Consider the following 204,310-nt stretch of genomic DNA (forward strand, 5'->3'; position numbering starts at 1 on the left):
GACACACACTAAAAAAATCAAATTGCGCATCGGCCACTTTTTCCCAATTTTCTTAGTGTAAACTGTAGAATAAACTGAGTTTTCATAAACAATTATTGATTTTGACTTAAGTTTGTCGATGGTTTTAACTCCCATATGGCCATTCATATTCATATCATAATTAATTTAAATTGAACACTAACAATCAAAATCTGTTATATGTCTTTGCAACCAAAACATGCTCTTTATATGAGTATACATATGCTAGCGTCAATACGGAAACTCCGTCAGTAGCGTTACTGCCTAGTCAATAAGAGAGCTTTTTAACTCCTATATAGCCATTTTTATTCATATCATAATTATGTTTAAAATATTGTCGAAAATGTGTGACATTGTGCCTTTAAGCAAGTTCCAAATATCAAGTTTCAGTAAACTGTTTTTACACCTCGATAACTTGGATAATCAGTTGATGTCGTTGTTGAAATCACAAATGACAACTGCTCAAAGATAACACGTTGTTTGTATGCGGAATGCTGGCATGTCAATGAGGGCTATTGCAAGAGATGCTGGTAGTCTTTCATCGACTATCAGCCGATTGGTCAGAAAACATCAGCAAATAATGAAGTTAAGGACACCCAGCGTTCAGGTCGACCAGGAGTGACAACTCCTAGTGAGTGAGTGAGTGAGTTTAATTTACGCAGTAATATTCCATCTATATGGCGGCGGTCTGTGACCAGACAATCCAGTGATCAACAGCATGAGCATCGATCTGCGAAATTTGGAACCGATGGCATGTGTCAACCAAGCCAGCGAGCCTGACCCGTTAGTCGCCTCTTACGACAAGCATGGGTTACTGAGGGTTAATTCTAACCCGGACCTTCACGGGTCGACAACTCCTAGAGAGTATACAACCCTTCTCAGAAAAACAAGACTTACTCCGATAGTGTGCCTTCCAGTAGCAAGAATAGCATGTCAAGCTCGACATCACTGGAATTTGATGTCACGGGGAAAGGTCCAATGGTCGGACGAAAGTCGATTTCTTTTGTTCATGACTAATGCCGAACACTGCATATGCACATGGTGTGGGTTCATTGGTGACTGTAAACGTAAGATGAGTCAACATCTGAACGGACAACGGTGCATTAGTGACAGGGGTCAGCGATAACCACCCTCTCAATACAATGTCACAAGGCTAATCACGTGTCCTTGGTGATTTCGTATGTCAAGAGTCCACTTCTAAGGGACCGTTCATAATTTATGGCTAGGGAGGGTGATGATAATTTTAAGGGGGGGTCCCCCATTTTGTTCTGAGGAGCTAGGGGGGTCATAAATTTTGTACACACGAACTAGTGGGGTCATCAATTTTGTACATAAAAATATGTTTAAAATTATGCTTAGAAATAATGGGAAGGGGAGGGGGAAATTGATTTTGTACATGACATGCAGGGGGTCACTTATTTTGTACATAATTTTTTAATTTTTTTTTTTTTTGGGGGGGGGCATTCACATTGTACATGCTTCTCCATAAAAATCATCATCACCCCCCCTAGCCATAAATTATGAACGGTCCCTAAATCCCATTGAGCATGTTGAGTGCATTATGGGTCTCAGAAAACGACAGAGTGGTCTTCCAGTACACAGTCTTGATACGTCAAGAATGGAACGCAAAACTTCAACGTCGAATTCAATGTCTGATGCAGTTAGTGAGGAGAAGGGTCGGGGATGTTATTGCAGTTGACGGAGGTTACACCAGATATTGACAGTGTGCTGGGTTATTGATACATTGTGATGTCTTGAGTATTGTATAGCGCCAGAATCCTGGAAATGAACGCACTTTTTAACGTCATACGACCATAGTTATTAGCATTACAGATAGAGTCAATGTCTGCCATGTTTGTTTTTTTCTGAATAAATTACATTTTTCATTTTTTTCGCGTTTAGATTTGTCATTTAATGATTCCTTGATGGTTAGTGTATCCAGATATTAAGTTCGGTTGAGGTTTGGATAAGTCCCTTTGCTATGGTAATGGTAACATATTCATACTATGAAAACTATGGGGTGTTGCGATACTTTTTTCTGTGTATGGCTGAATTCAGCTATGCGTTTCTTTGTTTGATAAGTATAGTAACGCAGTCTTATGCACCTCAGCAACCCTGACCTTTGTGTCGAGGATATCACGTTACATCTAATACTAGTGATAACTTAGTCCATAAAGCAATCCTGTTATCTGTATACACGAACATGAACAGTACAATACGGCCTATGTGATGATGATGTGCTCCATCTTGACACTGTGCGTCCTGGCCTGTCTAAGGCTGTGCTCGGCCTACCCGATCACCGCATCCTGGTTCCGTGACCGTTACACCATCCACGACTGGAACCATACTCTGTTGCAGTTTAAGGCTATAGGCGGAGATACAGTATGGCAGAGGGCGCCACCGATCATCCGCAGGTCGCGAAATGACCTGGAGCGCGACCTTAACTTCATCTGGTGTGGAAGTACCAATAGCAGCACCGGTGTCGCCGGGACGAGATGTTTTGATGAGGCAGCACAAGACCTATCTGCTCATGGCGTGAAAGTGGCGGCGTTTGCAACATACCAGTACGAAGAAAACTTTAGTGATGCCATCATGGTCTGTCCGAAATTTGACAGGAAGATAGAGAGCTCCAGGATATATTATCGTCTGGTTTTACCAACAACGCCACAAAGGTACTTCATTATACACATTATACACGTACCACATGCATTGAATGTAAATATGGCCGTGACAACATTATACACGTACCAAATGCACTGAATGTAAATATGGCCGTGACAACATTATACACGTACCACATGCATTGAATGTAAATATGGCCGTCACAACATTATACACGTACCACATGCATTGAATGTAAATATGGCCGTCACAACATTATACACGTACCACATGCATTGAATGTAAATATGGCCGTGACAACATTTTCGCACCAAATAGAAAGATGTCTGTGAAAGTAGTCGTGGTTGGAAAGTGTAGAGACCACCACGTTGTTGCAGCACTGACCACAGCCTCTGTAATTCAACAACGTTCTACAATCTGTCACATGGGCCTTCATGTCTACATTCTCTGTTGTTCTACTCTCCTGTAGGCCCAAGTCACCACATGCAGCTTATTGACTCCTTCAAATGACATTTAAATGTTATGAGGTACATGTATGATGGGCAAGGAGGATAATAGTGACTTGCTTGATAACGGTATTAGTATCTGCACCCAATGGTCGCACTCATTGTATACTAAACTTCACATGTGTGACGTTACGTCCCAAACATACTATAGAACAAAGTGTATTGACGTAATGAGCGTACACTAACTTAGGATCAGGTATGAAGGTGCGCTTGAGGCACCCTCCACAGCCGTTGAGTTGAGTTGAAGTTGTACGTCGCATCGGTGTTGTTTCAGCCATATAACGACGAGTCCCCACAAAGCCACAGTTGCACGTTTTGGTCACTTTTTTATTACACATTTACAAGCCATATATATTCGGTCTTGTCCAGTACCACATCTACCTCCCTTTCGCATTTACAACAGCAAGACAGCGTTGTCTCATTGACTGCCTAAAACCCATAAATACAATATTAGGCAATCTGCGCCATTGCTGTACCAACATGGCGTCCAGTTCTTGAACATTTTGGGTTGACGTCTGAAGGCACGACGGCTCCCTCCAAGAGCATTTCCATACGTTTTCGATGTGAGTGATCTCGATGGCCACTGCATGACATCAATACCCGCATTTTACATCACATTTAGCCATCTTCAGGTGCAGTTGTGACCAGCTTAGAAGTACATGTATTCGCCCATATTAACTACCTTGTACTGTCCAAATAATTCATTTCTCCAACTGTGAAGTTTGTTTTTTTTGTTCAGTATATAAAGTCACACACACACACACACACACACACACACACACACACACACACACACACACACACACACACACACACACACACACACACACACACACACACACACACACACACACACACACACACCACCCCACCCCACCCCCTATGTAGATGATGCGTAGTTTTGAAGTCTGTCCTTTTGGCCGCGTTGAGACTTTTCGCCAGTGCAGCACTCGGATTCCCTGTTGTTCTAAAAACAATACATGTATATATACCTGGCCTGAAGACATCCCCATGCATAGACTATGCTTCATGATTATCTGCGACTAATCTTATCTGACGGTCTAATTGGCTGACATTATTGGCATCCTGTAGGTGTTCCACAACCTGGTAATGCCTGTATGTTCACCGCCCTGCTATTCGTTTCAGTGATCCCTGTAATATAACATCCGGGTCGTCAGTGGTGGTGCTCTTCACGTCATTCGCAGGCACGGATCCCCACGAGTTATTGTTGGAGAGCGCAGCTGCCAACAACATGTCGGTGTACCTCGGGCTTCCCGCCGTTCCTGCTAGCTATGACAAGTCTGGTTTTGACGAAGAACTTATGCCAGCTTATTACGAATTTACCTCACGGGTACTTCTCGACCACAAATCGCGATACTCACACAAGATTGGCGGTGAAGTCGACCGCTGGACAATTACAAGAACCCACCATTCAGACAAAGCCATAAAAACTGCTTTACATAGCAGCAGATCCGTGTTCGATGTCATTACAGGGTACTACTCGACAGATGAAAGCTGTCTCGCTCAGCTTGACACCAACTCGATCTATCTTCAGTTGTACAGAAATCTTGGTAAAGCTGTTCACGGTGTTGGCAAGTATTTTGCAATCTCCCCATTTGTTGACTTAAACCGGTCCCAGCTTAATGCCACAGTAGACCAACACGTGCAGGGTTTCAGGAACATCGTTTCCACGGCGGAAGTGGACATTGTGGCGGTGCAAGAAGGCCGCGGGGCAGGGAAGGGGTGCTACTACTGGCCCAACCAACTGGACACAGCTGTTGCAGAGGTGGATTCGAAGCTGGATGAGATAATCCACTATCTCAGCCCAACCCTCGAACCCAACATCACATACCGGGATGCATTCACCGCCAGTAACCAGGAGGTACTTACTTGGCTATAACTGCGTACGATGGTGTCACGTTAATCCTAATACCTAAAATACGTAACATCAAGGAACGTAAATGTACATACATGTATATAGGTTTATACACGAGGTTAAGAGGTGGAAAGTTGTAGCTATAGCTTTATACACGAGGTCAAGAGGTGGAAAGTTGTAGCTATAGCTTTATACACGAGGTTAAGAGGTGGAAAGTTGTAGCTATAGCTTTATACACGAGGTTAAGAGGTGGCAGGTTGTAGCTATAGCTTTATGCACGAGATTAAGAGGTTGAAGGTTGTAGCTATAGCTTTATACACGAGGTTAAGAGGTTGAAGGTTGAAGCTATAGCTTTATACACGAGGTTAAGAGGTGGAAAGTTGTAGCTATAGCTTTATACACGAGGTTAAGAGGTGGAAAGTTGTAGCTATAGCTTTATACACGAGATTAAGAAGTGGAATGTTGTAGCTATAGTTTTATACACGAGGTTAAGAGGTGGAAATTTATAGCTATAGCTTTATACACGAGGTTAAGAGGTGGAAGGTTGTAGCTATAGCTTTATACACGAGGTTAAGAGGTGGAAAGTTGTAGCTATAGCTTTATACACGAGGTTAAGAGGTGGAAAGTTGTAGCTATAACTTTATACACGAGGTTAAGAGGTGGAAATTTGTAGCTATAGCTTTATACACGAGGTTAAGAGGTGGAAATTTGTAGCTATAGCTTTATACACGAGGTTAAGAGGTGGAATGATGGAGCTATAGCTTTATACACGAGGTTAAGAGGTGGAAAGTTGTAGCTATACCTTTATACACGAGGTTAAGAGGTGGAAAGTTGTAGCTATTGCGTTATACACGAGGTTAAGAGATGGAAATTTGTAGCTATACCTTTATACACGAGGTTAAGAGGTGGAAAGTTGTAGCTATAACTTTATACACGAGGTTAAGAGGTTGAAGGTTGTAGCTATAGCTTTATACACGAGGTTAAGAGGTGGAAAGTTGTAGCTATAGCTTTATACACGAGGTTAAGAGGTGGAAAGTTGTAGCTATAGCTTTATACACGAGGTTAAGAGGTGGAAAGTTGTAGTTATAACTTTATACACGAGGTTAAGAGGTGGAAAGTTGTAGCTATAGGTTTATACACGAGGTTAAGAGGTGGAAATTTGTAGCTATACCTTTATACACGAGGTTAAGAGGTGGAAAGTTGTAGCTATTGCGTTATACACGAGGTAAAGAGGTGGAAAGTTGTAGCTATAGCTTTATACACGAGGTTAAGAGGTGGAAGGTTGTAGCTATAGCTTTATACACGAGGTTAAGAGGTGGAAATTTGTAGCTATAGCTTTATCCAAGAGGTTAAGAGGTGGAATGTTGTAGTTAAAGCTTTATACACGAGGTTAAGAGGTGGAAAGTTGTAGCTATAGCTTTATACACGAGGTTAAGAGGTGGAAAGTTGTAGCTATAACTTTATACACGAGGTTAAGAGGTGGAAATTTATAGCTATAGCTTTATACACGAGGTTTAGAGGTGGAAAGTTGTAGCTATAGCTTTATACACGAGGTTAAGAGGTGGAAAGTTGTAGCTATAGCTTTATACACGAGATTAAGAAGTGGAATGTTGTAGCTATAGTTTTATACACGAGGTTAAGAGGTGGAAATTTATAGCTATAGCTTCATACATGAGGTTAAGAGGTGGAAGGTTGTAGCTATAGCTTTATACACGAGGTTAAGAGGTGGAAAGTTGTAGCTATAGCTTTATACACGAGGTTAAGAGGTGGAAAGTTGTAGCTAAAACTTTATACACGAGGTTAAGAGGTGGAAATTTGTAGCTATAGCTTTATACACGAGGTTAAGAGGTGGAAATTTGTAGCTATAGCTTTATACACGATGTTAAGAGGTGGAATGATGGAGCTATAGCTTTATACACGAGGTTAAGAGGTGGAAAGTTGTAGCTAAAACTTTATACACGAGGTTAAGAGGTGGAAAGTTGTAGCTATAGCTTTATACACGAGGTTAAGAGGTGGAAATTTGTAGCTATAGCTTTATACACGAGGTTAAGAGGTGGAATGATGGAGCTATAGCTTTATACACGAGGTTAAGAGGTGGAAAGTTGTAGCTATTGCGTTATACACGAGGTTAAGAGATGGAAATTTGTAGCTATACCTTTATACACGAGGTTAAGAGGTGGAAAGTTGTAGCTATAACTTTATACACGAGGTTAAGAGGTGGAAAGTTGTAGCTATAGCTTTATATTAACGAGGTTAAGAGGTGGAAAGTTGTAGCTATAGCTTTATACACGAGGTTAAGAGGTGGAAAGTTGTAGCTATAGCTTTATACACGAGGTTAAGAGGTGGAAAGTTGTAGTTATAACTTTATACACGAGGTTAAGAGGTGGAAAGTTGTAGCTATAGGTTTATACACGAGGTTAAGAGGTGGAAATTTGTAGCTATACCTTTATACACGAGGTTAAGAGGTGGAAAGTTGTAGCTATTGCGTTATACACGAGGTAAAGAGGTGGAAAGTTGTAGCTATAGCTTTATACACGAGGTTAAGAGGTGGAAGGTTGTAGCTATAGCTTTATACACGAGGTTAAGAGGTGGAAATTTGTAGTTATAGCTTTATCCAAGAGGTTAAGAGGTGGAATGTTGTAGTTAAAGCTTTATACACGAGGTTAAGAGGTGGAAAGTTGTAGCTATAGCTTTATACACGAGGTTAAGAGGTGGAAAGTTGTAGCTATAACTTTATACACGAGGTTAAGAGGTGGAAATTTATAGCTATAGCTTTATACACGAGGTTTAGAGGTGGAAAGTTGTAGCTATAGCTTTATACACGAGGTTAAGAGGTGGAAAGTTGTAGCTATAGCTTTATACACGAGGTTAAGAGGTTGAAGGTTGTAGCTATAGCTTTATACACGAGGTTAAGAGGTGGAAAGTTGTAGCTATAGCTTTATACACGAGGTTAAGAGGTGGAAAGTTGTAGCTATAACTTTATACACGAGGTTAAGAGGTGGAAATTTATAGCTATAGCTTTATACACGAGGTTTAGAGGTGGAAAGTTGTAGCTATAGCTTTATACACGAGGTTAAGAGGTGGAAAGTTGTAGCTATAGCTTTATACACGAGGTTAAGAGGTGGAAAGTTGTAGCTATAGCTTTATACACGAGGTTAAGAGGTGGCAGGTTGTAGCTATAGCTTTATGCACGAGGTATAAAGGTGGAAAGTTGTAGCTATAACTTTATACACGAGGTTAAGAGGTGGAAGGTTGTAGCTATAGCTTTATACACGAGGTTCAGAGGTGGAAAGTTGTAGCTATAGCTTTCTACACGAGGTTAAGAGGTGGAAAGTTGTAGCTATAGCTTTATACACGAGGTTAAGAGGTGGAAATTTGTAGCTATAGCTTTATGCACGAGATTAAGAGGTGGAATGTTGTAGCTATAGTTTTATACACGAGGTTAAGGGGTGGAAATTTGTAGCTATAGCTTTATACACGAGGTTCAGAGGTGGAAAGTTGTAGTTATTGCTTTATACACGATGTTAAGAGGTGGCAGGTTGTAGCTATAGCTTTATACACGAGGTTAAGAGGTGGAAGGTTGTAGCTATACCTTTATACACGAGGTTAAGAGGTTGCAGGTTGTAGCTATAGCTTTATACGCGAGGTTAAGAGGTGGAAGGTTGTAGCCATTGCTTTATACACGAGGTTAAGAGGTGGAAGGTTGTAGCTATAGCTTTATACACGAAGTTAAGAGGTGGAAAGTTGTAGCTATAGCTTTCTACACGAGGTTAAGAGGTGGAAAGTTGTAGCTATAGCTTTATACACGAGGTTAAGAGGTGGAAGGTTGTAGCTATAGCTTTATACACGAGGTTAAGAGGTGGAAAGTTGTAGCTATAACTTTATACACGAGGTTAAGATGTGGAAATTTGTAGCTATAGCTTTATACACGAGGTTAAGAGGTGGAAGGTTGTAGCTATAGCTTTATACACGAGGTTAAGATGTGGAAATTTGTAGCTATAGCTTTATACACGAGGTTAAGAGGTGGAATGTTGTAGCTATAGCTTTATACACGAGGTTAAGATGTGGAAATTTATAGCTATAGCTTTATACACGAGGTTAAGAGGTGGAAGGTTGTAGCTATAGCTTTATAAACGAGGTTAAGAGGTGGGAGTTGGAACGTTGTTGCTATACCTGTATACACGAGGTTAAGAGGTGGAAAGTTGGAACGTTGTTGCTATAGGTGTATACACGAGGTTAAGAGGTGGAAAAGTGTAGGATTGGTTTATACGGTTATAGCCCGGGAAAGCCACATTTAAGAGAAACAGAGTTGAAAATGGTGTGGCTCAACCGGCAATGGGCATGGTTGAGTGATCGTGTGAATGTGGCAGTCCCAGCAATGGGCATGGTTGAGTGATCCTGTGAATGTGGCTCAACCGTCAATGGGCATGTTTGAGTGATCGTGTGAATGGGACAGTCCCAGCAATGGGCATGGTTGAGTGATCCTGTGAATGTGGCTCAACCGTCAATGGGCATGGTTGAGTGATCGTGTGAATGGGGCAGTCCCAGCAATGGGCATGGTTGAGTGATCCTGTGAATGTGGCTCAACCGGCAATGGGCATGGTTGAGTGATCGTGTGAATGTGACAGTCCCGGCAATGGGCATGTTTGAGTGATTGTGTGAATGTGGCAGTCCCGGAAATGGACATGGTTGAGTGATTGTGTGAATGTGGCAGTCCCGGCAATGGGCATGTTTGAGTGATCCTGTGAATGTGGCAGTCCCGGCAATGGGCATGGTTGAGTGATCGTGTGAATGTGGCAGTCCCGGAAATGGACATGGTTGAGTGATCGTGTGAATGTGGCTGTCCCGGCAATGAGCATGGTTGAGTTATCGCGTGAATGTGGCAGTCCCGGCAATGCGCTATTAGCTAACCCATGTTACCGTAAATAATGTGAAATTTACGTTATGTAAAATCTAGAAATCCAGTTGAATTGTTCGTGGAGAAAAGTCCAGATCACGCAAACTAGCTGCCTCAAGTAGGTTCTCAAACACTATTTACGAATTATGTATGATTATACAACCAATATTTTCTTTGAAGCATTTTAACTTATGGGAGGGTCAATTCAATGTTTTATCCTTTTCTGATAACTGTTTGAGATAAGAGCAATTGTTGCCTCGGTTATTATTAGAAGAATGGCCATTTATTGCACAAACATACTTATAAACAGCTACATGTATGACGCCTAACTCTTTCCATTTCAGAGCTGTTTTTAAGCAAAATTTATGACTAGGTTTTCAAAATCAGTATTTTTTACGCCGCTGCGGTAATGACATTTTATTAAAGTTAAAGCGTCATAATAAATTTGATGGACAATTCTTGCCCAACCTTCTCTGCTGATGCAATATACCAATTATACAAACCACAGTAGTTTACATGAAGACATAAACAACACAGAAAATACAAACAAAATAAACATAAAAAAGATTAATGTTATCATATGTTAACTAAGAACGTAAACCAGAATAAAGCAGCCGCCCATCATATGTTAACTAAATATAAAAAAAGGACAAGTCACTAAAACAATTTCAATCCATTGTGATCAATGGGTGACGCTTATTTGCAAAAACGGTATTGATTCCCTTACTCATTGTGGCTTTCGCGGCGATTCGCGGCACCGAGGATTATACTTGAAATGTGGCTTTACCGGCAATTGGTAATGTTCAAATGTGGCTTTCCCGGGCGGACACCGTATATACACGACATTCAGAGTTGGAGTTTCAGAAGAAAGGTCGCGTCGACAACGAGACAAGTCCCTTTTAGGATTCCTTAGGCAGGTGCAGGTAGTCTAGGTCTGATCAGGGATACTCTACAACATAGTCTCCCTGGTCTGATTTACGAGGTTCAGACCAGGGCAGGCAGGTGCAGAGAGAATAGCTCATTTACACGAGGGTCAGGTGGATCGGACTGCTGTGTCTGTTTAGGAAAAGGTTGTGGCTTAAACTCTAACACATGAAGTTCGATCAAAAGACGAGGATACGGAGTTGTCTGCTCTGGTCCTACAAAGTTCCAACCACGGACTCAAATTCCTAATCTGTGATATGCTCGTGGTTTTCATCAAAACGTCAACGACCTGCACTTCATGTCTCACAGGTCGTCATATCACTGAAATAGTTTACCGTTGTACACTGTAGTTCCTATCCGAGAAGGACGGGCAGGTTTATGGCTATGGCTTATGTGTCGCTTTCAAATACCCACTTTCATAATCAATTCTAAACTTCCACTTTCTACAGTTTATTGTATTATTGTGTTATTGTTTATTGCAGCTTTTCCGGCAATTCGGACAGATACAAGATGCCAGACAAAAACAGGGGCATCAGTTCGAGTACTGGCTCAACATTGAAGCATTTGAGTATCTTCGAAATGACCCATGTCTCCTGGTAGATTCCATGGCTTCTGGGATGGGGGAACTCTTGCAGAGGACGACGAAGTCACGTATTGACAGAGCGCTGACTGCCGCTGGAGCTACTCCGAAGAAGATTATATCATTTGCTTGGGACTCTGACTTCACGTGCACGACCCAACAGTATAAGTATAGTCTTGAAGCGGAAATACGTCAGGATTCATCACGACCAATCATTGCCAACTGCTCCTTTCATTCAAAGGCCAATTTATCCGTTGTCGTTATTGGCTACAACTTGGAGGGAGAGACACAAGGCTTCGTGGTAAGTAAACATACAGGGAATTTTGAAACCTTTGATAATAGTACAGGTCACTATTTAGACTGCAAAATCACGACGGACCCGTATTCACTATTCAAATGGGACCCTAGCATTTAGTGAGTGAATCAAACTGAGCATGCGAAACAAATGAACACAATACGTTGAATGCAGTTATCCCACTCGCCTTAGGCGGCAAAGAACGAGAAACCTAGGCGAGAAACCTAGGCGAGAAACCTAGGAAACCTAACATGATTTCGAATCAAAGTACCATACCCAGGCTTGGGGGTTTTAGCAGTCTGGTTGAGACCAAGACCTCTACCAAGTTGACGTGGAGATGTGGCTGAAATACTGTTCAATGGGACTTTTAACCATACTTATTCTCTTATTTTCCTTTTGACGAAATGACGGTTAGAGAGCTTGGTCAATCAATATCATATTTCACAATCATGTTCTACCCAGTACACTAACCTTCAGGTAACTGGCTGTAACCTTACTGACACTGAGACCACGACACAATAGGTGGGGACACTGAGACCACGACACTGTAGGCATTGAGACCACGACACAATAGGTGGGGACACTGAGACCACGACACTGTAGGTGGGGACACTGAGACCACGACACTGTAGGTGGGGACACTGAGACCACGACACTGTAGGTGGGGACACTGAGACCACGACACTGTAGGTGGGGACACTGAGACCACGACACTGTAGGTGGGGACACTGAGACCACGACACTGTAGGTGGGGACACTGAGACCACGACGCTGTAGGTGGGGACACTGAGACCACGACACTGTAGGTGGAGACACCGAAACCACGACACTGTAGGTGGGGACACTGAGACCATGACACTGTAAGTGGGGGCACTGAGACCACGACACTGTAGGTGAGGACATTGAGACCATGACACAATAGGTTGGGACACTGAGACCACGACACTGTAGGTGGGGACACTGACACCACGACACTGTAGGTGAGGACATTGAGACCACGACAATGTAGGTGAGGACAACGAGACCACGACACTGTAGGTGGGGACACTGAGACCACGACACTGTAGGTGGGGACACTGAGACCATGACACTGTAGGTGGGGACAATGAGACCACGACACTGTAGGTGGGGACAATGAGACCACGACACTGTAGGTGGGGACAATGAGACCATGACACTGTAGGTGGGGACAATGAGACCATGACACTGTAGGTGGGGACAATGAGACCATGACACTGTAGGTGGGGACACTGAGACCAGGACACTGTAGGTGGGGACAATGAGACCACGACACTGTAGGTGGGGACACTGAGACCATGACACTGTAGGTGGGGACAATGAGACCATGACACTGTAGGTGGGGACACTGAGACCATGACACTGTAGGTGAGGACACTGAGACCATGACACTGTAGGTGGGGACACTGAGACCATGACACTGTAGGTGGGGACACTGAGACCATGACACTGTAGGTGGGGACACTGAGACCATGACACTGTAGGTGAGGACAATGAGACCACGACACTGTAGGTGAGGACACTGAGACCACAACACTGTAGGTGAGGACACTGAGACCATGACACTGTAGGTGGGGACACTGAGACCATGACACTGTAGGTGGGGACAATGAGATCATGACACTGTAGGTGGGGACACTGACACCACGACACTGTAGGTGGGGACAATGAGACCATGACACTGTAGGTGGGGACAATGAGACCACGACACTGTAGGTGGGGACACTGAGACCATGACACTGTAGGTGGGGACAATGAGACCATGACACTGTAGGTGGGGACACTGAGACCATGACACTGTAGGTGAGGACACTGAGACCACGACACTGTAGGTGGGGACACTGAGACCATGACACTGTAGGTGAGGACACTGAGACCATGACACTGTAGGTGAGGACACTGAGACCATGACACTGTAGGTGGGGACAATGAGATCATGACACTAGGTGAGGACACTGAAACCTCTGGTTTGTGGGTGGGGTGAACTGACCTTGAAACCTCTGGTCTGTGGCTTTGGTGAACTGACCTTGAAACATCTGGTCTGTGGGTACGGCAAACTTACACTGAAATCCACTGGTCTGTGGGTGGGGTGAACTAAAATCCACTCATCCATTACCTTTCTGTAAGTGAAAAATTGCACTGCTCTGTAGGGGGAGCAGGGTTGACTGCTCTAGGGTAAGTGGAGGGACAATTGTACTGCTCTGTTAGGGGAGAGGGGACAACTGTACTGCTCTGTAGGGGAGCAGACAACTGACACACTGTAGGGGGGAGCAGACAACTGCTCTGTAGGTTGAGTGGACAACTGTACTGCTCTGTAGTGGGAGAGGACAACTGTACTGCTCTGTAGGGGACAGTGGACAACTGTACTGCTCTGTAGGGTGGAGGGACAACTGTACTGCTCTGTTGGGGGAGGGACAATTGTACTGCACTGTCTGTAGGGGACAGGGACGACTGTACTGCTCTGTAGGGAGGAGGGGACAATTGTACTGCTCTGTAGGGGGAGGGGACAACTGTACTGCAATGTATGGTGGAGGGGACAACTGTACTGCTCTGTAGGGGGGAGGGGACAACTGTACTGCTATGTAGGGTGGAGGGACAATTGTACTGCTCTGTAGGGGGGAGGGACAACTGTACTGCTCTGTAGGGTGGAGGGACAACTGTACTGCTCTGTGTAGGGTGAGTGGACAACTGTACTGCTCTGTAGGGGGGAGGACAACTGTACTGCTATGTAGGGGGACAGTGGACGACTGTACTGCTATGTAGGGTGGAGGGACAATTGTACTGCTCTGTTGGGGGAGGGACAACTCTACTGCTCTGTAGGGGAGCAGACAACTGTACTGCTCTGTAGGTTGAGTGGACAACTGTACTGCTCTGTAGTGGGAGAGGACAACTGTACTGCTATGTAGGGGGACAGTGGACGACTGTACTGCTCTGTAGGGTGGAGGGGACAATTGTACTGCTCTGTTGGGGGAGGGGACAACTCTACTGCTCTGCAGGGGGAGCAGACAACTGTACTGCTCTGTAGGGTTGAGTGGACAACTGTACTGCTCTGTAGTGGGAGAGGACAACTGCACTGCTATGTAGGGGGACAGTGGACGACTGTACTGCTCTGTAGGGTGGAGGGGACAACTGTACTGCTCTGTAGGGGGAGAGGACAACTGTACTGCTATGTAGGGTGGAGGGGACAACTGTACTGCTCAGTAGGGTGGAGGGGACAACTGTACTGCTATGTAGGGTGGAGGGACAATTGTACTGCTCTGTAGGGGGAGCAGACAACTGTACTGCTCTGTAGGGTGAGTGGACAACTGTACTGCTCTGTAGGGAGGGAGGACAACTGTACTGCTATGTAGGGGGACAGTGGACGACTGTACTGCTCTGTAGGGTGGAGGGGACAATTGTACTGCTCTGTTGGGGGAGGGGACAACTCTACTGCTCTGTAGGGGGAGCAGACAACTGTACTGCTCTGTAGGTTGAGTGGACAACTGTACTGCTCTGTAGTGGGAGAGGACAACTGTACTGCTATGTAGGGGGACAGTGGAAGACTGTACTGCTCTGTAGGGTGGAGGGGACAATTGTACTGCTCTGTTGGGGGAGGGGACAATTGTACTGCTATGTAGGGGGACAGTGGACGACTGTACTGCTCTGTAGGGAGGAGGGGACAATTGTACTGCTCTGTAGGGGAGGTTGAGTACTGGACATGGTGAGAGGGACAACTGCTGCTGTAGGGGGAGGGACAACTGTACTACTGCTATGGTGGGGGGACAAGTGGACAACTGACAACTGCTGCTCTGTAGGGTGGAGGGACAACTCTACTGCTCTGTAGGGGAGTGGACAACTGTACTGCTCTGTAGGGGGAGAGGACAACTGTACTGCTATGTAGGGGGGAGTGGACGACTGTACTGCTATGTAGGGTGGAGGGACAATTGTACTGCTCTGTAGGGGGGAGGGACAACTCTACTGCTCTGTAGGGAGGAGCAGACAACTGTACTGCTCTGTAGGTTGGAGTGGACAACTGTACTGCTCTGTAGTGGGAGAGGACAACTGTACTGCTATGTAGGGGGGACAGTGGACGACTGTACTGCTCTGTAGGGTGGAGGGGACAATTGTACTGCTCTGTTGGGGGAGGGGACAACTCTACTGCTCTGCAGGGGGAGCAGACAACTGTACTACTGCTCTGTAGGTTGAGTGGACAACTGTACTGCTCTGTAGTGGGAGAGGACAACTGTACTGCTATGTAGGGGGGACAGTGGACGACGACTACTCTGTAGGGTGGAGGGACAATTGTACTGCTCTGTAGGGGGAGGACAACTGTACTGCTATGTGTAGGGGACAGTGGACGACTGTACTGCTCTGTAGGGTGGAGGGACAATTGTACTGCTCTGTTGGGGGAGGGGACAACTGTACTGCTCTGTAGGGGGAGCAGACAACTGTACTGCTCTGTAGGTTGAGTGGACAACTGTACTGCTCTGTAGTGGGAGAGGACAACTGTACTGCTATGTAGGGGGACAGTGGACGACTGTACTGCTCTGTAGGGTGGAGGGGACAATTGTACTGCTCTGTTGGGGGAGGGGACAACTCTACTGCTCGGTAGGGTGGAGGAGACAACTGTACTGCTATGTAGGGTGGAGGGGACAATTGTACTGCTCTGTAGGGGGAGGGGACAACTGTACTGCAATGTATGGTGGAAGGAAATAACTGTACTGCTATATAGGGTGGAAGGGACAACTGTACTGCTATGTAGGGGGCAGGGGACAACTGTACTGCTCTGTAGGGGGGAGGGACAACTGTACTGCTCTGTAGGGTGGAGGGACAACTGTACTGCTCTGTAGGGAGTGGACAACTGTACTGCTCTGTGGGGGAGAGGGACAACTGTACTGCTATGTAGGGGGGACAGTGGACGACTGTACTGCTCTGTAGGGTGGAGGGACAATTGTACTGCTCTGTAGGGGGAGGGACAACTCTACTGCTCGGTAGGGTGGAGCAGACAACTGTACTGCTCTGTAGGGGGAGTGGACAACTGTACTGCTCTGTAGGGGGAGGGACAACTGTACTGCTCTGTAGGGGGAGTGGACAACTGTACTGCTCTGTGGGGGGACAGTGGACGACTGTACTGCTCTGTTGGGGGAGGGACAAGTACTGCTCTGTGGGGGACTGACAACTGTACTGCTCTGTAGGGTGGAGGGACAAATTGTACTGCTCTGTAGTGGGAGGGACAACTGTACTGCTATGTAGGGGGACAGTGGACAACTGTACTGCTCTGTAGGGGGAGGGACAACTGCTCTGTAGGGAGGGACACTGTACTGCTATGTAGGGGGGGAGGGACAACTGTACTGCTCTGTAGGGTGGAGGGACAACTGTACTGCTCTGTAGGGGGGAGGGACAACTGTACTGCTACTGCTCTGGGGGGAGTGGACAACTGTACTGCTCTCTGTAGGGGGAGAGGGACAACTGTACTGCTATGTAGGGGGACAGTGGACGACTGTACTGCTATGTAGGGTGGAGTGGACAACTGTACTGCTCTGTTGGGGGAGGGACAACTGTACTGCTCTGTTAGGGGAGGGACAACTGTACTGCTCTGTAGGGTGGAGGGGACAACTGTACTGCTCTGTAGGGGGAGGGACAACTGTACTGCTCTGTAGGGGAGAGTGGACAACTGTACTGCTATGTAGGGGGACAGTGGACGACTGTACTGCTCTGTAGGGTGGAGGGGACAATTGTACTGCTCTGTAGGGGGAGGGGACAACTCTACTGCTCTGTAGGGGGAGCGGACAACTGTACTGCTCTGTAGGTTGAGTGGACAACTGTACTGCTCTGTAGGGGAGAGGACAACTGTACTGCTATGTAGGGGGACAGTGGACGACTGTACTGCTCTGTAGGGTGGGTGGAGGGACAATTGTACTGCTCTGTAGGGGGAGGACAACTGTACTGCTATGTAGGGGACAGTGGACGACTGTACTGCTCTGTAGGGTGGAGGGACAATTGTACTGCTCTGTTGGGGGAGGGACAACTCTACTGCTCTGTAGGGGACAGTGGACAACTGTACTGCTCTGTAGGTTGAGAGGGGGACAACTGTACTGCTCTGCTCTGTAGGGGGAGGGACAACTGTACTGCTCTGTAGGGGGGACAGTGGACGACTGTACTGCTCTGTAGGGTGGAGGGACAATTGTACTGCTCTGTTGGGGAGGGACAACTCTACTGCTCTGTAGGGGGAGCAGACAACTGTACTGCTGCTCTGTAGGTTGAGTGGACAACTGTACTGCTCTGTGTAGGGGGAGAGGACAACTGTACTGCTATGTAGGGGGACAGTGGACGACTGTACTGCTCTGTAGGGTGGAGGGACAATTGTACTGCTCTGTCTGGGGGAGAGGACAACTGTACTGCTATGTAGGGGGACAGTGGACGACTGTACTGCTCTGTGACTACTGCTCTGTTGGGAGAGGGACAAGGGTGTAGGGGGGACAATTGTACTGCTCTGTTGGGGGAGTGGACAACTGTACTGCTCTGTAGGGGAGAGGACAACTGTACTGCTATGTAGGGAGGGGGACAGTGGACAACTGTACTGCTCTGTAGGGGGAGAGGGACAACTGTACTGCTCTGTGCTCTGGGGACAGTGGACAACTGTACTGCTCTGTAGGGTGGAGGGACAACTGTACTGCTCTGTTGGGGAGGGACAACTGTACTGCTATGTAGGGGTGGGACAACTGTACTGCTATGTAGGGTGGAGGGACAAATGTACTGCTCTGTGGGGGAGGGACAACTGTACTGCTATGTATGGTGGACAGTGGACGACTGTACTGCTCTGTAGGGTGGAGGGACAATTGTACTGCTCTGTTGGGGGAGGGGACAACTAGGAGGGAGGGTACTGCTCTGTATGGTGGGAGGGACAACTGTACTGCTCTGTAGGGGGGAGGGGACAACTGTACTGCTATGTAGGGTGGAGGGGACAATTGTACTGCTCTGTAGGGGGGGAGGGACAACTCTACTGCTCTGTAGGGTGGAGGGGACAACTCTACTGCTCTGTAGGGGGAGTGGACAACTGTACTGCTCTGTAGGGGGAGAGGGCAACTGTACTCCTATGTAGGGGGACAGTGGACGACTGTACTGCTCTGTAGGGTGGAGGGGACAATTGTACTGCTCTGTAGGGGGAGAGGACAACTGTACTGCTATGTAGGGGGACAGTGGACGACTGTACTGCTATGTAGGGTGGAGGGGACAATTGTACTGCTCTGTTGGGGGAGGGGACAACTCTACTGCTCTGTAGGGGGAGCAGACAACTGTACTGCTCTGTAGGGGGAGAGGACAACTGTACTGCTCTGTAGGGGGACAGTGGACGACTGTACTGCTATGTAGGGTGGAGGGGACAATTGTACTGCTCTGTTGGGGGAGGGGACAACTCTACTGCTCTGTAGGGGGAGCAGACAACTGTACTGCTCTGTAGGTTGAGTGGACAACTGTACTGCTCTGTAGTGGGAGAGGACAACTGTACTGCTATGTAGGGGGACAGTGGACGACTGTACTGCTCTGTAGGGTGGAGGGGACAATTGTACTGCTCTGTAGGGGGAGAGGACAACTGTACTGCTATGTAGGGGGACAGTGGACGACTGTACTGCTATGTAGGGTGGAGGGGACAATTGTACTGCTCTGTTGGGGGAGGGGACAACTCTACTGCTCTGTAGGGGGAGCAGACAACTGTACTGCTCTGTAGGCTGAGTGGACAACTGTACTGCTCTGTAGTGGGAGAGGACAACTGTACTGCTATGTAGGGGGACAGTGGACGACTGTACTGCTATGTAGGGTGGAGGGGACAATTGTACTGCTCTGTTGGGGGAGGGGACAACTGTACTGCTCTGTAGGGGGAGCAGACAACTGTACTGCTCTGTAGGTTGAGTGGACAACTGTACTGCTCTGTAGTGGGAGAGGACAACTGTACTGCTATGTAGGGGGACAGTGGACGACTGTACTGCTCTGTAGGGTGGAGGGGACAATTGTACTGCTCTGTAGGGGGAGAGGACAACTGTACTGCTATGTAGGGGGACAGTGGACGACTGTACTGCTATGTAGGGTGGAGGGGACAATTGTACTGCTCTGTTGGGGGAAGGGACAACTCTACTGCTCTGTAGGGGGAGCAGACAACTGTACTGCTCTGTAGGTTGAGTGGACAACTGTACTGCTCTGTAGTGGGAGAGGACAACTGTACTGCTATGTAGGGGGACAGTGGACGACTGTACTGCTCTGTAGGGTGGAGGGGACAATTGTACTGCTCTGTTGGGGGAAGGGACAACTCTACTGCTCGGTAGGGTGGAGGAGACAACTGTACTGCTATGTAGGGTGGAGGGGACAATTGTACTGCTCTGTAGGGGGAGGGGACAACTGTACTGCAATGTATGGTGGAAGGAAATAACTGTACTGCTATGTAGGGTGGAGGGGACAACTGTACTGCTATGTAGGGGGCAGGGGACAATTGTACTGCTCTGTAGGAGGGAGGGGACAACTGTACTGCTCTGTAGGGTGGAGGGGACAACTGTACTGCTCTGTAGGGGGAGTGGACAACTGTACTGCTCTGTAGGGGGAGAGGGCAACTGTACTGCTATGTAGGGGGACAGTGGACGACTGTACTGCTCTGTAGGGTGGAGGGGACAATTGTACTGCTCTGTAGGGGGAGGGGACAACTCTACTGCTCGGTAGGGTGGAGCAGACAACTGTACTGCTCTGTAGGGTGGAGGGGACAACTGTACTGCTCTGTAGGGGGAGGGGACAACTGTACTGCAATGTATGGTGGAAGGAAATAACTGTACTGCTATGTAGGGTGGAGGGGACAATTGTACTGCTCTGTAGGGGGGAAGGGACAACTGTACTGCTATGTAGGGTGGAAGGGACAATTGTACTGCTCGGTAGGGTGGAGGAGACAACTGTACTGCTATGTAGGGTGGAGGGGACAATTGTACTGCTCTGTAGGGGGAGGGGACAACTGTACTGCAATGTATGGTGGAGGGAACAACTGTACTGCTATGTAGGGTGGAGGAGACAACTGTACTGCTTTGTAGGGGGAGCAGACAACTGTACTGCTCAGTAGGGTGGAGGGGACAACTGTACTGCTATGTAGGGTGGAGGGACAATTGTACTGCTCTGTGGGGGGAAGGGACAACTGTACTGCTCTGTAGGGGGGAGCGGACAATTGTACTGCTCTGTAGGGTTGAGGGGACAACTGTACTGCTCTGTAGGGGGGAGCGGACAATTGTACTGCTCTGTAGGGTTGAGGGGACAACTGTACTGCAATGTAGGGAGAGCGGACAACTGCGCTGCTCTGTAGGGAGAGGGGACAACTGTACTGCTCTGTAGGGGGAGTGGACAACTGTACTGCTATGTAGGGGGGAGTGGACAACTGTACTGCAATGTAGGTTGAGCGGACAACTGTACTGCAATGTAGGGAGAGCGGACAACTGCGCTGCTCTGTAGGGAGAGGGGACAACTGTACTGCTCTGTAGGGGGAGTGGACAACTGTACTTCTCTGTAGGGGGAACAGACAACTGTACTCCTCTGTAGGGGGAGTGGACAACTGTACTGCTCTGTAGGGGGAGCAGACAACTGCACTGCTCTGTAGGTAGAGTTGACAACTGTACTGATGACTGAGTATATTTCTCTGTAAAAGGAGCTGAATAACTGATGATTGTGCCTTGTAGGTTGAGTGGACTGACAGGGAGCACAAGCGTCACAGTGACCCTGTGAATGGCTACTACTATGAGGTGGACTGGGGGCAGAGGCACAACAAGGTGGATACTCTGGTGTACATCATGTTGTGGGACATCCCCGACATGAATCAGGACCTGCCTGCCAAGGGTATTGTCACTGTGAAGGCAAATGGGGCATATCATGACTGTGTATTCCAATACGACTATTCTTAGCAACAGCAGGTTGTGTTTGGAATGTGTCTATAAGTCCAAATAAATTGATTGCATATCTTGGACATAATTTTGATTCATAAATTTGTTTCTTAGTTTTTCTCTGTTCTGTGAACAATTGCTATTCATAGAACTTGATTTTCATCAATCTATTACCTGTAGCATAAACAAATTTGACTTTCGTCTTAAATTGGAACATTGCCTTACAATTATTATGATAGGTCTATATGTTTGTGGGTTGATTTATAAGTTCTGAGCCTTAAAAGAATGATATGAGTCACTGTGAATTGTTTGTGGAGATGCCATGTTGTCACCAGGATATATCCACAAAATCTAAGTCAAATGACCTACTGGTAAACAAGGATAAGTAGACCACCACCGACCTGACAATTGACCCGTATTAGCATGTAGGAGTGCCGCCCACTGGCGCTTGCCATTGTTAGCGAAGGGGCCCCAGGTTGTCCGCGATCAAGTGTAGTGTGATGGGTGAAGCAAGGCGCAAGGCAATTTCATTTTATGCAATGCACGTGCACTAGCATACATCTGCTCTACCTTTCAGAAACCAAATGGGTTTATCTCATTGCCGTGCACCGCCTCACTTCTCGTAAACGTGTTCTCTGTGCCAGTCCAACTTATCCATGTTTGCCAGTAACAGTTTCACAGTGATAACTCAATAATGTAAGTAGGAGTCAATGACCGTTTGACAAATGGGCAGTGATCTAGTACTTAAACAAAAATGGTATAACACCAAAAGCTATAAATGAAAATTTGTGTACAATATGAGGGAAGGATATTTCTTCCTATGTCACTGTAAAAAGATTGGCAAAGGCACTTAAATGTGACAAGAAAGGCAAAGATTAGCCACACACTGACAGGCCTGTCATGTCGTTAACACAAGAAGATAATCGTGGATATGGTAATGACCAACCAGCGAATTACCAGTGCAGTAATGAGTACAATCTATTATCACAAACACTTTGGCAATGAAGACAGCTACAGCTTTTTGTTTTTCAAAGCTTTAAACATCTGATAAAAAATGTACCAAGCACAACATGTCTTCTTCTAGTCAAGTCCAAACAACAATAACAGGAGTGGAAGCACCAGACAGCACCACCATCACGATGGCAAAGACTGATCCACAAGCTGGATAGTTTGTGACCACTACCGATAATTCCTGTATTTAGGCCCATGCAAAATTTAGCCCATGGGCTAAAATACGGGATTTAGAGTGACATCCCTTTCCAAACGCTGAGACTTTGACTCTGAATAGTGTCACTCCTGTCATATTAGTTTGAAGTTAAAATGTTCATGAATTCAGACTTGATCTCGTCACTATATGGCTGGAATAATGCTGATGTGACGTAAAGCCCAACTAAATTCCACTCAAACTATTAGTTTGAAGTTCATGCTTTGCATTGAATAGACTGTTATAACTTCATCATTCCGTTCACAGTTGAAATACTCACTCGAGTGGACATTTTCACAGCTTTGAACTCTGTGTGGCTCTAAATACTCACTATAGAGACTAGGCATTGTCTTAGATGTGGGTCAGTAATCTTAAATACGGAATTCCCGGTAGGTTCTGGGATTGTGAGAATGTCATTATGATGAACCATCTTCCCCAAAACGCAGACAATAATTGGAGCATACTTTGTTGCTCTTATGAGGCATTTAGAGGAAGAAATTTTTACTAAGAGACATGGGAAGCTGTTTTAATAAGCTAATGCCACTAATACAATCCGTAAGTCTAGATTCAACCTTACTAATCACCCCTCATTCTGGAGGAAACAAACAAGTGACAACAGTATCGTTTGATGGGGTACCTGGCTTTATTTGACCAAAAATACAACAATTGCTGTACACAGTTTGCCAAAGAGAACTATAAATTAAGACTGCCTTGTACAGAGGCCTAGAATGGAGCAACTGCTTGTGTGACCTTGGCTTGTAGTTACTTTACCCAATACATAGACAGGCATGATGGTGCCTGTGACACTGAAGGTAAATACCTAAAACTGTGGTAGCCTTGTGATCATCATTGCATTGATGTTTTGTCAGTATTGTGACAGATATTAGGATTCTAGATGAAGATCTCAGAAGGAAAATGCTTCAACAGAGATCATAGTAAAATCATTGCAAATAAGAAGCACAAAGGGGAACTGCTTATTTACACAGAAAATTATGCCCAGCTGGCATAAGTTGTGGAATGCTGCTGCTGTCAGTGGCTGAATGTGGAGGTGTTTGTAGGTGTAGTGTTAGGAGCTCTACAGGCTGTAGGTATGTAATCTGTCGGACCAAGTGACATGAAACTGTTATTGGCAGGGTCTGATTTCTACCCAAGGGGTATATCATATCCAGCCACTGACATACAATTGAAGGAAGGGAATGCTCGTTTTGGAATGTGTCAACATTTTCAATACAGAAGCTAGGTTGCACCAGACGCCTATACATCATGATATGGCTTTCAAAAACAAATAAAAGAAAATTATCTCAACATTTCATTTAAAACTCTTTGGAAAAATGTCCAACAGTAAATGCAAATCTTAAAATTGTAAATGTTTATGAGAACAGCAATACAACAGCTCAAGTCTGTTTAGCATATGTGTATGTAATTAATACTATTAGCACTGAAAAAGATTCTTCCTATATTTGATTTCAATATTATGGAATTTATTGCTGTCTGAATTTTCCCTTTCAAGTAATGAGAGAATTTGGACTACAATGTCTTACTAAGTAAACTGGAATGTATGAGAAAACAAATTTGAACTCACTTGCAACAAAAGCTTTTCTTTAGTGGACTGAAAATATTCAAGTTAAATGAAACAGGAAATGTTGATCAATATGTTTTTTCCCTTTTTAGTGATGTTAACAGGAAGTGTATATGATCTTTTTTTTTCAGTACGACAGAAAAAGCACAAGATAATGATGAGACTACAGACAGGTGAAAGATAACAACCACTTACTACTGGGCAACACAAACATAGAGTAAATGCCACAATAAAAACACAAAAGACATTTCCTGAGAAATAAAACAATGCTTTCAATCCTGTTCTCAAAGCCAATCTCATAACATATACATTTGATTTCAATTTTGAACCAGGTATCACTGAATGCAGTTATATCCTTTATCTTCCCTTATTCCCTTTGTCTTCCCTCAAGTAGAATAAAACAAAACATAATAATCTCTCTACTATACATAAATATCAACCATCTTTAACGAGATTATACATTTATCACAGTGAAATATGAAGAGTGCACACACGTTGTAAGTAATGATGACACTACGTGAGAACATCACATTTCTAAATGGCAGAGCTTTACAAACATTTGAAGACTTAACAGTGATTAGCTGACTATTAGACAGGCCAAAATAGAGATTAGCTGATTAAAGGTCAGGAAAGAAAAATAGTACATGTATATGATCCATAAATGCACAAATTTAAGATGTTTCAGATCAATAGGTTTCGACAAATGTAACTAAAGCTCTGCAATAACAACTTGGGGAGAACGAAAGCAAAGAACCAAGATTAGCCTGTTAAAACAGTCTAATTAGACACCAGGATTTATATGTACAACGAAGGAGAAGTCCACTAATCCAAAAATAATCCATGATGGAAACATTCAAGTGCCGAGTGGGATATTTGAGATGCTTATATTTAGGCAGCCCAAAGTTAGAATCTTGGTGACACTGTCATTCATGGAAGGATGTTTACATTGTTATATACCACTGTATACATTATACATAGCCACTGAAATCTGTATACATTGCCTCTGATCACTATATACATTGTTTGTGAACACTGTGCAAATTGCCACCGAAATCTATTTTCACTGCCTTTGAACACTGTAAACATTGACACTTAACAATGTATACACAGCCATAGAATATTGTACACATTGCCTCCGAATACTGTACATATACCCTCAGAACTGTGTACACATTGCCTTTGGACATTGTATACATTTCTTCAGAACAGCGTATACACTGTCTTTGAACACTGTATATATTGCCATGAACACTGAATACATTGCCATAAAACTGTATACCTTGCCACAGTACACTGTATACATTGCCATTGAACGTTTTAGAACTGCCACTATAATCAGGACACATTGAAATATAACAATGTATACACTGCTGCTTACCGCTGTATGATCAGTAGAGCAAATACCTGTGTTGTGCATCACATGAACAGCATGTGCACAAGATTCCACTCGTATGCTTAAGAGTGGATTTTCACAAGCAGATGTCCATTTGTATATTTTTAAATTAATGGACTTGGACTACATGTTGGGGTTTGTAGTTTCCCCTGCTAACAGAGAGACTGAGGAAAGGATGTTACACCTATTCTGGCACAAATCATGTCCAATACAAACCCTGGGCCAAACTGTAACACCCTACACAATAATTTATGCAGCAAGAATTGAAATTTTGATTGGATTTCACGTTTTGTTAATGTTTACTCTTAGTGTTGTGACCTGCTATTTGTAAACAGTTAATTAAGTCATCTGAAACACAGTCCTATGTGCCTACGTCATGATGTGCCATCCAGCTACATCAACCACAAGTCCTAGTTTGGCTGAAACTATCTGGTTATATACACTATAGACTGAGAGATATCTGGTCAGAAATATAACTAATACCATCACCCAGACACATTGTGCACTACCAACTCCCCTAGCTGGCCTAGCATGTGGCTATTACCATCCATCAGTGCTGGGTTAGTCAATCAGGTGAGAACCGTCTTGTAAGAGTTTGCAGGTGTCGCACTTGCCTGCATGTAACCAAGTATGTATACTACTGATACACAATAGGAACCACAGACCCAACACATTACTTTACCAGACAAATATGTTGATATTAATGTCAGAGTAGACTCGACAAAACTGATAGAATTGGGAGTTGTTGCCACTGAAACATGATATAGACTAGCACTTTTGACTGATCAGATGTAAGATAGTCATAATCTGCTGAACAGACTGCTGCTGCTGGCCAGTGTTGACGTTTGTGGGGGTGCCTTAATTCTTCTCGGGCACTTCTTGTAGCGTATGCCACTGGGCAATGGGTCGGCGAGGGTTGGCCAGCATGTCACTCCAGTGACGGAGTTCTGTGCCAGTGGAGTTGCACCCAAGCATAATACGACCAATGGGCTCAGAGGTACCGATCCTGTCGTAATCAACCACTGTGATTATCAGGGTCACTTTCTGAAATGAGATGAAAACAGGCTGGATGTACATAATATTCACAGCAGTGCATTTAGATTTCTGACAAACTAGAATCTTATACTTGGATAGAGACTACTTAATTTTGTAAATATATTTTCATCATTTTTTTTATATTTTGCTTAAAAATCTTTATTGAATGATTTAATAGAATGTAAATTACAAAGAGCCTTTACACTAATGATGGATATCTTTTTAAGCAACTTTATATATTGAATAAAAGAAGTGACAGATGACAAGAGGTTAGTAGTGGACATGATCTGTGTTATTTACAGTGACATGAAGGACAGTATACATTGTTCTCAGGAGCTACACAATGAAACTCAGACAGCACCTCCAAATAGACAACTGTTATAGTAATATCTGTAGTGACTGAGTTCCACATGTGACTGAGAATCTACTAACACTGCTGACCACAATGTCACAGATTTTCAATAAGTTCAGTTATGTAGTAGATACATTTTATTGGCATTGTAGCTGCTTGTGCTTTGTTGGTCAAATATGATGTTAAAGTTGCAGTGTGGTCAGCAGTGAAATAACAAAACATCTAGTGGTGGCTCTGTGCATCAGGCTCCCACTGCTCTGGCATACATCAGTCTGGACGTACAGGGCTCTGTGTGTGTGTGTACACAGAGTTATTTATGTGTGTATATTGGGTGTACAGGGCTCTGAGTCTCATGGTGTGTGTGTGTGTGAGATTATGAGTATGTGTACAGAGCTCTGTGTGGGTATGTGTGGATGTACAGCTCACTGTGCCTGTGTGTGTGCGTGTTAGTGTGTGTGTTCGAGAGGGGACCTGTCACAGACTACAGAAACTCAACACATTCAAATCAAATCAGTGTACACTTCAGGAAATCTAACTCAAAATAATAGTTGACATGTTACTTTACTTGAAAAGGTTGTTTACCAGTGTAAATAAATAAAACGTTTTATGCACAAGAGGTTTTGTACAGTCTTTTTCCCTTTTTGTTTAGAACCTTTCAGTCACCAAGTTATTGTGTCATGTCATTGTCAGCTGTACATCATGTAAACATATAGAACAAGTTATTGTGTGATGTCATTGTCAGCTGTACATCATGTAAACATAAAGAACAAGTTATTGTGTCATGTCATTGTCAGCTGTACATCATGTAAACATATAGAACAAGTTATTGTGTCATGTCATTGTCAGCTGTACATCATGTAAACATACAGAACAAGTTATTGTGTGATGTCATTGTCAGCTGTACATCATGTAAACATACAGAACAAGTTATTGTGTCATGTCATTGTCAGCTGTACATCATGTAAACATACAGAACAAGTTATTGTGTCATGTCATTGTCAGCTAGACATCATGTAAACATATAGAACAAGTTATTGTGTGATGTCATTGTCAGCTGTACATCATGTAAACATATAGAACAAGTTATTGTGTGATGTCATTGTCAGCTGTACATCATGTAAACATATAGAACAAGTTATTGTGTCATGTCATTGTCAGCTGTACATCATGTAAACATACAGAACAAGTTATTGTGTCATGTCATTGTCAGCTAGACATCATGTAAACATATAGAACAAGTTATTGTGTGATGTCATTGTCAGCTGTACATCATGTAAACATATAGAACAAGTTATTGTGTGATGTCATTGTCAGCTGTACATCATGTAAACATATAGAACAAGTTATTGTGTCATGTCATTGTCAGCTGTACATCATGTAAACATACAGAACAAGTTATTGTGTCATGTCATTGTCAGCTGTACATCATGTAAACATATAGAACAAGTTATTGTGTCATGTCATTGTCAGCTGTACATCATGTAAACATATAGAACAAGTTATTGTGTGATGTCATTGTCAGCTGTACATCATGTAAACATATAGAACAAGTTATTGTGTCATGTCATTGTCAGCTAGACATCATGTAAACATAAAGAACAAGTTATTGTGTCATGTCATTGTCAGCTGTACATCATGTAAACATATAGAACAAGTTATTGTGTCATGTCATTGTCAGCTGTACATCATGTAAACATACAGAACAAGTTATTGTGTCATGTCATTGTCAGCTGTACATCATGTAAACATACAGAACAAGTTATTGTGTCATGTCATTGTCAGCTGTACATCATGTAAACATACAGAACAAGTTATTGTGTCATGTCATTGTCAGCTAGACATCATGTAAACATATAGAACAAGTTATTGTGTCATGTCATTGTCAGCTGTACATCATGTAAACATATAGAACAAGTTATTGTGTCATGTCATTGTCAGCTGTACATCATGTAAACATATAGAACAAGTTATTGTGTGAATTGTGTCATGTCATTGTCAGCTGTACATCATGTAAACATATAGAACAAGTTATTGTGTCATGTCATTGTCAGCTGTACATCATGTAAACATATAGAACAAGTTATTGTGTGATGTCATTGTCAGCTGTACATCATGTAAACATACAGAACAAGTTATTGTGTCATGTCATTGTCAGCTGTACATCATGTAAACATATAGAACAAGTTATTGTGTCATGTCATTGTCAGCTAGACATCATGTAAACATAAAGAACAAGTTATTGTGTCATGTCATTGTCAGCTGTACATCATGTAAACATATAGAACAAGTTATTGTGTCATGTCATTGTCAGCTAGACATCATGTAAACATATAGAACAAGTTATTGTGTCATGTCATTGTCAGCTAGACATCATGTAAACATAAAGAACAAGTTATTGTGTCATGTCATTGTCAGCTGTACATCATGTAAACATATAGAACAAGTTATTGTGTCATGTCATTGTCAGCTGTACATCATGTAAACATAAAGAACAAGTTATTGTGTCATGTCATTGTCAGCTAGACATCATGTAAACATAAAGAACAAGTTATTGTGTCATGTCATTGTCAGCTGTACATCATGTAAACATATAGAACAAGTTATTGTGTCATGTCATTGTCAGCTGTACATCATGTAAACATATAGAACAAGTTATTGTGTCATGTCATTGTCAGCTAGACATCATGTAAACATAAAGAACAAGTTATTGTGTCATGTCATTGTCAGCTGTACATCATGTAAACATACAGAACAAGTTATTGTGTCATGTCATTGTCAGCTGTACATCATGTAAACATACAGAACAAGTTATTGTGTCATGTCATTGTCAGCTGTACATCATGTAAACATATAGAACAAGTTATTGTGTCATGTCATTGTCAGCTGTACATCATGTAAACATACAGAACAAGTTATTGTGTCATGTTATTGTCAGCTGTACATCATGTAAACATACAGAACAAGTTATTGTGTCATGTCATTGTCAGCTGTACATCATGTAAACATATAGAACAAGTTATTGTGTCATGTCATTGTCAGCTGTACATCATGTAAACATACAGAACAAGTTATTGTGTCATGTCATTGTCAGCTGTACATCATGTAAACATACAGAACAAGTTATTGTGTCATGTCATTGTCAGCTGTACATCATGTAAACATACAGAACAAGTTATTGTGTCATGTCATTGTCAGCTGTACATCATGTAAACATATAGAACAAGTTATTGTGTCATGTCATTGTCAGCTGTACATCATGTAAACATATAGAACAAGTTATTGTGTGATGTCATTGTCAGCTGTACATCATGTAAACATACAGAACAAGTTATTGTGTCATGTCATTGTCAGCTGTACATCATGTAAACATATAGAACAAGTTATTGTGTCATGTCATTGTCAGCTGTACATCATGTAAACATATAGAACAAGTTATTGTGTCATGTCATTGTCAGCTGTACATCATGTAAACATATAGAACAAGTTATTGTGTCATGTCATTGTCAGCTGTACATCATGTAAACATACAGAACAAGTTATTGTGTCATGTCATTGTCAGCTGTACATCATGTAAACATATAGAACAAGTTATTGTGTCATGTCATTGTCAGCTGTTCATCATGTAAACATATAGAACAAGTTATTGTGTCATGTCATTGTCAGCTGTACATCATGTAAACACATAAAAAATGTTTGTTAAGACAGTTTTGCTTGACAACAATTGTACATGAGCTAGTTTGGGCTAGGCAGAGTAGATACACTAGACACACAGCACTGTACGTCCACTTTGACAAGCACAGTGATGACATCTCCCACATCATCTACACCAGTCCTCGCGGCCAACACCAATAAAACATTGTACAAAATATACATTACACATCCTAATGGGACATCTTTGAGTGGTGGTATCAACATGTTTAGACACTTCAAGGTAGTTTCATTAATAAATATATCATGGTCTTGGAAGGCGAAAGCTGGTCATAGCATGAAGGCTGAGATGTCAACATATTAAGATAAGAAAATTCAACATAATGAGATCTAATGCAATGGAACAGATTGCTGTTGATGAGAATAGCTGACGCCACATTAGACAATGAAGCACCATATAAAGCACAAAGGGTTGCTACTTCTACAGGCTAGGCAGGGTGAGCTAACCCTTGTATACAGTTGCAAATATGTCTATTTGAATATGTAACTCTATGTATGCAACATTTTTAATAACACCTGTCACTCATCTTAATAATAAAAATAGCATCTGCACTAATGATTGTAATTTATACTAACTTGCTCGGATGGAATTATGTTAAATTTACAACTAACATAAGTTTACTGTCATGATATTAATTATGAATTATCAAATAAATTAATATATTACAAATAAAATATGACTTAAGCTAAACACTTAAATACAAAATGACTTTCATGTTTTGCTTGTGCTAGTGAAAACATTGTATATGTTGACAGGTGTCATGCACGGTCACCTTAGCTGCTGCTTGTTGTACAACTAGCTACATGCTACCTAGCTGCTGTACAGTGTCATATAGCTCCTCAGTGAAAACTACTTCTCAAGTGTGTACTGCTCCAAGTTGTTACATGTACACTCATAGAGAGCAAGCGTCTACCTCCCAAAGCAGATGCTAACAATGTGAGAAGTGCTTTATATATTAGTGATGGAAATAGCTATCTATATCAACATATTGTGTCAGCTATGCATACTTGGCTGGATGTGAGGTGGTCAGCATAGTTAGGATTTTAAGCCAAGTGATGTAAATACAGCTCTTAAAAGCATCATTTTATGTTTGTTGTGATTTTACTTTATTCAGATTAAAGACAAATATTTACTAAAATATGCAGTTAGATGGTATCGGTTCTGGTATGTGCCTTGGGACAAGGGCCAGTAGTGGCATCTGGGAGATACATATGAAGTATAATCAACTATTTCTATCAGTATGATAGACACATTCCTGGCAGCAAAATCTAGTAGTCTGTGGTGTGCCACACATCCATATAGGCCAGACATACACTGTGCTCCCTGCAAGCACACCCCTCTCCCTGTGGTGGACTGTCTGTGACCAGCCTCATACACTACCTCATACACAAACACACTTCCACTCATAGCAAATTACATGGAATCGGTTTATTACTTGGCAATTCAATAATACCAAAAGAAGGCCTGAAATACAAGGTAAAAAAGTACATTGTCTTACACAGAGCCTCATGTTTGTTAAAAACAAATTCCGACTACAAAACAAAATGAATAGTTGCACTGTCATATAGATGTCCATGTGTTTATAGTTTGAATCTTTGGAAACTCGAGCAAAGTGGAATGCAGATATTCTGTATCATGCTCACTGTACGCTGAGCACTTAAGTAGGCAAGTTTAGTAGGGTGAGTGGCATTGAGTAAGTAGAGTGGGAGGTTGTGGGCGGGCTTGCAGGGAGAGTATGCTCTGAGACAGGCACATGTAGGGAGAGTCTAGAGCTACTTTAGTGCAACATCAAACATTGGGGTGTAGCTGGGTCACCACACCCACCCCACCCACAGTACCTGGATCTGCTCAAATGGCACTTCAAATGTAAATGATTCATTATAGTAAGGGTTGAGTGTACACTTCTTGATTGTTGTCTTTTTCTTCTTAATGCGTTTGCCGTTTGACATCAGCGAGATCTTAACATAAGGATCTAGACGATTGAAGATGGTAAGGAAGAGAGAGAGAAAAAAATGTTGGTGTTATTTCTGCAAAGCACAAGCAAATTTTCAAAAAAAGACAGCAAGAAAAGGAGGGACATGCAGGAGTGCAAGGTCCTCATATTTCATCTGGTGTTGGGTAGAGGCTCCTGGGCCAGTCAATCAGCAGTTAAAGACAAAAGGCAATTGGAACAAACAACCAGATGAAGTGAGTCCCCCACTGCAGCTTGTCCCTCACCTGAGGCCCGGCTGGCAATATGGCTGAATGTATGCACCATTGATATATGGATCCTAGCACCAAGTGTACAAAGGCAAAAATGGAAAAAAGGTCAGCAAAATCTATTTTTTCATAGGAATATACCTGGATTTGTTCAAATGGTACTTCAAAAGTGAAAGACTCATTGAAGTAAGGGTTCAGAGTGCGTTTCTTAATTGTGGTTTTCTTTTTCTTGAGACGTTTGGTACCCTGATACACAGCAATTTTCACGTAGGGATCTGGCAATAGACAAGTTGACAAGGTTATGCTCCTGCTGGTGGCTGGCTGTGTTTCCTCCAGACATCTGGTAGACTGTTACACATCAATGTACCACATCTCTTCATCATGCACTCATATTGCACCCACTTTATCAGAGGCTAATTATGACAGTTTAAAAGTGATCAATAATATCTGAATATGTAACAAATTTGCTATATAAAAAGTGATCAGTGTGACAGAATCACACTACTGGCCAAACTCAAACATGTGTCATACCACAGTATCCAGGCTGCAGCTGAAATCAACACTTGTTACAAAACAAAGAAGGCATTAGTTACATCACATTCTCATAAAGACTACAATGGTTAAGAGAATTAAGCTAATTGCTTTCATGAATATGGATGAAACTGAATGTTATCTAAAATTGTTTCATATCTTAACACCTAAAATGTTGGCTACAAGAATGAACCCCTGCAATATCAAGGCCTTCCATCCTTCCTGTACAAACTGCAATACAGATGATAATGAACTCCTGCAATAGTAAAGCCTCCCTGTACAGACTGAGAGACAGATGATAATGAACTCCTGCAATAGTAAAGTCTCCCTGTACAGACTGAGAGACAGATGATAATGAACTCCTGCAATAGTAAAGCCTCCCTGTACAGACTGCGAGACAGATGATAATGAACTCCTGCAATAGTAAAAGCCTCTCTATACAGACTGAGAGACAGATGATAATGCACTCCTGCAATAGTAAAGCCTCCCTATACAGACTGAGAGACAGATGATAATGAACTCCTGCAATAGTAAAGTCTCCCTATACAGACTGCGAAACAGATGACAATGAACTCCTGCAATAGTAAAGCCTCCCTGTACAGACTGCGAGACAGATGATAATGAACTCCTGCAATAGTAAAGCCTCCCTATACAGACTGAGAGACAGATGATAATGAACTCCTGCAATAGTAAAGCCTCCCTGTACAGACTGAGAGACAGATGATAATGAACTCCTGCAATAGTAAAGCCTCCCTGTACAGACTGAGAGACAGATGATAATGAACTCCTGCAATAGTAAAAGCCTCCTGTACAGACTGCGACTGAGAGAGACAGATGATAATGAACTCCTGCAATAGTAAAGCCTCCTATACAGACTGAGAGACAGATGATAATGCACTCCTGCAATAGTAAAGCCTCCCTATACAGACTGACAATGAGAGACAGATGATAATGAACTCCTGCAATAGTAAAGTCTCCCTATACAGACTGCGAAACAGATGACAATGAACTCCTGCAATAGTAAAGCCTCCCTATACAGACTGAGAGACAGATGATAATGAACTCCTGCAATAGTAAAGCCTCCCTATACAGACTGAGAGACAGATGACAATGAACTCCTGCAATAGTAAAGCCTCCCTATACAGACTACAAGACAGATGATAATGAACTCCTGCAATAGTAAAGCCTCCCTATACAGACTACTTGAGACAGATGATAATGAACTCCTGCAATAGTAAAGCCTCCCTATACAGATGATAATGCACTGAGAGACAGATGACAATGAACTCCTGCAATAGTAAAGCCTCCCTATACAGACTACAAGACAGATGATAATGAACTCCTGCAATAGTAAAGCCTCCCTATACAGACTACTAGACAGATGATAATGCACTCCTGCAATAGTAAAGCCTCCCTATACAGACTGCAGCAGACAGATGATAAGAACTCCTGCAATAGTAAAGCCTCCCTATACAGACTGCGAGACAGATGATAATGCACTCCTGCAATAGTAAAGCCTCCCTATACAGACTGAGAGACAGATGATAATGAACTCCTGCAATAGTAAAGCCTCCCTATACAGACTGAGAGACAGATGATAATGAACTCCTGCAATAGTAAAGCCTCCCTGTACAGACTGAGAGACAGATGATAATGAACTCCTGCAATAGTAAAGCCTCCCTATACAGACTACTAGACAGATGATAATGCACTCCTGCAATAGTAAAGCCTCCCTATACAGACTACTAGACAGATGATAATGAACTCCTGCAAGAGTAAAGACTCCCTATACAGACTGCGAGACAGATGATAATGAACTCCTGCAATAGTCATGATATAGCCATAGGTACAAAGTGCTCAATGTTCACCTTATTTTGACCCAAACTTTTTCAAAGCAGGACTCCATCCAAAGGAGGTATACCCAACAGAACAAGCATAAGGAGAAATACAGTCATACTGCTTGAGGAAGTGTAACAACAAGTTTCAGAGTGATATTTGTTTTCCATTTCATGACCTTGACTGTAAATCTTTCTCTGATCTTCTATCTGCCAAAACTTCATGGAGGAGCAATCTGTGGTATCACTAATCTTTGTGAAATATTACTGCAATGGTAAAGCTTTCCTAAACAGACTACAGGTGAGATGATAATGAAGACTGAGAGATGTGTGAAGGTCAGGATTAGGAAACATCCTTAAGACAGCCGGGCTCTACAACAAACATGTTAGGAATTTATATCATAAATACCCAGATAAACCCCTCAAAAATTGTTAACATTACTGATTTCTAATTATAGTAATATGCTAAGTATCTAAAAATGCATTTGGAACTTTTCACGCCAGGTTAAATGTATGCCAGCGGACTTCTGTTTTGTCACTCTTTGTCCCATTTTCCCCTCTTTATCAGTATTAAGCTCACTGCCTGGGGTCTGCTCTTTCTGCAGATACAATACTATCAAAGTATTTGACACTGGCCCAGGATTATAAATTCAAAAAAGATGTTATGTCAAAATGGCTATATAGTAATTATCATGGTAGTTTTATTTATTGTAGTGATACTGTCAAATGCACATTTCCAAGTGCTTTCCATAAAAGTACAACACATGATAGTGTTTCCAAAAGAGATCCTGTGACCAGCTCCTAATTTGCTATGGTTTGAAATAATGCCTCAACTTTGGTTTGGATGTGCCAAAGATATGGAATTTCTTCAGAAAACATGAATATCAAAAACTGTCAAAAGTGGGAAGTGAATACCTCGTCATATTTAGGGGGAGAAGAGTTTTCATTGAAAGGATTTTATGAGGAAGATTAAAATTTGAGGAATCCCTGGCAAAAGAAAACACCATGGCAATATGAAAGTCCCAAAATACAATCCTCCCATGTACGTCACCAGCCTGGCTGTGTGTAGCTCACCTGACAGACCACCAACATCCATCTTCTTCAGGTTCTTAGCCTCCAAAATGACCACAGTGAGCTTGCCTGCCGTTGGGACATAACGTAGAGAGAAGCAGATGTCTCCTAGTTTGTTTTCCTGAAAAGTTCAATATAATCAGCCTGCTAAGCTGTCTTACACTTAGCTCATGTGATGGTGTGCAATCATTTTTTAATCTCACAAATATGATGCAAGTTAGAAATACGAGTAAAGAAACAGATGCAAGCTGATACCAGGTCTGTTATAAGACATACACACAATTAGACCATACAGCTGGAACATGGCTCCACAATGAAGATGCATACATTTCCATCAAGCAGAGGCACTTGGTGACGTTTTCTGTCTTCCTTTTTTTAAAGGCAGTATGTATTTCTTTTCAAACCATGATTAATACCTTTCAAAAGACAATGGATGCACGCTGGTATAGACCTGTCATACAGGAGAAGATGGCCAGTGGGTCAGTGTTCAAATGACATGGCTTTGACATTGGTTGAACAGGACACCTTAACCAAGATGTAACCATAAGTGCTCAACCTCTCCTTTGGCTTCTGCAGGTGTTTCTTGCTAACAGACTAGATTCAGGGTACATTTAACACAATAGATAACAAGTGAACATCTATATGCTTGTTTTTAAAGTAGTGAACATTGAGTGTACCTTCTCAGCATCATTGTCTGGACTGGTGAGGTCCCTCCACTCCTCAACCACCCGACCCAGGTCGATGGAGTTAAGTGGCACAAGAACCTGGCCTATCTGGTCATGTTTAGAGAAGCGATCAAAATCATAGACAGCAAAGGTCAGTGTCTTGGACCCCACTTCAGCATATGGAACCTGCAACAATAACAGAGGTACATTTTCCCTGGCTGCTGATCAAAGTGAGGGCTAGTAACAGAAAGAAATGCGATTGACAAGCATGTCTCATCATCACTGTCCTGAAAACAGTTTTGAAACAGGAGTTAAATGCAGTCCTTAAGCATGACAAATGTCATGCCTTGTACACTGTTGTCAGATAAGCATAAAAACAACTCTCCAATCAACTCTAAAAACTGGTATCAATTTGCCAATCACTGTAAAGAGTGCTTTACCTATATTCATCCACTTTGCGATTCAGGATACTGGCATCAGTATAACACCCCCATATAAAATCAATGAAATACAAAAATAGGGCTAATCAAACACTAAATGGCCTGGCTTGCTAGTGTGCGAAATATGCTTTATGTCGGAGAGCACACATTAAATCTCTAAAGCAGCATCATCATAAAAAATAGGGCACCTATCAACTACAATGTTGCGAAATTTTTACAAAAATGTCTTAGTGTATGCTTTAAAAGCCTATTTTGTTTTAGAGATGAAAGAAACAAGTGACAGCTGGTCAAACTGTGATGTCAATAACCAGTCCAACTGTGACGTCAGTAACCGGTATGGTCAATACCACAAACCATCCAGACATGCAGCTGTCACATCTTCATAGGTATATTGTACACCAAACACCAGTATGTGTATACAAGCATGTCCACCCTTTGCATGGAATCTCCTTTTGGTTAAACTATAGAATTGAAGACCAAGACGCCAAAACAAGGATTGTCCGTCAAGTAACTGCCACAAAACTGAATTGTCATAGACTTGTAGATTCCATCCCTCTAAATCTCATATCACTTCCAGGGCTCCAGATAAGGGCCGTATCGACGTACAGTCATACAGAAGTAATTACAATCCATCTGGGAGGGCTGTAAAACTGTCTGGGAATTAAAATGAATATTGCAAAACATGTTATTTTCATCCACATGAACTGCTCACACCTCTGAGCAGGACAGCGAACCTGAATATATATTGTTGACAGTTTAGAATGTCAACAAAAACAGCCCACTTCCTAAAGTTTCTATCAGCATTAATACAGAGGACTCATAAATGTCACACACACTAACATCTGAATGATTTGACACATGTCAAGTTCAGCTTCTTCAACCTGGCACTTGCCCAGAAGATATTTACTATATTTACAGAGTCAAATTGAGAGCTTTTAAGTTTGACTAACAACATATTGTAAGATATTACCACTACAAGCATGTACCAACATCACTTACATTTTGAACAAAAATTGCTGAATAATGACTATCAATTATTTTTTTCTGTAGCACTGCTGAATTCCAATGAAGAAGCCTTGAACATACTGGGAGCTACATTTGGAGATCTTTTTATCCACCAAGTTTCAATCTTCTGGTCTTTACAGACAGGGATAAGAAGAATTTCATAGTTTGGAAGAAGATGAAGGATAGCCACCTGGTGGCTACACTAAAATTGCAATTGTTTTGAGAAGTCCAAATGTTAAATGCTTATGCATGGCAATTCTGGCCAGGTGATCTGAAAACTAGATAACAGATGGTGCAAAAACAAAATGTTGGAAAACAGAGTCTATATAATACCATAATAAAACAGCTGAGAGAGATGAAAAGGGGAACAGTGTTTCTGAGAACTGCCTTACTAAAACATACAGAAATCTGTTCACTGCTACCTTTAGCTGAGTACTGGTTATATCACTGCTACAACCAGTTATATTTCTGTGATCAGTGCCAAACATCATGTATACAATGAACTACATTGTCCTGATGACATCTTTAACTCACTGAATCATGCTGTAGGGAATCCCTACCTTAAATGTGAAGGTTTCATTGAACACTGGGTTCAATGTTTTTCGATGGACTTTAGTTTCATATTTCTTCTTCTTGTCTGGGAGGAGGTAAACCTTGACGTAAGGGTCCGATGTGCCACTCATGTCCATCCCGGGGAGGTCAGCAGCCTGGATGACGCCTACAGACAGCTGCAGGACACACACAAGGGCAAGTTACACAAGTAAAGCTGTACCTAAGGCCCTAAGACCAATAGAAGATGAACAATCTCATACTGCCAGAGTTGTAATCAAAACTAACAAAACATCCTCTTACTCTTTGTTAGAATTATTTCCTAACTAGTTACTGTCAGGTATAAACTGTCCTGGGGCAGCAGCACCTCAGCCAGTGAGGTAACGGTGTGAGGTGATCAAGTCCTCTGGGTGTACTTACCTCTCCCTTCTGGAAGTCATAGTCCAGAGAGAATTGCAGTTTGCCCAGCTTCACCTCCGACTTGGTACTCTCATTGTCCTCATTGTCCTCCATGTTAACATTCAACTCATCCAAGTCTGGCTGCACCTACAACCACAAACACACTGCTACAGGAAATACCTAACTCAAAATACCCGTTCAATTAAAGAATTTCTTCAGTAGGATATTGAGTGAGATTTCTGCCATGGCCAGTGTGTATGGGATTTCTGCCATGGCCAGTGTGTATGGGATTTCTGACAGTGCCAGTGTGTATGGGATTTCTGACAGTGCCAGTGTGTATGGGATTTCTGCCATGGCCAGTGTGTATGGGATTTCTGCCATGGCCAGTGTATATGGGATTTCTGACAGTGCCAGTGTGTATGGGATTTCTGCCATGGCCAGTGTGTATGGGATTTCTGACAGGGCCAGTGTGTATGGGATTTCTGACAGTGCCAGTGTGTATGGGATTTCTGCCATGGCCAGTGTATATGGGATTTCTGCCATGGCCAGTGTGTATGGGATTTCGGCCATGGCCAGTGTGTATGGGATTTCTGCCATGGCCAGTGTATATGGGATATCTGAAAGTGCCAGTGTGTATGGGATTTCTGACAGTGCCAGTATGTATGGGATTTCTGCCATGGCCAGTGTGTATGGGATTTCTGCCAGTGCCAGTGTGTATGGGATTTCTGACAGGGCCAGTGTGTATGGGATTTGTGACAGGGCCAGTGTGTGTGGGATTTCTGACAGTGCCAGTGTGTATGGGATTTCTGCCATGGCCAGTGTATATGGGATTTCTGCCATGGCCAGTGTGTATGGGATTTCGGCCATGGCCAGTGTGTATGGGATTTCTGCCATGGCCAGTGTATATGGGATATCTGACAGTGCCAGTGTGTATGGGATTTCTGACAGTGCCAGTATGTATGGGATTTCTGCCATGGCCAGTGTGTATGGGATTTCTGACAGTGCCAGTGTGTATGGGATTTCTGACAGGGCCAGTGTGTATGGGATTTGTGACAGGGCCAGTGTGTATGGGATTTCTGACAGTGCCAGTGTGTATGGGATTTCTGACAGGGCCAGTGTATATGGGATTTCTGACATTGCGAGTATGTATGGGATTTGTGACAGTGCCAGTGTGTATGGGATTTCTGCCATGGCCAGTGTATATGGGATTTCTGACATTGCGAGTATGTATGGGATTTCTGACAGTGCCAGTGTGTATGGGATTGTTTCAGCTCAAAATATGCATAACTCAGTCATTAACAGGCAATAATGTTAACACCACTCCTTTTGGGTAAGACTTGACACTGTATTCATCAGGGTTAGCTTAGAGTCAATGTGTGAAAATGCAGCATATACAATAGGTTGTATGCTCAGGTGAAACAATAAACATCAACACATGACCTAAAGGTGACATTCATATTTTTTTCCAATTCCCAAATCAAAGTCAAACAATTTTCAACAAAGCTGTTGAATTCAGATCAACACTGATCTGGTTTCCTTACACTCAGACTAAGTCACTATGACCAGCATACATGCAACATTTTGTGAAGATATCTATTAGTAGCAGTCAATAACTTGTGAACATTGTGGTGCCACACTTCAACACACACACGCTATCAGTACAGTCTGATCTATTGTGTCTGTCAGCACCTTGAACTGCAGTGAATATATTGTATGACACTCTGTCACCCCTCCTGTACCTTCTCCTTGATGGAGTTGCCTAGCAACTGTACACTCTTCAGGTCGACAGCCCCTTTCAGCCCCTTCTTGCCTTCCTTCTTCTTTCGCTTCTTGCAGCAGCATCGCTTGCACACGCAGTAGGTGCAACACAGCAGGAACAGCAGTGCACCAGCACATATCAGGATGATCGCCCACAGAGGCACTGAAAGTGACATGTGAGATAACTCAAAGTATATGAAAAACAGAATATAAATTATTGTTACCTTAAAAACATAAAGCTATTAAAAGGGGTGAAAGTATACCGAGGTATCAGTAGAACCGCAGTAGTTTGCTTTTGTTTCGGTTTACTGTAATACAATCCAAAAATTCAATATTTTCAGTTTTCGTGCCGTCATTTTATTAACCTTTTAAAACCTTTTCTGAAATGTCTAGAAATCAAATCATTTTGTCAATATCTATTTAGGTTTGGCTCTTGTCAACTTTCTGCATTAAGATCATAGTTTAAACATATTTTATTCACAATGTGAAAAGGATCGGGGACAAGTTCTTTCAACTTATTAAACCCCTCTCCAAGATATTTACAATAACTAATTACATTAAGATCATATCTCAGAATGAGGCTAAATTTATAGTCATAAATAGGTTTTTGTGTGAAGACAGAAGTATAACTACTCCATACGCTACAATAAAAGTAGCAAAGTACTAGGGTTGGGTATTGCGATATATTGCGATATGTGTTGGCATACTGCAATATGTATTGCAATATATTGTAAAAGTGTAACACATGGTTTAGCTCTTTCAACACCAGTCAACCAGAGACTTTTACCACCATTATTAATCATATTATTCAAATAATACAACTACAATTTAAATAAGTTATTTTTTTAATGAAAATGAAGCTTAAACATTATAAGTGTTTTCAGACATTGTGAAAAGTGATAGATTTGATAAATGAATCATATGTTAGGTAGGTTGCTAAAATCATATGTCATTTTGATGTGACTACTGCCTGGCTGGTTTACTGGCCTACGGTGCCTTGGCCACAGGCCCTCGTGTCTTTGCGAGGATTAAATGATTGAATGAGTGAGTTTAGTTTTACGCTGCACTTGGCAATATTCCAGCTATATGGCGTCAGTCTGTAAATAATCGAGTCTGGACCAGACAATCCAGTGATCAACAGTATGAGCATCGATCTGCGCAAATGGGAACTGATGACGTGTGTTAACCAAGTGAGTTAGCCTGACCACCCGATCCCGTCAGTCGCCTGGGTTACTGAAGATCAATATTCTAACCCGGACCGTCATGGGTGTGAGGATTAAAGGTTAAAGAAATATTGTTTTTGAGATGACCCCCAAATCAAACTGCTTCCCAGTACAGCACATCATGCTTGTATTGTACTATGAAGCATTTCGAGTTGGGGGTCATCTCAAATTTGTATGTATTTTTTTAAATCTTTAATCTTCGCAAAGACAAGAGGGCCTGTGGTCTTGGCTGTTTTTCCGGCCTGCGGTGTTGAATGGGTTAACTAAGGTAATGAAATTACTGTTTTCGTTTCTTTTGAAACAATGCCACTAGCAACTCTCAGGACTCAGGTGTGATTGACAAATAAACATTCTCAAAACTATCATAATGTAAAGAAAATACAAATGTTATTAGTATTTTTTACTACATCACGACAATTACTGATCATGGTCACGGAAATTGCCGATTGTATTGGGTAAACCAGTTCGCGAAAAGTGTACTACAATATATCATTTTGCGAAGTTCAAATTGCAATATACTGGTTAACCGGAATTATCGCCCACCCCTACAAAGTACTGTAGCTCAGAAAATCTCATCAAATCTCTGTATTTACTGATATCTAAAAATTCTGAACAAATTTGGAATTATGACCTAAGTCAAAGCTACAAGCAGGTGGCAGCATGAAAGTCTGTGCTGGACCATGTGCTTGGTAGTTTTCAAGATGAATGCTGTCTGCAGCAACCCCTGACAATGTGTTAACTATCTCTGACACTACAGGAAGCATGGTACTGTCTACTGAATCATCCTGTTTCATATGCTAATTATCACATTAGGTGTCAATTATCATCCACAACATTACCAACCTTTGACATGATGAGCTCAGTACATATAATTGATGTTTGCCACATGTTTAGTGAACTTGTCACCCATATTCTACTTGCAATTAATGTGTGTTTTTTACCATTCATCTGGCTAATTGTGCAAACGACTTTTAGAAGCCAACCTATTACACTCTGCCAATAAACATATTGCCTTCTATGAAAGTCATTCCATAATAATTGATCTGACCTAAAGTTAATCCAATGACACATACAGCAGCCCTGGGAGTCAACTTGTCAAATTACATGTAACATTATCAAACAGCTGTTATAAACTGTTATGCACAATGCTTGCCTTCACCAAATGCAAAGATATGTATCTATTTGTTTGACTGGTCATAAAATTGTACGATTTGTGTACAGGGAACTTCCATGATACACTTAGGAGAGCATTGATATTCTAACACTTTAGAGTGGCATTATAAAACTGTCATAGCTGAGCGACATAGTTGCTTTACTTAGTGCAATGTTTCAGTACAGATAACTTCATTACCCAAGGGGGGATCCCACGCCTGGGTTTGGTGGGGTTCATTTAGTTCATCTGAATAATAGAGGACAAGGGGAAACAGCTGAAATAATGATAAAGGTGACAAATGGTATCAGTGGATATGAAGCTTTAGGAAGAAGCCCCGCAATAATAAGGTGACTGGATGTATTGTGTGTAGTCACAGTTTGATGAGATGATATCATTTTAATTGACGATATAACCCTGGTCTCTGTTGATAGCCATCTTGGATGTACTGATGTCAAAGGCTTCTGTCAGCTTTCTATAGTGATGTTTATCAGGATGGAAGCAATGGGCTGGTCCACTGGATCTGACAGACTGAAGACTACATGTCTCCTCTGTTACCAGTAGGACTCATGACAGACTGCCGCTATGTATGATAACCAATACATACAATAGTTGATAACAATAAACTTACAAGGCTCTGGTGTTGACCTTAATTTTTCAGACTTTACCCTGATATCAGAATGGTTCTACAAGTACAAGGTAAGTGAGCTTAACACCACTTTGAACACTAGTTTAGTAGCTTGGTTTATCAGCTGGAAGTGTGAGTGCTGCTGGTCTTGGAAACCTAGAGACACGATCAGATACACAACTGGCACGTCTTAAGTATGTATCTCTGCATAGCAAATTGCAGCCCTGTATACACAACTGTGTCACTCTAATCTGGCATATCAAAATACCATTTCTTCCGTTTTCCAAGTGAAATGACAGATTTCGACATGAGAAGTGCGCCGATCATTTCGAGTCTGATGCATATGAAAGAGACATGCATGCATGGGGTATGGAAATCCCCAAGCTAGGCTGAAGAAGAAAAAAGTACCCACAAGATTCATTTATACTCCATCATTCCCTGTAACAACTTACTGTCAGTGGTATTTTGAACATAAATTAAATCAAGTCCGATTGCCAGTCGAATTGCCCCCGCTACAAAATGACCCAGCAAATTTGGTCAAATTGCCCCAGTGGGGTAGTCAAAATGCCCCATTTTATGTAAAATGAATAAATATAGACCATAAATGCATAGTTTTGTCAACTTTGATATTATGTTCTTCATATATAAGTATATACATAGTTATGAGTTTACTAATGAAACATTTATCAGAAATATTACTTCCTAATAACTTTTATATGAAGAACATAATATCATAATAAGTTGACAAAAACTATGCATTTACGGCATATATTTAATCATTATAAATAAATTTGAACAAATTAGAATGAATGACCAAATTGTTTGGGGCAGTTCGACTGGTATATATTATCAAAATCAGTAAGAGATTTCACATGAGCTTGAAAATGTTTCGCTATGACGTTCTTTTCGGTTTGGAGCCCTAAATGATGCAATCAACTTGAAACATTGCCGAATACAACGGCAAATCATGAAGTACTTGTTGCTTTCATTGTTTTCCATTTTGTCCAATTACGCACGTCGTCATCAGACTCGCTATTTGTCAGGTGTGTGTGCCGTGAAAGTTGTTCTGTATTCTCATTGACTGACAAGATGTCATTCTCAGGCTATGACCGAGTACCATAACTATTTCCATAACCAAACAATGGGGAAACATACGTTGTCCTGAGTAGTATTTTATAATTCACCAGTTTTCAGGGAATAACTAAAGTCTTTCTGCGTTGTGAATATTATCTCTGCTCGACCAGGCTGGGATCTTGTCTGACTGACTGACTGACTGAGGTTAATTTTACGCCACTTTTAGCAATATTCCAGCAATATCACGACGGGGGACACCAGAAATAGGCTTCACACATTGTGTCCATGTGGGGAATCGAACCCGGGTCTTCGGCGTGACGAGCAAACGCTTTAACCACTAGGCTACCCCACCACCCCCTGGGATCTGGTATCGAGACTTGATACGTTATTAATGAGAACTAGGATCCTAATTTTTTTCTATAATTCCAGTGTAATTTTTGAAGCAGATAATTTTTATTTTCCTTCGTCTGAAGCATAATTATTTTGTTTTTAAATCCAAGACACCCTAGTCACCAATATGACACAAAATGAACTGTAATCACATTTAAAAAAAAAAATTCTTAGTGACTGGTCATATATTTATAGGGGTGAGTTTGCTGGTTGGAACTGTATGACATTTTGCTGACAAATAGTAATCTTGTTGAATGATATGGTCTATTTTTAAATTTATTTTGACCTCAAGTGGTGCCTCCATTTCGCTTGATTCTTCTTCTTCATCTTCAGTGGAAGATTGTCTTGCAAGATGTAAAATCGGATCATATTGATACCGTTTAACATCCATTTCAGAAATGGCATCAGGAACATCTTTTACTGCTTCAGCATCCACGGACACTGTTAAGCTGTGAGGTAAACTCAAAGAGGAAGCCGTCAGCACGGGCACTTATGACGTCATGTCACGTGATACCCCCTCTGCTCATTAACTGTCAGGTGTTTCCGTAATAGGCGGAAATACGAGTACGTTTTTAGTGGTTTTTTTGCTATTTTACAAACTTTTTGTTCAATTTTAATCACGGAATGTGACTTTTAGAATATCCTTTACAATAAATGAAAAGTTTTGTTTTCGTTTGTATTCTCCTTTAAACATTTGTCAATGACACTTAATGAACACCTGGTTAGTATCCTGCTAGGTAACTGGTGCCATTAGCCACCTCACTAATCATTGTGAGGGTGTTAGTACAACATAACCACTGGCAGAGTGGGTAGCACTGGATACACTGGGGGTTCCAATTTGTTTTAATGGATTTAGAAAAAGAGATAAATGGATTTGTCGAAAATCTTTTTCTGGTGTTAACATGTCAGCAGCAGCCAGGTTTGTGCTGTTAGAGGAAGGTTAAAACTTAATAATTATCTGTATGTACACATACATTCTACACGGCTGTATTTAATACAAAACAGGCAAATATGTACATTCTTGGGTCCATACAGGTGCATATAAGATTACAGGTGGTAATATCTTAAGATCAAGATGGTTTCATACTGTATATGTTTCTTGTAATTCCAGAAATCTGAGAGGTCACACCCAATGAAACAGACTACTTCAAAAACACTGGAGTGTCAAAGGAATACCAGTGCAAGAGGAAGGATTTTGCCTTTTTTCTTGGGCACACTTGATCCTATAATTATGATTACTGTACATGCATAAGAAGGCAGGTTTGGGCTAAAATCATCATCTCCTTGCACAAACTGATTATAGATCAATGATTTGTTACAATGGAAATTTGCAATTTGTCCAGACCAGTCTTCATAGGCAAAATCATTATTGTCCCTGAAAATACTTGCCTCCAGAGGGTTTCAAATACGTAATATCATTTAATTTCAAACACTGTCATTCATTTTGTTAAACTGCAATTCAAATCAACTCTTGGCAAATGTATCATAACTTTCACACTAGAAATATTGTTAATTGCCATATTGCCACAAAACTATTAAGCCTAAACCTAACAATATATTTTATCCACATCAGTGCTGAAGGAGGAGTTAAATAGCATACCTTTTCCATGGAATGTGGGAAGGATAAACACAACAATATGTCTGCTTGCTATAGTAATGACAGTGACCCAGGTAATACACAGGGAGTTAATCTTAGTTCATAGTGTAGTTGGAAGAAGTTTCATTTGCACATACGCTTTGATTGACAAGCTCTGTCAATTTTGTTCATTTGCATTCATTGGTTAATGACTTTAGAGGCGTGCCAGCCTCTGTCACTATATTAAAAGATTTATCCCATCATATGAACCTGTTTTGACAGATATGACTGGTTGTCATTAAACTATTATAGAGAACATATACTTTTGTTGTAAAATGTATTTCTAAGGACTGACACTGTATTTTGTTTAGGTACAGTCAATCTTTGTCCACTACAATCTCAGTAGGTCACCACTACCTTCATCAACAGTGACAACCTTACACTCACACATCTAGTGGCTCTCAAAATGGTCACCCTCTCTACCTTTCTCAAGCAGCCTTACTTTATCATGATAGACAACACACCTTGTATTCCAAACAGAATTTGAAAACATGTAACTTTCATCATACACAATAGATACTCACTGCATTGAACACCAAAACCTACCTGCAGACATGACACTGTTAATTCCCTGAGCTTCTATCACACAGAATCAAGTGAACTCATAGGACAGACAGGTGTCACGTGAAAGTGGTAATGCCAGATGCTACAAAACCTATCATGCGATCAGGAATATTCCTCACTGCCTTTGTTCTCAGTCTGTGATGAGCTAGCTAGTGGAAACATCCAACTGTACATGCAAGAAGTCTGTTTACAGCAATGGACATTCTGGAGGAAATCTTATTCTTATGTGTTGAATGTGGCACCTGGTATGTGTGAGCAAGTTTTATTCCTGAGAAATCATTAATGAACCAAACAGTGTGCAAGATACAACTTACAAGTTCAGACTGAAGGAGGTAAGTCAACTATTGAGAAGAGATCAATGCTCCATCTTACTTACATTTATTTACATTTTCCCAAAACATGGCTTCCAGCTTTCCTATGCCTGTTGGCGCTTCTGTGGACCCCCCTGCTTCTGCTGCTACCTGAGTCACATCTCCAACAGGAGGTGCTTCGCTTGCAGCTGCTGCTGCAAGGCCTCCACCATCTTCATCGCCTGTTACAGCTCTCTTCAAAGCCCGACGGGCTCGGAGTAATGCCTCCATTATGGGCACAGGCATTTACCTGAAGTGCTCACAACAGGACCTGCAACAGAAATACTCTGTGTAAATCATCTATCAATACAGTAGTCATGACGAGCAGTATGGGTGTCAGCCTACCTCCCCTGATACATACCCGAATCATACATGAAGTCATTTCTCAGTTTGATGTAGTGCCGTTAGTTCACACCTATTTCAATTCTACAATGAAAAACAATACACCTCAACAAGTGACGGTGACAATGGAAAGACTACACAAAGTAAATTGGCTTCAGTCATGTTTCTTCACTTTTAAAAATGAACTGTATGAATGTTTTGCTTACAGATGCAGAGTTTCACCATGCCCTACAAAACTAGTGGTCGAAAGGACCCCAAACTACTCATTTCAAATAGTCCTGCAAAGTAATGAAGTAGTGTAATGTACTGTACCACATAGTGTAACAGCTGTTCTTTACCAAATGGTAATATTTCTTGTCGAGAATATGGCACAATGAATGTATTTGTGCAATCCCTTGGGACACAATACCAATTTTCCCTGTATCCATTCTACATATTTGTCACTATATGAGCTTCTCCAAGTTCCATGCAGCTCGCAAAGTACTCTATCAAGTCGTCAAATCTTGAACAGCCAGTCACGTGTATTCCATCTATTTCATTTTGGATGAGTGTATCCATTTAGATTCACATATCATGAAATATGTAACTTTCTGAGAAAATTGAGAAAATCATGAAGAATGGTTTCATCTGTGTATTTATCCTCTCCATGCTCCCGTCAATAACTTGTTTATATATAAAGTACCTCACTGTCACAGTTGCTGTTGTAGTATGTCGGTATGATTATGCAAGACAAGCATTGTCACTAAGGTGACATAATCCCCCGTCGCAAATTATCAAATCAAACTTAAAAAGTAATGAAATTTTAAGTTACTGACAAGCATAACATGCAGCTTAATATGCTGAAATCTTCAAAGTGTCGCCATGACCTTGAAAATTAAGTGTAGGTCACCAAAATTGACTGGGCCCTGTGCCTTCAAAAATAAAGCTGGATGTCAAATATGAAGAAAATCCAGAGAATGGTTCTTGAGGTATCTCGCTGACAAGCTTAACATGCAGGTTAATAGGCTGAATTCTTCAAAGTGTCGCCATGACCTTGAAAATTATGTGAAGGTCACCAAAATCGACTGGGCCCTGCACCTTCCCTAGATAAAGCTTGGTGTTGAATATTAAGAAAATCCAGTGAACAGTTCTTGAGATAGCTTAACATTAGGGTCGGGAATTGGTTAAAATCTTATAATTGATGATTGGTTCATTGCAACCGATCAATCATCGAAAATAATTGGTTAGCGTCATTTATCAAATGTTCCTGTTATCTTTGTTAATGCACACACAAAAAATAAAGAAAAAACATGTAGTAATTTGAGTTTTTTTGCAAATTGCACAAAATCTATTGGCAAATTTCGCATATTTAAAGGATGATTAGTATGTAAGGAACACAGATTTCCTGGATTCTTTAAGATAAATTCAATCATGACTTGGAACGAGCTTGTAGTGCTTATGAAATGTAAATTTAATGACACTGACAAAACCAACCTTGTGTAAAATATTGTTGATGCAAACAAGTGTTCCAAAATTGGTTTGTTCGATTATGAGAAAACACAATCGATTGCTTGGTCGTTTAGGCACTGCGACCAATCTTCGATTATGTCAATTAATCGGACCACCATTACTTAACATGCAGATTAACATGCTGAAATCTTCAAAGTGTCGCCATGACCTTGAGAATTATGTGAAGGTCACCAAAATCGACTGTGCCCTGCGCCTTCCCTAGATAAAGCTTGGTGTTGAATATGAAGAAAATCCAGTGAAAGGTTCTTGAGATAGCTTAACATGCACGTTAACATGCTGAAATCTTCAAAGTGTCGCCATGACCTTGAGAATTATGTGACCAAAACTGACTGGGCCCTGCGCCTTCCCTAGATGAAGCTTGGTGTTGAATATGAATAAAATCTAGAGAATGGTTACGGACGGAGCCTAATACTATATCCCCCGCTTCGCGCTAAACGTGAGGCAGGGGATAACAACATAGATTGCAGAGAAAGGCTTGGCCTCTTTTGTGTGTGTTTCTTTACAAACAAGAGAAAAGTTCAGTCATGCGATGACTTAGTCTCGGTATTATTCGTTACACTGCTATACTGAGTCACCTTGAGGAAATATGAGTTAATAGTAACCATGTCATCAGAAACCCCTAAGTGTATATACTGCAGGTCAAATATCTGTGTTTTATGCGAATTTTCATTTGTTGAGAGATCACTGTCAGCGACCGGGGAAGAGAAAATACATTTTGTAAGTCCCGCCGATTTCTAAATAGTAGCCGTTGCCTGATTGGTTAAATCAGTTCGTACGTCTCGCATTTGATTGGACAGTAATAGGTCGCTCAAAGGCTACATTCTACTAGGGTTTGATAGACTCAGAATAGCAGTGTAACAAATAATACTGAGACTAGGTTTACTTGGACTGACACTTGCAGTGTGGTCAGTGGAGCAGAAATTTCTACTGCGGAATAAAGCAGGCAGAGGTGAGTAAACTTTGGGTAAAGGATGCTTCAGAATTGTTGAGGTACTGTCCCTTTATTTGGTAGAAGGTGAAGGTAGGTGTACAGACACAAAAGATTGGCAACTTGTCTCTGTTAATTGTGGTTGAGTTTGGCCATCCCAATTTTCAGTCCCATTTTGGCCTACAAATGCATATTGTAAGAAATAAGTAATGGCCAAGAGATTTTCAGGAGTCTTTTTTCTGATATTTGTTCATGTACAAGTCACTGAGCCAAGCAGATTTTACGTAGAAGAGGTAGGTGATGTAGCACAAACATATGGCAAAGAATCTTTGGTTACCGGATATTAAAAGTTTGTTTCCCTCATCATGTATAGTATGTGCAACGTTTCATCATTTTACAACATTTCTCAGTTTACCTCAGAATACCATATCCTTCAACGATAGGGAAAGTTATCAATAACAATAATAACTCCCGTTCAGCTACATGTTGATGGGTTTTGCATTTGAAATAATTAAGCTGTCTAAGAGGGATTTAACTACCCAATCTATGATTTTAACTTAAATTAGACACTTACAAAAATATTCAGGGCTTCAGTAATTGCAACCTGGGAGTTAAATTACTCAGGTGTTCACGTGAGGGTTCTGGAAATCCATAGATTTAGTAGTATGGTGATATGTGCTGTAGCCAGCATCACTACTCAAGTTGCTGTAATCTGTGGGCCTACTAACATGTAGCTCCAAATTCGTGAATCAGTAATGCTATGATAGTGACTCGCTATTACTCCAACACATTGAAAATTACAAACTATTAGAGCAACAGAGTAAGTACGTAAGTGTTTTGACAAGCGACATGAAATTGGTCACCCACAAATATTAAATAATATCCCCTCACTAAACTCTGATCAAATTAACTCAGCAGTGTTTGTGATCACTACCTGATTAGTGTGTACAAAACATGAATTTGCTGTCTTAAAAATGACTCCTGAGAAACCATGCTCCAGATTTAGACCATCTAGTGGAGCACATAAGTGGCTGTTTTTAACTACACATCATCTGAGCACTACTTCTGCACATATTATTAGTATAACATAGAAAAGGAAAGTCAAAATAATCTAAGTAATTCACCACATGGAAGTCAGCAGAAGGACAAATTAACAACTTTGACCTATGCTGCAAATTGTATGCCATGCCAGAGATGCATTCATGTCATTTGATTACACACAACAAAGTATTCACAAATGTTGAATATAACACCAAAGTTGCAATAGGAAGACATACATTAAATTAACAATTCAAGTCAAAACGAGATGAAATAGTATTTGTAAAGTATGTATAATGTTTGATGTTAAAATGAGTTGTAGATATTTCTGAAAAAGATTTTAATAAGGAAATACAACTGATGGCAACTGTCTGACAAGCACTGAATCTAGAACAGGCCCCAACCCCAACCTGTTGCTTTAATTCTGTACACACTAGATTTATAAATCTTAGTATTTGAATATTTATATGATTATGTAAGTACAAACTGAAACACTGGAGAGCACGCTGTATAAATCTAAGGAATGGAGAACATGACTCACTCAAGATATTCAACTATATAATGTATCTGAGAAGGCTGCATCCCTCATGGTCTACGTTCCCGTTTCCAACGATCTTAGCGTTAAGGTGACCGTAACTCCCATACCTTAACATAGACATAAGGTAGTCTTAGCGCTAAGGTTGTTTTGTACGACAGCACCCTGTAGTGTATGTTAAACAACTTTCTTTCTTTCTTTGTTCTTAAATAACATCTATATTGAAGCAAGTGGTGGAATTATAATAAGGTGTTGAGAAATAAAATATACCAGAAATACATTATGTCATCATTCATCGTTATCTGTGCATACATTCTGTCCATTCATGTGTAATTTGTATTGTCATAAATGATTCCATTATTGCAGTTTTCATATACATCTATCTCATCTATGTTTGTAAATTTATACGTGTTCTTCAAAATGTCAAACTAATTACATCTTCCGCTACAAAAAGTTATGAATATAAAGACTACACTACCTTCCACATCAGCACATAATAATATCCAGTTGAGTGCAGTACAGCCTTCCTGAATGTCACCACTATGGTATTAATGGCAAACTACGCCCACTGGCCACTTCAGTTGCTGTGTAATGCTTATTATGCTACTTACTAGCTGCTAACTGAATGGCATCAACTAATGCAGTGTGACTATAGTGTTGTCCTTCAATCCAGCAAATCAACATCAAGCTTCAGGCCATAGTAACAGAAACACAAATAAATATTGCTCAAAATACTAGTTACTTAAGGTTACAAAAATATTTTTGTCAAAATTTTCTATTCAGTCAGCCACAATGTCTGTGTGCATATACACTCAGGAATTGTGGACAGAAGGTACCACATGGATTAGTCAACAATGTATAAACACTCCTGAGTACTCATTTTAAGTGTCAATAAACCTTGAAAACTACTTTGATTTCACCTGGAATAAAGACACATGTATTCAACAAGGTGAGGTGAGGTGAAATTGGGTTTAACGTCGTGCTTGAGAATATTTCGCTCATATGACGACGTGCATGCGTGTGTATGTGTATGTGCGGCTGCTTGTACTAGCCCAGACTGAAGCTGGTTTTATAGTGCTAGCTCACTGAGATACCATGCCGCAGTGAAGCATGAATACCCCACTCAGACACATTATACTGACTCCGAGCCGACCAGTCCTTGTTGTACCCATTAATGCCGAGCGCCAGGCAGGGACCAACAAGTACCATATTTTAACGTCTTTTGGTATGACGCGGTCGGGGATCGAACCCGCGACCTTCCGCTCTCCGGGCAGGACGCTCTAACCACTACACCACGGAGGTATTCAACAAGAGGTTATTGAATAAGGTGTGCTTTTGACATGTCTAGGATGTTATTTGGATATGTTTGCTTGTCTGAGGGAGTTGAGGAAACATGAGATGGTCATTAAGAGATTGCATCTTGTATATGACACCAGATGTGACATGGTCATATTCGTGGCTGACTTTTAACCCAGATGTCACCTACTTCTTCTTATGAGGTTCTGAAAATGGATGGAACGACACAGGCTTATGTCAATGGAAAGCACTATATTCACATTTATCCATGTGAGGCATGGCTCTATTTACAGAGCTTGGCACAGACTTTCAATCAACATCCACAGAAATGTTGCGTTTTGACATGCAAATACCCTTGAGATTTTTCAACTGTTTCCCCAAAGCTTTAATCAAGAAATGCCAATAGCAGCCATCAATCAATATCTGTTGCCATGCAACAAAGTTGATCAGTGACGTGAGTAGTTGGCAATAACTCCATCTGACCGAGAGTCCGGTAGTGCTGTTCATGTAGTGTAAATATGCAAGTAAAGAACAGCAACAGAGTCACACATGCCACTTCATCAGAAATGTTGTAGCAATTCCACACTCATCAATATTCCAACAAAAGGCAAATGATTCCTAAGCTCAAACAATCTGAATGAAATCAGAGATATAGGAAATAATGATCACCTATCATGATAAACAATCCCAAATACTGCTACTGCTTATAAATGAGATGAAGAACACATAGAGAAGTATGGTCATTTAGTCTTGATCACATGTTACAGACATAATCTACCCACAACTTACTGGACAGGGGACTACAGTACCCTTGAACTGTGCCGTCAATGTGATTCCGAACAGATGCATGCTGAACTCTCAGCGGCAAACATTCAATACAAAACTGAGATATTTCTACAATGACTGATGAATCGGAGAAGGTATGTACCCTGAATGTTGATGATTAGGAAACAATCTCTGAGGGTCAATTGGAAACTTCGGAACAATTATGCCAGGTATTTAGAAGGAGGTAAGAGGAAGAATTTGAACAGGATCTTGATCATCCTCATTTCAGTTGAATTCGTCTTTGCACTAATAAAACCTGAAATAAGGCTGTAACTAAGTCCATTTCTTGGAGTTCCCAAATAGTCCAACAGTTTAGGAAAGCCTTTAGAAAGAAGTGAGTTCATCTGCTGCCAACTTTGGACCCAAGGTCTGACCACAAGCAATAGCAGGTCTAGAAGTGGAGCTGTACCTTGGAGAGACAACATATAGGATACAGTGATCAGGCAGTCTCCAGGTTTAGGCAAAGAACAGATGTTCTCCCACTGGACCCACAGTCGGTGTTATAGGGAACTGTTGTATCCATAGATCATAACCCATAGATATGAACAGGACTGTGTGATATATACTGCCAACAGCCTGCTTGATTCTACATCAGCTGGATCCTTGTCACTTAGAATTAGACAATCAAATGATTCAGGTTGTACAGGACAGTCAGTGCAAAGAAATGTTTAAAAAGTTCCATTCCCATGGGACTGAACATTAACTGGAGCTGAATGGTCTGTGCAGTCCATGCAAGACCTGAGTGCTTTCCAAATGGAACACTGAGTGTCTGATGATACTAGCTGGTCTTACAAAAGTTGAGTTCGGAACGCTGTCAAGGAACGCAGCCAGCTGATGGGAATCTATCGGCACTAGCAGCCAGCTGATGGGAATCTATCGGCACTAGCATCCAGCTGATGGGAATTTATCGACACTAGCAGCTAGCTGATGGGAATTTATCGACACTAGCAGCTACCTGATGGGAATCTATTGGCAACTGTTGACCATGCAGTCTCACGCCCGGGGGATTCTTCTAGATGGCTGACGATGATGTATGTTTGGCACTCAGTCAAAGGACTAGTAGAAGAAGGCAGGTAAGGCTCTAACTTCTGTTGTAAACAGTCTACTCTACCTCCTCCTGGCTGGTTGACAATGATGTATTAGGTACACCATCTGGAGACCTAACAGCCTGGGCACTTGTAGTCCCCATGCAGCATGGTGGCCAAGGCATTCTTCTCAGCCTATCCCGTGGGCACAAAAGGTATGCACAACACTACTGTTTAAAAATCATGTGTCACATGTCTTTGCTTACTTCTAGGCAAACTTGTACTGCTGATGCAAACATCTTGCCACCACGACAGAAAGAAATGAATAGGCAGTGGTGAAATCATCAATTGTAAACTTGTACCGAAAAGATAAAAAAGCAGCAGGTGACAGAATTGGCATTCTTCAACTGTTTACCATGTCATATGTCATGTTGATGCAAGTGCTTCCCTAGAAAACAGGCCAACCTTTGAAAATACTGACGGAAAGCAAAGAATTTTGACTGATGTAACAGCTATTTTTAATCCGCTTAAGAACAGACCTATGTCCAGAAAGAGTGTCTGAAGAAAATAAAGGCTACCATCAGCATGTTATGATAAAGAAATTATGAATTCAAGATGTCAACAGTAAAAACAGACTGGCATGGTGCAGGAGCAGACTCAACTTAAAAGACAAATACTGGAAAAGGTCATCCTCTGTGACAAATAAAAGGTGCTTATTGAGAAAAATCAGAGAGTACTTATTTGGAGAAATATTTGAGATGAATGGTCCCTTCAGTGCATGGGGACTGAGTTTGATGATCTGAGTTTGATAATCTGGGTCTGTATCACATGGCACGGAGTTGGAATTTTGTTTAACGCTGCACTTAGCAATATTCCACCTATATAGCGGTAGGTCTGTAAATAATCGAGTCTGAACCAGACAATCCAGTGATCAACAGCATGAACATTGATCTACACAACTGGGATACGATGACCAAGTCAGTGAGCCTGACCACCTGATCAAGATAGTTGCCTCTTATTACAAGCATGGGTTTCTGAAGATCAATTTTTACCTGAATCTTCACAGGTCCACAGAGTTGGAACTATTGCCATTGCAGATGGTCATTTAAATGGTCAAATGTGTATAGATATTCTTATTGACCACACTTGGCCAGCTATTGCAACATTTTCCCGACTAATGGTACATCGTCCAAGACAGCATTGCCCTGATATACCGAACGAGGATTGAGGTATCATTATGATGTACATTCTAACCTTTATTACTACATCACTTCAGTTGTAATAAAGAAGTTGATTTTCTGTAAAAAAAATTGTCCTTGTTAATCACACCAACTTTTAAATGACACTTAAGTTGCAAAGATTTGCTGAAACATATATTCCTGTTGACCACATGGAGATTCTGGTTTAAGACAGGTCCCTAATATATGTAAGTTGACAAATATGGATCTCATATAAACAAATATACAGAACATGTTTACTAAGTGCTCAAACTAAACCTGTACCTTCGTGTATAGTTTAGTAATAAACTACAGATATAACAAACTAAAATTAGTGGTCCCTTTGAGTTCAGTATAACCATAATTTACTGTATATCCATCACTGAGTTATCTGGTCCAGATACTTACAAGACATCATGGAGCTGTACTATTGCCACAAAAACTGACGGATTACAGAATGAAAGGCTTATTTCATACCTAATACATACTCTCACCAGCCTGCTCTTCTCGCTGGGACAGGATCAGTTGACATATCATTCAGATCTTTCTGCAGCTACACAGTGGCCATGGAGGGAGAAGGGTTAACTTCAATACCAACTATATCATCATGGAGTGTGGCCTCACATCCAATGTACAAATATATTATACAAACAGACAATAACTGATCCACCATTATACTAACAACTCATCATCATGATTGATGGCTTAATACAAGCATTGAACTGAATGACCATGGGTACCCAGACATCAGTTATGGAGAGAAATAGTTCAGCCAGTGTAATTTAGAGTCTCACTCCCACATACATCGTTAGCCACATTCATTACAGATGTCAATGTATAGCATTTACCCTTATTGTTACATAAGAACAATGCTGCTTTGGAGAATGTAAAGGGATATGGACAGATAGAGCCAAACTAAAGCTGGCCAATACATCATTAACACTTTGACATCCATCTGTCATTCTATGTACAGCCTACTCATTAGCTAGTATTGTTGCCCGAATGACATATTCCATCTCCATGGTAACATGGCCTCAATCTTGGATATCATTGTCCACGCCGGATATTGGTAACATTCAACACTGAAACATTTCCTCTGCAATTCTCATCCTATCCTGATTTTATTCCAACATCATATCAGTTATTAATGCAAATTATCAATAGAACACTATTTGCCCTTTTAACATGAAAATATGTGAAGTGTTTTAAATCACAGTAACCTGGAGATCTGCCAACCTGAACTATAAACTCTTATAGGCTTATTTTACTGATATGTCAACACAGCATTTAAAGGATTGGACATTAAACTGAGCAACACATCACTGCCTACACAAAGAATCAATACACAGCTGACACAGCCATACATAACCGGCTGTATATAGGTTGTGTCAATATTGATTACAGATACTTTATAGCAATCAATATCTGTAACATCTAAAACTAATGTAAAGCGTAGCTGTGATTCTGTCACAGATATATTGCATCATGATTTTGGAACATCAATTAGGAACATAATACCGGTAGTGGCACTCTCCACTGCTATGCACCACTCGGTGATTGTACTGAAATTGCAAAACAATTGGTTTTTTAAAATGCGCATCTTCATCTCCTATTTAGATCATCAACTGTTAAAACTGTTTATCTGGGTTTTTAGCACACTTGTACACTCAATTTCCACAGTCTCTCTACAGCAGTTTGACAAAGATTCTGATGTGTGAGTTTCATTTTCACGCAAGATTCACCAACCCAACCCAAAGGGACACGTTGTGATTTTGGAGTAAAGTGTTTGCTACCTATAGTATTCACCTATATTCAAAGCTATATAGTTTACATGGTCCATGCCACCATCATTACAAGGATTACAAACATCAAGGCATCAGTTCATTGTCTTTTACCAGTAGCATAACATCAGACTGAATTGTAACAAGTCAGGGTAAAACATTGCTGAATCGATACTCTGGTTTTCCTTGAAATATTTTACTGTAATTAGAAACTTGTCACACTCAGGCCAGAGTAGTATAGACTTGTATTTGGTCTCATTATAAACCTGAAATGACCCTAAGAACAAGACAATCAATAACCCTATCAACACACTCTCTACAATCTATCCACTGGCTGTCACTTCCTCTAGTAGACTGAATAATATATGAAACTCACCATGATTATCGCAGGTGGAAGATGTAAAGAATCACTAATTACACTAACTATGTGTGGCACACCAATTTCAGATCATTAAATCTACTCCATAATTAATAGCCTGCTTTTCGTTTACAGATAATAATTGGCATAACATTTGCAATGGTTAGCTTTAGTCAGTTACAGGGAGTATGAGGCTATTTCAGCCATTTAAGTATACATCATTCTAACCTTAACGTTAACACCAGTGACATCCGAAAGCATGACGGTTAATTATGTCAAGACTCCTACTGAAAGTCTTGAGATGGTAGAATATAGAACATCTTGTTTATATATTTCACATGAATCCCAGCAAACAGAAAACTGCGTTGTTGTTTTGGTATGATAATCCAATTCCTTGAGAGGCAGAGAGAGCCAATATCTCTGCTTGAAACTGGCCACCAAAATCAATACCTTCCTATCCAAAATGGAGAACATCCATCACAGATCTCAAGAAGAAGAGACAGTTATACTGCCCTGAAATGGACAAGCAACTCACCAGAACACACAGTGAAAGACCAAAGACCCTTATCCCTGGTAGATGGGGAAGGGTTAGCTGGACACTAGAACTTGGCTAGGAGTGTAGAATGAGAATTACACATACACAGACATGTTGATTCCAGTTCACTCCTTCCTCAACATGAGTCCATTACAGATGCAGCAGTTTTCACGATCAATACCGCACAGCATTGTGGGAGAGCCTGTCTCATTACCACTGCAGCTGCTAGGCTACGGAGCGAGAGTGAAGTTATTATGTTAATAATTGAGTGGTATCTCTCTACGATATGAAATATCCTCAATATGCAGGCCTAACGGGCACGACACAAATTGATAAGTTACTCAGAACACAAATTCAAAAGGTTATAAATGTTTGGCTTTCTCAAGATGTAATTATTTCACTCAATAAACATTCCAATATGGTTGATAGTTTCAATCAATGACCACACTGATGTAAATAAGCTGCTACGCCACTGGCATTGTGGTATGTTTGAGGTCATATTAATAAGGAAAGTGTTCCTTGCTGCTACTTGTCTGTTCTTGTGATAGCTTTGAGGTTGCATTAACAATTAAAGTATTCTGAGCTGTGACTAGTCTGGCCTTGAAGTATGTTTGAGGTTGTACTGATAAGGACACTGTTTCAGACTGCTACTAGTCTGTTCTTGAGGTCTCTGTAAACTTATATTAATAAGGACACTGTTTCAGACTGCTACTAGTCTGTTCTTGAGGTCTCTGTAAACTTATATTAATAAGGACACTGTTTCAGACTGCTACTAGTCTGTTCTTGAGGTCTCTGTAAACTTATATTAATAAGGACACTGTTTCAGACTGCTACTAGTCTGTTCTTGTACGTTTGAAGTTGTATTAACACAGAAAGTGTTATGGCTGTTGTTTCAGATTGCTTGTCATCTGGCTTCGCTATATGCATGAGGTTGTATTATTAAGGAAACTGTGTCTGACTGTTTGTCATCTGGTCTTGAGGTATGTGTGAGGTTGTATAAACAAGGAAACTGTTTCAGACTGCTAGTAGTCTGGCCATGTGGAATGTGTGAGGTTGTATAAACAAGGAAACTGTTTCAGACTGCTAGTAGTCTGGCCATGTGAGGTTGTGTTAACAAGGAAACTGTTTCAGACTGCTAGTAGTCTGGCCATGTGGAATGTGTGAGGTTGTATTAACAAGGAAACTGTTTCAGACTGCTAGTAGTCTGGCCATGTGGAATATGTGAGGTTGTATAAACAAGGAAACTGTTTCAGACTGCTAGTAGTCTGGCCATGTGGAATGTGTGAGGTTGTATTAACAAGGAAACTGTTTCAGACTGCTAGTAGTCTGGCCATGTGGAATATGTGAGGTTGTATTAACAAGGAAACTGTTTCAGACTGCTAATAGTCAAGCCATGTGGAATGTGTGAGGTTGTGTTAACAAGGAAACTGTTTCAGACTGCTAGTAGTCTGGCCATGTGGAATATGTGAGGTTGTGTTAACAATGAAACTGTTTCAGACTGCTAGTAGTCAAGCCATGTGGAATGTGTGAGGTTGTGTTAACAAGGAAACTGTTTCAGACTGCTAGTAGTCAAGCCATGTGGAATGTGTGAGGTTGTGTTAACAAGGAAACTGTTTCAGACTGCTAGTAGTCTGGCCATGTGGAATATGTGAGGTTGTGTTAACAAGGAAACTGTTTCAGACTTCTAGTAGTCTGGCCATGTGGAATATGTGAGGTTGTATAAACAAGGAAACTGTTTCAGACTGCTAGTAGTCTGGCCATGTGGAATATGTGAGGTTGTATTAACAAGGAAACTGTTTCAGACTGCTAGTAGTCTGGCCATGTGGAATGTGTGAGGTTGTGTTAACAAGGAAACTGTTTCAGACTGCTAGTAGTCTGGCCATGTGGAATGTGTGAGGTTGTGTTAACAAGGAAACTGTTTCAGACTGCTAGTAGTCTGGCCATGTGGAATATGTGAGGTTGTATTAACAAGGAAACTGTTTCAGACTGCTAGTAGTCTGGCCATGTGGAATATGTGAGGTTGTATTAACAAGGCAACTGTTTCAGACTGCTAGTAGTCTGGCCATGTGGAATGTGTGAGGTTGTATTAACAAGGAAACTGTTTCAGACTGCTAGTAGTCAAGCCATGTGGAATATGTGAGGTTGTGTTAACAAGGAAACTGTTTCAGACTGCTAGTAGTCTGGCCATGTGAGGTTGTGTTAACAAGGAAACTGTTTCAGACTTCTAGTAGTCAAGCCATGTGGAATATGTGAGGTTGTATAAACAAGGAAACTGTTTCAGACTGCTAGTAGTCTGGCCATGTGGAATATGTGAGGTTGTATTAACAAGGAAACTGTTTCAGACTTCTAGTAGTCAAGCCATGTGGAATATGTGAGGTTGTGTTAACAAGGAAACTGTTTCAGACTGCTAGTAGTCTGGCCATGTGAGGTTGTGTTAACAAGGAAACTGTTTCAGACTTCTAGTAGTCAAGCCATGTGGAATATGTGAGGTTGTGTTAACAAGGAAACTGTTTCAGACTGCTAGTAGTCTGGCCATGTGGAATACGGGAGGTTGTGTTAACAAGGAAACTGTTTCAGTCTGGTCCATGTGAGGTTGTGTTAACAAGGAAACTGTTTCAGACTGCTAGTAGTCTGGCCATGTGGAATATGTGAGGTTGTATTAACAAGGAAACTGTTTCAGACTGCTAGTAGTCAAGCCATGTGGAATATGTGAGGTTGTATAAACAAGGAAACTGTTTCAGACTGCTAGTAGTCTGGCCATGTGGAATATGTGAGGTTGTATTAACAAGGAAACTGTTTCAGACTGCTAGTAGTCTGGCCATGTGGAATATGTGAGGTTGTATTAACAAGGAAACTGTTTCAGACTGCTAGTAGTCTGGCCATGTGGAATATGTGAGGTTGTATTAACAAGGAAACTGTTTCAGACTTCTAGTAGTCTGGCCATGTGGAATATGTGAGGTTGTATAAACAAGGAAACTGTTTCAGACTGCTAGTAGTCAAGCCATGTAGAATATGTGAGGTTGTGTTAACAAGGAAACTGTTTCAGACTGCTAGTAGTCTGGCCCATGGAATATGTGAGGTTGTGTTAACAAGGAAACTGTTTCAGACTGCTAGTAGTCTGGCCATGTGGAATATGTGAGGTTGCATTAACAATGAAACTGTTTCAGACTGCTAGTAGTCTGGCCATGTGAGGTTGTATTAACAAGGAAACTGTTTCAGACTTCTAGTAGTCAAGCCATGTAGAATGTGTGAGGTTGTGTTAACAAGGAAACTGTTTCAGACTGCTAGTAGTCTGGCCATGTGGAATATGTGAGGTTGTGTTAACAAGGCAACTTTTGCAGACTGCTAGTAGTCAAGCCATGTGGAATATGTGAGGTTGCATTAACAATGAAACTGTTTCAGACTGCTAGTAGTCAAGCCATGTGGAATATGTGAGGTTGTGTTAACAAGGCAACTGTTGCAGACTGCTAGTAGTCTGGCCATGTGGAATATGTGAGGTTGTGTTAACAATGAAACTGTTTCAGACTGCTAGTAGTCTGGCCATGTGAGGTTGTGTTAACAAGGAAACTGTTTCAGACTGCTAGTAGTCTGGCCATGTGGAATATGTGAGGTTGTGTTAACAAGGCAACTGTTTCAGACTGCTAGTAGTCTGGCCATGTGGAATATGTGAGGTTGTATTAACAAGGAAACTGTTTCAGACTGCTAGTAGTCTGGCCATGTGGAATATGTGAGGTTGTATTAACAAGGCAACTGTTGCAGACTGCTAGTAGTCTGGCCATGTGGAATATGTGAGGTTGTGTTAACAATGAAACTGTTTCAGACTGCTAGTAGTCTGGCCATGTGAGGTTGTGTTAACAAGGAAACTGTTTCAGACTGCTAGTAGTCTGGCCATGTGGAATATGTGAGGTTGTGTTAACAAGGCAACTGTTTCAGACTGCTAGTAGTCTGGCCATGTGGAATATGTGAGGTTGTATTAACAAGGAAACTGTTTCAGACTGCTAGTAGTCAAGCCATGTGGAATGTGTGAGGTTGTGTTAACAAGGAAACTGTTTCAGACTGCTAGTAGTCTGGCCATGTGGAATGTGTGAGGTTGTGTTAACAAGGAAACTGTTTCAGACTGCTAGTAGTCTGGCCATGTGGAATATGTGAGGTTGTGTTAACAAGGAAACTGTTTCAGACTTCTAGTAGTCAAGCCATGTGGAATGTGTGAGGTTGTGTTAACAAGGAAACTGTTTCAGACTGCTAGTAGTCTGGCCATGTGGAATATGTGAGGTTGCATTAACAAGGAAACTGTTTCAGACTGCTAGTAGTCTGGCCATGTGGAATATGTGAGGTTGTATTAACAAGGAAACTGTTTCAGACTGCTAGTAGTCTGGCCATGTGGAACATGTGAGGTTGTATTAACAAGGCAACTGTTTCAGACTTCTAGTAGTCAAGCCATGTGGAATGTGTGAGGTTGTGTTAACAAGGAAACTGTTTCAGACTTCTAGTAGTCTGGCCATGTGGAATGTGTGAGGTTGTGTTAACAAGGAAACTGTTTCAGACTGCTAGTAGTCAAGCCATGTGGAACATGTGAGGTTGTATTAACAAGGCAACTGTTTCAGACTTCTAGTAGTCAAGCCATGTGGAATGTGTGAGGTTGTGTTAACAAGGAAACTGTTTCAGACTTCTAGTAGTCTGGCCATGTGGAATGTGTGAGGTTGTATTAACAAGGCAACTGTTTCAGACTGCTAGTAGTCTGGCCATGTGGAACATGTGAGGTTGTATTAACAAGGCAACTGTTTCAGACTTCTAGTAGTCAAGCCATGTGGAATGTGTGAGGTTGTATTAACAAGGAAACTGTTTCAGACTGCTAGTAGTCAAGCCATGTGGAATATGTGAGGTTGTATTAACAAGGAAACTGTTTCAGACTTCTAGTAGTCAAGCCATGTGGAATGTGTGAGGTTGTGTTAACAAGGAAACTGTTTCAGACTGCTAGTAGTCTGGCCATGTGGAATATGTGAGGTTGTATTAACAAGGAAACTGTTTCAGACTGCTAGTAGTCTGGCCATGTGGAATATGTGAGGTTGTGTTAACAAGGAAACTGTTTCAGACTGCTAGTAGTCTGGCCATGTGGAATATGTGAGGTTGCATTAACAAGGAAACTGTTTCAGACTGCTAGTAGTCTGGCCATGTGGAATATGTGAGGTTGTATTAACAAGGAAACTGTTTCAGACTGCTAGTAGTCTGGCCATGTGGAATATGTGAGGGTTGTATTAACAAAGGAAACTGTTTCAGACTGCTAGTAGTCTGGCCATGTGGAACATGTGAGGTTGTATTAACAAGGCAACTGTTTCAGACTTCTAGTAGTCAAGCCATGTGGAATATGTGAGGTTGTGTTAACAAGGAAACTGTTTCAGACTGCTAGTAGTCTGGCCATGTGGAATATGTGAGGTTGTATTAACAAGGAAACTGTTTCAGACTGCTAGTAGTCTGGCCATGTGGAACATGTGAGGTTGTATTAACAAGGCAACTGTTTCAGACTTCTAGTAGTCAAGCCATGTGGAATGTGTGAGGTTGTGTTAACAAGGAAACTGTTTCAGACTGCTAGTAGTCTGGCCATGTGGAATGTGTGAGGTTGTGTTAACAAGGAAACTGTTTCAGACTGCTAGTAGTCAAGCCATGTGGAACATGTGAGGTTGTATTAACAAGGCAACTGTTTCAGACTTCTAGTAGTCAAGCCATGTGGAATGTGTGAGGTTGTGTTAACAAGGAAACTGTTTCAGACTTCTAGTAGTCTGGCCATGTGGAATGTGTGAGGTTGTATTAACAAGGCAACTGTTTCAGACTGCTAGTAGTCTGGCCATGTGGAACATGTGAGGTTGTATTAACAAGGCAACTGTTTCAGACTTCTAGTAGTCAAGCCATGTGGAATGTGTGAGGTTGTGTTAACAAGGAAACTGTTTCAGACTTCTAGTAGTCAAGCCATGTGGAATATGTGAGGTTGTATTAACAAGGAAACTGTTTCAGACTTCTAGTAGTCAAGCCATGTGGAATGTGTGAGGTTGTGTTAACAAGGAAACTGTTTCAGACTGCTAGTAGTCTGGCCATGTGGAATATGTGAGGTTGTATTAACAAGGAAACTGTTTCAGACTGCTAGTAGTCTGGCCATGTGGAATATGTGAGGTTGTGTTAACAAGGAAACTGTTTCAGACTGCTAGTAGTCTGGCCATGTGGAATATGTGAGGTTGTATTAACAAGGAAACTGTTTCAGACTGCTAGTAGTCTGGCCATGTGAGGTTGTGTTAACAAGGAAACTGTTTCAGACTGCTAGTAGTCTGGCCATGTGGAATATGTGAGGTTGTATTAACAAGGAAACTGTTTCAGACTGCTAGTAGTCTGGCCATGTGGAATATGTGAGGTTGTATTAACAAGGCAACTGTTTCAGACTTCTAGTAGTCAAGCCATGTGGAATATGTGAGGTTGTGTTAACAATGAAACTGTTTCAGACTGCTAGTAGTCTGGCCATGTGAGGTTGTGTTAACAAGGAAACTGTTTCAGACTGCTAGTAGTCTGGCCATGTGAAATGTGTGAGGTTGTGTTAACAAGGAAACTGTTTCAGACTGCTAGTAGTCTGGCCATGTGGAATATGTGAGGTTGTGTTAACAAGGAAACTGTTTCAGACTTCTAGTAGTCAAGCCATGTGGAATATGTGAGGTTGTGTTAACAATGAAACTGTTTCAGACTGCTAGTAGTCTGGCCATGTGAGGTTGTGTTAACAAGGAAACTGTTTCAGACTGCTAGTAGTCAAGCCATGTGGAATATGTGAGGTTGTGTTAACAAGGAAACTGTTTCAGACTGCTAGTAGTCTGGCCATGTGAGGTTGTGTTAACAAGGAAACTGTTTCAGACTGCTAGTAGTCTGGCCATGTGGAATATGTGAGGTTGTATTAACAAGGAAACTGTTTCAGACTTCTAGTAGTCAAGCCATGTGGAATATGTGAGGTTGTGTTAACAATGAAACTGTTTCAGACTGCTAGTAGTCTGGCCATGTGAGGTTGTGTTAACAAGGAAACTGTTTCAGACTGCTAGTAGTCTGGCCATGTGAAATGTGTGAGGTTGTGTTAACAAGGAAACTGTTTCAGACTGCTAGTAGTCTGGCCATGTGGAATATGTGAGGTTGTGTTAACAAGGAAACTGTTTCAGACTGCTAGTAGTCTGGCCATGTGGAATATGTGAGGTTGCATTAACAAGGAAACTGTTTCAGACTGCTAGTAGTCTGGCCATGTGGAATATGTGAGGTTGTGTTAACAAGGAAACTGTTTCAGACTGCTAGTAGTCTGGCCATGTGGAATATGTGAGGTTGTGTTAACAAGGAAACTGTTTCAGACTGCTAGTAGTCTGGCCATGTGGAATATGTGAGGTTGTATTAACAAGGAAACTGTTTCAGACTTCTAGTAGTCTGGCCATGTGGAATATGTGAGGTTGTATAAACAAGGAAACTGTTTCAGACTGCTAGTAGTCAAGCCATGTAGAATGTGTGAGGTTGTGTTAACAAGGAAACTGTTTCAGACTGCTAGTAGTCTGGCCATGTGGAATATGTGAGGTTGTATTAACAAGGAAACTGTTTCAGACTGCTAGTAGTCTGGCCATGTGGAATGTGTGAGGTTGTGTTAACAAGGAAACTGTTTCAGACTGCTAGTAGTCTGGCCATGTAGAATGTGTGAGGTTGTGTTAACAAGGAAACTGTTTCAGACTGCTAGTAGTCTGGCCATGTGGAATATGTGAGGTTGTATTAACAAGGAAACTGTTTCAGACTTCTAGTAGTCAAGCCATGTGGAATGTGTGAGGTTGTGTTAACAAGGAAACTGTTTCAGACTGCTAGTAGTCTGGCCATGTGGAATGTGTGAGGTTGTGTTAACAAGGGGGGAGGTGGGGTAGCCTAATGATTAAAGCGTTGGCTCATCACGCCGAAGACCCTGGTTCGAATCCCCACATGGGCACAATGAGTGAAGCCCATTTCTGGTGTCCCCTGCCGTGATGTTGCTGGAATATTGCTAAAAGCGGCGTAAAACCAAACTCAGTCAGTCAGTCAGTTAACAAGGAAACTCTTTCAGACTGCTAGTAGTCTGGCCATGTGGTATGAGGTACATTAAATGAATTAGAAAACTGCTCTGGTCTGGTATACAACTAAAACCTGAATAAGCTCATCCAATTCCTCCCATCTATGCAGAATGAAGCCTAGAATACAAAAGAAGAACTATCAAGATAGTCACTGGCAATGGAGACATTATTTTGCTAATGTTGGGTGAGAAATAAATATACTACTAAACAATGTCCCATGTAATAAACCATTCACTCATGTCATAAACGTGCTATTACATGGGGCATCATTTAGTATTCTCTATCTTTCTGATTGGTATTCTAAAATCCATAATGTTGTGTGCTTCGTTAATATTTAACACAATATTTTGTAACAAATGGATATGTGCCACATTTACCATATGTAACAACATTTGACCTGCAATAATTTGTATTTAAAACATATTTACATAAATTCCTACGTACAATTTCTTTATTTTCCCTTGAAGTGTATGCCCAAAAGACACTTCAGCAATATCTGTATTACTTTTGTGTCAAATATTTGAAAGGCATTATTTAGCATATACATTGTATTTACACGCAAGCATTTTAACAGTGTACAGTGCATTAATTGCCTTTTCTGTCAGGGTTTTAAAAGATCAAGTCATTAGACCCAGATATTGATAGGATCAACAGTTTAATGTGGTGCATTATTATAGGTTTATCTTTCATAGTGGTCTGCAACCATTTTTTAATACAAAAACATGAATTGTTTTGCATATTTACTTCCATTCCCAATATTTTACTGTATTCTTGCAAGAGATACACTCATCCGTGTGATTTTATAGCTGTAACTGCTAAAAGTCATGTGCAAATAGTATAGAAATTATGTAGTACATTTCTTCTGATATGAACACACTATTGCCTAACCTGTAACCAACGTAAAATTAAAAAATGGGAAAAAGTAAAGGACATAGAGTACATCCTCCTTCTACACAAACTGGGGATGTGAAATACTTAGGTAATGTGTTTCCACTGTGTATTTGTACATGTATATTGTATACTGACTTTGTAACAGAAATAATGAACAGAAACTGTGCGGTTCATGTAGGCTACATAATAATTGTCAGCACAGTTAGATGTTTCTTGGCTCCTAATGATAACATCCATGTTCCAGAATTAAATATTACATCAGGCACTTCCCTCTTTGCTTTCATAGCATTCTGGCAAACTGAAACTTCCACAATCTGACACAACAAAATTGCTCAATAATAGGAAATAATTAGATTCTGTCATTTGTGCTATCCAGTGAAATTACACCATCGTAGGTTGGCAGAAGCAGAGATATTCATTCAGAATATGAGTCACAAATATAGTACAGAATCATTCCGCTCTGTGATCTTACACAATTTGTGACTGTTATCCTTCCATAAATGCCAAAACAATGTAAAACAATCCTAAAAAGATGGACATTGCAACAGAAATAATGAAACCATACTGTGAAGTACATCTAGGCTATGTAATAAAACATCTACTACAGTGAGCCCTGAGTTATATATTCTTTATTTTGAAAGACACCTTCATTTTCCAAATTCAGCAAGCCACCTGCATTACTAATTTTCAGAAACATTTGCAAGAAGTAAGGACTGGGGTTTATATAAAAATCAGTGGGTAACCATCCAGCAAATGCGTTGTGAGTGACTGATATTAACAACAACCACAGGTGACACTGGGCGGGTTTCCACTTTGTCCCTGTCAGCAAGACATGCTAATCCCTTAAACAAAGAAGGATTAAGGTGTAGTTTATTCAGAAATATTCGATACACGTAGATTTATCACTGCTATCTCAAATCACAAGAGGAGGGAGTGAAAGTCAGGAATGAACGCATCTTTTAGGCTAGTACTAGAAAGTCATTTCTTTTCTTTTTCATTTGTTCCATTTCTTATAAATATTTTTTCATTCAGCTTGAGGAAATTGTTGGACATCCATGAACCAATGCTTGACACACAGTATTGCAGAGAATATTTGTTGAATTGAGTTTCCACTGTTATGCCTGAAAGCCAGATTCATCTGAGTATCATCTGCACACAGATGATATCCTAATCCGTGGTTCCTGGGGATGTCCCCAATAGGTGAAGTATACAGAGAGAACAAAATTTGACCTGACAGATCCTTGTGGAACCCCATATACCAGTACAGTCCTTTGCAAAGATATTTCATCTGTAAGAATGGACTGATATCTTCCTGAGAGATCCAATCTAATCCAGTCATTATGTACAGTTCGTGATAAGCTGACCATGTCAGTGACTGAAATATGCAGTGTGGAAGGTTAAACAGCAGGGGCAAGTTTATTAATAGAGTTCTTGATTTAAACACAAGATAGGACTAATTCAACTTTTGTAAATACCATGACCAAATGCCACTCACTCGGCTGTTGGTTGATGAATGCCACTGATTGCCCTACCTAACAAATAGCGTTGTTTTGTTGCTTGGTTTGTTGTTTAACGCCGCACTCTGCAATCTTCCAGCTATAAGGTGGTGAAATAATTAACTCACAGTCAGTAATTCTTGTTCAAAACACGATTCAAGACCAAACAAGGAAATATTCTCTTTGATAAAAACTTTGGATCTAGATATTGTCAAATAATCCATGCTCACCTCAGGTTGGGTTGTAGTGACTTGAACGCTCATTGTTTTGATAGACTTATATCAAATAATCCAAATTGTGCATGTGGGTATACATGGGAAGATTCTCTTCTTTTCTTGCCCTTTTTATGACTAATAAGATCAGATAAATATTTTTACACTAATGGTTTTGACTTCAATTCAGTTCTTCAAGATAATCAAACTTCAAGCAACAGAATTAATCAGCTTATTCTTGACTCTGTTCAAAAATACATACCACCTTCAAATAGATTCAAATTATTCTAAACCCTATGAATGTAATTACTATGAACCATTTAATGTAATTTTGTAGACTTTTTCCTATCATTATGCATTTCATGCCTTTGTGGAATAATTGCTTCTGTACTTTGTTTGAAATTAATTATTGATTGTATTGTGTTATATTTTATGGAGCGGCACTTACATACATAAGCTGTTGGCTTGTTGTGCCAATCCATATTCATGTTATGTTTACATTTCATGAATAAAATATGTTTATAAGAAGAAAAAAAAATAAGGTGGTGGTCTGTAGATAATCAAGTCTGGACCAGACAATCCAGTGATCAATAGTATGGGCATCGATCTACGCAATTGGAACACAATGACATGTGTCAACCAAGTCAGTGATCCTGCATACCCAATCCCGTTAGTTGCCTCGACAAACATGGGTTACTGAAGACCAGTTATAACCCGTATCTTCACGGGTATGTTGTTTTGTCAAGCCTACATATACGGTACATGTACACTGTACATAATTTGTTACAAATGTTATTGATCATTGCTTGCAAAACACATTTCAATTTGTCATTGATTATAGATGTTGTGTTCTTAATTGCTTAAGTACAGAGAAAGAGAAAATATTGTTACTTAATCTGTCTGGCTGTGCATGTTTGCTATCTCGAACATTTAAAATATCTTGAAGTTACAACAGGGTCCAATCAGGTTTGTGATAACAGGGTTTATGTGTATGTAAATAGTAATACAATTTTGATCATTATTAAAATCTGAATTTGAGTAAGTTAAAAAATGTCTATGAGCAGGACGAATGTACTTTTGTGTTACACTTATACAGTTTTTTGTCACTATTTAAACTTATAAATGTTCCCTCCATGGAGTCCATAGCTAGTGCAAAATATATTTTAAGAGCACACAGTTACATTCTCCTTCATAGTTCAAAACTAAAACCCAAAGTATTCTGGTTTCCATTTTATCACAAATAACATCATTTACTGGTGTGTGTTACCTATCAAGGCATGCCTACTAACTGATCACTCTCAGCTTGATTGCAGGTTGCTTGATTGGAGTTATACAACGCATATATGCTTCACAAGTGTGCAAGAGTATCAACAATAGAGGCAAATATAATGTGTCTTCAACCATGCTCAAGTCATTAAGAGACAATGGAGTATATGTTCAGTTAAAAGAACTCATCCTGGCTCCAGAGGAGGCCTGACGATAATCAACTATCCACTTAAAGTGAAACTATCAAATGTTGCTAAATCTCCATTGAGACTTGGTTTAATAAATGCAAGATCAGCAAAAGCTATGAGTATTAATTCAGACAAAGCACAATCTATACACGATTTGATCATCGACAACAACTTAGAAATACTAGCAATTACTGAAACATGGTTTAGAGACCGAAATATTGATCACCTGACAATAAATAAGATTGTCCCAGTTGGTTACCGTCTTATACATAAACCAAGATCTGGCAAACGTGGTGGTGGTTGTGATGTTGTGATTCAGGTCATATCAAATGTTCAGATATCACTCATACAGTTGAGGCTGTAACTGACAAGAAAATTCTCATAAATGTAACCTACAGACCCCCAAAGAGTTGCTTACTTGATGTATTCATCTCGGAGATTCGGGGATTTCCTTGATAACCTGAACAACAAACCCAGAAATCTACTTCTATGTGGTGAGACTTTCATATTCACATGGATGTGTTGACTGACCCATCTGCTAGAAGGATGACTTCAATTCTTGATTCAACGATCTCATTCAACATGTGCCATACCCAACACATGAAAGTGGTCACACCGTGGATCTGATTCTCTCACGGTCTGACGAACTTCAATTCTGGAACTTTGTCTATGATAGAAGTGTTAGATCTGATCATGTTTGCATAATGTGTTCAGTAAATCTAACAAAGCCAAACCCAGGAAGAAATATGTCGGAAATGGAAGGACATCATTGTCAGTGACTTCAGGAAGGATTTTAAATCACGTATGGCATCTACTGGTACAAGCAGCGTGACTGATACTGTCCACAAGTTCAACAGAGTACTAACAGAGACCCTCTACGAGCATGCACCTCCTAAGACAAAAAACTGTGAGCCTTTGCCTGAACACACCTTGGTTTAATGAGAGCCTTCGTCAAGCAAAGCAGCTTCGTAGGGTTCTTGAGAACAAGATGAGACAGTCAAAACTTGTGACTGATCGTCAGATACACAGTTCTCAGTGCAACCTGGTCAATCAACTTGTAGATGAAGCAAAGCAGTCATACTACAATAGCGTCATCAACGAAGCGAAATCTCAGAAGGAAGTGTTCAGTGAAAGTAACGATCGGCTGTTCCAAAAAAAGAACAACACTACTCCCAACCCACTGTTCCGTAGAAAATCTGGCTGAGACATTCTTGTCTTTCTTCAATGATAAAAATCTTGAAGATCAGATCCCGAGTGGAAGAGAATCAAGCTACGGATGCTGGCAAAATCTGCAGTGACTTACAACATCAAGCATCTTGCTATGTTTCGAAACTAACCTCTTTTCAACATGCAACATGTGATGAAATAAGGAATGTGTTCTTGAAATGTCCAATCAAGTCCTGCTCATTGGATCCATAACCGACATGGCTTCTGAAATAGCAGCAGATGAGATTTTACCTACTATAACTCAAATTGTAAATCTCCCACTGACAAGTTGTGAAGTTTCCCCATGTCTGCAGGAAGCACTTATAAGACCCCTCCTGAAGAAACCTAGTTTAGATCCTGATACGTTAAAGAACTGCAGACCTGTGTCGGACCTCACGTTTCTATCTAAGCTCATAGAGCGTGTTGTAGCCAGTCATCTCCAAGGTCATCTCAAGACTGGAAATCTACACGACACTATGCAGTCAGCCTACAAATTAGGTCACAGTATGGAATCTGCTCTGATGCGTGTCCAGAACGATTTACTTATGTCTGTCAACTTTGAAGGTGGAGCTGCGTTAGTGCTGCTAGACCTATCTGCGGCGCTCAACACCATCGACCATTCCATCCTGCTGTCCCTCCTGGAGATTCGAGTCGGTGTTACTGGAGATGCTCTGAAGTGGTTTGAGTCGTACCCAAGCAACCAATTCCAATCTGTCATCATCGATGGCAAAGAATCCCAGAAGCAGAAGCTTGTACACGGTGTGCCCCAAGGCTTGATATTAGGTCCCATACTATTCACCTTGTATACCCTAATTGTAGGAGATATTGTCAGAAAATACAATCTAGGATTTCATCTAAATGCCGATGATTCCCAGATCTACATGGGTTTCCAGCCTCTCCATTCATACTCTGCTGCTAATGCACAGGCGACCATCATTGATTGTGTCAAGGAGATCCAGGTCTGGATGTCCACACACTTTCTCCAACTCAACGCCGACAAGACAGAACTGATTATCTTTGGATCCAAATCTTTGCTTTCAAATTTTCAGTTCCCACCACTGAAACTTGGTGACAGTGATGTTGCCCCCAGTTCTCAAGCAAGGAATCTAGGTGTGGTTTTTGAGTAATCCTTGTCATCTGAGTGACACATCGATGCTGTATGCTGCTTGATCAAAAAGCATATTGGTACGGATGCAGTCAAGACTCTAGTTAATGTGTTTGTCACATCTCGCGCAGACTACTGCAATAGTCTATTGTATGGGGCATCTGAACACTCACTCGACAGACAGTGCACAACAGTGACAGCCAGAGTAAGCACCAACACCAGACGTCGAGATCTCATCTCCCTGGTCTTACAAGATCTCCATTGGCTACCAGTGAGACAGCATATGCAGATCAAGATCCTGGTGTTTGTCTTCAGATCACTGCATGGTCTAGCTCCTGAGTACATCAGTGAACTCATATCTATCTACACTCCAAGGAGAGATCTCATCTCCCTGGTCTTACAAGATCTCCATTGGCTACCAGTGAGACAGCATATGCAGATCAAGATCCTGGTGTTTGTCTTCAGATCACTGCATGGTCTAGCTCCTGAGTACATCAGTGAACTCATATCTATCTACACTCCAAGGAGAGATCTCATCTCCCTGGTCTTACAAGATCTCCATTGGCTACCAGTGAGACAGCATATACAGTTCAAGATCCTGGTGTTTGTCTTCAGATCACTGCATGGTCTAGCTCCTGAGTACATCAGTGAACTCATATCTATCTACGCTCCAAGGAGAGATCTCAGGTCAAGATCATCAAGAGCACTTGACATTTCTATGACCAGAAAAAGACACTATGCGGATAGATCCTTCTCCAAAGCTGGCCCCTCTCTCTGGAACTGTCTTCCTTGACACATTCAGGACATTGTCAATCTCGACCAGTTCAAGGACAACTGAAAACCCACTTGTTCAACATAGCCTTTGCCTAAGCGCCTTGAGCAATACATTGGAACAGGCGCTATACAAATATTAAATTTATTATTATTCATTAATTTCAGATGTCTTTTATCTATCAACAGTATTTTAAAGGTCACATGCTACCAAAAAATCAAACATAATTAAAACACAGTTATCACTTATTCATGACATATAATATACATTGCTGGTTATGAAAAAACATATAAACGAAATTATAAGCGTACAATCGCAAATCAAAAGTGCAATATTGTGTACTTGGGTTTACTTCCCAAGAAACGAAGCAGCCGGGATACCAAACCCAGTCAGAGCGGGTGGGTTTGCACTCAAGTGTAATGGCTGGTTCATTTGCAGATGCCCTCACGGCTCATTGTGTCTGTATATATAGAGATGTTGGGTTTTGTAAATACATGCTCATTTTTTTGTGCATAACATTTTGCAATCAACAGACATCATAACATGTCATGTGTACAAGTATCACACCTGCCTGTCTGTGTAATTACATAATGTGAGAGAGACCGAACTCGGGCCATAAATCAATGCATTTTGTTTATGGTGTATAGCCTGATTGGTGTTAAGTTCAAATTGCATGTGGTCAGTGATCGCAGTTGTGTATTGAATATTGTCATTAGCAGACAGGCAGGCAGACACATAGGTGTCAATAAAACAGACATTGAGTTTTGTCTGTGACAACGACATATCTATATCACAGTTTGAAATTCTGTCAACGCTAAATAATAACATTGCTTTTAAGTATCGAACTGAGAAAGTGTCTCGGTAAGAAGAACGTGTGGTGAAATAGACAAATGAAATTATATAAACAGTTAATTTACTGTCATAACATATAAAAGCTCGGCGCCTGTGAGATATCAACAAAACATTAGAAAAAATAGCTCACACCAAAGCCTTCACCAAGTATTCACCGGACAACCCGCTTCCAAGCTGCGGGAAGCTATTTACTTGCGCATGTGCTATGAGCGCAGCCCAGCTGTTGAAACCCGTTTTCCCCAGAAAAGTCGGGGGAAAATTAGTGAAACATTTGAACTCCGATTTCGCGCGTTTTTTTTCATCGCGTTATTTTTCAACTTTATAAGTTGAATTTGCATTTTTCATGATTTGTTTCGGTAAGTCCATACTGAAAGGTATCAGAATCTGCAAAGTTGTGTTTTACGTTGCATGTGACCTTTAACCTTTTATTTCAGTTTTGTGATGAATTTCATAATTTGAGAATGGGATGAAATGGGACTTTGAAAGCCAGCTGTAGGCTGAGATAGTACCTACAGCAGAAGTTCTGCCGAACAGAGGCATATGTCACAAGTTACTTTCATAAACTAACAAGAAGACAAAGTTATCAATATCCCCCGCAATGGCAAACTACTCTTCATGAATATGTTTACGAGTTATGATTATGTCAAATGTTTTGGTGTGTATATAGAAAAGTAGAAGGAGAGTATTGAAAGGTTTTAAAAGTTCTGCTCCAGAAAGCAGCACTACCACCAGTTTCAGTCTAAGTCAAACTTGTTGGCATGGAGATGGAAAAATATTTTATTCAGAAATCCAAAACTACCAAAAGGCACCAGTACACCACTTGACCAATCTCTGTGCCAAGTTTGGTGAAGAAATAGTGAACGGTTTTAGAGTTCTGCTCCGGAAAAGAGCACTACCACCAATATCAGTCTTACTCTTAGTCAAACTTGTTGCCATGGAAATGCCAAAACTATTTTATTCAGAATTCCAATACTACCAAAATGCATCAGTACACCACCAGATGTATGTATGTGCCAAGTTTGGTGAACAAATATTGAACGATTTTAAAGTTCTGCTCCAGAAAAGACAAATGTGCACGGACGCATGGACAGAGTCCATTTCAAAACGTGTTCCGGGGGATAACAAGGATGATAACTAATAGACAGTGTAGATCTCCAACAAGATGTTCAACACAATTTACAAAGGTTGGTTACAAAGGCATCTAACTATAAAGGAGCTATAGTACACCCTTATCAGTTCCAAAACATTAAATAAAATTCTTTCCATGCTCACACACTGCATTTAAAACAAGAGTCATCAGAAGATGACATATCCCCCCGGCCCAAACATATTTGAAAAAACAAATCATCTGACAGTTACTTAAACTCCAGCTTGACTTTTTTTTAAACTAAGTCCAAATCATTTCCATGGAAATCATGAAAAATATTAATGCCAAAAATCTGTAAATAGCAAAAGGCACCATTTCAAATTTTGCCTAATATATCTCCCAAGTTCTGTAGAAAGATACTGAATGCTTTTCGAGTGGTGCACTGGAAATGAAGCCCACCCCTCCCTTTTGGGACTAAGTCCTAATCGTTTCCATGGAAACCGGGAAAAATAAATCTGCCAAAAACCTGCCAAATAGCAAAAGGCACCACTTTGGCATCTGCCTCACATATCTGCCAAGTTTTGTTGAAAGATATTAAGAAGTTTTTGAGTTGTGCTCCGGAAACGAAGCCCACCCCTCCCTTTTGAGACTTAGTCCGAATCGTTTCCATGGAAACCGGGAAAAATAAATCTGCCAAAATTCTGCAAATAGCAAAAGGCACCACTTAAGGTTCTGTTTGATATATCTACCAAGTTTTGTTGAAAAATGTTGAACGGTTCTTGAGTTATGCTCCGGAAACGAAGCCTACCCCTCCCTTTTGGGACTAAATCCGAATCGTTTCCATGGAAACCGGGAAAAATAAAAATGCCAAAAATCTGCAAATAGCAAAAGGCACCACTTTAGGATCTGTTTGATATATCTACCAAGTTTTGTTGAAAAATATTGAACAGTTCTTGAGTTATGCTCCGGAAACGAAAGCAATCCTTACTTTTTGAGACTAAGTCCAAAATGTTTCCATGGAAACCAGAAAAGGAAAAAATGCTAAAAATCTGTAAATAGCAAAAGGCACCACTATAGGATCTGTTTGATATATCTACCAAGTTTTGTTGAAAAATATTGAACGGTTCTTGAGTTATGCTCCGGAAACGAAGCCCACCCCTCACTTTTGGGACTAAGTCTGAATCGTTTCCATGGAAACCGGGAAAAATAAAAATGCTAAAAATCTGTAAATAGCAAAAGGCACCACTTTAGGATCTGTTTGATATATCTACCAAGTTTTGTTGAAAAATACTGAACGGTTCTTGAGTTATGCTCCGGAAACGAAGCCCACCCTTCTTTAAGACTAAGTCCAAAACGTTTCCATGGAAACCGAGAAAAATAAAAATGACAATAATCTGTAACTAGCAAAAGGCACCACCTTAGGTTATGTTTGACATATCTACCAATTTTGGTTAAAAAATATCGAACAGTCTTTGAGTTATGCTCCGGAAACAAAATGATTACGGATGGACGGACAGACGGACGGACGGTCGGACGGACAGACGGACGAGGCGACGACTATATCCCACCGCATTACATGCCGGTGGGATAATAATTATCGATTTCATGTAAAAGTGATATCAGTGTTCATTAATATGTTATTTTTTAAATTCAATACTCCCAGTAATTATCCGATTTTCACATTTCAAAACATACAGCAAATAACGCTGTGAATCGCGATTTGGTACTGTGTCAAAAATGGCGACATTTTCAATGAAGCCTATTTTGAAAGGTCATTTTCAGCACTTGAGCTTTGTCTAAAATAATAGTGGATGATATCAAGAAACAGGAAATTTCCAGCAGAATTCGAAACTGTGAAGAGTATTTGAGTGCGTGGGATATTTTGATTTTTATTGGACTTGAAATTGAGGGTTGAAGGGGAGGGACATATATGTCCCTGTGGCACCGGAAATGAAGCCCACCCCTCCCTTTTGGGACTAAGTCCTAATCGTTTCCATGGAAACCGGGAAAAATAAATCTGCCAAAAACCTGCCAAATAGCAAAAGGCACCACTTTGGCATCTGCCTCACATATCTGCCAAGTTTTGCTGAAAGATATTAAGAAGTTTTTGAGTTGTGCTACGGAAACGAAGCCCACCCCTCCCTTTTGAGATTAAGTCTGAATCGTTTCCATGGAAACCGGGAAAAATAAATCTGCCAAAATTCTGCAAATAGCAAAAGGCACCACTTAAGGTTCTGTTTGATATATCTACCAAGTTTTGTTGAAAAATATCGAACGGTTCTTGAGTTATGCTCCGGAAACGAAGCCCACCCCTCCCTTTTGGGACTAAATCCGAATCGTTTCCATGGAAACCGGGAAAAATAAAAATGCCAAAAATCTGCAAATAGCAAAAGGCACCACTTAAGGATCTGTTTGATATATCTACCAAGTTTGTTGAAAAATATTGAACGGGTTTTGAGTTATGCTCCGGAAACGAAGCCTACCCCTCCCTTTTGGGACTAAATCCGAATCGTTTCCATGGAAACCGGGAAAATAAAAATGCCAAAAATCTGCAAATAGCAAAAGGCACCACTTAAGGATCTGTTTGATATATCTACCAAGTTTTGTTGAAAAATATTGAACGGTTCTTGAGTTATGCTCCGGAAACGAAGTCCACCCCTCCTTTAAGTATAAGTCCAAAACGTTTCCATGGAAACGGAGAAAAACAAAAATGACAAAAATCTGTAAATAGCAAAAGGCACCACCTTAGGTTCTGTTTGATATTTCTACCAATTTTTGTTGAAAAATATTGAATGCTTTTGAAGTTATGCTCTGGAAACAAAATGATTATGAACGGATGGACGGACGGAACGACGGACACACGGATGAGGCATCAACTATATCACCCCGCATTACATGCCAGGGGGATAACAAAACAACAACGATGTAAGGATATATCTGCTGGCAAGAAAGTGACAAGGTTTTTTCTGCTGATGAAAACAGACAAAATTGTCTTCTATCATTCTTGAAGATAGATGACATAATATCTGCTATAATTATTTTCTACACTACTGAATGGTGCCTTCTACACCAGTGAGATCAAGTCACTCCATCAACATTGGCAAGAGTATGTGGATCTTGGAGTGGATTCTGCATTAAATAAATAGCTACCAACTCACCCCCTTGTGAGTGAGTGAGTGAGTGAGTGAGTTTAGTTTTACGCCACGCTCAGCAATTACATTCCAGCTATATGGCGGTGGTCTATAAATAATCGAGTCTGGACCAGGCAATCCAGTGATCAACAGCATGAGCATCGGTCTGTGCAACTGGGAACCGATGACATGTGTCAACCAAGCCAGCGAGCCTGACCACCCGATCCCGTTAGTCACCTCTTATGGGTTACTGAAGGTTCATTCTAACCCGGACCTTCACGGGGTGCATACCCTTGTAGTGGCTCAGAACATTTCAGTCAAAATTTGAAGTAGCATAAAAATAGTACATATTATAAACTATAATTGATATATTTCCCCATGTATCAAACAATTGTAGAAACACATTAACATGGGTGTGCACACACACAAACATGCTCTGTACCCCTACTCACACACACAAACATGCTTTGTACCCGTTCACACACACAAACATGCTCTGTACCCCTACTCACACACACACATGCTCTGTACCCGTTCACACACACAAACATGCTCTGTACCCGTTTACACACACAAACATGCTCTGTACCTCTGTTCACACACACACATGCTCTGTACCCCTGTTCACACACACACACACGGGACAGTAGGGTATCCTAGTGGTTAAAAGCATGCACTCGTCACACCAAATACTCAAGTTCGATTCATCACATGGGTACAATGTGTGAAGTCCATTTCTGGTGTCCCCTGCCATGGTATTCTGGAATATTGCTACAAGCGATGTAAACCTAAACTCGACACACAAACATCATTTTACCCATGTGAGCAAACACAAACATCCCCATTACCCCTGTCCACACTCCAACATTCTCTGTACCCATGTCTACACACACAAACATTCTCTGTACCTGTGTCTACACACACAAACATACCCCCTGTCCACACTCCAACATTCTCTGTACCCATGTCTATGAGACTGTGGTCCAAGGGTATAATGTTCGGGTCTCTGGACGATGCTGTACAGACAAGAGTCACCAGGGCCAACTATGAAAATCTTCTATTGGTGATGGGTGAAATGACTGTGTACCTGCCTGCATATAAGAATGAGAAGGTCTCTCAGTGAGGGACAGGTACACACTCTCACATTTAACAACAAGTACAATACAATTTGGCCAATCATAGCAACATTGCATGAATATTACAACACTACATCAATGCACAGTATGTGACTGTACCAACACATGTGCCAATTATGACTTTACATAACTAAAATGGAAAACTGTAATGGCCGACGCTAACAAGCACATGGCCATTGTTAAGTTTATAAATTGACTAGATATATGAATGTTAATTTAAATTAAAGTATGTTCTAGTTAATAGTTAATAGTTAATAGTTGTAATAAATGTTTTAACATGTTTAATAAATTTAATAAACCTATGCCTAACTTATAAAAAAGGATTGAAGTGAATTGGGATGATTCCCAATTCAGAAAAAGAAGAGGATGAAATTTAGAAGAACCGAGGAACCAAGATGGTGACCAGTGTTAGTAAACAATCAAGACCAGACAATGACATGACATGACTGCTATTACAGCACCCACATGGCACTTCAGGTAATTTCAATATTTTATAACTAGGTAGTTTGTTTTTGGTTTATTTATTTTATGCTTTTTTTATCTTTTCTAATAAAATAAAATATGAACTGACATATGCCCAAACTATATACAAAATAACACACTTTGTTTTAGCATACGGCTACATCTACAAACACAAACATTCTCTGTACCCGTGTCTACATACACAAACATCCCCTATACCCCTGTCCACACTCCAACATTCTCTGTACCCATGTCTACAAACACAAACATTCTCTGTACCTGTGTCTACACACACAAACATATCCTATAACCCTGTCCACACTCCAACATTCTCTGTACCCATGTCTACAAACACAAACATTCTCTGTACCTGTGTCTACAAACACAAACATTCTCTGTACCCATGTCTACACACACACACACAAACATTCTCTGTACCTGTGTCTACAAACACAAACATTCTCTGTACCCATGTCTACAAACACAAACATTCTCTGTACCCATGTCTACACACACACACAAACATTCTCTGTACCTGTGTCTACAAAGACAAACATTCTCTGTACCTGTGTCTACAAAGACAAACATTCTCTGTACCCATGTCTACACACACACACAAACATTCTCTGTACCTGTGTCTACAAACACAAACATTCTCTGTACCCATGTCTACACACACACACAAACATTCTCTGTACCTGTGTCATACACACACAAACATTCTCTGTACCTGTGTCTACACACACACACACAAACATTCTCTGTACCCGTGTCTACACACACAAACATCACCTGTAACCTTGTACATACATCTTCTTCTCCCATGTCACTACACACAACCTCTATATTCACACAAAATCATATAGTAACAAGCAAACGTGATAGAAAGCAGCAGCATTAAATAGAACTCTGTGAACATAGTTGGAATTCCTCCAATGTCAACACTAACCTCCACCCCAATATTGGATGCTATTTTTATTGATTATAATTCAGAAAAGATTGCACTTCCAAACTGCAAATATGATTACATGAGAGGTTTTCATTTGAATGAATGATGGCAATCATTACTACAGCAGTAAACCAAGCTGTCTCATCCATATTCTTGCTTTCTGACTGGGTCCTAATCTCTCGTTATGAAGCCAGCAAGTCATGAGTGTGAGAGGCTCAGCCACAGTTCTGGCTTCACACTTACCTCTGCCTGCCCATGGAATACAGCTGCGATCAATCGTTGCTATGACTACTCTGACGCAAGTAGACATAAAGGGTTCTGTAGAAGACACGTAGAAAAGACCCTGTTGTTCAGAGTTTGACAAACAGTATGGACAATACAGTGATTGATACATATATTGCAAAGCAATTCAAACACACACACACATATTAAGCATGCATGACTGAACAGATGTATTCATGGACTTTTAACAGTAATAATGATATAGATTATATAGAGATCATAAGCAGCTCAAACTAATCAAAATTGGATACAAGTAGTTTGGATAAATCCATGAATTGTTTATTCTGAGAATGTCTTAATGAAATAGAAATGTTGATTTTCACTGACGCCTAAAGTTTTAAAGAGTTTCAATCACAGTATTGATTTTCTGTCCAATTAGTGGTTTCATTGCAAAGCTGAAGCAGGGAAACGTCATTATGGAACAGTTACATGCGCATCCAAGTTGTGTCCAAGTACAGATGACTACAGCAAGGAAGCCAGAGACAAGGTGGTGATACGTACAAAGATACATGTCTTGAAATGTATTTAATGATACCAGACAAGCAAAACACTCCCTCGGAACAGCGATGATAAACAACATATTGTATATCCTAGGATACATGACAGTTAGAGAAAAACACATATTTCTCCTGTATAATGCAATATCTTTTCCAAAATACATTGTTATGTTGAGGAGGATGTGTAAATACTGGGTTTCAATCGTTTTCCCCAACAACAATCGTGACCATGAAATACTGTAAATAATGTGTCAATGTGTAATTGACCTACAACAGTTTGTACCAGCATTCCAGTGTTTTGTATTATAAGTATTTAAGGGATCTTTGGTCTTAACCCCCTTGATGCCGAGTTTATTTTCAGGCGCACATTTTCATACGATTTGAAAAGTGAACGTTGTGCGAGAATTGCGCTCGCGTGGTCCTGGCTATAAAATTACACAGAAATGTGGAATATTAAATTTCCTATCCGTTGGTATAAATATAAGTGCAACTACCTTGGCGGTTTGAGAAATAGACACTGCTAAATGTTGTCCAAAATTTGTTATGCGTTTAAAAAACAGTAAATTTATCTCTTTTTATTGCGCTCCGATAAAAGCACTGTGCTACGAATTTTTTAATGTGGCATCTTTACGGAAAGTGTGAGCGAAGAAAATACAGCCCGATATCTAAACGACATAAGTGTATATGAATTGGGTTTATGTGCTTGTGCATAACGTTATACGCTCAACATTAAAAATGACTCGCAATACATGTCAAAAATGGATTTTCTTCTATGACGTCAAACGACGACAGAGAGGTCATACATGTATAATGATAAGGGGGCATAACTCCGTTATGCGTAACACTAGGTCAATGTAACTCAGATCACTTGGAGAGAATTTGTTGTGGATACGGACGCTATATTTTCGTTATTTTATGTTCACGGTGAACCAAACTATTCCAATTCAAAGTTCCCCAATGTGAGCGGATGCAGTTTGGTAGTTTAACAATTTACAAGAAAAATGACAACGTATTACATGTGAAAGCACGTAATAGCGATTTGGATGGCCCTATCCGATATATTAGTTAGTTCTTAGATTCCCATATTCTCCTGGTTGTGTAGATGTAATTTGACTAATTTTGCATCGTTATTACCAGAATACTAGCCATATCTTCAAATGTAATGAAATTACTGAAAATAATACAACATTTTAGTTGACGTCATTGCTTGTTTTATGCATTTTGCGACGTCGGAAAAAGACGACATTGGTATGCTGATTAGTATATATCTCCCCTAATTTCCATTAATTGTATAAAAGGTCTCGGCTTCTTAGTCAGAATTTAACACTCTTTAGACAAAACATAAAATGACTGATTTTTCCATTTAAATAGTGTCCTGAACATATCAACAATTAGATAGTTTGACAGCGTATCTTATTGTGAACAACACGCGCACCTGTTTGGCATCAATGTAACGTAAATAAAAATAATATTTCACAACACCCGAATATTTTGTTTGGGATAAGAATTTTGTTTGTTAATGATTATGTAGCTATTTCTCTTCATACATATGCAATGAAAGATGCAAAAAGATAGCTTTTTTATATATGGAACTATATATTAGAATATGGATGTAAGATTTGTCCGAATTCAACAATTTTCCTATAAATGTAGTTAGAGTTTGATATCCTGTCATCACAATATTATTTAATCGAATATGAATTGATTATATTATCGAAAACAATGATAGAGAATCATAAAACGTTTCGAACAAACACGCACATGTCCGATCAATATGAATGCATCATTCTTTTGTGTATAAAACGACACGAAATTATGAAATGAACAAGACAATTCCTTTAAATATGTGTGCATATACATTTCATACCATACATAAATCGTTTTCATTAATATTATCAGTTTTACATATAAGGTTGAATTAAATCACCGTTCATTAACCTGTTCATATGCAATATTAGTCCAAATAAATTGAATATTGTACATCATAGGAACTAAAGTAGTTGCAGTTATGGCTAAGTTTGATCTTCTAACACTTGTGTAAAGGTTTAGAATATGGTGTATTGCACTAAATATTTCAATTTCTTATGTAAATATGATTCAAACAATCAAAAACGTTCAAAGAATAAAACACCGTAAACCCTATATGCACGTATGATATGATATTGAACAAGGCTAAATGTAGATACTGAAGTCAGTTTCATGAAAAAGTATCTGAACTATACGCAAAATATACACTATAATACTGACAGTGTAATCGGAAGGATTGGGCAATTGTGTTTACTCTTGTTCAACCGACCTTCACCTTAAAGAAATTGCCTAATACATGTATGTAGAACAAGGTTGACATATGACATCACTACCGCTGACCGATTTCTAACAAAATGGCGGCTTTGCTGACAAGGGTACACAGGATTTTGCGAGGACCCTTCCATTGATTCAGTAATCGTTTGTACATAAATATGACATGTAAGTAATGAGAATGATTCTGACTATCTGTGTATTGTTATATGTTTTTATTGTTTTCACTGTAAGTAAGAGAAGAAGCCAGAAATGCTGATAATTACACTTGTCGTTCTGCGTGATTTTGCGTCAGTCATGGCGTCACGCTGCACGGAAACTTTGACAATTTCTTATGAATTGTCAAGTCATTGCATTGTATCTATTTATAATTTCCTATTTCTTACTACGATACTCTTTCCATGCATATTCCAAAGGTATTGAGCCATTGCAAGCAATGAATAGACGGATGAATGTTGAAAAATTTCAGAAAATGCTACGCAGAGTAAAATCGGAATTTGGCTTTGTTTACATTTCAGACAAGCGCAGTCTTTCAAGCACAGCGTTCGTTTTCACACCCAATATGTTTTCGTCTCATTTTATCTAGACAGTTGGTATTGGTGACAAAGACCAGTTGCAATTTGATTCTAAAATGTATGGGGAATTCAGCGATGCATTTTTCGAAGCTGAATATGAAATATACGTGATGTAATAGGCGTCTCAATACCGGCCTTCGCGAAACGTGATTTTGTAAACACTATCCAATATGGCAGAAAGCGCTCTACGGCGTTCGTGTAAGTGCATTTTCAAAAACATCCCAACCGATTCTAGGTTCATCTGCAACGTTTTAGAATTATAATTATCGATTTCATGTAAAACTGATATCAGTGATCATGAATATGTTATTTTCTAAATTCAATACTCCCAGTAATTATCCGATTTCAAATTTCAAAACATACAGCAAATAACGCTGTGAATCGTTCGATGAAGCCTATTTTGAAAGGTTATTTTCAGCCCTTGAGCTTTGTCTAAAATAATAGTGGATGGTATCAAGAAACAGGAAATTTCCCGAAGAATTCGAAACTGTGAAGTGTATTTGTGTGCGTGGGATATTTTGATTTTTATTGGACTTGAAATTGATGGTTGAAGGGGAAGGACATATATGTCCCTGTGGCATCCAGGGGGTTAAGCATTCAAATATTGCAAAATGAATTGTAATCAGGCTTTCAAGTTTGCTACTAAAACTAGCTTCAAATCCAATACCATTCCCATGTGTCTATGACTCAAAGCCACTTGATTTTCATTCGCCTTGTGCAATCTGAACCTAAACATGCACCCTGACATATGAAACAATGTCAAGATGTCCATGTCATGCATGATGCAAGGTCTTAACATGCACCCTGACATATGAAGCAATGTCAAGATGTCCATGTCATGCATGATGCAAGGTCTTAACATGCACCCTGACATATGAAGCAATGTCAAGATGTCCATGTCATGTATGATGCAAGGTCTTAACATGCACCCTGACATATGAAGCAATGTCAAGATGTCCATGTCATGCATGATGCAAGGTCTTAACATGCACCCTGACATATGAAGCAATGTCAAGATGTCCATGTCATGCATGATGCAAGGTCTTAACATGCACCCTGACATATGAAGCAATGTCAAGATGTCCATGTCATGTATGATGCAAGGTCTTAACATGCACCCTGACATATGAAGCAATGTCAAGATGTCCATGTCATGCATGATGCAAGGTCTTAACATGCACCCTGACATATGAAGCAATGTCAAGATGTCCATGTCATGTATGCAGCCATATGTTGACATATAACATTTAAACTCAATTAAATGTTTTTTGACATGTCATGTCAAAAATGGCTACATGCAAATTGACATGTTAGAAGTTGGAAAAAGAAAGAAGTGTGGCACAAATGCTGACATTTTACAGTCAGTAATTAAGAGATTACAATCATGATATAGACAGACAAATAAGGTTTGATGAAAGAAATCAAACAAGGGCCACAACTGGTGCACAAGACCGTTTTACAACTGTGCTACGCAGCCATGTTCAAAGTGCCTTTCAAACTGGAGATAAGCTTCACACAGCTCCTGGAGTTAGAGTGAGTGGAGAGGCCCATCGTAATCAGCTACACAGAAGGAATGCATGCCTGACATCTATATGTTATCCCACGACTGACCGAACCTCACATTTCCGCAACACATCATTGGAGTCAAGAGCAGCACCCATGGACCAATTATTGTTTGGCAACATTTTCATGATATTAACGTTAGAACGATGCGACTTAGTAATGGTGTGGTGTGGGGTCACTGTGATAAGAACGTAATATTTCTGGACGTGTCACTGGGCAGAACTACCGTGACAGCAGCCTGGAGACACACATGCACACACTTACGTGCCAACATGGATGTCATTTTGTGTTTCAGGGTGACAACCTGAACAACCACCAACCACTTTCAACGAAATTAGGAAGAATGGGATGGAATGAATGGAGTATGCCTCATTGAATCCAGGACTGTCATCAGAATAGATTCAGATTCACCAGTTATCAATGTTTGTTTGTTTGTTTGTTGCTTAATGCTGCACACAGCAATATTCCAGCTATATAGCGGCAGTCCATAAATATTCAAGACTGGACCAGACAATCCGGTGATCAACAGTATGACCATCAATCTACACAATTTGGATACAATGACATGCAACGAGCCTGACCATCCAATCCTGTTAGTCACCACATATGACAAGCATGGGTTGCTAAAGACCAATTCAAAGCCGGATCTTCACAGGTCGCTATTAATAAGTTTGACTTTTCATGTTAAGTGATGTGTGGGCGTTTTGACCAATCATCTAACAAAGTCATCTGACATCCAACGACTAATGAAAATCTCAGTCAGATGTCCCTGTTACTCTGTTATACTATTAATTTCAATAAAGATATAAAATATCAATAGTTTTTATTAAAAATATTAAACTAAGTTAACTGTCAAAATACAAAATGAGTAAAAAGAAGCAATTTATCAACATGCACCATGAGATTTTTAATATACACATGAATATATCATCATAGACCCGGGTAAAAGTGATACACAAATGAATGAATACCTGATCATGCCCCTTGTGATACATGAATAAATGTCAACATAAACCTTGTGAAACATGAATGAATGTCAACATACCCTTTGTGATACAGGAATGAATGTCAACATACCCCTTGTGATACAGGAATGAATGTCAACATACCCCTTGTGATACAGGAATGAATGTCAACATACCCCTTGTGATACATGAATGAATGTCAACATACCCCTTGTGATACATGAATAAATCTCAACATACCCCTTGTGATACATGAATGAATGTCAACATACCCCTTGTGATACATGAATGAATGTCAACATACCCCTTGTGATACATGAATGAATGTCAACATACCCCTTGTGATACATGAATAAATGTCGACATACACCTTGTGATACATGAATGAATGTCGACATACACCTTGTGATACATGAATGAATGTCGACATACACCTTGTGATACATGAACGAATGTCGACATACACCTTGTGATACATGAATAAATGTCGACATACACCTTGTGATACATGAATAAATGTCAACATACCCCTTGTGATACATGAATGAATGTCGACATACACCTTGTGATAAATGAATTAATGTCAACATACCCCTTGTGATAAATGAATGAATGTCAACATACCCCTTGTGATACATGAATGAATTTCGACATACACCTTGTGATACATGAATGAATATGTCATACATCATGTGTTACATGAAGCAATGTTATCATACACCTTGTGATGCAATTTATGAGGCAGTATGTTCAGATGTACCCTGCCCACCTTGTGACAAATCATGAAGTGATCCACCAGTTTATACATCAAGCTGTTCACGTGCACCATGTGATGTATGAAGCAATATTATCATTGATCTAGTGATTCATGGATTCTTACTCCTGTCAACAAGATCTACAACCACACTAGTCAGAAAGTGTATCACTTATGCATGTGTGTTCCTTACATATAACATAACTGAATACACTGAAGTAATTACAGACACAACTTCACACATATCTATGAATGTTTCTGCTTGTGCTGAATAAATTACAAATGTTGACAAAATCTGTACTTTCTACTGCAGCATATTGATTTAGTTTGCTATTACTAACTTCTCCAGTGCAATCAGTTCAAGTAATTTCTTCAGGGTAGTGACTGCCAAAGGATAACACACTTCTTCATCTCCAAGACAGCTTCACCATAGTAAGGAGGCCTGGAGCTGCCATTGCACATATGATTACCGAGCTAGAATGTCACCATATTCTTCCATTGATTACATCCCAGATAGGAAAGAAACAAATACCCCCACTTCACAATGTTGTCCAATACTTCAAAACACAGACTGAGGGTGACATGACTTACCTGTAACACTGACTGTATAGCAGAGTGTCGTCTACACACAGCAATCTCTACCTTCATACATGCATTAATAATGATGCCAGCCAGTCAGCCAACAGTGCTCTCCCTTTACTGGATGGGCTTTACTATTCACATATTTAATGAGCTCCACTGGAGACAATCACACAGACAAAATGTGATTGGCTTCAATTGCTATTAAGTTTCAGCTATGGATTACCAGTTTATCTGATGCAGTCTTGTCAACTCTAAGACATTCTCCCATTTTAGATGCTACAATTAAAGTTACATTAGAGACAACTGTATTGTATGTTGCTAATACTGTTTATATTAGGAAAGGAGATTTAGAGCAATAAGTAAGGGGACCACAAACACAAATTGCAACAGAAACAATTTGATGCCTGATTATATATATACTAAATAACAGTATCAAAAGTAAGGTTATTTGTGAACATATCATGTGAACATATCATCAATGGAAATGGTGTTGTTTTTTTAATGAAAACAAAAATCTCTAAGTAATATATCTAGTGAATGGTTAAATGTTAAGGGTATAAATATGATGATTTAAATTTTTGAAAGTAAAACAACTTTGAATTTATAATCACATGCAATTTTTAGCTATTATGACATCACGGGATCGAAATTTCCAATTAAATGATTATTTAAATTTTCAGGTTAAATAAAAGAGAAAATGCTACTTCCTATCACTGATATGGATTCAAACAATATGTCCTCCATATTCTCCACTTTCAGCTTAGTCAGCAAACAAGAAAGAAAATACTCAAAGACATCAATGTTGACATTTGACCAACCCCTTAGTGGAAGGCAAAACTCTAGTTAGTTATCACTGAACCAGATCATAGTGACATTCATTCTAGTTAGTGATGTAACAAAGGAGACTGTCTTCATATCATCTTTAAATTGATACATTGAACGTGAATACCTTTTAATAACAATATTTTATGCAGCATCTGCAACACACAGTGCTTTAAACAGTCAGAAGTAAGCACCGGTATGCCGTGGCCAGTTCACTCGGCTTTTCACACTCTGTGATTTATACACCATGGAATAGGTACAAACACATACGTGTTGACAGCTAACCTTGTCCTTGTGTAGCAGGGCGTGGAGTCATCCCACAGATGACATCCTTACCTTTGATCAGCTTGCTGACAGGGTTAACCTCTTTGGTCATGTGGACAAGGCGTCCGACTTCGGATCAGAGCACGGGACTCGGATATTTTATGGCCGCTACACTTGGCATCCACAGTCAATGATAAGACTGCAGGAGCAACTGATGTGAACAGGTTCCACAAAATTGGGCTCAAACTGCGAATCAAATGCAAACATTTATCTGACTATACTTCAGCATGATTTACAGGTCCAAAGATTGGCAATCATCTCCATGCAGCTCATCTCCATGCAGGACTGCCACATGTTGCGATGCGTCTCACAAAATATCATATCGCCAACATACATCAATGATGTACATGTTGAAAATGGGGTAATCGTCACAAGATTTTGTGGTGGATTGGTAATGGTGTGGTGTGGGACCATTCTGACACCTATCCTCGTCCTATTTTGCAAGGTGTATGGTTTGATGTTTCGCCTTTCAGGATAACAACGCACATGCTCAGCATACACATATCATCAATGATCGCCTTTAGCAACACAATACCCATTGAATGCCAAGGCTAGCATTGAGCCAATATCTTCTCGCACTGAACATGTCTGACTATCAACATTGTCGGCTACAAACCACATTGGCTGAACTTGGCCAGGAGCTGAAAGATGAGTGAGACAAACTCCCTCAAATTGCTATTGGGAGACTCGTATGTAGTATGCAAGTGAATGGATGTTTAAGAAATTGTTCTGCTGATTGTCCTTCTACGTCAATGGTGGCAATAACATCTACTGCCATACTCACTACCAGCTATAATAATGTGCTCTCAATTCTCAATTCATTCATTATTATCATACAACTACTAATATCATAACGCATATGTGTGTGTCACCAATTGGACCTGTGTTATGGCCAGGGATGACTGCATACCTAACAGTTTGGGAAATGTTCCAAATATCCCCCTACTTCTTTTGAACAGTATATTAGTCAGTTACCTTGTGTGTATATCAATGCATATATCAATATTTATCATCTAATGGAGGGTGTTATAGGTGCAATAAAGCAATCTGATAAACGTGGTGTCCAAATCTGATAACTATGCAAATTAGGTCTATCCACGAACTACTTTCACAAAACTCCATACACACCATGCGAATACTAAAACGTTAACATTTCATTGATGACGTTGTCGCGAGTTTACATTGTTTGAAAACAAACATGGCTGCCCCCATTCTCAAAAAATGTTGATTCTGTAAGAATTGATGACAGAGGTTCTGGAGTAATTGACTTTGGAAAATATGAAACGGAGTACTTCGTTCAAATTGAAGATACAGATTATGAGGCACGACTGAAAGGCAGTCGTCTAAGAAAGGTACCAACCAAGGATTTTGATCTATCGATCACAATACAGACAACGAATCGATTGCGTCAGGTATCAGAAACTGATATTGATGAGGTGATTACCCGCAATGAAAATAGAAACACCCTGGAAAACCCTGCCCGATTTGTTGTTCCTTTCAGACAGAAAGATCTTATTTTAAGCATGAGTTATGTTTGCACTGTATTAGCGTCTAGTCACAACCATATGCTACCATTATGAACGACCTTCACCTTGGTGTACCGCTAAGTATTCTTATGCGAATGCTCGATTCTCTTCATATTAATTCACGTACGATTTGCTTCTTTTTTTAAGAATAATTTTAAGAATAACATTATATGATAAAGGCTCGCATAATACAATTTTTATTCCTAATATATGATATTAATGATACGGAAACACATGAGGTTAATAATCTCTATCTACATACAACAACAAAGTCCTATACATTTGCAGCTGTACAAAGAAACTTGTTCAATGTCATGTGACTTTCTAATAGTTTCAAATTTATAAAGTATTCAGGATATTATCACTTGTGTTCATATCTCAGCTGACCAAATAGGTATATTTCAGGTGTTTCCCATAAGTGGTCAGCGGAGACACTACAGATGACAACTAGTTTCATGATGGCCTCAGATTTACATAACAATGAACAATCAATCAACATATTATCAGTTTGACAAATCCACTGTGCAGGATAACACAGATAGATCAATCAACAAACAATGGGTTAATCCTTAGATTGAGGTCTTTTTACATCTCAAATGCTCATTCCTGTCTTGCTATGATACCATGTGCATAATGCATTCACCACATCAGACTGGATTTGTAACCCAATCTTAGATAGCATAATTACTGCAGACAAGAAAACTGCCAAATGGTAGCCATTGATTGGTCTATATCCTCACACATCCTCAGACTTCATTTGTAGTCGTTGTCAGATAATCTGATTATCAATAGACAGGTTGTCTATATCATTTTATACAATAGTATACATCTTTAACATGTCATGAATAGAAATCAAGCTATGCAACAAAGAAATGGGATCCAAATCAATCTCAGTTATCTATCATCCACACAGTCAGAAATCCCAACATGCTGTCACTGCGGGGATACTTCCTTTTATCAAGCTATAACATCAGGCTATTTCCAAATATTTCCACTGTCTTTTGTCTGTTTAACATTCACCAGCGACAATATATAATCTCCATAGATCATGGGTAAACAATCATAATTTAGAAATGTATATATGTTACAGTCAATGTGTAAAATCAGATTGACTGAAGGTCAGTTTTAGGGTATGACATGAAACAATAGGTTAATTAAGTCATGATTACAGCTGATTGTTATAGCTCTTCTAAAGGAAGCCAGGTAAGGTGATCAACCATAACATAACATAATCAACCAAAGTTTGGGTAACTAATGATAATCCCTAAGGCTGTGTGACTGGAACAGATTGGTTTATTTTCTTGACTTTTCTCAGTGAGAACTGGGAGGTTACTGGTTTCCAATCTAAGTGAGTGAGCGAGTTGAGTTTTACGCCGCACTCAGTAATATTCCAGCTATATGGCAGTGGTCTGTAAATAATCGAGTCTGGACCAGACAATCCAGTGATCAACAGCATGAGCATCGATCTGCGCAATTGGGAACTGATGACATGTGTCAACCAAGTCAGCGAACCTGACCACCCAATCCCATTAGTCGCCTCTTACGACAAGCATGGGTTACGGAAGGCCAATATTCTAACCCGGATCTTCACTTGTAGTTTCCAATCTAAACCAGTGTAAGTAGACATCTCAGTTATAATGGAAGAAGCTTTCTGCACAGAGTTATTGAAAAGAAGAAATGTTGATGCCAAGTCTCTTCTCATGACCACAGATGAATACTTTCAGCACTTCGATAAGCTGAGGGCTGCAGCTTCTAGAAAGAAGTGCAATCAACAGTACCCTGTCCTTGGACAATATGAAATCCTACAGTGTGGCGACATTGAGAAACTGATAAGAAAACACAATGAAAGCATCAAGAAACTGTTTACTTCACACACAAAGATGATATTGTTAGAAAGTGTACAGGTCTTTAATTACAGGTGGTTGACAGTTGTAATGCTCAGTTGTGTATAGCCACCACATCGACTCATTATGGGCAGCTAATCAACACTAGAAGGCAGTGTAAGGAGGTCAGTCCATACTAAAAAGCAGTTACATGCAATTCCAGATTGGTAGACAATACATGTCTAATAAAGTGGAGTTTCAATACACAAACATGCCTCTTGCAACCTAAATTATTATGTAATCTGAAATTCCAGTCTACTAACCTGTACTCCCGATTTGAGTCAATCTAATGCTTGATTATTTCTATTTTGAAAATATGGTGCTTGCTCTTAAAAAGACGCTAGGCTGACACAGAGGGTTGGTTTTGTACACAAAAAATGTAAAGCTACCTTAATAATTGAGAATTTCAGAGACCTGGACCTTCTATGGAGATCCCTGAAAACATCTCTGCTCCACAATAAGGATGACATGTAAAACATTTCATACTACTGCAATGAACACTCCCTGGGTTTTGAAATATACATATTTTCTGATGTTGAGATATTACACAATGTTTGTCAATATGTTTATCATTTGGCATCTACTATACCTTTGTGACTCACAGTGCTGCCAGGTATTGTATAGTGAGTGAGTAAGTGAGTGAGAAAGTGAGTGAGTGAGTGAGAGTTAAGTTTTACGACACACTCAGCAATATTCCAGCTATATGGCAGCGGTCTGTAAATAATCGAGTCTGGACCAGACAATCCTGTGATCAACAGCATGAGCATCGATCCAAGTAATTTGGATACAATGACATGTGTCAACCAAGTCAGCAAGCCTGACCACCCGATCCCGGTAGTCGCCTCTTATGACAAGCATGGGTTACTGAAGATCAATTCTAATCCGGATCTTCACAGGTAGGTATTGTTTGAAGGGAGCAATCAGTAAATATTGTAATGTTCACCGATTGATTTCGTTATACCTGCAGTGCAGATAAAATATTGTTATCACACGTAAAATTCATTGTCCAGTTGCACAACATTTTCCACAACAAGCAGTTTTATTGGCATAAATTCCCCATGTCAAAGTCTTCTGTGGTGAAATAATTACAAGAAGCAAAAAGGTAAACCAGTCTATTTTCATGCTCATAAATAAGTTACACAAGACCACACAATGTGTACACAATCTTTGTGACATCTCATGGAAGGTCAGAGGTCGCTGTGTAACATGTCACTTGTACTGGTGGACAACATGATTTTGCCAAGCAGAAAAGAATTTATATTTAAGAATGAAAAAGTCAGTTAAATAACAACCATCTGAAAACAAATTCTTTCAGAGCGTGTAATGTGAACTTTTCTGGGGATAGTGAAACTGACCGTGAATATCCCTCTCACTCTGCTCATAAAGAATCATATGCTGTTAGTGACAACAATAGGATTGTTGATAACATGCTGTAGTCAAAACTTTGATGACGCAGGCTGATTAATTCACCATGTTCACTCTGTTGACTGGGTGCAGGTCGTGAAAAACAAATCCATTTGTACCCTGATGTTTGTTTTACTAAGTAGAGACGGTGTAACTGCTGGTACTACACGCACATTCACCTGTACTTTAGTCAAAGCTGTTGTTGCTCTCATGCCAACTGTTTGACATGCCACAAGGAAAACATTTCTACAACTCTGGGGCAGCAGTACAATGATTCAAATTTAAATGGGTGGTCATTTTTCTACAAATCAAAATGCATTGAGGAATGAACTTACTGTTGTGTGATTTATTTGACACACTGCATTTTACCCAAGCTTTGCAACCACAAAGTAGGATGGAAAATGCAGATAATTACACTAGCCTATGTGCATAATTTTAGATCAGTATGACTAAAAAATTGCTTTGAACTGAAAATGAAAATAAAAAATGCTAACATAGCAAACAAACTAAATGTTTCTAGTCTTATTGGTTATGTTTCAGAATGGTTATTGGTGTCATGATAAATTACAGGTGAATGTCATCAATAAAGTGGAAATTTTTGTAACAGAATTCTCCAAGTTGAGATCTCATATTTACATTCCAAAGGATGATACACAAAATAACAGTGATTTTGCAATATCATAAATAGTGCAATTTACTGTCTGTTTGAACAAATATTATGTTCCCTTCCACCCAGCACTTCCTGTAATGCTGAAGCATTTTCCTCATATTCAGAATCTCCACTCACCCTTGAACACCTTTTCAGTTTAAATGGAGTTATTTCTTTCTGTCAAAATATACATTTTCAGTGACTAAGTGTTGATCTATGATATTTATAAGACAGCAACATTTCAAATGTGGTAAACAACAATTTCATATTGCCAAAAATGATGACATCACAGAACGGTAATCTTTCCATAACTATTCTAGACGGTGATTTTATGGTGGTCAAAAATTATTGCCAACTATTCAACTGGAGAACATGTTTTCATATCCTTTATCAGGGTATCAGGAGGTTAAAGCCGTAATTGTGTGAATCAATAGAATAGTTTGAGGAAAAAGTAGTTTGATTCAAACTGTAAACTGGCAGTTGAGACAGCCGAAACATGGAACGATTAGGCTATTTTCTAAACCCATTTATTAATTTTGTCGAGAATACATGTTACGAATCGTGATATTGGGACATAAATTAGATCCCTGGCCCAAATCATAATAACCACAACTTTATGTTACAGGCTTATACTGTAAGATACTAGCAGTAGTAAGATGTTACATCCAATATATACGGGTAGCGAGCGAACAGGTGGGTACCCACCAGCCAGATAAATACACACCGTCAGTCAACCGTGTCGGTGAAGGGAAGAACGTTGGTTGCACATATCACTAAGAAAATAGATCTATAGCGTAACAATAATATTCCTTACTTCCAGTCGTACTTTCATATCACGATGACAGCTAAGCGTCCGTTGCTACGATGGCCCGTTGATAAGAAATGAAGAGGACGTAAATGGGACTAACCAGTAGTGGTGTGAACAGCGTATTTGCCTCCCTTTGTTGTTAATGGTTGATGTAAAAATGAAAACTGCCTGACCGCACCCGAACGAGAACTTCTATAAGAAGAGGGACTTTGGGTCGTTTTAGCCGCGTATATATATGAATGGATTAAGATACGATAAGATTTAACTTTATTATCCCGGGGGATCTTCTTTCATCAAAACGGTCTCAAAATAAATATAAACACAGTTCACAAAAAACTTACACAATAACATTACACTCACACAATGAATGCTGGTTACACAAATATACACAATAAAACTGACATGATTCAGTAGTTATCACATGGTGATGATTCAAAACATTTGTTGCATTCACGAATACTGGGTGGTGTGAAAGACTGTCGAGCTCTGTTTGTTTTGAGGGGAATGAAATCGAAAGCGAAGTCCAGAAGGAAGTACACGTAAAATATTCTATTCTATATTAAATTCTAATTTCAGTTGCTTTTTTACAATCTGGCGCCCATAGATATAGGGAATATACTCGAAATACACTCCAGCAGTTCTGCTGGTACTAGTATTAAAATTTTTGAAAAGTTTTATTTTGTTGCGAGCAGACAGACCCCATACCAACATAGAACATTGTTGGTCAACACACTTTGAATAATATTTTGATAAAAACCGGTCATTATGGCTTTGTCAGCAGAAATGTTTCCTAAGCGGCGAAGAAAATAAAGACGCTGTTGGCCTTTTTTTAAAATGTGATCAGTATGCTTTGAAAACGAATGTTTTTAGTCCAAAATGACGTCGAGATATTTGTAATGGAAAACGATAAATTCTACATTATCAATTGTAAGAGGATGTAGAGGTTCCTTATTTCTCCGAAAATCAACCACCATGTTTTTGTTTTCTTTACATTCCGAATTTATTTTTGTCTTTACACCAAGATAGAAATTGTTCAATGCCTTGACGATAATTATGTTCAGAATCAGAAATGAGGCCAGTAAGAGCGGCGTCACCTGCGAATTTTACAGCAATCACAGTCATGGGAATACAAAATTGAAGAGTAAGGGTGAAAGAACACAGCCCTGTGGAGGTCCAGTAAAGGTTAAGCGAAATATGATTGGTAGCCATTGACACTGACATACTGATTTTTATGTATCATGAATTCTTTAACCATTTGATAATGTTGCTATTAACACCTAGATTAAACAGTTTACTCATCAAAAGGTGTGATCGACTGGATGGTATTGAAGGCGGAAGAAAAATCCGCCTTCAAAACCATCCAGCCACACCTTTTGATGAGACAGATGAACAGTTTGTTTATACAGAGAATGTAGTATCTGATTTATATCGCGATCCATTTCAAAAGGCGTTTTGATCACATTTCGTTTCCGAAGTCCAATTTTCATATGACGAGTCCTCGGATAAAGCTGGTTCCTGGCTCCCTTTGCGCGTCATTTACTTGCGCCAGAGACAGGGACCAGTTTAATCCGTTATGGGAGCACCTTTAGAACATAAGCTGGTTCCCGGCTCCTTTTGCGCGCGCTAAAGCGAAGCTATATTGCGATATACGAGACGGGGCCCAGCTTACTTTAGAATACAGCACCACAACTTCTCGTGAGGACGATCTCTGCCGTAGGTCACGTGTCATTAAGACAAGCAACCAGTTTGTGAGAACCCGTCGGACGCGAACCCGCGACCTTCGGATTGTCAGCTCGACACTGTATCCGACTGAGCTACGTCCACACTGTTGCACAATGTGCAAATTTATCGAGTCATTCCTGTGACGTCACGGAAATGAACGGAAAGAGTCGAATAGGTCACGGACAATTACGAAGGTTACGGGTAGACTTGGTGTCTCGTGATTTTAATCTACGGACACTTGCCGAATGGATCCGATGCCATTTGGCACACTCGTCCCATTCTGTAATCTACAAGATAACGTGTGGCGTGGAATGAGCCGATATGCCTCAAACTGAAAAGGGTTGTTGACGTCAGACGTAGATTTCACGGTGCATGCATGAATGACGCGCTTTTTTATAAATCGGTGAGTTTGTGACAGAAAAGTGATGTAGGGAACACTGTAAGGATAATGTGGATCGCACTAAGGAACGAGGGGGACATGAGCATGTGTAGTGACGGCACTACCATTTACCATGTACTGGTATATGGTCTCTGAACCTGGCGAACTGGCGACGCGTTTGGTTCAGCGATGAATCGCGTTTCCTCCTGCAACGACGGGATGGGAGACGTGTCTATCGACGTCGACACGAACGTTTTGTGCCGAACTACGTTCGACAGGTGGACAGATATGTTGCAGAAAAAGCGTCATGGTGTGGGGGAACATGTCCTACACGGGTAGATCAGAGCTAGTGATGGTTCAAGACAGTCTTATAGCAAATCGCTACATCAACCAAATTCTACAGCTACCACCTCACTTCCTCCCACTTTTAACCGCCAGAGGGAGCTGTTTCAATACAACGCTCGAATCCACACACCTCGTGTCACAGGTGACTGTCTTGCCAATGCAAACGCCAATGTCCTTCCCTGGCCTTCCAAATCGCCTGATCGTCTATGGGACGAACTTGATCGACGCGTCCGTAAACGTCACCATAGTCCTCAGACACTGCCAACTCGTTCCTAGAAGAATGACGAAGAATTCCTCAAGCAAAAATCCGACGACTTGTGCAATCCATTCCAAAGAGTTGTCGAGCAGTGACGGCTGCAAAGGGTGGTGTCCTGAAATCCCCCGTTTGCAGTTTGTGAACTGAATAAATGCGGACAATGACAACAATACATATATTCATCCGTGTGTCGAATTTCCTTCATCTATGTTCAAACTTTGTCGGCGTACCTACGTTTAATGCATTTCCTTATTTTGGGCCAGTGCGTTTCTTTCTTTTCTTTTTTTATTTGAAGAGGTTATACATATTTCATTCTCGAATCAACAATGCCATATTTCAGGAACGTTCATTCCACTTCGATCCATCTAATGAATTTGATGAAATCCCATAATCACAGTATGGCGCCAAGTATAAATAGCTGGTTTACTATTAATTTGTATAGTTATCTTATCAATAACTCATTTATCGATATCACACATTCTATTTTTATATCACTATAAAGGTATTTTAGATATAATAAAACTCGAAATGTTTCTGATGTAAAGGACATCAATAATTCACTGTATCGTGCGCAAATAATGTCAGTTTATAATTTTTATCGAATTTGTAATTATGGCACATACACATGAACATGCGGTATGTATTTTTTGTAATAAGTAATAGATTATTACTATGAAAATGCTATACAATGTATATGAAATAATTCTAACCACACGTTCTCGGATTTTCTGCTGTAAATATATGGCGAGTCGCCCAGCAGTGATGGCCGCCATACGGTCGAAGGGTTAGCGCAGCAGATCCCGGGAACTAGGCTGAGTCAACTACGCTTCCAGTCATTCAGACTGGTTCCCGGGGTCTGCTGCGCTAACGCTTCGACACTGACCCCGCCAATCACTACTTGAAAGGTGGCCATCACTATTGGGCGACACGCCATATATTTACTAAAGTGAGTGAGTTTAGTTTTACGCCGCACTCAGCAGTAATCGAGTCTGGACCAGACAATCCGGTGATCAACAGCATGGGCATCGATCTACGCTATTGGCATCGATCTACGCATACCATGACATGTGTCAACCCAAGCCAGCGAGCCTGACCACCGATCCCCTTAGTCGCCTCTTACGACAAGCATGGGTTACTGAAGGTTCATTATAACCCGGACCTTATTTACTAAAAAAAATCGGAGAACGGGTGTTTAGAATCTTAGCATTTTCATCGATATTTTGGCAAAGTAAACGTCATCAAAGGAACGACCATCGTTACTTCTAGCGCACGAAAACGTTATTTAAGCAGTTTAGAGACACGAAAACCGTCGTTACGATTGCAATGTGATTGGCAAACAATATGTGAATAACACACGCCCGATTTTCAACACCGACATGTGCGTTGACATTTAGTGTCAGCTCGCTATTGTCACAAAATCGTATACATAAAACATGGATCTGAACAACATTGATTGAATATGAATTGAATTTCACCTGATGAAGGAGTAAGAATATACTTCGAAACGTCGCGACCCTCCACAATAAAGAAGTTGACATCCATAAAATTCTTGTCTTCATGTACATGTAGTTAGCATCTTTAATTAAGCAAATTTGATGACGCACTGTCCGATGATTTGGTCCCATTTTCTCCTGTTGAATGCTAGAAATAAACTGAACGCCCAGTAATAGTAACTAGAAAATGGTTACCACGTATATAATTAATAATAAATAGATCCAATACATTTGAAACACATAACTGAATATTTCAACCATGTATTTTTAACAACGCATGTGCTTTCAAAAATGGAATGATAATACAGAAGAATATATTTATCAGTTTTATTCATTTGGCATATATCATTTCAATATAACATCCATATCTATTCTTCAATTTGCATCGAGGTGATCATGATCAATAGGCATTGATCTTAAAAAGTATAACAATTAGTGACGGTATGGCAACATCTGCATGATGCTACCAAGAAGTTGATTACACACCGGACCATGTTATCTGCTGGATATGGAAAGCCACAGGGTTTTCTCTCTCTCTCTCTCTTTCTTTCTCTCTCTCTCTCTGTGTTTCAGCTTGTTCTGAAAGAGCCCACTCATAAAGAGGTAAGTGTGAAGTGTCTGAAACATACATACATACACACTCCCAGGTGTCGCTTTCCTAAAGACATGTTTAGTAAAAAACAGTTAATATTTCATAATAATTCCGTTTTCCTATTACTTAAAAAACTGTAGCTATATCTGAGGTTGGAGTAGGGTGGGGAATGGGGTAAATTCAGTTTTGGAACCTGTTGGTATTAAAATCACAATAGACAGACAGTATTCAGTAAAGAGGCCATAGGCCCATAATACAGACAATATTTGATTGCATGAAACACACATGCCAGTGAAGTGATTAATTAGGTTTCCCTTAGCTGTTGAACCTTATATAAATATAGACATAAGTTATATACAGCAACAAAGTTTTCAGATGACAGAATTTCAATAATATGTTGTTTGTTGGTTGGTTGGTTTGTTGCTTAACGCCGCACTCAGCATTATTCCAGTAATATGGCGGAGTTCTGTAAATAGTCTGGTCTGAACAAGACAATCCAGTGATCAACAGAATGAGCATCGATCCAATAAAAGATGTTACAATGTGGAACTTGATATATAATTGTTTAAGATACATATTTCTTAGGGCTGAGCAATGCTCACATACAAGCAATATATGAAATTCATCTTTAACAAAAGATCTCCCCGTTAATATACAATGTTTACATAGTTGTTCAGCGTATGGGACATTTGTGTATCCAGGCCGCAGGATATGGAGTTCCTTCACATGGGTTGCCTTAGTCTTGGTTATCTTGCCTCGGCGCATCTCATTGTTATGCTTGTTTTCATTGTTAATCATCTTGTTTTATCATCCATTGTCTTTGTTAGCCCTCATGTACCCATGTATATCCTGCTGTACTCATTCTCCACTTCATGCTTGAAAACGGTATACGTATCTATACCGAAACGTCGCTATTGTACAATAAAGAAGTTGATCATCCATAAAGACTCGTCATTTGCTACAACTTCTAAAATGCCTCTCAAGCAGTTCAGCATGACTGTTATAGGTTGTCAAATTATCTTGGTTTAAAAAGGTGAATACATATCTTCTCATTCCCACATCCTGTGTTAACTACACATATTTAAATCCACAGAATATATTTAATATGGGTAGTCCATGTGGTACGGCCAGTGTCCTCCTTTATGCAGCATTGGCGAGGCAGTCCGAGTTCATAAAAAAACAGTAGCCTGCACCAATACTTCTATAGCCCGTGTGGTGTACACAAGTTGGAGAGTGGCTCTGCCACATTCTCCCCAAACTATAGCATTGTTTATTTTACACATTTTGAGAAACCATTTACACATTTTATGCAATAAATTTACAGTATGAGGTCGCCTATACTTCTGCACCATAACGCACTATAGGCACAATCATATCATCAAATATCTTAAATAAATATGATGGTATATTTCCATCTTTCTTTTGATATTTGTACACTGTCATAATAGCCATTTTACTCAGTGCACCGAGAGTAATTTGTGCTTTAGTCAAAATAGGTTTAGGTGTTAACACAATACCCAAATATCTATAAAAAGACACAATTTTGAGATACAGACCATAAAATATTAGTTTTTAAAAATAGAATCACAATAGTGAACTGGTCAACAAATTCAGAGCAAATTCTCCAAACTTCAAAGAAAAATCCCTGATTGTTTGTTGAACTATGCACCCCGCATATTACCGTCTATAAGCCGACCCCATAGATAAGCCGACCCCCAAACTTGACCCTTAAAATCAGTGTCAAAATGGTATGTTTCGTACATAAGCCGATCCCCCGCGATGGGTCGCAGCCAACAGAGACCAGACCAGAGACATCTTGGATATAAAACGTATGTATGTTTGGTGAGAATATTACATAATAAAGATTACCGGTATATTGTGGAAACCTGTCTTTGTTTTCCTTTTTATATCCCAACGATCACTGCTTGCATCAACAACGAGACGCCATTTTGTGAAATCGGTGAGTATACAAATGTGAACCCAAGAGAAAAAGTACCCACGGTAAATAAAACTGAAGTGATTTTTTTATTCAAAACATATTATTTAGGTGTTCATTGAGAACAATTAATTATATTTCATAAACAATAAGAAAAATAATACAAGTCATCGGTGTCCATTCACAACAAATATTGACATTTCATCAAGCATGTATACATATAACATATGGGAACAATTCATTAGACAATGAAGTAGTAGTCCATTATGTCAAGCGATGACATTTTGTTTACAAATCATCGGCCGTAAATCCTTCGAACAGCCAGTGCCTTCCACGCTAACTCATCGGTTCAGTCATAATAATAATCTTGCAGATTGTCACACACAAGGACATCTTCGTCTTCTTTCCTGGGTTCGGTGGTTAGGAAACCTCGAACAAGGCATCGTTTCTGAACCGTCCAGCGCATTCGAAATGCCATATTTCAAGAATGAATTCAGGACAGTGTTTGTTGGGATTTCTTGCCACGATTCCTTGACCCATCTCGCAACTTCACTAAGCGGACCGGAGCCCTCCTCATTGCATTGGATTTTGTGAAAGTGTGTTCTCCGTTAATCATCCAATCAGTCCACTTTTTCCTGACGTTCATCTTGAACGGCTTGTTTGGAGAAACATCCAGTGGTTGAAGTAGTGATGTGCTGCCAACCGGAATAACAGCCTGGTGCGTCTTCTTTTCAATCAACTTTTTCTTCACAGGACACAAATGGGCCCTGAACATATCCCAAACAAGTATGCACTGATGTAAAGTATAATAAAGTAAAGCAAAAAGTGTCCATAGCAGCAGTTATTCAAACTAGTTAACTGCTACCGGGCTGAATAATTGCTGATATCAAATAATATGATTATTGAGATGCATCACCTGCATGGGTTATCATGCTCAAAATATCATGGAGTAAAAATATCATGAAATATAATTTATCTTGAGTGCACTAGTTAGTATGTACGGAAGCGCTGAAGGCACCTGATGAAATATAATTTATCTTGAGTGCACAAGTAAGTTTTCTTGAGCGCACAAGTTAACATCTTGAGCGCACAAGTTAGTATGTTGAGCGCACAAGTTAATATGTTGAGCGCACAAGTTAGTATGTTGAGTGCACAAGTTAACATCTTGAGCGCTCAAGTTAGTATGTTGAGTGCACAAGTCAGTATGTTGAGTGCACAAGTTAACATCTTGAGCGCTCAAGTTAGTATGTTGAGTGCACAAGTTGACATCTTGAGCGCTCAAGTCAGTTATCTGGAGCGCACAAGTTAGTATCTTGAGCGCACAAGTTAGTATGTTGAGTGCACAAGTTAACATCTTGATCGCGCAAGTTATTATGTTGAGTGCACAAGTTAACATCTGGAGCGCACAAGTTAGTATCTGGAGCGCACAAGTTAAAATCTTGAGCGCTCAAGTTATTATGTTGAGTGCACAAGTTAACATCTGGAGCGCACAAGTTGACATCTTGAGCGCTCAAGTCAGTTATCTGGAGCGCACAAGTTAGTATCTGGAGCGCACAAGTTAGTATGTTGAGTGCACAAGTTAGTATCTTGAGCGCACAAGTTAGTATGTTGAGTGCACAAGTTATTATGTTGAGTGCACAAGTTAACATCTGAGCGCACAAGTTGACATCTTGAGCGCTCAAGTCAGTTATCTTGAGCGCACAAGTTAGTATCTTGAGCGCACAAGTTAGTATGTTGAGTGCACAAGTTGACATCTTGAGCGCTCAAGTCAGTTATCTGGAGCGCACAAGTTAGTATCTTGAGCGCACAAGTTAGTATGTTGAGTGCACAAGTTGACATCTTGAGCGCTCAAGTCAGTTATCTGGAGCGCACAAGTTAGTATCTGGAGCGCACAAGTTAGTATGTTGAGTTAACATCTTGAGCGCTCACAGTATGTTGAGTAGTTGACATCTTGAGCGCAAGTCAGTTATCTGGAGCGCACAAGTTAGTATCTTGAGTGCACAAGTTAACATCTTGAGCGCTCAAGTTATTATGTTGAGTGCACAAGTTAACATCTGGAGCGCACAAGTTAGTATGTTGAGTGCACAAGTTAGTATGTTGAGTGCACAAGTTAACATCTTGAGCGCACAAGTTGTTTATCTGGAGCGCACAAGTTAGTATCTTGAGCGCTCAAGTTATTATGTTGAGTGCACAAGTTAGTATGTTGAGTGCACAAGTTAACATCTTGAGCGCACAAGTTAGTATGTTGAGTGCACAAGTTGACATCTTGAGCGCTCAAGTCAGTTATCTGGAGCGCACAAGTTCGTATCTGGAGCGCACAAGTTAGTATGTTGAGAGCACAAGTTAACATCTTGAGCGCTCAAGTTATTATGTTGAGTGCAATAAGTTAACATCTTGAGCGCTCTGGCTATTATGTTGAGTGCAAGTTAAGTTAACATCTTGAGCGCTCAAGTCAGTTATCTGGAGCGCACAAGTTAGTATCTGGAGCGCACAAGTTAGTATCTGGAGCGCACAAGTTAGTATGTTGAGTGCACAAGTTAACATCTTGAGCGCTCAAGTTATTATGTTGAGTGCACAAGTTAACATCTTGAGCGCACAAGTCAGTTATCTGGAGCGCACAAGTTAGTATCTGGAGCGCACAAGTTAGTATGTTGAGTGCACAAGTTAACATCTGGAGCGCACAAGTTAGTATGTTGAGTGCACAAGTTAGTATGTTGATGATACACCACTCAATATAAGCAGTTCATGTGGAAGCAATGGAGGAGGAGTGGGGACGCGAGTTGATTCCTGCTTATTTCAGTCTTGGGTTCCAATATAAAGATAAATAACACATCTTCTTGTCAAAACAATAGTATTGTTAGTACGCCACTTGAAGCGTATTCTGATGTGCATGTATATCTCTTTCGCACCGGATACCAGATTTGCTATGTTACAGACTTTGCTGATGTTTGACGATCTGGACAAAGACATGGTTATCATGGTAGACATGGTAACTACAACACACATACGTATACATTATGTGTTCAAAAAAATAGCATTGTCCTTGGGCGTTTGATAAAATATATGCAAAGAAAATAACAACTTTCAGCGCTCCCAAACTCTAAAAGATATAGAAATATTGATTAGCATGTACATGCTTTCTACAGCTGTACTGGCCTGAGTGAGTGAGTTTAGTTTTACGCCACACTCAGCAACGTTCCTGCTATATGGCGGCGGTCTGTAAATAATCGAGTCTGGACCAGACAATCCAGTGATCAACAGCATGAGCATCCATCTGCGCAATTGGGAACAGATGGACATGTGTCAACCAAGTCAGCGAGCCTGACCACCCAATCCCGTTAGTCGCCTCTTATGACAAGCATGGGTTACTGAAGGCCAATATTCTAACCCGGACCTTCACGGGTCCTGTACTGGCTTGACTAATCTCACAATGTTCTAAATCTTCCATATCACGATTTCTATTACGCTTTTTGGGCCATCTCCCCTTTGCTTTGGCAGATATTGCTATAATGTTGCATTAGAATCTCAGTTGCTGTAGGGGCTATTATTGATGAAAGTATCAACGAAATCAAATCGCATCAGGCAAAGTAGTACTAACGAAATTCGGTACAAATAATGATAATAACCAAGATAAAACAATAGGTCTTAGAAGACTTTGTCTAAGTAAGACCTTATAATTAAGAGCATTTAAGTTTGATGTTTGGAGTGAAATTATAAAATATATATCTTCAAATTAATTACAGCCACAAATATAAATTCATGAGATTCTTTCTTCTTCCCAGGAGGAGAGAGACAGAGTAGACAATCATGTTATTACCTCAGTGAAGATATGGTTTTGGTTTTCTCTGTTCGAGGTATAACAATGTATACTTCTAATATAAACCTGTGTAGTGGGGATTGAAACGTAGGAAGTAAAAGGAGGAACGTGGTATTTAGTAAGAAATAAAGTCAGTATATGTGCTATACATGCACATACTAATGGATCAAATAAATCAGGCGGGTTTTATATGATATTGTACAGAGTAAAAATGCCATTATATACACGTTAGAAAACAGTTACTGCATGATACATGCAAACCAAAACTACAGATATATAGTTCCCCGAAAGAGGTCGACTTTACTTCCAATACATCAGACATCAGTTTTATAATTAAATATAACACTCAATGTTCACATTTTTCATGGTCATGTACTAATATAGTATATACATAATAAAGCCGGAGCACAAAAGAAGTTATCCAAGCTATACGTTCATGCATAATACTTTGTACCAATATTAGAAGTAGGTAAAACCACTATTCATCCCTGCAATAAACTCCTTCTCATGTTTATGTTTTAATTCTCATAATGACATTACACATACCTGGGCCTGCTTTATCTAATAAAGCAAAAAGTGGTAAAATCAGTTACAAAGAATAGCATTGACAAGCATAAAGAGTAATAAAGACTATGAACTTTTACATAAACATTATCAATATTCATAATAAATTTGCATACATTTACATCTCTGCTCTGCGCACATAATTTCAGTTAAATTTTCCGACCACTATTTAACTAATCACATAACATTTATCAACTTACGGATGGCTCCACAATGCGCAATCCCATAGGCCGCCATGTTAAAGGAGTTCACGGCACTGTACACATGTTGATTAAATTGTTGCCATTCGATAAATAAGCAACGGAAAATTAAACAGAAATTATGTGATTGTAGGCTAAAATTTTCCTCACAAATGTGCAAAATTTGAATTGGACCTTACAAAAATTAAATTCATGAAAATTATTTATGCTACACTATATTAACATGTAAGTCTATTGAAATTACGCCAAGTGCCGAATACTTTTGGCACGACTCTGTATTTTCGTCATTAAATTTACTAAAATAAAGATGCTAACTATATTCAGTCCAAGTGGTCTTTCAGATCCATGTTGTATGTGTACGATTTCGTGACAATAACGAGCTGACACGAAATATCAACGCACATGTCGATGTTAAATGTTGTTTACATTTCGCCCATGTAACGACGACAGTGATCGCCGCCATTCGGTTATAGTGATTGCCGGGGTCACGTGTTAGCGCAGCAGACCCGGAAACATAAGCACGGCCCCGTCTCGCATACTGCACCGGTAACTAGTTTAGCGTGTGACATAGGTACTAGTCTGATACAAGGAACTCTGGGTAGGATAAAGCGATCTATTTTTACACTCCTCTTCGTAACAGCCAGCCAACTCAACGATGGACGTGGTGATTGTATCTGCTGTTCGTACACCTATAGGTAATTTTTGTGAATTGCTATTTAGTTGACAGTGATAGTTTGAACTTGTGAATTAATTCAATCGATTAAAATTTCAATGACACTTCTGTATTGTAACGGAATACTCATAAGTCGATGGTGCCCGGCTGTTTTCCAATGGCAAAATAAGAGACCTTATGACACTGGACTATCAATTTGTTAACAGTGCCTGCCAATTTTTTGCAATACATAGCCCTATACATGGTAAACATGCGCATTTCTCATGTCGTAGTATAATTCACTATCTTCATTCTAGTGTGTGTAAAGACGTCAAAGCAGATACTGTTTTTAATAGGACAGACTTCTTAAACAGAAACAAGAATGTGTTCATTAAATTTAAAATCAAGTTTCATTTAGTATATGTAGCTGGGCTTTTTTTCAAGTAATGTAGGTCGATAGTTTATATTTGTTGCTCAGTGAAGTGGCACATGAGGTGATCTGATGCCCTATCACATCCCACCATGAGGTGATCTGATGCCCTATCACATCCCACCATGAGGTGATTGTGAAGACATATCTGATTGGTTATGGAGTGTCACACCCACTCCAGCAGTAAGGCATTGTATTTTCATGAAAATCACAGTTTTGGACGATTTGCATTTGACCTACCTTAGAATGTGGTACCATATATGGTCTTTACGAGGAGTTGTGATGCTGAAGGTAGACCGAAAAGGTGGTGAAAATGTCCTGATGGATCCAAGCAGTTCCACTAGCCTATTTCCTCTGGTATGTCTGTGTTTGAAAGATATTGTTTCTCCTGCTTTATCATGGTATTTTGAATGTTAGTATCATCTTGTCAATGCTCAAAGACATATAAAGTAATTGTGTTAGGAGTTTACTGTAGTTCAGCCAGCTAAACGTCTTGTTCCTACCAAGGTAGGAATACAAGATGTTTAGCTGGCTGAACTAGAGTTTACTGGTGGAATTAAAACTGCTTTTCAAATAATATCAGGCCAATTTGGGATAACAGATAAGAAAACATGAATAAAAAATAATTGTAATTTTTTAAAAATAATTCCAGACAAATTTAAAAAAGCAGTATGTTGGGTATGTATGTTGTATGTGTGTTTTTGGAACAAAGTGTGCACAATACATGAGAAAGTAAGTAACATTACTGGAGCAGGTAACTCAGGTACTAAGTAGGGTGGATGCTGAAATTGTGAAAAGGACAAGGACCCATGGTACAGGCTGTACAACATGGCGCCCAGCTCTTGAACATTATGAGATTGATGTCTCAAAGCACAACTTCTTCCAAGAGCATCCTATACGTGCTCGATGGGATTGAGGTCAGGTTTTCTAGTTGGCCACTCCATGATGTCAGTATCTGCTTTTTGCAGGAAATTTAATGTCAAAACAGCTGTTTCGTTTTATCATGTTGGAATTGGAGGCCTGGGACATGAACAGCCATAAACGGCACCAGTTCCAAAATGATGTTGCCAAATTTGATTGTCCTCAGCATGTGACCTCACACACGACTATCCTAACCTGGGGCGATCAGATGTAATACCAGTTTGATGCACACATGTTCTCAGGTTGTAGATTGTCCATCTACTGCATCTTATGGCATGTGCAATAGCCGCATTGGACTGGCCAGCCTGGAACATGCCAGTTGCACGGTCATGTTCAACGTTTGTAAGGCAAGGCATTAGTATTGTTTATCTGTCAAGGATTGTTAACATGCTTTTTCTAATCACCAGGAAATTCTGCACACATGAAATTGTGGTCATGTGACTCTGCACCAGGCTAGACCTGGCCATTACGGTATTCACCCATATCAACTACCTTGTACTAAAGAATTTGAATTTTTTTTAAAAAAAATGAACTACCTCGTACTACCCATTTTCAATCAAATTCTCCAAGTGTAAAATCTCCTTTTTTCTTACCCCATAGGTCAGGAAATATTCAAAAACATTTTCCTGGTTGAAATCCAGTTGAAATTAACTCTGATCTCACCATTTGTTTACTGATATGGATTTGTATATATATTTGTCTCATCATCATCATCATCACAGTGATGGTCATTATACAGAGGAATGAGGCAGACATATGGAGAAAGTCAGTTTTACCAGTAATTTACCAAATCTTACATTTGGGAAACAATTCGTATGAGGAACAGTGTTTAACATATTTTTGATAAATAGATTTTGATGTTTTTTCTCACATTAACGCATGTCATTCCCATGTCCAGTTTAGCTGTTTTTCTGACATCTCTGAAACCTCTACAGTTTTCCTTCATCTATAAACATGCATCCCTATGATGGCTATTACCATGATTATTCCGCCATAGCCATCTGTTTATGCATTTCTATGCAATTAGCAGGGCATGTCCCATTCTGAAGGGTCTCTAAATGAACTCACAACCCGAAGCAGATGTATGTGTTTTGCTTTGTCATAAAATGACACAGTAGGAATATTTCAGAATATTCCTGATCACCCATGCTTTGAAATTAAAACTGTTTGCACACCATAAATGTGTTTATGTGCCTGGTGGGGAGACCAGTAAGTGAAACTATCTGCTGAAGGCTCGGGACACAGATGGTCTAAATTGCAACATACTGATCAGGGTGTGAAACTGATATGTTGAAATTACCAGGAGACCAAATCAAGCAGTTGTGCATGTCCTGTATGTCCCTTGTTAATTATTACTATAATTAATAATTTCATAATTTAATTATTGCTATAATTAATAATTTCAAATGAATTTTCATTTTCAATTAATAGTGAAAATAGTCCAATTAAGAATGAATTGTTACTTTGCACCTCCAACCTTTAATCAGGCTGAATTTGTCTCTCGGGTGAAATTTCTCTCTACAATATACACTTGGATTGTTCAATATGAACTTTCAGCCAATGATTTTTGTTGTACCTTTATTTCTTTTCACTGGTACATGTTTTACAATAAATGGATAGTTCATAGTTCAATACACATAGTATCTAAATAAAATGGGTATGACAATTCAGTAGCTGACAGTTATGGCTTTTACAGGAGATGTATTGTTCAGGTAAATAGGCGATGACATTTTGATCAGTATTTCATGAATTTGATGTACTCACAAGTTAAGGATGAGATATATCTGTCTGTATGATATATATTGGTAAGTTAATATATTGAGTGCTAAAGTTGCTTATCTTGAGCGTACAAGTTAATATCTTGAGCGGATATGTTAGTATGTTGAGAACACAAATTATCATCTTTAGCGCACAAGTTAGTATCTTCAGCGCACAAGTTGATATCTTGAGCACAGAAGTTAGTATCTTCAGCGCTCAACTTTGCGTTTGGCATTAATGGAACGCACGTTTGCTTGACTGCTGGCTGAAATGTACAAACTTATATCCTTTTGGGAAGAGTTTAAACGATGCAAAGTCTGAGTTAACTAGGTGCTCATGATGAGACTATGTAAATGTATGCAAATTTCTCATGAATGTTGATAATGTTTATGTAAGCATTCATCATGTTTATGCTTGTCAGTACTATTCTTTGTATCTGGTATTTTGAACACTAACATAAAGCTTAGATAACTTGTTTTGTGCTACGGCTATATTATGTATATATAGTATTACATGACCATGAAAAATGTAAACATTGTGTGGTATACTTAATTATAAACTGATGTCTGATGTATTGGAAGTAAAGTCGACCTCTTTCAGGGAACTGTAGTCTGTAGTCTTGGTTTGCATCAGTAACTGTTTCCTAACGTGGGTACAAGGGCAGTTTAACCCTGTACAATATCATATAAAACCCGCCTGATTTATTTGATCCAATAGTATGTACATGTATAGCACATATACCAACTTTATTTCTTGCTTAAATACCATGTTCCCCGTTTTACTTCCTCCGTTTCAGTACCCGTGAAGGTCCGGGTTAGAATATTGATCTTCAGTAACCCATGCTTGTCGTAAGAGGCGACTAACGGGATCGGGTGGTCAGGCTCACTGACTTGGTTGACACATGTCATCGGTTCCCAGTTGCGCAGATGGATGCTCATGATGTTGATCACTGGATTGTCTGGTCCAGACTCGATTTTATACAGACAGCCACCATATAGCTGGAATATTGCTGAGTGTGGCGTGAAACTAAACTCATTCACTCACTCCCCCATTTCAATCCCGTATGTATATGTATGTCAATGTGTGTTGTAGTTTATTTAATATGTTTTAACAACAGAGGAAGTTGAAGAATAAATGCGTCGATAAAGACGGTGTCTTGAGCAAAATTCAACACCATCCGGCTCCAACACTCCTAGCAACGACCGTACATTATCCTGTTTCAGCGTATTGAATACATTTTTTATGCATCCAACGATAACCATGTCTTTGTCCAAATTGTCAAAGTTGTCCGCAATAAAGTCTGTGACATCAGCGGGGCTGTGGGGTAGCCTCGTGGTTAAAGCATCCGCTCGTCACGCCGAAGACCTGGGTTCGATTCCCCACATGGGTACAATGTGTGAAGCCCATTTCTGGTGTCCCCCACCGTGATATTGCTGGAATATTGCTAAAAGCAGCGTAAACCGTACTCACTCACTCACTGTAACATCAGCAAATCTGGTATCTGGTGCAAAAGAGGGACATACACCTCAGAATACGCTTCAAGTGGCGTACTATACTATACCCTGATTTTTGACAAGAAGATGTGTTATGTGTTTGTATTGGAACCCAAGACTGAACTAAGCATGAATGAGCTCTTGTTTCCGCTCCTCCGTTGCTTCCACATGAACTGCTTATGGAGTAATGTATTTCAAGATACTTAGTTGAGCACTCAACATACTAACGTCTGCGCTCAAGATACTAACTTGTGCGCTCAATATATTAACTTGTGCACTCAAGATACTAACTTGTGCGCCTAATATATTAACTTGTGCACTCAAGATACTAACTTGTGCGCTCAATATATTAACTTGTGCACTCAACATACTAACTTGTGCGCCTAATATATTAACTTGTGCACTCAAGATACTAACTTGTGCACTCAAGATACTAACTTGTGCGCCTAATATATTAACTTGTGCACTCAAGATACTAACTTGTGCGCTCAATATATTAACTTGTGCACTCAAGATAACTAACTTGTGCGTTCAAGATATTAACTTGTGCATTCAAGTTAGTAACTTCTGCGTTCAAGATATTAACTTATGCATTCAAGTTAGTAACTTCTGCGCCTAATATATTAACTTGTGCGCTCAAGATAACTAACTTGTGCGTTCAAGTTACTTACTTGTGCGCCTAATATTTTAACTGGTGCACTCAAGATAACTAACTTGTGCGCTCAAGATGTTAACATGTGCACTCAAGATACTAACTTGTGCGCTCAAGATGTTAACATGTGCACTCAAGATACTAACTTGTGCGCTCAAGATACTAACTTGTGCACTCAAGATGTTAACTTGTGTGCTCAATAGATCTCTAATAGAAGCAAGTCTCTAAAAGACAGGTCTGGTCATCGTGAGGCTCTTAAAATCAGCTTCTCCCCACGAATCATCTCACGTCCATCTCACTAAATTTTTAATTTACTCAGGTGCCTCCAACGTTGCCTCAACATCACTTGTTCACATGGTTAAGAAGATTAGCTACCCTTTCTCTCGAGTCTTCTCTCATATGTTTTTTTCAGTTATTTTAGTATAAATACATGAAACCACTGATCATCATGATCATGCTGAACCCATTGCTTACTCGGAACAACCAAACAATGAAACGATCATATATTTTATTCATAACGATTTTATATCCAGGGATTATCTAATTTCAGTCCAATGAGTAAACAGATTTGTGAAGAACACGGTTACATCAGTCAGTGTTGATGAGATGTGTTGTTACTTACTATTCTTACCAGCTTTACTGTTTTATGATGTTGCTTTGTGCTACACTCTTATGTCTGTCTTCTGTCTTTTGACATGATTTATTCCTTTGTTTACTTTCTTACTTTCTGGCCCAAGCCATGGCTATATTATTTCATGCATAATTTCCAGATAGGTCACGCTTTACACCACATGTTGCACATGCAGATTTGGCTAATATGTGGGTATTGACATTAGCTTTGGTGTCTAGCTCACTGATACCCGTTCTCACTGTACTAACCGATTCAGTATTTGGAACAAAAATATGAGATATTGAGCTACCAGATTAGATGTTTATAGCATTTGTCAGATGAGTATGTGCTTATTTAGCATGGTATGTGAACTTAGAACCACCTTTGCACTCAGTTGTTTTGTTTTGGACATGGAATAGGTGACGGGGCAATTGGCAATCTGAAAAACAACAACCAAGAAATCTAAAACTTTAAATGATATATAGAGGGAAGTTAGACAGGAAGATAATGATGGAAAATGTCATCAGTCAGACTAACATTGTAAATGGAAGGTTTAATGTCACATGAAGTTTTTTATTGACCATGTTTACATTATTCAACCACTGTCTCAGGTACGAAGTGAAAAACTCTCTGAGACCAACTGTCAAGGAAAAGACACACATAAAGGCCTGCACATAAAAATCAATTAAGAATACTTGCTATTTGCAATGCTACATATATGATAATTTAAACATAAGCACAACTAAGCTGGATTATAGTTGTATTTGTCATGGGATTAATTCATACAATATGTTTCTTTGTAATTTATATTTGCACTTGTGGTATTGTGGTACTGCTACTAATAATAATAGTCCGCTTATATGGCACTCATATCCAGGCACATTGCCTGCTCACAGCGTTACATACATTACTATCGCCGGCCATAGGACACAGTGGTACTTTCCCATACTTTTTTTTAACTTGCTGCCTGTTAGGCTCAATGAACTAAACACTCACATTGCCAGCACATCCTCTAAGTATCTTATCCAAGGATACTACATAAATGTGCCCACCTCGGGACCCGAACCTAGGTGCCTCCACCGGGGATCGAATCTGGGCCTTCAGCGTGATAGGCAGACGCCTTACCACTGCACTATTGCGCTCCACAAAACAACATAACCTACTTTCTTCTAAGTACAGATTTGAAAATAACCTGTCTGTTGTGGTTTGCAGGTTCCCTGAATGGCGTATTGTCCACTGTGCCTGCCCATGAACTGGGCTCCGTGTGCATTAAGGAGGCATTGTCACGAGGTCAGGTGAAACCCGACCATGTTTCTGAAGTCATACTGGGGCAGGTCCTCACAGCAGGTAACTGGTTCCAATTTGTGAAAGAGTCTTAAAAAAGTGCAAGCCTTAAATGTTACAAGTTATTTTAGTCTAGTCACAAGATAATATTAGTATCATAGTATTGAGCTAATTCTTCACAACATATAGTCAAATAGTCAGAGAAAACCATTAAGCAAAGGCTGTTACTCAAGTTCATCTCATGATGAGGACTGTTCAGATCTTTGTTTATTGGATAGCAAGAACTATGATCTGATTTTATTCAGAATAAGAAATGTTATGCATACAGGGTTTGTAGTTCCTAGTGCTACCGTGTTTTGTGGCACATATGAAATATCATTGCCATACTTTAATATTATGGGTAGTGCCCTGTGGGCGTGGTCATTACTTAAAGTGTACTTACTTCAATGTTTATTTTATGACTTATCAAAACTAAACTGTGCAATGAAGCCTTTTCCCCATTAGTTCCACATGTAATGGAAAATTATTTGAAGAAGTATACATTTCTGTTTTAATTTGATTTCATTATGGCTGATATATATTTTTGTGGGACTTTATTTTTACATATATTTTGCTGAGATCAGTAACATGTGGTTTGATGAAGGACTTGGAACACATTACACTTTTGATGCAGGGACTCTCAGTTGACAACACCTTGGTTGACAGGGACGTCATCAGTTTGTGAACAATATAAACTACTCAAAGTTTGCTAAGGATCACATTTTCAAGTCAACGTGAAATTAAATACTCAATGATTGGGTAACCCCACTGGAGCCACACTACTACATAAAGCAGGGACAAGCATGCAGTGACAGACACCATATGCACGTGATGCATGATAGCCACAGTTTCCTCTGTTCTGTCATTGCACGCTGTTTTGAGAACCTATTGCTATTACTGAAAACAGAAATGCCCCCTCAACAGCAATGACATCGTTTGACAGTCGAAGAATAAACCAGATGCGTAGGCATGCATGAAAGGGGGACAACACAAGGTATCTTTGCCAAAGTCCTTTGTGCGAGTCACTCAAAACGTAGTCTGCAGGGGTTGGAATCAAACTCATGTTTCAGTTACGCAGCAGCATGCGGTTGGTCGAACATGTTCCACCAGCCAGCGTGATGACCGGTTTCTCTTGCTTTCAGCAAGACATCATCACTTTGTGATGGCAACCACGCTACGAAATGAACTGCAGAATACCCTGGAGTGACTGTTTTCACTCCGTAATCGTCTTCTGGAGGCTGGTCTTCCATCAAGGAGTGCAGGCATTCACATCCCTCGTATCTGGTGTCACTGGCAAGATCATGTCAAATGGATAGTCAGTAATTGAGCATCCGTACACTTCATAGACAAGTCAAGGTACTGTGTGGACTTCAAAGATCAATGTGCATGGGTGTGGCGAAGAGCAGGAGAGCAATTTCATGATGTTAACATAGCCGAACATGACAGATGGGGAGCTGGCTCATTAATGGTTTGGGCAGGTATCAGCACTCCCAGCCCTGATCTCCAGGGACTATGACAGGTGTGCGTTACAGAGATGAGATCCTAGATGTGTACGTGGGACCGTTTGCTGGTGCAGTTGGTCCTGACTTCATCCCCATGGACGATAATGCATATGGACATATTTCCATCTCACGTCGTTCTGTGTATTCAGGTTCTCTCCAAGAACTCGGAATTGCTCTCTGCCATGAGTGGAACAATCTTCCCTTGGCATCAATGGAACAATCATCCAGACTCTTATTGGAAGCGTGAAACGACCGCTATTGACAGTTGTTGTGTCATGGTCAATGACTTGATCCATGATTTGGAGATTTGTTGTTTGCTGTCATGATCACCTGTTTTATGGCAGTCTCACCTCACCTGTCCATTACGTGTTAGTTTGGCCTCTTCATCAACACATCACAACAATTTCCTTTCAATTAAACATTTCTTTGCATTTTTTTGTCCATGGTTATTTGTGTTTGTCAGTGAGATGTATATTGTCATATTTGGAATATGTTATCCTTAGCAAACTTTGAGTAGTATAGTATTTTAGTTGTAAATTCAGATTAACACTCGCACAACTGTTAAGTCCTTCTACAGTTTGATCATTGTTTTATTTTTAACCTTTAAATTGAAAGGTCAAGGGCAGAATCCTGCACGTCAAGCTAGTATGAAGGCTGGCATCCCTGCATCAGTGCCAGCATGTGTTGTGAACATGCTGTGTGGGTCGGGCCTTCGGTCTGTAGTTCTTGCATCCCAGGCAATCAAGACAGGGGACGCCACTGTGGTAGTGGCAGGAGGACAGGAGAGCATGAGCAAGGTGAGTTGTCATGACTACACAGTTTTCCCAACTAAGAGAAGTGCAGGAGAGTATAAACTACACAGGCAGTCTTTACGCTCTTTAGTTACTGACATCTTTTCCATTACAGTCCCCCCACTGTATTCATATGAGAAATGGCACAAAGTTTGGTGATGCCTCAGTCACAGACACCCTGATGAAGGATGGCCTGATAGATGCTTTCAACAACTACCACATGGGTATTACAGGTACAGCCATACATAACATGTTGTTTTTATTCCTAGATGTTAACCACAGTGGTCGATCCAGAGTGAGGGTTTGAAATGTGCAAGCTGATTTCTATGTCCCACTTAGTTTACCAGAAATGGCAAAGTGTAATAACGGCTAAATACATGTCATGTCATTCATTTTCACCCCGGGGGATCTATAGATATACTTCTTCCCCTTATTTCAGACACCTTTCATGCAAAATTGTTATGAAGTAATCAGATATTAACTTGGATCAATATATTGTATTTTTCTGTATGCATTGTTGCTTCCCAGACAAGTTCAGTGATGCGTGTGTCGTCTTCCATGTCATCACAACATTGAGCTGACATTTGACACCAAAGCATGTTTTCAAATAATAAAATATTCAATACTTAGTAGAAGCTGGATATTTGAAAAACACTCAACATTTATGTGAGATATAAGACTTGAAGAGTGTTTGTTTCAGCTGAGAACGTAGCTAAGCAGTGGGAGATATCACGTCAAGCTCAGGACAACTTCGCGCTGGAATCCCAGTTGAAGTACGAAGCCGCCCAGAAGGCAGGATACTTTGATGCAGAGACTGTGACAGTTCCTGTGAAAACAAGGAAGGGTGAATATTATGTTTGACACACTAATACTTATGAAGGTGCTATGTGACAAGCATGCAAATAAGCTCACATTGAATTTCTAATGTCTGCTTGCTCAAAACACTATTGGCTGGCATTGTCAGTATGTTTAAACCAGTGGTAGCTGATCTAAGCATGTGTTTGTTTACAAACCATTTGGCACTATATTATTAATTGGACATCCATTCATATGCTGGCTTACTGGTAGTAAAGTGACAAATTACAAATGACATTATATGAAGAGTTGACATTTGCAAGGAAAATAAAAAGTCTGGAATGTTCAGGTCTGGACTTGACAAAGACTGGAAAAAATGGTCTCATTTCTCTTAGATTTCTTTTTCTCTGTGAGTTAACCTTTTATGCCCAAGTTTCACGTAATAAGAACCAGAACACAACGAAAATAAAATCTGTTTTCTTGCTTCTTCATATGTTTATTGTGAGAGATGTATTGAGACATTGTGTGAGTCTTGTAGAGAAGGGAACGGTATTGCAGTTGTGTTATCAATACACCAGCCTAGTTTAGGTCCCTCTGTCTGCAGGTGTGGAGGAGGTGAAGACAGATGAGTACCCTCGTGCAGGCTGTACACTGGAAGGTTTCACCAAACTACGACCATGTTTTGTGAAAGATGAAACTGGCACGGTAACTGCTGGAAATGCTTCAGGTAGGAACCAGGCCGTAGGAACTGATCTAACCAGAAACCATTTGTTGGATGATGATACATGTTCACATCTGCTAACTTTGCCCGCTACATTCTCATGATAGAATTCAGCTGTCATTACCACCTGCAATGTAAATATATGTAGTATTCAGTATATAGTAGATTCCAATCTCAGCTGCACATGTGCGGTTAATTTTGGAACATGTCTTTTGGAAATTGATACACAAATGGTCCACACATTTCGGTAACGATAGTTACACAAGTGCAATCTGTAGAATCCTTGATGACATGTGCGATGTGTTACTAATGTCCATGAGACCAGCTGACGATATGTGACTGTTGATTATTCTCTTAAAGGTCACATGTAACGTAAAACACAACTTTGCAGATTCTGATACCTTTCGGTATGGACTTACCGAAACAAATCGTCAAAAATGCAAATTCAACTTATAAAGTTGAAAAATAACGCGATGAAAAAAACGCGCGAAATCGGAGTTCAAACGTTTCACTAATTTTCCCCCAACTGGTTTCAACAGCTGGGCTGCGCTCATAGCACGTGCGCAGTGAAATAGGTTCGCGCAGCTTGGAAGCGGGTTGTCCGGTGAATACTCGGTGAAGGCTTTGGTGTGAGCTATTTTTCTAATGTTTTGTTGATATCTCACAGGCGCGAGCTTTTTATATGTTATGACAGTAAATTAACTGTTTATATAATTTCATTTGTCTATTTCACCACACGTTCTTCTTACCGGGTCACTTTCTCAGTTCGATATTTAAAAGCAATGTCATTATTTAGCGTTGACAGAATTTCTAACTGTGATATAGATATGTCGTTGTCACAGACAAAACTCAATGTCTTGGTTTATTGACACTTGTGTGTCTGCCTGCCTGTCTGCTAATGACAATATTCAATACACAGCTGCTATCCCTGACCACATGCAATTTGAACTTAACACCAATCAGGCTATACACCATAAACAAAATGCATTGATTTATGGCCCGAGTTCGGTCTCTGTCACATTATGTTATTACACAGACAGGCAGGTGTGATACTTGAACACATCACATGTTATGATGTCTGTTGATTGCAAAATGTTATGCACAAAAAAATGAGCATGTATTTACAAAACCCAACATCTCTATATATACACACACAATGAGCCGTGAGGGCATCTGCAAATGAACCAGCCGTTACACTTGAGTGCACACCCACCCGCTCTGACTGGGTTCGGTATCCTGGCTGCTTCGTTTCTTGAGAAGTAAACCCAAATACACAATATTGCACTTTTGATTTGCAATTGTACGCTTATAATTTTGTTTATATGTTTTTTCATAACCAGCAATGTATATTATATGTCATGAATAAGTGATAATTGGGTTTTAATTATGTTTGATTTTTTGGTAGCATGTGACCTTTAACTTAACCTGGAAATCTGTGTCAAAATGGTATGTCCGGCAAATAGCCAGAAAACCTACCTACATCCCCCGCCATTACCTGGGTTGTTTTGGTCTTTTCAACCTCAGAAATATTGTTAATTTTCCATCGACAACTTTCTCAGAGTATGGCACCTAATCTCAAGCACACAAAGTCAGATGTACTAGAATCTATACTATAGTCAGAAAGTGTAACCCCAAATATAACATATGTAGCATTTGACCACTTTCTAAAAGGCAATGTGTATTTATAACCTTTTATGTTAGTCAACCCCTTTATACAGAATCTTTTTCTGGTCCTCAAGATCTGGTTTACCTGCCCTCACATATGGTGCATGCATCAGTGATGGCCATTATTACAGATATTACTCCTGATTATGGCTGCTGATTCCATTTCAGGCATTAATGATGGAGCTGCAGCACTTGTCCTGATGAGTGATGCAGAGGCCAAGGCCAGACATGCCCCTGTGCTGGCGAAGATTGTGTCCTGGGCACAGGCTGGTGTGGACCCTGCAGTGATGGGGACAGGACCAATTCCGGCTACACGGAAAGCAGTAAGTGCATCTGACCAATGAGTGAAGCCTTTGCTTCACATATATGAGAACATATCCTTATAAGCAGTCCCACATGGTTTCAATGACTGGAATAGTTCATTGTTTTGTATCAAATACTCAAACCGGCTTTACCCGATTTATATCCCTGAGAATGTTGACAATTACTGAATATGTTTTCACATTTGATTGTATGACACTGAAGATCAAATTCAGCATTAAAGAGCATTTGAACATGAAGAAAATAAGATCTACTGTGACTGCAGGGTCATGATAATATCCAATTTGTGTGACCTTCATGTAAGGTGGGGGTCACTAGAGGTCATATTTTGAAACATGGTTCAAATTTCTGGAAAGTTCAATGCTGTGAAATGGGGTTTAGCAATATAATTGCAGTTATATGGCTATATGCATGCCCAGGATCAGATTGCTAACCGAGCCTTGCTTCCATGTTTCTGTGTGTTGGTACAGTTGGAGAAGGCTGGCTGGAGCATCGAAGACGTAGACTTGATGGAGCTGAATGAAGCATTTGCTGCCCAGTCAGCTGCAGTCATCAAAGATCTCGGCTGTGATCCATCAAAGGTGAGATCTCCACAGGAAAATTGTACTGTAACAAATGGAAGTTCATGCATGTGGGCTGAATGTCCAGGTGAGTTTATGTGTTGACCTGTTGGTCTGTTGTGTGGCGTGGCTGTGCATTGTCAGCCAACATCTTCTCCCCTGCAGCCAATAAAACTGAACTGATGATGACGCTTACTATAATTCCAATGGTACAGTTCACTTGTTTAGGTTTGTTATTTAGAACTGAAAAATACCAGCCTGGTAACCTCCAAAGACTGCTGAACAAATGAAATCTGTGTATTTCAGTAGCTGTACTATGAATTCATCCTTTAGTTACAACAGTCTCCATGGTCAAGGTAAATACAGCGTCTGCCCAGTGAGCAGAAGGTGGGGGATCAATCAATGGAGCATTGCATTAAGGGAGATAACTTAAGTTACTATACTGTGTCTGAATGCAGTGTTGATGTTAATCTGCAGCATGGTATCTCAGTGGGCATGCATGTGGCATTTGCATTTGAGCAGAATAATCTTGTGTTAGACATTAAACCCTTTTATACCTCCAGTAAAATAAGAAGTAATCAGATTCATAGTACCCACAAAATACTGAAACCATTAGATTTTGGACTAAACATTTGTTTATAATATCTTTGCAATGACATGTCCAAAAGTATTCACTGAATTCTTGTACAATTTTAAACATTGGTCAATGTTGAAGTTCCTCTACCTCTAAATGTGTGCTTTGTATAAATAACATACATGGCATTTTTGGAGATGTTAATAGAGAGTGAACCAATATTCCAGTGTCACATCCAAGAGTGTTATTGAAGCTGAATATGTGCACATGAGCACATTCTGAATTTCAATAGTTGCAGAATATACCTTTTGCAGAATATACATGTGAACAACACAAGCAAATTGAACTGTATCTTTGTGTGACACAAAGTTTGGTTTAATGGTTCAGATCAATATGTTTTTCAGAAAGTAGCTGAATTATAACTACTTGACATGAGATTCCTGCCCCTGATTGATTGATTGATTAGAGGGTTACGATAATTATAACATGAAAGATGTTATATTTGGATGAAAGTGCTATCATTGTGTTATCAGTCTCAGTCACTGAAAGAAATCAGCTCATCTGTTACCATGGTTACCCAATATGAATTCATTTCTTAGACTTTGTGTGAAGGTATAGGTAATGTCCGCTTTGTAGCTTGTCTTGGTGAACATGGAATGCAGAGTAACAACATCAGCCAATATCGATATTACTGATACATACCCATTGTGGAATACAGAAACTGAAATTGTGGAACAGATTACAGGTGACTCCATACTACCTGTACATCAATATCTAGAGCTATAGACAAATTCTTTAAATTTTATCAATATTTCATGTAGCATGATTCAACTGTAACATGTTCAAAATTTATGTCTTTCTGAGATACGACAGTTATCATCATTTCTTGCTAAGTTATAATTGAGAATGTGTAGAATAATATAGCCAGTCCAGTTAAAGTCGTCATTGGAGACTGGTAGATACATGTGGGATTCTGGGCACCATAGGTCCTGTGTGTGGTGCTTGAAGTAAGAACCAGCTGACAAGAATCAGGCGGTGTTGATGCTTGTTCATACTGGTCAATTGTTTTCCTGGCTCAGACTCATATTTACAGACCACTGTAAATTGTAGGTGAAATTGGCTTTAACATCGTGCTTGAGAATATTTCGCTCATATGATGACATGCATGCGTGTGTATATGTATGTGCGGCTGCTTGCACTAGCCCAGACAGAAGCTGGTTTTATAGTGCTAGCCCACTAAGATACCATGCCACAGTGAAGCATGAATACCCCACTCAGACACATTATACTGACTCCGAGCCGACCAGTCCTTGTTGTACCCATTAATACCGAGCGCCAGGCAGGGACCAACAAGTACCATATTTTAACGTCTTTTGGTATGACGCGGTCGGGGATCGAACCCTTCCACTCTCCCGGGCGGACACTCTAACCACTACACCACGGAGGCAGTCCCTGTAAATTGTATAATATAGATGGAATGTTACTGAAGGGGATTGACATTCTCTCCGATAGACTGGAAAAATAGAGTAATTGGATTGCCTAGCATCTATAGTTTTGAGAAGTCGTTGAAACCAGAATGTAACTGGAACTTGTGGAACCTAATGTACAAAGTGCATCGTCAACATCCAACTTGCAGTTTGATATGCTCGACGCCTCAAATGAAGCATCCCAGGAGTGGTGTCTTTTAACAGTGCCATCAATTCCATAATATAAAAGTGGTCACAATGGCTACAAGGTTGTATGGAAAGTAGTTCGTTGTCTCCCTATGTTTGTTTCAGGTAAATGTGAGTGGCGGAGCCATTGCTCTAGGACATCCCATCGGAGCATCTGGGGCACGGATCCTGGTAACACTTCTCCATAACCTGAAGCGCACAGGGGGGCGGCAGGGTGTGGCAGCACTCTGTGTAGGAGGGGGGATGGGTATCGCTTTGTGTGTGGAGAGATCATGAGATCAATATAAACCTATTTTTCACAGATTGAGTGTACATATCAGTGAATAAACAGTTTGTTTGGATGGTTATTCTTTATATTTAGACGCACACCAATATTACTGTCACATGGGACATGTAGAAATACAGAAGGAAATAAATATTATATAAGGTCATGAATACAAACCATCCCAACTATAGATGGCTGATTGCAAACTTACAACTGTAATAAATGCAACCAGATGCAGCAAGGAAATTCCATGTCAACAACATGGTGCTTGTAAACAGTGTTTATGTGCATCTTCAAATATCTCTTCAAATATATGTACTGCATATACCACCACAACATTGTTGCCCTGCCATGGGACATATGTACTGCATATACCACCACCACCACATTGTTGCCCTGCCATGGGACATATCTACTGCATATACCACCACCACCACCACATTGTTGCCCTGCCATGGGACATATGTACTGCATATACCACCACCACCACATTGTTGCCCTGCCATGGGACATATGTACTGCATATACCACCACCACCACATTGTTGCCCTGCCATGGGACATATGTACTGCATATACCACCACCACCACATTGTTGCCCTGCCATGGGACACATGTACTGCATATACCACCACCACCACATTGTTGCCCTGCCATGGGACATATGTACTGCATATACCACCACCACCACATTGTTGCCCTGCCATGGGACATATGTACTGCATATACCACCACCACCACATTGTTGCCCTGCCATGGGACATATGTACTGCATATACCACCACCACCACATTGTTGCCCTGCCATGGGACATATGTACTGCATATACCACCACCACCACATTGTTGCCCTGCCATGGGACATATGTACTGCATATACCACCACCACCACCACCACATTGTTGCCCTGCCATGGGACGTATGTACTGCATATACCACCACCACCACATTGTTGCCCTGCCATGGGACATATGTACTGCACCACCACCACCACCACCACATTGTTGCCCTGCCATGGGACGTATGTACTGCATATACCACCACCACCACATTGTTGCCCTGCAATGAGGCATATCTACTGCATATACCACCACCACATTGTTGCCCTGCCATGGGACAAATGTACTGCATATACCACCACCACCACCACCACATTGTTGCCCTGCCATGAGGCATATCTACTGCATATACCACCACATTGTTGCCCTGCCATGGGACATATCTACTGCATATATCACCACCACCACATGCCCTGCCATGGGGCATATCTACTGCATATACCACCACCACCACATTGTTGCATGGGGCATATCTACTGCGTATACCACCACCACATTGTTGCCCTGCCATGGGGGCATATCTACTGCATATACCACCACCACCACATTGTTGCATGGGGCATATCTACTGCATATACCACCACCACCACATTGTTGCCCTGCCATGGGATATATGTACTGTATATACCACCACCACCACATTGTTGCCCTGCCATGGGCCATGTATACTGACTATACCGCCACATGGTTATCCTGTCATGGGCCATGTATACTGACTATACCGCCACATGGTTATCCTGCCATGGGCCATGTATACTGACTATACCGCCACATGGTTATCCTGCCATGGCCATGTATACTGACTATACCGCCACACCATGGGCCATGTATACTGACTATACCACCACATGGTTATCCTGTCATTGGCCATGTATACTGACTATACCACCACATGGTTATCCTGCCATGGGCCATGTATACTGACTATACCACCACATGGTTATCCTGTCATGGGCCATGTATACTGACTATACCGCCACATGGTTATCCTGCCATGGGCCATGTATACTGACTATACCGCCACATGGTTATCCTGCCATGGCCATGTATACTGACTATACCACCACATGGTTATCCTGTCATTGGCCATGTATACTGACTATACCGCCACATGGTTATCCTGCCATGGGCCATGTATACTGACTATACCGCCACATGGTTATCCTGCCATGGCCATGTATACTGACTATACCGCCACATGGTTATCCTGCCATGGGCCATGTATACTGACTATACCACCACATGGTTATCCTGTCATTGGCCATGTATACTGACTATACCGCCACATGGTTATCCTGCCATGGCCATGTATACTGACTATACCGCCACATGGTTATCCTGCCATGGGCCATGTATACTGACTATACCACCACATGGTTATCCTGTCATTGGCCATGTATACTGACTATACCACCACATGGTTATCCTGTCATTGGCCATGTATACTGACTATACCACCACATGGTTATCCTGTCATTGGCCATGTATACTGACTATACCGCCACATGGTTATCCTGCCATGGCCATGTATACTGACTATACCGCCACATGGTTATCCTGCCATGGGCCATGTATACTGACTATACCACCACATGGTTATCCTGCCATGGGCCATGTATTCTGTCATACCACCACATGGTTATCCTGCCATGTGTTCTGACTATACCACCACATGGTAATCCTGCCATGTGTTTTGACTATACCACCACATGGTAATCCTGCCATGTGTTCTGACTATACCGCCACCTGGTTATCCTGCCATGGGCCGTGTATACTGACTATACCGCCACATGGGTATCCTGCCATGGGGCATATATACCACCACATGGTTATCCTGCCATGGGCCATGTATTCTGACTGTACCACCACATGGTTATACTGCCATGGGCCATGTATACTGACTATACCGCCACATGGGTATCCTTCCATGGGGCATATATACCACCACATGGTTATCCTGTCATGGGCCATGTATACAGACTAGACCACCACATGGTTATCCTGTCATGGCTATGTATACTGACTATACCACCACATGGTTATCCTGCCATGGGCCATGTATACTGACTATACCACCACATGGTTATCCTGCCAATGGCCATGTATACTGACTATACCACCACATGGTTATCCTGCCAATGGCCATGTATACTGACTATACCACCACATGGTTATCCTGCCATGGCTATGTATACTGACTATACCACCACATGGTTATCCTGCCAATGGCCATGTATACTGACTATACCACCACATGGTTATCCTGCCAATGGCCATGTATACTGACTATACCACCACATGGTTATCCTGCCAATGGCCATGTATACTGACTATACCACCACATGGTTATCCTGCCAATGGCCATGTATACTGACTATACCACCACATGGTTATCCTGCCAATGGCCATGTATACTGACTATACCACCACATGGTTATCCTGCCATGGCTATGTATACTGACTATACCACCACATGGTTATCCTGCCATGGACCATGTATACTGACTATACCACCACATGGTTATCCTGCCATGGACCATGTATACTGACTATACCACCACATGGTTATCCTGCCATGGACCATGTATACTGACTATACCACCACATGGTTATCCTGCCATTGGCCATGTGTACTGACTATACCACCACATGGTTATCCTGCCATGTGTTCTGACTATACCACCACATGGTTATCCTGCCATGTGTTCTGACTATACCGCCACATGGTTATCCTGCCATGGACCATGTATACTGACTGTACCACCACATGGTTATCCTGCCATGGACCATGTATACTGACTATACCACCACATGGTTATCCTGCCATGGGCCATGTATACTGACTATACCACCACATGGTTATCCTGCCATGGACCATGTATACTGACTGTACCACCACATGGTTATCCTGCCATGGGTCATGTATACTGACTATACCACCACATGGTTATCCTGCCATGGACCATGTATACTGACTGTACCACCACATGGTTATCCTGCCATGGACCATGTATACTGACTATACCACCACATGGTTATCCTGCCACGGGCCATGTGTACTGACTTTACCACCACATGGTTATCCTACCACGGGCCATGTATACTGACTATACCTCTCTACTCTACAACCACCACATGGATGAAGCGTCTGGCCGGAGATTGGGTGGGTATTTCGGGATCCACAATGATGCCAAAGGGGTTTTACAAGATGGTACTTGTTACTCTCTCTGGTTCGTCCAAATGAACCCAACGTGCTGAAACCAGACAAGTTCATTCCTCAGAGTGTTCTCAACTCTGACATGGCCGACGCCAACTCTCCTCATTCCTTGAAGAAAGCCTGGGGTGAATGAAAGGATCAGTTATCTGCTCCCCCTCCTTTCGGTCCATGTTTATTCACTCCCTTTAAGGAGTATATATTCTGTTTACACCCACACCGATTTTCTATCTTCTGTCTTTCAAAACAGATCAATTTATAAAACAACACCATTTATGCAAAGTGTTATAACATCTGTATTACTGCTAATGATAGACTATCTTCACAAGTATCGGAGGATGGGTGGCGCTGGTAACTTGGACTGTTCCCAGTACACAGCACATTGCTTAAAGGGACATGGCGATTCCTGCCAGGCGTATCGGATGGCCTGCAGCGTTTGGCACTGTTTCGTCCATGTCACCGTCACACTCGTGGTGGTTCTACTCTTTATGGGACTGGGGATCCAAGGGTGGTCCGGGTCAAGGCACGCGTTGCGCGATGTCGTCGTATTAGTACAACAAATCTGAAATAGTTTTATTCCCCAGTTTATTATTGATACATATAGGTTATTAACTCACCACATTTGACACACACCAATATTCCCACAATAGTAAATGCGAAAAGTGATTAGACATAATGGAAACGCTCAACCGGCTATGAATATTACATTTGCTGACAAAATGGTAACTCAGTTGCAAGATCAGTGAAGGGGAATTGTCAAGTAACGTAATGCACCTCGTGTCACTCATTACCGATCTCCATGCACACAAGCTCGAATCATCATAACGTATCATATCATATGATTTGAGGCTCTGTTCGTAAATATTATCTAACTAAATACACTCGCCATGTCACGAACGTTTATATACCCATGAAGATCCGGGGTAGAATAGGTCTTCAGCAACCCATGCTTGCCACAAAAGGCGACTATACTTGTCGAAAGAGGCGACTAACGGGATCGGGAGTAGTATACAGACTGGGGGTACTAGACCAAGTCCAACAAAAGCCTCTGTAAAGCTTCATTTATGAAATAAAGCTTTTGTCAGGCCCTTATCTCTCTCCGCTATTGTATATACCAGATTTGAACCCCCAGTTAACTTCCTGGTCACTATGACCGCGAACCAACACTTTCCTGATCATGTGACACTATGTCGTGTTGATCTCGAGGAAACAGTTTAATGTGAATCGCCTATGAGCTCTTTGGTTTCGTAATGAAGGCTTGCTGGGCTTGTTGTATCCCCTGCTCTATGTACTTTTGTTTCTCGTCTTCGCTGACGGCAGTCTTACGAGACTTGGTTCGAATCTCTCGTTTCATTTCGTGATATTTTGTGAGTTCAGAGAGGCCCAAATGAAACTCTTCCTCTGAGATTTTATTGTCAGTGAGTGCGGTGGAAATATGGTCGTCTATGGTGTTTAACTTTGCATCGGCTTGGATCCTGATCTCGTCGTGTTTCAATGCCTTACGATGCAGTCTGCGTGACACAAACTTAAACACCAATCCAACCAACCCTGACACCCCAGCTGTTATTTCGATGCCTAGCACTACGGGTGCGGCTATGATTGTGGTTAACAACCCCACACCTACTGCCCCTAACCCCATACTGGTAGCCATAAGGGTGGTATCAACCCCATCCACGACATTGAAAGCTCTATGGTACTTCTTATACATTGCTGCCCGTGTGTTGCGGTCTTGTTCTAGTTGGCGTTTTACATCGCATAACTGTTTCAACCGAAACCTGTCTACGGGTTCCAGTGTCTTCGCTACTTTCTCTACGACTGGGTACAGCCCCATCCTGTGTGTATAATATCAACTGCAAGATATTTTTTAATTCGTCGATTTTAAAATGAGCATCAATGTATTTGAGGCTTATAAGGGCTAGGTTCTCGTTCAGAATCTGGGCAAGATATATTTTAATTCGTTGTTGCTAAATAGGGCATCAATATATTTGAGGCTTATGAGGGCTAGGTTCTCGTTCAGGAAAATCTGGGAAAGGCTAATAGGTGCATTTTCTTCTACCTGAACCAGTGAAGGTTTTACTGAGATGTTTGATTCCGAGTGCCTGATGATACGGCAACGTAGGCCCCCATAATCATATACAGCTTTCCAATTTATTGTCAACCCAGGTAAAAGTTGCCAGCAGGTACTCACAGCAATATCTCCGAGAAGGACTTCTATGATGAGCGTTGAGTCTGGTTTCACAGTCATAGGATTTGGTAGGATATCAGGTAAGTCGGCCCTTAAACTTGAGTCCTCAGATGAATATAACATGTTGCCTGAGTAGAATGGTCTTTGGGAAACTCTTATATTATCAGAATTCGGTATGTAAGACGTGAGCCAGACGCCGTTCCTATTTTCGGAGACAAACCCATTTTTGTTTATGGAGACGTAAGGTGCTGTGAGGGTTAAGTTGATAAACCATTCGGGTTCTTTATATAATCTTAGGCTCGCCTGCTTAAACACGTCGCCTGTACAGTGCAGGGCGTACAAGGAGTCTTCATTACCCCAATCGAACCCCTCCACATTCCCTAAATCCAAAAGCGTGATGTTGGGGTGAAAATTGGCCATTGCTATAATACTATTACAAGATAGTTTCCAATTGTTTTTCTGATAACTTCTCACGGGTGCACTTCAACCCCATGAAGTGTATGTTGTCAGGTAGGAAGATCTTGGTGAGGGATATCGTGTCTTCCACAGTAACGGTGACCCCCTGCAGACTGGTGTGGGAGTCGACACCCACCCGCACATAAACAGTGCAAACGTCATACTGGTGCCCGTTTCACCCACCGGAGTTCGATTCCCTTCACGACTTCGACTTCGTCCTGCAATGGTTCACCTAGGTAGACTTGGATGACCAGCGTGGAATTTGCTGGTAGACCTTCCAGGATTTTGACCACACCGGCGAATTCAGACACCAACTGCAACCACACGTTTTGCGCCCCGGGCTTGCTCGACAGCATGTGGGCTGCCATGCTGGAGAGTTGGCTGATGACTACGCTACGCCTCTGCGTCGGGACGTAAGCCACGAGCAGGGTTCCGTTGTTCACAACTTTGTTTTGGTAGTTGTCTTTGTTTTCCGTGAACACATAGGGGGAGCCAAGCCTAATGTTGAGAAACCAATCGACTCGAGAGGGTAACAACACCCACTTGTCGTTGTCGGTGAAGACGAGGGCATACTGCTTGTTTCGAGCAACGGGCGTGGCCTCGACGTCGCCTAGGTTGAACAGTTTGCTGCCACTGAACGCTGGGTATAACATCCATTTATCCCCACCACTGCGGACTAGGGCGTACCGAATGTTGCTGTTCGTTCCTTCGGTATCGATGATATCACTTAAGTTACTGTCGGATTCCCCGGTGGGGACTTCAACGCGTTTGTAAATGTTATTTTTAAGTTGCAAGGCGTACAGTTTACCATCTATTCCTGGGGCGTCGAACTCGCGTGTGTCCCCGAGGTCGGAGATCCCCACATTGACGCATCTCTTCACCCTTCCGGGACCTTGTGCGTGAGTCATCTTATGTGCAGCGTTATACTGAGGTATCCTATATTCACAGGATTATGCTTTATATCTAAAACCGATATTACCAATTCAGGGATGGTACCCCGAGTTAACCTCTTGTACTGCCGCGATGAAAACGACTCGGTTCTGCCGTCGTTGTACTTCTCCGTCTTCACCGGTACGGCTCTCAGCAGCGTGGAAGGGGGGCCCCCTTGAATGATGTCCGCGTGCTCAGCTGGCCGATATTAATGCACAGCTCTCGGTACGGTACTAGGTCAGGTAACTTCGTGCCTGTGACGGTAGTTGTGGGTTTTATCTCATCCGTCGACATCCCGAGTGTCCTCGCCAATGGTTGGCCGAGCCTCAAGGGGTTTATTCCGTTGTTGGTTAACACCACTGTGCCATTTGAGTCGTTCATCTTGAGTTCGGCTCCCAAGGGTTTGAAGACTTCATCGCTTAGCGAGCACACACTGTAGTAGCTGTCGATTATCTGGTTGCGGGCGCCACTGACGAACAGCTTATTGTTGCAGGCGGTGATGCTGGTCCATCGTGGCAGGTAGGTGATATCGCAGAGTGCGACTTTGGGTTGGCCCGACGTGTAATCGATCGCGTGCATCAGCTGAACGGACTCACCATTCGTTATTCCTAGAAGTGTTACGTACATGTTAGAGTATATATACCCATTATATAATACTTTAAAAATGTACAAACCGGTAGTGTTTTACCCTAAGATGGACATAGACTTCACGAATATGAAGATCGTGGTCGACGGGGCTGGGTTGTACTTCGGAGCCCAGTTCATCGATGTGTTCGAATGGTATAGGCTTTCGGTGACGAACGTCAAGGCAGTCCACGCTTGGTTCTACAACCCGATGCAGTTCTGGCAGAATCAACTCAACTTCGCCGTGTGGTGCACTACAACAGGCTGTGGCTTGACATTGACCGACACTCGGCGTGATGCGCTGAGTAGGTCTGTGTTCATGTTTCACGTGTACTACCAGGTCAGGCGTATCCTCAAAGAGATCAGCGTCCCGCTTCCACAGGACAAGGCGCGGGATGCATCAAACAATCCACACGATCGGCGTGCTTACAAACGGATTTGTGGTGAATTCGAATCGATCCGAAAACGGATTGGCGTAAACCAGGAGGAGTGAACCATGGGTTGGGTATTCCGTACAGTGATGGACTCTCCGTAAAAGCATTACAAAAAGATACAGTGGTAAACTTTATGAAGCACAATATGTTAAGTTCGGGTAATTTCTTCCATGCATTCTCCAACCTCATTCCTAAACCCATACACAGTGGGCCAAAACCGGTGAAAGAAGCCAGCAATGATCTACTGAAACGAGGTTTACTTCGGTCAGAATTTGCTCTGTCGAGTAACGAATGGCGAGATGATCGTATGGACTTTACAGGTGACGTTGGTTTCACCATCCAAAAGGTCTAGCAACCCCCCTACGTTGAAGACAATTGGAAAGTATATATGCTGGACACGTCGAAAGGGTTTACTCGTGCCGGTTCGAACGTACGTGTGGGCGTTGTTGGGTGCGCAGTGGCAAACACGTTCCAACTCTCGGTAAGGGGACTGCTTACGACGCGCAGAAACAGTTCATGGTCAACGTTGAGGATGCTGTTGCTGCCCCTGTCGATCTGCCGAGTGCCATCAAACGCTACCAACACGTATTAGAATACGCCCGGTCTAAAGTCGACTACGTGTTCGACGTGGGACCGTACATGGCCCGAGTGACATGCAACTGAGAGTCAAAAAAGCAGTAGGCTACAACAACGAAATAGTCATAGCCACGGCCGACCAGAAGTTGGGTGTCAATGCAGGCATCAACGTGAGTCACGTCCCACCTCCCACGGGTGAAACGGGCATAGTCGTACCACCCCCAGAGCCCAGAGTTCAACCAGCACCACAACCCCTACCACCACACCAGGTGGCTGAAAATCAACAGCATATAGATCGTAAAACAGCGCTGGTGGTTGGCGGGATCGTGGCCGGGCTCATTTGGTTAAAAATTCCTTAGCAGAGACGTACACCAGCCCGGCCACTGCGATGATGGCTGCCCACAGGTTTTGGCCGAGCCACGTGACAGTTTGAGCCAGCGTGCTCAGCAGCAACGAGACGATTCTACCCAGGATGCCAGGCAGGGCTTCGGCGGCCTTACTCGCGAGTTTATGCAGGGCTTCTCCGAGTGATTTCAGATGTTTTTTACCCAGTCTCTGACATCGCCTGATGGGCTTGGTGTTGGAGTTGGGGGCGATGGTGATCCCTTGCTCTCGGAAGAGGATTCGGATCCTGTCAGCCAACGTTGTGTCCTCATTCAGGACTAGATCGATGGTTACCCGCACGCGGTTGATCTGAGATCAAAGCTGGTCCTGGTTTGAGGAAGCGGATTCCAATCGAGTCTGCCTCTCGTCTTGTAAGTCACGCAACCGTTTTTCGATGATGGCTTTCAGATACTCGTCCACCTGACTGAGTTTTATTTTCTCGCGAGCGATGTGCTCATCGATTTCGTTCAGTTTCCCCATATTGTTCATGAGTTCTCCAGGAATGGTTCGCAATGCCCTGTCTAGCCCTCGCAGTTCTCGAACAGGAAATTCGAAAACAGGCAAGGGTTTGTCATGGTACATGGCCAATATTTTTTCGATACTGTCTGATGTTTCTTTAGCACGTTGGGACATATCACCGCTGAGTTCAGGCCTGATGTTTTGCAGATCTTGGACGAGCTTCGGGGAAAGCTTAGGCCGTGCGCCACCGTAATCTATGAGGGCTAGTTCATCACGGATCAGTTGCCCACCCTGACGATTGACTAGCGTAGACAAGGCAAGCGGTTTTCTCGTGTGTTTGCTCATGAGATCGATCCCCGGATGAGCTTTCAATCGCAGTGTCCCTTGGTTATCAATTTTGAACTTGGAATAGTCTAGGCCCAACGGTTCAACGTAATTTTTATCTCGCCTCAATGTGTTGTAATATTCGTCTACGGTCTGCTATAAAAGTTCGTTGCTAACGGTGTCGCCCATGAATGAGGTGTCATCGTAATCCCCATCATCGAGCGCACCAGCATCCCATTCATCAATCGGATGTCCTCATGACCACCTTCAGGCATTAATTATATTAAACTTTTATATTTTATGTATATAACAATGTATGGTAGGAAACTAGATCCTTTCCGAAGATCAAGAGAGCCTCTAGGCGTCAGAGCCGTGCGCCAGTCGGTGACCATCACCAACAATCCCAGCAAGATAGACCAGAACCAAATGCTGCTGGTTAGATTCCCCAACCTGGGCGAGAATGACCTCATCGTACCCGGCATGGTTCGACCGACGTTCAACCTCACGTTGACCTCCGCCAACGACAAACGCGAGCTCGTGCGGAACGTAGGTCAAGCCATCATCAAGAAAACCAACATCAAGATCAGCGGCAACGAGGTGCTGAGCATCGACGACAGCGACATATTTTACTGCTACGGGGACCTCTGGAAAAGCGAGGGAGAACGCGTCAATGACGTGTACCAAGGTATCAGCAAATCGACTGGGTTACGCGTGGGGTACGGCTTCACGCAAGACCAGCTAGACAAGATCTCAGTGGGTGAAAAGGCCATCGCCCAAGCGTACGGGAGCCGGTTCTGCGTGCCGCTTGACTTCGAGTTGCTCACTGGGCACGCGCCGTTTAACCAGGCTGCGCTGGGTGATAGGCTTGAATACAAGCTCACGTTTAACGATTACAGCAAAGTCGTGCATACGCCGAACGGTGATGAGGCCAGTTATGCCATCGACAACATCTCTCTGGAGTTTGACATGGTCACTAGCCCGGAGCTGGCAAGGCAGGTTCGAAACCAGTACTCAGGGAAGGTGGCCATCCTGTACGACCGCATACTGCGGCATAGAGCGATCATACAGGATAAGAGCGACACTCTGTGGAACATCAACCTAAACATGCCGGCGCGATCGATGAAAAGCATCCTGATCGTCCCCGTGGAGGATTACGAGCCCTTCCGAAGGGACAGCGAGAAGTTTTTCAACCCCGAGATTGAAAAGGTGGAAGTGACCATCGAGGGCATGCCCAACCAGCTGTTCAGCGCCGGTATGAGGGCACACCAGCAGTGGGACGAGTAAACGAAACTACTGACCCAACACCAACACGTCATCAAGGACCTGGACCTATCCTCCGTGCAGATCGGTGAATACCTGACCACCAAGTACGCGCTATGGTTGGACATGCGATCCACGGACGATGATCAATTACATGGCAGTGGTCGCCGCATCGACAACGGCAGCAAGGGGATAACCATCCAGATTACCAAGAAGGCTCAACCCGCGGGCAAGTTTAAATTATATCTGTACATGATTATGGACGCGCAACTTAATATAGAGAATGGGAGATTCCTGCAAGCCATCTATTGATCTACCCCGCGACCCGCACTGCGCCATAGTGTGCGGGCAGACGGGCTGTGGGAAGACCGTTTTTGTACTGGATATGCTGGAGGGGTACTACAGGGATGTGTTCGACAATATCGTTATCATGTGCCCTACTTTGCACATGAATAGAACGTACACGGAACGACCTTGGGTGATGACGGACCCGGACGTACACAGAGTCGACCCGGGAACACGTCTGCAGGATTGGTTGAAAGCTTATCACGGGAAATTTAAAGGGAAGTCGACGCTGTTTATCCTGGACGAATGCAGCGCTAATAAAGAGATAACAAAAAAGAGAGACATGCTATCGTACCTGGCCTTCTCCGTACGGCACGCAAAGCACAGCGTCTGGGTGCTAACGCAGAAGTTCAACTTGGTGTTGAAAGACCTCAGGGAGCAGATGCGATGGGTGGCCTTATTCCACTGCTAGGACAGGGATTCGTTCGAGGAGTGCTTGAGAGAGAACGATGTGATGAGCAAACTAGAATGGGAACGGGTGAAGAGGCAGCTAGCCGAGACGAAGCATGTTAAGCTCGTGCTCAAGACCGACCAGCCCGTGGACTATACGGTGTTTTAGCTTAGCAATGCTAAGCAAAGCTAAGCAAAGCTAAGCACTTAGCAATTAAAAGTTACTATTCTATATGGTTTGTGAAGTTCTCATCGTTGCAATTTAACCTTCATCTCGCTGTGTTTCGCCTGTATCGGTTATTATATCATTAGAGTTAAGAATCGCTTGTCATATTATAGGATGGAGTGCAATGACCTGTTCGAACAACTGTTGGTGGAGGGGGATAAGCTGCCTGATGACGACAAACGAGAGAAACTAATGGCGCTGGCGGTCGGTGGCAAGGCCAAACAATACTTTGGGGAATATACCCCTGATAAAATCCAGAAACTACCTTCTGATGAGGTCAATAAGCTGTACGCGAGATACGAGTCCCGGCTCGGGGCTGAGATGACGAAGACTATAGGCTCGACAATGGCGCAGATCTACACCGGCATAGCCTCGTATGTCCTCCCAATTCCCCCGGAACGTCGGCTTTACCTGTTGGAGGACCTCGAGAAGGACCCCTTTATCCAACACGCTTTGAGCGCCGTCAGCTGCCTGCTGTACCATAAATACAGTATGTTCTTAGCCCCGGTGACAGCGGCGATCATCACGGCGAAGCATTGTCAATAATAGTATACAAGATGGATGCTGCCATGACAACCCCGTTGTTAGAGGAGATATCACCAGTGACGATAGAGGAAACCCCGACCCCAATAGGGGGGAACCCCTTACAAGTCACCAAGCAGAAGAACCCTAAAAGGGTCGCCAAGGCGGTAGAAAAGGTGATCTAGCCAAGCAACATAAGAGTAACTACACTCTGTTGGTTGCAGGCGCAGCTGCTGCGGCTCTCTCATTATTCATGTTATATAATAAACGCCCAGCACCCCCGGCACCACAACCACAATTAGAGGTCAACCCCCATATTATGTTATAAATATATATTTCTATATCATATACATCATGTCTGAGGGAAAAATGTTCGTTAACGAAGCATACCACGCCACCGTGGTCACCGGCCTAGCCGTAGGATACGCTCGGTTGACCAAGATGGTCCTCAAACAACCGACTATCAAGCTCGACTTCGACTTGCAGGATATGGGCATGCTCATCATTAATTTGGGCATGACTATGGCCACCAAGGATATCCTCGTGAAGCAAGGGATCATACTGGGGAATATTTTGAAGTAAGTATATAAACATATATAGGATGGCTCGATCGCTATGATGGTCGGCATGGCTTTAGTTAACGCCCTGGCATTTACCGGGAGTAATTACCTGTTCTCGAACCTACGGGGGTCGGACGCACAACGAAAACGGCACAACATAGCCGTGGAGAAACTGCAAGCCGAGTACGCGAAGAAACGTATGCAGAGGCTCGATTACATTAACGAATGACTCCAGCGTGAGAACCAGGCCGTTAAAACGTTCCATGACGTCGACGATGCAGCGAGAGAATACTACCTACTAACCGGCAAACAGCTCAAACCAATCGAGGAACCCACACTTGCTCAGTACTACACACCATCCCCGGGGCAAAAGGACCGAGAACTGACCTTCGTCGTGCTGGGTCTAGCAGCGACTGCGTTGATCGTAAAGCAATTAAACTAAGTCCCCATATGAGTATACCAAAGATGAGACCTGCCAGTACATACTTATGGGGAAGACCGAGACCTGCGGTAGGAAATGTAGGATGGAGGGGTACTGTTGTTTCCACAGGAGGTGTTTCATAAGCTACACGTGCTCCGTCTGCGGTATTGGAGTGAAATGCCACTACTGTTTATGTAAAGCCCACGGGGCAAACGTAGTCAGGCACCAGCTTATCTACAAGAAGAAAAAGGACTACATAAACGAATGTAGGCGCCTCCTTAGTATGGTGGTGTAGCTCTCATTATTTTTTACTTAGAGCTGGAGGAGTTACCTCCCTTCCAGTGACCCAATTAGAGACTGTGTACACCTAGGTATAATAATGCCTGCTATTCAATTCATTCGAATTCCACCCCCGGCTTTTGCCCTGAGAAGCTGGTTGATGTTTCCGGGTAAATGTAGTATTGATGACATCAGACCTCTGGTCATTAGCAAACTCGAAGAGGAAATAAACGAATTGGGGCACATCAACTTTCAAATGATTGTTACTACAAAGCTGGATGTCTTCAGAGAACAAGTATTGACTGAATCAGCTAATATATATACGTGTATCCCCAACGTTCTGGAAATAATAAAACAGGAAAGCTATCCTGAACCCAGAATCGATAAGGTTATTCTAAATATAGCGCTGGGCGGGGGACTAGATTGGTGATTTGATTAAGGTTGGAGGAGTTACCTCCCTTGTTGGTGGCCCAATTAGAGATTGTATACACCTGGGTATAACAATGCCTACTGTCCGGGAGCTCAAGCAGATTGCGAGAGAACGAGGTGTAGTGGGTTACTCCCGAATGAGGAGACCCCAATTGTTAAGATTACTCGACATACAACCCCCTCCCACAGTGAAACAACTCAAACGCCAAGCCATAGAGCTGGGGTTGACTGGTTATTCCCGTATGAGGAAAGCTGGGCTAGTCGCACTGTTGCACGACCCGTACGTCCCCACACTGTGAAACAACTCAAACAGGAAGCCCGAGAGCTGGGGTTAGTAGGTTATTCCCGTATGAGGAAGCCTGAGCTCGTTGAACTGTTACATCAGCACAGAGTCGTTGATCTAGAGTTCGTGCACACTGAACACGCTGTAGGTAACTATCTCAGAGGCTGGCGCATGCATGTGGATAAGAACATAGACATCGGCGACGTCAAGCCGCTGATCGCTGACAAAGTTAATGAGGAACTGAACAATTTGGGAAGTCTAAAGTTTCAAATAACGGCAAAGATGTCGCTCGATAAACAGCAGAATGGTGTCGTTGAGTACGTTCAGCCTTACTTCCGGGGTAAACAAGAAATCGTGACTCATGCCGAGACGATAGACGCGTCCATCAATACCAGTCTTCAACAAATACGAGAGACCCTGAAACGCTTCACGCACAGGGGTTCCAGGTGGGCCGTAGATAAAATCGATAAACTCTATCTAGGCATAGCTAACTACGTACCATTCAGGGGGGAATCCTACCTAGACTTGCCCCCCTACTACAAGAAAAAAAAGGCCATGGTCAACATCAAAAACAGAGGGGACGATTGCATGAGGTTAGCGATCAGGTCAGCCTTGTTTTCCGGCCGACATACATTCGGACAGACCTTCGAGCTATCCCCAAGATGATGGGCTCAACTGGGCTGGTATAGACGAACCCACCCCCCATATCCCAGGTCACCAAAATCGAGAAACAGAATGATATAGCCGTCAACGTCTTTGGGCACGAAGGTAATAAAACGATCGTGCTCAGGATCAGCCCAATGGAGGGTCGCCACGTGATCAATATATTCATGATCCGGCGAGGTGACAAGTATCACTATGCGTGGATAAAATACTTCAGCAGGCTGTTGTACGACCAATCGGCACACCGAGAAAAGAGTCACTTCTGTGAACGGTGCCTGCATGGTTTCACCCGAGCTGGTTTATTAGAATCCGACCGGGAGTATTGCCTAGGTGTGGGGCAGACGGCCATACGAATCGACATGCCCAAGGAAGGCGACAATATCCTAAAATTCGACAACCACAAGAATCAGATGTCCGTACCTTACATCATTTACGCCGACTTCGAAGCCCTCGTCAAACCTGTTGACATCGGCCCGGCTCCCAACACATACAAAACGCAGGAGCACGAGGCCTGTGGGTTCGGATACGTGGTCGTCCGATGTGATGGGGAAACGAACGCTCCCGTGGTGTACAGGGGTCCCGACGCGGCTGAAAAGTTTCTAAAGTGTTTGCAGGAGGAAGAGAAAACCATCAGGAAGAAATTGTACAATGTCGTCCCCATGCGTATGACCCAAGCCGATCGGCGAGCTCACGGCTGCAGCACGCACTGCCACGTGTGTGACGGCCCGCTGAACGGCGATTCGGTGAGAGATCACTGCCATGTCACCGGCGAGTACAAAGGCGCCGCTCACAACGCGTGCAACCTCAAGCTAAGAATCAACCCCAAAACGATCAACATCCCCGTGGTCTTCCACAACTTGAGAGGGTACGACTCTCACTTGATCATGCAGGCCATCGCGAAAGTCGACGGAAACCTGACATGTATCCCCAACAACATGGAGAGATACATCTCCTTCAGCCTGAACGGCCTGAGGTTCATAGACTCAGTTCAGTTCCTACTGTCGTCTCTCGATAGTTTGGTCCAAGCTAACGATACCTTCCCCATCACTGATCGATACACCGACGCCGAGACTCGGCCCCTGCTGATGAGGAAGGGTGTTTACCCCTACGAGTACATGGATGGCTGGGCCAAGTTCGCCGAGACCCGACTACCCCCAATCAGGGAATTTTACAGCAACTTGACCGACTCGTCCATCACGGAGGGTGAATACTCGCACGCAATTAACGTATGAAATAAACTGGGCTGCAAGAATCTGGGCGATTACCACGACCTGTACTTGAGAACTGACGTGCTCCTGCTGGCTGACGTGTTCGAGACGTTCAGAAAGACGTGTTTTAAGCAGTATCAACTCGACCCCGCGTGGTACTACACCAGCCCCGGTCTCTCTTGGGATGCGTTGCTGAAGAAAACCGGAGTTAAGCTGGAACTCCTCACCGATCACGACATGCACCTGTTCATCGAGAAAGGATTGCGAGGTGGGATTTCCATGGCTGCCAAACGCTACACGAAAGCCAACAATAAGTACGTGAAGGGCTACGATGCTAGCAAACCCATTAATCATCTCCTCTATCTCGACGCCAACAACCTGTACGGTTGGGCCATGAGCCAGTATCTACCCACCGGGAGGTTCGAGTGGGTGCCTGAGATAGACGTCATGAGCATACCGCCGGATTCGGGGGTAGGTTACATACTCGAAGTTGACTTGGAGTACCCAACAGCATTACATAAGTCACACAACAGCTACCCCCTGGCCCCAGAATTTTTGATGGTGAACCCGGACTGGATGTCCGACTACCAAAGGAGGGTGGGGGGTAATAAGCTAGCCAACGTTGAAAAACTCGTACCCAACTTGATGAACAAGACCAAGTACATCGTTCACTATCGTAACCTGCAGCTGTACCTGTTGCTTGGTATGAGGCTAACTAAAACCCATAGGGTGCTCAAGTTCGACCAGAGCCCGTGGATGGAGCCCTACATCAGAATGAACACAGACCTGCGAAAGCTGGCCACCAGTGACTTCGAGAAGAATCTCTACAAGCTCATGAACAACTCGGTGTTCGGTAAGACAATGGAGAATTTGCGAAAACGCGTGACCGTGAAGCTTGTCCTGGCGAAAGAGGAAGACAAGCTCAGGAGACTGATAGCCAGCCCAGCATTCAACCAGAGCAAGATATTCACCAACGATCTGGTGGCCCTACATATGAGGAAAAGCCACATCAAGTTCAACCGGCCTGTTTACGTGGGGATGAGCATCCTCGACCTCTCCAAGCACCTGATGTACGACTTCTACTACAACGAGCTCAAGAAGCAGTACGGCGACAGATGCGAAGTGCTGTACCCGAACACGGACTCCCTGCTGATGGAGATTCGAACCGAAGACGTGTAGGAGGACATGGCAAAACACATCCATTTATACGACACCAGTGACTACCCCAAGGACCATGCCATGCACAGCACAGTTAACAAAAAGGTCCTCGGTAAGATGAAGGACGAGTATGCTGGCACGCCCATAGCTGAGTACATAGGCTTGAAGCCCAAGATGTACTCCATCCTGAAAGCCGACAATAGCGAGATCCGTAAGGCGAAGGGTGTCAAGAAGTACGTGGTGAAACAACACATCAAACACGCCAGGTTCAAGGTGGCCCTGTTCAGGGCCCACACCTTCAAGCATCAGATGAACACGCTGAGAAGCGAAGGACAGACGATATACGGACTGACGATAAACGACGTCCCTGTCGCCGATGGACACGAAGCGTTGGATAGCCATCGACGGGATCAACACGTACGCGTACAGGCATGAGAAAATTGAACCAAGAACATAGGTGTATATACGATGTCACGGAAAGAGAGAAAGTTTGAAGCTATTTACTACAGCCCGCATGGGTACTGGAAAGGAGCGAGAGCCATACATAAGCTTGCCGAAATGGCAAGAGTACCCCCGGACGAGGCCAAAGCGTGGCTTGAAAAACAAGCCTTGTGGCAGATCTATTTACCGGCACCACCCTACGTGCCGAGAAGAAAGTTTCGGCATTGGCATAACCAATAGCATCCAACAGGCCGACCTCCTGTTCCTACCCCACGACAGGAGGTACAAGTATGCCCTAACCGTCGTGGACGTGGCCAGCCGCTACAAAGAAGCCGAACCCTTAACCGCGAAAGACTCGGCCCAGGTAGCCCGCGGATTCGAACGCATACACAAACGCAGCTGACATGGGCTGACATGGCCCATGGAACTGCAAGTCGATCCCGGACAGGAGTTCATGGGTGCCATGTCACAACTGCTAGCCAAGCACGGTGGCCAGGTCAGGCGTGGCACTGCCGGGGCTCATCGCAGTAAAGCCATAGTTGAGAGATTCAATCGGACTTTGGCAGAGCGCTTATTCGGGCATCAGTATGCGAGAGAGATGGCCAACCCGGGAAAACGATCGACTGAATGGGTAGCGCGGCTACCTCAAGTGGTGTCGGCTATCAACCACGAAACCACTCGGCTCACCGGCAAGAAACCGGCCGACGCTATCAAACTGAAATCAGTGACGGCCGAACTGGCTGCACCATTGCGTGGGAAGGAGAAACAGATACCGACCGGGTCCTAGTGAGGTACCTCTACCAGCCGGCAGAACATGAAGGAGACACTCGGAAACGAGCCACCAACCCGACATGGTCAGTCAAAATTTACAACATAGATAAAGTGAACATCAAAGCCGACGAGCCGAACTTGTACTACTTGAATGATGGGCCAGGGAGAGGTTTCGTCAGAGAGGAATTATTGGTCATACCATACGACACAATGTTACCCCCCAAGCAAAATATTTAACACTTACTGTTGAGTAATCCTAATAGTATCCTGTCACATTAAACTGTTTCCTGTCAACACGACATGTCACGTGATCAGGAAAGTGTTGGTTCGTGGTCATAGTGACCAGGAAGTTAACTGGGGGTTCAAATCTGGTATATACAATAGCGGAGAGAGATAAGAGCCTAACAAAAGCTTTATTTCATAAATGAAGCTTTACAGAGGCTTTTGTTGGACTTGGTCTAGTACCCCCAGTGTGTATACTACTTCGGGTGGTCAGGCTCGCTGACTTGGTTGACACATGTCATTGGTTCCCAATTGCGCAGATCGATATTCATGCTGTTGATCAGTGGATTGTCTGGTCCTGACTCGATTATTTACAGACCGCCGCCATGATCTAGGTGGAATATTGCTGAGTGCGGCGTAAAACTAAACTTATTCACGAACGAACAAACGTTTACCTCGAAGCCGTCTGAAGAACGAACATCAATTGTGTGTCCGGAAAACCCATAGTCTACAGTGATGTACTTCATCTGTGTGTTGTAGGAGAACATGTCGGGTATCGGCCCCTGGTACTGCATGCCGGGCTTGTTGTAAGCCACGGATAAGCCTGATCGTACCAGGCGCTGACACACGTCCTGCTTGTCTCTGGGATGAACACTGCCAATACATACAGTCATCTTAAAGTCCACAAATAATATTGTCATTAATAAAACGTAAAAACTGCTATCATCCCGAATTACTTTCATAAAAATGCAAATACGTCACCTTCCATATGGCGATGAGAAGTCTGGCAGGTCCATAGCAACAGCCATGAAGACGTTCTTCATCCTCTCGTTAGGGACGTAGCCGAATCCCGCTGTCTGCGACCAGCGGACTCCGGGAAAACCGGTCTGAACTGAGCCATTCCTGTCTGCGGCAAGCTGCACAGTGCATAATTATCACCACACGCACACATTACCATGCTTGAGTGCATTATATGCATATGTACAATTACAAGATAAGAAACGATGTTAATTTATATCCACATGGACATTTGTTTTCCACTTTTACATTCTGCTGTGCCTTTTGAGTATGCACCACATGCAATTATCCCTAGGTGGACTATGTTTAAAACGTACATCTACACTACCGACAAAACAAGGTAACTAATGATTTGAATGTATCTGTGGTGGAAGTGGACATGTTGAATGTTACCCTGCGGACTAAGGGTCCGTTTACAATGAATGGACAGACGTGAGAAAATGGGCGAAGAAACGTGTGACGACGTCCATGGATGCGGGTTGAGTGGAACACGTCAACACCGATGTGGCAGGTTGAAATGGGTCAGGTGAATTCGACGTTTGCAAGTGCGATGCTCAGGATACGTCGTGTTCTCCGATGAGAATAGACAATGTTTGGTACAGACAAACGGTCAGCAGCGAGTATACAGACGGGTAGGTGAATCTCTGGTCTCAGTTGTGTTTATGTCCCGCCATTTGGAGGCAGTAGCGTCAAGATCTGGTGAGGTATCTGCCTTCCGATATCGGGATGAAGTTCGTGTAACTATTCATTCAGCAACAGATATCCTCATCCAGGAAGATGACTGCGAGGCTGACACATAGCCTTCGTGTGGGTATGCATATCTAAGTGCATGTATGTGTACCTTTGTATGGGTATGTATATCTAAGTGTATGTGTGTGTACCTTTGTGTGGGTATGTATATCTAAGTGTATGTATGTGTACCTTTGTATGGTATGTATATCTAAGCGTATGTATGTGTACCTTTTTATGGGTATGTATATCTAAGCGTATGTATGTGTACCTTTCTATGGTATTTATATCTAAGTGTATGTATGTGTACCTTTGTATGGTATGTATATCTAAGTGTATGTATGTGTACCTTTCTATGGTATGTATATCTAAGTGTATGTATGTGTACCTTTCTATGGTATGTATATCTAAGTGTATGTATGTGTACCTTTCTATGGTATTTATATCTAAGTGTATGTATGTGTACCTTTGTATGTTATATATATCTAAGTGTATGTGTGTGTGTACCTTTGTGTGGGTATGTATATCTAAGTGTATGTGTGTGTACCTTTGTGTGGGTATGTATATCTAAGTGTATGTATGTGTACCTCTGTATGGGTATGTATATCTAAGTGTATGTATGTGTACCTTTGTATGGGTATGCATATCTAAGTGTATGTATGTGTACCTTTGTATGGTATGTATATCTAAGCGTATGTATGTGTACCTTTTTATGGGTATGTATATCTAAGCGTATGTATGTGTTCCTTTGTATGGGTATGTATATCTAGGTGCATGTATGTGTACCTTTGTGTGGGTATGTATATCTAAGTGTATGTGTGTGTACCTTTGTGTGGGTATGTATATCTAAGTGTATGTATGTGTACCTCTGTATGGGTATGTATATCTAAGTGCATGTATGTGTACCTTTGTGTGGGTATGTATATCTAAGTGCATGTATGTGTACCTTTGTGTGGGTATTTGTATCTAAGTGTATGTATGTGTACCTTTGTATGGGTATGTATATCTAAGTGCATGTATGTGTACCTTTGTATGGTATGTATATCTAAGCGTATGTATGTGTACCTTTTTATGGGTATGTATATCTAAGCGTATGTATGTGTACCTTTGTGTGGGTATGTATATCTAAGTGCATGTATGTGTACCTTTGTGTGGGTATTTGTATCTAAGTGTATGTATGTGTACCTTTGTATGGGTATGTATATCTAAGTGCATGTATGTGTACCTTTGTGTGGGTATTTGTATCTAAGTGTATGTATGTGTACCTTTGTATGGGTATGTATATGTAAGTGTATGTATGTGTACCTTTGTATGGGTATGTATATCTAAGTGCATGTATGTGTACCTTTGTGTGGGTATTTGTATCTAAGTGTATGTATGTGTTCCTTTGTATGGGTATGTATATCTAAGTGCATGTATGTGTACCTTTGTGTGGGTATTTGTATCTAAGTGTATGTATGTGTACCTTTGTATGGGTATGTATATGTAAGTGTATGTATGTGTACCTTTGTATGGGTATGTATATCTAAGTGCATGTATGTGTACCTTTGTATGGGTATGTATATCTAAGTGTATGTATGTGTACCTTTGTGTGGGTATGTATATCTAAGTGTATGTATGTGTACCTTTGTGTGGGTATGTATATTTAAGTGTATATGTATGTGTACTTTTGTAAGGTATGTATATCTAAGTGTATGTATGTGTACCTTTGTATGGGTATGTATATCTCAGTGTATATATGTGTACCTTTGTATATATATATATGGATACAACTGTTCGAAGCCAACCTGTACAAAGCCAAAAGGAAACTTGTTTGACGTTGCTCCATCTGAAGCCTGGTTGAACTTGACCCTCCAGTCGTCGATCATAGCAGGGAAGGTGCAGTTATACAAACCAGGTTTGTCGGCATTTGCTTCTCCTGCAGATATTCACAATCATACAATAAATTGTAATTTAAAAAGTATCAATCCTTATCAATGAAGACATCATGGACTTACATTACTTGACTCACCTTGATACCAAATGGCGCCGTAGATTGTCATGTTAACAAGAGGATGTATCATGGCGTTCCAGAGAACCGAATCTCTTCTAGGAGGGGGCACGTCCAACCTGTCATATACATGCTGCGTTGACTCGTTTCTGTAAAGGAAATCATATCAACAATATGAAACCTTATCCCAAATACTAGAAAATGACGTCCTACATTATTGAGTCAACGTAGAATTATGTTAAATGTATTAAGTAGATAAATTTGCAAATCTCCTCGCTTCTTAATTCATTGTATCACTTCTGAATACCAGAGAGAGAGACAGGCAGACAGAGAGACAGGTACAATCTATACTGTCCTTCGAGTCTTTAAAGTATTTATAGACTCGGGGCGCATTTTCCGTTATGTAGCGTGTATGTTATCATTTAGATATTATGATGGTTGATGCAATACAGCTTATGATTAATTACATGTATCTCTTCACCTGCATTTCGAGAGTGAGTCTTGTGTGGACCAGGTCTCTATAGGGGTCCCTCCCCAAGATGACGCCACCAATCCTATAGGTTTCTTGAGAGTGTTGTACAAGTACTTGCCATACAGCCAACATACAGCAGAGAAATGCGACCATGGACTGTGACCAACTGTATCTGTAACAACAACATGTCTTCCAACACAAGGCGGGTTAGCAGCACTACCTACCCCTGTTGTTTCGGTATTCAACGATCTATGAGTAATTCTCATTGCCAGAATATTTCACTTTCGTCTCAAGATGTCATGCTTAGTGTCTGTAACTGTAAAGACCGTCTCAAGATGTCATACTGACTGTTTGTAACTGTAAAGACCGTCTCAAGATGTCATACTGACTGTTTGTAACTGTAAAGTCCGTCTCAAGATGTCATACTGACTGTTTATAACTGTTAAGTCCGTCTCAAGATGTCATGCTGACTGTTTGTAACTGTAAAGACCGTCTCAAGATGTCATGCTGTGTGTCTGTAACTGTAAAGTCCGTCTCAAGATGTCATACTGACTGTAACTGTGAAGACCGTCTCAAGATGTCATGCTTAGTGTCTGTAACTGTGAAGTCCGTCTCAAGATGTCATGCTTAGTGTCTGTAACTGTAAAGTCCGTCTCAAGATGTCATGCTGAGTGTTTGTAACTGTGAACTCCGTCTCAAGATGTCATGCTTAGTGCTTGTAACTGTAAAGTCCGTCTCAAGATGTCATGCTTAGTGTTTGTAAGTGTAAAGTCCGTCTCAAGATGTCATGCTTAGTGTTTGTAACTGTAAAGTCCGTCTCAAGATGACATGCTTAGTGCTTGTAACTGTGGAGTCCGTCTCAAGATGTCATGCTTAGTGCTTGTTACTGTAAAGTCCGTCTCAAGATGTCATGCTTAGTGTTTGTAACTGTAAAGTCCGTCTCAAGATGTCATGCTTAGTGTCTGTAACTGTAAAGACCGTCTCAAGATGTCATACTGACTGTTTGTAACTGTAAAGACCGTCTCAAGATGTCATACTGACTGTTTGTAACTGTAAAGTCCGTCTCAAGATGTCATACTGACTGTTTATAACTGTTAAGTCCGTCTCAAGATGTCATGCTGACTGTTTGTAACTGTAAAGACCGTCTCAAGATGTCATGCTGTGTGTCTGTAACTGTAAAGTCCGTCTCAAGATGTCATACTGACTGTAACTGTGAAGACCGTCTCAAGATGTCATGCTTAGTGTCTGTAACTGTAAGTCCGTGTCAAGATGTCATGCTTAGTGTCTGTAACTGTAAAGTCCGTCTCAAGATGTCATGCTGAGTGTTTGTAACTGTGAACTCCGTCTCAAGATGTCATGCTTAGTGCTTGTAACTGTAAAGTCCGTCTCAAGATGTCATGCTTAGTGTTTGTAAGTGTAAAGTCCGTCTCAAGATGTCATGCTTAGTGTTTGTAACTGTAAAGTCCGTCTCAAGATGACATGCTTAGTGCTTGTAACTGTGGAGTCCGTCTCAAGATGTCATGCTTAGTGCTTGTTACTGTAAAGTCCGTCTCAAGATGTCATGCTTAGTGTTTGTAACTGTAAAGTCCGTCTCAAGATGTCATGCTTAGTGTCTGTAACTGTAAAGTCCGTCTCAAGATGTCATGATGAGTGCTTGTAACTGTGAAGTCCGTCTCAAGATGTCATGCTTAGTGCTTGTAACTGTAAAGTCCGTCTCAAGATGTCATGCTTAGTGTTTGTAACTGTAAAGACCGTCTCAAGATGTCATGCTTAGTGCTTGTAACTGTAAAGTCCGTCTCAAGATGTCATGCTTAGTGCTTGTAACTGTATAGTCCGTCTCTAAGTTGTCATGATGAGTGCTTGTAACTGTGAAGTCCGTCTCAAGATGTCATGCTTAGTGCTTGTAACTGTAAAGTCCGTCTCAAGATGTCATGCTGAGTGTTTGTAATTGTAAAGTCCGTCTCAAGATGTCATGATGAGTGCTTGTAACTGTAAAGTCCGTCTCAAGATGTCATGATGAGTGCTTGTAACTGTGAAGTCCGTCTCAAGGTGTCATGCTTAGTGTCTGTAGCTGTAAAGTCCGTCTCAAGATGTCATGATGAGTGTTTGTAACTGTAAAGTCCGTCTCAAGATGTCATGCTTAGTGTCTGTAACTGTAAAATCCGTCTCAAGATGTGATGATGAGTGTTTGTAACTGTAAAGTCCGTCTCAAGATGTCATGCTTAGTGTCTGTAACTGTAAAGTCCGTCTCAAGATGTCATGATGAGTGTTTGTAACTGTAAAGTCCGTCTCAAGATGTCATGCTTAGTGCTTGTAACTGTAAAGTCCGTCTCAAGATGTCATGATGAGTGCTTGTAACTGTAACGTCCGTCTCTAAGTTGTCATGATGAGTGCTTGTAACTGTGAAGTCCGTCTCAAGATGTCATGCTTAGTGCTTGTAACTGTAAAGTCCGTCTCAAGATGTCATGCTGAGTGTTTGTAACTGTAAAGTCCGTCTCAAGATGTCATGCTTAGTATCTGTAACTGTAAAGTCCGTCTCAAGATGTCATGCTTAGTGTTTGTAACTGTAAAGTCCGTCTCAAGATGTCATGATGAGTGCTTGTAACTGTGAAGTCCGTCTCAAGATGTCATGCTTAGTGTCTGTAACTGTAAAGTCCGTCTCAAGATGTCATGCTTAGTGTGTAAAGTGTAACTGTAAAAGTCCGTCTCAAGATGTCATGATGAGTGCTTGTAACTGTGAAGTCCGTCTCAAGATGTCATGCTTAGTGTTTGTAACTGTAAAGTCCGTCTCAAGATGTCATGCTTAGTGTCTGTAACTGTAAAGTCCGTCTCAAGATGTCATGATGAGTGTTTGTAACTGTAAAGTCCGTCTCAAGATGTCATGATGAGTGCTTGTAACTGTAAAGTCCGTCTCAAGATGTCATACTGACTGTAACTGTGAAGTCCGTCTCAAGATGTCATGCTTAGTGTCTGTAACTGTAAAGTCCGTCTCAAGATGTCATGCTTAGTGTCTGTAACTGTAAAGTCCGTCTCAAGATGTCATGCTGAGTGTTTGTAACTGTGAAGTCCGTCTCAAGATGTCATGCTTAGTGCTTGTAACTGTAAAGTCCGTCTCAAGATGTCATGCTTAGTGTTTGTAACTGTAAAGTCCGTCTCAAGATGTCATGCTTAGTGTCTGTAACTGTAAAGTCCGTCTCAAGATGTCATGATGAGTGCTTGTAACTGTGAAGTCCGTCTCAAGATGTCATACTTGGTGCTTGTAACTGTAAAGTCCGTCTCAAGATGTCATGCTTAGTGTTTGTAACTGTAACGTCCGTCTCAAGATGTCATGCTTAGTGTTTGTAACTGTAAAGTCCGTCTCAAGATGTCATGCTTAGTGTCTGTAACTGTAAAGTCCGTCTCAAGATGTCATGCTTAGTGTTTGTAACTGTGAAGTCCGTCTCAAGATGTCATGCTTAGTGTTTGTAACTGTAAAGTCAGTCTCAAGATGTCATGCTTAGTGTTTGTAACTGTAACGTCCGTCTCAAGATGTCATGCTGAGTGTTTGTAACTGTAAAGTCCGTCTCAAGATGTCATGCTTAGTGTCTGTAACTGTAAAGTCCGTCTCAAGATGTCATGATGAGTGTTTGTAACTGTAAAGTCCGTCTCAAGATGTCATGATGAGTGCTTGTAACTGTGAAGTCCGTCTCAAGATGTCATGCTTAGTGTCTGTAACTGTGAAGTCCGTCTCAAGATGTCATGATGAGTGTTTATAACTGTAAAGTCCGTCTCAAGATGTCATGATGAGTGCTTGTAACTGTGAAGTCCGTCTCAAGATGTCATGCTTAGTGTTTGTAACTGTAAAGTCCGTCTCAAGATGTCATGCTTAGTGTCTGTAACTGTAAAGTCCGTCTCAAGATGTCATGATGAGTGTTTGTAACTGTAAAGTCCGTCTCAATATGTCATGCATAGTGCTTGTAACTGTAAAGTCCGTCTCAAGATGTCATACTGACTGTAACTGTGAAGTCCGTCTCAAGATGTCATGCTGAGTGTCTGTAACTGTAAAGTCCGTCTCAAGATGTCATGCTTGAGTGTTTGTAACTGTAAAGTCCGTCTCAATGTCATGTCATGTAACTTAGTGTCTGTAACTGTAAAGTCCGTCTCAAGATGTCATGCTTAGTGTTTGTAACTGTGAAGTCCGTCTCAAGATGTCATGCTTAGTGTCTGTAACTGTAAAGTCCGTCTCAAGATGTCATGCTTGGTGCTTGTAACTGTAAAGTCCGTCTCAAGATGTCATGCTTAGTGTTTGTAACTGTAAAGTCCGTCTCAAGATGTCATGCTTAGTGTTTGTAACTGTAAAGTCCGTCTCAAGATGTCATGCTTAGTGTCTGTAACTGTAAAGTCCGTCTCAAGATGTCATGCTTGGTGCTTGTAACTGTAAAGTCAGTCTCAAGATGTCATGCTTAGTGTTTGTAACTGTAACGTCCGTCTCAAGATGTCATGATGAGTGCTTGTAACTGTAACGTCCGTCTCTAAGTTGTCATGATGAGTGCTTGTAACTGTGAAGTCCGTCTCAAGATGTCATGCTTGGTGCTTGTAACTGTAAAGTCCGTCTCAAGATGTCATGCTGAGTGCTTGTAACTGTGAAGTCCGTCTCAAGATGTCATGCTTAGTGTCTGTAACTGTGAAGTCCGTCTCAAGATGTCATGATGAGTGTTTGTAACTGTAAAGTCCGTCTCAAGATGTCATGATGAGTGCTTGTAACTGTGAAGTCCGTCTCAAGATGTCATGCTTAGTGTTTGTAACTGTAAAGTCCGTCTCAAGATGTCATGCTTAGTGTCTGTAACTGTAAAGTCCGTCTCAAGATGTCATGATGAGTGTTTGTAACTGTAAAGTCCGTCTCAAGATGTCATGATGAGTGCTTGTAACTGTAAAGTCCGTCTCAAGATGTCATACTGACTGTAACTGTGAAGTCCGTCTCAAGATGTCATGCTTAGTGTCTGTAACTGTAAAGTCCGTCTCAAGATGTCATGCTTAGTGTCTGTAACTGTAAAGTCCGTCTCAAGATGTCATGCTGAGTGTTTGTAACTGTGAAGTCCGTCTCAAGATGTCATGCTTAGTGCTTGTAACTGTAAAGTCCGTCTCAAGATGTCATGCTTAGTGTTTGTAACTGTAAAGTCCGTCTCAAGATGTCATGCTTAGTGTCTGTAACTGTAAAGTCCGTCTCAAGATGTCATGATGAGTGCTTGTAACTGTGAAGTCCGTCTCAAGATGTCATACTTGGTGCTTGTAACTGTAAAGTCCGTCTCAAGATGTCATGCTTAGTGTTTGTAACTGTAACGTCCGTCTCAAGATGTCATGCTTAGTGTTTGTAACTGTAAAGTCCGTCTCAAGATGTCATGCTTAGTGTCTGTAACTGTAAAGTCCGTCTCAAGATGTCATGATGAGTGCTTGTAACTGTGAAGTCCGTCTCAAGATGTCATGCTTGGTGCTTGTAACTGTAAAGTCAGTCTCAAGATGTCATGCTTAGTGTTTGTAACTGTAACGTCCGTCTCAAGATGTCATGCTGAGTGTTTGTAACTGTAAAGTCCGTCTCAAGATGTCATGCTTAGTGTCTGTAACTGTAAAGTCCGTCTCAAGATGTCATGATGAGTGTTTGTAACTGTAAAGTCCGTCTCAAGATGTCATGATGAGTGCTTGTAACTGTGAAGTCCGTCTCAAGATGTCATGCTTAGTGTCTGTAACTGTGAAGTCCGTCTCAAGATGTCATGATGAGTGTTTATAACTGTAAAGTCCGTCTCAAGATGTCATGATGAGTGCTTGTAACTGTGAAGTCCGTCTCAAGATGTCATGCTTAGTGTTTGTAACTGTAAAGTCCGTCTCAAGATGTCATGCTTAGTGTCTGTAACTGTAAAGTCCGTCTCAAGATGTCATGATGAGTGTTTGTAACTGTAAAGTCCGTCTCAATATGTCATGCATAGTGCTTGTAACTGTAAAGTCCGTCTCAAGATGTCATACTGACTGTAACTGTGAAGTCCGTCTCAAGATGTCATGATGAGTGTCTGTAACTGTAAAGTCCGTCTCAAGATGTCATGCTTAGTGTCTGTAACTGTAAAGTCCGTCTCAAGATGTCATGCTGAGTGTTTGTAACTGTGAAGTCCGTCTCAAGATGTCATGCTTAGTGCTTGTAACTGTAAAGTCCGTCTCAAGATGTCATGCTTAGTGTTTGTAACTGTAAAGTCCGTCTCAAGATGTCATGCTTAGTGTCTGTAACTGTAAAGTCCGTCTCAAGATGTCATGCTTGGTGCTTGTAACTGTAAAGTCCGTCTCAAGATGTCATGCTTAGTGTTTGTAACTGTAAAGTCCGTCTCAAGATGTCATGCTTAGTGTCTGTAACTGTAAAGTCCGTCTCAAGATGTCATGCTTAGTGTCTGTAACTGTAAAGTCCGTCTCAAGATGTCATGATGAGTGTTTGTAACTAAAGTCCGTCTCAAGATGTCATGATGAGTGCTTGTAACTGTAAAGTCCGTCTAAAGAAGTCATGCTTAGTGCTTGTAACTGTATAGTCCGTCTCTAAGTTGTCATGATGAGTGCTTGTAACTGTGAAGTCCGTCTCAAGATGTCATGCTTAGTGTCTGTAACTGTGAAGTCCGTCTCTAAGTTGTCATGCTGAGTGCTTGTAACTGTAAAGTCCGTCTCAAGATGTCATGCTTAGTGTCTGTAACTGTAAAGACCGTCTCAAGATGTCATGCTTAGTGTCTGTAACTGTAAAGTCCGTCTCAAGATGTCATGATGAGTTCTTGTAACTGTGAAGTCCGTCTCAAGATGTCATGCTTTGTGCTTGTAACTGTAAAGTCCGTCTCAAGATGTCATGCTTAGTGTTTGTAACTGTAAAGTCCGTCTCAAGATGTCATGCTTAGTGTCTGTAACTGTAAAGTCCGTCTCAAGATGTCATGATGAGTGTTTGTAACTTTAAAGTCCGTCTCAAGATGTCATGATGAGTGCTTGTAACTGTAACGTCCGTCTCTAAGTTGTCATGCTGAGTGCTTGTAACTGTAAAGTCCGTCTCTAAGTTGTCATGCTGAGTGCTTGTAACTGTAAAGTCCGTCTCTAAGTTGTCATGCTGAGTGCTTGTAACTGTAAAGTCCGTCTCAAGATGTCATGCTTAGTGCTTGTAACTGTATTGTCCGTCTCTAAGTTGTCATGCTGAGTGCTTGTAACTGTAAAGTCCGTCTCAAGATGTCATGCTTAGTGTTTGTAACTGTAAAGATCGTCTCAAGATGTCATGCTTAGTGCTTGTAACTGTAAAGTCCGTCTCAAGATGTCATGCTGAGTGCTTGTAACTGTAAAGTCCGTCTCTAAGTTGTCATGCTGAGTGCTTGTAACTGTAAAGTCCGTCTCAAGATGTCATGCTTAGTTCTTGTAACTGTATTGTCCGTCTCTAAGTTGTCATGCTGAGTGCTTGTAACTGTAAAGTCCGTCTCAAGATGTCATGCTTAGTGTTTGTAACTGTAAAGATCGTCTCAAGATGTCATGCTTAGTGCTTGTAACTGTAAAGTCCGTCTAAAGATGTCATACTTAGTGCTTGTAACTGTATAGTCCGTCTCTAAGTTGTCATGATGAGTGCTTGTAACTGTGAAGTCCGTCTCAAGATGTCATGCTTAGTGTCTGTAACTGTGAAGTCCGTCTCTAAGTTGTCATGCTGAGTGCTTGTAACTGTAAAGTCCGTCTCAAGATGTCATGCTTAGTGTCTGTAACTGTAAAGTCCGTCTCAAGATGTCATGCTTAGTGTCTGTAACTGTAAAGTCCGTCTCAAGATGTCATGCTTAGTGTCTGTAACTGTAAAGTCCGTCTCAAGATGTCATGATGAGTGTTTGTAACTTTAAAGTCCGTCTCAAGATGTCATGATGAGTGCTTGTAACTGTAACGTCCGTCTCTAAGTTGTCATGCTGAGTGCTTGTAACTGTAAAGTCCGTCTCTAAGTTGTCATGCTGAGTGCTTGTAACTGTAAAGTCCGTCTCTAAGTTGTCATGCTGAGTGCTTGTAACTGTAAAGTCCGTCTCAAGATGTCATGCTTAGTGCTTGTAACTGTATTGTCCGTCTCTAAGTTGTCATGCTGAGTGCTTGTAACTGTAAAGTCCGTCTCAAGATGTCATGCTTAGTGTTTGTAACTGTAAAGATCGTCTCAAGATGTCATGCTTAGTGCTTGTAACTGTAAAGTCCCTCTCAAGATGTCATGCTGAGTGTTTGTAACTGTAAAGTCCGTCTCAAGATGTCATGCTGAGTGCTTGTAACTGTGAAGTCCGTCTCAATATGTCATGCTTAGTGCTTGTAACTGTAACGTCCGTCTCAAGATGTCATGATGAGTGCTTGTAACTGTGAAGTTCGTCTCAAGATGTCATGCTTAGTGTTTGTAACTGTAAAGACCGTCTCAAGATGTCATGCTTAGTGTCTGTAACTGTAAAGTCCGTCTCAAGATGTCATGCTGAGTGCTTGTAACTGTAAAGTCCGTCTAAAGATGTCATGATGAGTGCTTGTAACTGTAAAGTCCGTCTCAAGATGTCATGCTTTCTGCTTGTAACTGTAAAGTCCGTCTCAAGATGTCATGCTTAGTGCTTGTAACTGTAAAGTCCGTCTCAAGATGTCATGCTTAGTTCTTGTAACTTAAAAATCCGTCTCAAGATGTCATGCTGAGTGCTTGTAACTGTAAAGTCCGTCTCAAGATGTCATGCTTAGTGCTTGTAACTGTAAAGACCGTCTCAAGATGTCATACTGACTGTAACTGTGAAGACCGTCTCAAGATGTCATGCTTAGTGCTAGTAACTGTAAAGTCCGTCTCAAGATGTCATGCTTAGTGTTTGTAACTGTAAAGACCGTCTCAAGATGTTATGCTTAGTGCTTGTAACTGTAAAGTCCGTCTCAAGATGTCATGCTGAGTGCTTGTAACTGTAACGTCCGTCTCAAGATGTCATGCTGAGTGCTTGTAACTGTAAAGTCCGTCTCAAGATGTCATGATGAGTGCTTGTAACTGTAAAGTCCGTCTCAAGATGTCAAACTGAATGTTTGTAATACTGACCTGGATGAGGGACCGACCAAGGTTCCTCTACGTCGATAAGGTCGTACAAGGGAGTAGAAGATTGATTTAGTTGAACAGTGAAAACCCGTATGTTTGGGTAGTTCAGAGAATCTTGTAGCTCTGCTGATGCATTGTTTGCCTGCAACGTGCAACGATAACACAGAAACCGACATTTAAGTAGTTAAACTGATTCAACAATTTATAGATTTATGGAATCGGTTTCGGTTAAAAATGTTCGTCTGTTTGTTTGTTTGTTTGTTGTTTAACGCCGCACTCAGCAATATTCCATCTATATGACGACGGTCTGTAAATACTAGTATTCGAGTCTGGAGCAGACAATCCAGTGATCAACAGTATGAGCATCGATCTACGTAATTGGGATAAGATGACATTTGTCAACCAAGTCAGCGAGCCTGACCACTCGATCCCATTAGTCGCCTCTTACGACAAGCATGGGTTACTGAAGATCAATTCTAACGCGGATCTTCACAAGTTGGTTGAAAATGATATTGATCATGATATGCGTGTATGGAAATCCAAGAGGCTACGCAATCAGAAATACCTAAAAGTTTAGTTGTTTTTTTAAAAACAAAACAAATGCCCCTTCTGTATGTACTGATGTATTCAAAGACTTAACTTTATACTGCCATTCGGATCACTTCCTTTTCAGAAGAACCCTCAGGGTAATCATGGCTATTGATAAAACAGGAAGTTCTAATGACCCTCCAATACACTGGTCTCATTACTTGGTATGCCCAGTAAACTCTTTTCAAGTTATGTTAAAATTTACATAAAGAAGTGCAATTGATTAAATGAACAAGTAGATGAGGAAAGTTATATTATATGTGGACAGGATGGAGACCCGGCAGGAATACACACATCGGATAATGTATATACTGTTGACACCATCTCTGGCAGACATTTGTCCCCGAGCGAACATCTCTCTTTGACTGTAAGGTCGGAGTCCGTCAAGGTTGCCAGCTAGTCAAAGATGTATAAATATTGATTTTATGGGAATATTTCATCTGTTATCTCCTGATGACGTCATTTTCTTTGACATGTCTCTAAATAGATTGGATAAGTGGTGATAAGATACAGTTTAAAAACTGTTATGAGATATGAGCAATATGTGCTGAACCGACATTTTTTTGGAAATGTGTTTCTAGCTATAAATATTTGGATTTACACCTTCCCACTTCTGGTTCATGGTTTTTAGTCTCGGATTGTGATTGTGATCAGGCGTTTTGATTGGCCCAACATTCGGGCATCTTACGGTATTGAAATCACCCGTATATCATACCCACAATTCAGCATTTTGTCTGTTCATGGGTATACTGTCTCGGAGGCAGTTCAGAAGTGTGTGCACAGCTCAAATACATGAATAACTGTCAGTCCCTGTAGCCGAACACGCCTTTGGTTCTGAGTGCACGTGCATCACGCACTGTTTATGCAGGATGTGACATTTCTTTGTGATCAGATGTTGCGTTCAGCTGAAATTTGTACATGTTTCATTCAGATTATTAGTTAGTTTTTGTCGGCAGTAAATCATTCTTTACTCTAAACATAGTGGGATTCAAAAGGTATTGGATTGTTTGGTACTTTAAGTTAAAAACTTATTATTCCTCTATGGATTTTGGAGAATAATTTTTATATTAACCAGAACGGTTTCTTTACACAACAATTTATGTTGAAGTTTAAAGAAAGGTATATTGATGTTGATAACCGGTTGTATGTAGAAAAATCTACTTAGTTATATGAGTTTTAAACCTAAACAAAATCATTAAATGATTATAAGCACTTGTTGGTATAAAGCCATATAGAACTGCCCTTTCCGATGCAGAACGTTTAATATGATCAGAAGGGAAATATTATATCGACTGCGAGTAATACCATTTCAGTGATATTCATTCTTTTCATCAACATTTCGAGGAGCATATTCTACCAAAATCTTATTGTAAAACCCCAGTGAAAGCAAAGTATATCCAATTGTTAACTTCAGTAATTGTTCATAACGTCCAATGTTTAACTAGTATAACATGATTAGTGTTGGTAGTGTTGATTCTTTATAGGTCCCATGAGGCAAACAGAAAATATACAGTGAACGTTCAAGGGTAACATTTATATATTTAAAAAGATTTGTAAGATACACAGCTTTAATAATGAACATAGACAGGTGTTGTACAACTGTTTGGCAGGACAGATGACATTTAAATGTGACATGTTTGTTGGAAATTCATAATTTTCTACATATGAATTCTGTCCTCTGGTAACACTTGTGTATTAAAATAAAATGGTACTCATCCTCAACATAATTATATCTACACTCCAGTTCCATTTTGTGCCTACCAGATTTGATCCGAAGACGATAGGAAGTACACAGAAATCCACCCAGGGCATGTCTACAGTTCTCATATGGTTCATTGTACTATCCTCAGCAATGTATTGCTAGGTAAATTTAGCATACTAATTATCACGCTATCTTGTGTGATTTCATGAAATCACCCATGATCGAATGAAAGACTGATATCTTCTCTTACTGATTCGTTCGTTCTTACCATATCGAGTGTGAACTGCATGTTGCTCTGTCCAGAACAGATCCAGACATCACCAAACAGCACATCTGTCAGCTGTATGGTACCAAGTGAAGATGTGGCGGTGACAGTGTAAGGGGTGGATCCAGCAGGTATAACAGGCAACTTTACAAACCACATCCCTTCGCCCCCAACAGATCTGACAGTGGTGGACACGGGCTGCTGACCGTCCACCTCCACCTTCACGGCGTCCCCCATCTGACTGGAGTAACCCCACACTGTAGCCTGGAAGGGGCTGGCCTGCAGTACCATATGGTCATTGTAGTAGGAAGCAAAGCTGAACTCCCCACGGCGTTGTGTTCCCGCTTCACCTGCAACACAAGCATCCTCCTGAATTTGACATAGTTCAGTAACATTACATTCAAGCTTTCATTGTTGGTGTTTACACAGGGAATTACATATAAGGAATAATTAAGATGTGAGGTGAGGTGAGGTGAAATTGGGTTTGACGTCGTGCTTGAGAATATTTCGCTCATATGACGACGTGCATGCGTGTGTATGTGTATGTGCGGCTGCTTGTACTAGCCCAGACTGAAGCTGGTTTTATAGTGCTAGCCTACTGAGATACCATGCCGCAGTGAAGCATGAATATCCCACTCAGACACATTATACTGACTCCGAGCCGACCAGTCCTTGTTGTACCCATTAATGCCGAGCGCCAGGCAGGGACCAACAAGTTCCATATTTTAACGTCTTTTGGTATGACGCGGTCGGGGATCGAACCCGCGACCTTCCGCTCTCCGGGCGGACGCTCTAACCACTACACCACGGAGGCGGTCGATTAAGATGTATCATACTTTAAACATATATCATTTTTCCACAATGAATAAAACCTCACATTGGCCACGGAAACACTGGCATTCATGATGCAAGTATCGTTAGGTGTTAACCGTTTATCCATGTATGGAGATGCAGTAAGTAAGAGGTCAAAATAATGTGCCTGCAGTACCTTCTGAAACACTCGCCAATAGAACAGCTGTCAGAAGAAGCAGCATGTCGACGCAGCTTCAACACCAGCAACAGATTTCCGCCAGCTCAATGAACTATAAACGTTAACCGAAAGTAGCTCACGTTATCAGACACGTACTAAGATTATAGCTGAGATATATGTAGTCACCTGTCCATGCTTTATACTTCTCAGTGTTGACAATATATGTCAAGGGAAAGATAGAACTAATGGCAGGTGCAATGTGTTACCTACTGATTGTCTCGCGTGGTACCAGTCCTGACAAGAAAACCACTCAAATAACCATAAGTACAACAGTGTTCATCTGGGCCATGCCTCCCTCTTCGGGTTCAGGTTTGGTACCTTAAGTACAACAGTGTTCATCTGGGCCATGCCTCCCTCTTCGGGTTCAGGTTTGGTACCTTAAGTACAACAGTGTTCATCTGGGCCATGCCTCCCTCTTCGGGTTCAGGTTTGGTACCTGAAGTACAACAGTGTTCATCTGGGCCATGTCTCCCTCTTCGGGTTCAGGTTTGGTACCTTAAGTACAACAGTGTTCATCTGGGCCATGCCTCCCTCTTCGGGTTCAGGTTTGGTACCTTAAGTACAACAGTGTTCATCTGGGCCATGTCTCCCTCTTCGGGTTCAGATTTGGTACCTGGAGTTCAACAGTGTTCATGTGGGCCATGCCTCCCTCTTCGGGTTCAGGTTTGGTACCTTAAGTACAACAGTGTTCATCTGGGCCATGTCTCCCTGTTAGGGTTCAGGTTTGGTACCTGAAGTACAACAGTGTTCATCTGGGCCATGTCTCCCTCTTCGGGTTCAGGTTTGGTACCTGGAGTTCAACAGTGTTCATGTGGGCCATGCCTCCCTCTTCGGGTTCAGGTTTGGTACCTTAAGTACAACAGTGTTCATCTGGGCCATGTCTCCCTGTTAGGGTTCAGGTTTGGTACCTGAAGTACAACAGTGTTCATCTGGGCCATGTCTCCCTCTTCGGGTTCAGATTTGGTACCTGGAGTTCAACAGTGTTCATGTGGGCCATGCCTCCCTCTTCGGGTTCAGGTTTGGTACCTTAAGTACAACAGTGTTCATCTGGGCCATGTCTCCCTGTTAGGGTTCAGATTTGGTACCTTAAGTACAACAGTGTTCATCTGGGCCATGTCTCCCTCTTCGGGTTCAGATTTGGTACCTGAAGTACAACAGTGTTCATCTGGGCCATGTCTCCCTGTTAGGGTTCAGGTTTGGTACCTTAAGTACAACAGTGTTCATCTGGGCCATGTCTCCCTCCCTTAGGGTTCAGATTTGGTACCTTAAGTACAACAGTGTTCATCTGGGTCATGTCTCCCTCTTCGGGTTCAGATTTGGTACCTGAAGTACAACAGTGTTCATCTGGGCCATGTCTCCCTCTTCGGGTTCAGATTTGGTACCTTAAGTACAACAGTGTTCATCTGGGCCATGTCTCCCTCTTCGGGTTCAGATTTGGTACCTGAAGTACAACAGTGTTCATGTGGGCCATGCCTCCCTCTTCGGGTTCAGGTTTGGTACCTTAAGTACAACAGTGTTCATCTGGGCCATGTCTCCCTGTTAGGGTTCAGATTTGGTACCTTAAGTACAACAGTGTTCATGTGGGCCATGCCTCCCTCTTCGGGTTCAGGTTTGGTACCTTAAGTACAACAGTGTTCATCTGGGCCATGTCTCCCTGTTAGGGTTCAGGTTTGGTACCTTAAGTACAACAGTGTTCAACTGGGCCATGTCTCCCTCTTAGGGTTCAGATTTGGTACCTTAAGTACAACAGTGTTCATCTGGGCCATGTCTCCCTCTTCGGGTTCAGATTTGGTACCTGAAGTACAACAGTGTTCATCTGGGCCATGTCTCCCTGTTAGGGTTCAGGTTTGGTACCTTAAGTACAACAGTGTTCATCTGGGCCATGTCTCCCTCTTCGGGTTCAGGTTTGGTACCTTAAGTACAACAGTGCTCATCTGGGCCATGTCTCCCTCTTAGGGTTCAGGTTTGGTACCTGAAGTACAACAGTGTTCATCTGGGCCATGCCTCCCTCTTCGGGTTCAGGTTTGGTACCTTAAGTACAACAGTGTTCATGTGGGCCATGTCTCCCTCTTAGGGTTCAGGTTTGGTACCTGGAGTACAACAGTGTTCATCTGGGCCATGTCTCCCTCTTAGGGTTCAGGTTTGGTACCTTAAGTACAACAGTGTACATCTGGGCCATGTCTCCCTGTTAGGGTTCAGGTTTGGTACCTGAAGTACAACAGTGTTCATCTGGGCCATGCCTCCCTCTTCGGGTTCAGGTTTGGTACCTTAAGTACAACAGTGTTCATCTGGGCCATGTCTCCCTCTTCGGGTTCAGATTTGGTACCTGGAGTACAACAGTGTTCATGTGGGCCATGCCTCCCTCTTCGGGTTCAGATTTGGTACCTGGAGTACAACAGTGTTCATGTGGGCCATGTCTCCCTCTTCGGGTTCAGGTTTGATACCTTAAGTACAACAGTGTTCATCTGGGCCATGTCTCCCTGTTCGGGTTCAGATTTGGTACCTGGAGTTCAACAGTGTTCATGTGGGCCATGCCTCCCTCTTCGGGTTCAGGTTTGGTACCTTAAGTACAACAGTGTTCATCTGGGCCATGTCTCCCTGTTAGGGTTCAGGTTTGGTACCTGAAGTACAACAGTGTTCATCTGGGCCATGTCTCCCTCTTCGGGTTCAGGTTTGGTACCTGGAGTTCAACAGTGTTCATGTGGGCCATGCCTCCCTCTTCGGGTTCAGGTTTGGTACCTTAAGTACAACAGTGTTCATCTGGGCCATGTCTCCCTGTTAGGGTTCAGGTTTGGTACCTGAAGTACAACAGTGTTCATCTGGGCCATGTCTCCCTCTTCGGGTTCAGATTTGGTACCTGGAGTTCAACAGTGTTCATGTGGGCCATGCCTCCCTCTTCGGGTTCAGGTTTGGTACCTTAAGTACAACAGTGTTCATCTGGGCCATGTCTCCCTGTTAGGGTTCAGATTTGGTACCTTAAGTACAACAGTGTTCATCTGGGCCATGTCTCCCTCTTCGGGTTCAGATTTGGTACCTGAAGTACAACAGTGTTCATCTGGGCCATGTCTCCCTGTTAGGGTTCAGGTTTGGTACCTTAAGTACAACAGTGTTCATCTGGGCCATGTCTCCCTCTTAGGGTTCAGATTTGGTACCTTAAGTACAACAGTGTTCATCTGGGTCATGTCTCCCTCTTCGGGTTCAGATTTGGTACCTGAAGTACAACAGTGTTCATCTGGGCCATGTCTCCCTCTTCGGGTTCAGATTTGGTACCTTAAGTACAACAGTGTTCATCTGGGCCATGTCTCCCTCTTCGGGTTCAGATTTGGTACCTGAAGTACAACAGTGTTCATGTGGGCCATGCCTCCCTCTTCGGGTTCAGGTTTGGTACCTTAAGTACAACAGTGTTCATCTGGGCCATGTCTCCCTCTTCGGGTTCAGATTTGGTACCTTAAGTACAACAGTGTTCATCTGGGCCATGTCTCCCTCTTCGGGTTCAGATTTGGTACCTGAAGTACAACAGTGTTCATCTGGGCCATGTCTCCCTGTTAGGGTTCAGGTTTGGTACCTTAAGTACAACAGTGTACATCTGGGCCATGTCTCCCTGTTAGGGTTCAGGTTTGGTACCTGAAGTACAACAGTGTTCATCTGGGCCATGCCTCCCTCTTCGGGTTCAGGTTTGGTACCTTAAGTACAACAGTGTTCATCTGGGCCATGTCTCCCTCTTCGGGTTCAGATTTGGTACCTGGAGTACAACAGTGTTCATGTGGGCCATGCCTCCCTCTTCGGGTTCAGGTTTGGTACCTTAAGTACAACAGTGTTCATCTGGGCCATGTCTCCCTCTTCGGGTTCAGATTTGGTACCTTAAGTACAACAGTGTTCATCTGGGCCATGTCTCCCTCTTCGGGTTCAGATTTGGTACCTGAAGTACAACAGTGTTCATCTGGGCCATGTCTCCCTCTTCGGGTTCAGATTTGGTACCTTAAGTACAACAGTGTTCATCTGGGCCATGTCTCCCTCTTCGGGTTCAGATTTGGTACCTGAAGTACAACAGTGTTCATGTGGGCCATGCCTCCCTCTTCGGGTTCAGGTTTGGTACCTTAAGTACAACAGTGTTCATCTGGGCCATGTCTCCCTCTTCGGGTTCAGATTTGGTACCTTAAGTACAACAGTGTTCATCTGGGCCATGTCTCCCTCTTCGGGTTCAGATTTGGTACCTGAAGTACAACAGTGTTCATCTGGGCCATGTCTCCCTGTTAGGGTTCAGGTTTGGTACCTTAAGTACAACAGTGTACATCTGGGCCATGTCTCCCTGTTAGGGTTCAGGTTTGGTACCTGAAGTACAACAGTGTTCATCTGGGCCATGCCTCCCTCTTCGGGTTCAGGTTTGGTACCTTAAGTACAACAGTGTTCATCTGGGCCATGTCTCCCTCTTCGGGTTCAGATTTGGTACCTGGAGTACAACAGTGTTCATGTGGGCCATGCCTCCCTCTTCGGGTTCAGATTTGGTACCTGGAGTACAACAGTGTTCATGTGGGCCATGTCTCCCTCTTCGGGTTCAGGTTTGATACCTTAAGTACAACAGTGTTCATCTGGGCCATGCCTCCCTCTTCGGGTTTAGGTTTGGTACCTGAAGTACAACAGTGTTCATCTGGGCCATGCCTCCCTGTTAGGGTTCAGGTTTGGTACCTTAAGTACAACAGTGTTCATCTGGGCCATGTCTCCCTCTTCGGGTTCAGGTTTGGTACCTGAAGTACAACAGTGTTCATCTGGGCCATGTCTCCCTCTTCGGGTTCAGGTTTGGTACCTTAAGTACAACAGTGTACATCTGGGCCATGTCTCCCTCTTCGGGTTCAGGTTTGGTACCTTAGGTACAACAGTGTTCATCTGGGCCATGTCTCCCTGTTAGGGTTCAGGTTTGGTACCTGGAGTACAACAGTGTTCATCTGGGTCATGTCGCCCTCTTCGGGTTCAGGTTTGGTACCTGAAGTACAACAGTGTTCATCTGGGCCATGTCTCCCTCTTAGGGTTCAGGTTTGGTACCTGAAGTACAACAGTGTTCATCTGGGCCATGTCTCCCTCTTCGGGTTCAGATTTGGTACCTGGAGTTCAACAGTGTTCATGTGGGCCATGCCTCCCTCTTCGGGTTCAGGTTTGGTACCTGAAGTACAACAGTGTTCATGTGGGCCATGCCTCCCTGTTAGGGTTCAGGTTTGGTATTGGCGGGTTCAAATGATTCTGGAGCTTGGTGTGATATCTTTAGTCAGTATTGTACAGTCGACTCATTTACAGTCCATATTTCTTATGGATATAGAAAGGGTTTTGCGCTTTTAGTTATAACTAAAAGGCAAAAAAAAATGTCGTAATATTGGAAATGACATTTTAGTATCAATGGAACATTTGAACCTATTTTTTAAAGATAATACGTCACTGAAATGCAGTACCGACTTTCATCAGAGAAGATAACCCCTCTCCATTGTCCCCCACGACAGTTTTGCCGCTGTTGTGTCCACTTGGATACGTTTCCCGGCGGTGACGTTGGGTGAATATGGGTCTCCTAGCAGGACATCGACAAAACAGGTTCCTGGCTTGGAGACGTCGCCGAATGGTAGGTCACTGACTGGTCGCTGTTGGTTTCCTGTGGTCACCCAAGCTGTTTCTCTGACCCTTGCGAATAGGTCTTGCACGTGTTGATGGACGATATGACGGTCCTGGCGACGTGTTGTTACACGGGGTTGACCACTACGTGGACGGTCATCAGTGCTGCTGGTGGCGTTGTATCGCACTCTAAGACGTTCTATCGTTCGTACGCTGCAACTGAAGTCATTAGCAATGACTCGAGCATGTTGACCAGCGTGCAGACGTCCAATAGCTTGTTGTGGTTGATCTCTCGTTAACCTAGTCATAGCTGCTGTGTTCAGAAAACAAGTGAACGATTGCCATTCAAGCCGGCAATTTATGCCTGAATACATAACAAACTTGGAAAACGCACAAATAAATGATGACAGTTTCTTAAACAACTTTTTTATTTTGGTGACATAAATTATGCAATTTTTCTCTAGAGTTGGTCTGTTGTTTTTACTGCAGTCCGCGTTGGTTTGATTGTTTTATATGTATTTGTTTGATCTATATCTATATTCCCTTAACTCTACGTTACAACCCTTGGCCCTACCTTCAGGTCTATGTGGAACGTGGTATCATGTTTCATGTATTTCTCTGATATTCTGTATTACTGTTTATGATAGTAAATTTCAATACTGATTCACATTATGTTCGAAATATGTACTATGACTATGTATATTGTATATCTTGTGTAATTACCCACTCGGGTAATGTATTAGAGTGTGTAGGGTGTGATCTGTTTGATGATACGTAAACTGCTGTATTAGATTTCGTACCTCTTGGCAAGCGCGTTTTAATACGAGAATTCGAAGTTAGATTGCCAGAATGTAGAGGAGACTGGCAGATGTGTTCTGTGTCTACCCCAGGCACTAATCTGAACGCCAGTGGTGGTTCATACAATCACAACAATCATCACTGTTTGACAATCAGATTGGTTTCGCAGGTTGGTGGCAACACTTTCCCCAATGTTGATATTCACGAGGTTTTTAATTCCTCTCAGATTGTTACCAAATTCAGTTTCAGTTTTGTTTTTATTTTGATAAGAGTAAAATATGTTACCGTTCCCATTCTAATATGCGAAATTTGGTTTTCAAAGAGGCAAACTTATGAAAACAATATAAGCATTTTCATTTGGTGATAAAAGGTTGAGTACATGTTGACAATTCTAATAACCTTGGAAATATGGAGAAGTAATAGTATACACATAGAACTTAGTTAAGCACCCTCCGATTTTTTTTTCATATTGCCATGAAACTGAGCAACCATTACCATTAGTATGTATACTGGAGAGCTTAAACGCCATTGTTTCCCGCCTGAAAGTTGACATTTTGGACTAAACAATAACAACACAATCATGAAAATTTGCAATATTTTAATTTACAAAATGACATGAAATGTATCCCTGTACAACTATGGGGCTGCAGAGTTCCAAAATGGAAGAGGTGAGTGTCTCTCAGTGTGAAAATGTTCTCTGTCATCTTCAGGCAACAAATCACATGAAAAATGTTAATAGCGTACATATCCACCTTGTGCACGGATGACTGCTTTGACCCTGCTCCTCCAATGCTTGTCGTGAGTCTCCGGATTCGCACCAGAGGCAGCTGCTGCCACTCCCGGCGCAAAGCTGCTTTCAAACATGCCAGATCTTGTACAGGCGGATCCAGTGCTTGCGCTCGGCGTCCAAGAATGCCCTAAACAGGCTGGAATGGGTTCAGATCCGGGCTTATAGCAACCCATGGAAGTTGAGTTACAGCGTTGTTGGAGAAACCTGTCACAACTCGGGAACGATGTGGTTGGGCGTTGTCACCCATAAATACAGGGCGAGTGGCTAATGGGTGGTTATCAACAGGATCCAGAATGTCCCGGATGTCGTGGTCGCCATTGAGATTTCAACGAACAGTTACCAAGTCCAGCTTACAATCATGGGAGAGACAACCCCAGACCATGACAGATCCACAAACGTAAGGAACTGATGCTCTGATGTTCTTAGGCTCATAGGCACTGTTCTTGGTCCCCGAGACTCGCTGGCGCCCGTCTGGGACGTGCAATAAAAAATGACTCTCATCCGACCAATGCACCTTCCGCTATGACGTCAAATTCCAATGATGTCGGGGTAAACACCACTCCAAATGAGGTCTGTGGTGACGATTGGTCAAGGCTGGACGCTTGATCACCCATCTTGCCCTCATCCCATGTGCCTATACGCGGTTTCGTACAGTCCTATAATCCTATTGCACAGACGTCTGTTGGGGAACCTTAGGTGCTTCAGGACGCCATTTGGAGTGAAAGGCTTGCACAAAAGTGAAAGGCTCACAAGGCTTGCTAAATCCCGATCCTCAACTTGAGATGTCTTTCGGGTTTGACCTGGCCTTGGTCAGTCCTTAACCTTGTTGGTTTGACGGTGTTTTTGAAAAAGTCGACATATGCCGGTGTGGTGAATGTCAAGCTGTCGCCCAATAGCCCTGCATGACATCCCGGTGTCGTGCATTCCAATAATTTGCTAGCAATCTTCTTACATCTGGTAGTCTCCTTTGTGGCATTGTATCAGATACTGGTAAAATCAGTAAAAAGTTTTGACGTTTTATACAGTTAGCCGCATTGAGTTTATAGTGCTTTTTGAGGCATATTGGGATGTGTTTTGACGATTGATTTAGCAAAACCCTAAAACAATATTGAAAGGGAACACACAGAGAGAGAGGGGGGGAGGAGGCGACAGTCAACATCAAATATACCTCCGTTAACTCATTCATCCTTCATATCCATGGTGGGTCACGAGATATCCATTGAACGTAATGTCTGCATTTAAATGCTTCAAGGTAGCATTAAAAACCATTGGAGTTTCACGTCCATAAGCAATGCGAAATAAAGTAATAACTTATGGAACATTGCTATTCTTATCGATGGTTACAGAGAGGAAATTGGCAAAATGATGTAGGTAGAAACAACCTGGACATTATTGCTCAACGAAGCTGGTTGGGTATGTCTGTAAATATAGTTAGGAGACGAACTACGCGAACTAGCCATGCTTCACAGTTCTGGAGTCTGCAGCCAACTTCACAAGCTTTATGAACATTACATTAATGCGTCCCCCATGTCCTGTATACAGTGATTATGGTATTGAAGCATCGGAATTAACTTGTAAAATCATATTAACGTTCCCCGGCCTGATGTCACATGTGGTGCCAACCCAACAATGTGTAAAGCTTTAACAGAACAACGATTCATAAGCATACATGGTGAACCTCCAAAGCCGTTTTTGATGGCCTCCAAACATCTGTGACTACAGTTGTCTGAGGCGCATTGCAATGAAAGGACCCTTCATCTTAGATTCATTTTTCTATCTGTTTGGTATTGTTGTCGTCAAAATTTGCATTCCAGCGGCAGGCCTGAATCTGTCCCTCGGCCATGGTGCAGAAATACAATCATATGTTCTTCCACGCATCTGATCCATCCTGTCAGTAGTCTTCCCGTAGCTTCCTCTACACAGCTTTATCTGAAGCCCACTTGCCATCATTATGGATATCTCCTTTAGATTAAACATAACGTCTAGCAATAGTTTTCAGCTTCAGTCCTGCCTATTGTTCACTTACGTAAGAATTGAATGTCAGTTTGTGTATTTGCACTGGAAAATGAACGATGTCAAAGGGTTGTTTACACGAGAGTTTGAACAACGCTTTGACATCGTTCATTTTTCAGTGCAAACACACAAACTGACAATCAATTCTTATAATTTCGTACTTTGAAGTTTACACATAAGTTTTCCACACACTTCTACATGATCATTGTTTATAGTGATGAGTTTTATATATCAGTTACACTTAGAGAGGCATTTCCCCTTCATTGTACACGACTTATGAACTATGCAGTTGTGTGGTTCATTGGCAAATGCAAGTATCTAGATGAGTCACTATATATATAACTGTGTCTTGTGCAATAAACTTGTTATTATTAAAGACGAAGTGCGAGTTGGGCCAGGTTGGGGGAATGTTATCCAATTCAATATTATGAAGTTCCCGGATATCTTGCAAATATTATATCATGCAAAGTATCTACTTCACAGGCCTCATGGTTTCATGTTGGGAAATGTAAAACTTTAAGACAGACAAACAATGAGAAACAATGTGCCACACCTCAGACTAACTTCAACTGAAAGTTCGGGAGAGATAACAATTAAAAATGCAAATCTAGGTCATAGAAGAAGGATGCATGTCTAAAGTCTTCTTCGTGCCAGGTGGGACTATGGTGGGGAATTCTGCAACCCTGGTTTATGTGGCACCTTGGACAATGATTTAACGCATGATCAAAAGAAACAGTTGTTTTATTCAGTTGTAGAGTGTAAATAGCCTGCATACGTCATATACATACAAAAGAATAAATAATCAAATAATCATATATTAACAATCATTAGACAATTATGCAATGTAATCATTCCAGCAAGCATTCACTATATATACACAACATGTTGACTCAGATTGAAGAAATTATTCATCACTGGCTAAATAATCCACACTAAGTGCATGCAGAAAGATGACTACAAGGGGAATGTATATTAAGTAAAAGCCTTAGATCAACAAAAACATAACTTGAAGTTTCACTCAGCATCACACAACTACATGAAAACCTTTATCTGATTTTTGCAGAAAATAAGCATCAACCTGTGTTGTGTTCTTGTGATGCCATGTGACAATAAGATACTTATTGAGATGACATTTATCATGGTGCCATGTAGTGTTGTGTCAATTGTATATTATGGTGACGTGTTGTGTCATCTGTATATTATGGTGACATGTAGTGTTGTGTCATCTGTATATTGTGGTGACATGTAGTGTTGTGTCATCTGTATATTGTGGTGACATGTTGTGTTGTGTCATCTGTATATTGTGGTGACATGTTGTGTTGTGTCATCTGTATATTGTGGTGACATGTAGTGTTGTGTCATCTGTATATTGTGGTGACATGTAGTGTTGTGTCATCTGTATGTTGTGGTGGCATTAGTGTTGTGTCATCTGTATATTGTGACATGTAGTGTTGTGTCATCTGTATATTGTGGTGACATGTTGTGTCATCTGTATATTGTGGTGACATGTTGTGTTGTGTCATCTGTATATTGTGGTGACATGTAGTGTTTTGTCATCTGTATATTGTGGTGACATTAGTGTTGTGTCATCTGTATATTGTGGTGACATGTAGTGTTGTGTCATCTGTATATTGTGGTGACATTAGTGTTGTGTCATCTGTATATTGTGGTGACATGTAGTGTTGTGTCATCTGTATATTGTGGTGACATGTTGTGTTGTGTCATCTGTATATTGTGGTGACATGTAGTGTTGTGTCATCTGTATATTGTGGTGACATGTAGTGTTGTGTCATCTGTATGTTGTGGTGGCATTAGTGTTGTGTCATCTGTATATTGTGACATGTAGTGTTGTGTCATCTGTATATTGTGGTGACATGTTGTGTCATCTGTATATTGTGGTGACATGTTGTGTTGTGTCATCTGTATATTGTGGTGACATGTAGTGTTTTGTCATCTGTATATTGTGGTGACATTAGTGTTGTGTCATCTGTATATTGTGGTGACATGTAGTGTTGTGTCATCTGTATATTGTGGTGACATGTAGTGTTGTGTCATCTGTATATTGTGGTGACATGTAGTGTTGTGTCATCTGTATATTGTGGTGACATATTGTGTTGTGTCATCTGTATATTGTGGTGACATGTTGTGTTGTGTCATCTGTATATTGTGGTGACATGTAGTGTTGTGTCATCTGTATATTGTGGTGACATGTAGTGTTGTGTCATCTGTATATTGTGGTGACATTAGTGTTGTGTCATCTGTATATTGTGGTGACATGTAGTGTTGTGTCATCTGTATATTGTGGTGACATGTAGTGTTGTGTCATCTGCATATTGTGGTAACATGTAGTGTTGTGTCATCTGTATATTGTGGTGACATGTAGTGTTGTGTCATCTGTATATTGTGGTGACATGTAGTGTTGTGTAGAGTGTACCATTAAGTTTAACTATGACAAATATAGTGCAATGACCAGTGCTTCAAGGGTACAAAACCAACAAATCTAACTAACTTCAGCCTGTAAGTGGGACAGTGTTACTAATCTGGAATATATGACATAAATGTACACGTTATGTTCAATATATCTTGAATTCTGTTTACATCTTACCAACTTTGGATGACAAACTTATCACACATTACACGTACATTTATGGATGCAATTTTATATTTCTTGTGTTTCCCCATAAGGCAAGCTATGTGATTGTCTACACTACAAAGTACAGTTATGCTGAGACTGATATGTAAGATACAGGTGCACACTGTACTAACAATGGCAACCCACCAGGCCAACAACCTCTCTGTGTTATTACACCTTCATGTATATAGTAATATGTTTACAGTATACCTTGCTGTCCCTCTTCAAGCAAATAGCCTACCAACAATATAATCTTAAATGTTACAATACTGAAACACTGTGGGACAGTACATGATATTACTGTGAGGGAGCGTATCAAAATTAGGGGTATATCCATATCATACATATCACAACATATAGTTTCACAACACATGCCTCCACATTGGAACACTGTTAACAGTCCACAGATTTTAAATATCAGACACCCATCACATTCCCTATCTCGGGGCAATTCTAGGAATACTGATACTTTTGTTCAAACTTTTCATACTGATACAGGAAGATAAATCCAAACTTACTGATACCCTGAAGTAATGTTGTTGTGTATTTGTGTAGCAGTTCAAATGCATGTTTCATCGGACAGAATGAACAAAATGCCACAAATCTCACGTTCTTTGACATATCAAGTAAGACTAAATGGGTTAATGTAAAAAGGTGTATCAATACTGTGATGAATCATAAGATGGCCCCATGTACAGGGTGTATCGATACTGAGAGGAATTATAAACTTGCCTCAAGTACCAGGTGTATCAATGACTGGGGTGGATAGCATGAATGCTTGGTACAATGACACAGGGATGAATTTGTGTGAAAGCTTCAAGTCCAGTGTGTGGGGGTAGTCTGGAGAATGATAGGATGGACTCCAGCAAAGGGAGTATGGTGATGAATGGTGACACATGGTATCAGGACACTGTTGAAGTTCATCCCTTCACAACATACTGGCAGTCAACAAATCCAAGGAAACAACATTGATGTAAGTCTGGAACTGTAACAGTATGGTCCACACAGAAAACCCAGCAAACTATACAAGACCATCTGGGTCTGACATGCCCAGAACATGAAGGCATTCACTACACTGATGTGCTCACATGGAAAACAAGGAAATATCAGATGCCACAGAATCACCAACATTTGGAACACAGCCACAAGTAACACAAACAGATAATATAAAACACACTAATATAACATATTATATCAACAATCAGTTTTCCAAAAGATCACCAGATTCTGGCCCAGATATAGAGAGGAGGCTGAAGGGCATGACATCACCACGACAGCCTTCTACAAGATGACCATCATGACCCAGTAACAGATTGTAGACAGAACAGCAGGATATCACCATGAAAACCTTCCATAGGATAAACACCCAGACTGAGTTAGAGTTCTACAAAATTATCATCATGACCTAGTACTTGGATGGCAATCCATTAGCATGACAACTCTAATGATGAAATGCTTGTTACATAGATACAAAGCGTGAAACATGCATATCCAATTTCAATCCCAGAAAAATATGTGTGATTACATTGACATGTGACTGGGCATTTTATCTACTGGTACTCAGGATCTACCATATTGAAGAACACAAGGTAATTCTAGCAGTACTCCAGACATGCTGTACTAAAGAACACAAGCTAATTCTAGCAGTACTCCAGACTTGCTGTATTTAAGAACACAAGGTAATTCTAGCAGTACTCCAACACAAGGTCATTCTTTTTTAGTATTACGCCCCTCTCAGCAACATTCCTGCAATATCATGAGAGGGGACACTAGAAATGGGCTTTCCACATTGTACCCATGTATGGAATCGAACCTGGGTCTTTGGCATGACAAGCAAACACTTTAACCACTAGGCTACCCCATCGCCCCTGCTGTACTAAAGGACATAAGGTTACTCTACCAGTACTCCAGATCAGAGTCTCCTTCCTCTGTATCAATGGAGTCATCACTGTCCGTGTAATCTTCATCAGACAGGGCTAGATTGGGTCGGCGCAGCTTGAACCTGGCAAAGTGAACAGCCATCTGATGCAGAAGGAGCTCCACCTCAAAGTTCAGCAAAGAGTTTGCTGGAAGTCCCAACAGCTGTACCAAGCTACGCACAACTGTCCTGTTGAGGACCATAGTCACATAGTCACCATACAAGTCCAAGTTCTGCAACTCCTCAGAATCGAAGCTGTTCTGGATGGCTGCTACAGGCAGGATTCGTTGTATACATCGTGTGTTAGCCAGCAGACACTGCTGGAAGATGACCCGTGCTGCAGCCTGGGACAGGGTAGATGTCACACCACCAAACATCAGTGGGATGAGGCGCGCTGTGTAGGGGTACAGGTGGCTGAACTGGGGAAAGTCTTCCTCTAGGTATTCCTGCAGTTCACTTGCTATCTCAGGCCTGGAGAAGTAACCTGGCAAATACACAGACATCCACATTCACATTATGTTGAGTAACTTGACCTTAGGTGGTTTTCTTGAGCTACTTAGTTTACAAGTTCACAGAAGTGGAATAAATCTGCTTTTCTTCCACAAAATAACAACAAATTTCAGAAAGAGAAATGTTCAGTAGTTTACTGATATTGAGATAAAAGAAGGGAAGCAACTCTGCGTAACACGCTATCTTAAAAATTGCCTTCACCTCAGTTTCACTCTCTTGACCTTTGCTTTGAAAATACTTTTACTTCAACCAGCAACAGTGCAATTTTAGAAACAGAAAACATTTACCAAACAAAAAAGACCACATCAGTGATGGGATAGGTGAAATGTCTGATCATGCTGTCATCCCTCACAATATTGCTGGTCTTGTGCAAAGCATAAGTTCTATTTCATGCACCGGTCCCTGTTAAAACTATATCATATCGTGAACAAACAAATTTTGCAAATGAACATAGGAAACTTGCAGCAAAGCATCACAAGAAATGACAATTTACAATTTTTGAGACAAATGCAGTGTTTGGGGAATACATCCACCATGGATCAGCTGATGATATCTCTTTACGCAATTTCAGTCAAATCAAGCATTTTAGGAGACAGAAAGGTCAGTAAAGCTATTCACTGGAGGGTTAAAAAGAAAACGTTAATATTGTGTTCATTAAAAATCAGTGTTATGATCATGGAGGCACTAGTTGATCCAAGTTTTCTTATCATTGACTATTTTAATAAATAGGCCTGTTTGGACTATAGTTATACCTCCCCTACATCCCATCCTTTTTGTCTCTTGAATCTAGGGCATATCTCAAATGGAACACTACCATTAAAAGTAGTCAATACAGCCAAGATGTCAACATGTCCATTTGATCTTAATCAAACACAGATAACATAGCCTTCTTTATCATAATGAAGAATGCTAGCAACCGTGGTGAGGTTACTTACAAAGCACCTGACTGACCTTTGTCCACTACGTGGGCCACCTCCCGAGGTACAGCACCAGTTATGCCCGACCACAAGAAACTGGTGAACAGAGGTGAAACCAGTCTGCAAATAATATAAGAATATTATGAATATCTTTTGTTTCATTCTGATACACCATATAAATACTAATTATATTTTATGTTCTGGCTTCATTGAAATATATGTAGTGTCAGACCTACCTCTTCTTGCGATGTGCTTCCCACACAGTGCCTCGTATTGATGGGTCAGCTCCCTTAGACAGCAATGACAGACTACCTGTCATATCACCGTTGGCAAAGAAGTGGAACAGTGCTGTCTGGCCATGGTTATTCTGGGCATTAATCTGAAAAACAGCACCACATCCAGGTGAGACATAATTAATCTAAAACAACACCACATCCAGGTGTGACATACATTGATCTGAAACAATACCACCTCCAGGTGAGACATATATTGATTTGAAACAACACCACATCCAGGTGAGACATAAATTGATCTGAAACAACAACACATCAAGGTGAGACATATATTGATTTGAAACAACACCACATTCAGGTGAGACATACATTGATTTGAAACAACACCACATCCAGGTGAGACATATATTGATTTCAAACAACACCACATCCAGGTGAGACATAAATTGATCTGAAACAACAACACATCCAGGTGAGACATATATTGATTTCAAACAACACCACATCCAGGTGAGACATATATTGATCTGAAACAACACCACATCCAGGTGAGACATAAATTGATCTGAAACAACAACACATCCAGGTGAGACATATATTGATTTGAAACAACACCACATCCAGGTGAGACATATATTGATCTGAAACAATATCACTTCCAGGTGAGACATAAATTGATTTGAAACAACACCACTTCCAGGTGAGACATATATTGATTTGAAACAACACCACTTCCAGGTGTGACATAAATTGATCTGAAACAACACCACTTCCAGCTGTGACATATATTGATCTGAAGCAACACCACATCCAGGTGTTACAAAAATTGATCTGAAACAACACCACTTTCAGCTGTGACATATATTGATTTGAAACAACACCACTTCCAGCTGTGACATACATTGATTTGAAACAACACCATATCCAGGTGAGACATCTATTGATTTGAAACAACACCACTTCCAGCTGTGACATATATTGATCTGAAACAACACCACATCCAGGTGAGACATAAATTGATCTGAAACAACACCACATCCAGGTGAGACATAAATTGATATAAAATAACACCACTTCCAGCTGTGACATATATTGATCTGAAACAACACCACATCCAGGTCTTACAAAAATTGATCTGAAACAACACCACTTCCAGCTGTGACATACAGTCAAATCCCGATGAGTCGAATGCCGGTGTCTCGAATATTATGCATAACACGAAGTACCTGTCGGTCCCGACCATTCCCTGCTATTTTTGTCATCATTTGATTTCCGGTTACACGAATTCGTCTCATAAATACACACGATGACTCGAAATGGAAATTTGGTCCCTTGAGATTCAAACAATAGTAATCTTGTATACATAAGCCGAAGTCGGTCAATGAGAAGTTAATTGGTGATCCAACTACATGTAACTGATCCAATTAACAAACCAGCTGCTCGCACCTTTCCGCTATTGTCGGGTGAGTTCAAAAGGCAGATTAGTGATTTTACGAAGCGGAAGAATTAGCACCTGTCACAACAACGACTTCGTCTGATGATGAAGACGAGACACACCCTGCCGTCAAAAACCACCACCATCCGTGATCGGAAGCGATAAAGTTCTGTGAAGGACTGGAGGAATTTCGAGTCGGTTCCAGGTACAAACAACGAACATTTTTCCCACTTGGCAAGCGTCCGTGAATTTGTGCATAAATGTAAGGGAAATTCACAGAAACAAACATTAATGTCAGACTTTTTCCAGAAGTGAGTTCATCTTTTTGTATTAATAAGATTCAAGATGGCGGCATGTCCAAGTATATCTATCGATTGCCGATAGATTTTGTTCATGGATTTTAAGAGGTAAATGTATTTTGTATTTTATTGTGCTAGTACTGAAATGTGTTCTCATTTGTAAAATGTTTGTTTCCATTATCCATTATTATCCATTATCTATGTCACCTAATGTATTGTTGTGCTATATTTAGATATGATGTGCTGAATAAAGGAATTGTTCAATATTGAATCATCTTTTTTTTCTACCCTCATAGACATACCTATGTCTCGAATACATCGATAAGCCGAATCTTTTACTTGGTCCCCAGCGATTCGACTCATCGGGATTTGACTGTATATTGATTTGAAACAACACAACTTCCAGCTGTGACATACATTGATCTGAAACAACACCACAACCAGGTGAGACATAAATTGATCTGAAACAACACCACATCCAGGTGAGACATAAATTGATATAAAATAACACCACTTCCAGCTGTGACATATATTGATCTGAAACAACACCATATCCAGGTCTTACAAAAATTGATCTGAAACAACACCACTTCCAGCTGTGACATATATTGATTTGAAACAACACCACTTCCAGCTGTGACACACATTGATCTTAAACAACACCACATCAAGCTGTGACATATATTGATCTGAAACAATACCACTTCCAGCTGTGACATATACTGATCTGAAACAACACCACTTCCAGGTGAGACATAAATTCATCTGAAACACCACTACTTGCAGCTGTGACATATATTTATGTAAAACAACACCACATCAAGCTGTGACATATATTGATCTGAACCAATACCACTTCCAGCTGTGACATATATTGATCTGAAACAACACCACATCAAGCTGTGACATATATTGATCTGAAACAATACCACTTCCAGCTGTGACATATATTGATCTGAAACAACACCACTTCCAGGTGAGACATAAATTGATCTGAAACACCACTACTTGCAGCTGTGACATATATTTATGTAAAACAACACCACATCAAGCTGTGACATATATTGATCTGAACCAATACCACTTCCAGCTGTGACATATATTGATCTGAAACAACACCACATCAAGCTGTGACATATATTGATCTGAACCAATACCACTTCCAGCTGTGACATATATTGATCTGAAACAACACCACATCCAGGTGAGACAAAAATTGATTTGAAACAACACCACTTCCAGCTGTGACATATACTGATTTGAAACAACACCATATCCGGCTGTGACATATATTGATCAGAAACAACACCACTTCCAGGTGAAACATCAAATGATCTGAAACAACACCACTTCAAGCTGTGACATATATTGATCTGAAACAACACCACTTCCAGGTGTTACAAAAATTGATCTGAAACAACACCACATCCAGGTGAGACATATATTGATTTGAAACAACACCACATCCAGGTGAGGCATATATTGATCTGAAACAACACCACTTCCAGATGAGACAAAAAATTATTTGAAACAACACCACATCTAGCTGTGACATATATTGATCTGAAACAACACCACATCCAGGTGAGACATACATTGATTTGAAACAACACCACTTCCAGGTGAGACATATATTGATTTGAAACAACACCACATCCAGGTGAGACATATATTAATCTGAAACAACACCACTTCCAGCTGTGACATATATTGATCTGAAACAACACCACATCCAGATGAGACATATATTGATTTGAAACAACACCACTTCCAGCTGTGACATATATTGATCTGAAACAACACCACATCCAGGTGAGACATACATTGATTTGAAACAACACCACATCCAGGTGAGACATATATTGATCTGAAACAACACCACTTCCAGCTGTGACATATATTGATCTGAAACAACACCACTTGCACCTGTGACATACATTGATCTGAAACAACACCACATCCAGCTGTGACATATATTGATCTGAATATTAAATCAGACCTTCCCTGATCACAAGCAGCAAGCACATGGAACTGGCTGCCTTGTCGGATCAGGCCTTCTCTGGTGATAGCTTAGTGTAACTGAAGACCATGGCTGTGTGGGAATCATGTAAGTTTGCTGAGAAGAAACTGAGACACACTAACCTGCACATCCTCCCTGGACAAGAAGTAGCCGAGGCATTCTCTCCTGTTAGGGGAGTTACTGAGGTTGCAGGTACTGGGAACATCATCCTCCTCTGTTGGGGGCAGGATGTCTTCATCAGCGGACATGTACATCTGGGAAAGGCTTGTATCACACATGGCCAGAAGTGGGGTATTGCCATGGAGATCTACAGCATTTACATTCGATCCGTTGTCACACAGAAGGCGTATGAGTTGAACATCACAGGTCATAATGACTGCACGGTGAAGAGGTGTAAGTTGGTTCTCATCCAGCATGTTCGGGTCACCACCATTCCCTTAAATACACAATGACGATGTACTGAACAACCTGAATATACTCCTCACTGCCTTACTGAGTAAAGTGTAGATGTACTGAACACCCAGAATGTACCCCTGGCTGACTTACAGAGTAAAGTGTAGATGTACTGAACACCCTGAATGTACCCCTGGCTGACTTACTGAGTACAGTGTAGATGTACTGAACACCCAGAATGTACTCCTGGCTGACTTACTGAGTACAGCATAGATGTACTGAACACCCTGAATGTACTCCTGACTGTCTTACTGAGTAAAGTGTAGATGTACTGAACACCCTGAATGTACTCCCGACTGCCTTACTGAGAAAAGTGTAGATGTACTGAACACCCTGAATGTACTCCTGGCTGACTTACTGAGTACAGCGTAGATGTACTGAACACCCTGAATGTACTCCTGACTGTCTTACTGAGTAAAGTGTAGATGTACTGAACACCCAGAATGAACTCCTGACTGTCTTACTGAGTAAAGTGTAGATGTACTGAACACTCTGAATGTACTCCTGACTGTCTTACTGAGTAAAGTGTAGATGTACTGAACACCCTGAATGTCCTCCTGACTGTCTTACTGAGTAACATGTAGATGTACTGAACACCATGAATGTACTCCTGACTGACTTACTGAGTACAGTGTAGATGTACTGAACACCTTGAATGTCCTCCTGGCTGACTTACTGAGTACAGTGTAGATGTACTGAAGACCCTGAATATACTCCTGACTGCCTTACTCAGTACAATGTAGATGTACTGAAGACCCTGGATATACTCCTGACTGTCTTACTGAGTACAGTGTAAATGTACTGAACACCCTGAATGTACTCCTGGCTGACTTACTGAGTACAGCGTAGGTGTACTGAACACCCTGAATGTACTCCTGGCTGACTTACTCAGTACAGCATAGATGTACTGAACACCCTGAATGTACTCCTGGCTGACTTACTGAGTACAGCATAGATGTACTGAACACCCTGAATGTACTCCTGGCTGACTTACTGAGTACAGCGTAGATGTACTGAACACCCTGAATGTACTCCTGGCTGACTTACTGAGTACAGTGTAGATGTACTGAACACCCAGAATGTACTCCTGGCTGACTTACTCAGTACAGCATAGATGTACTGAACACCCAGAATGTACTCCTGGCTGACTTACTCAGTACAGTGTAGATGTACTGAACACCCAGAATGTACTCCCGGCTGACTTACTGAGTAAAGTGTAGATGTACTGAACATCCTGAATGTACTCCTGGCTGACTTACTGAGTACAGCGTAGATGTACTGAACACCCTGAATGTACTCCTGGCTGACTTACTGAGTACAGTGTAGATGTACTGAACACCCTGAATGTACTCCTGGCTGACTTACTGAGTACTGAACATCCTGAATGTACTCCTGGCTGACTTACTGAGTACAGTGTAGATGTACTGAACACCCAGAATGTACTCCTGGCTGACTTACTCAGTACAGCATAGATGTACTGAACACACTGAATGTACTCCTGGCTGACTTACTGAGTAAAGTGTAGATGTACTGAACACCCTGAATGTACTCCTGGCTGACTTACAGAGTACAGTGTAGATGTACTGAACACCCAGAATGTACTCTTGGCTGACTTACTGAGTACAGTGTAGATGTACTGAGCACCCTGAATGTACTCCTGACTGTCTTACTGAGTAAAGTGTAGATGTACTGAACACCCAGAATGAACTCCTGGCTGACTTACTGAGTACAGTGTAGATGTACTGAACACCCTGAATGAACTCCTGGCTGACTTACTGAGTAAAGTGTAGATGTACTGAACACCCTGAATGTACTCCTGGCTGACTTACTGAGTACTGAACATCCTGAATGTACTCCTGGCTGACTTACTGAGTACAGTGTAGATGTACTGAACACCCAGAATGTACTCCTGGCTGACTTACTCAGTACAGCATAGATGTACTGAACACCCTGAATGTACTCCTGGCTGACTTACTGAGTACAGTGTAGATGTACTGAACACCCTGAATGTACTCCTGGCTGACTTACAGAGTACAGTGTAGATGTACTGAACACCCAGAATGTACTCCTGGCTGACTTACTGAGTACAGTGTAGATGTACTGAGCACCCTGAATGTACTCCTGACTGTCTTACTGAGTAAAGTGTAGATGTACTGAACACCCAGAATGAACTCCTGGCTGACTTACTGAGTACAGTGTAGATGTACTGAACACCCTGAATGAACTCCTGGCTGACTTACTGAGTACAGTGTAGATGTACTGAACACCCAGAATGAACTGGCTGACTTACTGAGTACAGTGTAGATGTACTGAACACCCAGAATGTACTCCTGGCTGACTTACTGAGTACAGTGTAGATGTACTGAACACTCAGAATGAACTCCTGGCTGACTTACTGAGTAAAGTGTAGATGTACTGAACACCCTGAATGTACCCCTGGCTGACTTACTGAGTACAGTGTAGATGTACTGAACACCCTGAATGTACCCCTGGCTGACTTACTGAGTACAGCGTAGATGTATTGAACACCCTGAATGAACTCCTGGCTGACTTACTGAGTACAGTGTAGATGTACTGAACATCCTGAATGTACTCCTGGCTGTCTGACTGAGTACAGTGTAGATGTACTGAACACCAAGAATGTACTCCTGGCTGACTTACTCAGTACAGCATAGATGTACTGAACACCCTGAATGTACTCCTGGCTGTCTTACTGAGTAAAGTGTAGATGTACTGAACACCCTGAATGTACCCCTGGCTGACTTACTGAGTACAGTGTAGATGTACTGAACACCCTGAATGTACTCCTGACTGTCTTACTGAGTAAAGTGTAGATGTACTGAACACCCTGAATGTACCCCTGGCTGACTTACTGAGTACAGTGTAGATGTACTGAACACCCTGAATGTACCCCTGGCTGACTTACAGAGTAAAGTGTAGATGTACTGAACACCCTGAATGTACCCCTGGCTGACTTACAGAGTAAAGTGTAGATGTACTGAACACCCTGAATGTACTCCTGGCTGTCTTACTGAGTACAGCATAGATGTACTGAACACCCTGAATGTACTCCTGACTGTCTTACTGAGTAAAGTGTAGATGTACTGAACACCCAGAATGTACTCCTGGCTGACTTACTCAGTACAGCATAGATGTACTGAACACCCTGAATGTACTCCTGGCTGTCTTACTGAGTAAAGTGTAGATGTACTGAACACCCTGAATGTACCCCTGGATGACTTACTGAGTACAGTGTAGATGTACTGAACACCCTGAATGTACTCCTGACTGTCTTACTGAGTAAAGTGTAGATGTACTGAACACCCTGAATGTACCCCTGGCTGACTTACTGAGTACAGTGTAGATGTACTGAACACCCTGAATGTACCCCTGGCTGACTTACAGAGTAAAGTGTAGATGTACTGAACACCCTGAATGTACCCCCTGGCTGACTTACTGAGTACAGTGTAGATGTACTGAACACCCTGAATGTACCCCTGGCTGACTTACTGAGTACAGTGTAGATGTACTGAACACCCTGAATGTACCCCTGGCTGACTTACTGAGTACAGTGTAGATGTACTGAACTGAACACCCTGAATGTACTCCTGGCTGACTTACTGAGTGTAGAGTAACAGTGTAGATGTACTGAACACCCTGAATGTACCCCTGGCTGACTTACTGAGTACAGTGTAGATGTACTGAACACCCTGAATGTACCCCTGGCTGACTTACTGAGTACAGTGTAGATGTACTGAACACCCTGAATGTACCCTGGCTGACTTACTGAGTACAGAGTGTAGATGTACTGAACACCCTGAATGTACCCCTGGCTGACTTACTGAGTACAGTGTAGATGTACTGAACACCCTGAATGTACTGAACACCCCTGGCTGACTTACTGAGTACAGTGTAGATGTACTGAACTGAACACCCTGGACCTGAATGTATGACTGAGTACAGTGTAGATGTGAACTGAAGAATGTAACTCCTGGCTGACTTACTGAGTACAGTGTAGATGTACTGAACACCCTGAATGTACCCCTGGCTGACTTACTGAGTACAGTGTAGATGTACTGAACACCCTGAATGTAACTCCTGGCTGACTTACTGAGTACAGTGTAGATGTACTGAACACCCTGAATGTACCCCTGGCTGACTTACTGAGTACAGTGTAGATGTACTGAACACCCTGAATGTACCCCTGGCTGACTTACTGAGTACAGTGTAGATGTACTGAACACCCTGAATGTACCCTGGCTGACTTACTGAGTACAGTGTAGATGTACTGAACACCCTGAATGTACTCCTGGCTGACTTACTGAGTACAGTGTAGATGTACTGAACACCCTGAATGTACTCCTGGCTGTCTTACTGAGTAAAGTGTAGATGTACTGAACACCCTGAATGTACCCCTGGCTGACTTACTGAGTACAGTGTAGATGTACTGAACACCCTGAATGTACCCCTGGCTGACTTACTGAGTAAAGTGTAGATGTACTGAACACCCTGAATGTACCCTGGCTGACTTACTGAGTACAGTGTAGATGTACTGAACACCCTGAATGTACCCCTGGCTGACTTACTGAGTACAGTGTAGATGTACTGAACACCCTGAATGTACCCCTGGCTGACTTACTGAGTACAGTGTAGATGTATTGAACACCCTGAATGAACTCCTGGCTGACTTACTGAGTACAGTGTAGATGTACTGAACACCCTGAATGTACCCCTGGCTGTCTTACTGAGTACAGTGTAGATGTACTGAACACCCAGAATGTACTCCTGGCTGACTTACTCAGTACAGCATAGATGTACTGAACACCCTGAATGTACTCCTGGCTGTCTTACTGAGTAAAGTGTAGATGTACTGAACACCCTGAATGTACCCCTGGCTGACTTACTGAGTACAGTGTAGATGTACTGAACACCCTGAATGTACTCCTGACTGTCTTACTGAGTAAAGTGTAGATGTACTGAACACCCTGAATGTACCCCTGGCTGACTTACTGAGTACAGTGTAGATGTACTGAACACCCTGAATGTACCCCTGGCTGACTTACAGAGTAAAGTGTAGATGTACTGAACACCCTGAATGTACCCCTGGCTGACTTACTGAGTACAGTGTAGATGTACTGAACACCCTGAATGTACCCCTGGCTGACTTACTGAGTACAGTGTAGATGTACTGAACACCCTGAATGTACCCCTGGCTGACTTACTGAGTACAGTGTAGATGTATTGAACACCCTGAATGAACTCCTGGCTGACTTACTGAGTACAGTGTAGATGTACTGAACACCCTGAATGTACTCCTGGCTGTCTTACTGAGTACAGTGTAGATGTACTGAACACCAAGAATGTACTCCTGGCTGACTTACTGAGTACAGCATAGATGTACTGAACACCCTGAATGTACCCCCTGGCTGACTTACTGAGTACAGTGTAGATGTACTGAACACCCTGAATGTACCCCTGGCTGACTTACAGAGTAAAGTGTAGATGTACTGAACACCCTGAATGTACCCCTGGCTGACTTACTGAGTACAGTGTAGATGTACTGAACACCCTGAATGTACCCCTGGCTGACTTACTGAGTACAGTGTAGATGTACTGAACACCCTGAATGTACCCCTGGCTGACTTACTGAGTACAGTGTAGATGTATTGAACACCCTGAATGAACTCCTGGCTGACTTACTGAGTACAGTGTAGATGTACTGAACACCCTGAATGTACTCCTGGCTGTCTTACTGAGTACAGTGTAGATGTACTGAACACCAAGAATGTACTCCTGGCTGACTTACTCAGTACAGCATAGATGTACTGAACACCCTGAATGTACCCCTGGCTGACTTACTGAGTACAGTGTAGATGTACTGAACACCCTGAATGTACCCCTGGCTGACTTTACAGAGTACAGTGTAGATGTACTGAACACCCTGAATGTACCCTGGCTGACTTACTGAGTAAAGTGTAGATGTACTGAACACCCTGAATGTACCCCTGGCTGACTTACTGAGTACAGTGTAGATGTACTGAACACCCTGAATGTACCCCTGGCTGACTTACTGAGTAAAGTGTAGATGTACTGAACACCCTGAATGTACCCCTGGCTGACTTACTGAGTACAGTGTAGATGTACTGAACACCCTGAATGTACTCCTGACTGTCTTACTGAGTAAAGTGTAGATGTACTGAACACCCAGAATGTACTCCTGGCTGACTTACTCAGTACAGCATAGATGTACTGAACACCCTGAATGTACTCCTGGCTGTCTTACTATCTGAGTAAAGTGTAGATGTACTGAACACCCTGAATGTACCCCTGGCTGACTTACTGAGTACAGTGTAGATGTACTGAACACCCTGAATGTACTCCTGACTGTCTTACTGAGTAAAGTGTAGATGTACTGAACACCCTGAATGTACCCCTGGCTGACTTACTGAGTACAGTGTAGATGTACTGAACACCCTGAATGTACCCCTGGCTGACTTACAGAGTAAAGTGTAGATGTACTGAACACCCTGAATGTACCCCCTGGCTGTGAGAGTGTAGACTGAACACCCTGAATGTACCCCTGGCTGACTTACTGAGTACAGTGTAGATGTACTGAACACCCTGAATGTACCCCTGGCTGACTTACTGAGTACAGTGTAGATGTACTGAACACCCTGAATGTACCCCTGGCTGACTTACTGAGTACAGTGTAGATGTACTGAACACCCTGAATGTACCCCTGGCTGACTTACTGAGTACAGTGTAGATGTACTGAACACCAAGAATGTACTCCTGGCTGACTTACTCAGTACAGTGTAGATGTACTGAACACCCTGAATGTACCCCTGGCTGACTTACTGAGTACAGTGTAGATGTACTGAACACCCTGAATGTACCCCTGGCTGACTTACAGAGTAAAGTGTAGATGTACTGAACACCCTGAATGTACCCCTGGCTGACTTACTGAGTACAGTGTAGATGTACTGAACACCCTGAATGTACCCCTGGCTGACTTACTGAGTACAGTGTAGATGTACTGAACACCCTGAATGTACCCCTGGCTGACTTACTGAGTACAGTGTAGATGTATTGAACACCCTGAATGAACTCCTGGCTGACTTACTGAGTACAGTGTAGATGTACTGAACACCCTGAATGTACTCCTGGCTGTCTTACTGAGTACAGTGTAGATGTACTGAACACCAAGAATGTACTCCTGGCTGACTTACTCAGTACAGCATAGATGTACTGAACACCCTGAATGTACCCCTGGCTGACTTACTGAGTACAGTGTAGATGTACTGAACACCCTGAATGTACCCCTGGCTGACTTACAGAGTAAAGTGTAGATGTACTGAACACCCTGAATGTACCCCTGGCTGACTTACTGAGTACAGTGTAGATGTACTGAACACCCTGAATGTACCCCTGGCTGACTTACTGAGTACAGTGTAGATGTACTGAACACCCTGAATGTACCCCTGGCTGACTTACTGAGTACAGCGTAGATGTATTGAACACCCTGAATGAACTCCTGGCTGACTTACTGAGTACAGTGTAGATGTACTGAACACCCTGAATGTACTCCTGGCTGTCTTACTGAGTACAGTGTAGATGTACTGAACACCCTGAATGTACTCCTGGCTGACTTACTGAGTACAGCATAGATGTACTGAACACCCTGAATGTACCCCTGGCTGACTTACTGAGTACAGTGTAGATGTACTGAACACCCTGAATGTACCCCTGGCTGACTTACAGAGTAAAGTGTAGATGTACTGAACACCCTGAATGTACCCCTGGCTGACTTACTGAGTACAGTGTAGATGTACTGAACAACCTGAATGTACTCCTGGCTGACTTACTGAGTACAGTGTAGATGTACTGAACACCCTGAATGTACTCCTGACTGTCTTACTGAGTAAAGTGTAGATGTACTGAACACCCTGAATGTACCCCTGGCTGACTTACTGAGTACAGTGTAGATGTACTGAACACCCTGAATGTACCCTGGCTGACTTACAGAGTAAAAGTGTAGATGTACTGAACACCCTGAATGTACCCCTGGCTGACTTACTGAGTACAGTGTAGATGTACTGAACACCCTGAATGTACCCCTGGCTGACTTACTGAGTACAGTGTAGATGTACTGAACACCCTGAATGTACCCCTGGCTGACTTACTGAGTACAGCGTAGATGTATTGAACACCCTGAATGAACTCCTGGCTGACTTACTGAGTACAGTGTAGATGTACTGAACACCCTGAATGTACTCCTGGCTGTCTTACTGAGTACAGTGTAGATGTACTGAACACCAAGAATGTACTCCTGGCTGACTTACTCAGTACAGCATAGATGTATTGAACACCCTGAATGTACTCCTGGCTGTCTTACTGAGTAAAGTGTAGATGTACTGAACACCCTGAATGTACCCCTGGCTGACTTACTGAGTACAGTGTAGATGTACTGAACACCCAGAATGTACTCCTGGCTGACTTACTCAGTACAGCATAGATGTACTGAACACCCTGAATGTACTCCTGACTGTCTTACTGAGTAAAGTGTAGATGTACTGAACACCCTGAATGTACCCTGGCTGACTTACTCAGTACAGCATAGATGTACTGAACACCCTGAATGTACCCCCCTGGCTGTCTTACTGAGTACAGTGTAGATGTACTGAACACCCTGAATGTACCCCTGGCTGACTTACTGAGTACAGTGTAGATGTACTGAACACCCTGAATGTACCCCTGGCTGACTTACTGAGTACAGTGTAGATGTACTGAACACCCTGAATGTACCCCTGGCTGACTTACTGAGTACAGTGTAGATGTACTGAACACCCTGAATGTACCCCTGGCTGACTTACTGAGTACAGTGTAGATGTACTGAACACCCTGAATGTACCCTGGCTGAATGTACTCCTGGCTGACTTACTGAGTACAGCATAGATGTACTGAACACCCTGAATGTACTCCTGACTGTCTTACTGAGTACAGTGTAGATGTACTGAACACCCTGAATGTACCCCTGGCTGACTTACTGAGTACAGTGTAGATGTACTGAACACCCTGAATGTACCCCTGGCTGACTTACAGAGTAAAGTGTAGATGTACTGAACACCCTGAATGTACCCCTGGCTGACTTACTGAGTACAGTGTAGATGTACTGAACACCCTGAATGTACCCCTGGCTGACTTACAGAGTAAAGTGTAGATGTACTGAACACCCTGAATGTACCCCTGGCTGACTTACTGAGTACAGCGTAGATGTATTGAACACCCTGAATGAACTCCTGGCTGACTTACTGAGTACAGTGTAGATGTACTGAACACCCTGAATGTACTCCTGGCTGTCTTACTGAGTACAGTGTAGATGTACTGAACACCAAGAATGTACTCCTGGCTGACTTACTCAGTACAGCATATAGATGTACTGAACACCCTGAATGTACCCTGGCTGACTTTACTGAGTACAGTGTAGATGTACTGAACACCCTGAATGTACCCCTGGCTGACTTACAGAGTAAAGTGTAGATGTACTGAACACCCTGAATGTACCCCTCTATTGACTTACTGAGTACAGTGTAGATGTACTGAACAACCTGAATGTACTCCTGGCTGACTTACTGAGTACAGTGTAGATGTACTGAACACCTGAATGTACTCCTGACTGTCTTACTGAGTAAAGTGTAGATGTACTGAACACCCTGAATGTACCCCCTGGCTGACTTACTGAGTAAAGTGTAGATGTACTGAACACCCTGAATGTACCCCTGGCTGACTTACTGAGTACAGTGTAGATGTACTGAACACCCTGAATGTACACCTGGCTGACTTACTGAGTACAGTGTAGATGTACTGAACACCCTGAATGTACCCCTGGCTGACTTACTGAGTACAGCGTAGATGTATTGAACACCCTGAATGAACTCCTGGCTGACTTACTGAGTACAGTGTAGATGTACTGAACACCCTGAATGTACTCCTGGCTGTCTTACTGAGTACAGTGTAGATGTACTGAACACCAAGAATGTACTCCTGGCTGACTTACTCAGTACAGCATAGATGTATTGAACACCCTGAATGTACTCCTGGCTGTCTTACTGAGTAAAGTGTAGATGTACTGAACACCCTGAATGTACCCCTGGCTGACTTACTGAGTACAGTGTAGATGTACTGAACACCCAGAATGTACTCCTGGCTGACTTACTCAGTACAGCATAGATGTACTGAACACCCTGAATGTACTCCTGACTGTCTTACTGAGTAAAGTGTAGATGTACTGAACACCCAGAATGTACTCCTGGCTTACTTACTCAGTACAGCATAGATGTACTGAACACCCTGAATGTACTCCTGGCTGTCTTACTGAGTAAAGTGTAGATGTACTGAACACCCTGAATGTACCCCTGGCTGACTTACTGAGTACAGTGTAGATGTACTGAACACCCTGAATGTACTCCTGACTGTCTTACTGAGTAAAGTGTAGATGTACTGAACACCCTGAATGTAGCCCTGGCTGACTTACTGAGTACAGTGTAGATGTACTGAACACCCTGAATGTACCCCTGGCTGACTTACAGAGTAAAGTGTAGATGTACTGAACACCCTGAATGTACCCCTGGCTGACTTACTGAGTACAGTGTAGATGTAGTGAACAACCTGAATGTACTCCTGGCTGACTTACTGAGTACAGCATAGATGTACTGAACACCCTGAATGTACTCCTGACTGTCTTACTGAGTAAAGTGTAGATGTACTGAACACCCTGAATGTACCCCTGGCTGACTTACTGAGTACAGTGTAGATGTACTGAACACCCTGAATGTACCCCTGGCTGACTTACAGAGTAAAGTGTAGATGTACTGAACACCCTGAATGTACCCCTGGCTGACTTACTGAGTACAGTGTAGATGTACTGAACAACCTGAATGTACCCCTGGCTGACTTACTGAGTACAGTGTAGATGTACTGAACACCCTGAATGTACCCCTGGCTGTCTTACTGAGTACAGTGTAGATGTACTGAACACCCTGAATGTACTCCTGGCTGACTTACTCAGTACAGTGTAGATGTACTGAACACCCTGAATGTACCCCTGGCTGACTTACAGAGTAAAGTGTAGATGTACTGAACACCAAGAATGTACTCCTGGCTGACTTACTCAGTACAGCATAGATGTATTGAACACCCTGAATGTACTCCTGGCTGTCTTACTGAGTAAAGTGTAGATGTACTGAACACCCTGAATGTACCCCTGGCTGACTTACTGAGTACAGTGTAGATGTACTGAACACCCAGAATGTACTCCTGGCTGACTTACTCAGTACAGCATAGATGTACTGAACACCCTGAATGTACTCCTGACTGTCTTACTGAGTAAAGTGTAGATGTACTGAACACCCAGAATGTACTCCTGGCTTACTTACTCAGTACAGCATAGATGTACTGAACACCCTGAATGTACTCCTGGCTGTCTTACTGAGTAAAGTGTAGATGTACTGAACACCCTGAATGTACCCCTGGCTGACTTACTGAGTACAGTGTAGATGTACTGAACACCCTGAATGTACTCCTGGCTGACTTACTGAGTACAGTGTAGATGTACTGAACACCCTGAATGTACTCCTGGCTGTCTTACTGAGTACAGTGTAGATGTACTGAACACCAAGAATGTACTCCTGGCTGACTTACTCAGTACAGCATAGATGTACTGAACACCCTGAATGTACCCCTGGCTGACTTACTGAGTACAGTGTAGATGTACTGAACACCCTGAATGTACCCCTGGCTGACTTACAGAGTAAAGTGTAGATGTACTGAACACCCTGAATGTACCCCTGGCTGACTTACTGAGTACAGTGTAGATGTACTGAACAACCTGAATGTACTCCTGGCTGACTTACTGAGTACAGTGTAGATGTACTGAACACCCTGAATGTACTCCTGACTGTCTTACTGAGTAAAGTGTAGATGTACTGAACACCCTGAATGTACCCCTGGCTGACTTACTGAGTACAGTGTAGATGTACTGAACACCCTGAATGTACCCCTGGCTGACTTACAGAGTAAAGTGTAGATGTACTGAACACCCTGAATGTACCCCTGGCTGACTTACTGAGTACAGTGTAGATGTACTGAACACCCTGAATGTACCCCTGGCTGACTTACTGAGTACAGTGTAGATGTACTGAACACCCTGAATGTACCCCTGGCTGACTTACTGAGTACAGCATAGATGTATTGAACACCCTGAATGAACTCCATTGACTTACTGAGTACAGTGTAGATGTACTGAACACCCTGAATGTACTCCTGGCTGTCTTACTGAGTACAGTGTAGATGTACTGAACACCAAGAATGTACTCCTGGCTGACTTACTGAGTACAGTGTAGATGTACTGAACACCCTGAATGTACCCTGGCTGACTTACTGAGTACAGTGTAGATGTACTGAACACCCTGAATGTACTCCTGACTGTCTTACTGAGTAAAGTGTAGATGTACTGAACACCCAGAATGTACTCCTGGCTGACTTACTCAGTACAGCATAGATGTACTGAACACCCTGAATGTACTCCTGGCTGTCTTACTGAGTAAAGTGTAGATGTACTGAACACCCTGAATGTACCCCTGGCTGACTTACTGAGTACAGTGTAGATGTACTGAACACCCTGAATGTACCCTGACTGTCTTACTGAGTAAATTGTAGATGTACTGAACACCCTGAATGTAGCCCTGGCTGACTTACTGAGTACAGTGTAGATGTACTGAACACCCTGAATGTACCCTGGCTGACTTACAGAGTAGAAGTGTAGATGTACTGAACACCCTGAATGTACCCTGGCTGACTTACTGAGTACAGTGTAGATGTAGTGAACAACCTGAATGTACTCCTGGCTGACTTACTGAGTACAGCATAGATGTACTGAACACCCTGAATGTACTCCTGACTGTCTTACTGAGTAAAGTGTAGATGTACTGAACACCCTGAATGTACCCCTGGCTGACTTACTGAGTACAGTGTAGATGTACTGAACAACCTGAATGTACCTCCTGGCTGACTTACTCAGTACAGCATAGATGTACTGAACACCCTGAATGTACTCCTGACTCTCTAACTGAGTAAAGTGTAGATGTACTGAACACCAAGAATGTACTCCTGGCTGACTTACTCAGTACAGCATAGATGTACTGCACACCCTGAATGTACTCCTGGCTGACTTACTGAGTACAGTGTAGATGTACTGAACACCCTGAATGTACTCCTGACTGTCTTACTGAGTAAAGTGTAGATGTACTGAACACCCTGAATGTACTCCTGACTGTCTTACTGAGTAAAGTGTAGATGTACTGAACACCCTGAATGTACTCCCACTGCCTTACTGAGTAAAAGTGTAGATGTACTGAACACCCTGAATGAACTCCTGACTGTCTTACTGAGTAAAGTGTAGATGTACTGAACACTCTGAATGTACTCCTGACTGTCTTACTGAGTAAAGTGTAGATGTACTGAACACCCTGAATGTCCTCCTGACTGTCTTACTGAGTAACATGTAGATGTACTGAACACCATGAATGTACTCCTGACTGATTTACTGAGTACAGTGTAGATGTACTGAACACCTTGAATGTCCTCCTGGCTGACTTACTGAGTACAGTGTAGATGTACTGAAGACCCTGAATATACTCCTGACTGCCTTACTCAGTACTGTGTAGATGTACTGAAGACCCTGAATATACTCCTGACTGTCTTACTGAGTACAGTGTAGATGTACTGAACACCCTGAATGTACTTCCCTGGCTGACTTACTGAGTACAGTGTAGATGTACTGAACACCCTGAATGTACTCCTGGCTGACTTACTCAGTACAGCATAGATGTACTGAACACCCTGAATGTACTCCTGGCTGACTTACTGAGTACAGCATAGATGTACTGAACACCCTGAATGTACTCCTGGCTGACTTACTGAGTAATGTAGATGTACTGAACACCCTGAATGTACTCCTGGCTGACTTACTGAGTACAGTGTAGATGTACTGAACACCCAGAATGTACTCCTGGCTGACTTACTCAGTACAGCATAGATGTACTGAACACCCTGAATGTACTCCTGGCTGACTTACTGAGTACAGTGTAGATGTACTGAACACCCTGAATGTACCCCTGGCTGACTTACAGAGTACAGTGTAGATGTACTGAACACCCAGAATGTACTCCTGGCTGACTTACTGAGTACAGTGTAGATGTACTGAACACCCTGAATGTACTCCTGACTGTCTTACTGAGTAAAGTGTAGATGTACTGAACACCCAGAATGAACTCCTGGCTGACTTACTGAGTACAGTGTAGATGTACTGAACACCCTTGAATGAACCCTGGCTGACTTACTGAGTACAGTGTAGATGTACTGAACAACCTGAATGTACTCCTGGCTGACTTACTGAGTACAGTGTAGATTGACTGAACACCCAGAATGTACTCCTGGCTGACTTACTGAGTACAGTGTAGATGTACTGAACACCCTGAATGTACTCCTGGCTGACTTACTGAGTACAGTGTAGATGTACTGAACACCCTGAATGTACATCTGGCTGTCTTACTGAGTACAGCATAGATGTACTGAACACCCTGAATGTACTCCTGACTGTCTTACTGAGTACAGTGTAGATGTACTGAACACCCTGAATGTACCCCTGACTGTCTTACTGAGTACAGTGTAGATGTACTGAACACCCTGAATGTACCCCTGGCTGACTTACTGAGTACAGTGTAGATGTACTGAACACCCTGAATGTACCCCTGGCTGACTTACTGAGTACAGTGTAGATGTACTGAACACCCTGAATGTACCCCTGGCTGACTTACAGAGTAAAGTGTAGATGTACTGAACACCCTGAATGTACCCCTGGCTGACTTACTGAGTACAGTGTAGATGTACTGAACAACCTGAATGTACTCCTGGCTGACTTACTGAGTACAGTGTAGATGTACTGAACACCCTGAATGTACTCCTGACTGTCTTACTGAGTAAAGTGTAGATGTACTGAACACCCTGAATGTACCCCTGGCTGACTTACTGAGTACAGTGTAGATGTACTGAACACCCTGAATGTACCCCTGGCTGACTTACAGAGTAAAGTGTAGATGTACTGAACACCCTGAATGTACCCCTGGCTGACTTACTGAGTACAGTGTAGATGTACTGAACACCCTGAATGTACCCTGGCTGACTTACTGAGTACAGTGTAGATGTACTGAACACCCTGAATGTACCCCTGGCTGACTTACTGAGTACAGCGTAGATGTATTGAACACCCTGAATGAACTCCTGGCTGACTTACTGAGTACAGTGTAGATGTACTGAACACCCTGAATGTACTCCTGGCTGTCTTACTGAGTACAGTGTAGATGTACTGAACACCAAGAATGTACTCCTGGCTGTCTTACTGAGTAAAGTGTAGATGTACTGAACACCCTGAATGTACCCCTGGCTGACTTACTACTGATGTACAGTGTAGATGTACTGAACAGCATAGATGTAATGTACTCCTGACTGTCTTACTGAGTAAAGTGTAGATGTACTGAACACCCAGAATGTACTCCTGGCTTTACTTACTCAGTACAGCATAGATGTACTGAACACCCTGAATGTACTCCTGGCTGTCTTACTGAGTAAAGTGTAGATGTACTGAACACCCTGAATGTACCCCTGGCTGACTTACTGAGTACAGTGTAGATGTACTGAACACCCTGAATGTACCCTGGCTGACTGTCTTACTGAGTAAATTGTAGATGTACTGAACACCCTGAATGTAGCCCCTGGCTGACTTACTGAGTACAGTGTAGATGTACTGAACACCCTGAATGTACCCCTGGCTGACTTTACTGAGTACAGTGTAGATGTACTGAACACCCTGAATGTACCCCTGGCTGACTTACTGAGTACTGAGTGAACACCCTGTGTACTGATGTAGTGAACAACCTGAATGTACCCCTGGCTGACTTACTGAGTACAGCATAGATGTACTGAACACCCTGAATGTACTCCTGACTGTCTTACTGAGTAAAGTGTAGATGTACTGAACACCCTGAATGTACCCCTGGCTGACTTACTGAGTACAGTGTAGATGTACTGAACAACCTGAATGTACTCCTGGCTGACTTACTCAGTACAGCATAGATGTACTGAACACCCTGAATGTACTCCTGACTGTCTTACTGAGTAAAGTGTAGATGTACTGAACACCAAGAATGTACTCCTGGCTGACTTACTCAGTACAGCATAGATGTACTGAACACCCTGAATGTACTCCTGGCTGACTTACTGAGTACAGTGTAGATGTACTGAACACCCTGAATGTACTCCTGACTGTCTTACTGAGTAAAGTGTAGATGTACTGAACACCCTGAATGTACTCCTGACTGTCTTACTGAGTAAAGTGTAGATGTACTGAACACCCTGAATGTACTCCCGACTGCCTTACTGAGAAAAGTGTAGATGTACTGAACACCCATAATGAACTCCTGACTGTCTTACTGAGTAAAGTGTAGATGTACTGAACACTCTGAATGTACTCCTGACTGTCTTACTGAGTAAAGTGTAGATGTACTGAACACCCTGAATGTCCTCCTGACTGTCTTACTGAGTAACATGTAGATGTACTGAACACCATGAATGTACTCCTGACTGATTTACTGAGTACAGTGTAGATGTACTGAACACCTTGAATGTCCTCCTGGCTGACTTACTGAGTACAGTGTAGATGTACTGAAGACCCTGAATATACTCCTGACTGCCTTACTCAGTACTGTGTAGATGTACTGAAGACCCTGAATATACTCCTGACTGTCTTACTGAGTACAGTGTAGATGTACTGAACACCCTGAATGTACTTCTGGCTGACTTACTGAGTACAGCGTAGGTGTACTGAACACCCTGAATGTACTCCTGGCTGACTTACTCAGTACAGCATAGATGTACTGAACACCCTGAATGTACTCCTGGCTGACTTACTGAGTACAGCATAGATGTACTGAACACCCTGAATGTACTCCTGGCTGACTTACTGAGTACAGCGTAGATGTACTGAACACCCTGAATGTACTCCTGGCTGACTTACTGAGTACAGCGTAGATGTACTGAACACCCAGAATGTACTCCTGGCTGACTTACTCAGTACAGCATAGATGTACTGAACACCCTGAATGTACTCCTGGCTGACTTACTGAGTACAGTGTAGATGTACTGAACACCCTGAATGTACTCCTGGCTGACTTACAGAGTACAGTGTAGATGTACTGAACACCCAGAATGTACTCCTGGCTGACTTACTGAGTACAGTGTAGATGTACTGAGCACCCTGAATGTACTCCTGACTGTCTTACTGAGTAAAGTGTAGATGTACTGAACACCCAGAATGAACTCCTGGCTGACTTACTGAGTACAGTGTAAATGTACTGAACACCCTGAATGAACCCCTGGCTGACTTACTGAGTACAGTGTCGATGTACTGAACAACCTGAATGTACTCCTGGCTGACTTACTGAGTACAGTGTAGATTGACTGAACACCCAGAATGAACTCCTGGCTGACTTACTGAGTACAGTGTAGATGTACTGAACACCCTGAATGTACTCCTGGCTGACTTACTGAGTACAGCGTAGATGTACTGAACACCCTGAATGTACATCTGGCTGTCTTACTGAGTACAGCATAGATGTACTGAACACCCTGAATGTACTCCTGACTGTCTTACTGAGTACAGTGTAGATGTACTGAACACCCTGAATGTACCCCTGACTGTCTTACTGAGTACAGTGTAGATGTACTGAACACCCTGAATGTACCCCTGGCTGACTTACTGAGTACAGTGTAGATGTACTGAACACCCTGAATGTACCCCTGGCTGACTTACTGAGTAAAGTGTAGATGTACTGAACACCCTGAATGTACTCCTGGCTGACTTACTGAGTAAAGTGTAGATGTACTGAACACCCTGAATGTACTCCTGGCAGACTTACTGAGTACAGCATAGATGTACTGAACACCCTGAATGTACTCCTGGCTGACTTACTGAGTACAGCATAGATGTACTGAACACCCTGAATGTACTCCTGGCTGACTTACTGAGTACAGCGTAGATGTACTGAACACCCTGAATGTACTCCTGGCTGACTTACTGAGTACAGCATAGATGTACTGAACACCCAGAATGTACTCCTGGCTGACTTACTGAGTACAGTGTAGATGTACTGAACACCCTGAATGTACATCTGGCTGTCTTACTGAGTACAGCATAGATGTACTGAACACTCTGAATGTACTCCTGACTGTCTTACTGAGTATGATAAAGATGAGGTCCTGCAGGTGGTCAAGGATGTCGTCCACCTTGGTCAGGTAGTGCTTCTCCAGGCCCACTACAACATCCACAGCAGGTAAACCAGATCATCATCATCCTCCTGCAAAAGTGGATGTAACTCTGCAGAGTTGAAAACACTCCATGTAACGGTTACTAATTTGATAAAAAGCCGATTTCACTCCATCTGCATGTTGTGCCACACGGCTTTGTAATGTAACCAAGGATCTAAAACACATCATCTAACGGTTTTAAGGATTATTACTGAGTGCATGGTATAGGACTACAAAGGTTGTACATGGTATAGGACTACAACGTTGTACATGGTATAGGACTACAATGTTGTACATGGTATAGGACTACCAATGTTGTACATGGTATAGGGCCACAACAAGGTTGTGTGCATGGTATAGAGCCACAGGTTGTGCACGGTATAGAGCCACAAGGTTGTGCACGGTATAGGGCCTAGCATAGTATACAGCCACAGCATCTAGCACACGGCATAGAGCCACAGGTTGCGCACGGTAGGAGCCACATACGGTATAGAGCCACACAGGCAAGGTTGTACATGGTATAGAGCCACAGGGCTGTACATGGTATAGAGCCACAAGGTTGTACACACGGTATAGAGCCACAGGGTTGTACATGGTATAGCTACAAGGTTGTACATGGTATAGAGCCACAGGGCTGTACATGGCATAGAGCCACAGGGTCACATGGTATAGGACCGCAGGGTTGCACATGGCATAGAGCCAAGGTTGTGCATAGAGCCACAGGTGGTATAGAGCCACAGGGCTGGTTGTACAGGCTGTACATGGCATAGAGGCTGCATGGTTGCAGGGCTATATGGCATATGGTGGCTGCATAGGAGCCACAGGGTTGTACATGGTATAGAGCCACAGGCTGTGCATAGCATAGAGCCACAAGGTTGTACATGGCATAGAGCCACAGGGTTGTACACATGGTATAGAGCCAGGGTTGTACATGGCATAGAGCCAGTTGTGCATGGTGTAAGGCCACAGGCTCTGTGCATGGTAGGGCCACAAAGTTGTGCATGGTGTAAGGCCACAGGGCTGTACATGGTATAGAGCTACAGGGCATGCATGGTGTGGGCCACAGGGTTGTGCATGGTATAGGAGCCACAGGGCTGTACATGGTATAGAGCCACAGGGTTGTACATGGCATAGAGCCACAGGGTTGTACATGGTATAGAGCCACAGTGAGCTGTGCATGGTATAGAGTTGTGCACGGTGTAAGGCTACAGGTTTGTGCATGGTATAGGGCTACAAAGTTGTGCACGGTGTAAGGCTACAGGGTTGTACATGGTATAGAGCTACAAAGTCATGCATGGTGTAAGGCTACAGTGTTGTGCATGGTGTAAGGCTACACAGTGTTGTGCATGGTGTAATGCTACAGGAGGTACATGGTATAGAGCCACAGGGCTGTGCATTGTATAGAGCCACAGGGCTGTACATGGTATAGAGCCACAGGGTTGTGCATGGCATAGAGCCACAAGGTTGTACACGGTATAGGACACAAGGTTGTACATGGTATAGGATTACAAGGTTGTGCATGGTATAGGGCCTACAAGTTGTACATGGTAGAAGATAGACAAGGCTGTACATGGTATAGGGCTACACAGGTTGTACATGGTATAGAGCTACAGGGTTGTGCATAGTATAGAGCTACAGGGTTGTACATGGTATAGAGCTACAGTGGGTTGTACATGGTATAGAGCTACAAGGCTGTACATGGTATAGAGCCACAGGGTTGTGCATGGTATAGAGCCACAGGTTGTGCATGGTATAGACATAAAGCTGTGCATGGTGTAAGGCCACAGGTTTGCATGGTGTAAGGCACAGTGTTGTGCATGGTGGGCACACAGGCTTCTGTACATGGCACAGAGCCACAGGGGTTGTGCACTGTATAGAGCCACAGGCATGTACATGGTATAGAGCCACAGGGCATGCATGCATGGTATAGAGCTACAAGGCAGTACATGGTATAGAGCTTCAAGGTTGTACATGGAACAGAGCTTGCCAGGGCTGTACATGGTATAGAGCCACAGGGCCGTGGCATGGTATAGAGCCACAGGGCTGTGCCATGGTATAGAGCTACAGGTTGTACATGGTATAGAGCTACAAGGTTGTGGTACATGGTATAGAGCCAAGGTTGTACATGGTATAGAGCCACAGGTTGCGTACATGGTATAGGGCCACAGGGTTGTACACATGGTATAGAGCTACAGGGTTGTACATGGTATAGGGCTACAGGGTTGTACATGGTATAGAGCCACAAGGTTGTACATGGTATAGAGCTACAAGGTTGTACATGGTATAGAGCTACAGGGTTGCATGTACATGGCATAGAGCCACAGGGTTGTACATGGTATAGAGCCACAGGGTTGTACATGGCATAGAGCTACAGGGCTGTGTACATGGTATAGAGCCACAAGGTTGTGCATGGTATGTAGAGCCACAGGGTTGTACATGGTATAGACCCACAGGGTTGTACTATGGTATAGAGCCAGGGCTGTACATGGTATAGAGCCAAGCAAGGTTGTAGCATGGTATAGAGCCTGGCAAGGTTGTGATATGGTGGTATAGAGCAGGGTTGTGGCCATGGCATAGAGCCACAAGGGCTGCGGGCATGGTATAGAGCCGCTGGCTGTGCATGGCATAGAGTTGTGGCAGTGGCTGGTATAGAGCCAGGCAGGGTTGTACATGGTATAGAGCCACATGGTGGCAGTACCTGCCAGGGCTGGTGGCATTACGGTATAGAGCCACAGGGTTGTGCAGATGGTGAGCCACAAGGTTGCATGGTGGCAGAGCCACAGGTTGTACATGGTATAGAGCCACAGGGTTGCATACATGGCTATAGAGCCACAGGGTTGCTATTGCATAGAGCCACAGGGTTGTGTACATGGCATAGACCTACAGGGTTGTATATGGTATAGAGCTACAGGGTTGTACATGGCATAGAGCTACAGGGATGTGTACATGGTATAGAGCTACAAGGTTGTGTGCATGGTATAGAGCTACAGGGCTACATGGTATAGAGCTACAGGGTTGTACATGGTATAGAGCTACAGGGTTGTACATGGTATAGAGCTTACAGGGTTGTACATGGTATAGAGCCACAGGGTTGTACATGGTATAGAGCTACAAGGTTGTACATGGTATAGGAGCTAAGGTTGTATATGGTATAGAGCTACAGGGTTGTACATGGTATAGAGCTACAGGGTTGCAAGCATGGTATAGAGCTGCTGTTGTGCATGGCAGAGCCACAGGGTTGTACATGGTATAGAGCTACAGGGCTGTACATGGTATAGAGCTACAGGGTTGTACATGGTATAGAGCCACAAGGTTGTGGGCATGGTACAGAGCCAAGGTTGCATATGGTATAGAGCTACAGGGTTGTACATGGTGGCAGAGCTACAGGCTGTACATGGTATAGAGCCACAAGGTTGTGCATGGTGCATAGAGCCACAGGGTTGCCACGGTATAGAGCTACAGGGCTGTACATGGTATAGAGCTACATGGGTTGTACATGGTATAGAGCTACAGGGTTGTACATGGTATAGAGCTACACAGGCTGTACATGGTATAGAGCCACAAGGTTGTACATGGTATAGAGCTACAAGGCCAAGAGCATGGTATAGAGCTACACAGGGTTGTACATGGTATAGAGCTACAGGGTTGTACATGGCATAGAGCCACAGGTTGTGTACATGGTATAGAGCTTAATGGCTGTGTATGAACAGTGACTATAGGTATAGGACTACAGTCTCCACATGTTCCACTGCTGCTTCTGCAGAGCCAGGTCGCTGTAATAATCAATGATGAGATCCAGGGCAGTCTTCCGACCCATGTATTCACAACCAAAGTAAGTCTGAAAAATAGAAAAATACAATGGTTCAACAACAGCATTTATGCACAAAAAGCATTTATCTGATGTGGTATTTAAGATAATGATAATCATGATATTCATAAACACTGCACTTTGTTCCATTGTTGCTATAGAATTCTACCTGAAAAGGATTTTGACCAGTCATTTTCAGACTTCATGGGCTTAGCTATTTAGACAACTTTTGATGAAGTCCAATTATAACATTAAATTATACCTGATTAAATAAGTATCCATTCTCTGACCACTACAGGTTTGTTTTTGCTGAATCAACAGCAGTAATCTGATTGTAGTTGCTAACATAATCGTGGAGCTTGATGTGAACTGGCCAATCAGATTGATTTCATCCTAATAAATGTAAACAATACAGAACATGTTAAATGAAATTTTAAAACAAATTAATAAAAATACAAACATAAGTCCACATTTCTAAAATGAATAGTTTTACATTACAAAATGGCTAATGAGGAAATTTTATATTCATTAAGCTTAAAAGGCCAACAAGTTAAACAAATCCTTTCAATTCTGATTTGCAAATATAAAGTAATATGTAGCAACAAAATCGGGAAATGAGAATATGAATTGTATTGTGCTTACTTGAAGCTCTACTATCCAAACATACTTGCACTACCAAAACCCAGGCATAAACACATAA

General features: G+C 41.8%; 5 protein-coding genes and 1 long non-coding RNA gene across 12 annotated transcripts; 3 read left to right on the plus strand and 3 right to left on the minus strand.

Annotated features, from left to right (window-relative positions):
* Positions 1–2,186: 2,186 nt before the first annotated feature.
* LOC124260158 lies at positions 2,187–21,700 on the plus strand. Its single transcript, XM_046694411.1, has 4 exons — positions 2,187–2,690; positions 4,293–5,028; positions 11,326–11,724; positions 21,417–21,700. The coding sequence occupies exons 1-4, from the start codon at positions 2,248–2,250 to the stop codon at positions 21,636–21,638; spliced, it is 1,800 nt and encodes a 599-aa protein (XP_046550367.1). The 5' UTR covers positions 2,187–2,247; the 3' UTR covers positions 21,639–21,700.
* Positions 21,701–23,442: 1,742 nt separating this feature from the next.
* Positions 23,443–97,668, minus strand: LOC124260159 (synaptotagmin-1). 5 transcript variants are annotated; one of them, XM_046694414.1, is made up of 9 exons: positions 97,539–97,668; positions 48,383–48,627; positions 41,323–41,504; positions 39,605–39,730; positions 39,196–39,363; positions 37,203–37,376; positions 36,529–36,646; positions 33,230–33,363; positions 23,443–26,837 (listed from the first exon to the last, which is right to left on the minus strand). In XM_046694414.1, the coding sequence occupies exons 2-9, from the start codon at positions 48,600–48,602 to the stop codon at positions 26,652–26,654; spliced, it is 1,308 nt and encodes a 435-aa protein (XP_046550370.1). In that variant the 5' UTR covers positions 48,603–48,627; positions 97,539–97,668; the 3' UTR covers positions 23,443–26,651. The 5 variants fall into 5 exon arrangements, with proteins under 5 accessions (XP_046550370.1, XP_046550371.1, XP_046550369.1 ...); XM_046694415.1 differs by lacking the exon at positions 97,539–97,668 and adding an exon at positions 90,126–90,220; XM_046694413.1 differs by lacking the exons at positions 33,230–33,363; positions 97,539–97,668 and adding exons at positions 32,728–32,861; positions 59,746–59,914.
* Positions 97,669–109,377: 11,709 nt separating this feature from the next.
* Positions 109,378–125,618, plus strand: LOC124260161 (acetyl-CoA acetyltransferase, cytosolic-like). Of its 2 annotated transcripts, none has more exons than XM_046694417.1 (9): positions 109,378–109,531; positions 116,565–116,699; positions 118,793–118,974; positions 119,084–119,201; positions 119,669–119,812; positions 120,368–120,490; positions 122,318–122,472; positions 122,941–123,051; positions 125,383–125,618. In XM_046694417.1, the coding sequence occupies exons 1-9, from the start codon at positions 109,492–109,494 to the stop codon at positions 125,551–125,553; spliced, it is 1,179 nt and encodes a 392-aa protein (XP_046550373.1). In that variant the 5' UTR covers positions 109,378–109,491; the 3' UTR covers positions 125,554–125,618. The 2 variants fall into 2 exon arrangements, with proteins under 2 accessions (XP_046550373.1, XP_046550374.1); XM_046694418.1 differs by lacking the exon at positions 109,378–109,531 and adding an exon at positions 110,257–110,275.
* A 4,255-nt stretch (positions 125,619–129,873) lies between these two features.
* On the minus strand, positions 129,874–161,850 carry LOC124260163 (sialate O-acetylesterase-like). 2 transcript variants are annotated; one of them, XM_046694423.1, is made up of 9 exons: positions 161,728–161,850; positions 160,743–161,089; positions 158,188–158,326; positions 149,142–149,298; positions 148,682–148,809; positions 148,458–148,588; positions 145,906–146,060; positions 145,599–145,797; positions 129,874–130,155 (listed from the first exon to the last, which is right to left on the minus strand). In XM_046694423.1, the coding sequence occupies exons 1-9, from the start codon at positions 161,771–161,773 to the stop codon at positions 129,916–129,918; spliced, it is 1,542 nt and encodes a 513-aa protein (XP_046550379.1). In that variant the 5' UTR covers positions 161,774–161,850; the 3' UTR covers positions 129,874–129,915. The 2 variants fall into 2 exon arrangements, with proteins under 2 accessions (XP_046550379.1, XP_046550378.1); XM_046694422.1 differs by having other exon boundaries at positions 149,142–149,304.
* LOC124260164 lies at positions 159,170–170,951 on the plus strand. Its single transcript, XR_006894011.1, has 3 exons — positions 159,170–159,180; positions 162,079–162,083; positions 170,716–170,951. It is a non-coding gene; the product is annotated as an uncharacterized LOC124260164 (long non-coding RNA).
* Positions 170,952–175,164: 4,213 nt separating this feature from the next.
* On the minus strand, positions 175,165–199,853 carry LOC124260156. The gene is made up of 5 exons (XM_046694406.1): positions 199,733–199,853; positions 181,052–181,365; positions 177,179–177,321; positions 176,977–177,062; positions 175,165–175,999 (listed from the first exon to the last, which is right to left on the minus strand). The coding sequence occupies exons 2-5, from the start codon at positions 181,343–181,345 to the stop codon at positions 175,494–175,496; spliced, it is 1,029 nt and encodes a 342-aa protein (XP_046550362.1). The 5' UTR covers positions 181,346–181,365; positions 199,733–199,853; the 3' UTR covers positions 175,165–175,493.
* Between the last annotated feature and the right edge of the window lie 4,457 nt (positions 199,854–204,310).

This window comes from Haliotis rubra, unplaced genomic scaffold (assembly GCF_003918875.1).
Source record: "Haliotis rubra isolate DU_JTF1 unplaced genomic scaffold, ASM391887v1 Scf751, whole genome shotgun sequence".
Lineage (NCBI taxonomy): Eukaryota > Metazoa > Mollusca > Gastropoda > Lepetellida > Haliotidae > Haliotis > Haliotis rubra.

Excerpts from the sequence above, each read along its gene's own strand:
- LOC124260158 (XM_046694411.1), top strand. The coding sequence starts at position 2,248 with ATGATGATGTGCTCCATCTTGACACTGTGCGTCCTGGCCTGTCTAAGG. Across the intron at positions 5,029-11,325 it reads TCACCGCCAGTAACCAGGAG|CTTTTCCGGCAATTCGGACA; the intron begins GTACTTACTTGG and ends TGTTTATTGCAG. Across the intron at positions 11,725-21,416 it reads GAGAGACACAAGGCTTCGTG|GTTGAGTGGACTGACAGGGA; the intron begins GTAAGTAAACAT and ends TGTGCCTTGTAG.
- LOC124260159 (XM_046694414.1), bottom strand. The coding sequence starts at position 48,602 with ATGCCTGTGCCCATAATGGAGGCATTACTCCGAGCCCGTCGGGCTTTG. Across the intron at positions 41,505-48,382 it reads TTGGGAAAATGTAAATAAAT|TGCCTCTGTGGGCGATCATC; the intron begins GTAAGTAAGATG and ends TGTCACTTTCAG. Across the intron at positions 26,838-33,229 it reads TACCATTTGAACAAATCCAG|AAAGTGACCCTGATAATCAC; the intron begins GTATATTCCTAT and ends ATCTCATTTCAG.
- LOC124260161 (XM_046694417.1), top strand. The coding sequence starts at position 109,492 with ATGGACGTGGTGATTGTATCTGCTGTTCGTACACCTATAG. Across the intron at positions 116,700-118,792 it reads GGGGCAGGTCCTCACAGCAG|GTCAAGGGCAGAATCCTGCA; the intron begins GTAACTGGTTCC and ends TTAAATTGAAAG. Across the intron at positions 118,975-119,083 it reads GACAGGAGAGCATGAGCAAG|TCCCCCCACTGTATTCATAT; the intron begins GTGAGTTGTCAT and ends TTTCCATTACAG.
- LOC124260163 (XM_046694422.1), bottom strand. The coding sequence starts at position 161,773 with ATGCTGCTTCTTCTGACAGCTGTTCTATTGGCGAGTGTTTCAGAAG. Across the intron at positions 148,810-149,141 it reads GACTCACTCTCGAAATGCAG|AAACGAGTCAACGCAGCATG; the intron begins GTGAAGAGATAC and ends TTTCCTTTACAG. Across the intron at positions 146,061-148,457 it reads TTCCTTTTGGCTTTGTACAG|CTTGCCGCAGACAGGAATGG; the intron begins GTTGGCTTCGAA and ends TGCACTGTGCAG.
- LOC124260156 (XM_046694406.1), bottom strand. The coding sequence starts at position 181,345 with ATGCTGGATGAGAACCAACTTACACCTCTTCACCGTGCAGTCATTATG. Across the intron at positions 177,063-177,178 it reads GAAGCACATCGCAAGAAGAG|ACTGGTTTCACCTCTGTTCA; the intron begins GTAGGTCTGACA and ends TATTATTTGCAG. Across the intron at positions 176,000-176,976 it reads GGCCCACGTAGTGGACAAAG|GTTACTTCTCCAGGCCTGAG; the intron begins GTCAGTCAGGTG and ends TGTATTTGCCAG.